Source organism: Bufo gargarizans, chromosome 2 (assembly GCF_014858855.1).
Source record: "Bufo gargarizans isolate SCDJY-AF-19 chromosome 2, ASM1485885v1, whole genome shotgun sequence".
Lineage (NCBI taxonomy): Eukaryota > Metazoa > Chordata > Amphibia > Anura > Bufonidae > Bufo > Bufo gargarizans.
The window spans coordinates 113558077-113813907 of record NC_058081.1 but is presented as its reverse complement, the minus strand read 5'-3'; the positions used below and the strand labels follow the sequence as shown (position 1 = coordinate 113813907).

Below are 255831 nucleotides of genomic sequence, written 5' to 3'. Positions count from 1 at the left end.
TTAAATACCGGTTAAGGACCTTCGATGACGTCACTCCGGTCATCACATGGTACGTCACATGATCTTTTACCATGGTGATTCACCATGGTAAAAGATCATGTGATGACCGGAGTGACGTCATCGAAGGTCCTTAAGCTCTATTTAATGGAGCAGCTCATCCCAGGTCCTGTTCATCAGCAGCGGAGACACAAGGAGATGCCGGCTTCGCGAACAAGTGGACTAAGGTGAGTTTAATTATTTTTTATTTTATTTTAACCCCTCTAGCGCTGGTTTACTATGCATTCTGTATTCAGAATGCTATTATTTTCCCTTATAACCATGTTATAAGGGAAAATAATAATGATCGGGTCTCCATCCCGATGGTCTCCTAGCAACCATGCGTGCAAATCGCATGGCATCCGTACTTGCTTGCGGATGCCATCCGATTTTCACACACCCCATTCACTTCTATGGGGCCTGCGTCACGTCAAAATCGGACATTATAGAGCATGCTGCGATTTGCACTGAACGTACAAGTGATGCGTTAAAAACAACGCTCATGTGCACAGCCCCATAGAAATGAATGGGTCAGGATTCAGTGCGGGTGCCATACGTTCGCCGCACGGATCGCACCCGCACGGAAAAGTCGCCCGTGTGAAAGGGGCCTAAAGCCTACTATACTGAAACCTATCCCCCAGTGGGATCTTTCAGTAGTGCTCAGGGGGCTAGCATCTCCCCCCTTCGAGCCCTTGGAGGAGGTAAATTTTAAATTTCTGACTTTAAAGATGGTCTTTCTTCTGGCTATAGCTTCAGCCAAAAGAGTTTCTGAATTGCAGACTTTTTCTGCAAATCACCCGTACATTATTTTTCTACAGGATAGAGTACTCCTGAAGTTTTACCTTACTTCAGGCCTAAGGTGCCTACTTTCCAGAACATCAATCAGGTAATATCTTTACCAGTTTTGTTTACAGCCTCCTCCTCTGATACTCCAGCTAGAGACCCGCTGGATATTTCAAGATGCCTCCAGATCTATGTGGATAGATCTAGTGAGTTCAGGAAAGATGAGAATCTTCTTATCCTGTTTGCCGGTAAGTCTAAAGGCCGTAAAGCGTCTAAAGCCACCATTAGTCGCTGGATCAAGGAGGCCATTTTGGAAGCTTTCGTCTCCCAATCCTTAGATCCTCCCGAGTTTGTGAGGGCCCATTCTACTAGGGCGGTCTCCACCTCGGTTGCGGAGAGAAGACTCCTCCCCTTAGAGTTGATCTGTAAGGCGGCCTCCTGGAGCTCTGAGTCAACCTTCATCTCCCATTATAGGATAGATGCTAGGATGGCAGAGTTTTCGGCTTTTGGGCAGACTGTTCTTAGTTCTGCCAGGCATGAGGACCCTCCCTAGGGGATTCTTCTTGCTATCTCCCCATCTGTGCTGCTGTTGAGGACGTAAGGGAATCGTTAATTTCTAACGATAATTTGTTTTCCCTTAGTCCTAACAGCAGCACACAAATATCCCACCCTAAATACATTATGCTTGTTAAAAACACGGTGGGCTGGGGGGTGATCTCCTCCCTTTCAGGGAGCTGAAGATCGTTTATTGGTTCTTGGGCTCATTAAAATTCCGCCGGTCCTACCAGTCCACAGGGGCAGTTAACCCCATCTGTGCTGCTGTTAGGACTAAGGGAAAACAAATTATCGTTAGAAATTAACGATTGACATGCTGCGGATTTTAAAATCCGCACCGCAGGTCAAAATCCGTGCGGAAAAAATCTGCATTGTGTGCATTCAGAATTTCAAATTCTCATAGAATACAATGTACATGACCTATGGTGCATATTAGGCTACTTTCACACTTGCGTTCGGGGCTCCGCTTGTGAGTTCTGTTTAAAGGCTCTCACAAGCGGCCCCGAACGGATCCGTCCAGCCCTAATGCATTCTGAGTGGACGCGGATCCGCTCAGAATGCATCAGTCTGGCAGCATTTGGGCTCTGCTCCGCTCAGCAGGCGGACACTTGAACGCTGCTTGCAGCGTTCGGGTGTCCGCCTGGCCGTGCGGAGGCAAACGGATCTGTTCTGACTTACAATGGAAGTCAATGGGGGCGGATCTGTTTGAAGGTGACACAGTATGGTGCAATTTTCAAACGGATCCGTCCCCCATTGACTTTCAATGTAAAGTCTGGACGGATCCGTCTGCGGCTACTTTCACACTTAGAATTTATTTTACAATATAATGCAGACGGATCCTTTCTGAACGGATCCATCATCTGCATTATATGAGCGGATCCGTCTCAGACGGATCCGCTCTGAACGCAAGTGTGAAAGTAGCCTTATCCGCATGGAAAATCCACACGCAATCCTGATCGTGTGCATTTAGCCTTAGGGTATGTTCATGCATCAGACAAAATCCCCAGCGTATCCCACAGTGGAAACTGCAGCCGCCCCAGTCACTGGGGGGGATTATTGAGACTCATATATATATATTTTTTTGTGGCCGTTTGTACGTTTTATGCCAGAGTTGCTGCTGGAAGAAGCTCCTAATTTATGATGGGGCATGCTCTTCATTATAAATAAGACACATCTTTGGTAGCCTGTGCACCTGCTGAAATCAATATTTGGTGTGACCACCCTTTTTACCTTCAAAACAGCATCAGTTCTTAGGTACAGTACAATTGCACACAGTTTTTGAAGGATCTCAGCAGGGTAATTGTTCCAAATATGTCTTGGGGAATTACCACATATGTGGATGTAGGCTTGCTCAGATCCTTCCATCTGTTCATGTAATCCTGGACAGACTTAATAACACCAGCCCCCCCACAGCTTTCAGGCGAGGGAGTGTCATGCAGCACAGCTCCCACCCTGACCTCCCAGCAATGCCGGGGTCACATAGCATTATATTGATTTATGATGCTATGTAACCCTAAGGCTGGGTTCACACCTGAGCATATTCGATTTTTACAGGCGTTTTTATCGGGCGGAAACAAGCAAACGCCCATTTAGGCGCGTTCCCGCTGAAGTCTATGGGCGGGAACGCGCGACAATACGCCCCAAAGAAGCTCCTGTACTTCTTGGGGCGTTATACAGCGCGTTCGTACGCGCTGTAAAACGCTCAGGTGAGAACCATGCCTATAGGGAAACATTGGTTTTTGCCTGTTGAGCGTTTTACAGCGCGTAGGAACGCGCTGTAAAACGCTCAGGTGTGAACCTAGCCTTAGATGTCGGATAACACTGACTGGGTTCACGTGTCACTGTATAGGATAACACTGACAGCATTATGTCAGTGTTATCCAATATATTCCAGAACTGACACTCGCTCGTCTGAAAGCAACCCGAATCAGTGGTCCTCACCTCCTGTCCTCAGGGCCCACCAGCCGATCATGTTTTCAGGATTTCCTTAGTATTGAGCAGCGTAGCTAAAGGTTCATGAACCCTGGTCAAGAGTTTAGCTTGGGCCCCCCTTCCCTTAGTGCATTGTGGCCAGGGGCAGGGAAGCACATTGCCTTCATGCTGCCTGAGGCAAAAATTGAAACTGCCCCCCCCCCCCCACCCCCAATGCCAAATTCTTGACCTAACCCCTTCCCTCCAGCCAGAGGCATAACTTGACCAGCATGCAGTTTCTATAATACCAGTGTCTTCTTATGTAGCACAAGTGTCTTTGGGCCCCCTCAGGCTCCTGGGCCCGGTAGCGACTGCTACCTCTGCATCCCCTATAGCTACACCCCTGGTGTCAATGCATCAGGACTTATCACAGGTGTTCATTCTGTGGGATATTCTAAAAATCCTGACCTGTAGGTGGGCCCTGAGGACTGCAGTTGGAGAACACTGCCCTAAATGCAGACTTCAGACCACTTCTAACTCCTCTGGATCCACACTCTCTTGGCGTCAGTGCTGCACTGCCTACTAACATCGCACAGCGTCCGGTCATTGTGCCCACCTACACACAATATGCCCCAAAGCTGTACAATGTCAGGACCCAGGGCAGCACTGGCACCTGGAGAAGAGGACCATAGAATAGCAAGTACTGCCAACTCGATCAGCTCCATAATCAAGTCTCCCTGAGCCTCCTATTGCTATTGAGCGCTTCCACAATGAAAGCACCCTTAAGTTACAGTTAGAAAGGTGTTTTTTTTGCCCCCGAAAAATTTAATTGCACCCTGGGGGGGGGGGGGGGGGGGGGGGCGTGACTAGCTGGCATGGCGGCAGGACGCAGTTCCTGAGAGCTCAGTGCAGGCGACTCATATCCTATATCCTCACCCATCCAAGCACCAACTCACCCTCGTCGGACCCCTCCTGGTGTGGCGACTCCTGGAAGGTCTGTACTGCACCTCCTGTGCCGCCGGTCCTCCGCTTTTAGCCCCTGGCAGGGTGAGGCCTAGTGGTGTGGAGTGGCCCTTCTCTGCAGTGGCGGTGCGGCCTCCTGCTTACTTCCGGCCTGGCCGCCTCATGATCAGCCAAGTCTCGCCCGGCCACTTGCGGGGTCCCAGCTTGGGAGCACTCTTGAGGAGACGGAGGAGGAGGTGGTAGGTGTCAGCCCCGCAATATAGTGCCCAATCCACCTGGACCTGCGGCCCTTGATTTATACAGGTGCGTTGCCGCCAATGCCTGGAGGCACATCCCTGTCTCTGCAACTCCAGGACAGCAACCCCCAGTGGAGTACCAATTTGTCTCAGATACACCTACACAATACCTCCTGACCCAAGTGGACATCCCTTTGCATTAAGGTACTGCTACTCTTTTTTTCACCCCTAATTGTCCTAACTAATTGTCCTAATTATTACTGCTATTTCTGGGACCTTGAGCTCCACTTGCAGGTCTTTTTCCCCAATATTGGATATTTTTTTTTACATTACACTAACCTGCAAACCACTATGGCTTCTTCTTTTTGTGGAAATAATAAATATGGAGCTTAAGGTGGTATTATACCCCTGACCGCCTGAGTCATATCTTTCCTGATTCTTCATATTTATGTCGGAGGGGATGTGGACAGAGAGGTACGCTATATCATATTCTGTGGTCTTGTCCTATGTTACAGGATACTTGGAATGCAATGTTTTTTCTTGCTTCGGATTTGCTGGGTTTCCAGCTCCTGCCATCCCCCTCATTGGCCCTTTTATGGATCGATTTGGTTAGGATACCTTGTGAGGGGAGGGTGGTCCTGGGACACCTTTTCCTTTCAACAAAATTGGCCATAGCCCAAAATTGGAAATCACGGAATGTCCCTAGTTTAACGGAGATCATCCGTAGGCTAAATTCCACTTACATACATGAGGGTGTGTTGGCGGGAGCTGGAGACGCATCGATGAAGTTTGAGAGGGAATGGGGTCTTTGGAGGTCTTCTCCACTCGCAGCACCATCCCTTCACCAATATGCTCAGTATGTAGAGTGATGGCCTGTAGAACAAGATGATACCTGTATAAATACTGTCTAATGACTGCACTGTATGTCTTTAGTCTATTTCGTTTGTCGTGTATTTATTGCTGTATTGATTTCGGCTAAGTTGGTGCTGCCAATGTGGCTATGTAAAGCGCTGACTGTGTAGCCGTTCTTTTATTCATAATCATGTATGTTTTTTATTATAAAAATTAATAAAAAGTATTGATTATAAATATGGAGCTTAACTCCTGCTGGCATGCTCTGCCCCATCCATGGCATGGTGATCTTTTGCGTCCTTCCCTTTTTTTTTTTTTTTTCTGCCGATTCCTTTTTCCTATGGCCTAAGTATATATCTATTCTAAGCACCTGAGCGAAACATGCCTGCAAAGTCACAAAAAAAGAAGCTGCAAGGACAATCTTCCTCCCGGAAAACCGTTCCGGAGCTCTTTCTAACTCCACAGCCATCGGACATGGAACGTCCTGACTCTCCAGTGGGCAGTACTAGCTTGCTGCTGCCATCTGAACCTGAGCCTGCAGCGGATCCTTCAGCCCCAGCATTTGACCCATCGCAACCCTACTTAAGCATTTAAACCCTTTTTATCACGGAACTGTTCAAGGCAGTGGTGGACTTCACCAAACAATTCCAGGAACTGGGTTCACGTGTCTCTGACTTAGAGGAGAAGGTAGACAAGGTAGTGGATACTATGAAAGTGGATATCTCGGGCCTGGACGATCATCAACATAGACTGGAGGCACTGGAATATAAATTGGAAGATCTGGAAAACCGGAACCGCACAGCCAACTAGGGATGAGCGAGACTTCGGGTAATAACTTAAATTTATTTATACTGCAAAAAAACATTTCCCGAACCCGAGCAATAACTTCAGCTCATTAACATATCTGCCATTTTGTGTTTGTAACGGGGGTCTAAGTATGTTGCCACCCAGTACAGGTCCTTGACCTTTATGCTTTTTATACGGGGGTCCCTCTTCAAACACTGAAGCATGAAAGCTCCCATTTGCACTAAATTGGAAGCCATGGAGCGCCCTGGCTCCTGCTCATCGCCCAGAAGAATATTGTCCTCGGTCTCCTCCCCCCAGCCATGAACAACACCAGGGATCCCCAAAACGTTTAATGCCTGCTCTTCTTGCTCCTCCTCCTCCTCTCCCTAGCCACAATCCTCCTTAGACTCCTACTGACTTGTCTCAGGTGGAGTAGCCCCCCTGGGAATTCATTCAGCATTGCGACTTCCTCTTCTTCCAGCTCCTGCTCCTAGATGGCTTGATCAATGACACAACGCAATGCACACGCCAGAAAGAAGGCGTAAGGTACGATTTCACTGATGGCACCCTGGCTGCGACTGACCAGTTTGGTGATCTCATCAAATTGTCACAGAAGTCTGCATGCGTCGCGCATTAGCAGCCACTGGCGCGGTGAAAAGAAACCAAGCTCCCCAAAACCTGTCCTGCCACAGAGTTCTTACAGGTCGCTGCACGACAAAATTCAGGAAGTGTGCCATGCACGGCACGTGTGTCATTTTGCCGCTCAGCAGATTGGCACCGTTGTCGCACACCACTTTACCAACTGTCAAATTGAGCGGGGTTAGCCACTGATCGGCCTGTGACCACAGAGATGAAAAGCAGTGCAGGACCGGTGTGGCTCTTGGCTTCCAGGCACAACAGCACAGCATGGCAACGTCTCACCTGGCACATCGAATAGGTTCTGGGGAGCTTGGGAAGTGCAGAGGAAGAGGCGGTAGCAGTGTAAAGGAGGAGTCAGCCGAGGAGGAGAAGAGGAGACCGGCCTCAATGCAATCTGTGGTGGTAACACCAAATCCACACAGGTGCCATGGGTTACATGCTTGACGGCCGTCGGAAGGTTCACCCAGTGGGCAGTAAAAGTTATGTCTCTTCCCTGCCCGTGTTTGCTAGACCACGTGTCTGTAGTCAGATGTATCTTGGCACCGACACTGTCTGCCAGAGATATATTAACTTGCCGCTGAACGTGGCCATATAGTTCGGGGCTGCCCTTCTGGGAGAAATATTTCCTTCAGGGGACCTTCCATTGCAGTGTGCCAATGGCCACAAATTTTCTAAAGGCCTCCGAGTCCACCAATTTATATGGCAGTAATTGGCGGGCTAGCAGTTCCGACAAGTCAGCGGTCAGCCGTTGGGCAAGATGATTATCCGGCGTCATCATTTTTTAACGCTAGAACATTTGGGCCACGGAAGCCTGCCTTGTGCCAGATGAACGCGATGATGACACGGTGGAAGGAGGAGTGGAGGACAAATGGGAGGAGAAGAGGCAGGACGTAGAGCACATGACAGTGTGTCAACCACATATCCCCCTAATAGTGTCATGCACAGACCACCATTAGTTCAAAACCCACCAAAAGCACACCTTTTGGTTAAAAAATATTTTTTTCTTATTTTTCCTCCTCAAAAACCTAGGTGCGTCTTATAGGGCGAAAAATACGGTAATCTTCTCCAACTTCCCACTTAGGCTCCGGCCTGGTGCACCTGTCCGACCCCTAGCCCCCCTGCGGAACGCCTGCCTCTTCCTCTGCCTGTCATTTTCTGTTTTGGGGTGTCATTTCACATATAACCATGCTGGGTGAGAGAAATATCTTGGCAAAAGACAACTTTTCCATTTTTTTTATACAAAGTTGGCATTTGACCAAGATATTTATCTCACCCAGCATGGGTATATGTAAAATGACACCCCAAAACACATTCCCCAGCTTCTCCTGAGTACGGCGATACCAGATGTGTGACACTTTTGCGCATCTAGGCTGCAAAAGTGCCCAAATTCCTTTTAGGAGGGCATTTTTAGACATTTGGATCCCAGACTTCTTCTCACGCTTTAGGGCCCCTAAAAAGCCAGGGCAGTATAAATACCCCACATGTGACCCCACTTTGGAAAGAAGACACCCCAAGGTATTCAATGAGGGGCATGGCGAGTTCATAGAAATGTATTTTTTTGGCATAAGTTAGCGGAAATTGATTATTTATTTTTTTTTCTCACAAAATCTCACTTTCCGCTAACTTAGGACAAAAATTGAAATCTTTCATGGACTCAATATGCCCCTCAGCGAATACCTTGGGGTGTCTTCTTTCCAAAATGGGGTCAGTTGTGGGGTGTTTGTACTGCCCTGGCATTTGAGGGTCTCCGCAATCATTACATGTATGGCCAGCATTAGGAGTTTCTGCTATTCTCCTTATATTGAGCATACAGGTAATGAGATTTTTTTTTCCGTTCAGCCTCTGGGCTGAAAGAAAAAAATGAACGGCACAGATTTCTTCATTCGCATCGATCAATGTGGATGAAAAAATCTCTGCCAAAAAAAAAAAAGGAGGGGAAAGGCGTCTGCCAGGACATAGGAGCTCCGCCCAACATCAATACCCACTTAGCTCGTATGCCCTGGCAAACCAGATTTCTCCATTCACATCAATCGATGTGGATGAATAAATCATTGCCGGGATTTTTTTATTTTTATATACAAAGTGTTTGCCAAAGCATAGGAACGCCGCCTCCTCCTCAGCTCGTATGCATCGGCAAACGTATCTGTTACTGCAGAGTAGAAATCTCGTCTTGCAGCGCCGCATACACTGACTTGCGTGTAATCTGACAGCAGCGCAATGCTTCTGTCAGAATGCACATCAGTGCTGCAGCTAGTAGATCGGTTGGTCCACCTGGAAGGTTAAAAAAAAAAGAAAAAACCAGGCCACAACGCAATAATTTTATTAACTTTGGAACAGAATACATAAACTTTAACTTTTTGAACTAAACATTAACCTGTTTGCTTACTGGTGTTTTTTTTTTTTTTTTTACCTTTATAGAACAAACCTCTCCTTCCCCATGGGTCAATGTGCAAAGCGCAAATCGCCCAAATATGTGGCGAAGTGCGTTATGCACTTTGTCCCATGTGAAAGGAGACGTTTGCAGCAGCTGTGTGAGTGAATGGGCCCTAATAGCCCTGTGTGCCTGTCCTGGTGAGATGATCCCTATGCTAATAGTGTACCTGTGAGTGGTACTTCCGGAAACACTCTCCAAAGCATAGGGCAGGGTGGTCAGGACAGTCAGGACAGAAATAGCGGGTGTCACGCCTTATTCCACTCCTGCTACAGACACGACATTTTTTTCGGGGTGGCGGTCGGTTTGAGGTACCAGGAACGACACTGGGGAAATGTCGCTCGTGTAGACGGCTAACTACACTGGTGGATGGGGCCACGGAACCTCCTGGGTACAGGAGGTTCGCGATGATCTCTTCCTGAAATTTGAGGAAGGATCCAGTTCTCCCAGCCTTACTGTAGAGAACAAAACTATTGTACAGAGCCAATTGAATTAAATGTACAGACACCTTCTTATACCAGCGTCTGGTTCTGCGGGACACTAAATACGGAGCCAACATCTGGTCATTGAAGTCCACCCCTCCCATGTGAAGGTTATAGTCGTGGACTGAGAGGGGCTTTTCAATGACACGGGTTGCTCGCTCAATTTGGATTTTCGTGTCTGCGTGAATGGAGGAGAGCATGTAAACGTCACGCTTGTCTCTCCATTTCACCGCGAGCAGTTCTTCGTTACACAGTGCGGCCCTCTGCCCCCTTGCAAGACGGGTGGTAACGAGCCGTTGGGAGAAGCCCGCGCGACTAGTTCGCGTGGTACCACAGGCGCCAATCCGTTCTAGAAACAAATGCCTAAAGAGGGCCACACTTGTGTAAAAATTGTCCACATAAAGATGGTACCCTTTGCCGAATAAGGGTGACACCAAGTCCCAAACTGTCTTCCCACTGCTCCCCAGGTAGTCAGGGCAACCGACCGGCTCCAGGGTCTGATCTTTTCCCTCATAGATCCGAAATTTGTGGGTATAGCCTGTGGCCCTTTCACAGAGCTTATACAATTTGACCCCATACCGGGCGCGCTTGCTTGGGATGTATTGTTTGAAGCCAAGGCGCCCGGTAAAATGTATCAGGGACTCGTCTACGCAGATGTTTTGCTCAGGGGTATACAAATCTGCAGATTTCAGGTTGAAATGGTCTATGAGGGGCCAAATTTTGTGGAGCCGGTCAAAAGCAGGGTGGCCTCTGGGACGGGAGGTGCTGTTATCACTAAAGTGCAGGAAACGCAGGATGGTCTCAAATCGTGTCCTGGAAATAGCAGCAGAGAACATGGGCATGTGATGAATTGGGTTCGTGGACCAATATGACCGCAATTCATGCTTTTTAGTTAGACCCATGTTGAGGAGGAGGCCCAGAAAAGTTTTAATTTCGGAAACTTGGACTAGTTTCCACCGGAAAGACTGGGCATAAGAGCTTCCCGGGTTGGCGGATATAAATTGTGTGGCATACCGATTTGTTTCGGCCAGGACTAAGTCCAAGAGCTCCGCAGTCAAGAACAGCTCAAAAAATCCCAGGGCCGAACCGATCTGAGCTGTCTCAACCCGAACTCCAGACTGGGCAGTGAAAGGGAAAACTACAGGTGCGGCTGAAGTTGGGGACTGCCAATCAGGGTTTGCCAGCACGTCAGGGATTCTAGGGGCTCTACGGGCACGTCTTTGCGGTGGCTGCGACGGGGTCACTACTGCTCGTGCCACCGTACCAGCTTCAACTGCCCTTCTGGTGCTCGCCACTTCACCAGGTTGTACGGCAGTGCTGGTACTAGGTCCAGGGAGGGCTGGGCTGCTGGTGTATGCCTCACCACGTAATCCGACAGCACCAGCCCCACTCTGCTGCTCTTGAAGCGGATCCTGCGCAACATGCGGTCTAGCGACACGAGGCCGGGTACGCCTGCTGCTATCAGGGACCTCAGCCTCCTCGTCCGAACTTTGGGTCAGAGAGCCACTGCTTTCTACAGGTTCGTATTCTGACCCGCTAGATTCGTCAGATGAGGGTTCCCATTCCTCATCCGACTGGGTCAGAAGCCTGTAGGCCTCTTCAGAAGAATACCCCCTGTTAGACATTTGGGCAACTAAATTTAGGGGTATTCCCTGAGACTACCCAAGAAAAAAAAAGCAAGCCTGTCTTACAAAGGGGAGGCTAGTGAAGTACCGGAAGCCGCTGCGGTTGATAAAAAATATCAAAACTGATTTTTTTATCGCCGCAGTGCGTGTAAAGTGAATGTGCAGTGATCAAAAATAAATAAATTTTTTGTCACTGCGGTGGGGCGGGCGTGGCCGAACGCACGTGTGGGCGACCGATCAGGCCTGATCGGGCAAACACTGCGTTTTGGGTGGAGGGAGAACTAAAGTGACACTAATACTATTATAGATCTGACCGTGATCAGTTTTGATCACTTTCAGATACTATAAAAGTACAAATGCTGATTAGCGATACGCTAATCAGCGAATAACGGACTGCGGTGCGGTGGGCTGGGCGCTAACTGATCGCTAAACTACCTAACCAAGGGGCCTAAACTATACCTAAAACCTAACGGTCAATACCAGTGGGAAAAAAAAAGTGACAGTTTGCACTGATCACTTTTTTCCTTTTCACTAGTGATTGACAGGGGCAAGAAGGGGTGATCAAAGGGTTAATTGGGTGCTGGGAGGTGATCTGGGGGCTAAGTGTGGTGTAGTGGGTACTCACAGTGATGTGTGCTCCTCTGCTGGAACCAACCGACCAAAAGAAGGAGCAGAGGAGCACAGCAGCCATATAAACCCATCATATTTACTAATATGATGGGTTATGTGGCTTCTGATTGGTTTTTTTGAAAATCATCAACCTGCCAGCCAATGATCGTGGCCGGCAGGTTGATGACTAACTTCTTCTTTGAATTTTGCCGGCCCGCGATGCGCATGCGCGGGCCGGCTTCCCCGGAAATCTTGCGTCTCGCGAGAGGACGCACCGGCGCGTCCACCCAGAGCTGCACGACCGCCGAGAAGACGCAATCCTGCGTACGGCGGTCGTGAGCAGGTTAATAGTCATATGTAAAATCATATCCCATAATGTCAGGGCATTTAATTTTCCACAAAAGAGACGTAAGGCTTTCCTTCAATATGACCCTCTTAAACCCTATATTATCTGTATTCAGGAATCTCACTTTACTCTGACCTCATGTCCCAGGTACTTCCATAACCGATACAGCCTGTTGACTCATACGCCATTCCCCACAAAAAGCAGGGGCGTTGCTTTTTTTAAATTAAGAACTCCTTGCACTTCCAGATTGAGTGCACAATTATAGACCCTAATGCGTGATATATTTTTGTAGTAGGCTCTTTATACAATACTCCTTTATGCTTAGTTAACTCTTATGCCCCCCAACAGTCAGCCTGTCTCTTTATTTTGCACCCTGGTAAAATTACTTGAACGGTACTACTCCTCATTAATTGTCTGGTGCGGTGATTTTAACATGACATTCAATGCCCGACTAGACAGGTCATCCCCTGTGGTGTATAAATTATCTGCTAAGTCAAAGAACTCAGTACGACAGGTTATGCGAGGGATGGACATCACTGACTGTTGGAGGGAGCATAATGGACCACAACGTGGCTACACTTACCAGATGTAGTAGAGTTAACACACATGCTTTATGAGACGTGTAATCTAAACTAAATGCGTTAAGCAAACACCTTCAATTGCTTTTCAATGGCTTTTGTTTCAAGATAACATCTTGAGTTAAGAAATTTGAGTTGAGTTTGTGTGTTAACCCTGCTACATCTGTACTTTTCACCTGCACACCAACATTACACCAGGATAGACTGGATTTTAGCCTCCACACGACTTCTTCCACATATTCTATATGCCAGACGTGTTCCCTGTGCCTGGTCAGACCATGACTTGGTCTTGGCAGACTTGAACTTAGATTCCCCCTCTAGGTGTCCCTTCACCTGGAGATTGAATGAATCACTTCTCACAGACCCCTCTATAACCGACTGTATATCTGCAGCACTTAGGGAATACTTCAGTATTAATGGATCCCCTGATACCACCCCTGTTAACTGGGCCGCACATAAAGCGGTCATCCGATGGGTCATCATAGCTGAGGCATCCAAATTGAAGGAGCATTCTAGGGTTCAGTTAGACCTGGAGTCTAAACTGCTCCACCCTGTATCTCATTAAAGCTATTAGAGACATGAAGCTTCAGCTTGATGCAACCCTTCTGCACCGCACTGAGAAGGCCCTGAGGTGGACTCAAGCAAAGTTTTACAAGTTAACTAATAAACCGGATAAAATGCTAGCATCGAAATTAAGAGCCCGGCAACGTCTTAACACTGTATATCAAATTAAAGATGCGAGGGGGCAGGTCACTTCCAATCCTGCTAAAATCTACTAACAATTCAACGCTTTTTATCAGAAGCTATACTTCCCGCCCACGGACCCTCCTACCACTGACATCACGTCTCTCCTTATGACGTTACCTATTCCGACCTTATCCCGTCTGAAGTGAAATATCTTAATCAAGTTTTTACGGATGAGGAAATAGACTCGGCAATAATGTCCCTTAAAAACGGTAAATCGCCACAGCCGGATGGATTTTCAGCATTGTATTTCAAAAAGTTCAAAGATATTTTGGCACCCCAATTTAAAAGCTTATGCAATCATATCCTACAAGGGGGGCAATTGCCCTCAGATATGCTCACTGCCTTAATTACAGTGATCCCTAAACCTGATAAGGATCCCTCAAGTCCTTCGAATTACCGTCCCATCTCCCTTCTCAACGTACTTTTATACTAGCTAAATGCCTCAATCGCTACCTCCCTGCTTTAATATATTCAGATCAAGTAGGGTATATCCCTGGTCGACAAGCACCAGATAATGTAAGGAAGGTGTGTAATGTTATCCAGTGGGCTAATACAAAATCTCAGCCTATGTCATTGTTGGCCTTGGACATTGAAAAGGCTTTTGACTGCCTTTTTTGGTCTTACCTTTACCAGGTTATGACCACTATGGGTATCTCAGGAGCCTTCTTATGCTCTATACAAACCCTTTATACAACTCCCACCGCATTCCTTAAATTGCTCACAAACCCTCACTATTCACATCAGTCGAGGCACACGCCAGGGTTGCCCCCTTTCTCCTGCGCTTTTCCCTTTTGGCTATTGAACCGCTGGCAATAATGATCTGTTCCAATCCAAATATAACGGGAATAAAGATTGGTCCCCGAGATTACAAAGTAAGTCTCAATGATGATTCCCAAAGGATATGTTTCTTACTATTACGCACTCCTTAACTGCACTACCTAATGTACTGAACTGTCTGAGTATACAAACCGGATTCCCAAAAAGTTGGGACACTATACAAATCGTGAATAAAAACTGAATGCAATGATGTGGAGGTGCCAACTTCTAATATTTTATTCAGAATAGAACATAAATCACGGAACAAAAGTTTAAACTGAGAAAATGTACCATTTTAAGGGAAAAATATGTTGAATCAGAATTTCATGGTATCAACAAATCCCAAAAAAGTTGGGACAAGGCCATTTTCACCACTGTGTGGCATCTCCCCTTCTTCTTACAACACTCAACAGACATCTGGGGACCGAGGAGACCATTTTCTCAAGTTTAGAAATAGGAATGCTCTCCCATTCTTGTCTAATACAGGCCTCTAACTGTTCAATCGTCTTGGGCCTTCTTTGTTGCACCTTCCTCTTTATGATGCGCCAAATGTTCTCTATAGGTAAAAGATATGGACTGCAGACTGGCCATTTCAGTACCCGGATCCTTCTCCTACGCAGCCATGATGTTGTGATTGATGCAGAATGTGGTCTGGCATTATCTTGTTGAAAAATGCAGGGTCTTCCCTGAAAGAGATGACGTCTGGATGGGAGCATATGTTGTTCTAGAACCTGAATATATTTTTCTGCATTGATGGTGCCTTTCCAGACATGCAAGCTGCCCATGCCACACACACTCATGCAACTCCATACCATCAGAGATGCAGGCTTCTGAACTGAGCGTTGATAACAACTTGGGTTGTCCTTGTCCTCTTTGGTCTGGATGACATGGCGTCCCAGATTTCCAAAAAGAACTTCGAATCGTGACTCGTCTGACCACAGAACAGTCTTCCATTTTGCCACACTCCATTTTAAATGATCCCTGGCCCAGTGAAAACACCTGAGCTTGTGGATCTTGCTTAGAAATGGCTTCTTCTTTGCACTGTACAGTTTCAGCTGGCAATGGCGGATGGCACGGTGGATTGTGTTCACTGACAATGGTTTCTGGAAGTATTCCTGAGCCCATTCTGTGATTTCCTTTACAGTAGCATTCCTGTTTGTGGTGCAGTGTCGTTTAAGGGCCTGGAGATCATGGGCATCCAGTATGGTTTTACGGCCTTGACCCTTACGCACAGAGATTGTTCCAGATTCTCTGAATCTTCGGATGATGTTATGCACAGTTGATGATGATAGATGCAAAGTCTTTGCAATTTTTTGCTGGGTGACACCTTTCTGATATTGCTCCACTATCTTTCTGCGCAACATTGTGGGAATTGGTGATCCTCTACCCATCTTGGCGTCTGAGAGACACTGCCACTCTGAGAAGCTCTTTTTATACCCAATCATGTTGCCAATTGACCTAATTAGTGTTAATTGGTCTTCCAGCTCTTCGTTATGCTCAAATTTACTTTTTCCAGCCTCTTATTGCTACTTGTCCCAACTTTTTGGGGATTTGTTGACACCGTGAAAATTTGAATCAACGTATTTTTCCTTGAAAATGATACATTTACTCGGATTAAACGTTTGATCTGTCATCTACGTTCTATTACAAATAAAATATTGACATTTGCCATCTCCACATCATTGCATTCAGTTTTTATTCACAATTTGTTTAGTGTCCCAACTTTTTGGGAATCCGGTTTGTATTTGGTCGTTTCTCTGGCCTTTGGATCAATGCTGTTAAATCTGAGATTCTACATTGTAACACCCCCGTTCTGTCCGAGACTTACCGTATTTTTCGCCGTATAAGACGCACCGGCATATAAGACGCACCCAATTTTAAAGGAGGAAAATCTAGAAAAAAAAGATTCTGAACCAAATACTGCAGTAAAATATTTTATATCAACTGTATAAAGTTAACAGCAGTTTAAGAACAATTTTATGTCAACCATGTAACATATTAAGAACTATCTTTACTCTCATTAACAGTCAGAAAAGTCAGTAAACAGTGAAAGTAACAAAAATAAGGCTGTAATGTTTTTATTCGAACCCCAAGAATTCCTCTTCTTCGCTGCTATCAGAAATGTGGAAGGACAGATCCACGCAGTCATTGTCATCACTTTCTTCCTCACTGATGTCAAATAAGACGTCGTCTTCTATTCCATCCAAGGCATTACTAATGCCACACTTCTTGAAGGATTTTACAACAATGTCCTCCTTCACGGAGTCCCATGACCTTTTAACCCATTCACACACTTGTGTGATAGTGGGCCTCTTCATCCGCCCAGTAGGCGTCAGATCATGGTTCCCAGCTGACATCCAGGTGTTCCACTCCTCTCGCATCAGAACTTTGAACGGTTTGTTAATGGAAACGTCCAGAGGTTGCAGCTGGCTGGTAAGACCACCAGGAATCACAGCTATTTGGGTCTTAACTTCCTTAAAGTTCTTTTTAATAGTTTCTGTAATGTGCGCTCTGAACTGGTCAAGCACCAACAAGGAAGATTTCTTCATAAGCCCGCCAGGACGTTTGGACCACACTTTGTCAATCCACAGCCTCATGCCATTTTCGTCCATCCACCCTTTATCATGAACGTGCACGACGACTCCCCGTGGAATTTCTTTTGGTAATGTTTTCCTTTTAAAGATCAACATCGGAGGCAGTTTGGTACCATCTGCACAGCAGGACAGCACAACTGTGTAGTGGGTTTTCTCATGCCCTGAGGTTTTTACGGTTATGGTTTTGGCTCCTTTGTTATCTACGGTTCTGTTAGATGGCACATCAAACGTTAGCGGGACTTCATCCATGTTGCCAATCTGGCTCATTTCAAAGTTATTCTTCTTCCTCGCATCAATAACAAACTTATGAAAAGACAGAATCTTTGATTCATATTCCTTTGGCATTTTTTGTGCAATCCTGGTTTTGGTGCGCATAGAAAGGCCAGATCTCTTCATAAATCTAAAGCACCACGATGGTGATCCGGTGAAATCCTGAATGCCTTTCTCCACAGCAATGCGTTTGGCCTCATAGATTATCATTTTTGTTGAGACAGAAAGTCCATTTTGCCGGTGACGGGTGATCCACTCCTTCACTTCTACCTCTAACTCTGGCCACTTTGCAGTTGGTCCACGTAAGGTGTGCTTGCTTTTATCCAACTTTTGGAGCTGATCCTCCTGTTTCCTCCACTCTCTTATCATTTTCTCAGTTGGAGGTGGCCCGAAGTGTCTCTCCGCTGCTCTGTTTCCATGCTCCTTAGCAAATTTGATTACTTCCAGCTTGAAAGCAACTTTATATGCCAGTCTCTTCTGCTTAGACATCTTGAAAAGGATAACGGTACCGTAATTTTCTACAAGAAATCCAGAAATTACCAATATGTTCTTCATTTCCCCTCCCCCCTTATATATCATCTGGTGCTTTCTTATCCAGCCATATTTCATCTGGTGGTCTCCTACCCCCCATATTTCATCTGGTGGTCTCCTACCCCCCATATTTCATCTGGTGGTCTTGTACCCCCTCATATTTCATCTGGTGCTCACTAAGGCTGCTTTCACACTAGCGTTCGTCGGTCCGCTCGTGAGCTCCGTTTGAAGGAGCTCACGAGCAGACCCGAACGCAGCCGTCCAGCCCTGATGCAGTCTAAATGGAGCGGATCCGCTCAGACTGCATCAGTCTGGCGGCGTTCAGCCTCCGCTCCGCTCGCCTCCGCACGGACAGGCGGACAGCTGAACGCTGCTTGCAGCGTTCGGGTGTCCACCTGGCCGTGCGGAGGCGTGCGGATCCTTTCAGACTTACAATGTAAGTCAATGGGAACGGATCCGCTTGAAGATGTCACCATATGGCTCAATCTTCAAGCGGATCCGTCCCCCATTGACTTTACTTCGAAAGTCTGAACGGATCCGCGCAGGCTACTTGCGCACTTTTGCGCACTTGCGAATTTTTTTAAAGTTATTAATGCAGACGGATCCGTACTGAACGGAGCATCCGTCTGCATTAATATGATCGGATCCGTTCAGAACGGATCCGATCAAGCGCAAGTGTGAAAGTAGCCTTACCCGCCATACTGCATCTGGTGGTCTCATACCCCCTCATATGCCATCTACAGTAGTTTAAGTGAATGCTGAGGGAGAGAATGTTGTGGGATAGTCTGCAGCCTTGGTTTACAGACTGTTACACTGACCATGCAGGAGTCATGGGAACAGTTATACACTGACAACATATGGGGAGACTTTATCATCATATGGGGGCACAGGAACAGCCCTACTGCAACTTTTGTAATCAGTAAAATCAGCCAATACTTGGCTTTAAATGTTCATTATGCTCTAAGCTCTGTGTGTGGGCGTGTATGCACATTTTACATTTCATTTACCCTGTAGTTGGTCCGCCTGAACACTTTCTCTCCATACACCATACACGCTGCCTGGCAACAGTATGATGGAGGGAGGGGGGTGTGTCTTCTCCCCGTGATTCGGGGGCAGAGCTTGTGGAGCCATTCTTCTGCCCATCAATCATGGGCATCCAATAGAGTACGGTAGTAGGCGAAGTGGGGGCGGAGCAGAAGCAGCAGTATGAGGTAGGGAGGGCGGTGTCTTCTCCCCGGGATTGGGGGGGCGGAGCTTTGGCGGATCAATCAATCACGGGCATCAAATCAAGGAGGAGCGGGGCGGAGCAGAGCACGGACAGCACACAGTAAATCTTGGCCGGAGGAGGCGGAACTTATGGAACAGACGGGGCAGACGTGCAGACATTTCAGGGCAGCGGAAGATATGCCCAGTGCCCGGGAGATATGCCCAGAAGCGGATTCTGCCCACACTGCCCAGCAAGGAGTGAGACTGCCCGGGGAGACATAAGGAGACACAGCCCGGTAAGCAGCTCAGCAGAGCGTTGACATGGTGCCCGGGCAGCACGTGGTTAGACTGTCGGGAGGGGGGGACAAGGCGCGCTTTAGCGCTTCAGCCTGGCCGTGCAGGGAGGGTCAGAGAAGTCTCCACAGCCCGCAGTACATGCCACAAATCCAGCCTGCAGCACACGAGGACTGCGAGCAAGCACCACACAAAGTTAGGGGCAGTTTTAATGCAGGTAAAAATGTGTATTCGCCGTATAAGACGCACCAACTTTTTCCCCCCAGTTTTGGGGAAGAAAAAGTGCGTCTTATACGGCGAAAAATACGGTAATCACATTCAACTTCGGTTTTAAAAATAGGGACCATTATATTCCTTATTTAGGGATTAATCTACCGAAAACTCTTGATACCACCTTCGGATGGAATTACGCCCATCTCATCCCTAAACTCTGCCAAGAACTGCTTGCCTGGAATTTTCCTACTCTCTCGTGAATAGGCAGAATACACACTATTAAAATAGTCACTTTACCTTGGATATTGTATTATTTTCCTTCCCTTCCTGTGCCAGTTATAGGTTCCGCCCTTAAATCATTACAGAATGAAATCTTTTGCTTTTTATGGGCATATAAGAGACCTTGAATAGCCAGGCACATTATGCACTTACATAAGAGGGCAGGTGGACTCTCAGTGCTCCATCTATATAAGTATTATCTAGAAGCCAGACTATCACAATTGGTATCATTCCATGCGCTCCCTAATTTTCCGCAGTGGGTCCTACTTAAATCTGATTTATTGATGCCAGTGTCCCCGCTAGCGTTAATTTGGTCACCTGATATCTCCTTAGGGAGAGTTGAGCTCTCAGCAAAAATCCCCTATTTTATGCTACAATTATGGAGAATGGTTCGATTTAAATATAAATTACAAATTATCTCACCAATGCTCCCTATATTAAGAAATCTCCTCTTTCCACCTGGATTATCGCCAACAGCGTTTGTTTGGTGGAAACATACTAAGCTACGCTCTTTTGGTGACTTCTTATTCAACTCTAAACTGATGTCCAGAGCACACTTTCTATCCACTTTCTCACCTCCAACTTCTTAACTCTTTAGAGTTACTCAAGTCTTACATTTTCAACCTCCCAGGTCTCAACAAATAGCATAATAGACTTCTCAATGTTTGAACGGCTCTGTAAATATAGAGCTTTAGAGAGGGGTACTCTCTCCCTTCTTTATTCTACCCTGAACTCACCACTTTCTGATACCAAGTTGGCCTTTATGCATGGCTGGGAGATAGATCTGGTGGAAGCCCTCACATTGGAGCAGTGGCATGGGTGTAGCATGACGATCAATAAGGGAAGTTGGCAGGTTACCTTAAAGGGGTTCTCCGGGAATTAAGAAAATGAAAATACTTAAATTATACTTAATTATAAATATATTCTCAAATACCTTTCATTATTTATAATGGCTTGTTTTGTCTGGAGAGCAATCAAAATGGCCGCTGTCCCATTAGTTCACACAAAACCTGTCCTAATCACGCAGGAGGATCAGTTACTTCGCAACACTGAGCTAAAGAGCTGCCTCATCCTCCTCCTCCTCTCTACTTGTCAGGGATTATGATCCTGAATACAGATGATAAGAACTTTAGCTGAATCTCTGGGAAATTTAGTTCATGAGAAGACATGAAGTTCAGAGAGGACAGATAGGACAGACTGTGGTAATGTGTTGCTGTGGTAATGGAGACTGTAAATGAGTGCGGCTGCTCATTAGCCACACCTCCTCCTCCTCTCATGTCTCCTCATCATCTCCACTACCACAGAGATTTACTTGTATTCAGGCTCATGATTCCTGACAAGCAGAGCAGAGAGGAGGAAGAGGCAGCACTATGGATCAATGTGGTGAAGTAACTTGTCCTCCTAGGACAGGTTTTGTGTGTACTGATAGGACGGGGGCCATTTTATTTCTCCTAATGATTGCTCCCTAGACAAAACAAGCCATTCTAAGTAATGAAAGGTATTTGTGAATATATTTATTATAAAATAATATTTGAGTTTTTTTTATTTATTTTTTTATTCCAGGAGAAGCCCTTTAATGGAGACTTCTTTAAAGATACTTCACAGAGTTTATATCATGCCCTCTAGATTACACGTCATTTATTCAATGGTGTCTCCTTTATGTTTTAGAGGTTGCCAAGAAACCGGTAACACTCTTCATGTTTAGTGTTGAGCGCGAATATTCAAAAAGCAAATTTTTATCACGAATATCGGCACTTTGAGAATTTGGGAATATTTTGAATATAGTGCTATATATTCGTAATGCCGAATATTCATTTATTTTCATTTTTTAACATAGTACACATCAGGTGATCATCCCTCCCGTCTTCTAGCTTGTAGGCCAATGAGAAGGCTTTGTCACAGCTTAGCAACATCCCTAGCAACCAATAATAAAGTTGCCTGCCCCCTACTACACAAGTTGCACGTATTGCAAAAAAATATGCACATCATTAATTGATGAAAATTCGCAAACGCAAAAATATTGGAGCACTCTATCTGCATATAATGCTATTGTAATGTTCTGCCGTGTCTCCAGTCTCAGGAAACTTATACCAGCTTGAAAAATGTAGCATAACTGACCCACGCCGGTATTTCGCGTGCATTACTTGAATACATTGCCGATTTTTGCAATCAAATATATAATCTTGAATTCGCGAATATATGACAAATATTCTTCAAAATATTCACCAAATTTTGAGAATTTGAATATTGCCCCTTCAGCTCATCACTATTCATGTTTGGTGGACTTGTCCCATAGTGAGACAGTTTTGGACCAACATCAAAAGAGGACTCTTTGAGCTGTTCGAGAAGGACCTCCCCTTGTCGGCACCTGTATATCTGCTAGGCCTTAAACCACCAACATTCAGCAACACTGCCTACAAGCTTCTACAATATATTATGACGTCTGCAGGAATTCATGTCACGTGCAAATATGGAACCCCTGGTTAAACTGTGCCAACTTCCCTAGCTTGCAGTATTTCCTATACCTCTAAATACTTGCTCTGGTACCTGGAAGACTTAACTGCTTGTCCCCACCCCCCTTACTCTTTCTATTTCTTCTGACTGGAAGAGTGGCGAGAGCTGAACCTTTCTTTACTCAGTACTGTTCTATTCTATTCAGGTTCCTACTGTCTTGCATATGTTATGTTTTATTACTTCATACTTCTTTAAACTATGTTTGATAATTATCCAATACTATTGGAGATCTCTGTTCACCCATTTTGTACTCTTATATACCGTGTACATCTTTCTCCATTCTTGCCATCAAACCAATAAATACGTTTTGAAACATAAAATAAAATTGCATCCTGGGAAGGCACCTACCTTTGCCTACCTGTCGCCGTGTACTGAGGCGCATAGTGCATAAAAGTTGCCTATGCTCTGCTGACACAATAGAAGTCATTTGCTATGATTCCTTAAAAAAAGTGGTTTGTGACTTTTTGAACACCATTGCTCGTCACTTTCTGAAAAGTGGGTGAGAAGGGGATGGGGCAGGGCTATCGGTATCATTTATGCCAGTTTACTGGTGTAAATGACTGAAATCTACTTCAGCTAGGAACTGGAGTAGATTGCCTTCCATGCGTGCGGACTGCCGGACGTCTGCACCTGATCATAAATTAAGTGTATCCTCCAGCACAATATCAGTGACTGCTGTAAACCGCTGGTCTTTGATAAATGACCCCTAATAACTGCAGAGTACGAAATCTTCTCTGGAATTAACAGCAGCAGAAAAACTGTGTACCAGGTTCTCACCTTCACTAGTGAAAAATACCGGCCAAGTTTACACGGGTAAGACGTACGTTGATGATATTTTGAGTTTTACAACAATTTGTTTTCTGTCCTTTCTACTATAAATGCCGCCAAAAATAATGGAAAGGCACGATGTGTGAACAGGTGTAACTGAATGAGCTGTTATTGAGAAGTAAATAGTCACAAAGCCAGGAAAAATACATCCCCTGAACCGTGCAGCCCAAGGCAGGGGCCCAGTTTGCCCTGGTTCGTTTAATAAAACTAGTTGAAAATGATTATTTCTGGTGACAGTGAGAGAAAATGTTGTTTCTGATCTATTCCATCTGTCAGAAATATATTCAATACCTCATTAGTGCTAGTCTTTATTGCTATTATAGCGGCGTGTAACAGGGATTGCTTTAGAAACAGTATGCATATTATATGATAAAGATCCAGTATGGACAGAATAGGGACAGTGTAAAATGGACGCCTTATCGATGCCTATGTGTTTGGTTTGACTAATTTAACACTGATCCGGAAATGCTGGTAAACTTCTGGGTCATGGCGTCCGTTAAAAACGTCCTAATTGATTACATGCCTTGTTTGATTGGGGTTGATCTGTTTTGACTTTTCCATCATTGTGTTCCGTCAAAGGAATGTTAACAAAGAACCTGAAATCTCCGTTCCGTCATTCGTTATGTCGGACAGGAAAAAACGTCCTGTAAATAGTACAATAATGGAAACATGACAGAACTGAGCATGATGAATGCTAATATGAAAGCAATGGCAATAATAGCAGAGACATTATTATTTTTTTCTGCCTTTCTGTAACAGAACAAGAAACCATTGGTGCTAATGTGGATTGCCAAAGGGCTTATGCACACCAACGTTTTTTTTGCGGCCCGTATGGGGAACCATTGACATCAATCGGGCTGTAAAAAAATGGAAATTACTCCAAGTGCATTCCATATCTGTTCCACAAAAAAATACATGTCCTATTTTTGTCCATTTTGCTGACAAGGACAGGCATTGTTACAATGTATCTGCAAAAGAAGCCAATGTAACACGAACGTCACATGGATGTCATCCGTTTTCATTGCGGGTCAGTGTTTTCCGTAAAATACATATGGTTGTGTGCATGAGCCCTAAGGATGAGGAAAGCACACGGTGTGCTGTCCGCAATTTTTGCAGCCCCATTGAAGTGAATGGGTCAGCATCAATCCTGCGGATCAGATGCAGACCAAAAATACATTTGTGTGCATAAGTCTTTATTCACACATCAGAATTCGATCAGTGATTTCCATCAGTGATTGTGAGCCAAGACCAGTATTAAAGCCTACACAGAGAGAAGGTGTAAGGAATAGATCTGCACCTGTTCTGTATTTAGAGCTGCACCTGGTTTGGGCTAAAAATCACTGATGGAAATAACTGACCGAACACTGAGGGCTCATACACACGAACGTGTATGCCCTGTGCCCGTATTGTGGCCCGCAATGCATGGGCACTGGCCGTGTGCACTCCATGCTGCAGATGCAAGCATCGGTTCTCTTATGCAGGTCTAGGCAAATGCAGCAGAGTTAACACACACACTTGGTAAATTATCACATCTAGTTAACGTGTTATGACTGTTACGGCCTCTTGCACACGACCGTATGCCCTCCGATCATATGAGTGCGGGACAATAACCCAGCGGGCGGCCCGACATGCACAGCATTATTGTAATCTATGATGCTGTGTACTCCCGTGTGCACGATCAATGCCGCTCTGGGACATATGACCCGTTCACGGACCGTATGTCTCGGAGGGCATACGGTTGTGTGCAAGAGGCCTTAACTCTGCTGCATCTGTAATGGAGGGATCAACTCAATAATGCCAATAGATTTAGAACAGGATGTCATCAAAAACTCTTGTAGTGTACTGTAGGTGCCCCAATGCTTTTGTCCATATTATATTATATATATGCATACACACACACACAATCAATCCTTAAATACAAAAAAGTTTGGTCGCTGTGTAAAATAAAAACAATGCAATGATTTACAAATCTAATTAACCCATGTTTTATTCATAATAGAACACATATCTGATGTTGAAAGTGAGACATTTTACAATTTCATGAAAAAAGGTAGTTTTAGAACTTGATGGCAGCAATGCATTTAAAAAAAAGTTCAGAAGGGGCAACAAAAGCTTGAAAAAGTAAGTGGTAGTAACAAAAAGCAGTTGGGGGAGCAATTTGCACATGACTGGGTATAAAAAGAGCATGTTAGAGAGACCGAAGGGGGCATTTTGTGGTGTAAAAAATTTACAAATGATGGCGCACTCCATATTTGCCCCATAAATTGCAACTTTTAGAGGTTCTTGCGACCTTTCAAAGGTGGCGAGAAATGGGACTAGGCTTAGCACAGCCCAACACATTTACCACAAACTGGAGTAAGTTATAGCTCAAGTCTGGCACAGAGGGTCTGAGATGCACCTAATTTATTAACAGACATCTGCCTATTAATAAATTCCGAACATCTTACTCCAGCGTCGGGAGATCAAGACTGGCCTTTAGGAACACCAATCTTGATAACGTTCAGAGTCTCTCATAAGCAAGGATGGCCAGAGGTTCACCAATCTCAATGTGTTGTAAGGGTACTTTACTTAAGTACTGATTGGTTCTGCCCCCTTTAATTCTAGTTAGACATACACAACCGCCATAGTGCTGATAAGGGCACATTCCTTAGTGGTTATATCAGAGACATGCATACTGCACACTGGAGGAAGGGCTGAAGTGTATAAACCTGGTTTGCACAGACACTTAATTGGCACTCCATTGAGGAACTTCATCCAGATAGGATGAATTCATTGGAACACTATTTGTTTCTTGTAAGACCCTGGGGTGTCGGCAGTGTGCTACGACATGGTGACCGGAGTCTCACCCCATATTGTTTGGGTAGGCCAGTGATTATTTACTTGCATCACTCTGTATGTAATTTGTCAGTTTTACCTTGTATTTAATCATACTTAGTAAATATATTTTTTATCACTAAGCCCGTTAAAAATTGTGGAACTAATTCAGCAAAATATTTCTAAATGTAAAATTGTGAATACTTTTAATATCTCACCATCTACAGTACATAATGACATCAAAATAATCTGAGAAATCTATGTGCTTAAAGGGGTTATCCCATAAGTAATGTAAAAAATTTAAATCAGACATCATATAGTATATGACAGTCTCTGTCTAATAAAGCTATAACCAGTGCTGTACCTCACATGGGTCCAGACATTCATTGCTTTGCTAGATTTACCGTATACCAAGCTGAAAGCTCAAGGGAAGGGTCTTTTCTGCTGCAGCTAATGGGGTGTGTCCATGCTCTCTCTATCACAGGTCAGGAGGCAATTGAAAGATGAGCATGTGCAGCCTTTTTAATGAGTCGTTCAAAGAAAAAAAAAGAGTCACTACAAAGATACATTTTAATGAATAACTCAGCGGCTATACTAAATTTTTAATTACATGCAATTACAAAAGTATTCAGATCCAGCGGCTGGTTTGAAAACTGTAGAATATTTTTCGTGGGACAACCCCTTTGAGGAACAGGGCCAATGGTTAATATCTGATCCTCATGATCTATTTGCCCTCATATTTCTGCAAGACAATGCTAAACATGCATCACAACAGCATGGCTTCGCAGAAGAAGAGTCCAGGTGCTGAACAGGCCTGCCTGCATCCAGACCTTTCACCAACAGAAAATATTTGGTGCATCATGAAACAAAAAATTCTGCAAAGAAGACCCAAGACCGTTGAGCAGATAGAATCCTACATCAGATAAGAATGGGACAACATTCCTCTAAAAAACTTTAGCAATTAGTCTGCTCACTTCCCAGACATTTAAAGACTGTTGTAACAAGAAGAGGGGATGCAACACAATGGTACACATGGCCCTGCCCCAACTTTTTTGAGATGCATCACTGCCCTCATTATTTTTTTTAATGAAATGGTAAAATGTCTTATTCAACATCTGATATGCGTTCTCTGATCTATTGTTGATAAAATATGGGTCTATGAGATTTGCAATTTGGGGTTGTAGTTTATATTATGTTTATATTCCCTAGCAAGCCTGTTTATGTATTAGATGGTTGGCTACTAGATTCACTGGATAGTACGTAATGTACATACTGTATTGGGTGAATGAAGCTTCCCCGTAATAGCAGTTGCTCACCAGGGGTTTCCAGAGCTGGAGACATGATGCTCAGCTGATTACTAAGATCAGCTTTTTTTTATGTTACAATACCTTCAGTGATGCATAGATCTCCATATTTACTCATCTATTGTAGATAAAGCTTTGTAATTCTCTTTGGTCTGTTAGCTTGGAGCATGTACCTAGGCAATGTTGGACTGAAGTCCTTTGGACCCACCAGAGGAAATGATTCTGAGGGCCCACCCTCCATGTATAAACAACCTTAAGCGCCCTGTTTTATTAAGGTTCCATTATTGTCAGAGCTTGGGCCCACCAGAGAATCCTCTGGTACGCCAGTCCACCATGTACCTAGGGTTTTGTACAAAATACTCCGATTTGTTGGTTCTTACATTTAACAATAGAGAAGGGTTTAGTGAGATTTCTGGGAATTCTAGGTTTCTTTGTAAGTATCCATGCTTCTCCTCAGTCTTGTTTCACTGAAAAAGCAGACTATTGTCTAGGTAAGTAGAAACAGACAGTACCTCCAGATATAAGGTTTCCTTCTTCTGTAGATCGAGAATCACTAGGGATTGTTTAAAAAAAAAAAAAAAAAAAAGAGGGGAGAGTGGATCCCTATAAACATTACTGTAAACTGAGCCTTAGTAACATGGACCAAGCGTCTTTGTTCCTTGACAGTATTCAAACAAATCCAAAATACGACAGCCGTGTTTACTAGTTTCCTAATCTCCATCGCAGAGTCATTGGTTTGGAATCTCTCTGACTTGGAAGGTTGCCAATGTGGCCAACACTAAAACATGATCATATCCATCCTGCAAGTAATTCAATCACCATTATACACAACTCAGTTTCATTTCACAGTGTTACCAGTGTTGTTCCATAGGACCGGTTTATTGTAACTCATTGTGATCGGTAATATTACACTGCAAATACACAACACAAAAGTTAGCGGTTTATTCACATCTCAAATATGCCATAAATGTCTAAAGGATGCAGCTCCCAACTCTGGGACTCACTCGTCTCTATAATAGGGGTCCCCTAACCCACCTGAATCCACATGGAAAATGAATGGCAAAGTGGCCGTGCATGTCTGAAAATCAGCAAAGCACATGACTCTAATAGAAGAGAATGACAATTGTCTCATATGCATGACCACCTCTCCATTCATTCTCTGGAGCTGCAACCTCTCCAAATGGGACAGAGTTCAAGGGACCCCCATTCTGGAAACAGGTACAAGCATCAGCATCTCACACACATTTTTGGTATATCTTTTGGTTGTGCCATAAATGTCTAAGGTGGGAACATCTCTTAAACTATGTTTAGTTCTGCTACATTGATATATTGGAAAAATGGAAGCAGATATGAGCCACTTCAACAATAGGCTTCAAAAACTAAATTAAAACCTGCAATTGTACTTTAAAATATTATTACTAGTAGTTGAGCCCTTAATTAACTACAAAATACCCTATACCATATACAAGGGTAGTCTCACCAAGATAAAAACAAAATATATATAGTACAACTGCTTCACATACAGAGAGAGAAGCAAGCCCTATACCTATGGTAATGGTCATAGTACCGAAAACAAGCCAGGGCCATGAAAAGAGTTGGAATCAAATTTAACAATAAAAAAAGCAATAATAGAAATACGAAACAATGTGGGACAACGGGGTAATACCAATTATATCCTAATCCAGGGATCAGCAACCTCCAGCACTCCTGCTGTTCTGAAACTACAACTCCCAGAATCCTACTTTCATTTCTATGAGAGTTACAAGAACAGCCAAGGTAAGTATGCATGCTGGGAGTTGTAGTTTTACAGCAGCTGGAGTGCTGAAGGTTGCTCATCTCTGCCCTAATCCATCCATAACATGTTACCAATGTGATGAAAAAGTTTTTTTTCTCCAGGTGTTTAATATTGATGACCTCAGGATAGGTCTTCAATACCTGACTTTGGGGGTTTGACTCGTGGCACCCCTGCCGATATTGGATGAATCAAGTGAATAGGGCTGAGCTGGAATAGCAAGATCAGACACTATCCAATGTACGGTATGGCGCTGTGTTTGGTAAATTGTGAGGAGGCTGCGGCACTCGCTGGAGTGCTGTAATCTCTTCTTTTTTGATGGATTATGTCAGGGGTTGGCAATCTCTGGCACTCCAGTTGTTGTGAAACTACAACTCCCAGCATGTACTTGTATGGGAGTTCTGAAAACAGCATAGAAAGTCTGCATGCTAGGTGTTGTAGTTTCACAATAGCTGGAGTGCCGAAGGTTGCTGACCACAGGATTAGGGTATAACTGGTAGTACCCATTTTATTGTTATTTACCAGCCCACATTCTTTTTCATATTTCTATTATTGCTTTTTATTGTTGTATGTGTGATTTGCATGGCCTGGGCTTAGTTTAATTTACCGTGTTCCATTACCTTTGGGTTTGATTCTCTTTCTCTCTGTATGTGATGTACTTGTACTATGATGGCATTGTATATTTTCAATAAAAAGTGACATGTAGTTTTATCTTGGCAAGACCACGCTTGTATTTGTTATAGGTTATTTAATAAGTGTCTAAGTAACGACTGCACAAACATAATTGCTGTTGTCCATATTTGCTATGTGGCCCTCATGGGGAGTAGATATCACCCATATGAATGTCTTGGTAATTTCACAGTTACAGTTCATTGTCATATGTAGGCTATGTTTGATAGTGTGAAGATCTAGTCTAGACTCCTACTAAATATTAGTTTTACCTTACAGGTTCTGGAGGACTGAGATAAGCTCATGGCTTCCAATTCTAATAGTCCCAACCTCATCGTTGTCACTGGTAAACCCAAATATGGGTAATGGGCAAATAGTAATGTATTAGTATATCAGTATTGTGCATTCCATCATAGCTTTATGTCGTCCCCCCCCCCCCCCCCCCTTTTTGTAAGGGAGCATCCGGTTATCTAAAGGTGTGTGGTTATCACCATTCACATTAATGCAGGTACATATCAATAAATTAGAATATCATCGAAAAGTTACATTATTTTAGTAATTCATTTCAAAAAGTGAAACTCATATGATGATTATGGGTTAAAGCTAATGAAAACACAAAAGTCTGTACCTCAGAAAATTAGAATACTATATAAGACCAATTGAAAATAATTTTTAATACAGAAACGGCCTACTGAAAAGTATGTACAGTATATGGTCAGGGCTCCTTTTGCATGAATTACTGCATCAGTGTGGCGTGGCATGGAGGTGATCAGACTGTGGCACTGTGCAGGTGTTATGGAAGTCCAGGTTGCTTTGATAGTGGGCTTCAGCTTGTCTACATTGTTAGGTCTGGTGTCTCATCTTCCTCTTGACAATACCCTATAGATTCTCTATGGGGTTTAGGTAAGGCGACTTTTCTGACCAACCAAGCACAGTGATACTGTGGTTATTAAACCAGGTACTAGTATGTTTGGCAGTGTGGGCAACCACAGTCCTGCTGGAAAATGAAATCAGTATCTCCATAAAGTTCCCAGAGGAAAGCATAAAGTGCTCTAAAAATTCCTGGTCGATGGCTGCACTGACTTTGGACTTCATATAACACATTGGACCAACACCAGAAGATGACATGGCTCCCCAAACCATCAGTGACTGTGGAAACTTCACACTGGACCTCAAGAAACTTGGATTGTGTGCTTCTCCACTCCTCTTCCAGACTCTGAAATCTTGATTTCCAAATGAAATTGACTTTTATCTGAAAATAGGACTTTGGACCACTGAGCAACAGTCCAGTTCTTTTTCTACTTAGCCCAAGTAAGACACTTCTGATGTTGTCTCTGGGTCATGAGTGGCTTGACACAAGAAATGCAAGTTATAGCCCATGTGTAGTACCCCAGAGTGGGCTCTATCATCTGTATACCCAGCTATTGTCTCTACTGGTTAACAATGCATACCATCTTTGTGCATTCCTTTCCAGGTACGGTGCCTTAACCCCTTCAACCCCGAGCCTGTTTTCACCTTCCTGCCCAGGCCATTTTTTGCAAATCTGACATGTGTCACTTTATGTGGTGATAACTTTAAAACACTTTTACTTATACAGGCCATTCTGAGATTGTTTTCTCATCACATATTGTACTTCATGACAGTGGTAAAAATAAGTTAAAAACATTTTTATTCATAAAAAAATACTAAATTTACCAAAAATGGGGAAAAATTTCCAAATTTCAATTTCTCTACTTTTATAACAGATAGTAATACCTTCACAAATAGTAATTACTTTACATTCCCCATATGTCTATTTCATGTTTGGATCATTTTGACTTACATTTTATTTTTTGGGGACATTAGAAGGCTTTGAAGTATGGAAGCAAATCTTCCAAAACCCACTTTTTAAGGACCAGTTCAGGTCTGAAGTCACTTTGTGAGGCTTACATAATAGAAACCACCCAAAAATGACCCCATTTTAGAAACTACACCCCTCAAGGTATACAAAACTGATTTTACAAACTTTCTTAACCCTTTCTTAAACTTTCTTAACCCTTTAGGTATTCCACAAGAATTAATGAAAAATGGAGATGAAATTTCAGAATTTGACTTTTTGGGCAGATTTTACATTTTAATAAATTTTTTCCAGTAGCAAAGCAAGGGTTAACAGCCAAATAAAACTCAATATTTATTACCCTGATTCTGCGGTTTACAGAAACACCCCAAATGTGATTGTAAACTGCTGTACGGGCACACGGCAGGGCGCAGAAGGAAAGGAACGCCATATGGTTTTTGGAAGGCAAATTTAGCTGAACTAGTTTTTAGATGCCATGTCCCATTTGAAGCCCCCCTGATGCACCCCTACAGCAGAACCTCAAAAAAGTGACCACATTTTGGAAACTACGGGATAAGGTGCCAGTTTTATTGGTACTATTTTGGGGTACATATGTTTTTTTATTGCTCAATATTACGTTTTTTTTGTGAGGCAAGGTAACAAAAAAATGTATGTTTTGGCACCGTTTAAATTTTTTATTTTTACAGCGTTTAACCGAGGGATTAGGTCATGTGACTTTTTTATAGAGCAGATCGTTAGGCACGTGGCAATACCTAATATGTATATTTTTTTTTATTTTTTTCACTTTAGCACAATAATAGCAGTTTTGAAGCAAACAATAATCATATTTTAGTGTCTCATAGTCTGAGAGCCATAGCTTTTTTATTTTTTGATCGATTCTCTCAAGTAGGGTCTCATTGGTACTATTTTTGGGGGCATACGCCTTTTTTATCACTTGCTGTTGCAATTTTTGTGATGTAATGTGACAAAAATGGCTTTTTTTTTTACACAAGTTTTTTTAATTTTATTTTTTACGGTGTTCACCTGAGTGGTTAGGTCATGTGATATTTTTATAGAGCTGTTTGCTACGGATGTGGCGATACCTAATATGTATACTTTTTTTCATTTTTTTTCACTTTAGCACAATAGCAGTTTGGAAGCAAAAAATAATCATATTTTAGTGTCTCATAGTCTGAGAAGCCATAGCTTTTTTAATTTTTTGACCGATTCTCTAGGGTAGGGTCTAATTTTTTGCGGGATGAGGCGACGGTCTGATTGGTACTATTTTGGGGGCATACGCTTTTTTGATCACTTGCTGTTGCAATTTTTGTGATGTAATGTGACAAAAATGGCTATTTTTTACACAGTTAAAAAAAAAAAATATTTACGGTGTTCACCTGAGTAGTTAGGTCATGTGATATTTTTATAGAGATGTTTGTTATGGACGTGGCGATACCTAATATTTATACTTTTTAAATTTTTTTCACTTTAGCACAATAATAGCAGTTTTGACACAAAAAAATATGATGTTTTAGTGTCTCCATGTTCTGAGAGCTATAGTTTTTACATTTTAGGGGTGATTGTCTTAGGTAGGGGCTCAATTTTTGCGGGATGAGGTGACGGTTTTATTGATACCATTTTGGGTGGCATACGCCTTTTTGATCGCTTGGTGTTGCACTTTTTGTGATGAAAGGTGACAAAAATAGCTTTTTTTTTTTTACACAGTTTTTATTTTTTTATGGTGTTTATCAGACAGGGTGTATCATGTGATATATTTATAGAGCCGGTCATTACGGACGCGACAATAACTAATATGTGTGGGTTTTGTTTTGTTTTTTCAGTTTTTTATTATAAAATAAGGGGAAAGGGGCTTTTTTTTTCTTTATTAATTTTATTACTTTATTAATTTTATTAAAAAATTTTTACTTTTTTTTTTACTTTACTTTATTTATGACATTCACTTTTGGGGGTCTGATCCCCTCTGCAATGCATTACAATACATTTGTATTGTAATACATTGCCTGTTAGTGTATGACACTAAGTCACACTAACAGGTTGCCTAGGAGACCCAGCCTGAGGGCTGGGTCTTCTCGGTCCCGTAGAAGGCAGTTCCCGATGCCGTGCAAGGCATCGGACTGCCTTGTGTTGCATCGGGTCCCCGCCACAGCAGCGCGGGGACTCGATGCGATCGTTCACCCGACACAAACCTCTTCTATGTCGCGGTCAGCGCGGACCGCGGCATAGAAGGGGTTAATCCGCCGGCAGCGGCTTTTACAGCGATGCTGGCAGATTCAGCAGGGGCCTGGCTATCACAGACTGCCGAGCCCCTGCAGTGATCGCGCGCGCACCACTCCAGTGCCCGCACAATCACTATGACGTACTATTGCGTCAAATTGCGGGAACTCAGTGGTTCCCATGACTTAACAGTACGTCAAAGGTCGGGAAGGGGTTAATAATGTCATTATGCAATATGTAATGTTCCTGGTTTTCCAGCAGGTGGCATGTGTTCTGGCAGATTCCTTCAGAAAGGACGGAACTAACCATTCCATTCTTATCCCCCCTTGGGGCAGAAGTGGGGTAGTCCCATTTCCCACCAAGGGAAAGGTTGCTGAAGAAGGAGGGAGTTGAAATTTAGAGTCCAAAGTCATGGTGCAGTGAGGGTAGCGTTCTCCCCCCTCCTGCTACAGGAGCCTCTGGGAGCAGCTTGCAAGTCACCAGCTCCTTGCATTATCCCGTACTAAGAGACTTCATTAATGAGTAGAGGGAAACCGGGCAAAAGGCATCCTCCTTTGCAACTATATTGAAGCCAAAGCCAGTTAGGAATGAGAGCAGAGTAATGAGAGCCTGCCACCATATTGCATCCTGCTGGAACCAAGTAAAGGACAATTGCCTTTCAAGCCAATGTCAGTATTGTAAGTTATTCAAGAAAACACGATTGAAACGTTCCCAAGTCTGGACTTCACTTTATTCTTCAACTCAATCTCTGCAATGGAGACTGACCCCCAGGAAGCAACAGCCTAAAGGTAGGAGCAACATGACACAAACATTAGGCCGCAGTATATGACTTGCATCCTACACTCCGGGACTATTCCGCCTGAGGGGGCAGCGCGCTGCACATGTCCTGGATACATCTGTGTGTGGTGGATCTTGAAGCACTGACTCAAGCTGCAGTGTACTCCTTGTTAATCTCCCCCAAACTCTTGAATTTTTTTGATAATCCTTTTAAGGCCTCCTGCACACAGCGTTTTTTTTTTCCCCGTTTACTGGCCGATTTTTGCGTTCCGTATACGGAACCATTCATTTCAATGGTTCTGCAAAAAAAACTGAATGTACTCCGTATGCATTCCGTTTCCGTATTTCCGTTTTTTCCATTTTAACATAGAACATGTCCTATTATTGCCCGCAAATCACGGTCCGTGGCTCCATTCAAGTCAATGGATCCTCAAAAAAAACGGAACACATATACGGAAATGCATCCGTATATCTTCCGTTTCCGTTCTTTCCTGAACCATCTATTGAAAATGTTATGGCCAGCCCAATTTTATCTATGTAATTACTGTATACTGTATATGCCATACGGAAAAACGGAAACATAAAACGGAACAACGGATCCATGAAAAACGGACCGCAAAACACTGAAAAAGCCATACGGCCGTGTGCAATAGGCCTAAGGCTACTTTCACACTAGCATTTTTACTGGATCCAGCAGGGTTTAGCAAAAACGCTTCCGTTACTGATAATACAACCACCTGCATCCGTTGTGAACGGATCCGGTTGTATTATCTTTAACATACCCAAGACGGATCTGTCATGAACTCCTTTGAAAGTCAATTGAGGACAGATCCGTTTTCCATTGTGTCAGAGAAAACGGATCCATCTTGCTCTGCGTCCCAGGACGGAACACAAACTACATGATGTTGCTGCAATCTGCGACTTTTCCACGCTCACACCAGGTGTAAAAAAGCGGGCGTGTTGAGAGCGGGGAAGGGGGCAGGCCAGCAGGTACGTCTCATTCATAATTTTCTACGTCTGTTTTAGGCACAGAAAATGCTCTAAATGTAAGAAAGCTAGGAATCTGTCTTACATTTAGAACTGGTGCTGGATACACCAAAGTTATGTAGAGGCCCACACCTAGTCATAATTTCAGCGGATCCACCACCAGCTATAGAAGTTATTAAGACCGGTGTCTAAAACGCAATAAATGACCCCCTTTGTCTTTCCTAGCCATGTCAGAATCTCAAAAGCAAGATAATTCTGGATAAATTCACACAGTGCATGAGGTGCAATTAAAGCCACCTCCCCAAAAAAAAAAAAAAAGCAAGGGGACATTTATTAACTGGTGTTTTTAACACTGCTCTCAAATCTCTCTGCACTGCTGGAGAGAGCGCCAAAGTTCTTTAGAGGCACAGACTTCTACATCAGCATGAAGAATGGCCTGCCCACTTCCCCATCACTTTGGAAATGTGTGGGTAAAAAAAATCGCTCATTTTAGTGCACAAATAGTGTGGGGCAAAATTTGCAACCTATTTATGCCACAAAAGTGGGCTAAATAGATTAGTAAATGTCCCCCTTAGTTACCTGGTGATGTAGTAATTAGCTTCATTTTTATTTTTTTACAGGTAAAACATTTAGGGTATGGCTACAAGGCGATTTTAGGCCCAAATTTCGCAGTGTAGCGGGGCAGACACTGAAATAGTGTCGTGACTGGAACCCCATTCATTTCTGTGGCTACCATGCTACACTATGATACTTGGGTGCGCCCATAATCATCATGTATCCGTAACCTAATTTCATATGTAACACCTGTTAAAAAAATATATATAATCATTTATGATATCACCTAATGACAAACTGCAACAAAACTGCACAGTTTTTACCCCACCTCAACAGTGAAGTGTGAATCTATTGTTATAACTGGCTGATTACAACTAGTGTGATGTAAGTAAAGCTCATGCATATGGCCGTTTGCTGCCTGGCCATTGTATATGAGCAGAAAGTGTACCCCACATGCTTCAGATATTGTATGGAGGTTTTATTTGAATTCCCTGACCCACAGCCTTGCCCATCTGCTCATCTTCAGGGAAACTGCAAAGCTAAAAGAGGTTGTCCACCTTCCCTAAAAGGGTTGGGCACGGTTGTGGTTTTTATTTTTTGGCAACCCTCCCCTTCTGAGTAGACCTGTGAAGGAAAGAATATTTACCTGCCTTCCAATACTGACTCCCAGCTCCTTCCCTCTCCAGCCTCCGCTGCACCGCCCACGTCCCTGGATGTAAACTTCCAATTTGATGCTGCTGCAGCCAACCACTGGCTGCAGTGGTGACCTGCTTCCTTTGCACATGACCATTTGACATGATGCAAGTGAAGCAGGTCACCGCTGCAGCAGCATCAAACCAGAAGTTAAAGAGCTTCTGTCACCCCCCTAAAGTCATTTTTCATTTTTGGGCGACTTAAAAACCTTATACTGCGATTTATCAATATATAGTGCTCATACCCTTATGGAGCAATCATTAGGAGAAATACAATGGCTGCCATCCTATCAGTACACACAAAACCTGTCCTAATCACACAGCAGGAAAAGTTACTTCAGCACAATGAGGCATAGTGCTGCTTCATCCTCCTGCTGGTCAGGAATCATGATCCTGAATACAGGTGAATCTCTGAGGTAATGGAGATGATGAGGAGACATGAGAGCAGGATGAGGTGTGGCTAATGAGCAGCAGCACTTGTTTACAGTCTCCATTACCATAGCAACACATTACCACAGCCTGTCCTGTCCGTCCTCTCTGTACTTCATGTCTCCTCATGAACTAAATTCCCCAGAGATTCAGCTAAAGTTCTTATCATCTGTATTCAGGATTATAATCCCTGACAAGTAGAGCAGAGAGGAGGGTGAGGCAGCTCTTTACCTCAGTGTTGTAAAGTAACTTTTTGTGTGAACTAATGGGACAGTGGCCATTTTGTTTCCCCCGATGATTGCTCCCCAGACACAATGAGCCATTATAACTAATGAAAGGTATTTGAGAATATATTTATAATTAAGTAATATTTAAGTACTTTCATTTTCTTAATTCCCAGAGAACCCCTTTTAGGAGGAATTAACTTGACTTCAATGCAGTAGTTGCTGGCCCCCTTGACTTGAAATGGCTAATTAGCATATGAGTGCAAGAAATAAAGATAACTTTTAGTGCATTCAGAAGTCAGAAAAAGACTATAAAAACACCACCAGGAACCACATCGCAGTACCGTAAAGGTATTCCGGTTGGTTTGGAGGACAGAAATAGGCCTACAGGCTACCTTTAAATGTGGCACAATTTATCAAGATGAGACACATAGCATACTAGACCCTCTTATGTTTTCCATGTAACGGTTATCATCCACCTATGCCAGTTAAAAAGGTGATAGTCCACAATAAATTTAATGTAATCAGGATTTAAAGGGGTTGTCCGCTTTCTGGTACAATTGTTGAAATGCCATACATTCCCCCCTCTGTCCATGAGTGCCACATGTAAACAAACTGCTCATCCATAGCTTCCAAGATAGCAGTGGTCATACAATTTATGTATGTAACCACCTCCCCGGGTGCATCCTCTATTGCCCTGGTAATGAAAGTGGAGAGACTGCTGCCTGTGCCATCGCACAGCATTTCATACAACCCCTTTGAGTCTTAAATCTTCTTGTGTTTCTCTCCTCCCTCCCCCCAAAAAATGAATAGAAGACAAACAAACATTGCAAACTTTGGTGTGGATTTTACCCACCATTTTTTTTTTTTTACAGGAAAGTGTAGTGCAGCAGGCTGTGCTTTTTTTTTCTCCTGTAAAATAAGTTAATTTAGTTTTTAATGTAATTGCATCTTCTATACAATTTGGTACCTATGGAACAGTGTAGCCATTCATGTCGTATCTGCATTAATCATAGATAAACATTGTATGACTATTATATGCTCTGGTTTTCTTCTGTGCCCAAATCAGACTTCTAAACAACCTGCTTTTCACTGTGTTCATTTCCTGTTATTCTTTGCTGGCAAAAAAATACTAGCTGTCTGTGCATGTTGGAATGATGTCTTCATCCAAAGCTATTGCCCTGGAGCAATGCGGAAGAAACAAAGGCTACATGGAGAAAGACCTCAGCGGCGCTCACCCACAAGGAGGCTGCTGTTTGCTGGAAGGACCGGAAAGAATAGAATCTGCCGTTAATATGAAAAGCGTCTGCAAAAACATATCATGGCCAGGGGTTCATGTTATTCAATCCAGAGATGCTGGGAGGTAAAAGAAGTTCAGATCAGTGGCTATTTCTGGAAAGAACAGCATAGCGCATGTAAAGCTGGATGTATTGCTTTTTTTTTTGTATTTAACCCCTTAGTGACCACCCATACGTCTTTTTACGGCAGTCACTAAGGGGCCTTAGGCTGGGCCGCCGTGTTTTTACATGCGTTTCTCACATGAGAGCAGGGGCCCTGCTCTAACAGCCCGGACTGGCAGAAGTGCCGATCCGGGCTGTTTAACCCTTTACATGCTGGGCACAATGGCGCCCGCTGCATGTAAAGTGGTGACAGAGGGAGCGGACTCCCTCCGTCTCCCATCAGCACCCCGAAAATGCGATTGAGGGGTGCTGATGTGTTGGGAACTAAGCTTACCTTGCTTCCGATCAGGGCCCCAAGCCTGTCTGTAGTCATCTCCAGCAGGCTGGGCCTCTCTGCCGCAGCCTGCTGGTCAAAGTTTGAATAGCATTGCAATAGAAATGTAATGCATTATAGAGATGAGGCATTACATTTTAAAAGCAATCAAAATACTGTACTTTATAGTCCCCTTGTGGGACTTTTAAGTAGTAAAAAAAAAAAAAAAAATACACATTTATTCAATAAAAAAATATGCTTTTTTTTCATAGAAAATATGCTTTTCAATGAAAAAAATTGCAAAAAGAAAATATCCTCCATATGTTTCGTATTGCCGTGTCCGTAACGACCCGGACTACATAAATATTACATAAATTATCCCCTATGGTGAACGCCGTAAAAAAACTAACAAAAAAAACCAAAACACATAACAAGCGATCAAAAAGCGGCATTTACTCCAAAATGATACCAATGAAAAATACAAGTTGTCCCTCAAAAATAAAATCAAGCCCTCACACAACTCCATAGGAGAAAAAAAAAGTTATGGGTCTTGTGACGTGGCAATGCAAAATCATTTTTTTGGTTAATAAAAGGGGTTTTATTAGAAAAAAAGTAGTAAAACTTAAAAAAAAATTATAAGTATTTAATATCACTGTAATCGTACTGACCCAGAGAGTAAAGATATTATGTTATTTGTATCGAGAAATTTACGTGGTAAAATTTATAATGTAAAAATGCAGTGGCAGTATTGCTATTTTCCCCATCTCCCTCCCAGAAAGAATTAAAAAGTTAATCAGAAAGTTATGTGTACCCCAAAATGGTGCCATTAAAAGCTACAACTTGTCCCGTAAAAAACAAGCCCTCATAAAGCTATATAGACGAAAAAATAAAAAAAAGTTATAGCTCTTGGAACGAGACCATGAAAAAAGGAAGAAAAACGCTTGGTCATAAAGAAGTGTAATCTCAACCTAACTATGAGATGTGAATACTTATTTAATAAGCAAGCCCGTATGTATGTGCACAGTACAGCACCTAACACTGGTTGTTGACAAATACTAATATGAAGTATCTGGCATAGTCTTACTCTATTACAGTTACAGTACGTGTGTTTCTATAGGTACCTCTGTGAGTATGTCTACTATATCTCCCTGTACTGTGGATCTGGGAATGCCATGTTCATTCATGTTCCACCACTATGCAGAATCATAACTGCAAGACTACTAGGACAAGCCTTGCAAATCATCATTCAAGAGGCGCTGAGACAGCAAAACTGTGACTGATGAGAAAAGCTAAATTATGTATTTTTAGTACAAATCCAGAGAATCAGACAAAATAAATTGTACAATTATTTAAAGCAATGCAGGATTTGTAGATTTTTTTCACTGAAATAAAATGTAATAGTTACTAAAATAATAATGTATAAGTCTTAACTTAATAGTATATAATAATTCTTACTTTGACATGTAGGAGGCCAAGTGGTCTGATAGCTTATAAAAACCACTGCAAATAATCAAGCCAAAACCATCTCCCATGAACATGGAGTCAAGTGCTAGGATCCATATTAGCAAATACACTAGCGTATGTAGATGTGAGTGGTCGCCAGAAGTGAGTGGTCAGCATTAAAGGGGTTGTCTCATCTCAGCCAAGGTGAGATGAGACGGTTCTGGCCACCTCCTGGCCGGTAAACAGCAGGGTGCTCTGGAGCTCTACTGTTTCAGTAAGGGCTCATGCACACAGCCGTTGCCATTTAGCGTCCGCAATACACTGGCACCAGCCGTGTGCATCCCGCATCACACAGACCCATTCTCTTGAATGGGTCTGAAATCCGGGAGATGCGGAACAGAGGCACGGATAGGAAGCCCACGGAAGCACTACGGAGTGCTTCCGTGGGTTTACTGTACGTGCCTCCACACCGCAAAAAAGTAGTGCACGCAGGTGATACTTCTTCACAGCACTGTAATATTCACCATTTCAGGTGAACCAAATTGCGCAATATGCAATATTGCTTACCTGAAATGGCAAAGTACCCGTTTCTGGAAAATTGGGCGACAACCAAATACTTGCCAACAGGGTACCTGCACACAGGTGTGGGTTTTCAAACTGAACTTAAAGTGCGGATTTCTCAGCATTTCCACACTAAATCTGAATGTGTTAGGTTACTTTCACACTAGCGGTTTCCATTCCGCTGTTGAGATCCATAAGAGGATCAAAATAACGGAAGAAAACGCTTCCATTCTGTCCCCATTCATTGTCAATGGGGACAAAACTGAACTGAACCAAAATGCATTCTATTCCGTTTGGTTGCATCCCCCATCCCGGACAGAAAATAATGCTGCAAGCAGTTTTTTTCTGTCCACGATGTGGTGCGATCAGTCAAGACTGATCCGTTTTCTTTGACACAGTAGGAAACGGATCTGTCCCCTATTGACTTACACGGTGTTCATGACGGACCCGTCTTGGCTATATAAGACATAATACAACCGGATCTGTTCATAATGGATGCATGCTGTTGTATTATTGTAACAGAAGCGTTTTTGTAGATCCATGACAGATCAGCCAAAAAACGCTAGTGTGAAAGTTGCCTTACTTGTGACTTGATCTCAAATTTTGCATTGAAAAGGGTGAAATCCACACTAAAACATCTGACATGGTGCGGAATTCAAAATCCACATGGCAAGTCAATTTTTACACTGAAAATATATATGCAAAGTACACATAATCCAGAATGTGTGCAGGTAGCCATAGTTCCCATATGTGTCACTCTGTATTAGACAGTGGCACATATAACTGCAGTACAGGAAATGCACTGTTGAGTCCATATTGGTGGTCGCCAAGCATTTCCAAAAACAGATGACTGAACAGAATTGACAGAGGACAACTCAATGGAGTTTTTATTTAAGAGAAATGTTCTTACATGCAGATCCATAAAAGAAAAATAAAGCAAATCAGACAAAGATGCATACAGATTTATTTTATTTAACTTAACTCTTGTAGTACTGGAACTACTAGAAAAAAAGCAGAGTAAGAGAAACTAAACTGCCTTAGGTTCAGCCATTCAAAATAGACAAAGTTTCTTTTTTTCCAATAATGTAAAGAATTCAGATTATATAGCAAGAACAGGAATAAATTCTTACAACAGAATATACAAAAACATGTTGAAAATTTCTTCTTATCTACTGATTCATTTAATATAAACACAGGAATATTTTATGAATAATTTACACACAGCATGTAATTTTAATGTAACAAATTGACCAGGTTATTTTTATATTTATTTTTTTTTCTTAACAAGAACATTTGGAAAAAAAATTTTTAATCCATTTATATTATTTTTTTTATTTATTAGCAATGCATCAATTCCATAGATTTTTTTTTTTTTTTTTTTCGATTTATGTACCAGAGGTAGTGATCATCTCTGGCCAGTACTTTTCTTTCTGAAGCTTTACTGGATTGCAAAGCAGAAAAATTGGATAACGTCTTTGACAACGTTGAGGAAAGCTGCTGAAAGGTTAGACCACGTTTGCCCTTTTGCACAGAACAAGCTGATGTATAAGATGGCATCAACGTCATACCCATATTCATAGCAGATCTTTCCTCTGCCATTTGTAATGTCATCTCAAGCAGTAAAAAATGTCCATTCAAACAGTCTTATAGATTCCTAAGAATTTAAATCATCAAACCCTCCAATTCTGCTGCCATCCAGTAAAGGCCGATATATCCGTTGCGTTAACTGTAGTATACAGCAAAAGTGAAATGACCAGTATAGCTCTTCTCAATTTATCCCAATAAAACAAGAGGGTTTTGTTAAAAAAACAACAACTCTATAGATCAGCAATAATAACAAAAGGGAGCAGAGGATACAGAACTGTTCATTTATCAAAATCCGTAAATAGAAAAAGGTTAAGTGTCCTTTTTGGCATTTTATAAAGCTCAGAAACCAGACAATTTAGTGTATTTATGTAGACATACATTATGTACACACTGGGACAGACAAACACGGAGCTATGAAAAGCAGGTAACAGGAGTGCACATTTAATAATCTTGTCACTGTGGTAATGCAGCGAGACATACAGGAGTGTCATCTGTAAACCAGAATTTTAAATATTCTACCCGTAATCTACTGGACCTGGCAGTCCCATTAAAAAATGCTAGTCAATAAATAGTAAATAATGCAAGATCACATCAGAAAGACAAATGATGAACTAAGGTGCATGGAATTGGAGTTTGGCACTAGTGTATGGGAGGTGGTTCTTAAATAGCATGAGTAGACCCCAAGGGTGGGAGGAGGACCAGTGCCAAATGTCTGGGGCTGTATATCGTAGGGCCCAGGCCATTTTGCACTTCCTTTTTGCCCAGACAGAGGTGAAAGGAGCTTTTAGACCAACTGGGGAATCTCAGCTGATACTATATGACGAACAAATAAAACATGGATGCCAACGACACTCATTTCTATAAACCTTTAGGGTGCAATTGACCTTAAATGTGCAGTTTCACTTGTACTTATGCTTCTATTTAAGCAAAAAATATGTTCATAGGGAAATCCAAGAAAATGGATTTCTCGTAACTTAACATGTAACAAACAAAGAAATCCACCTTATTCACCAGTCAAATGGATTTCTAATATTTCAGGTTAGTGATAGTTTAAAGAAGGCATCCTCAAAATGTGGCCCTCCAGCTGTTGTAAAACTACAACTCCCACAATGCCCTGCTGTAGGCTGATACCTGTAGGCTGTTTGGGCATGCTGGGAGTTGTAGTTTTGCAACAGCTGGAGGGCCGCAGTTTGAGGATGCCTGGTTTAAAGGGATTGTCTGGGATTAGAAAAAGGATTTGATCTCTCTGCAGAGAAAAAGTTCCACACTTGTCCATAGACTTTCGATTTATTCCAAATTCCACAGAACCCCTTTAAATCTAGCAGCCCTTGCTTGGCCACTAGTACTTGCTTGTATATGCTTGACAACTGTCTAAAACCACCACTCCTTATGCTTGAGGAGCATGAAAAAAAAAAATGGTTTTTCAGACAATTCATTTTGACTGGAAAATCTGAGCATTTTGACTAATTCCATATGACAAGCAGAGAAGATCAGACAATTTCTTAACGATATAGGCAAAAGAGGCTCATATATAGTTAGGCTGAATTAATAAGTTATTAATAGGTCATTTGCCAAGACCAAATGAAATGCACCATCTAATGCCTTTTACAAAATAATGAAACCAGTATATTAGTAGCTAGCGTAATCCTGCTCCATCCTCATTTCTGTGTGTCCAAGGACGTTCCTAATTGGGGGAGGGGAAATAAGTGCCATTTAATTAGAACGCCGGACAACGAAATGAAGCAGCAAGTTCATAAAATGTTACAAAAAACAAAACAAAAAATCAGTTCTGTATCTCCTGCTCCTCAGTTAACACACATACCTGTCAGATGAACATACAGGGTTTACCAGATTAGGGCAGACATAATGACAACACCGAATGGATGCTTTATTTTAAATATTTTGCAGAATGGCATATGGTTCAGATTTTGCTTCCTTAAGGTCTTTCCTTTATACTTCAGACCTGTGAAGAATGGGTAACTTCTAGTAGCACAACCACACTATGGCCAATTGTCTCTCTTTGAAGCATAATCATACCCTATTGCAAGACCTGTGCTGGTGAGTTCACTGGCCAGACATCGAGGAGAAGAGGTCCCTGAGGATCTTAGTACTGTGATCCTGCTGTGTGATACCTTCCATTATGCCTTGTACATCTTTTGCTACAATAATTTTCTTATGCAATCAGGCATTGATAGCATAAAGCCTCTAATACCACTGCTATAAATGGCACAGGTACCTGTGTTATGGGCAATATATATATTCCTGAGTGCTACTTGTCCTGTAAAGATCCCTCTGTTGCTGCTCTTTAGGGAATGGATCAGTCTCAGGGAAATTTAACCTATAAGATAGTTGCTTCCATTGCCAGCAGCCCTCACAGATCCTACTGATTCCAATGGGACCTGGCTATTAATTAATGGGATTATTAGGCCAGGACTTCACAACTGCATTCTAAAACACACTATGGTTTGTATTTCGGATGTAAACTAGCTGGACCATGGGTTTAACTGACCTGAACGTACAGCAGTACGTGGGTCTGTAAACTCAAGGTGGGTCAGGACACTGGTCTGAAATACACTTGTGCGGACCTGGCCTTAGTCTGTGGCAAGCTTTTTAGAGTCAACTACCTGATTGAAAGGGTTTTTCCAACCACAGTAAGTAATGGTGGTTATATTAGTGTTCAGCGAAGCAAGCTTCGGATGCTTCATCTGAAGTCGCTTCATTCAAAACTTCGGAATCCGTTACAGTATTAGAATGTATGGGCTCTGATGAAGCATCCGAAGCTTGCTTCGCTCAACACTATTATAGATCATTGAGTGATGTGATGGGAAACAAGGGCTTTACCTAGCCCTGTCATCAGAGGGGGTGCACCAGCAGCTGGACCCCCATTCATAATATAATGATGCCATAACCTGGAAAAACCCTTTCAAGTAAAGGTACACGTGTCTATGAAAAAGTGATACGTTACCTTGCTGTGCACTCAATGAGAGATAAATGGAAAGGGATATTGGTATGTTTCTGTATGTCACCAAAAATTAAGCCAGTCATGGTGACCATGTGCCAATATTTACTGATCAACGTTGTTGGGAAATGGGCAAAATTCTATTTATTTTCCTCACTGCCTAAAGAAAAACAACTATTACCAACAGTAGCTTGTTAGCATTATAAAGACCATGCTCCTTAAAGGGTACTTAACCTTACTGTAAGCACAAAGGTGAAGCAACACACTGTATTTTTGGCTGCCATTGGCTCTGCTCTTCCAGCGTGTAGAGTACAGATCCATATTCTGCATGCTAGAATAGCAGAGCTGACGGAAGCCGGAGAACGCTCTGAGAAGCACTGCTGCACCATCATGGTTTCAGTAAAGGTTTAGGTACCCTTATTAGGCATATACAAACTAGCAGCGGCAATTTTTGAGCTTGGAATTCTGATTATTTTAACAATTCTTAGTAGTTGGAGCAATCTAAACGTACAACAGCCTGAGGGATTTACAAGCTATAAATTGTCACAGGACCACCGGTAGCTTCTGGTTCCCAGGCATTACTTTTAAATTGCTCCTGTTGCCAAAAAGGGGCAATTCTGCAATTAACATTGTATTAGGGAATAAGTACCTCAATAGGTTGATCACCTTCGCTGACCCCCACCTCTAAGCAATTCCTGTTCTGCTATTGGGAAATCAAGATCTCCACTGGCCATAATGAAATTAGTACTGAATTTGACAAGTGTACACCAAATCCCCATCATTCTAGCAGGATACCTGTAATTTAAATATACAATTTGAATATGAAGCTTTGTATTTATGCCATTTTAACTTTTTTTCCTTACTGTACATCCAAAAATATATATATATATTTTTTTTAACATAACCCTCATAGTTTACTGAGATCTGAGGAAACAGTTTAGCAGTATGTGCGACAGAGAGAGAGGGGGGTGAGGCAATCGCCATGTAGAGGTCATCACCAGGTGCACATCATTCCGAAACAATCTATATCCAAAAATCCTGTAACATTAGTGAAACCAAGCCACATCAAACTTCAGTACAGTAATGGATTGTTATCCATCCCTTCATTAGAGAGAGAACTGGGCAAATGCCCTTTTCTGCTCATACAGTGACTGACCCCAGACATGTTTTAAACATTAACCAATGACATTCTAAGTATTGCTAAAAAACTTGGGATGCAAGCTTTTTTTTTTTTTTTCGCTTCTTTGTCCCTACCAGCTGATAATATTAGTAACTTGCATAGAAGATTCCCAGCTGTAAGGCCTTATTTAGAAAAAGCAGCATATATTTTCTACCAAAACGTCGTAAAGCTAGAGTGCCAAAGGTTATAACTTCCCGGTGTGGATTAACAGAACAGAAAAGAAAAGCACAATTCTTCGATATTCCAAGTGATGGGTGCTGTCCACAGTTAATATATTCTAAAATGTTCTGGGAAAATGTGGTTGCATAAGTGTAGTTCACTTGTGACTGCAAAACAGGAATCAGAAGAACAGCATTGGCCTTTGGTATCTATTTCTGTTTTTTTTTTTTTTTTTTTAATTTAAACCATGACTATCATACGTGTATGAGCCTGGACGAAACTTACAGAATACCTCGTCCTTCTGCGATAAGGTTGGTTTCTGGTGAACTGACAAGCAGCATATTGGTTAGGCACAGAACAAAGATGCTTCAAATATAGGATCACTTTGCCAATAGTATATAACAAGATGCTTGACTACTTGACTGCTATGGTCAATACATTTTCTTCAATGTACAAAACCAGGAAACAAATTTTATTACAAAAAGTAGACAACCTTTGAAGCTCCAGTATCTGAGCATTATGGCTGTATAGTCCAGCTACAGCTGGAGAGGTGAATTGTTACCACCACTTTGACTAAAGATATGCATCCCCCATAGATGGCCAGACTTCATATATGGTGGTTTCAATATGTAACATACAGCGTATCGCCAAGAAAGACGAATACCCTGCACACCCTAATGCACCCCAGTAAGTTAGAATGGCAGATCGCCTCTCCCTCCTCTCTGTAACAGCATTTTGTGGCTTGAGTAGTGTATGAGGTTACCGGTTCTATGGTTTATTGTCAACTGCTGAGAAATGTGAGATGTTGATATTTTTTTTTTTCATTTTATATATATATATGTATGTATAGGTTTATATATAGATATTTACACATATAAAAAAATAAAGAGTGAGGTAGATAAATGTTTGGGAAAATAATATTGAAAACTGTCCCCTGTCATTTACAAGAAAAAAAAAAAAATAACTCTCTCAATACATAAGAATGTGTTGGGGCATTTTTACAGTGACCAAAACCAATGAGAACAATAAATTAGAAAACGGAAAAAAAAAAAAAAAAAATCCTACATAGAATACCTTCTTAGGCTTAGGGGCCGCAGGGTAAGAACAATATACAAGATGAGATCAGATACAGAATGCTTCAACAGGAAAAGAACAAGCACTTCTACAAACATTCATCGTATACAGACAACAACCTGTCAGTAACCGAAGCGTTAAAAAGCGAAAAACTCCGACACCCCAAAGCAAATATCAGAAGGCTTACTCAACATGATGGGTGACCACTAAATCTGCTGCAATCCATAGAAAGTAATCATGTTATTCTTTCCTCCACCTATTGGCTAACGTTTTAGGGAGTGGAATTATAAGGGACTGCATTATATACTGCCAGTAGCCAAATCAGTATGAAGGCACATAGGAATTCCCATACTGCATATGCAATCTGAATTCACCACTAAGCTATAGAGGGTCTACTTTTAACACTTCCCATCTGCTCTACTGTAGTAGTATAATGCAGTTAGCAGCCAGTGAATTGACTGCAGCTATGTGGCTACCAAGAAGCTTTTTAAAAGCCTAAATTCCCCGCAGCTCCTCTGATGTAGGCAAGAAATTAGCGACTTTCTAATACTGACCTGCCCCACAGCACCCCCAAATGTTAACACGTCTAGATTTTATCATGGTGCATGCTCTGTATCTCTAGAGCAGGAGAAGCACACTAAATGCCACCATGCTCTTGAGACACTTATATAAATGATCAGTCCTGGACTGGGTTCCCCCTATATCTGCATAAGGCACGCCTGCATATGAGAGGACCCAAGACCTGCACTAAGTCACTCATATGTCATCACTTTTGGCTTGATGGGAGGACCACCACTGGAGCCCCTGAAATCTCAGGATTTAAAGTAGTATTTCCAACCTCAAATATAGACAGATGCAGGTCCCACCCCAGGGACATATCCCCTGACCCCGTCCAGCCTGGATGTTATGGCCAGAACTACAGAGACTGCAGTTTCCATGGGGCTGTTTCGGCAACTCCATGCAATTTTAAAATGATTCTCCAGGAATAGTGAGTTTTCCGCAAGTGCCTCTCTAAACAGAAGATTTATATCTGCTCCCCATTGCCTCTGGTCTCCGCAGTGTTAACATCTGGCGCACGGTCACATGCTCTGCTGTAGCCAACTACTGGCTTCAGCAGTGACATGCTGCTTGGGGCCACGTCACTGCTGAAGCCAGTCATTGGCTTCAGTGGAGCATATGACGCTGCAGTGGATGTAAACACTGTGGAGAACAGAGAGACGGGGGAGCAGGCAGGTATGAATCTTCTATTTAGAAAGGCAGGGTGCTGGCGAAAAACTCATTTCCAAAGAACCCCTTTAAGTGCACCAATATTAGTATTGTAGATCTCTTATATGGCCTGCTTTCAGATTACTTCCAATGGGTACAGCACATTTTTGGCATCCTGTGTCATATCACGTTTGAAAGATTTGGTCTAAATATGGACTAAGGTCAAGTCTTCAAGTGCAGCAAGGAGCAAGGCACACGAGTATGGTTGTCTCTGTAAAACACTGATGCTTCTTGAAGTGGACATTTCTCAATTTACCCTGCACTATATATAGATCAATATATGAACAGACTTGCAATGTTGGAAGGGTTATTAGTTGTATTGTATCCTGCCTCACCTGTGTTGCATAAGGCATGAGCCCATGGAGTAAAATAACATTACATAACTGCACTTGGTTTCTTGAACGGGAGCCCATCGTTTTGCTTCTAATTAATTTTAAATGAAATTTTTCCAAAAACTGCATGTACTGATTTTTCTGGGGGGGGGGGGGGGGGGAATAGATGATATTTTACGTTGAAACATAACTGGACAAGTCAATGTGCATTAATAAAAATTTGACAGTACATGCCACGGTGCAATGCAGCAGAAAAGATATCAATGCCCAGTCTTCTGCTTTTTGGTGCACTGGGACGATAATAGTTCTTCATGGTTGCAGACATGAAGAATAGCAAGTGACGTCTATAAAACATTCAGCCCAGTGCATATATATTGGACAATACATCACAGGTAAGACGGAGGCGGCTAAGGAAGCGCCATTGTTTCTAATGCATTGCCTTGGTTTTATGCTGTTCCTGTAGATACAATAAGGAACCACAGGGTGGGCCTGCTGCACTTGAAGACAGACACGCTGCATGGAATCAATTTCATGTCAAAAAAATTTGGTCTGTGTATCAGATACAGTTCATCCTTGGGTCTGAAGGGTTTTTCACTGAAAAGGAGCTCCCAAAATACAAGTGGAGACTTGAAGCATGGAGATGTATCTAATAATCCACACAAGTACACATACAGACGATAGATCTGGAAATATGTAAGCTGTCCCGTCTCAAGCTGCCAGTGAAATGTTCTGGCTCTGACAACTGACTACAGGGACAGAGAATTTAGTAAAGATTAAACTGTACGATTATATATTTTTTTCTTTTAACCTGAGTTTCTGTTTTGATGCATTGCATTATCACAGAATGGTCGCTGTGTGAGGCGATAAAAGTACATAGGACGAAGGATATACACTGTATCGTAAGACACTTTTCTCTACCCCACCACCCTTCCCTAACACCTGTAGGAAACCATCTAATAAAAAATAAAATAAAAAAAGTACACAAAAAAGGCATTAAACAAATGGATAATACTACAAGTTCATATGTGGGAGGTGCACAATGTGAGGTGGTGGGGGCATTATGTGTTGAAGTGGCACAGAATAATGCAATAGTCCAAAATCTCCCATCCCAGTAAATTGATGTCTCTAGCAAAGTGTGTGTTTGTGTGTGTGAGAAAAGAGAAGCGGCTTGATAGGAACATGAGGAGATGGAAGAGTAGACCTGAAGGTGCATTTTTTAAACTTTTTTTTTTCTATAATAGATTAAATACACAAAAGATAAAGAAAAAATAGCAGCCTTTTTCTGTACAGACATAGATGAATATCTGAACCATAAAAAATTTATAAAAGGGACACAAAATGTGTATGTTAATGACGCTATGACCTCACACTGAACTGTAAGGACCTTCTATAAAGTCGTCGCGAGAAAAAAACATTCCCACCCCTAATAATCGTATATATGTATGAGGTGCAAGAAAGTAAGTTTAGAGATGTGGAGATGGCCGGGGTTTGCAGGAAAGTCTCGTGTTCTACAATATTTCCAACACAAACAGAACCTCAAATTTCCAATTAAACCTAAAAACCGGGATACACAGCTGTCTATCAAATATCCCATTTCATCGCTAGATCCTCCATGATCGCTTCACACGTACAGTTTTCCACTTTACTGTAAACCCCCTGCCTGCATTTCATTGTGACATGTTGTGACATTTTGCCAGTTTTCTCCAGAATGCATTACTTTACATATATGTATATATTTACAGGATTATTCCACTTCCCACCTCATCACACGCAAAACAAAAAAAACTAATAAAATAAAAATTTTAGATAGCAAGTTCCCCATTAGACAAAAAAAAAAAAATGTATTAAAGTGTGCATGGGTTTGTGATATGAAAAGGGACTTTATACATCCACACTGCTATAACAAAAAATAAAAAACAAGAAATCTATTTGGCAAAGACTGTCAGAATTAAATAAATCTCTGGGTTGCATTATGCTTGAATTGTACTAGTCTTTCTTAGATTGGGCCAAAGGTAAAAAGTAGTCTGTTTGCTTCACTCTGGCCCAAAACTTGAAGGGAAAGAAGTGCTTTCATCTTTGTTGTGTGAGAGCAGTTACAGGCTTACCGTGACGCACAGTTAGAGGGGGCACTGGCCTGATGTACCATGTCCTCCAAGTACACCAGTGCCAACTCTGTTGACAACTGAAGCCCAACCATAAGAGAAAGTGGATTAGTGTTTGCACGGATATGGAGGAAGCCTCCTGCGCGTTAAGTCTAAGATGCACACAAGGGGCTATACTACCAATGTTCATCAGACCTCAAACCTAGATCAGCAGGCTGAAGACTGGGGGAGAGGTAGTGCCCTCTCGTTCTTGCGCCCCCCATTCATGTGTGCATATGGTTGCCGCTCATCAAAGCTTGCTCTTAAGACAACTACACCTGGGCCATTCTCGGCCTTGTGTCCCACGAGATGTTCAGATGTCTGCAAGGTACATGATGGATCCAATGGAATGCTCTCCATGTTCTCTGCCTCCAGGTCCAGCTCCTCTGTATCTGGAGGTTTGTTCTCCTCACTATAAAAAAACGACACCTCTCTGAACGCTGGATCAATCTCGTCTTTAATGCTGTTGATTATTTCCAGGAATGAGGGCCTCATTTTAGGGTTGTATTGCCAGCACATGCGCATCAACTCAAACCTAGAAGGGATTTTTAAAGACAAAATAAAAGAAAACAAAAAAGCCACAGATTAGAAATTAAAGAAACAATCGTCCTAATTTGTGTCACAAACTGGATAAATATGAATAGATCTTCTCTATGTGGCTCAGGAGTTCTGCCATGTCTCCCCTCTTGCTTCTCAATGATGTAAGATAACTGCCTGCCTCCCCCTCTCCACTCAGTCTGTACTAGGACACAAAAAAGTGCAGAAGCACCGCTCAGAGCGCTCCGCCCCATCAGTTCTCCCCATCGCTGCTCGGCTTTGTGGAGTATGAATCCATAGAAAGTACGAAGGATCTGCAATGTCACATGCTCAAAGCAGAAATGGTGAAAGCTGAAGGGGCAAAGTGCCCCGAGCAGCGCTTCTGTCCCATGGTGCTTTGTCCAAAAGGTTCAACTATTCACCTGCTAAAAAAGAGACGGAAATAGAAATTAACCCCATCCTGACATCTGCTTTAAATGTATGGCGAATGTGGGGTCTTTAAACATGTAGACCATGCAAGTGCCATAGCTGGTGTTTACTTGATCTTTTACACAGCAGACATCCGATGGCTGTGTTGGTTAGTACAGACAACTCCGCTCATGGACATTTTAACCCCTCAGATTTCATGGTACACTATGACCATGGCATCTGTGAGGTTATTTACTGGGAATGAGCTCCTTCTGGTGATTGGAGATCATGGAGTCAATTCAGTTGCTATGGCTGCTGGGAGACTTGTGAAAGCAACCAGGCCTGGTATAGTAAAGTTCCTAGTGTACCTGTACAGTCTCACTCTATCCAGTCAGTGCTATTGTCAGACTGTGCAGGTACACCCCCCAACTGGTTACCCTTACTGCAGACTGCTAGCAATACATTCATAACTTCTAGTAGAAATAATAGAGGAATGGCACAACATAGAGCCATAAGAATAGAGGCTCCAGAATTGTTTTTACATGAGGAATGCATGGAGCTATTAAAAACAGGCAGATCAGGAGTGGTGAAAGGTCCTCTTTAACTTCCTCTGTGGTGGCGCTGCAAGGAAATTGAATAATTGCTGTCAGATGCCCCAACAGATTACAGTTGAACACTGGGGGTCCAGAAGGGGGAGACTGTGACCAGCTTATTGTCAAATGATCTCTCTAACAAGTAGGAACTGTGCAAACTGGAGAACCACTTTAAGAAGCCACTATTCTATAGTTATGTCTGCTTAACTCCTACTGGCAATTGGGTGTAACGTTACATTCAAAGTGTGGGAGGGATATATAGAGCGAGCTTGCAAGCTGCAGAGTGGCAGCTGTGATATACATCTGACAACCGGCTGCAATGACCAATTCTGTGTCAGTTAACACCTCAGATGCTGCAATCAATAGCAATAGCAGCATCTGAGTAGTTAGAGGAAAAAGGCCCACTCTGTCCTCCGATTAGAGCCCCCATGGCAAAATTGCGGGGCCCTGATTGGTTGCTATGACAGCCTGGGGTCTTCTAAAGGCTCACAGGCCAGTCAGAGTAAGCTGCCTGTTAATCCATGCCTGTAGCAGGGGTTGAGAGGCAGCCAGTAAAAATCTCAGACTGTAATAGTATAATATTGCAGTCTATGGTACAAGTGATTAGAGGATCACATTTTAAAGTCGCCTGTAATTAAAAATTACAGTAAAATAAATTGTGTTTAAATACAATAACAAAAATATAAAAAAATCCATATCACCCCCTTTACCAATTGTACATATAAAAATATTTAAGAAAATAAATTAAAAAAAAAAAAAAAAAAAAAAAAAAACACCGAAAATGTTTGAATGCATGAAATCTAAAAACATTTTACTGTGCACCGAATGCTGTAACAAAAAACTAAAAAATAGAAATGCACGTTTCACCATCTTTTGGTCATCTTGCCCTTCAAAACAAATTTAATGAAAGTGGTCAAAAAGTCATATTTACTCCAAAATGGTATCAATAGGAAATATAGCTCTCCCTGCAAGCCCTCACACAGCTCTGAAGACAAAAACATAAAAAGTTATGGTATTTTGGAAGGCAGGGAGAAAAAAAAAAAAAAAAAAAAAAAGGGGGTTAATAAACTGAGAAAACAGATGAGTGCTTGATCTTCTCTTCAGATAGGCTGGAATCACACATGCGGTTGTTTGATGTAGCGATTTGAGCCAAAGCCAAGAACTGATCCACCCCAAAAAAAAAATAAAAAAAAATCTAGAGTAAAAGGAAAGACATTTACTCCTGCATTTGTGAATTTAGCCTAAACAAAAACTGTACATAATTTTGTATTCTTTGTATTCTTAGACATGCAGACGGTACATTACAAATAAAAGTTTCCTTGATGGACCAAGTAAATAAAAGTTATATTTCATAGTAAACAATGCAGCTACAGTCCGTTTATTTCTACCAAAGGTTCCTTTCCCTGTATAGTGTCATTAACACAGGATCTCTCCTGTACCCTTCCAGCCCCTTCACGTGGGGTCCGTGCGGGGAAATCAGGACCGAGCTGAGAAGCCAGACGTGTACACACATCTCTGTCACTTGACGCTCCCCGAGCCATTCCGGACTGACCATGCTTCCAGCTCTTGCCATAAATGGAATGCTTTTTAATCTCCCTCTTCCCCTCCTGTGTGGATTTAATACCTTGTTTACTGAATCTCAAGGAGGAGCTGCACACAGCAAAGGAATCATGTGCGCCCAAGCTCAGCAGAACCCCATTTGGAGGATGGATATCTTTTAACCTCTGATATGTTTACAAAAAAGCAAAACAGAAAAAGCTTGCACATAGGAGATGAACAGTAACTGCACACGTGGTAAATAAATATACCATCAACCATGACAACTATCCTCCTAGGAGCTATTATACTGTATGTGGTTCTACTGCAATGTTAACAGCAAGGGCACACAGACCACATTTGCATCCACACAGGAGCCTTGATGACCAGGGGGGCCACCTCCACCTCATAAGAAAAACAGCACTTCCTATGTAAATAACTATGCTCCTAGGGGGTAGTGCAGGGGTCAGTATTGGAGGGGTCACTGTCACTATTGGGGTACCTCAGGGGTCAGAATTGGAACCTATTCTCTTCAATATATTTATTAATGATCTTGTAGAAGGCTTGCACAGTAAAATATTAATTTTTGAAGATGACACTAAACTTTGTAAAGTAATTCACACGGAAGAGAACAGTATATTGCTACAGAGGGATCTGTATAGATTTGGGCAGAGAAGTGGCAGATGAGGTTTAACACTGACAAATGTAAGGTTATGCACATGGGAAGGAATAATGCAAGTCACCAGTACATATTAAATGTTAAAACACTGTGTAAAACTGAAATGGAAATGCACGTATCTTTTTCAGGTGCATCTCTTTATAAGATGCACCTGATTATAAGACCCCACCCCCACCCACCCACCCATCCACCCACACACTAGGTTTTAGAGGAAGAAAACAAGAAAAAAAAAAACCATTTTCATCGGTCCTCAGATCAGACCCCCAATCTTCATATCAGACTTCCTATAAGATCCCTCAGTCATCGGACCTCAGATTAGACCCCCCCCCCCCCCAATCTTCATTATGCCCCCAAAATCAGATCTCAGTTCAGACCCACCCTTAACCTTCATCAGATCCGCAATCCTTACTAGACCTCAGATCAAACCCCCCCACTCTGCATCATTTCTTCCCCCCCCATCAGACCCCCAATCTTTATTTAATGAACTAACCTCTCCTGCTCTGGACTGCATGCATTTCCTGCACTTTCTGCTCCCTGGTCATCTTCTGGGCCCCATGTTGCACGGTGACCTGACGACTCACAAAGTCACGTCATAATGCACGCCTATGTGCACTACGTCCTGATGCTATACACAGTCAGGAAACAGCCAGCGCTAGCCGTGGTACACTAACTGCGCATACTAGTGAGCACTTTCAACTGCTTTTGGGGTAATAAAGTGTGTCTTATAAAGTGAAAAATACGGCATGTATTTTTTAATGTAATATGCTGGGGATTTTTTTTGTAATTTTATTTTATTGGTAGGGAGTTTTTTTTTGTTTTGTTTTTTTGTAGTGGACTACAAGCGGTTACACTGCAATATATTCTTTTAAGGCATGGAATATGGTTAAAACTATTTGAGAAGACTCCCCAAAACGGAATAGAAAACTGGTCCTCTGCGGTGTTTTTTCAAATAAGATGGCCACCGTGCATGTTATGTGATGGATTTGAAAATCTGTCACAGCATATCTGGTGTGGTAAGTAAGGCTAGTTTCACACTGGAGTTTGGTGCGGATCCGTCATGGATCTGCACAGACTGATCCATTGAGATAACACAACCGTCTGCATCCGTTCAGAACGGATCCGTTTGTATTATCTTTAACGTAGCCAATGGCTAGCCAGATTGTGTCATAGAAAACGGATCCGTCCCCATTGACTTAGATTGTGTCAGAACGGATCAGTTTGGCTCAGGGGGCTTGAGAAAGGTTCTGTCAGAGAACCGAAACATCGCTGTGTGACGTGTGAATAATGGACACATTTGTTTCACGTTTTACAGAGGAGTGCCGTGGATCTCTTCTACTTATATCTGCAACCGTGATCAAGGGTTTAACACAGGCATCCACCGCAACACAGAAGAAGTGCTGCCCCATTTCCACGTTTTACAGAGGAGTGCCGTTGATTTCTTCTATATAAATATATATATATCTATATACACACACATAAAATTTAATGTACCTAAAAATAGTGCAAATAAAATAAAAAGCCCCTACAATCTGTTCTGACATTGGGCTAAGAATTTTTTTTTAAAGCTGAACAAACAAAACATTAAGTAGTAAAAGATGTAAAGACATAACTTAAATCTATGATTCATGAAAAAGAACTGTCCGGATGAAGAACTAAGTAATGTCCCCAACCACAGCATGAAGCTTAGCCATGCCTAGTGTGAATCCCCTGAAGGACTAGTTACTGTATAAAGGCTTCCCCTTCTCTGGCCCCTTTAGACCCGTCCCATGATACTCATCTTTCAATCGCTGGGAGCACAAAAACAAATAAACATGTTTTGCAGGCAGCTCACACAGCGTCTGACGGGGAGCGATCACGAGAGCTCATACCAAAAGAGAATGCTCTGCCAGTAGACGCCAGGATGAAAACTAAAACTTCTCACCTACCTACAGAAACAATAAGCCACAGACCAACGTATACTCCAATAAAAGGCATAGTGCAGTATTAGGCTCTCTCTATATAGTCATACACACTGTTTGGAAAAGGGGAGGTTGGAAGAGATAGCCGTGGCCATCTTAAAAGGGTTATCCGGGTTCAGAGCTGAGGCTAGCATCAGAGCATCTCATGCTCCGATGCGCTCCCTTGCCCTGCGCTAAATCGCACAGGGCACGGGCTCTTATCTTCAATAACACACTGCCTGGCGGAAACTTCCGCCCGGCAGTGTGTTCAGTGACGTCACCAACTCTGAGGGGCGGGCTTTAGCTCTCCCCTAGCCGTTTTACTGGCTAGGGCAGAGCTAAATCCCGCCCATCAGTGCCAGTGACGTCACCGGGGTTCCTGGCAGCCCCATGGAGAGCCCCGGTACGTCACCGGATCTCCAAAAAATGCCTTTGCCCTGCGCAATTTAGCACAGGGCAAAGGAAAGCATCGGAGCTCCGATGCTCATGTCAGGGGTGAGCTGCCGGGGTGAAAATGGAGGTATGTCCGGGTTCAGCTCTGAAACCAGACAACCCCATTAATAATGAAGAAGCCATAGTAGATTCTAAGGAAAACAAAGCACGCTTATCACATGCATTTAAAAACTGGACTGTGTGTTAAAGATGTTCAGAAATACGAGATGCCAATAGCTTTTTAAACTTTTGGAAGGAAAATAGAGAGAACATAGGTTATGTAAGCAGTGAAGCTGTATAATCTTGCAGCTCAATGTATGCACTGAAAATATGAAGCACTACTGAGTATTTCATATGTATATCTCGTGCACACTACTGTATCAAGACAGCAGCAGTAGTGCCTTATTGCACTACAACCGATGCACTACAACTGTGCTCCCTCCTGTTATCTACTGCAGAATAACTTGCAGGACACTATTGAAAGCCTGAGACGATCGTACTAGAAGTAATTTCTGTGTCCACCACAAAATATCTCATCTGACCACATGAAAAGCTTGCTGCCTACCAAAACGTTGCATAACTTTTTCTGTATACAATAAGGGCTCATGCACACAACCGTATGTATTTTGAGTTCTGCAAAAAAAAAGGATCCTCAAAAAATACGGATGACATCCGTGTGCATTCCGTATTTTGCAGACTGAAACAGCTGCCCCTTCATAGAACAGTACTATCCTTGTCCATAATAGGACACGTTCTATTTTTTTTGCAGAACGGAAACACGGACATACGGAAAAGGAACGCTCACTGAGTAACTTCAGTGTTTTTTTTTTGCCGGAACCATTAAGGTGAACGGTTTCTCATATGGTCCGCAAAAAAAATTAAAATGGAACGGACACGGAAAGAAAATACGTTTATGTGCATGAGCCCTAACTTGGTAACACACCTTTAATAGCTACACTTCTATTGAAACTATAGTGCAACAGACAGTTGTCAAAAGTAACATACTAAAACACATGTAGTTTATGCTGCCCGGCCTAATAAATCCTTTCTAACACCTAGAAATAAAGATAAAGAAGGGGTAACATACAGCATATCTGGGCAGTTATCTGGCTTCTCCAAGAGACCTCCTTCCATGACGAATCGGAGGACCTGCTCATTGGACATGCCGTGGTATGGCTGCTCAGCCAGTGTAGCTATCTCCCATAAGACTACACCAAATGACCTACAGAGATGAGAGGAATCAAGAAAGGTTACAAAAACAGAATTATCCTGACTTTTGATTTTCATAGTTTCTCTTCAACCCAAGCTACCAAGAATGGAGTCGATTCTACTAATTACCAGACATCAGAGTGAGTGGTGAAGACACCGTCTTTGAGAGATTCTGGTGACATCCAGCGCACTGGAAGGAGACCTTTTCCTCCCTTTCGATAATAATCTGTCTCGTATATGTCTCGAGTCATTCCAAAGTCTGGAGGACAAAAAAAAAATATAAGAAGAAAAGAATGGTTGAGAAAGGAATAAACACAATGTTCCCCTTACGTACGTCACATACATTAGAACAGACTGCCTTCTTCCAAGCCTGGCCAACCATCTAATGTGTATGGCTGTATCTGGACATGATGGCAGAAGTCAAAGCAAAGAAAGGTCTGGCATGCTTGATCCTTTTGTTCTAAGGGGAGAAACACTGCCACCAGAGGTGTCTGGTAGCAGCTTACTTCCCTCTACTCTTTCAGAATAGCTACGTGTTTGTCCAAGTGTATATGGGGTGGGGTGAGCAGAAAAAGCAGTCTGCCAAGACCTATCTGAACTGTATAACTGGCTTGGGGTACTTTCACACAAGCGTCATTCTTTTCCGGTATTGAGTTCCGTCCTAGGGGCTCAATACTGGAAAAGAACTGATCAGTTTTATCCTAATGCATTCTGAATAGAGAGCAATCTGTTCAGGATGCATCAGGATGTCTTCAGTTCAGTCTTTTTGCCTTTTCAGGACGGAGATAATACCACAGCATGCTGCGGTTTCATCTTTGTCTAAATTCCGTAACACTTGCCGGAATGCTGGCATTTTTTCCCAAGGACATGCATTAATGCCGGATCCGGCCCCGAGTGTTCCGGCAAAACAGATCCGTTTTTGCGGTCTGCGCATGCTCGAACGGCAAAAAAATTGAAAAAAATAAAATGCCGGATCAGTTATTCCAGATGACACCGTAGAGACGGATACGGCATTTCAATGCATTTGTCATACGGTTCAGACAAATGCCATCAGTTTGCATACGTTTTGAAGGATCCGGCAGGCAGTTCCGGAGACTGAACTGCCTGCTGGAATCCTCTGCTGAAAGGGTGTTCTAGCAAAATTGAAACAATGTTCCTTGGCCTGCAATTAGTAAAAAAAAAAAAAATTTTTATAAATAAATAAAAACACCTCACCTTTCCCCACCAAGGGGATTAGAGAGGTGAATATTTTTCCTCTGGATAGGTCATCAGTATCTGATCAATTGGCCTCAGACACCCAGGACCCCCGCCGATCAGCTGTTTGAGAAGACACCGGCGCCCCTGTGAGCACCACAGCCTTCTTTCTGCTTTTCCTAGGCCTGTGACGTCACGTTTATTGGTCACGTGGCCTAGGAGCAGCTCAGCCCCATTCAAGTAAATGAGGCCGAGTACAATACCAAGCAAAGCTGTTGAAAGTAGGAAAGGTCATAATAATGTGACTCAACCGTGTATATATCTATACACAGACACACAATAAGGCCACATACAATACAAGCAGACTAGTCCACTCTAGTACCACCTTATTTTTTTGTATCAGATTTACCTCCGATTTTGACTGTGAATTCTTCAGACACCATGCAGTTTCTGGCTGCTAGGTCTCTGTGAACAAATTTATTTGCATTGAGATATGCCATCCCATCTGCAATCTCTCCTGCCATCTGGATCATTTTCTTCAAGGAAGGGGGAGGCTGCCCAGGGTTACTCTGAAACAATATACAAAGGGGGGGGTCAGGTATAAAAGTGAACACATCTCTGCTTTCTGGAATGATACTGTCAACGTAACTACTGCTAAGGAAAGACTGACGTCTTAAACAGCTGCCCAAAAATGAACGCCGGGACCTGGTAAGCGGTCAATGATGAGCATATGAATACGGTAATAGAGAGAAGAGACCAGCATGCCTAAAACTATAACCCTTACCGCCCAACTTCTGGAGGTGAACCAACCCAGTATAATATACATGGCTCCCTCCTCTATGCCCTTAGCTATACAGACATACAGATCAATAACATTCAGAAATTGGCCCATATCAAATAAACTAAAATCATAAAGGGACAACATTTCCCAGGGTTTGTACAGTTCTTACAGTAATACTGCATGAAGCATTATAGAAATGGAGGAGAGCACATAAATCCACATGAATATTTTTCAAGGTAAAAGTCAGGGCACATAATGTTCTCTCCTGTCTGCCTGTAGCAAGTATCACTGTGGAAACACAGCATGCTGGACGCTAAGCTACAGAGATTTGCTTATTAAATTGATACTGCTCAGTCTTAAAGTACAACCATCACCGTATTGCATCCACAGATGTCTCTGCATATACATGCAAACACATACATGAACCAAGAGAGGCACAGACAAGAGACTCTGTACATTACCCTCACCCTGCTGCAAGCTTAGCAGATGGGTTCATGGAGGAATTGCGCAAACACGTAGTGTTCTTAGGTTATGTTTGCACATGTCGGATTTAATCTGAGGCTGGCAGTGCTATGGATCCACACAAGGATTAGCCCCACTGTCACTACATAAGGCGAATCCTTTCCGGTGTGGAATCAGCAGGAATAACTAAGGCTACTTTCACATCTGCATTTTTGCTGGATCTGTCATGGATCAGCAAAAATGCTTCCGTAATGACAATACAACCGTCTGCATCTGTTATGAACAAATCCGGTTGTATTATGTCTAAAATAGCCATGACGGATCCATCTCTACAACCACTGTAAGTCCATGGGGGACGGATCTGTTTTCTTTTGTGGGTCAGAAAAAACTGATCCGTCACCATTGACTTACATTGTGATCCGTTTTGCTCCGCATCCCAGGACGCACTCAGAAATGCTGCTTGCAGCACTTGTGTGTGTCATGGGACCGCAGTTCATTTTGTCCCCATTGACAATGAATGGGGACAAAAGGGAAGCCTTTTCCCCTGCTATTGAGATCCCATGATGGATCTCAATAGCCGAAAACGCAGGTGTGAAAGTAGCCTAACAAGCTACTCATTTCCATGTTGCTTTTTATCACTATGATTCCTTTGATTCTTGAAAAGGCATCACTATCCACATACCCTACTACCTGATATGGATGTAATGGAGTAAATTGCCATTAAATAAAGCAGCCACAGGGTGCAGCTGGTCACGGAGGCAGCCCATGATGACAGCTGGTGGCGTCACTCATCAATTGGCAGTAAAAATAAAATACCCCTTTAGGCTGCTTTCACATCAACGTTTCTTATTTCCCTTCCTCTGCTCCGTTATAGGAGCAGAAGAACAGAAATAATGGAAGTGCCAGATTCGGCACATAACTGACATGAATGGAACCTAACATCCCTTTGACTATAGCGGGATCAGTTTGGGAGAACATTAATTTAACGTATAAGAAAATACTGCATGCAGGACTTTTCTCCGCTACTTCTGACAATTTCTGTGACTTAAGCCCTGGACAAAGCTACCGATGCAGATCTGAAAGGAGCCTTAGGCCAAGCTCACCTCGCTGTTTAGCTTTCTGTTCTTATACCATCAGAAGAACAGAAGAAAACGGATTCGTTATTTTGAGCATCAGTTATGCGAACTCTGCATTGTAAATAACTGTAAATAACTGACCATAACTGATGCACAAAAGAGATCCGTTTTTATTTTCCTGTTCTTCTGACGGATCAGAAGAAAAGAAAGCTGAGCAGTGATGTGAACCTGGCCTTAGGTTCTGTTCACATCCCATTTTTTTACATTTGCAGCACGGCCTTCCAGCAAGCTGTTCCGCCATAGAATGCCGGGAAGCGGCCGGACAAAAACCATTACGTGCAGTAGTTTTTTATGGAAGAATCCTATAGCGGCAGATAGCCCCCGGACCCCATTAATGGGTCCAGCAGGCATTCCAGGTAACATCTGGCAGGCCGTTCTGCCATCCTGCAGAGTACAGCAAAAAAACATATATGTTAAAGGATTTTATTATTTATTATTTTAATATATATATTTTTTATTACAGTGGAACCCTATGGTGACCGATCCCTCTGTATGGCATCAGTCATATACATTATTTGTAGATGTTAAATGTGGGACAAAAATGTGATGTGAACACAACCTTAGTAACACTATGAATCAATAAGTGAAAATATAATAAAAAAATAAAAATGTACTGTATCCTGTGTGTGCACAAGCAACAGACCAAGGAGAGGCTGCTAAAATAATGACCCTGACATAAGTACAATTCAGGGCAGAGCTTTTACGCCTGACTTGTCAGAAGCTGGAAATCTGTTAATTACCCCTTCTGTACATAAATACCAGCACACTGGCAGTAAGCAGGGGGCAATAAAACAATATGCTGACATTTTACTGCAGCTTGTTCTATAAACGTATGGTATAGGAATGTAGAGCTCTGGTGACTGCAAATTACAGTTCTTGGAATTTGGAAGGTGCTCCCTCGGGCACAGGAATGCAGATAGGCAGCCTTAGTTTAGCTAATGCGGCTCCATAGCCTTCTCTCAATGGTACCTGGCACAAGGATGATTTATTGTCTGGGAATAGGTGACAAAGGAATGTGGAGAATGAGCAGTGGAATTAGCGGGAAATAATCACCCTCTAGGTCTGGCGGTAAAATGTATACCTTACTGTTACAAGGACCAACAACGATTAGAGAGGGACTGCCAAATCTACAAATGTCCTGGGCTGAATAGATAGTTTGTGGGGTCATAATCTAATTTCTACCATCACTCAAACACAAAGGCTAGTGCAAATGTCATACTCAGCAAGTTGAAGAAAATACGAACTCCATGCAGATGTTGTCCTTGGTCAAATTCAAACCTAGGACCCCAGCGCTGCAAGGTAACAAAGCTGTCCACTGAGCCACCATGCTGTCTATATATTTATATGGGGAATAATCATTTTGGCAGTTTATATTATAGCTCCCATAAAATTCTGACCATGAGCCCCCACCACATGAATGACCAAAGGAAAGAAACTGCAAAGTAAAAAATTATGGCAGATGAAGTGGGCGCATGTCTCCCGAAATGTGCTGCATTATTCCCAGTAAGAGTATAGTTTGTTACTGGAACAACTTTATTCCCTCCTATTGGCATCATCCCCTAACTGGAGATGATCCTGTGCACTGTACCCCGATTTGCTTCCAACATCTTTATGTGGAACCAAGGGGGAAAAAAACGTCCCTCTGGACACTCTTGTAGTTCAAAGACATTTGGTTCCTGGACTACAACCCCAATCCATTTACATGACTGTCTGCTTGGCATCAGTGCTGGACAGTTGAGGATAGGCGCTGGAGGCCATGTCAGGAAGATCAGGTGCTTTTGGTCTACTACATTGTGACTTGTGGACATGCAACATATATCACAACTAATGAAGAATTAATGTGGTCACATTGAAACCTGCAAGTTACCATGACAGCAACAGAAAGCCAAAGCTGCTGAATTTCAGCGTGACCATGTTCAATTGCTCATTAGAGGCGACTGTAAGCAGTACAATACTGTGATCTCTCCCAGTCAAGGACCACAAGTAGCCTTAGACAACAATGCTATGCTTTAGGAGCATCTGTTGTCATAAAAAAAAAAACTTATTAAGCTGGGCATACTCCCTGGTAGGGTTGGTCATGGTGACTAAAACAAGCCCTTTCTCTCTGCAATTGGTTTTAACAATGCAGGGAAATTCTTATTTTTAATTATATGCAAAATTATGAGCTCTGAGCACCGAGGGGTTGGCCCAGCAATTATACCATAGGTGCTTGTTCAGTAAAGATCATCGAGCGGGGACAACTGCAAGATATCTCCACTGCGCTGGTGCATGTGCGAGATTTCAGGGTCAGACATTGAGGATGACTGGCCTGGTCACTCACACTGGGAGGGGGAGTGGCAACTGGGAAAGGCAGAGGTGAAGCGGTGCTCCGAGGGGCTAGGTCAACCCCTAAGTGCTCTGAGCACCTCTTTAACTAAAAATAAGAATTATTTTGCATCAAATTGCAGAGAGTAAAGGCTTATTTTAAACATTTTAAACACCCTGATGACCAACCCTAATAGGCAGTATGCTTGGTTTAATAAGGCTGCTCATGGTGACAGATGCTCTTTAATAGTCAAGGGAACTAAAGAAAAGAATGTTGCTGGACAGTGAATTTATATTTCTAAACAACGCACATAAAAAGTAGCCGCTTCTCCCCGGCTTAAATTGCTCTTGATTTCATTTCCTTTCGCAAAGTACAGAAGAAGCCCTTGCTCCCACCTCTTCATCAGCAGCCGCTGCTCTATCCCCTTTCCTGTTTTCTTCTGCATCACTGAAATGTCTGTAAATAGCTGTGTTCCAGATGTAACATGACTATGACCCCTTGAACATGCTTTCTATCGGGAACAATTCGCATTCCATTTTTACCCTGAAGTATCCAGTTATGGAGCAAAGTAGAATACAGAGTTTTTCACATTTAGGCCTCTTGCATGTGCCCATAGAGCTGTAATAGGTTCATGTTCTTTGTATGTCTCTGATTGCACGTGGAGGCATACACAGTTTTTTTTCTATCACTACATTGCTTCTAGCAGAGATGTGTGGCTCACAGACAGAACTGATGCCAAATAAAATAAAAAAAAAAAGTTATCTGAACTGAGACCTGCCGAATACTTTGCCGTGACAGAATAGCTTTCTACTGACCTCTGCGTCTGGTCTTAAAGATCTCAAATAGCTTTTGAGGTCTCCACGAGTCATTAATTCCATGATGACAAGGGTTGGTTGGCCTTGAGAAACAACACCTAACAAACGTACCTAGGAAAGAATAAACACATATAACAAAGCATGACTACTTTAATTGGGTTCACTGTAGGACAGCTCTTCAGTAGAGGACACAATATGCAGAAGAGATGATGGTGTCCATTTACCACATGGTGACAGTTGAACTCCTTCATCACCGAAGCCTCGTTTAAGAACTCAATCCTTTCCCTCATGCTGGCGGCCTCATTCACAGTTTTTATCGCCACTCTGGTTTCTGCTTCATCTTTCACCACCCCCTTTGCAATCCCTTCATACACCATTCCAAATGATCCCTGTCCCAGCTCGCGGTTCATTGTTATCTTCTCCCGAGGCACCTCCCATTCGTCGGGCACATACACTGTGATAAATGAAAAGGCAACATTAGATCAAGCTTCAGCTAGCACAGGGACAGCGGACATGACACATTTTGTATCTTATAAGCAATTGGTACAAGTCTTTGTCCTCATAAATGATCTAAGAGTCTTCTCCATTTACAGAAGGTCCTATGCCACAGCATTACCAAACTAGAAATACACTAATCAGATGCAGTGGATCACTGAGCAGTTCTGCATTGAATGGTAAAGGTGGCCGTAAATTAATATTGTCCGAATCTGCAGATTTCAGCAGGAACAAATGACAATCTAAGGGTATATTCATACAACAGTGGAAAACAGCCATGATAATCGATTTTTTGGGGTTATTCATTTTTTTTTTATTTTTTTTCGGCCAGTGAACAGTGGCCATCATCAAAAAATAGGACATGTCCTATTTTTGACCATTTTTCTGGTCTGGCAGATCCAACTGAAGTTAGGGACAACGATACACTATGGAAAAAAAAATAATAATATTCACCTCACCACAGGCACGCACAGGAACACTTGCTCTGCACTGGAGGTAGCAGGACCTGATGCTCCCAACAAAGCTGTGAGCGTCTGCCCCTTCTGCCTCCAGTGTGGAGCGAGAGCCAAGTGTTCCTGCGCGTGCCTGTGGTGGGGTGGGGACAATACATACACTGGAGCACTACAGAGGGACATTATTTATTCTGGAGGATATTGCAATTATGTAAAGTTAACCCCTATCCACAGACCTCCCAAAGAGATGAATGGAGCGGCTACATGCACTCCCAACCAACTGCTTGTTCATTTTGGGGGAGGTAAAGGGACCCATTCTCATGATCGGTGTGGACCAAGAGGTCGGAAACCCCACTGATCTTATAGTTATCTCCTATCCTGTGGATAAGGGATAACTTCACATAACCAGAATACCCCTTTAAAAGGGACAAGAAACCCTGAAAAACGAGATTTTTGTATAACTTACCAGTAAAATCTCTTTCTCGCTCTTTCCTTGGGGGACACAGAAGACCTTGGGTATAGCTCATCTCCCTAGGAGGCGTGACACTAAGAAAAAACTGTTAAGCCCCTCCTCCACAGCTATACCCTCAGCCTGGAGAGAAAGGCTGCCAGTTGCGTGTCCAAGTAGTGAGAAAAGGCAAAGCCCAAGAAGTGGAACCAATAAGCCAACTACCCAACGGGTAAAACAAACTCGGAAACTCGCGTAGATAAAAACAAAGAATGGGTGGGTGCTGTGTCCCCCAAGGAAAGAGCGAGAAAGAGATTTTACTGGTAAGTTATACAAAAATCTCGTTTTCTCGCCCAGTTTCCTTGGGGGACACAGAAGACCTTGGGACGTTCAACAGCAGTCCAAGAGGGGAGGGACTACAGCACCAAGGCGAAGCACCCGAAGGCATCAAGAAACCGCCGCCTGCAGACCAGGCAGCCCAAGACAGCATCCGCTGAAGCCCGAGTATGCACCCTGTAGAACTCGGTAAGGTGTGCAAGGAAGACCAGTGACCGCCTTGCACAAATGCATGGCCGAAGCCCAATGCCTCCGGCCCAGGGGACACCGACCGCTCTGGTGAAATGGACAGTGACACCAAAGGCAGAACCCTGCCCTTGGTGCGCTAACCACAACAATAGCCACTCTGAGAAAGCGGAGGAAGCCACCCTGGAGGCCGCAACCCTTGCACGGACCTCCTAGAAACACAAGAGACCAAACGTCGACAAGAGCCGGAGATCTCCAAGCAAAAACGCAAGGCCCAAACAACGTCCAAACGGTGAAGTGTCCGTTCCCGGGGGCGGGAAGGGGAGGACGAATGCCTCGCGGAACTGAAAGACAAACACCACCTCCAGAAGGAAGGAAGAGACGGGATGGAGAACAGCCCTGTCCTATGGAAAGACAGAAGGCTCGGAACAAGAAGGACCGCCACTCAGGCACCCGTCAGAGACCCGACGGCTACGGAAACACAACCGCACAGGACAGAAGGAGTAGAGAGAACTACTGTAACGGCTCCAAAGGAAAGATAGGAGCGCCAAGAACCCAGTATGTAGATCCCAGGGCGGTACCGGAGGGCAGTACAAAGGGAACCCAAGAGCCGCTCCATGGAAGAAGGTCTTGACAGGCCCAGAGGGCCGTGGAACGCTGAAAGAGGAGGGACAGCGCCGACACTTGAAGCAACAGGGTCCCAGTCCCAGGTCCAGGCCGGACTGGAGAAAGACAGAACCATGGAGAAAGAAAGGCAGAGAGGGGAAAACGCCCAGCTTCCCACAGAACCCCAGGTAAAAACCCTAAGTCCTACAACAGAACCTGGACGAAACACGGCCAGGAGCGAACACTAACGAGCCCGCTAGAGTCGCCTGGGCAAGCGGGTGAAAACCCAACGAGATCATGCGCAGACCAGTAACACGGCCAGAACGGAAGCCGTTCTACAGTCCCAGTGTGGGAGATCCAAGGGCAATCCTGACCGAATGGTAGTCCTCCCAAGTTACCGAGAAGGTAAGTCCATGGCAGAACCATTGCAGAGAATGGAAAAAAAACTCAATCTGCACCCAGCTGGAGGACAGAACGCGGCAGACCCGGTAAATAGGCACACAGCTAGTACAGCCAGTGTGAACAAGGGAAACAGTACGAGGCCAAAAGGAACACCGGAACCATCCACATGAACAACCATGCTCTCCCCAGAGGGGAGGGCAGCGAAGGAAAGCCTCTGAAGCATGGCCGGGACAGAAGCCACATCGGAGTGAACTGTACCGAGCGGGAGCCAAACAGAGCCGGCGAGAAAAGGCAGTCGAGACAGAGGCCGGCATAACACCCTCCCACCGAAAGGAGGGGTGGGCAACAGGGAAGCCATAGGACAGCTCAAGAGCAGAACCCCGCTACACCGAGACGCCCGGTTCACCGCCCGCAGAAGGCGAATACCCTGAAGAACCCAAGATGGAGGTCCTCCGGACCTGGGTACGCGAGCACCCAAGAGAAGTTGGGTGACCTTCCCGAGAAGAGCGGCCCGAACCTGGTAACAGATCAGACTGAAGCGCAGAGGGCACCAACCGGAAGGACTCACACCACACCGCATCTGAAGAGGAGGAATGGTAGTAGGCGAGGGAACCGTAGTCCCGCCAGAGAAAACGCAGAATTCGAGGGACGCTGCAGACAGCACTCTCGACTATGTGACCACCAACGCAGGGAAACAATGCCGCGGGAGGACGAACGGGTACGCATCTAGGGACCACGAACACACCCCGGGCGGAAGGGACGAAAGGAATGAGTACCACCCAGCTCGGTGCAGTAGCGAACAAGTAGAGCTCGTCTACTTATATATAAGGTATATATATACCTTTGAACACAATGGGCATTCATTAGCTGTTTGTTGACCACCACCGTAGGCTCACACAGGTGGACAGAACGAGCTCTGTAGAGAGATAGCGCAAGGCTAGCTGCAAGCATCGTAACTCAAGAGAAAAAAAGGTATGTTGCAGGAGAAAGGGAGGCATACGTACGAGTAGCCCCGTAAGCAGTGAGAAGACCAACCCACCCATGGGAGGAGAAGGCATACCCGGCCCAAACAACGGACAGAGCGCACAAGAAAGTCCGCTCACTGCAAAAAAATAGTCACTCAGCGAAGGATCAGCCAGAGTCCAACCGTACCAACGGAAGTGCAAGTGCAACCTGAAAGGCAGTCATGCACAAGACCAGCACGGCATGCAATGGAACGCAAGCAGTCCGCCCAGAAAAGGGGGGAAATGTACCTGGCCAACACTGCAGTCGGCAAGAGTGCAGAAGCCCGCCCCAAAAGGGGGGGATACCAAGGCCAGTACCTACTTTGGAAAAGTAGGACATACCATATTCCGCCCAGAAGGGGGCCATGCCCATGGCCGCACATGTCCAGCAGAACGCAGGAAGGTACACTTAGGGAAAGGGGGCATGCACAGGGTTATTCTATCATTAAGTGATTGTGCAAAAATCCATCCAACACCGAATTTCGTGAGAGTGCACCACTCCGCCAATGAAGGGGGAGGTGTACCAGTTCAGCACCGCATAAACACGGACAGCCGTGGATCGCGTGAGCGTGCAAAATGCCACCCATGAAATAAGGGGTGGCCATGCACAAGACCAGCACAGATTCCATGGGAGTGCAAGCATTCCACCCAAGTTAGAGGGCATGCTCATGACCGGCAACACACCCAGCGAGTGCAGTATTCCGCCCAGAAATGGGGGTCATGCACATGGCCAGCATCGCATCCAGTGAGAGTGCGAGCACCCCGCCATGGATGGGGCCATGCACATGGCCAGCAACGCACTGGCGAGAGAACAAACACAGTCAGTGAGAGTGTACATATGTCGCCTGAGGAAAGGAGACATGTCCAAGGCCAGCAGCGAATCCAGTGAGAGTGCGGCACACCGCCCACGGATCCAGTGAGGTTCAGTGTTCCGCCTATGGAAGGGGAACGTGCACATGGCCGGCACCGTATCCGGGGAGAGTGCAGTATACCTCCTATGGAAGGGGTTCATGCACATGGCCAGCACCGTAACCGGTGAGAGTGCAGTATTCCGCCTATGAAGGGGTTCATGCACATGGCCGGCAGCGAATCCAGTGAGTGCAACGTCCCGCCTGTGGAAGGGGGTCGTGCACATGGCCAGCACCGCATCCGGTGAGAGTGCAGCAGTCCGCCTAGAAAAAAGGGGGGGTCATGCACAAGGCCAGGCCGCAGCCAAAGAGAGTGCAGTATTCCGCCTAGGAAGGAGGGCCATGCACCTGCAGCCACCAGAACTGGGTGACGAATACTGGCCAGAAAAATTTTATGCATGCACTTGGCCAGTGCCGTATCCCGGGAGAGGGCAAGAAAACGCCTGGGAGGGGGAACATGCCCTGGCCAGCGCCGCAGCCGGGGAGCGCGACATACCGCCTAAGAGAGGGGGGCATGCCTACAGACAGCATACCGAATGATGAGGCTGCCGCGTCCTGCGCAGCCCACAAGTCCAGTTATTTAAAACAAAATTATAATTATTTTTTTTTTTAATTATTATATTATTATTATTATTTATTAATATTACAGCCTCCCTGAGGCAGAAAGGGGGGCAACCATACAGGGGCACAGGCCGTACGGGCCCATCAGGAGCCGGCCAGTACCCAAAGGGTTAACAGGCATCTGGCCTGTGGGGGGGGGCGGCGCTGCGAACTCTTGGGGGCGGGGGAATCTCCAGGCGGGAAGAATTCGCGCTTGGAGAGTTCCCGCCCGCCCCCCCCACAGAGGCCTGAATTTGCGGCCTAGCAGACCGTGAAGCCGGGGCCTAAATTTTACCGGCGCCCGGATGACCGGGGCCGCAAGCATTTAAAGTACCCCCCGAGTGCCGGAATTGCGGTCGGCAGGCCGCGAAGCCTGACAAACTATGCAGCGCCCGGCCGGCCGGAATGCACCGACGGCCGGCCGGGGCCTGTTGGAGCACAGCTCTAGCCAATGCCGGCCGCGGGTGCCCACCCCGCGGCCGGAAGAATCAGGGACCCGAGAGGAGCGTGAGGTGCGGCCCAGCAGGCCGCGACGCCTGGGCCAAAATTTGTGGCGTCCGGCCGACCGGACCGAAGGTCGGCCGGGCCTAGTTGGAGCATAGCTCGCACATGTAACGCCGGCCGCGGGAGCCCACCCTGCGGCCAGGAAGAGTCGGGGCCCGGGAAGGAGCACCGGATGGTGCGGCCCAGCGGGCCGCGAACGTGGACTAAAGTTTTGCGGCTGCCCTGAGCACGCACCGGCAAGCGCCCCCTCTTTGCGCGGACCTCCATCCTGTAGCTTATGATCTATGGAGGGGAGAGAGGGAATGGGTGAGTGCTGTAGCAGATTGCCGCCTTGCGACACCCCAGGGACCAGCCTAGGTCCAGCCACCCAATAGCCACTCTGCTTGGATAGGCTAAAGTATGGGGGTCAGGCACGCAGGAGACCAGGGGTGGGGGGAGGGGGTCGTAGGGCTGGAGAAGCCACTCTCTCACCATAGCCGTCTTCACCCTCGGTCCGTTCCAGCAGGGTCGCCCCTTCAGCTACTGGCACCGTAGTGGCAGGACGCTGGAAGAGGGGCTTGGCGTGCGGGCGACCCTTGCGCTGGCGGGATACAGGGGAGCTGGGCTGCCCTGGTCCACCTTGCCTTCTGTGGGGGAGGCAGCAGTGCGGATGACCGGCACTGGCGCAGCTCGACCCCGGGAGAAACAGAGAGGTCTAGTGCGACTCTGTTGTCCCTGATTGTCTGGAACAAAAAGAAAAGAAAAAGAAAAAAGTAAAAATCAAAAATTGAAACAAGGAGAAAACAGCCCTGCAGAGCAGGGAGTGTCTTGCCTCCTTGGACACTAAGCAAAAAACTGGCAGCCTTTCTCTCCAGGCTGAGGGTATAGCTGTGGAGGAGGGGCTTAACAGTTTTTTCTTAGTGTCACGCCTCCTAGGGAGATGAGCTATACCCAAGGTCTTCTGTGTCCCCCAAGGAAACTGGGCGAGAAAAATAAATACCACAAATTAATTTAATCCATAGTGCACACAGCTATGTCTACAAGGTGCCCCCCAAACTGCTGTCATAAGTAGTTTAGGGGACATCTTGCAAGCAAAGCATTTTGTCCTTCCCACACTCTTCTCCATCTTTGGCTACAAAATGGCTAGGTGCATGTGTCTAGTGTCCAAAATGCCCTAAACAAGGAGTTCTGGGAGAGAGGTAGGGCTTAAAGGGAGTCTGTCGCCACAATATGAACATATACAGCACTTACATTGTCCTGTAGCACACCTATACATGAATGTAATGGTACCTTTGTTATTTTCTTTACACTTGCAGAAACAGGAAAAACAACATTTAATTAACACTCGCAAGGGCCCAGGGGCAGCGTTCACCGTGTAGGAGCCCAGGCTGCTCTGCCTCCTTTCACTGTTACTCCTCCCCAGCCTCTGCCCCGCCTCCTATTCCCTTGAGTCATCCCTTGGTCCGTTCGTGAATGGTATCCGTTGGCTGGCGCATGCGCACTAGTTGAAGCAATGCCGTTCCCGGCAAGGCGGGGGATCTCGGCCGGACCTAGGGATGACGCAAGGGAATAGGAGGGCGGGCAAAGGCAGAGGCTGGGGAGGCGTAACCATGAAAGGAGGCAGAGCAGCCTGGGCTCCTACACCGTGAACGCAGCCCCTGGGCACTTGCAAGTGCTCATTTGGATATGAATTATACGTTGTTTTTCCTGCTTCTGCAAGTATAAAGAAAATAACAAAGGTACCGTTACATTCATATATAGGTGTGCTACAGGAGAATGTAAGTGCTATATATGTTCATATTGTGGTGACAGACTCCCTTTAAGCCTTAGGCACGGCATTTTGTCTCATCTGGCTCCATACATAGGCTGCTCTGTGACTGACTCCCTATATGGATCTTCCCTGCTCAGCACTATGAGCAGACTGTGACTGTGTCATCTTCAATGCTTGGGGTTACCCCTGTATATTTAACTTTTATACTGTCCCGGTCACTGCCAGGTCTTGAACTTAGAAGCTTCTGTATCTGATGCAGATGCATCCAATACAAAGGCTACAGAGTTCACTGTTATTAATAAGAGGATTTTCTATGACTAAATATCTGAATAATATTTTTCTCTCTATATAACAGTGTTTGTTTTAAAGAGGATAAAAGCAGAAATATATATATATTTTTTTGCAATTGCAAAAAATGTAATGGCACAAAAAAATATATAAATAAATCACAAAAACTTTCCATTATAGAAGGAAAACAAAATAATGGAAGAGCCATTTACATCAAATGACAAATGAATGCAAACTGACACACCGCACTTACTAGCATTGTCTGGATTATACTTTTATTATATTTGAGTGGGGAGGAAGAGTTATCTTGTTAGATGTAATATTGTGCACTTTATATTACAACTTCACGTGGTGGTAACCCAGCTTTCCCAGGAGCCAAAGAGGGAAATCTGCCTAGTTATGGCAATATTTAGGAATGGGAGCAGGTTTTATCTTGGTAGATTCAGTATTCTACAGTCTATTACAGTTCCACATGGTGGAAGCCCGGCTTTCCATAACCCTGAAAGGCAAGGGCACTATTTACAAGCGAGGAGGAGGATTTAGTATTCTGCGTCTGTATTACATCTCCTCACAGTGGTTACCCAGCTTTCCCAATCTCTGGGGTAGTGATGGGGGCATACTGTTTATATAAAATACACACTATGCTGCCCTGACATATTGTATGACTATCACACTGTACCAAGGCAACAATCTGTTGTGACCAGTGCTGCGTTTTAAAGTATAACTGTCATTTTTTATTTTTTTGGGGGGAGTATTGGATTGTGGTGATTAATATCTCCTTGGTGGCCCTATTTCAACTTTTCACTGTGTATTCAATTACCCCTTAATTCCACAGTTTTGTTCCCTGTACTGCCTACTTTTACCTCTGCTTAAAATAGTGTTGCTAGGCATGGTCCGTCTATGTGTTTTAGGACGGAGGACGCAGAAGCACGCAGCCTGCAAGGTCAGATTACAGACAGCCAGGGACTGTAAGTAAATGATTAAAGCCAGGTCCTCCCCAGCAGCTGATAACAGTGCCTGGGCTGTGTGCACTTCTCCCTGTCCCTGCACTTGGCAGACGCTCCCTCACTCAGCAGAGCTGGAGAATGCAGAGTTGAAGCAGCGCAGAGCAGGGAAGTGAGATCTGCCGTCTGTCCAGTGTATAAATGAAAGCAACATGTGGTAAGAGGACCCCTTTGTGCTGCAGGAGATTAACCCTTTAGGGGGAGGGCTCTGGTTACTGACACTTTTGGGCTGCTATTGTTACTGGCTAGTGAGGACAGGCGGGATTAGCCTCAGGGTGAGGGCAGTGGTGGCCATCTTAACTGAATAGTGAGATTGCAGTTTTATGCAGACTGGTTGCTAAGGGCTGAATCTTATTAAATATGGGGTAACTCAGTCTAATAGTAATTGATTCTGGAATCTCATGTTATTAGTAACTACATATATGAAAATTGAAATTGGGGTCTAAGTGTGACAGTTATCCTTTAACCCAATTCCTTACAGAATCCAGATTCTGTAAGGAATTTAATCCAAGTCTAATCCAAATTAGACTTCCTAAAAATTCCAGTTTCGAAAGGCTGCACAATAGGGGTACAAATTTGCAACATTTAGCATTCTTACATGACTCACTCCAACTTTGAAAAGTGGGTGGGAAGGTGGATGTGGTTAGCTTTTAAGTTAATTAGTTTCACTCCAGATTTATCGCTGCAAAGTCACAAGCCGAACATCGTTGGGGCACGGAGTGAAAAAAAAAAACAAAAAAAAAATAACCTAGAGCTGAATTTCTAGACAACGTGTCCTAAACAAAGTGTTTAGGGCTAATATGTTCTAATATATAACAAAGTACAGCATTTGATAAATTTGACACAATGTACAACACTGAGGGGGAGATTTATCAAAACTGGAGTAATATAGAACTGGCTTAGTTGCCCATAGCAACCAATCAGATTCCTCCTTTCATTTTCCTCTGTAAACTGAAACATGAGATCTGATTGGTTTCTATGGGAAACTAAGCCAGTTTTCCTTTACCCCAGTTTTGATAAATCTCCTCCTAAGACACCATTAAAAATATTACCCTCATGATAAATTCCCCTGTGTGTATTTGACTGCACCCAATCATACTTAATGTGTTGATGCTATATCAGAAGCAAAAAAAGAAGGAGATCATTAGATGATGGTCCACTTTAAGAGTGAGCTAATGTGAAACGCTGTGTTTTCACCATACAAGACAGTCTGGAGTGTGACAATAAATGTGTTTTCTGGGAAAGGGCGGAAGGATAGAAAGTGCCAATTCTGACCCTACCAAACCAGGAAGATTTAAGGGGATATGACAGAAGGAGGAGAGTAAATTCCTCAACAGATTAAAGCTCCCTGAGGCTTAGAGAAACCAAAACCCAGGTGGAAAGTAATTATGGGATAAGCAGGAAAAAAAACAAAAACATTTTTTCGAATATATTTTGTGGATAATTACCATACATTAGAAGCTTTACTCCGCCAGCTCCTGGCACATCTGCTTATACAGACATAATTCTATAGAAAGAGTATCTAACAAGCCATTTACAGGTATATTCTGTAGTGCAATGTGAAGGTGTCTATACAGTTTCATCTGACTACATCACGATTGCTTTTCCTGCGGATCCGCAAAACACGGATAATACTGGCCGTGTGCGTTCCGCATTTTGCAGAGTGCACAAGGCCAGCCTTATGATAGAAATGCCTTCTCTTGTCCAAGATTGCAGACAAAAATAGGACATGCTCTATCTTTTTTGTGGGGCCAAGGAATGGAACTACGTATGCAGACAGCACGCAAGCCCGCATCTTTTGGGGCCCAACTGAAATGAATAGGTTCACACAGATTCACAATAGAAAACTGATCCATCCCCCATTGACCTTCAATGGAGTTCACAACGGATCCGTCTTGGGTATGTTACAGATAATACAACCAGATCCGTTCATAACTGATGCAGACAGTTGCATTATCAGAATGGATGCGTTTTTGCTGATCCATGCCGAATCGGGCAAAAACGCAAGTGTGAAAGTAGCCTAATGCACATGGGGTCTTCTAACTCACTCACGATGGCAGAAGTCAGGGGAGGGGATGGATCAGACACGTGGGCTTCCAACATGCCTGATCATTTTGTTCTGAAGGGACATAAGTTGGAGCCAAAAGGAGTCTGGCAGCAGCTTACTGCCCACTCCATACTGAGAACACTGGCTCGGGGAGGGTCAGTAGGACTAGCTGAACAAACGTTCGCTATCTAAAGTGGACGCCAAACACTAGGTTTGATGTCTTTTTCCTGTGCATGATAGAGTAGCCAGCACTGATCACGTTAAACATGAGGGAAGGAGGCAGTCAGTCAAACACTGAGAAGTGCTGCTAGGAACACCATAGGGGCAATGTTATAACTTACTCTCTTTGCCACTTTCTGCCTCACAGAGTTAATCAACGTAGATGTGAGAACCAAGTCAATGACCCCATTACAAATTGGTGAGAGGTTAGGAGTTTTAAAGAAATAAAAAGCAGCTGGGCCCTACATCTCCCTGGGTTGTATAGTGGGTGATCCACCACAGAAAGGAAACAGACCTTAGCCTACTGGGATGAATATCAATAAGATGTTCTAGCCATCAAGGTGGTTTTCATTAGATTAAAGACCATTTCTTGAAGAGGGTGTCATTTTAAAGTTGTTGAAAGTGTGATCTTCCATGCTCAGCGACACTATGAACTGTGGCCATCACATTTATACACAGCAGGTCTAGAGTATTTTAGGTGAAAGCCTAGGGTCATGACCTGCGACATTCTGTAGGAACTGCTCTCTGCTTACAACTGCTAAATATTTTGGGGCTGGTTAATCTCCAAGATGAGGAGAGGAGGGTGTTTCGCGCTAGAACTTGCTCAGTTAATAAAACAAAACCTTGGAATTTCCTCTCCGGCATTAGAGGAAAACAAAGGAGCAGAGGCACATGTATATCAATGGGCTGTACACCTTATACAAAGTCCAGTGGAACATGTAGCTGAGGCTAGTGCCTGTCGTCACTATTCTGTACATAGTTAATAGAGGCTCTGAAACAACTTACTCTCCGCTGCACTGAAGTATTCAGGGTTCACAGAGGCGTATAACACTCCATTGCCTAGTCGCTCATTGTACCTGCAAGGATAAAACAGGTTATGAAGCCATGCGTGACTAAAGGCCATGTCTGCCTTCACAAACAATTTTTTGAAATTATTTTAGTGCATATAAAGTGGAATATGAAGAAACTTTGTAATAGCTCTTATCCTGGAAAAGATAATGATGACCTATACTCAAGACAGCAGCACTCGCCGGTACTTGGTGAAAAAACTGTGATTTATTCACTCAAGCAGCTAGAATACAGCGACGTCTCGACCTTAGTTGGTCTTTATCAAGCAATTGCTTGATAAAGACCAACTAAGGTCGAAACGTCGCTGTATTCTAACTGCTTGAGTGAATAAATGACAGTTTTTTCACCAACTACCAGCGAATGCTGCGGATTATTGAAATTTCTGGAAGAGTTGGGACCCCCAGCCAGGATCCCCATCTGCGTGCACCATCCGGCTTGCAAGCCCCTTCACTGGTCTGTACCCAAGTGCGTGGGATGAGTAGTGCTGCCAATCTTTCAGTCTTTCTATACTCAAGACAGGTCATCATTATCACATTGGCAGGGGGGGATCTGATTCCAGGCAGCTCCACCGATCAGCTGTTTCAGGAAGCCACAGCGCTCACCGGAGCTCCAGTGCGTGCGGTGGCCTCCCGGTGGCTTATCAAGCATGGTGTGTACATAGTAGAGCGATTGTGCTTTGTAGTGCAGCTCAGCCCCATTGACTTGACATTGATGTGACTGATATACAGTGGCCTCACTGGCTTAGGAAGAGGCAGCCGTGATCACGAAGCCTCTTCTAACAGCTAATCGGCACAGGTGTCGGGCCCCATAGATCTGACATTGATAACCTATCCTGAGGATAGTGTAAAATAAAAATTGAAGAGCAGCACCCACAGACCTCACCGACCACAATTGAATGCACCAGTCCAACCACGACCGCAGATCCTCAGCAGTCCACAGATCAGCAATCACAACACGGTCACGGCAGCATCTCCGGTTCCATCTTTCTTGTACTTAAAAAAACGTTTCGAACACATTCTTTTTAAGTACACGAGATAAAGATGGAACCGGAGATGCTGCCGTGACCGTGTTGTGATTGCTATTCTGAGAATAGGTCATCAATATCTTTTCCTGGATAACCATTTTAATAAGAAAAATGTTTATGGGCGAAGTGCTTTTAAGGCTACTTTAACACTTGCGTTCAGAGCGGATCCATCTGGTGTCTGCACAGACGGATCCGCACCTATAATGAAGTTCATAACGGATCCATCTGCATTATAGTTTAGAAAAAAATTCTAAGTGTGAAAGTTGCTCGGACGGATCCGTCCAGACTTTACACTGAAAGTCAAGCAGCGTTCGGGTGTCCGCCTGCTGAGCGGAGGGGAGGACAAACAGTGCCAGACTGAAGCATTCTGAGCGGATCAGTCCACTCAGAATGCATTAGGGCAGTACGGATCCGTTCGGGGCCGCTTGTGAGAGCCTTCAAACTGAACTCACAAGTGGAGCCCCGAACGCTAGTGTGAAAGTAGCCCAAGTTGGAATTGGTTTAGTTTTCCCCTTTGATCTAGAAAATTGCACACAACACAATGCACAAGCGCATTGCCACAAATAAAATACAGGCAGGCCTGGACACATACATACTCTTCTGTGACACAAAGACGAAAGTATAACTATACACAAACACATGTAATAAAACAGAAACCCCTCCTTTCTCAACCAGTATAATCACAACATAAAAGGAAAAGAGAGGCACAAAGCAAGACAATTCACCAAACCTCATCACTGAAAGGACAGGAAACTATGGGATTACTTTGCAGGTTAGGCAGCAGAAGTGGGCATACATCAGGCAATGTGGACCTTTTGTATATGATGGGGCAGCTAGTCGGCGGACAAGGTGCAAACAGTGGACCGTTTTCAATTATTCTTAAAGCTGGATTTTCAATCGCTTGCTTACTGTTAATACCAAACAGTTTGGTTTATCCACAAAACCGCACAATGATTGATAATAAGCAAGCGACTGACAATCTAATGAATATCAGAAAACTGCACCTTGCATGGCTCATATGCGAGGTCTAGAGATTACCAAATTGATTCATCTCATCAGCCCAGGTTCTACCCTGTCAAATGGCTGTCACTGCAGCTGAAGATGCTCCCCCTGCTACTTCATTGACTGGAGCGGACATCTCAGGCAGCCCTGACAACTTGTGCTGAGTAGCAGCGCAATTGCAGAGGCTTTGCTTCATGAGCAACGACTGCTCATACGCCGCTACCTGGAAGTATAGTGGTGCATGCACAGTCCATTAGTGGAAGCATAGCATCTGAGCTGGTCAGGGCTGGCTGACAATGTCCGTCCCTGTCCATCAAGAAGGGGAAATTGTCTTGAGCTGCAGGGACATGCCCTCGCAGGTGTAGAACTCTGGATGACGAGACCGTTTTCCAAATTGAAGGGAATCATATAATACATGTAGATTTATATTTTTCTGCCTCGGATGCTAAATTGACTCGTATGTGCATATAAAACAACAAGTGAAATCATATCCTCTCCGGGGTGCATCACTAGAACAGATTCCTTAGATCTTAGAACTCACAACTCTTACCTCTTCCTTGTAACATAGCAGGCGATCAAAGAGACGATCACAAGCAAAATCACTGTGGTGACGGGTAGAATCACAGCCAGGTGCAGGAGATTGTCACTTTCAACAACTGCAGAAGAATGAGAAAATTATGTGACTAAGCCACGTTCCCATCATGTTATGAAGCAGGATGATAAGCTCCCAGACGCTTAGCGTAGCCATAGGGCTCCATACACCAAAAAACTATGCCTTTCACCTCAGCCTGGCTGATATACGTCCTTACACCTCTTCTATTTAACATTATAGAAAAGCACGTCTGACTACAATTTCTAAGCAGAATTTAAAATAAAAAGGTATACTGCGCTATATAGGGATGGTTCGCCTTGGAGTCTATGACTGACATATGCCACTGTATGTCGTAACAGAGGCTGTTAGAGCCTTCCATCAGAGGCATACATTCAACGATATGCCTTAGGACAGAGAATAGATGTTACTTAAAATCAGCTGAAATGTCCATATAATGACTGGACAAGGCCACGGTCACACAGTGCAGTCGTCTCATGCATGTTCTAAAGGGAATAAAAAACAGGTAGTGAAATATATGCTTTTTTTCCCAATCGGATTTCACTTTTTATTTTCTGCACGACTGTACAGATGGGTGGGGATCTTGCCTGAGGTGCTGTTAACAGCATTCAGAGACATGCTTGACAGCAGCCACGGAGACCATAGGAACCTGTAGACTCTAGATATTCATTGACCTGTATGGGAGGGTGCTGTGGGCATGCTCTGGGACTAGGGATGAGGGACTCTACTTCGGATGAAACATCCAAAGTCGATTCGCATAATACTTCGTTTTGAATATTGTACAGAGCGAGCGCTCTGTACAGTATTAGACTGTATTGGCTCCCATGGGCTGAGTTATTACCTCGCAAGACTTCGCGTAATAACTTCATAAATTGATTTCTACTGTAAAAGACCATTTCCCGAACTCTGGTTCGGTCCCAAGTGGTATTACTAACATAGGAGCCAATACATTCTAATATTTTACGGAGTATTCAAACAAAGTGTTATGTGAATCGACTCCGGATGTTTCATCCGAAGTCGATTTGCTCATCCCTATCTGGGGCCTGTACAAAGTTCACTGCGCAGGAAGTGGGAGGAGCTGTGACCGTCACCTATTGTGAAAGGTGGATCCTGCGTTATCCTGCCATCTGTCTGACACATTTCATTGTAATCTTCCCTGTGACGTTAAAGAGATCTCAACAAAAAGTGATCTCAACAGAAAAGCAGATATCAGGTTATTAAAGGCTCACTTAACATTTTAAACATACAAAGAGACAAGGAAAATCACCTACTTTTTTTTATTTTTATGTTTAATATAAAAACTCAACTTAAATAATATACCATTTTCTGACGACACATTCCTTTTAAGCCAAAAACCACTGTGTCCAATTAAGCAAGAGAAAAACTTTTTCTTCATTCTTTTCTATTTAGAATTCATTTCCATATCTAGTGCGGCATGCTGTGTGTTCCCAGTACTATTGACGTGTTCCTGTTGCTGTGGACATGGTTCCTGTTGCTGTGGATTTTAAAGGGATTGTCTCACCAAGCGAGTGTGAGCCATCCTCGGGCCTTCCAGTGTGCCCTTTCATGCTGGATGTGGGCGTTTGAATAACAAGTTTAATCATCCAATAAGAAGCAGGCCCTGAATCATGTAACCCAACCCCCCCATGTACGTGCGCGCTCCCGACAAGGCACCCTTTCAGCCAGTACTATATAGCATCCTTGGCTGACTGGAACAGATGGTGACACCCCTTTACACATTTTACTGTGCCCCGGCTGCTCCCCTCTCCTCAGTGCTGGCAGAAGAGATGCAGTAAATCCACTGTGCCGCGGCCACTCTGCTATTTCTGTCTGCCCCCATTCATTCCTATGGGAGCGTCGAAAATAGCAGAGCACGCCACTCGGCTATTTCAGTTGGCGCCATACAAGTGGTTGGAGGTCGGCCGCGCATGCGCCCTCTTTCACTGCTGGCTCCAGAGCTAGTGAGCATGGTAGCTATGCGTGCTGACTCTCGACAGATTCCAAACACAAAGAACGTAGCACAGTGCCTGCACGGCCACGCTGTTAGCGATCCAGCAGTGTCCGGTTCCCCTTGGAATCAAGCAAGGGACGCATTACAGAAAATAGAAGGTATTTACAAAAATGATCATAGCAATGTTATTGCTATATTTAACACTAATGGTTTTTGCGAGAAAATCCGTTTAAGGGAAGAGAGAATTGCTTGTTGCGTTAGTGCTTGTGGAACAGATATGGTTTTTGGCAGATGAAGACGTAAAAGTAGTGACAACCAATACACAGACCGTCTGTATGAAATATGGTGACCTGCTCTATTGTATATGATGTGTAGTGTAGGAATAAAATATTCAGGCGTTTAATAACCCCTGCAAGCTGCCTTTACATGCAGCAAATATCAGGGCTGTATGGGGCTGAATAATCATTAGGATCGTTAGTCCCCATACAGATTCATTTATATATTTTTTTGTCAGCAGCACATCACAGTTTATACACTGGGCTGTCGACAAACAAGGATTTCATGCGCCACATAAAAGAAGCGATCACCTGTTGAACGAGCGTTTGCACACTTGTCATGTGATCAGTTGTATATTTACACAGAGCAATTATAAGAAAAAAAAAAGTGTTCATATGAACAGACATCCATCCCAATCCTCAAGAAAAAACATGCACAGCAGATCTGTTCACTGCAAACATGCTCTTACCTCTCTCCTTCACATAGAAAGACACCATCTCCGTCCAGGAACCATTTCCAGAGAGCGATATGGCTCGCACTTGCACAGTATAGTTGCCTGGGTTTAGTCTGGTAAGTTTGGCACCTCCCATCTTATAGTAGTCTTGTCTGGAGACACATTCACTGCTGAGAAGCTGCAGAAGAGACACAAGAGTGTGATTATTCCAGGCCCCTTTACAAGGGCAGATTATAGGGTATGAACACTTGTTCCTGATAATTGCCCTGTGTAAGGCCCCCTTCAGACGAGAGTGTCACGCTCCAGACTCGCAGCGCAGCAACGGTTATGAACTTACAGCACTGCCGGGGTAGCATAGCATTATACTGATTCATAATGCTATGTAACTTTTACAGTTCTGGAATGTATTGAATAACACTGACAACATTATGTCAGTGTTAGCCAATACATTTCAGACCTCTAAGGGTTACATGGCATCATAAATTAATATAATGCTACGTGACCCCGGCAGTGCTGGGAGGTCAGGACGGGTGCTGCCCTGCGAGTCCGGATCGTGACACTTGCTCATCTGAAAGGAGCCTTAAGGTGTCATTGATTACCCAATGAATGTGCACTCATCGGGTGAAAACATCATCGATGTGGTACCAAAAAATGTCACAGAAAGGGGCCATAAAGAGGTTGTCATGTTAAAACTCAGGCAGTAGCTGCAAATGTGATAAAATAATAAAAGGAGGAAGTGATAGCACTTTTCTTTCCTGATGCTTCTTGCACTGTGCTCCGGTTCTCCAAGCGACTGTGTGCACACCACGTAATTGCTGCAGTCAATCACTGGCCTCAACAATGGCGTCCCATATACTGCTGAGGCCAATTATTGGTAGCATGGTGACTTGTGTGCATGAAACGTCACTGACACAGCCAAAAAGATGACATCAGAGGTGCAGGACCAAAGCACAACATGGAAGCTGCAGGGGAGAAAGTTGCCAAGTATGGCTACTTTTGTTATTTTATCACATTTACAGCTGCTGCCTGAGTTTTTATTTAACTCTGACAACCCCTTTACGGGTCCCTTAACATGGGCAGATTTCCACCTGATAATGAGTGCTGATCAATGATACAGCATGTCGCATGCAAATATCGTTTACATGTGGAAGTCATCAGAAATAAGGGGAAAATGGTAATACGATTGTTTGCCTACAGTTTTCCTTTGTCACCAGCACATGCTGGCAAACTCAATTTTTTGGTGCTGCATGAAAGGTGCAATCACCTGGGAAATGGAAGATCAGTGACATGTTTACATGGGGCAATGATCAGGATCAGAATCATTTCCAATCGTTGGCCCACGTAAAATGCCCCTTAAAGACTTCAAAGACTAAATCATTTTCATATATTTCCTTAATTCAGGACTACAGACAGATTAAAAAAACACAACGGTAATTTGACCCACCAGACCAAGTATCACATAAATCAGCTTACACGACATTAAAGAAAAACTGTGATATAAAAGATGCACAGCAGATTTATCCAAAATTGGTTAGTCATGCTAGTCACAGGATAAGACCCCATTGCAGTCTCATTCAATCACTGATTACATGCTACATGGCTACAGGACGAAGCAGTAGAGGGCCCTGGAGAAAATGACTTCACCTCAGGCTGGGAGGTCTCCGATGACCTTCCTTGGTCTAGCACTTTAATTATATGCATCTTACCTCCCCCTGCTGCTTGTAATCAATCTCATACATCAGGATGAGTCCATTGGGATGAGGGGGCTCAGGCCACTTCAGGACAATGGCATTATCATCGGATTCCTCAACGATGACGGGTCCAGGTATGTTATCCGCACCAACTAAAAAAACAAAAAGCAAAATAAGTGAGTGTCCTTGGCAAATAGTTACCTTGACTTTCATGAATACTTTCACATTTGTCATTTTCTGCATTATTGTGGGGGAAAATAGAGACTATAACAAATGATGTGATATTTTATAAAATAACTCCAATCTTGTTCAACCCAAGTTTGGATCAGCAGGATCACTAGTCAGGGCAATACTGAAGTCTTGCTTTAGCAACTGAATCATTTGTGTCATTACCAGGGATTACATGGATAGGGACCCACATGGCAGCAGTCAAAAACCATGGCCACACATGCCAAACTGTGCCCAATGCATGTGCGCATGGTTTGCTGCCGCCACTGTGTCTCTCTCCTTCGTGTAATTATAAAACGACCAGTTATTTATCAGTATGATCAGAATTTAGCTGTAATGAAGGTTTATGAGCAGTCAGGAATTCAGAGATCATGGCTACATCAGGGCAGTAACCTCCTGGCTTAGTGTGAAACTGAAAGGAAGATACTCTGCAGATTAGGCTTAATCTTAACCCTGTAGGGCAAACATTTTTTAAAGATTTTTTTGTAAAGACCTACTGAAATTTTTTTAATCAAAATATAAATAAAAATAAAATTCCCCTGAAAGGGTCCATGGCCTTTAAGGCAAAAGGAATCTGTCACCAGCAACCTCCCTATCCAACTGTTTGCATAGTCACATTGCAGTGAATCACCTGATTAAAAAGCACCTGTAACCTCTCCTAACATGTTAGCTTTAGTAAACACTTACATTCCCCATGCAATACCAATTCCAGGGGATCTATTCTTATGACTATGTTGTACCATTCCTGTATTATTCCTGCTGGAAGCTTACAAATAAATTGCCAGTAGTCTGCAGTAAAGGTACTGTTGGGTGTTACCAGAAGCGGACGTATCGCACTATGTCCAGTCAGTGCTGCTAGTGTCAGACTGTGCATGGACACCCCCTCCAAACTGGTAACACCCCTCTGTACCTTTACTGCAAGCAGCTGACAATTCAGTTATAAAACTTCTAGTAGAAATAAGAGAGGAATAGCAGAACAGTTATAAGAACAGATTCTCCAGAATTGTTACTACATGGGGATGCAAGTAGTTACTACAACAGACATGTCAGGAGAAGTGATATGCTCTCATTAAAGCACTGCTCATCTTTTGTCGATAATCTGAGGCTCCATTCCAGAGTCATACTTTTATCTAATTTGCAGATTAGGCATTTGGTGTAACAAGGGCGTCACCATTGCTCTCATTGCACCCAAGCTCCACTTCTTTCTGTGGTCAGGCCCTCCCTGGCTGCTTTCATTGACAGGGCCATCGAGGAAGGGGCTGGCCACAGAAAAAAGTGGAGCTTGGGTGCAATGAGAGCAATCCCTCACTGCACCAAACGGCTAATTTGCATATTAGAAAAAAGTCTCATAACTATACTCAGATCAAAAACTGTGAAACAAAGCTATGTGTCTATGAATAATGAGATTGCTGGTGACAGATTCCTTTATGTGCAAATTACAAATGGTGGTGGGGGTTCTTAAGCTTTATTGGTGCAAATATAAAATACAAAACAAAATAAAGAACATTAAAGAAAAAATTATATATATATTTTAGTGTGAATAGCATTCTACCTTCACTGGCTGAATAATAATATTTCCAAAGAACTAACCTGCGGGCATGGTTCTGGCAAACACAAAGTTGGAAGCGCTGCAACCAAGTCTTTCTGCCTCGTGGTTACAGCTGTGGATATCGATCCGGTACAGAGTAAATGGCATCAGATTTGAGATAACAGTTCTCTGGTATTTATGGTCCACCTTTGTCTCAAAAAACAGATACTCCATCTCGTTCGGTTCAGAGTCTGACGTGTTCAAGAGGTCTTGTGTAGTGCCATTTCTGGTGAAGTCAGGCAGTGTTGCATTGCCAACAGCGAACACGTCACGTCGTCTGCGATCAGGCCTGGCAAGGGGAACAAAGGATAAAAGAAGGGTAAGGAAGGAAGAGGGTCTGCTTCAAAAGAGATCATCCATGGCCAATAACTGTACTCCAGCTCATAGCAGCTACTCGAGAAAAACATGCTCCAGAAAACGCAGAAAGGGCGAACCTTTTCAAATACGTAATGCACTTGTTTTACAGTTTTTATATCAGAACAATAAATCCATTACTGGTCTGAATCATTCAGTACGCTAGGTGAGGCCTTGTCTACTTCTAGTCTCCGAGATTTGGGAGTGATGATTCGATTATGCAAGCAATGCAACAAAAGAAAGAAAACCTTACCGCAGACCATTCGCACTACTCTGAATAGGTAGGACTGTTTTACATTGACTTGCTGTCCCCTGCACCGACATGAAGAGCAGTGAGACTTTCCCTACATTTGTATGGAGAAAGACCAGCAGTAAGGAAACAGTGTGAGGGGGAGATTTACTAAGAAAAGCATTATACACGCCAATCTTTAATTGTCCTGCACAGGCGTCAGATGTGCCACAATTAAAAAAATAAACAAAAAAGGGGAGGGGGGGGGGGGGGGGGGGGGATGGTAAACTTGCATCAAAATTTGCTGCACAGAAAAAGCCCAGTCAGATATATGGAGCAGATTTTCAGTAAAAAATGTACAGGTGTGAACAGTCACTAACAGCATGACGGTCTCCAGTCTTAACACACTAAGCCAGGGCAAGTGAGTTGGATGATGAGTTTGATACTTCCAGACATATCAGGGACATGAGCACTGTGTGTGTACATCAGGTATACGGAGGAGAAGAGCCCCCAGTCAGATGTGCTCCAGCCCGCTCCTCCACCGCTTAGAAAAGAGGGCAAATGAGGATCACTTGTCTACTTACATTCACTTCCTCTGCTCTGCGATAACAATTTTGCTTTCTAAATCCGCAGGCAAGCCAAGGCAGGATGAATTCATGACATGCACCACACACATTCATCATGCTGCTGTGTCTTCTGCACTCCTCAAATAGACAGGACGACCAAGGACCCCTCCCAGAAATGGGGCAGGAAATGTGATCAGGTACTCGCAGAGACTGTGTCGAGTGATGAATTAACTTCTGTCTACACTTTAGAAAGGTCCACTCACTGCTTTCAAACACCACGCATCCAGCTGCCACTAACATGCCGGATTTTAAGGGTCAATCTGAACATAACAAGGGATCATGTTCAAAGCATTCAGCCATTGTGACTGGATATTCGAAGGAATTTACTCCACCTTAAGAATGGTTAGAGAAAAGCTTGTGTGTACTCGGACCACATACTTTGAAGATGCAAATGCTTAGTGAAAATCAATTATTGGTTCGGCATTGGAAATCGCACTGGGCCGGTCACTCAAGGTGTAACTTTCCAATGTAGTTTCTGTATCAATTCCTTACTGTACTCAAGATCTCTGCTTGCAATCAGTCAATAGGAGCCTTGACTGGTTACTTTCAGGGGATAGAAATCTGTCCTGGTCATGTGACAATCACACAGATTCCAGCGCAGTAAAGACGATAGCAGCCATTCCTCTCGTAACACCAAGAACAAATGGACGCTCTGCCCAGCAGTGTGCATGTGTGTGGCGATGGCCTTTGTTAGGAACATCCGTCAGTAGGAAGAGTTTGAACACCTTAGGGATCAGACAGGAGGATCTGGATGCATATTGCCTGCATGATACTCGTTGCCAACAAAAAAAAAAAAGGCACTCATAGGGTAAATAAGTACAGATATGTTCCTGAGGGGGGTATGTTAGTCGTGCCCACCTATTTGTTGTGCAAGACGGGCACAACTCCAGTAAGTGCTTGGGGTAAATTGGCAGGCGGTCGGTGCAGCCGATGCAATCTTAAACTCCAGGGTGGGTGCCAGCACACCGCTGGAGTGAGGGAGTGCAGCTGAAGAACAAGGCATGGACTGATTTGGTTCCATTGGCAAAAATTAACAACCTGAAGAATGTGGCTGAAAATATTTTTATTGGCGTCTATGCTGCATGTGGCTCACGCCCACCCTGCTCTGCACCAGCAGCTAGTGGCGTTCCTCTCACCTGGAGCATCGTACACAGCACACTTGATAAAAGGGGTCCAATGTACCCCAAAACACATTGTCCATGTGAATATTGCCAACAAAAATATTTTTGTCCACGTTCTCTCGGTCATGAATCTGCACCAGTGAGCTATCATCTAAAGGTGGAACCCAATCAGTCCACGCCTTGTTCTTCAAAGACACTGAAAGGGGTTATCCACATTTTTTAAAAGTTTTAATGGTCTCCCCTTCATGCGATTCAGTGATAATGTTGAAAACATTCCTACCGGAACAGTGCTGTGCTCCCAAGTGTAATTAGGTTGTTGGCACTTCCTGGATCACATGCCATACATTTGGTACGTGATCCTAACCTGGTTACAACCTGAAGTATGTTGGTTATGCCGACGCAGTCTCAGGCGCTCTGAACAGTCAGTGCACAAGGCTGACTGAGTGCCCTGGGGCAACCCGCCTTCATCAGGTTGTAACTGGGCTAGGATCACGCGCCGAAGGTACGGCATGTGGTCCAGGAAGTGCCCGCAACCTAATACACCGGGGGATGCAGCACTGGCCCAGTAGGACTCTTTTCAACATTATCACCAAATCCCATGAAGGGGGGTACCATTTAAAAAAATATATAAAAATAATAATAAATTGCAGTTAACCCCTTTAATATAGCCATATTTATACAGAGTACTATTGGGACCACAGCTGGGTGTACAATAGACTGGACGGGTTATAATTTGTGGTTTTCTTGACCCAGATTTTCTGATTCAATATAATTTATGTTACGCATTGAAAACAAATAATAGTGACAAACAGGTTAATACGAAAGGGGATGCGTTTTACCTTATAGCACAGGACGTTACATTGTTTTTTTTAACCATCCCCCCCTTTGGACAAACTTTTCTCCTCTCTGGGCTGCCTGAACTTGTCAGGTAGGATTAGACACAATCCTGCTTCACATTCCTCCTACAGCAGAATCTCGCTTCTCCATCCTCTTGCGAAAGCCGATTTTAGGCCATCGTGGCTTGTGTGTGTAGTTTTTTTTAGGCCCATAGAGCTCAGTGTGTACTGTTAAAATCTTCTACAATATACCTAGTTGGAAGGGCCACTCTATTACTACTCAATGGGAGGCTTCTGTTAAAAACACACCATCACAATATTCACACAAAAAAAAAAAAAAATATAGGTTTCTTTTTTTATATTTTGGATTTGCAAATTATCTGTTATATGTGGTCAAAACTCCCTTTTGGGTAAGTGGTTCTAAAGAATAGCTGTCACCTCCCCCGACATAGCTGCTTTACATCTAACTGTATTACCCGTAATTTAACAGCTCTGCAGCATCTTTTCTGAAAACTCTGCACATTGTTGTCCCTCTGTTATCCCTTCTACAAATGTATAAGCAAACTGATAACTGGGGGTTACACACTTGGATACTCTCCAATCAGTGCTTACAGTTCCAGACGGTGTAGAGACACACCATCGACAAGGGGGATGGTAGCACCCACCAGATGGTCCAGAATTGTTACTTCATGGGGCAGACATGCCAGGAGAGGAGATAGGTGTGCTTTAACTGGTAGCGCAGTAGGTAAAAAAAAAAAAAAACTCACATTGAGACAGCATTTATGCCTTAGTTGATAAGGGATCGACACCCCAATCAATCGGCTGTTTTAGACAGCCACTGGCGCTGGAGACTATACAGTGTTTGGAAGGCATCACTTAAACGGGAGCTGAAGTTCTCCGGCACAGCCACTTGGTGGTGCAGGGTTTTGGACCGCCATCAATCTGATATTGATGACCTATCCTGAGGATAGGCCACCTATATCTAAGCAGCGGATAGGCCACCTATATCTAAGTAGCGGAAAATCCCCTTTAACTACAACAACTTTCTGAGCTGGACAAAACATGCAAGGATTTCTTCGTCTCTGTATTCAAATATCAGAAATGTCTGTTCACAGACAGAAAGCAGAGATCTTGAAGATGGTGAAGATTAGCACAAGGAAATTAGAATATATAGAAGGTGCTCTGTTAAAAGAGGTTTCCCTGAGAACCCAGTAAAAATAAAATATAAATGGTGTTGTATAACAGGCAACTCAACCATACAGAACTGAACCGATGTAAGACGTAATAAACAAGATCTAATAAAGGAATGTATATGACAATTACCAATTAATTGTATTACAATCACCTATTGATTATATCAAATAGTGTATAAATTCATCCATAAAATTGCAATAAAAAATTGTAGAATTTATTAAGATATTATATGCTAATATAAATATATACAAAAAGTATTAAAAAAAAATCTGAAAAAATATATATAAAAGTATATACAAAATAATGTGATTTAATCAATGGATAGTCCTGTTGTAATTTTAATTTAGTTAGTTATGACCATTTAGGAAATGGATATATCCATAATTGCATTGATCAGAAAAGGAAGAAAGGAAAAATGTTCAGGTGATTTGTGAAAAATTGAAAAAGTATAATAAAAGTATAAAAATATGAAAAAGTAAAAAAATAAGTCCAGTGATTGTGAAAAAAATATAATAGTTGAGGTTAAAAGAATAAACATATTCGTGATATATGGGTGTAGTTATAGTGAAAATTGATAGGGTCTCCGCAATGATAGTAGTGGTAGTAGATGGTGCCTCTAAATTTCCTTTACATTTAGAAGTTTGTATCCAATGTAGTTATAGTATTAATATTTTGTATCAAATATAGCCTGGCTGGTAATCAATCAGGGTGAGATTCCTACAATCCCCGACTAAAGTTACCCGACGCTCCCCGCAGCCTGTAATCCAGGAATAAAGAGCACGTAGGACGCCAACCACAGGAACAAGCGCTTACACGCTGCTGCATGGACACAGCCGGGAGGAAAGCTACATCAAAGCCGGCAGTACGGTAAACCAGCTACATCCTAACCAACATAAATATCTTTTTACCTTCCATTTGATACAAAATATTAATACTATAACTACATTGGATACAAACTTCTAAATGTAAAGGAAATTTAGAGGCACAATCCACTACTATCATTGACCCTATCAATTTTCACTATAACTACACCCATATATTCCGAATAGGTTTATATTCTTTTAACCTCAACTATTATATTTTTTCACATTCACTGGACTTATTTTTTACTTTTTTATATTTTTATTATACTTTTTTAATTTTTACACAAATCACCGGAACATTTTTCCTTCTCTGATCAATTGCATTATGGATATATCCATTTCCTACATGGACATAACTAAATTAAAATTACAACAGAACTACCCATTGATTAATCCACATTATTTTGTATATACTTTTATATACAATTTTTCCGATTTTTTATACTTTTTGTAAATATTTATATTAGAATATAATAAAACGAATATGAATAAATTCTACAATTTTAAATTTCAATTTTATGAATGAATTTATACACCATTTGATATAATCAATAGGCGATTGTAACACAATTAATTAGTTATTGTGATATACATTCATTTATTAGATCTTGTTTATTATGTCTTACATTGGTGCAGTTCTGGATGGTTAAGTTGTCTGTTATACAACACCATTTATATTGTGCACAAGAAAATGCTGTTTCATTATAAATATTGGGATACTTCACTAGAATACATTCTGTGGATGAGTGTTTTTGTTGCATTTACAGATCACATAGAAGCAAACAAAAAATTATAATTTTAAAATTCCCTGACAAATGTATTTGAGCACAGTGAACATTAAAGGGGCTGACCCCTAACAGGGCTTATGGACATCAACAGGGGGGGTTTTCCAATGAGTCAGAACAAACGCTCTCTAACCAGTAGCGCCCGACTCTGACAGACGCCGCCCTTCCACATACACATGTAGAGATCCACATCTTTAATGGTAAATGATGTTTAAATTACTTTTTCAATGACTTTTGTGATGTGATATCATGGGTGCCCATCTATTCTAATCGCCGTGTCTATGCATTTCACCTGTAGTAGCCAATGCAGGGTACATGAGCAGCTGCTGGCAACTTCCCCTGGAAAAGTCAGCAGTTTTGTGAAGGTTTAGAGAAATTGCGTCCTCACGTTGAAGGGATTGTCTGCGATGAGACAGCCCCTTTAATATTTTATAGTCGAGATGTATGAAGGTGAAATTTCATCTGACAGCCTAAGGGAATTACCGTGGCACAAAGATGGAGTTGTGCAGGAAGTTCTCAAACACCTTCCTGTACTCTGCTTCATCCTTTTCAGCTTTCTTCTCCGCCTCAGTTTTAGGACAAGCGCAGCAAGTTCCCTTTTCTGGTCCATCTCCCGATTCTTGCTTCGTTAGCTCATTTTCTTCCTCCATGTCAATGGTGCCATTAGCATATTTTCGATTAGGGACTTTATCTGAAATGGAGAAACAAGTCAAAACCAATAAAATAGTGAAGGCACTACTTGGATCCTCACTGCAGTGCCCTTCCAAATCACATAACATTGTAGAAAAACAAGGCAATAACCCAAAACAATTGGCAAAAAAACATTTAAATGACTTTTTCTAAGGATTTCAATGGCTTTTGTGATGTGATATCATAAAACAAGTCATACTCTAGGACATTTAAGTACACATTGCGTCTTATGGACATGTTCAGACGTCGCATATAACCAGCAGATTCTCAGTCAGAGAAGTAAAGCAAAATGAGATTTTACAAGACCTCACACGCTGCGTACAAAATCTGCAGATACAGTCCTGCCCATATTTATTCATACCCCTGGCAAATTTTGACTTTTATTCAACCAGCAAGTAATTTTTTGACCGGAAAATGACATAGGTGTCTCCCAAAAGATAATAAGACAATGTACAAGAGGCATTATTGTGGGAAAAAACATTTCTCAGCTTTTTATTTACATTTGAGTAAAAAGTGTCCAGTCCAAAATTATTCATACCCTTCACAAACTGTCACAGTCTGTGGGAAAATCAAAAGTCCTATACTATTCCAGTCCAAGCTGTTCTAAAGCATCCTAATAAGGCTCCATTCACATTTTGCGTCAAAAAATTACTTGCTGGTTGAATAAAAGTAATTATATGGGCAGCACTGTATCATCTCCAGTGTGGGATTTAAATCTGCAGCATAAATTGACATTTCTGCTGCGGATTTCACTCATTGCAATGCAGAGGAATAAATCGGTGACAAACACACAGCAGTTATGTGAACTGAATCCACACCAATTGCTGATGCGAAATTCTAGCAATATGCTACGGATTGTGGAAATACCCTAAAAATGACAAGGAGAAATTCAGAACAAATAAACCTGCCCTTTGGAGAGCAGGGATCCACCGACCCCAATTCTCTATTGAAGTGTATAAGATCAGAGCTTTGAATAGACATACCATAAACCGGAATACTTCTTTAACTCAAGGCATATTCAGCTTATAAGGGGTTATCCAAGAGTAATTGAGATCTCCCAGAGTGGCCGACCCGTGGTGGTGATCATACTTGCCAGGTCCCTGTCACTCCAGAACTGCTAGGAAATTAGCTTCTGACCAAAGGGGGTGAGGGGTTGAATGACTGCTGCAGCCAATCACAGGACACGGCGGTGACCTGGTCCACTTGCTAAACGACAACTGGTAACATGATGCATGTCACGTGTGCCGCCCCGCCCCAAGTTTTGGATAAAAAAAAAAAAAAAACATCAAGCCTGGAAATATTCTTCATCCACGTTAAAGACTTTAACCTGGAGTCACATGGCAACCCTCATAAGGCAAAACTATATAATAAAGGATATTTTAATGTGTATCTATAATTTCACATTCAATGCTCATAACGTAAGCTGTAAACTTTTATAGGATCTGTACTAAAAGTGTATATGTATAGATACAATCAGTAATATGACCCAAAACCAGCACCACGGGACCACAGACATGTATGAGGAGAAGCACCTTTAGAGCAGTAGTTGTCTTGGTACAGGTAACTGTCCTGAGGCTGCTGCTGCCAGCGCACAATGTAATAGGAGAGGTTGCCATTTGGCAAAGAGGGAGGCTTCCACCTCACAATCAGCTGAAAGGATGAATTCGAGGCAGAGATGACATCCAGAGGAATGGAGGGCACTAAAAGAAAAATAGGCGCATTAGTGGATACAGACAACAGCACGGTGGACCAAAACAGCAGCTAGCTGGTGCACGCTTCTCAAAGGCTTGATCAAAGTCTCAAAGTCTACATAGACAACTAAAAAAAAAAAAAAACTACAAATTGTGCTGAATTTCATTTACCCCGAAAAAATAAAGACTCGTGAATTGTACAAATATAAAAAAAATAAAAATACTGCGCAAAACTTAGTACCTGAAGCATCTGTACGTATGTAAACAATTTTGCTCTTGGCTCCATGAATCTGATGGTCCTCCACCATGGTCAAAGTAAGGGCTTTTACAAAGATTGCATAGGAAGTCCAGGGCTTCAGGCCCTGCAGAAGAATGCCTGGGTTCTGATCATTTTTCTCTGGCAGGTCCACATCCACCATGTTCCAACTGTTGGACCCACATGCGTCCTGACCGTCATATTCAGTCACATTAGGAACAGGGCTGTCATTAGAAAAGGAGAACGCCAAATACCATGAGTAATTTCCTTTTTACCTTCCTGTCTAAGGGCTCATTCACACAACTCAATGATCACCATGCCCGTGCAAAAATGCATGGGAACCGGCTGTGTGAACCCCATATTGCGGTGCGGGCCCACTGACTTGCATGGGTCCGCGATCTGCAAAATACGGCAAAAGACAGGACATGTTCATCTTTTGCTGTGCGGAGGCACCGATCCGCTTCGTGGTGCTTCTGTGGGCTTCTGAGCCATGCCTCTGTCCTGCAAAAGATAAGATATATCCTATCTTTTTGTGGATCGCGGACCCGTTCAAGTCAATAGAGTGCACCACGGAGTGCACATGTCCAGTGCCCGTATATTGCGGACGGGCACAGAGCCATTACGGTTGTGTGAATGGTACCTAACCTGTATGTTCATGATGGTCATGTTACCACAGATCCTTTTTTTTTGTCATCCGCAAATTGTGGATCCGCAAAACACGGAAGCCGCCCGTGTGAAGGAAAGGAACAGGCGGCCCATTGTAAAAAATGCCTATTCTTGTCTGCAAAACGGACAAGAATAGGACATGTTATATTTTTTGGGCGGGGCCACGGAACGGAGCAACAGATGCGGACAGCACAGGGAGTGCTGTTCGCATCTTTTGCAGCCACAATGAAGTGAATGGGCCCGCACCAGAGCCGCAAAAACTGCGGCTCGGATGCGGAGCAGAACAACGGTCGTGAGGCCTAACCCTGTGTCTATAAATACTGCTTGCTCTAGCTGCTGCACAATATCAGTATTTCTATCATTTTTCACTGCTTATACATCAAATGTACGGTTTATTCTAGCAGAATGATCCAGCTGCAGACCATTGCCTGCAGTTTGTATGAGGAAAATGTTAAACTTTAGCTACCAGTTTGACAACTGAAGGTTCCAGAACTTACGCTTCTTTATAGTAGACAGTGAAGCTGATGAGGTCTCTATAATCCTTGGGCTTGTAACGCTCCCACGTCAAGAGTATTCTGTTCTTACTTGTGCTGTTGGAGATGAATTTCAGAGTGACGGTCGCACCTGGCGAAAAAAGAAAAAAAGATGCACGTGGAATTAATATATACAGTCATGTATTTAGAATAACATGACTAAACCATTATCTATGTAGAACTATGCCTAAGATTGCTGCACAGGCAGAGCACCTTACATATGGGTATGGCTGTGCCTGGTACTGGGGCTCAGACCTATTTACTTGAGGATAGGCCGTCAGGGATGAAGGCCTGGAGATCACTGTAAAATCAGCAGATGATTCCCTGTATGTACACACAGAAACACATGAATCATCATAACCATGCTGTTGTCCATAGCTTTGCATATAAACCTCAAACTAAAGTCATATGTTACATCAAATCTCATAATTGAAAGGCAATTCTGAGGAAGTTGAAATCTATTCACTGAAGGACAGCAGAGATGCCCTCACGGATCACCAATGTAGAGTTCCGGGTACAACGTCATAATCATCATAACCAAACATGACCCCATAAGGAAATATGATTAAAATTAAAGTGTACCTATCATTTCAATGTTTTTTTCTTAATTCAGTAGCTTACGGTAGTTTTAAATCCTCTATACATGTCCTCACTTTTGCAGTTGCTACGGTCGTCTTACTCACAAACATTGAGGACGTCTTCTGTTGTCAGGTATAATCCGTAGACTGACTCACTGCATATGTCTACGGATTGCTTCCTGTTGGTTAAGCAATGTGCGCTCCCGCACTGTCCGAAGAGCGCTCTCATTAGCCAGCTTCCCCCTTGCTGGTGATGAGTTGCAGCAGAGAGATATGGGAAGTGAGGGCAACGTCAGAAGAGCGCTGCGTATGGGCAACGGCTACACTACAGTACCGCCCCCCTTAGAGCAGAAACGTAGATATTGTGAAGACAGAGTAACGGAAACTCTGAATTGAGACATGTCCAAAAAAAGGGGTTTGAAATGCATGGGATCTAAATGAATAGGAAGAAAAGAATGAACATCGTAGAAAGTAGTGTATAGAGGCATGTTTGCTAAATGATAGGTACACTTTAAAGGGGGGGTTGTCTACCTTTTTCTTACTGATGATCTATCCTTTGGATGGATCATCAGCATCTGATGGGCCAGGGTCCAACACCCAGGAGCCCACTGATCAGCTGTTTGAGAAGGCAGCAGCACTCGCAGTAGTGCCACAGCCTTCTTGCCGTTTCCTGCAGGCCAGTGACGTCATGACTATGTCACGTAGTCTGGGCGCAGCTCAGCCCCATTCACTTCAAAGGGGCTGAGCTGCACCTAGGCCATGTGACCAATGAACGTGAGGTCATTACGACCTATGCAAAGCTACTGTGAGCGCTGGAGCCTTCTCAAACAGCTGATCGGTGGGGGTCCTGGTGCAAGTGTCTCGGAAAACTCCTTTATTTATTAAGCGTTTACTGTAGGGACGTAGTTAAAATAATAATAAAATTATAACTCACCATCCCAGCCACTTCAAATCCAGTGCAACCACTCATCCCATTCTGCAGCAGTGAGCCTACATACATTTTTCTGTATACTGCTGCAGCCCGAGTCGTGTATGGCATGTATTGAAGAGTGGGTCACTGTCACAATTTGTTTACCTCCATTCATACAGATATACAATTATTGTGTACACTCCTCCTCCACCAAGGTTTTTGTATTGAACTGGTGGTAAACGTTAATTACCCAGGTACAGCCCTGGTTTTACCTGCTGGTCTAGTATACTTTATGCATGACACATGGTACTTACAGGGAGCCATATCTCCATTATTTCTGCGATTTATATCCAGTTGGTTCTGCCTTCCTATGGTTCCAGTTGCATTTTCCATTTCGTAGATCTCTTTTAAACATAGCCTGGGGTTAAATGCAAAGTACATCTTGCCTTGTTTGATGGTGAGGTTGTGCTTGGACCAGTCCCACAGTTGCTGAAGATTGTTGTTGTCCAGAACATAAAATGAGTAAAACCTATGTAACAAAGGGTGAGAAACTTTGTAAGAACAAAGAAAACCATGTATGCTGAACAGCTGCAGAGATATTTGTGGTTTGATTCACATGAAAATGACCATGATGGAGCATCAGGGGGTGGGGCTGAATTCTTGAAGCACTGCTTTTGTAACACCCCCTGGGCTCTGCATACTCCCTTCTCCCCTTGATTGACAGGGCTAAACATCAGCATGCTGAGAGCATAGCTGTCCTTGCATGTTTTCTATGCTTAGAAAGGTAATATAAATATAACTGGTTTATTCACAGGCACAATATATGATTGTAAAGAAACCAGTAATATTCATTAGCTTTCTAAGTATAGAAAACCACTCCTCTCAATATCAAAAGTCTGTCAGCTTGGACGTAATTAGTTAGCTTTGCTTGTAGATGCGCCCCAGGTTCAAATCCCAGAACAGACTTATTATTTTTCTACCTCATTTAACCTATGATAAAAGGCTATAGCATTATTGTAGTGAGAATAGACGTTTTCTATACTTAGAAAGATAATATATATTATTGATATCTTTATAATCATATATTGTGTCTGTGCATAAACCAGCAATATGTGCTAGTGCACTAAGGACAGGCCCAAGCACCACTGTGCACCATTGCACCTCTACCTCCCTCTAACATTCTCCTCTATGTCCTTCTTGACAAACAGGGGTAGGTGAGATGAATATGCAGGAACATCGCCCTGTTAAAAAAGAGGGAGGGACTGGCAGACAAAGCAGGAGGAGCAAGGGCTTGGGCTCACCTTCCGTGGATTTAATGCTCATTTGCTTATGGACTAACAGTACTTTTTCTCCAGAATGAAGCGACCTAAGTGAAAGGTATAAATACATTCAGCTGAGGCAGCCCTACAAGGCATTGGGCCTGGTGTAATGGATTGTGAGCATCAGTTACACGCATTTGGCATCCATTTGGGCTATTTCCATTTGAGATCCGTTATTTTAGACAGAAAAAAAAGCCCTGCATCCCATTCGTTATTTTTGTGTTCTTCTAATGGATCAGGAAAAATAAATGGTGACGTGAACTTGCCCTAAGACTTTCCGCACAATTCCTGAAAAATGAGTTGCATATGATATTGAAAGATTCAATGTAACAATTTCACTTGAATGGGAGCGAAGCTGCTGTACGTGGCACGGCCTGCAGTGCAAATGCGTTAAATCCCTTTTTTATTAATAGTTTCCCCAAATGATACTGATCAGTGTATCTCGCTGCTGCAACGCTGTAAAGGAACCCAAAAGCAAGTGCTCAATTCTAATGAAGTGCCCCCAAAGGAAAACCATTAACCAAAGCTCTGACTGAGAACAATGTATTGGCCATGCTCTGAAATGCTAAACTTCACCCTAAGCATCTGTGGAGTTCCCACATGTTGTACCCCTATGATCATATAAAACTGATGGGAATGGCTCTTTAAAGGTGTTGTCCCATCTGAGACAATGGGGGCATTTCGCTAGAATATGCCCCCATTGTCTAATAGGAGCGGAGGGTGCACTGTGCATGCACAGCCGCCCTCTATTCATTTCTAAAGGGCCGCAGAAAAAAGCCAAGCCCTGTCTCGGCTATTTCTGTCGGGCCTATAGAAGTGAATGGGAGTGATGGCTGGTCATTTGCAGTGCTCTCGCATTCACTTATAGAGCTCTTGGTGGTGGCCAGACCGAAGGCCTCCAGCCACCATTTTGGGCCACCTCGTTATCAATATAGGTGTGGGTCTCTTTAGGGAATGGTAGTCCTTTAATAACAGGGAAGATGAAAAACTACCAAATGTGCTAATGTACACATTCTATACACAAAACCTGTAACCTGAAAACATTCTGCGTATCTCTGTAATCTGTCCTGGTTCCCCTTTCTCTCTTCAGCTGAAATGGTCAGAGTCAGGAGAGCTGGGAAGACCGAGTTTGTCTTGGCTGAAGGAAGTGTGAGAACGCTTTCATGAAAGCTCCAAGTTCCGATTAGTTATACTTTTTAACCTGTGTGAACGTGCTGTATACTCTAAAAACACAGCTGGTGCACCAGACCTACAACTACTCCCCCAACACACATATCTGATGACTGAGGAGCAATGTCATCATCACCGGGAAGCCGGCTGACATCATCAATAGTACTGTGCCCGGGGAAGAGGGGATTCGAGTTTCACTAATTAAATGTTATTTGTCGCAGAATGCTAAGTTATCATATACTTTCTGTATCAAATTCCTTATTTCAAAACCTCTGCTTGCTGAGACCCCCCCCCCCCCCCCCAACACATGCATGCTGGGCTCAGCTGAATATGGGGGAGTAAGCTACTGTCAGAGTCATTGTTATAGAGATGATTGGAGCATCAGCACACGTGATAACGCTGCTCTATATAAATAGGGGAGCACAACCCCCTGGATCAGACACTTACGCTCTTATCCGCATCATTTTAATAGGACAAGCCTTTTAAAGTGGCACAATATTTTCAGTAAACTTTGGATTTGCCATAGGGACATATCAAAAGTTTCGATCGGGGGGGTGTCTGAGCACTGAAACCCCCCACAATCTCTAGAACAAGGGGGGGGGGGGGAGCACTTGCTTAGTGCTCTCTCTGCCCTTGCTCCACAAGTTGGGCCCATAGACTTTCTATTGAGTCTGTCTCGCTTCTTGATCTGCAGCGAGATGAGACAACTCACAGCGATCACTTCTTTGCCCTTGTTCTAGAGATCGGTCAAGGTCTCGGCCCTCAGACCCTCACGATCTAGACTTTTGATATGTCCCTATGTAATATCAAAAGTATACTGAAAGTACAGGGCCACTTTAAGTCTGGAATTTTAACAAAAAAAAAAAAACCCACATAGAACCTGTAACAAATCGGATCCAAATGTAAGCAGCAATTACACAAGGTATTTTAGGAACAGCTGAATTTAAAAATTCCTCATAAGTTAAAAGCAGTCTTAAAAAAAATAAAAAAATAAATGAAGAAGATGCCGGGAATTCACAGCACTTGAAATATCACCCAGGCAGGTCACAGACTGCAGGAGACACAGATTTCCTAGAGCCTAAAAAAATATGCCATACCCCTCGCACAGGAGCCCCTGCGTCTCATGCCCGACTCTTTGTGGGAGAGAACAGGTTTCTTCTGTGTGTCAGAGTGAAAGGATAAAGTAGAAAACCAGTAGAATACGTCCAAACACTGGCATTCCAGGGCTCCAAAAACGAAGCAGAGATTCACCTATTCCTGGCACGCGGGGCCCAGGAAGGTTTCGCTGTGTTAACCTCTTTCAGACTGTTTGGAAGAAGTGCACTAAACGCTGCAAATTAAAGGGGCACTCACCCATCCGTCTGGTTCTCTCCATTGATGTAGCGCAGGCTTTTCAGGAAAGATAGCGACACCAATGCATGGGAGTGGCGGATTTTCACATATCCGGTCACAGTCTCGATCAGGCCGAGGAAATTCTCCAGCTCTGCAGCAATATTTTCTAAATCAAACATACAGACAAACTTTAAGAAACCATGCGCATATCTTCACATAAATGTTAAAGGAAACCTGTCACCATGATTTTGCGCATAGAGCTGGGCACATGGGCTGCTAGATGGCCACTAGCACATCTGCAGTACCCAGGTCCCATAGCTCTCTGCGCTTTTATTGTGTTAAAAAACTGTTTTGATTGATATGCAAATTACCTGATATGAGTCAAGCGGAAAGGAGCCCAGCACCGCCCCGCGTCCTCCGAATCTCCTCCTTGCTGGCTGACGTCACAGAGCTGGAGCGCCGAAATCTCGCGATGCACGAGCTAGCGCATGCGCAGTGTCGGCATCATGTTCATTCCCTGTACTGGCATCAGCACAGGGAACAAACTATGCATGCGCTAGCTCGCGCATCGCAAGATTTCGGCGCTCCAGCTCTGTGACGTCAGCCAGCAAGGAGGAGATTCGGAGGACGCGGGGCAGTGCTGGGCTCCTTTCCGCTTGACTCATCTCCGGCTACAGGACTCATATCAGGTAATTTGCATATCGATCAAAACTGCTTTTTAACACAATAAAAGCGCAGAGAGCTATGGGACCTGGGTACTGCAGATGTGCTAGCGGCCATCTAGCAGCCCATGTCCCCAGCTCTATGCGCAAAATCATGGTGACAGGTTCCCTTTAAAAATTAATCAAACCTGAAACTAAAAAGCGACCTACATCTTAGGCCTCGTTCACACCTTGGTGAATCATGGACGTGCACTTTCCATGTTCTCCACTGGATTCAGACAATAACTGAACCAAACAGACCGCACTGACTATAATGGGGTCCGTTCAGCGGTTCATTCTTTTAGCAGAATCGAAGTCCTGCATACATTTTGTGTCCGCTCTTTTTGGCGGAATCTGCAATGTTGGAACTGAGCAGAGCCTCTGGGGCAGCGGTGAACATGACCTTACCTGTTGAGTTTTGAAAGGACATTCCCTGTTCCACTATTGGCCAACTAGGTAGACTTGCTGTTCACAAGCCTGGGAACGCAGGGTGACAACACGTATGGTAGATGTACACAGATGTACTACAAATTGCAGCGCAATAAATTCATCGCTATTCCTTCGATACACATACATGCTGGGCTCGGCTGAGCGTGAATGTGCTCTCCATGCAGGAGAGAGGACCAGGCTGCTTTCACCAGCTTATGTCCTGTGAAAATAAGGAGCTATTCACACGACCGCAAATCACAGATCCACAAAATACGGATGTGGTCGGTGCACTTTTTGAGGGCCCTGTTGTAAAAATAGCTATTCTTTGTCCACAAAAATGTTGTGGGATTCTGGCACAGACATACGGATAGCACATGTGCTATCGACATATTTTGTGGCCCTATAGAAATGAATGATCAGCATAAAAAAGTAGACTTGGACTGAAAATGTAGTCGTGTGAATGGCCCCTAAGGGAACAGGCTTGTTGAAATCCAACAAGCCTTCTCCTTCTATGCCCCCAACATCTGCCTTCGGAGGCAAATCAGGAAAGCACCATTCACATCAGATGGGTGGCTGAACCCACAGATTTCAGCAGGACCATCCAACCCTCTAATGTGTATCCCTACCTTAAAGGGAATCTCTCACCAGCTTATGCTGACCCGTCTGACGGCTGGATGAACTGGTGACAGAAACCCTGAGCAAAACATTGTGTCATTTATTTGTCATTTTGACAAAATCAGTATCAGCAGCTCCAACGTAAGGGAACCATTTTAAGAACTCTCTGGGTCCTGGGAACGAGCAGCGATACAAACATACAGCAGGAATACTCTCTCCTAAGAGTTCATTTGTTCATCTGGGCACAGGTTTTAGCTCCGTAAAATCAGAATATCCGGCTAACATGCTGTAAAATGAGTGTGGGATTCATCGTGTGCCAGACCAGTGTCAGAGAACTGACAGGTACGCACTGGAGTGGGATGCTCTTAGGCTCCCATTCATAACTTCATGTATCCGCCTGGGTTTCCAAAAATACTCCACAGGGGTGCCAGTAACAAGTCCGGAGCTTTCAGCAACCTCTCTCTTGGCACAACCAGCACTACTGGTTACAGTCTCGTATTGCACGAGTTATCAGAGCTTCCACGTGAATGCTACATCTGCTCCTACTACATCTTTATCCTCACGCCGACCTAGCTGCGGGAACTGAACGACGAGATCCACGCGGCCAAGTAACAGTCTGTTTCCCAGCCTGTTTCCCAGCCAAAAGGTAACTGGTTAAATGAGGTGCGATAAAGGTGCAGGAACAAGGCCGCCTTTGTTTTATAGGCTATTAGCAATGTCCAACAAATAGAAAACATCTGCTGGCAATGCCTGTCTGTACTGCTGGAAGGGAGTGGAAGCAAGGCCTATACCAGGGATCTGCAACCTTCGCCACTCCAGATGCTGTGAAACTACAACTCCCAGCATGCACGCTTACTTGGCTGTTCTTGTAACTACCATAGAAGTAAAAAGGTGGACTCTGGGAGTTGTAGTTTCAGAAGAGTTGGTGTGCTGGAGGTTGCGGATCCTCGCCCTATACAAAGTATGAAGCTGACCCAAAGAGCTTACAATCAAAGGAGGCCAATGAGCGACATTAGGATGTAGCATACATAGTCTGTTGAATGGAAGCAGGGTGAGGAACTGGAAGATGTCCTAAGATTATTCACAGCAGAGGGAGAGGGGGTTGCTATATCTGCATGGCGTAGCAGGAGGAGATTATCTTGCTGACATTGAGCTGGCTCACGGGCCTCGGGAGCAGCTGTGCCGGGGAGGGCACCAGGACACGATCCAAAGTCATCACTGGACACGAGTGGTTTCCGCAGGTGTCAGATCCTACTGCTTTGTTATTCTGTGTGGTGCGGCCAGGACGTTCCTGCTGCCATCTGGGACGGGACCCTGTAACCACATATATACAGACACCAAACAACTACACTGCTCTCCATGGGGTGACAGGACGCAGGGCCCAGAGAACACCCCCATCCTCACCAAAGACAAAAAGGAGACAACTCAACTACTAGCAATTGTGAACACACTCAAAGCAACAGTAAACTAGTATCTAGGAGGACAGACAACACCGTTTTCTAATAGGTACCGCATTTTTCGCCCCATAAGACGCACTTTTTCCTCCCCAAAAATGGGAGGAAAATGCCCCTGCGTCTTATGAGGCGAATGCTGACCAGTTTAACATCGCTGGCTGCGATGTACGAACGAGAGGGGGAGGAGCTGGTGGCCGGCAATAGCGGCGGGGCGGTGCAGTCACTGTACTATAGCCCCGCCCCGCCGCTCCAGTGCTGCGCAAATATAAAATGTATTATTCAATTAAAAGTTATTAAACATGCCCCCCTCACTCCTAATAGTACCGTATATCCTAATTGCTTCTGTATAATGCAGGCAGGCCGGGCGGGCGGCAGCGCAACTCCCTGAGGTCTGTGGATGGGACATATATAACAGTGCCAGCCACAGATACCCCCCCTGTAACAGTGTCCGTCATCCACAGATCCCCCCCCCCCCATAAGTGTCCGTCATCCACAGACCCCCCCCATAAGTGTCCGTCATCCACAGACCCCCCCATAAGTGTCCGTCATCCACAGACCCCCCCCATAAGTGTCCGTCATCCACAGACCCCCCCCCATAGCATCCAAGATCCCCCCCCCCCCATAAGTGTCCGTCATCCACAGACCCCCCCCCATAAGTGTCCGTCATCCACAGACCCCCCCATAAGTGTCCGTCATCCACAGACCCCCCCCATAAGTGTCCGTCATCCACAGACCCCCCCCATAAGTGTCCGTCATCCACAGACCCCCCCCCATAAGTGTCAGTCATCCACAGACCCCCCCCCATAAGTGTCCGTCATCCACAGACCCCCCCCCATAAGTGTCCGTCATCCACAGACCCCCCCCCATAAGTGTCCGTCATCCACAGACCCCCCCCCATAAGTGTCCGTCATCCACAGACCCCCCCCCATAAGTGTCCGTCATCCACAGATCCCCCCCCCATAACAGTGTCAGTCATCCACAGACCCCCCCATAAGTGTCCGTCATCCACAGACCCCCCCATAAGTGTCCGTCATCCACAGACCCCCCCCCCATAAGTGTCCGTCATCCACAGACCCCCCCCCCATAAGTGTCCGTCATCCACAGACCCCCCCCCCCATAAGTGTCCGTCATCCACAGATCCCCCCATAAGTGTCCGTCATCCACAGATCCCCCCATAAGTGTCCGTCATCCACAGATCCTTCCCCCCCATAACAGTGTCAGTCATCCACAGACCCCCCCCCCATAAGTGTCCGTCATCCACAGACCCCCCCCATAACAGTGTCAGTCATCCACAGATCCCCCCCCATAAGTGTCAGTCATCCACAGACCCCCCCCATAAGTGTCCGTCATCCACAGATCCCCCCATAAGTGTCCGTCATCCACAGATCCCCCCATAAGTGTCCGTCATCCACAGATCCCCCCATAAGTGTCCGTCATCCACAGATCCCCCCATAAGTGTCCGTCATCCACAGATCCCCCCATAAGTGTCCGTCATCCACAGATCCCCCCCATAACACTGTTAGTCATACACAGATCCCCCCCATAACAGTGTCCGTCATACAGAGATCCCCCCATAACAGTGTCCGTCATAAACAGATCCCCCTATAACAGTGTCCGTCATCCACAGACCACCATTAGTTCCAAACCCACCAAAAGCACACCTTTTGGTTAAAAATATATTTTTTCTTATTTTCCTCGCCAAAAACCTAGGTGCGTTTTATGGGCCAGTGCGTCTTATAGGGCGAAAAATACGGTCACTTTTTTAACTTCTTACTTATTATTATTACTTTTTAGAAATGCTAATTTCACTAAAATCAAGAGTCAAAGCGCCAAATGGCGCCACGAACGTTGGGATACTCACGGCCCTTGCGGATGTTGAGCAGCAGGTTTCCTTTCAGCACGGTGCACCCTTCCAACATCTGCGCTGATGTGACAGAGTCAATGGTTTTCTCCCCAGAGTCACAGATTTTTGGACAGAGCCCATCACAGGGACTGCAGAACACACTGGTGGAGGAAAGAAGAAAACCGATAAATCCACTAATCTCTGGAAACCATCATGTAAAGGTTCCACAAGTCAGAGCGTTTTCTTTTTTACACAGCATATGGTATAACTTTATCCTATGGGGCAATACATTGACGTCAATACCCAGACATGTATAGGTCACATATACCGTATAGGTTTTACTACTTTGCAGAATAAAAGCATTTTTATAGGGATTTTTTTTCTCTTTACTGTACGATCACCTTTTTTTTTTTTTTTTTTTGCAGGACGAATTATATTTGTCTGGTACCATCTTGGGGCGCACATAAATAAGCGATTGGTAATTATTACGTTTTTAGGAGCAACTACAATTAGAAGAAAAAGCAGCAAGAACACCCTTGCTTTTTGAGGGGAGGGTTAGAGAGTTCAGTATTTAAAAAAATATATTATTTCAACCTTTCACTACGTGGGATTTTTAATGGGACATTAATTTTTTTTATTTATTTTTTTGTTCTACTTTAATCTTTATGGGACCCGACTATGATCTCTTAAATAATTGACTGCAATACTTGGGAATTGTAGTGTATTACTGCCCTACTGCCTGTCAGGGCCTAACGGCAAGTACCCACTTTAATAGACCCCTGGCTGCAAAGACAACCCATCGGCACTCTGTGATTGCTTTGCGGGGGTCCAGATTGTGTAAAAGATGGTGCCCCTTCCTCTGTTCCACTACTTAGATGCCTTCACAGCCAACTTTAAACAAGTCCATTGCAGGAGGGTGTCAGCTGTACGCTACATTTGTGACCTGATACAGATGGTGCCAACACAGCTCTTAAAGGGCATCTGTCAGCAGATGTGCACCTATGACACTGGCTGACCTGTTACATGTGCGCTTGGCAGCTGAAGGCATCTGTGTTTGTTCATATGTGCCCGCATTGCTGAGAAAAATGCTGCAAATGAGCCAGTCGGGGAACTGCATGGACACTTGTGAGCGGGTGTTGTAATGTTTGTTATCTAGTAGATTTTTATGTTTCTAAACAAGCAGTTACCCAAACAAACAGATTTCTGCAGTTTTTTTCTATTTACCGGGCTTTGAGCCGTTTGATGATCCAATGGCTTTATGTAAATAAACTTTTTTCATAGGTCAGTGACAAGTTCTGTAGCTTTTTAATAGACCTTGGGTGGGATTTATTAACAACTGTGAGGCAGTTTTTTGGCATTTAAAAGTCACAAATTGTACAAAAACATGAAAAGTAGCAAATTGCACAAAGTATTCACTTTTTAAGAGGATCCAGCTGGAAGGAGAAGTCTAGGCTCTCCCTCCGGTCTCAGTGAGACTGTGTCCAGTCAGAAGCTATGGTACAGCGTGGTCACATGAGAAGTCCCAGTTCTGGAGAGATGGTCCTGCTTCGGGAAGCTGTGAGATTGAGATATTCACAGCAGGGAGAAACCTGCCCCACCAAAGAGAAGAAGTGGCTAACCATACCTCTGTGGCTAGTCACTTCAGACATGTGTGGCACCAGAAATCTCAGGGGACATTACTCCAGAATGGGGGCACATGTTCATAACAGAAGGTATGCCGGGGGCGTGGCTAGCCACAGACCTGAATGGCTGCACACTAAGGCACCTTTCAGACGAGCAAGTTTTCCACGCGGGTGCAATGCGCATAGCACCCGCACTGAATCCTGACCCATTGATTTCAATGGGTCTATGTACATCAGTTCTGCATTGCGTGAAAAACGCAGCATGTTCTATATTCTGTGTTTCTCACGCAGCCCTGGCCCCATAGAAGTGAATGGGGCTGCGTGAAAAACGCATTGCATCCGCAAGCAAGTGCAGATGCAGTGCATTTTTCACTGATGGTTGCTAGGAGATCTTGTTTGTAAACCTTCAGTTTTTTATCACACGGATCAAAAACGCATTGTACTCGTGCAGAAGAAAAAAACTTAACAACTGAACAAAATCGCAGACAAAACTGCCTGAACTTGCTTGCAAAATGGTGCAAGTTTCACTGAATGCATCCTGAACGTATCCGGAGCCAATCCGTCACACTTGTGTGAAAGAGGCCTAAGAGAGCTCCAGTTGCACCTCAGCTTCTAGACAGCTTATCCCCTTCATTCCACCTCAATTTGCGGATTATTAAACTGGGAACACGCCACATGATGACCAGGGGGAAGAGGGCGCACACTGCGCAAAGTAAACAAGACTTACTTCGACAAAGATCGAGAGCACAAGGCGCAGCGACAGAAGAAGGCGCAAACTCGCCTACTACGCCGCCAGTGCCTCCGTCTCCTACAAAACCAACTGAGCCTGAACAGGAGCGCAGGAAAGAAAAACAACAAGCCCCATATACCAGGTCTCCGTCCTCCACAGATAGTGGATCTAGATATTCTCTGCTAACCTGTAGGTTAGAGACCGGAGTGACAGACAAAGAAGCGCCATCTTCTCCTACAGACAGTCCCGCCAAACAGCGGTTCAGAGTGGACGTACAGAGCTCCAACAAGAAGGTAAACCCAGCACACGGGGCCCAGTCTTCTCCACCTCCAGATGCCATTACAAATACCTTTGCCTCAATTCCGACCTCAGATAAACCAGCGTCTAGCTCCCTCATTAAAAACCTGTTGCTAGCGTTCAGCAAGTCCATACATCAGGACATCACAAAGCTATATACTCCTCTCCAAGCCAAGCTCCAGGATATATCTGGTAAAGCCAACCACATAGAGCATAAAATGGGAGAATTAGCAAATTCCCACAATTAGCTTATTGACTCCCACTGTGATTTAACTGAAGAGGTCGAGCTACTGAGAGCCAAAGTTACTGACCTGTAGGATCGGTCACGGAGAAACAACAAAGTTTAGGGGCATTGTAGAGGACGTCCCCTCTTCAGGACTGTTCTCATTCATACAATCTCTCCTAACGCAGCTTCTACCAAATTGTGACCCCAAGAAATAGTGATTGACCTAGAGATGTGCTAGCACATGTTCATTTTCTTCACATCAAAGAACAAGCAATGGCGGCTGCTAGGTCCCAGAGAGAACTGCCGACTCCATACCAACAAGATAAGCTGTACGCGGATCTCTGAGCCCCTACTCTCCGCCTGAGAAAACAGCTACTACCTATCACTTCTGCATTGAGAAATAACACCATTGCATATCGCTGGTGGATTCCCTGTGAAATCACTGATAAAACACAATGGAAAATTCCACAGCATTACTTCTGTCACAGAAGGAATACGCCTGCTTCAAGAATGGGGCATTTCCACCCCCAACATCCAACGTCCACCCTCCCAGGGTCAAGAAAAGCAGAAGCACATGGATACAGAGTGGCAAGTGGTGTCCAGATCAAGCTCAAAGATTGAATGAAGGGTTCTAAATACCTTCAACTTTGAGGTGTCAAGTTGCTGCTACCTGACAGACTTCCTACGTTAGGTTGTTACCCCCACAAAAAGTGCAACCAGCTGTTGCGGTTGAATGTTAGATTCCTAATCTGTTCCTCCCTTAAGATAAGAGGGATTTACTGCATTTTTATGTCGGTTTTTCAACTTTGTGTTTTCTTTACCTTTTCATCTTTTTTCAGGTACATCCGCCGCCCAAATATATCCTACCATGAGATGAAATGTCTTTTTGGTATCTGTGCGCAGGGCTGTCGTCCCCATGGATCTTCCAGTAGAGGTACCTGCCTCACTCATCAGCATACTACCGTATTCCTACACCATGCCGCTTAAAAACTCACATCCCTGAAGGTCAAGGGACTGAACAGCCCACTTTAAGCGGTCACTGATGTGGAAGGAGGCTCTAGCTCAAAAAGCTGACATTTTCTGCGCATTGGAGACTCATCTTTTGACCTCTGTTGATCACAGAATGTACCACCACAAATTTCCATGTCTTTCAGGCCCACTTTGCAAAAAACAAAAGGGGCGTATTGCTAGCCATCAGAGATACAGTAGCTTTCAATCAGCAGGAGGTCATAACTAATTCAGGAGGCAGGTACATCATACTTGCAGGTGCCATCAATAACGTCCAACATACTATAATGCTCCACACAGGCGCCAACTGTCCTTTTTCAACAAACTAATAAACAAGATTGATAAACATAAAAAGGGGACACTTGGTGATCTGTGGGGATTTCAATGGGGTACACGGCTATCATTGGGACACTAGCTCCCCTTCTACTTGGAGGTCTCATTCACTAGCAAAAACATTTTGTAAATATGACATGTATGACATTTGGAGAATCCTTCACAAATCCAAAAAGGATTACACAGTCTTGTCATCTAGACATAAAATATATTCGCGTTTAGAACTTTTCCTGGTCTCTAGATCCCTTTTGCCAAGCTTGGTTTCTGCATCCGTAGACACCATCACATGGTTAGACCATGCCACTATCACTTTAACCCGATCAGAAAAATTCAAGTCTAGTGCAACCCCTCAATGGAGAAATAATGACCATCTCATGTCCCACGAAGTATACTGAGCAGAGCTTACTAGAGCACTACAGGAATACTTCACTTTAAATGCATGAATAACCCAGCAACACTGTGGAATGCTCACATTAGAGGCATTGTTATCAAGATAGGAAGCCGCTTCAAAAGAGAAAAAAGGATTCACAGAGATCATGTCTGAGATAAGACTCATTGAGTCTCTCAATAAAAAAGATTTCCCCTACATTAACTGACAAGCTTCGATTGTTACGAACCCAACTAAATGAATGCCTACTACTCGCCTATGAAAAACACATGCGTTCCTTAAGGGTTCATTGCTACTCACAAGATAATAAAGCCAGTAAACTTCTTTCTCACAGATTGAAAACTAGAATGTACAAAACTAAAATTCCTTTTCTGTTAAAAGACCACTCAGATACAAAAATATACGACCCCTAAGGCATAGGCAATACATTTTGAGAATACTCCTCCATCCTCCTCCATATATAATCTAGCTACATCTCTTGACCCATCACTATCCCAACGAGATAGTTTTTAGAATCTCTATGCCTGCCCGCCTTTCTGAGAATCATTTAAATCTCCTAGAAGACGCCTTCTCTACTGAAGAAATTCAGACCACCATAAAGTCACTTCCACCCCGTAAGGCCCCAGGCCCTGATGGCCTGTCCACCCAGTACTATAAAACTTAAATGAGGAAGTAACTCTCTCATGAATGCAACACATTAGAAGATGCTGGTATACACTGTTCTCTCCCTAAAGAAATGTTATCTGCCACGAAAGGGATCCTTCCAAAACCAGGAAAAGATCCCGTTTCTCACCAAGACTTCCACCCTATATCTCTGTTAAATACTGACACTAAACTTTATGCTAAACTTCTGTCTAACAGACAAACCTCTATCATTCCACACTTGACACACGACGGATGCTAAACATTTTAGATTTCATAGATAAGAAACAAATCCCTACAGCCTTGGTTGCTTTGGATGCAGAAAAGGCCTTTGATCGAGTCAACTGGTCCTTTGCTTTTTCAGCGTTAACTAAGATGGGCTTCAGCACGAATACCATCTCTGCGATCAAGGCGTTCTATTCTAGGCCTACTGCCCGGGTTTTTGTCAATGGCACCATGTCTGAGGAGTTCGACATTACGAACGGAACACTATCCCCAGTAATTTTCATACTTACCCTAGAACCGGAGATTAGACAATGCCAGAATATTCTAGGCGTAGACATAGGTGTTAGAGATCATTGCATATCTTTATATGCTGATGACCTCATTTTATCCTTAACCGAGCCCTCCCAATCTTTATCATCAGCATTAAAAATCATTGAAGATTTCGGCAAACTTTCCTATTATAAACTCAACTCCCAAATTCTCCCCCTACATATCTCGGAAATAGGCCAACAAAATATAATGCTTAAATTCCCTTTAGAGTGGCAAGAACACAAGATCAAATCATATGTAACCACAAAGATACGTTCTCTCTATATTACCAACTATGTCCCGCTGTTGGTGTCTTTGGATGCAGAAATGGATCATTTAACCAAGTGCGAATTTCATGGGTTGGACGGGATGCATCATATAAGATGCTTATTGTTATATGTGTTTAGAACTCTCCCGATTGCTTTACCTCGCTCCTTTTCCAGAAATCTCATTCAGCTCTAACGAGTTTTGTTTGGCAAAAGAAGAAGCCTCGCATAGCATTCAATATTTTAACAAGGGAGAGGAAGTCTGGTGGTCTGGGCCTCCCTAATGTCAAACATTATTATCTCGCGGTCTCACAACTACAACGCTGGTGGACAGGTTCCACCACATATCCTTGGGTGTCCATGGAATCTACTTCGTCTCCCTCTCATAATTTAAAAGCTTTACTTATATCTGCCCTAACCCCCTCCTTTAGAGTACCCAGAGATATTCCATATAGCATATCAGTCTCATTAGAGAACTGGAAAGATCATCATACATTAGGTTCCTTTGAAACAGGGTCAATATCGCAGTGGATTCCTCTGGAATCTTTGGAGCTGTGTCTAGATCTGAAAATATGGAGAAATAAGGGGATGACTATGACCTCTGATTTATTTAGAGAAGGCCAATAACAATCTTTTGACCAAATCCATCAGGTGTATGATATTCCCTACTGCGAATTCTATAAATATCTTCGCATTAGGCACTTATCTTCTGATGACCCGTTCAGAATAAAGGCGGACACTTAAATGTTTAGGTCCTGGGCTCAACCGACCATTGCCAAACGTTGCATTAAACCCTACTATACCTCTTTAGGGAAAAAAAGGATGGATTTATAAAATCCACTCCATTCAAATCCTGGGGATCTGAACTTGGCCAATATTGTGATAATGCCCAATGGTCACAGACCACCTCTTTCGCTACTAAAGGTTTTAAATGCGTACTTCACCATGAATCCTATATGAAAACAATCTTGCGGTGGTATTGCACTCCGGAACTTATTAGCAAAATATTCCCCGGATCTTCACCCCTCTGCTGAAGGGGCTGAGGCCATAAAGGCACACTTAGGCTACTTTCACACTGGCGTTTTGGTTTCCGTTTGTGAGATCCGTTCAGGGCTCTCACACATGGTCCAAAATGGATCAGTTTTGCCCAAATGCATTCTGAATGGAAAAGGATCCACTCAGAATGCATCAGTTTGCGGATCCGTCCCGGCGCACAATGCAAGTCAATGGGGACGGATCCGTTTTCACTGACAATAGAAAACGGATCCGTCCTCCATTGACTTTCAATGGTGTTCAAGACTGATCCATCTTGGCTATGTTAAAGATAATACAAACGGATCCGTTGTGACCGGATGCAGAGGGTTGTATTATCTGAACGGATCCGTCTGTGCAGATCCATGACAGATCCACACCAAACGCGAGTGTGAAAGTAGCCTAACGAGAAGATCCTCTACTTCAATTGAACACCCTTCCTAAAATTTAACAAGACGTGGCAGAGATGGGAAGAATACAGAGCAGACAATGTATCTGACACCCATGATAGACAAGATTCTCCTACCTGTTGCTGCCTATACCTGCACGGCCTGGCAGACGTACACCTGATCTTATGTCATTTATTCTCCTGGTTACAGTGATGTGAAGATGCTCGCTGATCTTTTTGCAACCGTGAAAGATACATGATTTAGGCTACTTTCACACCTGCATTAGGTGCGGATCCGTCTGGTATCTGCACAGACCGATCCGCATCTATAATGCAAACGCTTGCTTTTTTTTTTTTATGATAATGCAAATGGATTCGTTTTGACTTACACTGAAAGTCAATGGGAGGCGGATCCGTTTTCAATTGCACCATATTGAGTCAGTGAAAACAGATCCGTCCCCGTTGACTCACATTATAAGTCAGGACGGTTCTGTTTGGCTCTGCATCGCCAGGCGGACATCAAAACGCTGCAAGCAGCGCTTTGGTGTCCGCCTCCAGAGCAGAATGGAGGTTGAACGGAGCCAAACTGATGCATTCTGAGCGGATCCTTATCCATTCAGAATGCATTGGGGCTAAACTGATCCGTTTTGGGCCGCTTGTCAGAGCCCTGAAACGGATCTCACAAGCGGACGCAGAAACGCCAGTGTGAAAGTAGCCTTAGATATATGTCACGGCACGATGTTCTGTACCTGCTTATTTGTAAACTTGTACATTATTGGATTATAATCATATGCTAACCAAGTGAACATTGCGAACTTGTAAGATTTTAATGTAACAGGTCATCTCTGATTGAAAATCCTTGTATTACTGTGAAAACGAATGATTCAATAAGAGAAGGTATGCCATACTCTGGGAAGCATGGCCAACAAAATTATACAAATGGCTCCCTTTTTTTTTGGGTTGGTGATAGGTCCTCTTTAAAGGGCATCTGTCAGCAGGATCAACCCTAATAAACCAGCCATATAGCCTGGTAGGGCTGACCCTGCTGATTAAAACCACACCTTTCCTCCATTCCCCAATCCACTGATGCATTTAAGAGAAATTTGTGTTTTATATGCAAATTAGGGCTCAAGTGCACCAAGGTCAGGCCCTAGCCCCTTGGTGCTCCTTAGCATTGCTTCCCTGGACACTTCCCCCTCTACTTTGTTAACAGGGCCAGGCATCCAGGTGGAGGGGTTAGTGTCTTGGGAAGCAAATTAAGGAGCACAAAGTTGCTAGGCCCTGTCCCCAGTGTACTTAAAGGGGTTTTCTGAGATTTTTATACTGATGACCTATCCTCTGGGTCTGACACCCGGGACCCCCGCGGATAAGCCATTTCCAAAGGCACCGCGGCCTTCTCTCAACTTTCCGTAGACCGAGTGATGACACGCTCATCGTTAACATGGCCTAGAAGCAGCTCAGCCCCATAAAGAGAATGGGTCTGAGCTGCGAAATCAAGCACAGACGCTATACAATGTACGGCCCTGTACTTGGCAAGCTGTGAAAATGGCACTCACAGGTGCATCGGTGCCTTCTCAAAACAGCTGATCGGCGGGGGTCTTGGGTGTCAGACCCCCACCGTTCAGATACTGATGACCTATCCTGGGTATAGGAACATTAGTATAAAAATTTGCATATTTGTAAAAAGACATTTCTCATTGGTGCTGCAACGATCAGGTGAAGAAAGGTATGGTATTAATCAGCACGGTCAACCCTACCAGGCTAGCTTGATAAGCTTGATCCTGCTGACAGATGGCTTTTAATACATTTGGCACCAATCAATGGAACAACCGTATTATGGCGTAACGTAACTATAAATGTCGGCCTCTGTGCGGTCAATGAATGGACAGAAAACTGTTTTCTGCAATGGTAACCAATCTAGACAATCATGTATGACCTAAATACCAAAGCAGCGCCAATGTCTCTCCTGTCCTGAGTGCTCAGTAAAACTTCAGTGTAGGTAAAATGTATCTGCAGGGACGCCAAATGTATTCAGCTCACAAAGATGGCACCAGTTTCAGTCCAAAGGTGAGCATGTCCTCTGAAATCCATGGTAATCGGCAAATGACCCTTTGCCTTAAAGAATGTAGTAAAACACTGCAAAATTAGGTGTTAATCACTTAAAAAATGCAACTAGATTTAAATAAAAAATTATTAAAAGACACAAATTTCTGTTACCTACCTGCCATTGTTAATATACCCAGATGGGCATTCGTCTATGCATTCACCGTTATGGATGATAAAGGGGTTCGTTCCAGAATATAAGGTGTGCACATTAACACAGTCTTCTAAGGAGATACAGCGCCATCCCTCAAAGCTGTAGGTATTCTCAGGGCAGCTTGGGACACATTTGCCCTCGTAGTAGAAATGCTGGCAGGCCACGCAAGCGCTGTCGTTGTTTGGAGTGGTGCAGCTTCCTAGGCATTCGGGGTGGCAGCACTCATTCTGGTCCGAGCACGCTAGCTTCCCGCACTCGCTGGGGCACACTGCAAAACAAGAGCCAAAGAACAGATCAGAGAAGAGTCACACACGTTTTTCCCCAAAAAGTTGTAATTTTTTTTTAAATTTTTATTTTATACATTTTATATTATATTTATATTACATTTTATATTATGTGACTAAAGCAATGACCATTACGGACATCAACTTTCGTTAGACCATCTGGATCGTATATCAATATACTCTACATTAAAAACAGAAATGTGTACAATATACACAGGGGTTCTGCAGTTTGTTTAAACTGATGACCTATCCTCTGGATAGATCATCAGCATCTAATCGGCGGGGGTTCGACACCCAGAACCCCTGCCGATCAGCTGTTTGAGAAGGCAGCGGCACCCTAGCAGTGTTGCGGCCTTCTCACCGTTTACCGCAGGCCCAGTGATGTCACAACTAGTATCAACTGATCTGGGCAGGGCTAAGCTTCATTCAAATGAACAGAGCTTAGCCCCAGGCCAGTGATACTAGTCGTGACGTCACTAGGCCAGCAGTAAACAGTGAGAAGGCCCCGTCGCTCCTGGAGCGCCGCTGCCTTCTCAAAACAGCTGATCGGCGGGGGTCCCGGGGGTTGGACCCCCGCCGATCAGATGCTGATGATCTATCCAGAGGATAGATCATCAGTTTAAACAAACTTCAGAACCCCTTTAAGCCTAACCCATGTCTAGCCTATCGCTGACTTCATTATGAACTCCATCATACTACCTTAAATTCTCCAAGTCTCCTTCACTACAGTGCAGTGTAGGGCTGCAACGATTAATCGATGTAATCGATTATATTCGATAACTGGATTCGTTGTCGACGAATCCAGTTATCGAATAATCGCCGATTCGTTGCTATTCGGGCGGGCGGGCGGGCGCTGCATCTTTATTTTACCTTTTTACAATGACGCTCCCGCTCCTGTAACAGCCAGGCAGAGCGGACGGCGGCGTAACGTCACTCAATCACGTGACGCGCCTGCTCCGCCTCCTTCATTCATGAAGTGGGCGGAGCAGGCGCGTCACGTGATTGAGTGACGTTACGCCGCCGTCCGCTCTGCCTGGCTGTTACAGGAGCGGGAGCGTCATTGTAAAAAGGTAAAATAAAGATGCAAGCGCCGGGGCTGTTAGGGGGAAGGGGGGTCTGTGTATAGCACTGCTATGGGGAGGGGGGAGGATCTGTCTATAGCACTGCTATGGGGAGGAGGGGGGGTCTGTGTATGGCACTGCTATGGGAAGGGGGGTCTGTGCACTGTTATGAGGAAAGGGATCTGTGCACTGTTATGCCCATAACAGTGCACATATCCCCCTCTCCATAACTACGCCGTCCACAGATCCCCCATAATAGTGTCGTCCACAGATCCCCCATAATAGTGTCGTCCACAGATCCCCCATAAACGCCGTCCACAGATCCCCCATAATAGTGTCGTCCACAGATCCCCCATAAACGCCGTCCACAGATCCCCCCCATAAGTGCCGTCCACAGATCCCCCCCATAAGTGTCGTCCACAGATCCCCCCCATAAGTGTCGTCCACAGATCCCCCCCATAAGTGTCGTCCACAGATCCCCCATAAGTGTCGTCCACAGATCCCCCATAAGTGTCGTCCACAGATCCCCCATAAGTGTCGTCCACAGATCCCCCATAAGTGTCGTCCACAGATCCCCCATAAGTGTCGTCCACAGATCCCCCATAAGTGTCGTCCACAGATCCCCCATAAGTGTCGTCCACAGATCCCCCATAAGTGTCGTCCACAATTTGTTTTAATATGGCCTTTGAACATAATTTTTCAAGTAAGATCATATAAACCTGTTTTGTAATTTTGTCGTTTTTCCCGATTAATCGATTAATCGTAGAAATTAATCGGCAACTAATCGATTATTCAAATAATCGTTAGCTGCAGCCCTAGTGCAGTGAATGATGCAAAATATTTAAGGTGGTATGACTGGGATTCATAACAGACGCCACTAACTATAGGAGACGTTCCCAAGACAGAAGTCCTATCTGGATCTTATTTGGTGAAGAAAATGGGTTCAAGCCCTAAAAAATAGGCTGTACTAAAAGGAGGCGCTCATATTTGCATATCAAGATGCATTTTGCATCTCCAATGTAAAGCTGGTCATACACATTAAATGTGTATAGGCTGACCAACCAATGTACATGGGGGTCTTCCAACTCTCCATTGGGGGAGATAAAAATTGGGCAGATGGTTCTCAACATGGCTGATTTATTTTAATTTTTTTTTGTCTCAGGGGGTAATAAACTGATACCAGAGTCTTCAGTCAGTGGCTTACCCCCTCTTCCCGGTCAGAACACATGCATGCTTGGCCATGGCTTGTGTATGGGGATACGGTAGAGAACAAGCATAATGTGTATGACCAGCATAGGTCACAAGTTGTTTTTGACTCTTCAAACTTGTTTGCTTGTGACTTTCAATCTGACTATACTGCAAGTTTATTTCAATGGACTCATCTGCCGTAGAAGCAAATGATCAGGCATGATGAAACCCAGCATGCCCAACCACAATTGCCTCAGTGCATCTGTTGTAGAAAGACAATTGGGGTACCCATACACAAGACTGTCAATCAATCTCACCAATAACCAGAGTTATCTCCGCTTTGGGCATGGTTCACACCATGGCATTTGCTGGGCCGTTTTCAGTAGATCTGACCATCAAATGCAGAGGACCTCCGTTTATTTTCTTTATACAGAGGAGGGATGATAAAGTTGGCAGCTTAAACGCCCTGTATGAGGAAAGGCCACTGTCACACGTCTTTACCATGGCCCCTCCAGTACACTTGCATATAGTCACTAAGCAGCGGGAATGGAAAATCTACAGATTAACACAGATCTCCACATGGTTTGCGTGACCACCGAAGCACATACTTCCTGTAGGCAAAAGTAATCATACCTAATGAAGGACATATGAGACCACGGAACTGTGAGGCGCTGCTGGGCCCCCATTGTATATGTATATCGGCCAGGTGTACAGTGACCAACAGCGTACTCGGGTCTGCTGAATCCCATTCAGAAGAGCCAAGAGGCACCGGTCTTACAGCAGCAATATGGAGGTTTAGGCTGCCTGCACACCATGCCGATTATGTGATATTACTAATTTCCTGATCACTTTGCTTTTTTTCTTCCGTGCGGAAATTAACCTGCTGTGCGGATTTAGAAATCTGCAGCATGTAAATTGTTTGTGCGGACCTATTATACAGATTTAACCCTTTTCAATGAAAAAAAAAAAAATCAAATCTGCACCAAAAAACGCAAATAAAACATGAGGTTTGAGAAGGCAGTGGCACTCCAGCAGCGCCGCGGCCTTCTCACTGTTTACCGCTGGCCCAGTGACGTCACGACTAGTATCAACTGGCCTGGGCGCGGCTAAGCTCCATTCAAGTGAACAGAGCTTAGCCGCGCCCAGGCCAGTTGATACTAGTCGTGACGTCACTGGGCCTGCGGTAAACAGCGAGAAGGCCGCTGCGCTACTGCCAGTGCCACTGCCTTCTCAAACAGCTAATCGGCGGTGGTCCCGGGTGTCGGACCCCCGCCGATCAGATGCTGATGATCTATCCAGAGGACAGATCATCAGTTAAAACAAACTGTAGAACCCTTTTAAAACACAAGTTCGCTCAACACTAAACAGAACATGTCCTATTCTTGTCCGTTTTGCAGACTGCAAAACAGGCTACAGTCATTTGCTTGAGCCCTTGGACTGCAGGGACACACCCCGGGACGGGAGGCATGGGAACACTCAGCTGTCTTTATTCATAAATATTCAGGAGGAATAACTGAGGAACAGCACAATGCAGTTATACAAGAAGATGCTCCAGAACTATTAGTTTGTGGGGAAGTATTTCCTCAACAGACACGTCAGCAGAGGTGACAGGTCCTCTAAGTGAAGAGCAAGCAGCTTTTCAGAGACAAATCTATTTATTCCTCCAGGCTCAAGAGGCTGACTTGGGCATAATGGACATAAAACAAAAAGTCCTTAACCCAGGCACCATGTGCCTCCCACTGGCGTCTCGTACAGAGCAGCTTCTGTTCCACCACGTGTCTGACACGGACACATCAATGGACATACAATGCTATGTGCTAAGATTTGTACTCTAGTGTATTGTATATCCGCAATGACGTATCCACATTCAGGACAAGGTCTTGTAACATGAGGGTCATCCAAACACGACTGACCTCTCCACCACTGTCCAGTGCCGGAATCAAAAGACAATTCAGCCATCTTTCTAAAAGGCTCATTACAGTGGTCAATTATCCTTACAGTCTGCTAGTCTCTGAATGATCGGAACCCTAGATTGTCCAGTATGAAGGAAAGGACAAATGGTCAACCTGTTGGCATTGATCTCTATCCGTCATGCCACTGGAAAAATCCTCGTTACTGGTGGTTCGATCACTAATTTCAGGATTCTGGATTTCAGCGATGTTTTCCTACACATAAGACAATGTCATTATTGCTGCCCCCATGCTCCTTACTGGCTGTGAGGATTGTACTGATGGAAATGACCATCAGATTTTCCAAATCGCTTATTGGTGTTTTTTTTTTACTTTGTGGTTTAAAAGGGGGTGTCAGAGTCCTTTTTTATTGTTCCAAATTGCTGGGAACTTATCTTCCTGAGGTCCACCCGATCCAGCACTGCCGCCTTGAAGTACTCTTTTGGCTAATGCGGTGATGGCCTGTGTACCACTGCTGCCAATTCCGGGAGATGCGGGACAGAGGCACACGGAAGCACTACGGAGTGCTTCCGTGGGTTTACTGGACATGTCTCCGCACAGCAGAAAAGTAGTGCACGCACTACTTTTTTGCGGTGCGGACCGTAGAATGCGGACCCCATTCAAGTTCGCGATCTGCAGGCGGCTGCCCCGCGGTCGGTGTCCGTGCATTGCGGACAGCAATTTACTGTACGCAGCATGGGCTTGGCAAGCACGCGTTTGTGTGCATGAGCCCTAACACTCACCTTTCTCTGTGACCTGGCCTCCAGAAACATCAGTGGAGGCCCAGCTCACAGAGATCAGTGGGCGCCATGGAAAGCGGGATCGGTAAGGTGCCATGCCTCTTTCACACTGTGGCTGCAGTGGATGATTTTCCAAGGGAAACCTGGGCACATTTGTATGACGGATGCTACAGTGTAGGCTCTATAGGCAGCCATGTTAAAACGAAAAAAAACAAGAAAAACTGATACCGTGCAGTATAGAGTTTTTTTATTTTCATTGGATCTCTCCATGGAATAGCGCATGCTGCAGTGCTATTCTATGCCGGAGAAGAACAGATACCCGCCCAAAAGAAAACTTTTCTCACCACCGTCGTATGCCCCAAGTAGCAAATGGTCATGCAGAGTCTTCAAGAAAGGATCACTCTTTGCAGCAGATCTTCATTCTGGTCAATGAAGGGCAGTGCAGAGTGGAAGTCTGACCTCATTGACACCCAGCTACCCCAAGAGGGTACATGGAAAGTGGTTTTCAGCTTTACGGAATAGCAGTCATCCAAATAATGGATACCTACTATTACAACAGAGGGGCATACGAGGCTGCCATACCCAACTGGCATTCCTCATCTCCTGGAAGATCCTCGTATTACCAGGCATGACCCCACACTGCCAGCTGACTCCAGCGATGTTCTCATATAACTGGTGGATGGCCATGAGTCTCATCATCCGTGGCCTCTTGTACATATTGCCACGAAAAGATCATTATTCTAGGGAGTGTCAACCAGAATATAAAGCATCCAAGCACACTGGGATCAAACAATGCATTCATCCATGCGTCCGTGGTGTGAAGACGTAACGCCGCCCCTGTTTGTATATACCTTATAAGTGTAAAAGTCCCACTGGCCGTCTATGACTAACGAGTGAGGAATTGAGGGCACTGAATATTCTATATTTATAACTCATCTTGACTGTGCTTATGGCCTATTTCCACTCCTGCTTACTGTACACAGAGCTATTTGAGGCATTGTGCGCTGCCTGAACAGCGTGGATGGATTTCCTAACAAGGCAGGTCTGTGTCCCACAGGAACAAACATCAAGCTGTCTGGTGTGGAGAGAGAGGGCCAAAATCAGAAGGGAGAGGCCCCCTGCCCTGCGGTTTTGGCAGTTATTCTGAAAACTGGTGTTGGTTACAAGTTTTGGGCAATTACATGCCTAGCTGGCGCAAGACGTGTGTCAGTGCTCCTGACAGTGGGCAAGCTCCTGGTTGCACAGGGAGGGCACACCCCGCAGAATTTCACATCTAAAAGGTTCCCACAGAACTAAAACAACTCTGCGTTCCCAGGATATGGAATCATTGCAAACCCGGAAAAACCAATATGATTTACAAGTGACCTAAAATACAATGTCAGCATACATCATAGACACGACCGAGGGCTGATACACACAACCGTATCCGTTTTACGGTCCACAAATTGCAGATTTGCAAAACACAGATCCCAGCCATGTGCTTGCCACCATTTCTGTTCAAAGTCCTCTAGAAATGTCCTATACTTTTCCACAAAACAGACAATAGGACACGTTTCTATCTTTTGTGGCCCCATTAAAGTGAAAGGGTCTGCATCCCGCAGACCGAACATACGGTTGTGGGCATTGTGGCTTCTACAGTTTCTCCAGATTTCATATGGAAGCGATAGTGGAGTTGGAGGGAGCCACGCTGCTCCCCTTTACTAGGCAGGGGGCCTTACCGTCACGTATCATTTAGAAGGCCAATTGTCTTTAGCGGTCTGTTAGGGTTAATCATCATGGCCACAACCTGTGTGCAATAATGCGCCCATGAAGATGAACCTCACTGTGCAGGATGGAGCAACACATGGAGAGGACAAGTCCACTTTAATGGTAACTGCTCGAAATGCATCAAGATCTGGTCAACATTTCCTAAAAGGTTCTACCTGGCAAGTTAACAAAGGCAATCGGAGCCGTACAGAAATAATCGGGATGGGTGTGCCGCCTGTTAAAACAATGACTCAAGATGTTTTTAAGGCTTCATTTCATACTCTTAGGGTCATCTGAGGAAGCAGACAGGGAAACTGAGGGAGACATCAACACAAGAACGACCGAATGACGGGGAAATCAAGACTGAACAGTGATGTATTCTGCAGCCGTCCCTAGAAATGGCAGGAATTTGAGCCAAACTCTCAGTAGGTAGTGAGTTGGTCACAAGTGATCCAGGAGAATGCACAAACCATATAAGCTGCTGGGGCAAAACCGGCAAATTATGCTAGAAAGCGCTAGAAGGCTGCATTTTCTGGAGTATAGACAAACATAAAAAATAAGGAGGTGGTAATGGTCAAGTATGGTAGGCACAAGCAGATTGTGGAGGGCAGAGGAGCTAAGCTGGACCCTGCAAATCTATCTGCGCAGCAGTTATTGTAACACGTAGTCAGGGCGTTTTGATGGGAAGCTGAAGTGACTGACTTCTCATAGATTCAGCAAAGCATCCTAAAGCAATTCTTCCAGACGGGGCCGGAGTCCACTGTCTCCCCGGTTATCTGCCATAAACAATCTACACCAACTCATCTGCCAAGCCTGGAGAAACATCTCCGTGGTGGGGAGGGGGGGGGGCAGACTTCTACATTTTATAAGTTATTACGGAAACCTACCCGTGAGGTCCCCTACACACGTCTACTGAGACCACTAGAAAACACTTCATGTTGGAGAACGCCTACAGTATCGTGAGAGTTAACCTGCCGATAACACACATACAGGGGGGCTGCAGGAAATCTCACATTCAATGCATGTGCCTTGCAAGACGATTGTAGAACAGGCTATAGGTCGCAATTACAAAATGAACCCCACGTTAAATTTTCTCACTGCCAGCCATGCATAAAAAGACAGGTCGTAAAAATAGGGAATTTTTGTCCAAGGTTCATAATAAATATAGCTGCATCCCTGATGGAGTGAGGTGCTGCAGTTACTGTAACTCTCCTTTCACAGTAAAGGCTGCACATGCATTCATACGAATATACAGACATATCATATTGGTCATTTTGGGCTGTACCCGTGGCACTGTGCCACATCTCTGATCTAAATGGGTCTCACTGACATAGTATGCGATCCATGAAGTTACTGAGGTGTCTATTGTTTTGACGCTGAAGAATTGTGCTAAGCGCAGGGACTCTTCGGATGTAAATGTGAACATAGCCTTAACATGTTGCGGTGCCTTTACACGTACCAGCTGTGTGGCAATCCTTCATAAAGAGATTGTGTCATGGTATCCCTGATTCACAAGATAGGGGACAAGCGTCTAATCGACGAGGGTCTGACTGTTTGGACAGGAGAACGGAGTGTCTGTATGAATGCGGCAGGCTCCCGCTCTATGGGACGGTGGGAGATACAGCGAGTATGCGCTCCAGCAACCTGCTGCTCCATTCATACAGACATGCCGTTCTCCCAATCGCTGGGGGTTCTCCCCTATCCTGTTGATATCTTGGCACAAATGAAGAGAATGTGGCATGTTGTAATACTAAGGCCCCTTTCACACGAGAGAGTGTTCCGCACTGTGTGTAGTGAACGCATAGCACCTGCACTGAATCCTGACCCATTCATTTCAATGGGTCTGTGTACAATGTACATGAGAGTTTTTTCCCACGCATTAGTTCTGCGTTGCGTTAAAAACGCAGCGTGTTCTATATTCCTTGTTTTTCACGAAGCCCTGGCCCCATAGAAGTGAATGGGGCTTCAGTGAAAAACGCATTGTATCTGAAAGCAAGTGCGATGCGCTTTTCACTGATGGTTGCTAAGAGATGTTGTTTGTAAACCTTCAGTTTTTTTATCACATGCGTGAAAAACGCATTGCATTCACGCAGAAAAAACTGAATGTAATTGCAGACCAAATTGACTGAACTTGCTTGCAAAATGGTGCGAGTTTCACTGAACGCATCCTGAGCCAATCCGTCACGGTCGTGTGAAAGAGGCCTAAATCTGCAGCATGTACTAGAGTATTGAGCCACTGTCCATAAAGATACCATAGAAAAGGACAGTGAGTATGAAGTATGTGTCAACCATTACTCCGCAAATATCAATGAGAAGAACATTCATCCTGTGTTTGCTACCCATTTGTTTCGTACTTAAAGGGGTTGTCCTGGAAATTGATATTGATGGCCTATCCTCAGGACAGGTAATCAATATCAGATTGGCGGGAGTCTGACTCCAGTTCGATGCAACTGTGGTTTTCTGTGCGCGCCGCTTAGGCCTAGGCACAGCTCAGTCCCATTCAAGTGACTAGGTCTGAGCTGCAATACCAAGCACAGCCACTATCCAACATGTGGCGCTGCCCTTGGTAAGCTGTGAAGAGACTACTGTGCTCACTGGGGATCAGATGAGTGCTGCGGCCTCCTTATACAGCCGGGTGGGCGTGCCAGGAGTCAAACCTCCACGGATGTGATTCTGATGACTTAAAAGCCTCATGCACACGAACGTGTATCGGCCATTCCGTACATTGGGGGCCACATTCTGTGGTCCCTAATGTATGGGCACCATCCGTGCGGTTGCCACAGACTAATCCACCCACACCACAAAAAATATAGAACAGGTTTTATTTTTTTGCGGTGCGGAGACTTGGTGAGAAACCCCACGGTAGCGCTCTGTAGTGCTTCCGTGGGGTTCAGTGCCTCCATTCCGCACTACACCTTCTGGATTGGGGTCCAATTTGCAGTGGCAAAATCCGCCCCGCATGTCAATTTCTGTACAGATGTCATTACAGAATCTTTCTGCAGTGTGTGCATGGGATGGCTTTAAATTGCCGCTGCAGAAAACCGGCAGCATTCACACCACACGTATGTAAAAGGAGTTTTAGAACAGCGGATACAACTGGTTTTCGTGACAGTGTAGTTTCTGTGCTAGACCACTGCAGGTACATGTAAATCCAAGGGGTTAAATATCGTAGGGCACATGCTTAGCGTATGCAGCAAGGCGCGAGCATACATCCGCTTCCCAAGCCTCACATCTGGATGGAAGGCGGTGTACTGGAAGCGGGTTCTCATGGAAACGTTTCAAGGACTTCACAAGGTGAGAACAAAAATTCCCTTACACATCTTGTTCTCGCGAACAAAACAGCCAGATAATTCAGGGCCGCAGCAAAACAAGAGGGAGAGGGGGGCGGACGGGGACGAAAGGACAAAGCATGCAGAAAAACAACAGCGGGGATGAGAAAGGAACAATCGACATGAATGGAGTATTGTTAGTGTGTGCAGACGTGGGCATCAATGGATGAGGCTGGGAACAGCAGCTCCTGGGCACAGTGCGACACCACGTGATACGTGTTTATGAGTCTGGAGCAAAATCACATGACTGGCCGTGGATTTCTCCAGACACCAAACGTCACAGACCCCGTCTGCCACAGAAACACGCACTGCATGCATGGCACAGGAGAGCCCCGCCATTCCTCCACATCCTCTGCCTCCCATCTCACATCCCCTCAGAAGCGAATGAGGAACGTATTCATCTCTCCAGTGTGTGCAACGCTTCCTAATGTCAGACGATCCTGCATGGCAGCAAAGCGGGCAGCACTATGCCCAAAACCGGCAGGATTCAGGCTGAAGTCACACATTTATTTTCTTTTTTATTTATTTAGGATTTTAATTTTTTTATTTATGGCAACGTTACTATAAAGTCTATAGAAAATTACTAAAGTGTCACAGCATGTCTACTTTTTGTCGTGAGGGTCAGTATTTTTTTTTTATTATTATTCATAATTCTCTGGGTTTGGAATTTTTCCCCATAGAACTTGAAAAACACCCAAAAAAAAAAGCAAGCTTAAAAGTGCGCAAAAAAAAAAAAAAAGTAATTTATGCAGTTTTATTGCACATAATGCGTGCAAGGGGACATGGCAATGGCAAGGGGGCGCGAACGGCGGTGAGAAATTTATCTTTATTTACGCCAGTTTTGTGGCACAAACAAAGCCAGAAATCTACGCCAGCTCAGTTCTGCCACAGATTTCTGTTCAGGTGCACAGACTGTTGGAGGGTGCTCCTAATTTATGACACTGGTCCGCAAAAAGCAGATACACAAAATGCAGACAGCTCCTGTTTGCATTCCATATTTTTCTCATTCCCATCAACAGAAAGGGCTTTTCTCATCTGCAAAATATCAACACGAACGGGGCCATTCGCCTGTCATGGGCTGTGTCCACTGGTGAAGACCCCCATATTGAAATGCCAGGGGGGGGATTCTTCACCAGCGGAGACGGCCCTTGGCAGGTGAAGAACTATGGCTGATAAGGGCTCATGCACACAGCCATTTCCATTTTTGCAGTCTGCAAATTCCGAATGCCCTGTCCTCTGTAGAAATGTCCTATCCTTGTCCGCAAAACAGAGCAGTGTAGTGGAAAGGACATACAGATGCGGGCAGTGGTGGGACCCGCACCTATAAGACAATGGGGGACATCCTAGCGATATGCCCCCATTGTCTGTGATGAGACAACCCTTTTAAAGTAACCAGAATACTCTAAGACGTCACCCAGCATTACAAAATGACTAAGGCTACATGCACACGACTGTATGTGTTTTGTGGTCCGCAAAAAAAAAATTAAAAAAAAAAACACACACAAAAAAAATATGATGACATCCGTATATATTTTTTTTTTTTTGCCAGATCCATTGTAACAATGCCTATAACGGATATGTTCTATTTTTTTTTTTTTTTTTTTTTTTTTTGCTTGGCTACGGAACTAACATACTGATGCGGACAGCACATGGTGTGCTGTCCGCATTTTTTGCGGACCCATTAAAACGAATGGGTCTGCATCCTATCCGCATAACTAAATATAATTTATTTATTTTTTATTTAGAAAATGAAACGGACACAGAAACAAACAACGTTCGTCTGCATGTAGCCTAATAATAAACAGATAATCGGCCAGCGAGGTTAGAAAAATGCAACAAAATAAAAAGCACTTTAAAAGGGGCTGTGCAGCCAATTATTTATTGCTATCCTCAGGATAAGGAGCTATCCTCAGGATAGGTCATCAATAAGTCATCATGGGGGTCTGCCGCTCCCTGCCAATGAGAGGGGTGCAGAGTGTCAGATCTCCACCGTTGAGATACTGATTACCTATCCATCAGTAATAACACTACTGCCTGCACAACCCCTTTAAGGTTTCTTTCTATCAAATGGGTCTCCCACCAGGAAATGAGGGCGGATGAGCACACAGACAGTAGAAGGCTCTCACTTCTGCACCAAGCCCCCAAATCCCTTCTATCTGGCACACAGGTAAAAAGTGATTTTTATTATTACTGACAAAAACGCTAGGGACACATTCATCTTCATCACTCAGATCATGAGTGACAGGTGAGTGGCAGGACGCGTCCACAGACGGCGGCTGCTCCTCCACAGCTACCTATGTGGCTGGAAGAAGATCTGCATTCAAAGCTGCAAACAGCAATTCTGCTTAAAATGTAGACGGCGTAAACTCAGACTGTCTGAAACGCTGTAGGTGATCAGAATGGACGACCTAAGATACGCTGTCGTCTTTGCAATTTTAACCTGATAATGACCAGTACACTAACAGGGCTGGGTGCTGGGCTTTAGTCTGAAGGCTGTATATGTATGGCGTGGGATTAAGGCTGAAATAAACGCATGCGCGGTCCAGCGTGCACTGTATGGCTGCACCAGAAGGAAAACCGCTCGTCTGACAGCTGAAGTGCTCCTCCCTGACAACACAGTATCATCTGTCCAAGACTCTAGTCACATAAGACATTTAAAAAATATATATATATTTTCACAGGCATAAAAAAATGCCAACGAGCTGAAAGACTGCACCAAGCATACTCCTACCGTGCCGTAGGATACAGCGAAGACGCCAAAGATGTAACGATATTAAGAAAAATGGAAATGCTGAGCAGCAGATGAGCAGTGCACGCTCCGGATCCACTCTGCACTCCAGCCCACATCTTCCAGGCAGCTCCGTCACTAATAATTGATGCTCCTTCTCCTGTATCACAAGCAATATAAGATCTCTGTACCGCTGAGCACCAACCCAAGTCTAGATAGCCACATCATGATGTATACGTGCTTACAGGGAGCCAGGGTCTTTTATCTGCGGGTAGCACAAGCCGCAGGGGGCCAAGGCTGCTCCTGATCTGGATAAAACCTTTTCATTTGTACGGTCCCCACAACCACGTCATGCCCCTTACAGCCACAGAGGACCCCTCACATCCCACAGGGTCAGAAATGAGGCTGAAAAAAATGCTGCATCTTTATCGGGCCCCCCCCCCCCCCCCTTTTTATTGGAGCAGTAAGAAACCGCCAGACACCGCACAATGTTGCTTTATTCTGCTGGCGTTAAGAGTTTCCTTGCGTCTTATTTCAAATTGTAGCGTCTCCGGGTGTGGCACCCAGAAAAACTGAGCAAGCCAGCATCCTAAAAGGGGATGTTCGGAGGGCCCCAAAACCGAGCTGACATAAATAAATAAAAAAGCCATATTAACCTGCTCAAACCTCCGCCTTTCCATGCTCTTGGGGGGGTCCTTTAGTTCTGGCTCTGCAGTGATGACCACTGCAGCCCACCACCATGGTCTGAGGGTAGCCTGGTACGTTACTGCAGTGGTGGCAGAAATGAACAGCAAAAACTGCAACTAGGGAGTGTGGCAGATTTCATCTTCACCATTAGACTCCATGGAGGAGATTTATCAAAAGTATTGTAAAGGAAAACTGGCTTAGTCGCCCATAGCAACCAATCAGATGCCACCTTCCATTTTCAAAAGGAGGTCTGAAAAATGAAAGGAGGAATCTGGTTGGATGCTATGGGTGACTAAGCCAGTTTTCCTTTACACCACTTCTCCCGCCACGAGTTACCTACACAACCACAATGGACGCACTGAAGCAAATCCAGCTGACAGGGGAGACGGACGTCTGAATCCAACCCCATTTTCCCCAGGTGGTCTGAATCCAGAGATATGACCCATTTTGTATTATGCAAATTAGCCCTCTGGTGCAACACGGGTGTTGCACTTGCACTGGAGCTCCAGGTAGTTTCAGTTTTGGACCACCTACCAAAACGGGACTCAGCTGACAATATACATGTCCCATGTTAGCTGGATTTATCTATTTCAAGGTATATGGTGACAGGTGTTGTAGGCATTGACACCGCTGCAGCCAGTCGCTGCTTTGCCACTGCGTCAAACGATGCAAAGGGGTCAGGTCATCGCTGCGGTGGATGTGGACAGCGGGGACCCAGCCTGGCCAGGTAAGTAGACAGATACGGCACCAAGGGGGGGGGCCAAAGACCACGCCAACCGGATTTTAGCCGCAGTTTCACATAGAAACCATGAGACTATCAGCTACCATTGCACATATAGACAAATAAACACTGCTAAACTGTACTAAACTAAATACACCCGTGGGAAAAAATGGGTCGTAGCTAATGCAGCAGCGTGTGAACATGGTCTGACGTGGGTAAAACAGCACTATCTGACAGGACTGTCTATGGTCTCATGGAACAGGATGAGAACACTGCACAGCATAACAGTCGCGCTGGGGAACACCCCTTCTTCCGTATATGGAACAGGCATACAGAGATTACTATAATGCGACCACTGATTCACCAGGGCGAGTCCATGCACGTTAAAGGGTGGACGAGTTTCTGTAAGCTGTAGTAAAGGCATCACCACACCTGCGCCGATGCCTCACCGTGGAGGACACAAACAGATACGTGCGTATTGTGATTCGTTACTACCGTAGCCGCACGCTACTTCGCTACGGGCTATAGGCACCAGCAGCCAATAAGAAGGCGCGGCCACGCAAAAAAGGCGGGATCTCGACTGTGACCAATGAGCGCGGAGGGGGCGGGGCCGAATGATTGATCCGTTATTCAGAGCAGAAAGGAGTAAACAACCTTTTTATTATCGTGGAGGGGGCGGGGCGGAGGGATTAACCCGCTCACTGCTGGCCGAGCGCGCCTAAGCAAACCGCATCACAGGTCGCCCTATGTACGTGCCCGTCTACGGCGACTCTGGTGCGATGTAAATACTGAGAAAATGAGGCGGACTGTCGGTACAACGCAGTGCACACCGCCCCTCATGCTGCCTACTGACAACATGGGTCCACGAAACCTTTCCATTTTTAGGGTGTATCCCGCTGCTATAAAGCCATGCCCGCATCCTGCAGTGAAGGTGGCACACGTACAGCAGTATAGGGCGTGTTCACACCGTGCCCTCCCCAACTGTCTGCCTCCAATGCATGGCAAGTGGGTTCTTGTAGCCCCCTGTTCACATGTGTATGTGAGAATGAGTTGTCAGGGAGGTGCCTGCTGCTGCCGCCACCGACGGGCCTCTGCAGGCTGGACCCTAGGGGGATGTTCACACAGTGCAGATACGCTGAGGACGTGTCCACTGCTGGTCCTGTACAAAGGAGTATTCTGGTTGTTGGAAGTTATCCCCTAGCTACAGTGGTAGGACCCCCACCTATCACCAGAACGGGGGCCACGTAAATGACCGGAGCGGCCGGATAGACGTGTTCAGCCGCTCTGGTCATTTCTATGGGAGTTCAGGAGATAGTGGCGTAGAGCGCCCGCCAATCTCCGGAATTCCCATGTGGCGAGGCTGCACGCATGCCCAAAATAACCGCTTGGTTTACTTCAGGGGGTACAGGTCCAATGTGATACTGATCCCCTATCCTGTGGAGAAGGGGATAACATCTAACAACCGGAATACCCCTTTAATGCACATAAACCACAATGGCAAATCCTTCAGGTATCCACCGTTTGTGAACATGCCCTTAGGCTACTTTCACACTCGCGTTTGGTGCGGATCCATCTTGGATCTGCACAGACGGATCCGTTCAGATAATACAACCGTCTGCATCCGTTCAGAACGGATCCGTCTTGAAAACCAATGTAAGTCAATGGGGACGGATCAGTTTTTAATTGTGCCAGATTGTGTCATAGAAAACGGATTTGTCCTCATTGACTTTCATTGCGTGTCAGGACGGATCCGTTTCGTCAAGCAGACAGCAGCGTTTTGGTGTCCGCCTCCAAAGTGGAATGGAGGCAAACTGATGCATTCTGAGCGAATTCTTTTCCATTTAGAATGCATAAGGGAAAAACCGATCCGTTTTGGAGCGCTTGTGAGCCATGAACGGATGTCAGAAATGGAAAGCCAAAACACCAGTGTGAAAGTAGCCCAAGGGTCCATTCACACATCCGTATGTGTTTTGCGGACCGCACATCGCCGGAACTCTCAGAGAAAATTGCGTTCTATTTTTTTGCGGAACGGAAGTGCGGATGCAGACAGCACATTCCGGCCCCACTGAAAATTAATGGGTCCGCACCTGTTCTACAAAATTGCGGAACAGATGTGGACCCATTTTGCGGACATGTGAAGAGCAATCAGCAGCGTCTGGAGCAGAACAGCGAAGTGAAAAAGATTATACAACAGTCGTGGCCAAGTTCTGAGACTGACAAATTGGTGTTTTCACAGTTTGCAGTTTCAGGGGGAGATTTGTCAAAAGTGGTGTAAAGTAGAACTGGTTTAGTTGCCCATAGCAACCAATCAGATTCCACCTTTCATTTTGCACAGCTCCTTTGGAAAATGAAAGGTGGAATCTGATTGGTTGCTATGGCATCAAGTTTATGCAAAGGTGGTCATTCACTAACATTTTCACCATGTAAAAAGCTGGACTTTGTAAATGATCCTGATATTTCCAGGGTTCACCCTTCGTTGTCAGGACCTCTGTGGTTCGCCCAGGCATGCTGGATATCAGCTTCAGGGCAAAACCCTGACTGATGGCATTCTTGCCTAAATCAGAGCTTGGAGTTTATCACAGTTTTTTTGTCCACCTGCTTTTCGAGGATTGATTGCAGGTTCTCAATATTTCCTGGCCATGGACCAAAATTTCAGTGTTTTGTTCATGGAGCCACTTAGTTATCACTTTTTCCTTGTGACCGGGTCACCACCATGCTGGAGAACGCATCGTCCATCACCAGGGTGCTCCTGGACCACAGGGAGAAGTTGCTCTTGGAGGAGGGTTTGATTCCATTCTGTATTCCCGGCAGTGTCCTTAGGTAATACTATGAGGGATCCCACTCCCTTGGATGAGAAGCGACCACCACACATGAATGGTCTGGGGATGCCTTACTGCTGGTATGGCACCGGACAATAGTTTTTCCAGATGTCCCAAAAACAGTCTAAAGGGGGGTTCATCAGAGAAAATCACTTTACCGCAGTCCTCTGCAGTCCATTCCCTGTACTCCCTGCAGAATGTATGTCCGCTCTTGATGTTTTTGTTTGGTGGGAAGATGCTCCATATCTGCCCGTCTTGACACCAGGCCATCCTCCAAAAGCCTTGGCCTCACTGGGCATTTAGATGCCCTTACACCAGCTCTGCACTGCTGATGGCCAGACCCCACAGCTGGATCCTGTTTAGGAGACAGTCCTGGAACTTGCAGTACTTTTTGCAGCCTTCTTCATAGCAATGGAACTACTCTACTTGAAGTTCTTGATCTGATATATGTGGATTTTGGCGAGATCTTAGGCTGGCCATACACATTAGACTTTTGTCGGCCGAACTCTCCAAGAAAGTGAATATTTTTGACCGATCCTTTTGTTTTCCTGGGAGCTAAGCTGCCACTAGAAGTGTCTGGCAGCATCTTCTTCTGCTTTACCCATAGAATCCACATTTGGCCGAGCTGAACGTGAGGGGAAGCCGGGAGGGAATTGAGAGACAGCTGTCGCCCGACCTTTAGGAAATGTGTGTGGCAGCTTTACCAGCTGCAATGCCCCTGCCAGTGAAGCCCATCTGATGCAAAGCAATGATGACTGCAAGTGCCGCCTTTGACGTAACCATGGTTAACAGAAAAAGACTATCATTTTAAAAATGGCCCCCTTGCGTTGCATGGGGTCTGTCAGGCTGCGAAAACGGACAACATAGGACATCCTATTTTTTGACGGTAAGTATTCAAAGTACGTTCAAAAACAGCCAGTCACTGTTCTGAAAATGGCGGTGTGACGGACTTTACAGACACGGCCATTGCACTCCCCTTTTTCAATGTCATGTGACTAATGCCCAACGAGCGGATTTTGATGCAGTCTGTTCCTACAAAATGTGCGTCCCATAAGGACCTGTTCAGATTTATTTCGGGTAGGATACAACAGAATATTCATACATATGGATCACTTGTGATCAATGCTCTGCCTTGTATATGGTCTACCCTGTATATAGCTCTCCTCATTACTCCTGAGCAGTGGAGCCTTGGCCTAAAATCCTCCCTCTGTTTCTGCCTCAGAGAAAATATTTTGGCAGATTCCATCCAGGGTCACATGACCACAGAAGCGGAAGCCTTTCACACCAGTGCCAACACCATAGAATTTGTCCCTTTGTGTTCCTTTCCAGTGCGCACATGTCACCGGCTGACAGCAGCTGATCTACTGCACCCTCCCGTCACCATACGGGCGAACAAACAGGCCACGGCCTGGTATACAAGACCCTGGATCCATGTGCCAGGAAAGGCCACGTGGCGAGTCCATCATAAAATATGCCTCTTGGAGCATGACACCAATGAAGTACAGGGAAGTCATATAGCAAACCATTCCCCTCCCCCAGCAGAAGGTGCCACAAGTTTATTAATTCCCCCGACGTCCATATGTGGCAGATTATGGGCAAATCAGCCAACGTGTCACATAAAATTCTGCCGTGGAAACGCGCATCTGTGGCAAAAAGACCCTGCAACGGAAGCTAGAGGAGGGTTCAGCTAATTTAAAGGGGGTACTCTGACAAGGTATCTCCTATCTAAAGAGGTCTCATGCAAATGAACGTAAGGGATCCATGCCCTCTTGAATGGGTCCGCAATCCGCAAGATACGGAGCGGAAGCACTATGGAGTGCTCCCGTGGGATTTCGGTTCATGTCTGCACCGCAAAAAGAAAAAAAGAACATGTTCTATTTTTTTATGGTGCGGACTGAATATTGCGGATCGAGGACCCGTTCACTTGACACAGCTGGTGCCCGTGCATTACAGGGCGCTATTTGCAGTCCGCAGCACAGGCAGCACAGCACACATTCGTATAGATGATCCCATAACGACAGAATTCTAATACTATACATTGATAACATCTACGTAAGGAGTAACTTACAAAAAAGGGAGAAAATTTAAAGAATTGCTTTACGGCAGCCACATGGGCTACGAACACAATAATCAGGGAGGGACCCCACTGGGGGAGTCTTCTCGGCATGCTCTGACCCGTGTAGAGGTCACTGTACAGGGAAATAATAGATAAGATTTCACCTATTGTGAATGGTAGATCTTGTCTTGAGGTGATATTATTACAGGCAGGATTAGAGTAACAGATAAGCAGATAACTGCAGTAAAGTGATCTGTATAGACCAAGAAGTGGCGCTAATTATTAGGCTCAGTGGCCAGTGCAAAAACTGCAGGAATGTATGGTTTTTGTTTAAATATAGATATGGACAATGAAAATTAAAAATATCACCAAAAATATTAACCTAAAAAGGATTTAAACAATAGGTCTTTTTCTGACGACACATTCCCTTTAAAAGGAACCACTTAATGATTTCTCCATCACTGCAGCAATGAAATGGTTAACCCAGCAGCCCACTTAAACTAATTAAACAGGGTTACTACGCTCCTGCCACCTTCCCGGTGTGTAATCTCGCTCCCTGGCCAAGTCCAGTGTTTATTCAGGATTAATAAATGCCGCTATTTGCTGTGGCAGGAGGCGCCCAATCTATCGCCACTCGGTGTAACAGCCATTGATTCCCTATTAATGTTTAATCACAGCTAAACAGACCTGTCTGCACGGAGCACGACACTGCAGCGCAGCCTGTGGGAATGCGTCCGCTCTTATCTCGCTGTCCTGCTCCGGGTTATCGGACCACCAGGGACATGACCGGGACTGCCGGCCGCTCGTTCCATACACCCCAGGGCACAGGAACTATAGGGCTTTCTGCAAGGCCTGTGAGCCATACAGACCCGTAAGCCTCTCACACGGGTGATACGGAACGTGTCAGGGTCTGTTCAGTCTAGTTTTCCCATCAGGATTGCATCCCATTTTTAGGAGCATGCAAAAAAAAAAAACGGAAGAATAAGGCCTCATGCACAATATCCTGTGCCCGCCCGTTTACGGACACAGACCCATTCACTTGAATGGGGTCCGCACAGCAAAATAAATGGGGCATGCACTCTTTTTGAGGTGCAGAGGCACGGACAGAAAACCTTCTCATCGGTGTCAACGTTCTGCACAGTATTTTCTGGGTTGCAAACCCATTCAAATGCGGGGGCCGCAATATGGGCACGGACCTGCTACGGTCGAGTGCATGAGGCCTAACTGCATCTCCTAGTAACCATCAGTGAAAAACATCCGGTCGTGTGCATGTAGCCTTAGACCTCTTTCACACAAGTGTATTAAAATCAGACAGACAGATTCCTGACGGTATACCATCAGTATTGCTTCAGGATTTCATCCGGATTTACATGCGTAATCCTTACTCTCAGACTGTAATCAGCGCATTTGGAAACAAATACTGACGGCCATAAACGGACTGCAAATACGCCTGTGTGGAAGAGGCCTTAAGGCTCATGCACACGTCCCTGGAACACAGACTGTGTGATACCGGGCTGGATGTCTTCTAAAAGCAGGAGCGCACGGCGTCATGATGCCGTGCGCTCCTGCACTGAGAAGAAATCCAGCCCGGTATCACACAACCAGTGTTTCACGGACGTGTGCATGAGGCTTTAGGCTGGGTTCGCATACATCAAAAATGCACACGTTTTATCTCGTTAAAAAAAAAACCACAACATGGCGGCATGCACTCGGCTGGGAGTGCAAGAACGGGGACAGTCATGTACAGGAGTCCTAAATCAATGCAGCAATCGCTTATGCACTTCTTACAGGTAAAACGTGTTGATTAGACGCGGAATGTTGCATGTAAAACACGCAATCGCTGTAAAAATGCATGCCGTGTTTGAGGGGCATTCTTAAAAAGCGAGATATGTAATGATTTAAGTCCTCCACAACATATCCCCAGTGATTACTACAGGAGAGCCAATACAACACTATATTATCCAGGTCACCGTGTCATGAGCGATCGGCACTTGGATGGACTGTGCCTGAGGGTCCGTGAGTCACCTGCGCCGCGCACACTGCGGAATTCACCGGCTAAAGGTCGCTACAGTCAGTAGATAAAAATCTCTAACACAATCCTGCAGTCATTAAGGTTCTAAAGCCTCTGCATTAGGGCACGGCCACACGTGCAGGTTGTCCTCAGGATAGACCGTGAATATCTGATTGGCAGGGGTCTGTCCCGTCCACTGTGTATTGGGCAGAGTTGATGGCTGCGCGGAATGTGGGATGTCCTGAAGATAGGCCATCGGTAGTAAAATCCAGGACAACCCCTTCAAGGACAGATACTACTTTATTCTTTTATGAATTCAGAAGACACCGCACCCATAGCGCAGAGTTCTCCAGACACCTCAGATAGCTGAGAGCTAACCACGGCCACTGAATATACTGATGATTACAGGTTCAGGCTCCGCTCACAGCAGAGTCATAGTTACCGTCTCGGTGGAGGCATGACAGATCCACTATTAAACAGACTGAAATGAATCCTGAAGAGTGGCAGGAAAACTGCTGCAGGGTATTCCACTTTCCATCATACCAGCGAATCCCAGACGGAACAGTAAAAAGCACTAATGTGAACAGAGCCTTAAGGCTGTATTACACTTGCTAACAAGCGATTACCTTATTAATGAGCAAATGCTTAAAAATCAGAGTTTGCTGGAGGCAGATTGTTCTGGCCGGCAAGCCACTAGACCGTGTGGGGACGAGCGATGGCACAGCGATCACTCCTCCCCATGCTGCAGAGAAGAGCACAGCTCTCGTCCGCTAGTCAGCAGGCGATTGGAAGGAACGTTTCCCTCCCCACAATCACTTGCTGATCTACCTAAGGGCTTATGCACGCGACCGTATGTATGTTGCAATCCGCATGACGTCCGTGTGCATTCCGTATTTTGCGGAATGGAACAGCTGGCCCCTAATAGAACAGTACTATCCTTGCCGGTAATGTGGACAATAGGACATGTTCTATTTTTTTTTTTTTTTTTTTTTTGCGGAACTGACATACGGAAATGGAATGCACACGGAGTAACTTTAGTTTTTTTTGCGGACCCACTGAAATGAATGGTTCCACATACGGTCCGCAAAAAATTAATAAATGGAACTGGCACGGAAAGAAAATACGTTTGTGTGCATAAGCCCTAGCCGAGTTATTTGGAGTGCTGTATGAAGCTGGTGGAGACATGTTGAATGGAGCAAGTTCCTCCTCGCGGTCAGGAGGAACGGTGGGGCCCCCACAGATCGGATATTTATGACCTATCCTGTAAACAGGTGATAAATGCCTTTTCCGGGAAAATTACTTTAATAACTATTCACTTTCTAAGAAACTTTCAACAACCTGGGTGGGGGGGGGGGGGGGGGTAGCTGGAGAGTTTTTTTTTTTTTTTTTTTTTGTTTAGGGCTGGGAACATTCCACCCGATGAAGCTTCGCATTAAAAATTATTACGACTGCTCTAAATCTAGAAAGACGACAGACGGGGGGGTTAGAAGTGTAGATGTAGGTTGTGTGACAGGCAGGAAGGGATGTTCACCTCACTCCTTGTTTGTTCCGGGGAATTCTCACTAATCCACATAATGACAGGTTAGGAAGAATTTCCGTCATATAGCTACTTACCTGATCCCACACCTGGAATCCAACAAAACAGTTATTGTTACCCCTAAACCTGAGAACACCAGGGGCATGGAGTCACGCTGCAGGGTAACAATGGGACTAAAGTGGTCTGCTTATCTGCCATATAAAGCTATATATATATATCCGAAAAGCAAATGATCCCCTTTGCATTGCAATGGTCGGCAGCGTGGCAAAAGGGGCTTGCAAATTGTCACTGGAACGATACATGCGAGTATAGGAAGATTTCCCATAAATCTTAATATGGGAAAGTGGCATCATCCTTGCCTTCCAGCAGCCTATACCAGTAACTCGCCTCTTCCTGTTCGGGTGCCTGCACGCGGGGGAAAAACGCAGCATGATACAGTCCCGACAAAGTGAATAAGATTAGCGAAATCTCATGTACACTTTGCTTGTGCGGATTTTGAAATCTGCAGCATGACAATTGTGGTTGTGATTCTTTTGTGCGGATTTCAGCCTTTTCAATGGAAGGGTAAGATCTGTAGAAAATCCGCATCGAATCCCCACCAAAAAGCGATAAATAGTGTGTTTTTTGTGCGGACTTTCTGCACATAAATCTCTACCGTGTTCAGCCAGTCAGGGTTCCTGATGCAGTTTTGGAAGCCAAAACCAGGAGTCATCTCTGCCCTCTATACTTTCCTCTCCTTTTATGATCCACTCCTGATTTTGGCTTCTCAAACTGCGTCAGGAAACCTGATTGTTTGCCGTACCCTTAGGCCGCCTGCACACGCTGTGGAATACGCGCGTTTTTGTCTGCGCAGATCCCTATGCAGAGAAACCACAGCGTATTACAGTACCAGCAAAGTGGATGAGATTACACAAGTCTTATGTACACTTAGCGTTTTCTTTTCCTGCGCAGAAATTAACCTGCATTACGGTTTTTTTAAATTTAATAGCATGTCAATTATGTTTGCGGTTTTAGCTGCAGATTTCTCCCTTTTTCAATGCAAGGGTGAGATCTGCGCAAAACCACATCAAATCCGCGCCAAAATACGTAAATCAGACATTGCGGATTTTGGTGCAGATATGCTGCAGAAATGCACATAAATCTGAACGGCAATTCGTGCTGATCTTATGTGCGTTCAATCACGTGTAGGTAGCCTAACTGTTCAGAATCCTACTCCGTCCCCAAAATATGTCACTGTAGAGAAAGAGGAGGGGGAAGATGAATTACAGTTTCCTCACGGTTTCTGTAAAATACAGCATGCAAGAGATTGGGGAGGGGGTTCACCAAAGTGTTTTGTACAGCATTATACGGTGTGGGGGCATTAAAAAACATCACCAAAGAAAGGGGGTGCCATGCTGTTGGTGAAGACAACTGGACTAAAGAACGGGGGGGGGGGGGGGCACACTGGTGCTGGTCTGCTAATAACACTACAGTAGTAAGTGGTTTATAAAAACATATCTGCAGCAAATTTGTGATGATAATATTTGCATGTAAATAATAGGCCCAGTAGAATTCTTAAGAGTTGTCCACTTTGTCAGTAGGTCACCTGGTGTCCTGATCCTGAGGCCTGCTGTAGTCGACCTTTAGCTTTGTCATTTTTGAAGAATCAGCCCACACACATGATACCACCAGCAGATGACACGTACCAGTCTCCACACTCTAGACTTGAATGGGTCAAGCACGAACCACAAGGAACCACTCTCCACCACTGGAGTGAGGATAAATAAGAAAGCGAATACTTCTTTTTGTACTCTGGTTTGGAGATTATATTAGGATAACACATTGCCCTGCAGACATTGAGGGAACTCATTTTCAGTAATTCCACTAATAACATTAAAATAAAGCAATATATAAAATATAATATATACCGTATTTTTCGCCCTATAAGACGCACCGGCCCATAAGACGCACCTAGGTTTTAAGGGAGGAAAATAAGAAAAAAAATATTTTTAACCAAAAAGGTGTGCTGTGTGTTTGGTGGGTTTGGAACTAATGGTGGTCTGTGGATGGCACTATTACTGGGGATCTGCGGATGACGGACACTGTTATAGGGGGGATCTGTGGATGACGGACACTGTTATGTGGGATCTGTGGATGACGGACACTGTTATGGGGGGATCTGTGGATGACGGACACTGTTATGGGGGGATCTGTGGATGACGGACACTGTTATGGGGGGATCTGTGGATGACGGACACTGTTATGGGGGGATCTGTGGATGACGGACACTGTTATAGGGGGGATCTGTGGATGACGGACACTGTTATGGGGGGATCTGTGGATGACGGACACTGTTATGGGGGGATCTGTGGATGACGGACACTGTTATAGGGGGGATCTGTGGATGACGGACACTGTTATAGGGGGGATCTGTGGATGACGGACACTGTTATGGGGGGATCTGTGGATGACGGACACTGTTATGGGGGGATCTGTGGATGACGGACACTGTTATAGGGGGGATCTGTGGATGACGGACACTGTTATAGGGGGGATCTGTGGATGACGGACACTGTTATGGGGGGATCTGTGGATGACGGACACTGTTATGGGGGGATCTGTGGATGATGGACACTGTTATGGGGGGATCTGTGGATGACGGACACTGTTATAGGGGGGATCTGTGGATGACGGACACTGTTATGGGGGGATCTGTGGATGACGGACACTGTTATGGGGGGATCTGTGGATGACGGACACTGTTATGGGGGGATCTGTGGATGACGGACACTGTTATGGGGGGATCTGTGGATGACGGACACTGTTATGGGGGGATCTGTGGATGACGGACACTGTTATAGGGGGGATCTGTGGATGACGGACACTGTTATAGGGGGGATCTGTGGATGACGGACACTGTTATAGGGGGGATCTGTGGATGACGGACACTGTTATGGGGGGATCTGTGGATGACGGACACTGTTATGGGGGGATCTGTGGATGACTGACACTGTTATGGGGGGGATCTGTGGCTTGCACTGTTACGGGGGATCTGTGGCTGACACTGGTACAGGGGGATCTGTGGATGGCACTGTTACAGGGGGATCTGTGGATGGCACTGTTATATACCGTATGTGCCATCCACAGACCCCCCAGCCCATAACAGTGCCATTCACAGATCACCCCCCCCCCTGTAACAGTGCCATCCACAGATCGCGATCCGAATCCCCATCCCCCCCGCCCGCCGCCGCCGCCGCCGCCATACAAATATAAGATCTCACATTGAATTAATAGATATTAAACATGCCCCCCAACTCCTATTACTACCTCACATGCTACGGTAATCTCTTCTGTAAAATTCAGGCCGGGCGGCCGGCGCGTCTCACTGACTTCACTTGCCTGCGCCGCCTACTTCATTCATAAAGTAGGCGGCGCAGGCACGTGACACGAGTTACGCTGCCGCCCGCCCGGCCTGAATTCTACAGAAGGAATAGGATGTAAGGTAGTAATAGCAGTTGGGGGGCATGTTTAATATCTATTACTTGAATTTAAGATCTTATACCGGAGCGGCGGGGCTATACTACACTGACTGCACCGCCCCGCCGCTATTGCCGGCCCCCAGCTCCTCCTCCCAGTCCCTCCCCGAGTCCCCGCTCTGCCCATACATCGCAGCTTGCGATGTAAAACTGGCTGCATTCGCCCCATAAGACGCAGGGGCATTTCTCCCCCATTTTGGGGGAAGAAAAAGTGCGTCTTATGGGGCGAAAAATACGGTATATATATATATATATATATATATATATAAAAGAAATATAGCAATTGAACCACACCTAAAAACAGGGCCTTCATGTACAACTTTAGACACTCAGCTACGCATTCTCTTAGGCGGCTTCAACCCATTAGATTGAGGTGACCTGTTTTTGACCATCTGGCTAGATAAGAGTGTCTTCATGGGACTATGCTAGTATTTGTACAGACAATGGTTCCTTAGATATACACGGTACTGTGCAATAAGCTTCGTCTAGACAGATTCTCCCAAAGCAGTGTCCTCCTCCCGTCTTCCTTTTGCTTGGCATTTACTGCCTTTTCTGGAAGAGTAAAGTCCTTGATTAAAGACCTGGGTAACCACCACACAAAGACAACATTGTGCCATTTTACATTGGAGAGAGAAGAAAAGGTTCAAGTTCTAATGTTATTTCAAAGAAATGTACAACAAGATGTCTCGCCCGACCTGCGCCATCACGTGACTCCGTCTAGGAGAATATAAGCATTCCCTCCCAGCTACATGACGTGGAAACAGCTCGTGAGTCCTCTTCCCAGCAGTGACATCCCTGAGGTGATCCACGACCATTAGTGAACATTTCCCTTTAAATATAGGGAAACTACCAGGCAAGTTAGTTTTGAAGTGAACCTGTGAGGTGATTTCTGCTGTCAGGGGCAGGATAGGAGCTCTGTGGTCTATGGGTTTATTTGATGTAGAGCAACATTTCTATGTAGAAAGCAGAGTAAATCCTGAGAGGACTCCTAGGAGAGAGACAGAGTCTGGACGGCGTCACTAAGGCTAGTTTCACACTAGCGTTCGTCGGTCCGCTCGTGAGCTCCGTTTGAAGGAGCTCACGAGCGGACCCGAACGCCTCCGTCCAGCCCTGATGCAGTCTGAATGGAGCGGATCCGCTCAGACTGCATCAGTCTGGCGGCGTTCAGCCTCCGCTCCGCTCGCCTCCGCACGGACAGGCGGACAGCTGAACGCTGCTTGCAGCGTTCAGCTGTCCGCCTGGCCGTGCGGAGGCGAGCGGATCCGTTCAGACTTACAATGTAAGTCAATGGGAACGGATCCGCTTGAAGAGGTCACCATATGGCTCAATCTTCAAGCGGATCCGTCCCCCATTGACTTTACATTGAAAGTCTGAACGGATCCGCTCGGGCATCTTGCGCACTTAGAAAATTTTCTAAGTTATTAATGCAGACGGATCCGTACTGAACAGAGCCTCCGTCTGCATTAATATGATCGGATCCGTTGAGAACGGATCCGATCAAGCGCTAGTGTGAAAGTAGCCTTAAAAGGGATGTGCACAAAGTATGACTGATTTATAAAAGGTTTCTAAGTGATTGGGAACAGTGGATACAACCTGGCCATGTTCAGTAGAACGTGCCCATGTCCTATTGTGGAGAGGCCAGTAGTACAGCACGACCGATAATGTTGCAGCAGACGCATTAGCGCAGGATCGGTGGGGAAACTATAGGCAGATTTTTCTAAATTATTACAATCTAGAAAAACCCTTAAAGGGGTTTTCCACTTTTCCCATATTCAGAATCGCTGCATTCTCTTCAAGCAGCTGATCCTCAGGTGTGACAAGGAGGCGGACCTCCACCGATCAGATACTGATGACTAGGGATGAGTGAATCGGCTTCGGATGAAACATCCAAAGTCGATTCGCATAAAACTTTGTTCTAATACTGTACTGAGCAGGAGCTTCATACAGTATTAGAATGTATTGGCTCCGATGAGCCAAAGTTATTGCTTCACGAGACTTCACGCAATAACTTCATAAATTTATTTGTACTGAAAAAAAAAAAAAAAAAAAAAAAAAACATGGGACGGATCCATTTTCTATTGTGTCAGAGAAAACAGATCCGTCCCCATGCTGCAGTTTGCTCTCCGATATGAGAACGTAACAACGCATTTTGGAGCATTCCGTTCTGTTCAGTTCTGTCTCCATTGACAATAAATGGGGACAAAACGTTAGCGTTTTTTCCGGTACTGAGACCCTATGACAGAATTCAATACCGGAAAAAATTAACGCTAGTGTGAAAGCAGCCTTAGACACGTATTGTGCCATCCCTCTTCTTACTAGTTGGTGAATGAATTGCCAGTATCCTGGAATAAAGGTCCATCTGGGCATCACCAGTTGGGGGGGGGGGGGGTTCCCTGCACAGTCGGACACTATCCAATCAGTACCATACTGTGCAGGATCACACCCCCAACTGATAACACCGAGTTAGACCTTTATTGCAGAGTGCTGGCAATTCAGTCATAAGCTTCTAGTAGGAATAACAGAGGGATGGCACAACAGACTGTCATAAGAACAAATGCTTAAGAATTATTACATGGGGAATGCAAGTAGTTACTGAAACACATGTCAGGGGAGGCGACAAGTCCTCTTTAAATGAAACTATACGCAGGAACGGAGATAAAAAAAGTAAGGGTCCATTCACACGATTGGATGTGGACTGAATATACAATCCGCATTTTCTGCAGATCGGATGCGGGCCCATTCATTTTAATGGGGTCACAAACAATGCGGGCAGCAAGCCGGGTGTCCGTTCTGCAGTACTTGCAAAAAAACAAAACAGAACATGTCCTATTCTTGTCCGATTTGCAGACAAGGATATGGCTGTTCTATAGAGGCATCGCCATACCTTTGGGAGATTTGGCTATGTCTGCATTTTGGGGACCATCACATGTGGATTTATCATGACCTCACCGTGGGGATTCACTTGTGAGTGTTGAGTCTGTCCCATGTACGTACCACCTCTGCCAATCTCCGGTTTATGTAACGTACCATTGTTATTTATTTTAGCATCTATTTAAAAATATCTGTTTTGGGCCCGTAAGGGCTTAACAGGGCCAGCCAGGTTAGGGACAGGGACGCCCCACCTTCAGGAGTCATCCGCGGGCTGAGGATCTAGCAGGGCCACACTAGGGTATATTTTTCCCTCTTGTGGAGTGCCCTTCCCTTCCGATCCTAATAACTACTGGTGGCCTACAATTCATTTGGTAAAAACATTGGTCTGATTGTGGCTCACTTACCCTGCAAAGTTTTGTATTGTTAGCCTTGGGTTGTCAGGTTTAAAAAAAAACAAAAAAACATTTTAATAAAAAAAGTTTAAAGGGGTCATTTAAAATAAAAATAAAAAATCTGTTTCTGTTCTATAGAGGGCAGGATGCTCTCATCCACAAAATCCTGAGCGCACATGGCCGGTATCTGTAACGGATACAGTTGTGTGAATGAGGCCTCAGGGGTCTCATCTATAAGAATGACACTAAGGGATGAGCCCTCTAAAGGCACAGAAGCCACACTTAAAATGTACTTTAGAAGCAGGAGGGAAATTAGAAAAAAGAACGAGGGAGTGAGAACATGAGAACAAAAAAATAAATAAAAAAAGAAGTGTATGAGTGAGAGAGCGCAGGGATTAAAACAGAGCGAGGGAAAGCCACACGGAGAGACATGCTGCGAGCAGTGCGGCCGGAGCCTAGGTGACATTACAGGGGTTACGTGGGTGTCAGGGATGGAGTTTTCACCATGCCTGGGATTTGGGAAATCTGGTCTGTGATTGGTGGGTAAAAGGTCCGATGTCTCCCACCCACCCTGCTGTTATTATTTGGCTATACGCAGTACTCTGTTAAGCATCCGATATCAAATGGTACTGATTGGTCCGTGGTGACTTCACTGGTGTGTAGGTTTCAGCTTCCCCCTCACAGGGACCTCCAGGACTCACACAGCCTCCAAGCCAAACCAATCCACAGGGCAGAGGCATCAAAAACACACCACCCACTGCAAACAGCTCATGCACAGCAGGACCCTGCAGCAAATACACATCCCCAAACTATACAGGTGACCCGCCGCTGCCGGCCAGGTTTAATAGGGCGTATCACCCGACAAAAGGTCAAATCACAAAATAATCCAGCAGAACCCTAGCCTAACAGGATTCCTTCAGCAAGATCTGCAATGTGCAAAAAGTAAAACAATGGCTGACATTTTACCCGAGTCAAGGAAAGTAATCAATCACTATCCAGATCTGCTGCCTGTGCTGCCCCAGAAAGTGCCATGTGGCTGGCCATAGGCATGGGACCATGTTCAGCACCCTAGCAATCGCTTAGGCTACTTTCACACTAGCGTTCGATCGGATCCGTTCTGAACGGATCCGATCATAATAATGCAGACGGAGGCTCCGTTCAGAATGGATCCGTCTGCATTATATTAGCATATAAAAGCTAAGTGTGAAAATAGCCTCGTACGGATCCGTCCAGACTTTCAATGTAAAGTCAATGGGGGACGGATCCGCTTGAAGATTGAGCCATATTGTGGCATCTTCAAACGGATCCGTCCCCATTGACTTACATTGTAAGTCTGGACGGATCCGCACGCCTCCGCACGGCCAGGCGGACACCCGAACGCTGCAAGCAGCGTTCAGCTGTCCGCCTGTCCGTGCGGAGGCGAGCGGAGCGGAGGCTGAACGCCGCCAGACTGATGCAGTCTGAGCGGATCCGCATCCATTCAGACTGCATCAGGGCTGGACGGAAGCGTTCGGGTCCGCTCGTGAGCCCCTTCAAACGGAGCTCACGAGCGGACCGACGAACGCTAGTGTGAAAGCAGCCTTATGGGCTCATGCACACCAATGTATTTTTCTTCAGTTTCAGTTCTGTTTCTTTTCTCACAGGTCCGGATACGGAACATTCATTTCAATGGGGCTTGAAAGAAGAAGAAAAAAAAAAAAGAGAAAAAACACGGAAATAACTCCATGTGCATTTCGTGTCCGTATGTCCATTCCGCAAAAAAATAGAACATGTCCTATTCTTGTCCGTTTTGCAGACAAGGAGAGCCATTATTACAATGGATCCACACACAAAAAAAAAACCACACATATGCAACACGGACGTCATCCATACATACGGTCGTGTGCATGAGCCATAAAGGGGTAACCTCATTATCACAACTTATCCCCAGAATAGTGTCTGATTGGCGCACATGTGCACTGCCTCTCCATTCAAATGGGCAGCACAGGCCCCTGTTTCTGTGATCAGTGGAGGCCCCAGCACTCAGCCCCCCGCTGGTCAGACACTTATCCCCTATTCTGTGGATAGAGGATAACTTGTCGGAATGGGACAACTCCTTGAAGGGTTCATGCACACAAACATATGTTCCTTCCGTGTCGATTCATTTTTTTTTGCGGAACGTATGTTGAATCATTCATTTCAATGGGTTAGCGAAAAAAAAAATAAGTTACTCCGTGTGCATTCCGTTTCCGTATGTCCCATCCACAAAAAAAAAATTGAACAAGTCCTATTATTGTCCACATCACGGGCAAGGATAAGATGTTCCATTAGGGACCAGCTGTTCCTTTGCGCAAAATACGGAGTGCACACGGACGTCATCTGTATTTCTTGTGGATCTGTGTTTTGCGGCTGCAAAATGCATATGGTCGTGTGCATGAACGCCAAGGGGAATGTTCTGTCTGAAAATTACCTATTAAGTTTTTGTGTTCGTAAATTAATATTTTTGTTATTTTTTTTATTTAAGCATTTTTGGTGATTTTCTTCATCTTCATAAAAAAAAAAAAAAAAAAATCCTGGAATGTTTCAGACTGGCCATGACCGACAAGAATCCGGGACAAAATAGTGCAGCATGTTACGTTACTTTGTCCAGTGACGGACTCCCAAACAGAAACCCAATGAACCACATTATAGTTAGGCCTCATGTACACGACAGTTTGTGTGTTTTGCGGTCCGCAAACCGCAAAACATGGATGGCGTCCGTGTGCGTTCTGCAACTTTGCGGAACGGCACGGACAGCCTTTAATATTACTGCCTATTCTTGTCCGCAAAGAGCGGACAAGAATAGGACATGTTATATATTTTTTGCTGAACACGGAAAGGAGCAACAGATGCGGACAGCACACGGAGTGCTGTCCCCATCTTTTGCGGCCCCATTGAAGTGAATGGGTCCGCATCCAAGGGCTCGGATGCGGACCAAAACAACGGCCGTGTGCATGAGGCCTTACTGGGGTCCATCCCGCAAAGTTAGTCCTTGTTCTAAAATCTTGGTGGGAACCCAGCCTTATCTCTATACAGGGCAGAGGACATGTGTAGAAGACTCTGCCACAGACCAGGAACATCTCCAGTCCACTGTGCCTATGCTCCATGTGGCTGCGTTAAAGCATCTCTCCAAATGCTGTTAACAGCAACTCAAGATGGCCGCAATAATAATCATGAACAGGAAATAGTATTAAAATCCATAAAATTAGAAACTAAAAACAGAATAGAGAAATAGGTCACCAATTTCATCTGGTGGTACCATAGAAACATAGAATGTGTCGGCAGATAAGAACCATTTGGCCCATCTAGTCTGCCCAATATACTGAATACTATTAAAGATTCAGTATAAATACCATTACCATTAAATAGCATCTTTCAGCGGAATTGTACCTATGAAAAGTTTGAATATATGCAAATTAGACTCTAGGAGCAAAGGGGGTGTTACCGTTACACCTAGAGGCTCAACTCTCTCTGCAACTGCCGCACCCTCTGCACTTTGATTTAAAGGGGCAGACAGTGAAAACGTAGTCACGCCTGGCCCTGACAATCAAAAAGCAGAAGGTGCAGCAGTTGGAGAGAGAGATGAGCCTCTAAGTGTAACGGTGACGCCCCTGTTGCTCCTAGAGGCTCATTTGCATATAGTACAACTCCATTTTTCTCAGCAATGTGGGCACATATGAACATGAGACCAACACAGATGCCTTCAGCTGCCAAGCATGCATGCAATAGGTCTGCTAGTTTCATAGGTACAAATCTGCTGACAGATGCCCTTTACAGATGGAAATCAGAACACAGTGCATAGGATTCTCCTTTCCCCTCAATGCACAAGCCCTAGATATATTCCACTAGTTCTGCCACCGCTTCCTTGCCCCTGTTTATGCCAATACAAGATTCCAGTTCTCAGAGCCAAATCATGGCACACAATGACAAATGCCTGCCGCATTGTGCCGGCTGAAAATATTTACAAAGCCCTTCTTCCTGTCTGTGAATACCAAGGAGGAGGAAACAATGCCTCTGTTTTCTCCATGATCGGAAATTGCCATGAAACGAGCAGGGCGCAACAAGTCAGGATGGTTCCGCCGGTCTGCGTTCTCAAGGACACAGATCCAGAAACAAATCTAACCCCCTTTAAAATAAAAGATTCTCAGCTTCTGTCAGCCGGAAAAAACATCAGTGCGTCATCATACAGGCAGCAGAAGATATGTTGGATCTTCTGCAGACCAGCAGTGGTGGGGAGGCTCTTCACAGCAAGGATGACCACAGGGAGGACCAGATTAACAATTCATTGAGATTTCCTAAACCTTCACAATCCCTCTCATTCATGCGATTCTATAAAACACCCAAAGAACGAAAATCATACCAGGATAGCCCCAAAAAAAGACCACGCTACTTACACCAGATGCCTCCACCCCATCTTATCTGGGTGTGTCTTGGCAGAGAAGCTTGTGGTCTCAATGTTCACCTCAGCACCCAGTTGTACCCTTTCGTTATCTGTGATTAGAAAACACTACTGGGGTATATTATAACTAGGGGTGGGCGATATAGACAATATGCAATATAAACCATATAAATTTGGCCAACAATAGAGATTTCGTTTATATCGCCAGATCGCGGTAGAACGTGGCATGTGCCGCTCTCGGCACACACAAGGTTTCCTGAGCCAGCACAGTGGAGAAGGAGTAAGGGGCGCTGACCACCAATGAGAAAAGAGTATGAGGAGGAGGGGCAGGACTGTGGTCACTCCACCACCAATGAGAACAGAGAGGAGGAGGAGGGAATGTGGCCACTGCGCCACCAATGAGAACAGAGAGGAGGAGGGGCAGGACTGTGGTCACTCCACCACCAATGAGAACAGAGAGGAGGAGGGACTGTGGCAACTAATGAGAACAGAGAAGAGGAGCTGTGGCCACTGCGCCACCAATAAATATAGTTAATATGCCTGAATACAAACGTAGCCTGCATGAGCAGGCCATATCTCATACCCGGCCTCTATGACTGCACGCTGTAATCCACCGCAATTAACCCCTCAGGTCCTGAGGGGTTCATTGCGGCGGATCACAGTGCGCAGTAATAGAGGCTGGGTATGGGATATGGCTGGCACACGCAGGCTACGTTTGTATTCAGGCATATTAACTATACTCATTGGTGGCGCAGTGGCCACAGCCCCTCCTCATCCTCCTCTCTGTTCTCATTGGTGGCAGTGGCCCCAGGGTGGCAGCTACTGATTGGAGCCCCAGCGGTGTAATCCGATCAGTTTTGCCCTAGCATTCTGAATGGAAAAGGATCCGCTCAGAATGCATCAGTTTTCCTCCGATCAGTCTCCATTCCGCTTTGCAGCGTTTTGGGATCCATTTTCTATGACACAATCTGGCACAAAAGAAAACAGATCCGTCCTCCACCAACTTTCAAAGGTGTCTAAGATGGATCAGTCTTGACTATGTTAAGGATAATACAAACGGTTGTATTATCTGAACGGATCTGTCTGTGCAGATCCATGACTGATCCGCACCAAATGCGAGTGTGAAAGTAGCCTTAGTTAAATTAGCACCCACTGCAGCCCTTTCGGCCGTGCAGTAGTCGAATGCAGCACGGCTCCATCACAACCGTGACACCAGCGTGCCGTGTGGTTATGAGAGGGTGGTGTCTCAAGTCTTTTTTTTTTTTTTTTTATATATACAAAAAAGCTTTTTCTGTCGCGTGCTGCAACCAGATGTAGGGAATTATGAAACTACAAACCGTATGGGTTTTTTAGCCACTTTTTTTTCCTCTAGTCTAAAAAAATATGTATGTGAAAAATGTATAGCAAAAACATCCCCACCAAAACAAAGAAAAGCATACATTTCATGGTGTTCCTGTTTAATGTATAAATATTATGTATATATTTGTGAAGAAATCCTTAGCCATGCTAAACTGCTGACTGTAAGAGTAATTCACAGTGAAGCTCCACCTTCAGTGCACCTGCAGGAGCAAAATCTGGCAGAACATAAGTTCATATTCACACTACTCCAGATGATAAAAGCTCCACAAAAGGTATGTTTGCCCTGCTCTCCCCAGCCCCCCCCCCCACATACATACACTTATACATATCCTTGCCATTGGTTCCACGGCTAATATTCAAGACCAGCTATTTAGGATAAGGGTTACATAAACCCCTGAAAAAGAAGCACACAAAGAATTGAACAGTGCCTGCACACATGGCAAAAAACAATGGTCCACATCGAAATGTACAAAGAAATCTGCATTCTAATCCACAGATGCCCATTTTCCAGCAGATAGTTCCGCCACATGCCAAGGAACCCTGAATATTTGTATGGATGGACCAAGAGTGCTATTTAAAAGAAACCAATGGGGAGGGGAGGATTGGTATGTAACCTCCTCAATCATAGGGCACCTGAATGGCACCTCTGCGACAGACACGGCCATTAGCAAAAACAGACAAAAAGTCCAGTGTCAAAGGTCAATTCGTGTTAATAGCGACTGAGAACAAGTGGTTCCTGCCTGCCAGCGCCTTGTGCGTCAGGGACAAGCACTTTCTTCATCAAGGACATCATTACCGGGGCCAGACTTCCTTCACAAGGAGATACTTCCACTAAATATAGAAGGATCACCCCGCAGGTATGTATGTCGGCCATCATGTGCACACACAACGGCTGTGTGACCAGTGGATGTGTTTTAATGGTCGTCACACATCCATTTTAGGAATGATGGTAGTCTACGGCTTGATCACAATGCCATTTTCTTGACGGCCCGTTAACAACAGTGATCAAAAACAATAGGACATGTCCAATTTTGTCCTTTTTTATGGCCCAACATCCTCCACTACTGAGGGAGACCGGGCAGTTAGCGACAGTATTACACGGCAAAATGGTCGCTAACCAGTGTTCATACGAATGCTCGTTAGTGATCACCACCATGTAATACACCCTTTATGCTGCAGTTTTTCGCCACAAGAACCCGCCTGGAAAAACAGAGCGCGTGCAAATAGCCTAAGGACAAGTTTACGTGGGCTTGAAAAGAGAGATTTTGCCATGAATCGACAAAAAAAATTGCTGAAGAAAAAAAAAAGCATTTAATACCTGCTGGCTTTGATGGATCTCACCCTCTCCATTGTAAACGGTGAAGTCCACAGTGGGGACCTGTAGTATAACTTGACAAGCTGCAGATTTTTTATACTGCGTGTGGATGACATTTCTTAACATCTCATCCACTTTGCTGTGCAAGGAGATGCAGCAAGGCCATGTCCAGCAGATTGGGCTATGCTGAAGGTTCCTTCACAGACTGTGTCCTGGAGGCCGCAGTGCAGGGACCAGAGCAGTAATCCAGCGCTGCAGCCCGCCCCTTCATTCTAAGGCCTCTTGCACACAAACGTATTTTCATGCCGTTTAATTTTTTTTGCGGACCGCAAAATATATACTGTCGTGTGCAAGAGGCCTAAGGATCATAAAACGATGGCATTTTCTATTGATATGGGTGTGCCACTTCAATGGGGCATGGGTCACTATGAATCCCATCACCAGGATGACTTCAGTCACGCAGTGTGGTTGGCTGTAGGAAGTGCACAAAGTCCACTTGTCTGGCCTGGCCTATGTGCCCCCTGTATAGTAAAGCAAGGCTATCCGACTGAATGACATTGATGGGTCGCCTCATTCAATAAGTCCCCATTCACACGACCAGATTTTTGCTCGTATGAACACTCATTAGCGATCATCTGGCAGTGTCATACTGGCGCCCACTGCATGATGAACGAGCAAACATTCGTTCATCGGGCAATCCAGATGTTGCAGCATGCTGAAAGATCAGGATTTGCCAGCAGTAGATGGCTCTGTAACAACGATCTGCCGCCGGCAAACCACTGTACAGCATGGGGACGATCGATGGCACAGCGGTCGCTCCTCCCCACGTTACTGAGGAGATGGCGGCATGTAATAGCAGAGGTCTCCTCAGCAAGCGATTGCCAGGTCTCCCTGTTTCACAATGTAACTACCTGGTGGCAAGTCTGTTCTTCTAGAAGATGACCTCCGAGATCCAGCTGGTGGGGTGGTCCCTGCAGAAGATACATCCTCTATTCCTGTTCTCCCTGCAGGTCCTTCCTGGACCCTCCATTTACAGAGCTAGTGAGAGATGACTACATTTTACAAGTAGTAGTTGTTTCCAGCCAAATTCATTAGTGATCACTAATTTGAAACAGTGTATCCCATGTAACCCAAAATCCCTGTACATGTCCGCGGCGGGCTGGCCATGACAGCCATCCATACTTGTCATCTGCCCCATCGTTTTAGCACATCGATGGTGAAATGTACACTCATTTACGCTCCACCCGCATCAAGCGGCGTCTCTGTGGTCACACCCTTTGTCCTGTCGCTCACAGCTTCCCTTTAATAGGGCTCACGCATGTCTTGCAGACTGAATTTTTTATTTTTTTTTACTCTTAGAACAATTTATTTTCTAAGAACTCAGACTCGTAGTCTGGCTGAAAGATGTTTACTAGAATCAGAATTTAGCTATTAGGAATAGGCAAAATGAACCCATGGAACTTCCCAGACGTAGAAGCATGAAATCTGCTACACAGCATCAGCCAACAGTAATACTAACAAGACACCAGAGTACACAAACCACATAAGGACAGAATTTGCAGAAAAAAGTACATTTGGCTTGCTTCGGCCTCTTAAAGTTTTTTTTTTTCAGACTGACTATCCTCAGGCAAGGCCATCAATATCTGATCAGCGTGGATTAGATACCCGCCACCTGCCAATCAGCTGTTCCTGTGTAGCTCAAGCGCCAGAAATCGGAGCAGAACTATACAACTATCCAGTCCTCCCAGTGGTGCAGGTTTACGAACTGCAGTGGTCACATGCCACACACCTGCACATCCCGGCAGCCAATCACTACCATCAGTGGTACAGCGCTGAGGACAGTGACTGGCTGCAGTGGTCACGTGCCACCATGTTACCACTGCACTTTGTAAACAAGGAGCGGCAGAAAGACCGGACCACCACAGCAGAGAGCGGCGCAGGTGAAAGGGCGAGAACAACATAATTTGTTACTGTAGGCCAGGGATGCTCAACCTGCGGCCCTCCAGCTGTTGCAAAACTACATTTCCCAGCATGCCCTAATAGCTGTAGGCAGTCCAGGAATGCTGGGAGTTGTAATTTGGCCACACTGGAGGGATGCAGGTGGAGCATCCCTGCTGTAGGCTATTAGAGGGTTTGTACAAGATTTTTAAGTGATCTCCACCTACTGAATCCACTCCTGACTTCGGTTCAAAAACTGCATAACAAACTCTGAAGAAGGATCCACATTTGGGAAGGCGAGGAGCATTGACTGGTGTAATAGCATGCACTACCTTAGTTTAAAGGGGACCTGTCACGTCTCCTGACATGTCTGTTTTGGTAACTACCTGCATTCCCCATGTAATAATTACAGAGTACCTTTTCTTTTATTACGCTTGCAAATTGTGGATTCGCCAAATACGGAGGCAGTCCATGTGCATCCTGCAATTTTTGCCGACAATTTTGAGCCACTGTATAAAAAATAAATAAATGGACAAGCAAAGTACAGGTTCTATCATTTGCGGCACAGCTGCATGGATGTTTTTTTTTTTTTTGCGGACCTGTAGAAATGTATGGTCCATACGGGTGTTACCAGTTGGAGTGTGTGTCCAACCTGTGCTGCACAACCCCAACTGGTAACACAAATCTGGACCTTCAGTGCAAACAGCTAGCAATTCATTGACAGCTTCTAGCAGGAATAATAAAGGAATGGCACAGTCATAAGACTAGATGTTCTATATAAGTAGATTTATATATAGTGTGCGCTGGAATCTCTCCTGGCATGGACACGCAAGGGAATATTTGTTTTGGTAATTGTATATGTATGGCAGAGTGTTTGCACAGCTCCATTCAAGTACACTGTGCGATACAAGTAATGTACAGATGGAAACTCCACCCTGACACAACCAAGCTCCTCATATCCCAGCAGCATGTGCTACTGAAGGAGGGCAGCTCAGGATAAATGCTGCTTATTCTGTCACTCCTAATGCACATGGCCGTGCCTGTATTTCAGTCTGCAAAATACGGACACCTTCCATCAACAGAAAGGACTATTCCCAACCTCCCAACCGCACTGCAGACATGAATACATGTTCTATAATTTGTGGAACGGCCATAAGGATCCGCAAAAAATACAGATGTGTACATGGCCGCATACAAATGAAAGATAGCGCACAGGTGAAAATACTGTTGTGTACGTGTAATGTGCATATTCCTATAAAAACTGCAACACACCCTGGCAGTAGGCCCGTCTCTGCAGCCAGAACTTGTATACGCACAGAAGATGCAACAAAGGGCCCATAACTAGGGATGAGCGAATCAACTTCGGATGAAACATCCGAAGTCGATTCGCATAAAACTTCATACAGTATTGCAATGTATTGGCTCAGATCAGACAAAGTTATTACTTTGCGAAGTCTCACGAGACTTTGCGTAATAACTTTATAAATTGATTTCTACTGTAAATAACCATTTCCCGAACTCTGGTTCGGTTCCAGGGTACTTCGGGTCATCGGAGCCAATACAGTATAATACTGTACTGAAACAAAGTTTTATGCGAATCAACTTCGGATGTTTCAGCCGAAGTCGATTCACTCATCCCTATCCTTGACAAAAGCCAATGATCGGGGCAATTATCAGGTAGGCGTTTTTGTCTGGGAATGTTCATTCCCAATAATTGCCCTGTGTAAAGATGCAGCCGATCAACAGGTGACCTAGCAAATGCTGGTTCATGAAGTGAAAGAATTGCTCGGACAACTAGATCACCATTTCCGGGCAGAAGAAGGTCCGGTGTATGAATCTGTAAAGCTACTTTCACATCTGCGTTTAACTTTTCCGGTATGAATATCTGGCAATGGATCTCAATAGCGGGGGAAAAAAATTCTTATGTTTTGTCCCCATTCATGGTCAATGGGGAGAAAACTGAACAGAACGGAATACTCCAAAATGCATTCCGTTCTGTTTGGTTGCGTTCCCAGACCGGAGCATGTAAATGTAATCAGGCACTTATCGGGAACAAACAGTTTGCTCCTGATAATTGCTTGTGTAAAGGGGCTTTTAAAGGACAATGAATCGCAAAACCAGATACTGGTACATAGCCTCATAGATTGTAAGCTCTTGCGAGCAGGGCCCTCGTTCCTCTGGTTGTAATTTTTGACTTGTCTGTTACTATGTTATTTATGACTATTTATACATGAATCCCTGAACTGTAAAGCGCTGTGGAATACGTTGGCGCTATATAAATATACCGTCTGTTATAGTAATGAGGAGACCACAAAACAGGGATTTCTACACAACAGTAATTGTCACCCTATTATGAGCTTTCCAGGATAGAAACAAAATGAAAACATCCGGAGAGGCTCAAACTTTCCATCCTCCGCTCCATTGCACTTTTTCATTACTTTAAAGTTCGATTTCCATATTTCTTCTGAATGTTTCAATCACCCAGGTGACCTCCACACATGCATACCCTATGTATGAAGAACATCTTCACAGATGTCAGGCGGACCATTTCCTGGGGACCCAGTTTCCTAATGTTGCACTCATTTTTCCATTCTTCGGATCCTGTAGTTAAAGCATCCGTTATGCACCATTATAGCCATTTCCGTTTAGGATGCAGGACTTTTTTTCTGTCTACAATAATGGATCCCCGACCGAAATGGCTGAAACAGACGTCAAATGTGCATACCTGAGAATAACGGGTGCGTTAAATACAGGGTTCGTTTTTTTTCCCCCTCTTTCTCTTGATCTGTTCTTCTTATGGATCACAAGAATGGAAAAATAAACGGCGATGTGAACCCAACCAAAGCCTAGCACTGGAATTCATGAAACACGGCAGGTAAGCGGGGCTGTGACCATAGTCCACCGCCGTCGTCTCCCTTCAGTTAACGGAGCTATTCTTGGAGTCATGTGTTTAGCTCTTCACTCTTAAAATAGCCGGCACAGCGCTGAAATGGATGAGGAAGACGCAGTCATGAAGAAAGTGACAAATATCACAATGCCCAGCCTCTGCAACGCCACCCCGGCGTCTCCTCTGAACATGAATCAGTGGCACCTAGGGCTCGTGCTAATGCTATTGCTAGCAGGAACGGCTCACAATGCCAACATCTGGTTGCAAATGTTTCCCCCTCAGAGAATGCCTCGCAGTCTTCACAAGAACGTCCCCACGCACAGCACGAAAGAAAAAACCCTGTGGGCACAAATCCGCACTTCCTGCAGCCCACCAGCGACACGCACCCACTAAGTGATTAGTCAGAAGCCAGCCGTGAAGAAAACAACAATGCAGGTTCACTCAGTCAGTGTATTATGCACAGACTGATCCTTTCAGATAACGCTACTTTCACACTAGCGGCACGGACCTCCGGCAGGCTGTTCCGGCGGGTGAACAGCCTGTCAGATCCATCCTGCCGCTAGTGACCATGTGCCTCCGGACTGTCGCTCCGTTCCCATTGACTATAATGGGGTCGGGGGCGGAATTCTAGTGGAAGCGCACGGCGAGAGGCGGCCAGACTAAAAGTACTGCATGTCATAGTTTTAGTCCGGCTGCCTGTCGCCATGCGCTGCTATTGGAACTCCGCCCCCATTATAGTCAATTGGGATGGAGCGGCAGTCTGGGGGCACACGTGAACTAGCGGCAGGACGGATCAGACAGGCTGTTTACCCGCCAGAGGTCAGTGCCACTAGTGTGAAAGTAGCCCAATACAACCGCTTGAATCCGTTCAGAACGGATCCGTTTGTATTATCTGTAACATAGCCAAAGCGGATCCGTCTTGAACACCACTGAAAGTCAATATAGGACGGATCAGTTTTCTATTGTGCCAGATTGCGTCAGTGAAAACAGATCTGTCCCCATTGACTTACATTGTGTGTCAGAACGGATCCGTTTGGCTCAGTTTCGTCAGACGGACACCAAAATGTTGCAAGCAGCGTTTTGGTGTCCGCCACCAAAGCGGAATGGAGACTGATCGGAGGCAAACTGATCCTTTTCCATTCAGAATGCATTAGGGGAAAACTTATCCATTTTGGACCGCTTGTGAGAGCCCTGAACGGAACTCAGAAACGGAAAGCCAAAACGCGAGTGTGAAAGTAGCCTAACTGGGCATACACCTTGCTTGTGCAGATTGCAGAAAAAAGCTTCACATCCAAAGCTGCATTCAAGATTCTACTGGGTGCCATTTGCAATGCATCTATATAAGTCGGCCATGCACATTGGGGAAGATTTAAAACTGGTGAAAAATGAAAACTGGCTTAGTTGCCCACAGCAACCAGATTTTTTTACCTTTCATTTTCCAAAGGAAAAAATAAAAATATGCAATCCGATTGGTTGCTATAGGCAACTAAGCCAGTTTTCATTTTACACCAGTTTTTTTAAAATCCCCTCCATTATATTAAAGGGGTTGTCCCACAAAAAATATTCTCCAGTTTTTAAACCAGCACCTGATTTCTTTTGTAATTGCATATGATTTAAAGTTTAGCATAGCAACTGAATTATTCAATCAAATGCATCTGTACAGCGCCACCTGCTGTTTGTTCCGTTTCTTATTTCTTTGATCGGCTCACGTGCTCAGTTTCATCCTACAACTGCCTCCTGAGCTGTGATAGGGAGAGCATGGACACACCCCCCTTAGCTGCAGCAGAAAAGACACTCCCCTGAGCTGTGATAGGGAGAGCTGAGACACGCCCCCTTAGCTGCAGCAGAAAAGACACTCCCCTGAGCTGTCAACTTGATATAAATCTAGCAGAGCAATGAATGGGGAGATATCTGGGACCATGTGAGGTACAGGGTTGGGATAATCCCTTTAACAACAGGTGGACTCATCAATTTTGGCGGGAGAGGCTAAGAAATGTGTATAGGTAGCCATACTTATGCCATACCTTACCCTATTTTCAGGTCATCGCATCTTTTGGCTGGCACACAAAATGATTGCCCTGTGTACAGAATGAGGGTGAGCAGGCACAGAGCATGCATGTGTATGGTGGGGAAGGGGTTTGGGAGAGACAGCTGTGTAAGGCTACTTTCACACTGGCGTTTTGGCTTTCTGTTTCTGAGATCCGTTCAGGGCTCTCACAAGCGGTCCAAAACGGATCAGTTTTGCCCAAATGCATTCTGAATGGAAAGGGATCCGCTCAGGATGCATCAGTTTGCCTCCGATCAGTCTCCTTTCCGCTTTGGAGGGGGACACCAAAAAGCTGCTTGTAGCGTTTGGGTGTCTGTCTGACGCAACTGAGCCAAACAGATCAGTCCTGACACAATAGAAAACTGATCTGTCCTCCATTGACTTTCAATGGTCTTCAAGACGGATCCGTCTTGGCTATGTTACAGATAATACAAACGGATCCGTTCTGAACGGATGCAGACTTTTGCATTATCTGAACGGATCCGTCCATGACAGATCCGCACAAAACGCAAGTGTGAAAGTAGCCTAAAATGTACTAGTACCATGCTTTACGATGCCCTTTAATACACTTCTCTTCCAAGACTACATTACCAAAGCATACAGCGGGCTCCATTCCTACAGGGCAGACCACGGCACCCATGTGGAAAAATGGCTCATACGTCCACTGCGGAGCTCCAAAGCCGTTGTGTGACAAGTGACAATAGACTATTACAGGACATGCATGTGAAATGTGAATTATTGAGAGTGCACTTATTTTTATGCTTCTTATGGAAACTATGGTAACAAGATGTTAGACGGAAAAATAACAGAGGTGTGCACGTATCCTGAGACGGGTTTTCTGGGGACACGCGAACGCTGTGTACAGGAAGAGGGGGTGGGGAGGCATCAGCAGAACATTTACAATGATTCCCGCCATGCTGTGATTGTATGAGGCTGGAAGTAAACCATACAGTGTTACACATCGTGCCAGTTTGGGAAAAGCGACTTTCCTCAACGCAGGGTTGAAGAAGGAAAAAAAAAAAAAAAAGCAAGAACAGCTGCCAACAGCCAACAAGTGAATTATATCCTTCCGACAATTAAACCCATCCCCCAGCCACCCACACACAGGATCTCCCTTGTTATATTCCAATATCGTGTTCCTCTAGCCACAAAACAGCAAAAGGAAATATCCCAAGATCTAAGGTGCCCTGGAAGACCCCCGGGACACGAGGGACATTACAAAGGATTAGAAATTAACAGAATTACCCTATTGCTCCTACGTATACCACTGCAAAGCCGGCCATACACGAGGACCGGCTGACCATCTAATGGATGCGGACCTGCAGACGGAAGATTTTGGGGGAGATGCCCGTTCATTTCGTCCTCAGTGACATCCCCCACCAAAGAAGTCTGATAGCTGCTTTCTCCCATTCACAACACATGCATGCTCTGCTGAGGACGCACACATTTGCAGGATCCACAGAGATGGTCGACGGCCATACGCTCATCTCAGGTGTCTAACTGGCTTTAGGATGCTCATAGTAGCAGCCTTTCTTCAAAAGCCATGGAGAGATGCCAGTCCCTGAAAGTCCCCTTGCACCACACGCTGGGTCCCCTGAGGCTCCATGGTGGGCTTCAAGGACCACCTCCACATGATTTTTGTATTTTGGACATATACGGAATCAAACAAAGCCATTGGATGCCTGAAATCAGAGTCATACGGGTGCACAGTAGGTCCCCCTGGAGGCCTTCTGGTGCCCAATTACAACATAATGCAGGCTAGATTACACCTCTTTGAGATGCCGGAAATCTGGCTTCATAAATCCATTAAATGGCTCAATAAAGCCATATAAATGGAGACAACTGGTGCACTCCAAGGTCTCCTGTGATGTGGGCAGATATGTAACCCTGCGGTAACCTGACATTTCACAGCACTTTCCTTCACTACTTTTAGCCTTTAGACTGCATTTCTCGATATTTTCTGAAAGACAACTGTATGGCTCTGCTATAGTGGTATAAGGCACACGAGGCATAGCCCACCCTCTGCCCCCTCTCTAGGCTGGCTCTCTACAGTATATACAAGCATTTACACCCCACCCCCCCCCCCCCCATGTACTCCTCCGCCCACACTCTCCCCTCCTAAATTCCAACAAACAGAGGTAAAGCTCCCCCCCTTACTCGGTGCCTCTCTGGGAGCTCCGGAGGGCCCTGTAGCAGCATGTTAAGAAAACAACCTGGGCCTCAAGAAAGGGGAAGAGCCGACTTCACCTCCCTGCAACCTCTACCAAAAAATACCCCAAAACACATCTCCTCGTGCTGCCTCCAGGGGGTGGATTTATTTACTGCTGGGCTCAGAAAGACCCAAGAGTGGCCACAGCAAGAGTACAGACGGTGGACGAGCAGGTGAAGACACCCCAGATACATAGTAACCTCCTTCTAGCCAGCCGAATCACAAAGAAGCCACACATCTATGGATCTATAGCCATACACTATGTATAAGTACACATCTATGGATCTATTAGCCATACACTATGTATAAGTACACATCTATGGATCTATAGCCATACACTATGTATAAGTACACATCTATGGATCTATTAGCCATACACTATGTATAAGTACACATCTATGGATCTATTAGCCATACACTATGTATAAGTACACATCTATGGATCTATTAGCCATACACTATGTATAAGTACACATCTATGGATCTATAGCCATACACTATGTATAAGTACACATCTATGGATCTATTAGCCATACACTATGTATAAGTACACATCTATGGATCTATTAGCCATACACTATGTATAAGTACACATCTATGGATCTATTAGCCATACACTATGTATAAGTACACATCTATGGATCTATAGCCATACACTATGTATAAGTACACATCTATGGATCTATAGCCATACACTATGTATAAGTACACATCTATGGATCTATTAGCCATACACTATGTATAAGTACACATCTATGGATCTATAGCCATACACTATGTATAAGTACACATCTATGGATCTATTAGCCATACACTATGTATAAGTACACGTCTATGGATCTATTAGCCATACACTATGTATAAGTACACATCTATGGATCTATTAGCCATACACTATGTATAAGTACACATCTATGGATCTATAGCCATACACTATGTATAAGTACACATCTATGGATCTATAGCCATACACTATGTATAAGTACACATCTATGGATCTATTAGCCATACACTATGTATAAGTACACATCTATGGATCTATAGCCATACACTATGTATAAGTACACATCTATGGATCTATTAGCCATACACTATGTATAAGTACACGTCTATGGATCTATTAGCCATACACTATGTATAAGTACACATCTATGGATCTATTAGCCATACACTATGTATAAGTACACATCTATGGATCTATTAGCCATACACTATGTATAAGTACACGTCTATGGATCTATTAGCCATACACTATGTATAAGTACACATCTATGGATCTATTAGCCATACACTATGTATAAGTACACATCTATGGATCTATAGCCATACACTATGTATAAGTACACATCTATGGATCTATTAGCCATACACTATGTATAAGTACACATCTATGGATCTATAGCCATACACTATGTATAAGTGCACATCTATGGATCTATTAGCCATACACTATGTATAAGTACACATCTATGGATCTATAGCCATACACTATGTATAAGTACACATCTATGGATCTATTAGCCATACACTATGTATAAGTACACATCTATGGATCTATTAGCCATACACTATGTATAAGTACACATCTATGGATCTATTAGCCATACACTATGTATAAGTACACATCTATGGATCTATTAGCCATACACTATGTATAAGTACACGTCTATGGATCTATTAGCCATACACTATGTATAAGTGCACATCTATGGATCTATAGCCATACACTATGTATAAGTACACATCTATGGATCTATTAGCCATACACTATGTATAAGTACACATCTATGGATCTATAGCCATACACTATGTATAAGTACACATCTATGGATCTATAGCCATCTTTGCAGAGACAGATTCCAACTTTGGGTGCTTCGCTCCAAGATGTGCCCCCAATAAATGAACCCCCTTCCAACTGATAACAATGCTAAGAGCTGGAGACATATATACCGAGGGCTGAGCACACAGCCTGCTGCTCTGCACCCACTGGATATACCAGATAAGTACAAGAGACGTCAGACTCGTTCTACCTGTATCGCCTTATAAAAAGCACAAGGCTGCTGCATTGACACACGGAACGGAAATGCTTTAAATAAAGAAGGTCTGCAGCAACTGAGACCTGTGTGGGAAGCATGGTGGCTCAGGAGACAATACTGTCGCTTTACAGCATTGTGGCCCAGGTTTAAAATCTGACCTTGGACAACATATGCATGGAGGCTGTATATACTTCCTCCAACGCTCCAAAAAAACATACATAATTTGTCATTTAGATGGTAAGCCCCCATGGGGGGGGTTAACAATCTGTACAGAGCTGTGCAATGTGTTGGAGCAGTATAAGTGAATTAAAAGAACAATAAAATACAATGCTACTGAAAAATCTTATTAATGTCCCATTCACACAACCGTATTTTTGCTCCACATCCAATCCGCAGGTCAGATACGGTCCCATTCATATCAACGGGGCCGAAAAAACTGCCGACAGCATCCGTATGTCTGCATCTATATGTCCTATTCTTCCACATTTTGGGGACAATCGGTAGTGTCCACAAAAAAAAAAAAATTATAATGGATGCAACACGAACATCATCTATATTTTTTGCGGATCCGCATTCGGGGACCGCAAAATACATGCGGTCATGTCAATGCAACTTTAGGATATATTAATGAATTTTTTTGTGTGTGTGTGTGTTTTGTGCATTTTTTTGCTGGCATTTTATTTTTATTTTTTTTAATTAAAAACCCACTAGCTGCAGTCTTTGGGAAATATTAAACAGCACATAGATTATATATTTTTTTTTATTTTACACTATTGTGGTGCATGTAGGTTTTTTTTTTTTTTTTTAATTGCGTTTTCTTTTACCACACTGCTATAAAGATGTGACATTACAGAGGGGTATGTATATCCTTTCCTATTTAAAAAAAATAAATTACAAAAACCACCAAGAAAAGTGCCAGGTGGTGAATTAGACCAGCGATAGGAACTGACTGCATTATAAATCACTATGATGCAGTCCGCTTGGGTCAGGGGAGCCGCGGCCGGTCCTGGAGATGTGGACGACCCACAGGACACACAAGCCGCATTTCCCGGACCTAGCACGGCCGTGTGCATCAACCCTAAGGCACTCCAGCGGTTGCGAAACTACAACTCCCAGTATGCTTCATTCACTTTAAAGGGAGTTCTAGTTTCCCCACAATAGGGAAGGTGGCTGATCCCTGTAAGGGATGAAATTATAACCCAACTGTAATATTGTTGGACTGTAAAAATACACAATACAGCGTACAGCCACAGAAGACCTGTAAGGAGTTAATACTACAAGATGCCGTGTCCGGACCAGGGAGCACTGTCCTGACAGCACCTAATAATACTGGAGGGGAGGATTTAGAAGATTCTTTGGAAGGGTTAAACGGAGCTTGACCCGGTGCGATTCCCATAACCCTGAGTGTAACACTTTGTGGTATTAGAGAAAGACCTGGCACCACATGGCAGGTTGTACAGCGCTCATCTCCTCCGAACAGGTGTTCTGTCTATAGCATTTGTTGTTTCTGGACCGCGATCATCACTTGTACCTTTCTATGCCAATAAAAACACTGACCTGCGAGCGCGAGCCAAGAGAGGCGATCACGTATTTAAAGGGACAGGGCCATGATGTCCTGTTTCCAGTAACGCACCAGCCGGCGTTACACCTTTTACCTGTAGGCCATCAACGGCTCATACCCTCCTCGCCTACTTTAGTATAAGCCTCACACGTAGGAACAGAACAAGAAGGGTTAAGGAAGCACCACTAGGCGGTGGGTATTCCCTGGGATGGCCTGGGACTTGTTTTATTTGACAATATCATTGCCGTTTCTTATCATTTCTATATTCACAAGGGCATGCGGCCCTATTCACACTAGTCCTGTTCATTGACCCCCTGCTTACAGATCTGTCAGGCCCCTCTTACAAATGGATCCCAAAAATCAACAATAGGGTCGCCAGGATTCTGGTGGGGGAGGTTTTACTGCAAAATTAGCGGGTTATACTACATATTCTTTACCATGAGGGGTCTCTGAACGGAATATTTTTTTTTTTTTACAGATCCTAAAGCTGACAGATTCATGTCAGCCAAACCTACGGATTTTGGTAGGACTGTCTGTCCATCTAGCATGTATGGGGGGGGGGCTCCTGACTGTCCCCTGACGGAAAATGTCAGGGCAGAGAGGGATCAGGGCCCTGGACTTAAACCTACCTGAACCTTTTATTCTCAGGAGATGAGCCCCCACCAAATGGCGTACATGAACACAAGGAGAGGTAAATGTAGGCCTCACTGTTTGTGCTCATTCAGATGGCCGCAAGTGTTTTGCGGTCCGTAAATTGCAGATCCACAAAACACGGATACTGGCCGCGTGCGTTCCGCATTTTGCTATATCGAAATGTCTATTCTTGTCCACGACTGCAGACAATAGGACATGCTCTATATTACAGATGTGGACAGCACACTGTGCTATCGAAATGAAAGGGTCCGTTCCATAAAATTGCGGAACCAAAGCGAACCCATATATATGGCCATCTGAATGAGCCCTTTGGCACACACTAAGTGGTGTTCTGAGACTTATTGCTAAATGACATCTCAAGGATCATTAACTTTATCATTTACTCCCCATTACACTTTCCTATTGTTGTCGCAATTCTCATCCCAGTCACGTGACCCAGCCAGTCCGTCTCCAATCTGCCTTTCCATCACGTGCTGTCGATACGCATGTCATCACTATTGAGATTAAGTACATGGCCACCCTGTAGAACTGCTTCACAACGGCACATGCGCAGAGCCCGCACATGCGCCGTTATACCCAGCATCAGCAACTCCACATACTTAATACACAGCATGTACGTCACTGTGGACAGCGCCTACGCAGCATGAGTCACTGCATCCTGTGGCACCTAGAAGGATGTATTTCTAACTCCTGGATAACCCCTTTAATCTCAGTAATCAACATCTTCTTCCAAGATAAGCTTTTTGGCCTTTTGTATTAACTGAAAAATACTATGTTCCATCACTTTCAATGTTTTGCACTAGTTTTGTAACATTTATATACAGACGTGGACAAAATTGTTGGTACCCTTTGGTCAATGAAAGAAAAAGTCACAATGGTCACAGAAATAACTTTAATCTGACAAAAGTAATAATAAATTAAAATTCTATAAATGTTAACCAATGAAAGTCAGACATTGTTTTTCAACCATGCTTCAACAGAATTATGTAAAAAAAATAAACTCATGAAACAGGCATGGACAAAAATGATGGTACCCCTAGAAAACACAGAACATAATGTGACCAAAGGGACATGTTAATTCAAGGTGTGTCCACTAATTAGCATCACAGGTGTCTACAACCTTGTAATCAGCCATTGGGCCTATATATATGGCTCCAGGTAATCACTGTGTTGTTTGGTGATATGGTGTGTACCACACTCGACATGGACCAGAGGAAGCAAAGGAAAGAGCTGTCTCAAGAGATCAGAAAGAAAATTATAGACAAGCATGTTAAAGGTAAAGGCTATAAGACCATCTCCAAGCAACTAGATGTTCCTGTGAGTACAGTTGCACATATTATTCATAAGTTTAAGATCCATGGGACTGTAGCCAACCTCCCTGGACGTGGCCGCAGGAGGAAAATTGATGACAAATCTAAGAGACGGATAATCCGAATGGTAACAAAAGAGCCTAGAAAGACTTCTAAAGAGATTCAAGGTGAACTTCATGCTCAAGGAACATCAGTGTCAGATCGCACCATCCGTCGTTGTTTGAGCCAAAGTGGACTACATGGGAGACGACCAAGGAGGACACCATTGTTGAAAACGAATCATAAAAAAGCAAGACTGGAATATGCCAAACTACATGTTGACAAGCCACAAAGCTTCTGGGAGAATGTCCTGTGGACAGATGAGACAAAAATCGAAGTTTTTGCCAAGGCACATCAGCTGTATGTTCACAGACGAAAAAATGAAGCATATCAAGAAAAGAACACTGTCCCTACTGTGAAACATGGAGGAGGCTCTGTTATGTTCTGGGGCTGCTTTGCTGCGTCTGGCACAGGGTGTCTTGAATCTGTGCAGGGTACAATGAAATCTCAAGACTATCAAGGAATTCTAGAGAGAAATGTACTAGCCAGTGTCAGAAAGCTTGGTCTCAGTCGCAGGTCATGGGTCTTGCAACAGGACAATGACCCAAAACACACCGCTAAAAACACCCAAGAATGGCTAAGAGGAAAAAATTGGACTATTCTAAAGTGGCCTTCTATGAGCCCTGACCTCAATCCTATTGAGCATCTTTGGAAGGAGCTGAAACATGCAGTCTGGAAAAGGCACCCTTCAAACCGGACACAACTGGAGCAGTTTGCTCATGAGGAGTGGGCCAAAATACCTGCTGAGAGGTGCAGATGTCTCATTGACAGTTACAGGAAGCGTTTGATTGCAGTGATTGCCTCAAAAGGTTGCGCAACAAAATATTAAGTTAGGGGTACCATCATTTTTGTCCATGCCTGTTTCATGAGTTTATTTTTTTACATAATTCTGTTGAAGCATGGTTGAAAAACAATGTCTGACTTTCATTGGTTAACATTTATAGAATTTTAATTTATTATTACTTTTGTCAGATTAAAGTTATTTCTGTGACCATTGTGACTTTTTCTTTCATTGACCAAAGGGTACCAACAATTTTGTCCACGTCTGTATATATTTTTTTATATACATACACACAGCAACATATACATAGATAAATGCCTCTACGGCCTCATGCACACAACAGTATTCTGCATCCATGTCCAATCTGCATTTTATCCATTAATTACTATGGGTCCGGATGTGTATGTCAGTTCCGCAGATTATAGAACATGCCGTACATTCTTGCCTGTATCGCAAAAATTGTAATTTCTAACAACAAAAAGTGAGAAAAATGCAGATTGCACATGGAAAGTATCTATATCTAATAGGTCTATGGTCTGCAGACTGCCATATGGATGCAGTCGTGTGCATGAGGCCTAAACATCACAGAAATTCTCTTTGCTGTCAGATTAGAGCAGTACTTGAAAATCATATGGTACATGACACTCTCTAACAAAGCTAGAACCAGCCCTGTACCTCACATGGATCCAGTGATCGCCAAATTCATTGATCTGCTAGATTTATATCAAACTGTCAGCTCAAGGGGAGTGTCTTTTCTGCTGCTGCTCAGGGGGGCGTGTCTAAGCTCTCCCTATCACAGCTCAGGGGGCATGTCTCAGGTCTCCCCATCACAGCTCAGGAGGCAGCTGAAGGATGGAACTGAGCATGTGCGGCCATCTCAGTGAGCAGGTCAAAGAAATAAGAAAAAAATAAAATAAAATATTATATATATATATATATATATATATATATATATATATATATATATATATATATATATATATATATATATATATATATATATATATAGGCGATGAAAAATCAGAGCAGCACTCCTGATAATAAATGTGTGGGTGCCAGCGGTGAACACACCTTACCAAGGTGTAAATTTAGAATAAATGAAAGACACCGCAGCACTCCATTTGGTGAAAAAAGTGGGACCCTTTATTCACCTGTGCGACGTTTCGGTCCGCTCACTGGGACCATTCTCAAGCATTGCTTGAGAATGGTCCCAGTGAGCGGACCGAAACGTCGCACAGGTGAATAAAGGGTCCCACTTTTTTCACCAAATGGAGTGCTGCGGTGTCTTTCATTTATTCTATATATATATATATATATATATATATATATATATATATTACAGCAGGTGGCGCTATACAGGTAAATTTTATTGAATAACTCAGTGGCTATGCTAAATGTTTGATTACATGCAATTACAAAAGTATTCAGATCCAGGTGCCGGTTTGAAAACCATAGAATATGTTTGTGGGACAACCCCTCTAAATACTTCCTCTAGACGTCATCGAACTGCTCTAGCATAAATGAAATGACACTAAACAGAGTAATGAGCACTGTATAGAAAATAAACCAAATAAACCCTACTATAAAGACGACGACGGCTTCTACAAATAGAGCGCTGACGTGCCACTATGCTTGGCTGAAACATCACAGGCTTGTCATCTAAATTGTGTCGGCTTATGTGCAAGATTATAATTTACAATACGGATTTACAGACAAATACACCTACACAAACGAACGTACCCATCACTATAATAATGCAGCACAAGGTTATCCGAGCTTATGTTTTACCAATTCAATCTCAGTTTATGCTTCGTTGTACGTGCGATTTTCACAAGAAGCAGAAAGTCATGTATAATGGACAATAAGTCAACCTTTGGTGAATCTATAGGAATATATAAGCTTCCAGAGTCCTGAAAGCTGTGATAATCAGTTTTCGGCCTGATCCATACCATGGCTGTGGAGTCGGTAGATAAATGGTCCGACTCCTCGGTTTTTGGTACTTCTAACTCCCCGACTCCTCTGTATTTAATATGCAAATGTATTTTATACATTCCTTGAAGGAAAGAAAGGCAACATGCATGTCATTACCACAGAACTACTGGCTAGGAAGCTGCTGCCTTCTCCTTTGTGTGCTGATCTTCTGCTGAAGATAGGCCAGTGGGAGGATCCAGGATGGGGCATTTATTTTAAAACATGATTTCCCTAGTAGAATCCCATAGTCATGTTTAAAGTTTAAGCTAATAATCTGAATTTACAAGTTTTTATAGACTTAGCTGAATGACAGCAGTTTTTTAAATGGTTTACAGCTTCAGTCTTGAACTATCGACTATCCATTCCCTTCACTTATACAAGTGTCTCTAGTCCTGCAAAAAACATATTTACTTAAAGAGGCACTAGAAAAAAAAACATCTAAACTAACCATACAGACATGGAGAGCGGCGCCCAGGGATCTCCCTGCACTTACTGTTATACCTGGGCGCCGCTCCGTTCTCCCGGTATAGCCTCCGGTATCTTCATAGTTAGGCTCCACCCAGGGGAACCTGCCGGCGTCTCATTCTCCCATGCTGTAGCGCTGGCCAATCGCAGCGCTCAGCTCATGGCCTGAGAGAAAAAAAAAAAAGCCTCTCAGGCCATGAGCTGAGCGCTGCGATTGGCCAGCGCTACAGCATGGGAGAAGGAGATGCCGGCAGGTTCCACTGGGTGGAGCCTAACTATGAAGATACCGGAGGCTATACCGGGAGAACAGAGCGGCGCCCAGGTATAACAGTAAATTAGTGAGAGGCTAGGTTAACCATGGGCGTTGCGTTCCCCGTAACAGCGGAACACAACACAATGGAAAGTATAAGTATTGCCGCTCCTTAACTGTGCGTTGCGTGCCATATAGTGAAGCATATGAAAAGCATGCTTCTTCATGGTCACTTAACGTGTTCGTTTTGCGGTAACGTGACGCACTGGTCTTTATTCTTACAGTAGAGAAGTACCGTATTTTTCGCAAAAGTGGGGGGGAAATAATAGTGCGTCTTATGGGGCGAATGCTGCGACCGTCCGGTGAATAGGCTGAGAGGGAGGAGGGGGTGGGGGCTGGGGGGAGGCATCTGTTTCTGTAATGGCAGCGGGGCCCAGTGCAGTCACTGTATTCTAATACACCGGGCCCCGCTCACTGTAGTATACGGTAATCATATCTAACTTGTGGGTATTGTTAAAGTATTCCAATCATCTTAAATCTAGCGCTGTACTACTTACTACTAACTTCTTGGCAGTCAGGAGGCCGGGTGGGCGCTCGTAGCGTAGCTCACTATGTCAAGCGCCTGCTCCGCCCACTTTATGAACGAAGCAGGCACCGTGCCCCGCTGCCATTACAGAAACAGATGCCGGCCCCCATTCACTACACAGGGACACTGTTATGGGAGGGGATCTGTGGATGACACATAAGAGAGATATATATATATATATATATATATACAGATGCCCCCATAACAGTGTCATCCACAGACCACCATTAGTTCAAAACCCACCAAAAGCTCCCCTACATGGATCATAGACACAATGGACAGGAGGGGTCCCCATTGACTTCTATGGGAGAGTTTCGAGGCATGCCCTGTGACCTGTGCAGAGGTCAGGAGGGAGTAGATAAGCTGTGATATCATCTAATGTGAATGGTGGATCCTATGTTATCTACATGCAGTGATCTTCTCCAGAGTATGGTGGTGGAGTGACTGCTAATGCCATCACTCATCCCCATACTGAATTATTGTTTGCCGTCACGATCTGCTGCCAGCAAACTGTAAATTTTGTGACGGCACAAATGCATTCTGCGGTACATCTACACCACTAGATAACTGATAACCAGCGTTTTTATGAATGCTCATTAGTGATTATCTGCAGGATTCTGGGAATAAATATGTAACTGAATCCACATCTGGTAATTATACCCAGCATTGGGTCAAAGGTGTTGATTCCATTATCCTAATTGGAGTCAGTAGGTGATAAAGACTTCCCAGAAAAAGGTGTCAAGACAGCATTGTATGTGGCAGACAATAGATGTCTAACCACCCCACCTCTATTCAAGTTTGGCTTCTCCATTTTTACGTAGATGGCCTCCTTCACGCCTCGTTTGTACCAATCGGCTTCCTTATCCAAAACACGTACTTGACTGTCTTCAAAGGTGTGACCTGTTCCTTTTTGGCTCTTCTATGCCGAGCCATACGCTGATGTAGTTGTTGTTTTGTTTCGCCGATATACAGTTTCTCAGAACTGTATATCGGCGAAACAAAACAACAACTACTGCTGTCTTGACACCTTTTTCTGGGAAGTCTTTATCACCTACTGACTCCAATTAGGATAATGGGATGAACACCTTTGACCCAATGCTGGGTATAATTACCAGATGTTGATTCAGTTACATATTTATTACCAGAATTTTTGTACAGTCACTCAGAATTGAGAAAGCTCGTTGGAAGAACGAGTCAAACGTTTTCAAGAAATCTACAGTACGTCCAGTTGCCTTGATTTATTCTTTACAGATATACCATGACCTGGATAAATGAGAACCTTCACAGACACCATTATCTTATGACTTTACATGGCCTGGAAATTCCTGACCAGTAACTTTTTATTTGTTAGACTGAGGACATAAAATAAGAAGTGATTTTTTTTATTGCAGCATCTGAAGTCATCCGCGCAGCAGGAACAATCAATCGCAGATGAAAAAGAAACCTTTCAGACAAACAGCGTTCCACTCACTATAATGACTGCAATTAAGAAACCACTAACTATAGCCAAGGAGAAAACAACGACTTTGTTTGGGGTGCAGGATACATTCCTGAGAGAGAAAAAAAAAAAAAAAAAAAGCGCAAAGCAAATCAAAAGCCCCGCGCCACCAGTAACATTCTCCAGCACACGTCCATGTCCCAGTGTCTACTCTACAAGAACGTGGGCTCCCAGGAACAGATTACAACCTCAGCACTTGGCTCTCTGGCATCCAGACATCAGGGGTGTGGAAATCGTATCGCCCCGGGACATGCAGTTCCGGGCGCCGGGCAGGTAGTTTGTTCAGTAGCTTAGCCCTGCTGCGGGCAAGTAGCAGGGCTGAGATGGCTTTGTTTACCGGAGCAGTGGATCGGCGACGAGCTGGGCGTGGAGAGGCGTTCCCATGGTGATGGGGACGCTTGAAGTTAAAATATACCATCGGATTGGAGAAAACTCCGATCCGACGGTATATTCTAAAAATGAGGTGTTCCCATGGTGATGGGGACGCACCTCTGACAGGGTGCTGCCATCCACAGCACCTGAGGGGTTAATTGTGCGGGCGGCAGCTCCCTGTCAGAGGTCGGGTGCCGGGAATGTTTCTACAATGTTTGCATTGGTGGGCAGTGCGCCCTCCCCTGTATTAAAATCATTCGTAGGCAGTGCGCCCTCCCCATAAGCAATGCGCCGCACAGACCTGTGAGTTACAAGAAGGAGCGCCGGGCGGCCACAGCGTATGCAAGTATAATGCTGCCAAGTAACTGACCATGGCAACAGGACTTCAGTAGCATCCTGGCTGCCATGGTAACCGATCGGAGCCCCAGCATTACACTTCTGGGACTCTGAGCGGAACTGTCGCTTGGGGGGGGGGGGGGGGCACCCTGCCCACCAATGCAAACATTGTAGAAACATTCCCGGCACCCGACCTCTGACAGGGAGCTGTGATCACATTAAGGCCTCGCTGACACCAGGCAGTGCGTTCCAGCCTGATTCTGTCCAGAATGCACTGCACCGCGTTGCGGCCGGCTAACCATATTGTGGGGCAGGAGGGGGCGTAGTGGTCTGTTAAAGTGATTGGCACCATAACCATGCCCAACGGCTGCAATCCGATCGGCTGCACATTATGCCTGCGGTCCAGTCCAAACAAAATGCTGCAAGCAGCATTTTGACCGGACCTCAGGCATAATTGTGCCTTGTGATCCTGTGTATCCGATCGCCAGTGGTAGTGGCTACGGTGCCATTTACTTTAATGGATCGTCACGCCCCCTCCTGCCCCACAACATAGTGAGCTGGCTGCAATGTAGTGCATTCTGGACAGAATCATCTGGTGTGAACGAGGACTAAACTTAGAGTCATTTCACACCACAAAGACTGGAACGCAAGCCAGCCACCTCCCTGCATAATATATGGATTACATATGAATCAGATAGAAAAAAAACTGCTCCGTCAGATGCCATATAATGGACCTATCCCACCACTATAAGTGTTGCTGTATTCCAATTGCTGCATTCTGCCAGGCCCTACAGGAAGATTTCTGCAATGGTTTGACGTAAGGAGTGTAATTGGTGCCCGTCCCTGTCTCCCAACATACGCACGTGTACAACCCCGCCTAAAGTTCATTCATAACCTTCTTGTTTGCTAGGTGACACGTTCCTTTCCTGTGGAGTAGAAATCATTGTGCAACATCCACAGATGTATCCGTTTACCATACAAACATGGATGGCACAGATCGCCAGCTATGTCACTTGCCCAGACGTTCGTCACTAGTGACCCACTTACACCATTGTGAACGTAATTACTACGTACGTGGCCAACGTCATTGCCAAACCAAGGTAAATTTGAGCAGCCATCAAGCACTCTTCCAAAAAGCCTTGCACAAACAAACTATTTCATACCTACAAGCATGTGCTCCCATACCGTGAAAGGTGCATTAACCTTTACAGTAACACAAACGGTACTGGCAGTTCCAGAGATGTAAATGTCAGCTCGTCCATGGCCAGAAAGGGGTTTTTAATATTATCCCGGCCTAGAGTATTCGATATGCCTAGGAAAATGGCAGTTTGTGTTACAGCCAGGGCTGTGGAGTTGGAGTCGTAGAGTCGGAGTTAAAGCTAGTTGTGGGTGGAGTTGGAAGAAATGTACCATCTGGTTTAGAAAAAATATATATCAATATTGTATAATTATTTATTAACTTTCATATACATTTAGAAATAGTAATCAAATATATTTCATTTAGCACAGTGATGAGCAGGGCGTTCTAGTGGTGATAGATAATCAGTTCTCACCTCTCCTGTCCCTTACACTATAAAAAAACTGAAGTCAGCACTTCCCAATGTGCCAATGCACGCTGCCATGGCTAGAAACACAAAGGAAAAAAAAAAAAAAGACAGCAACAGCACTCTGCAAAGTACAATAATGCCATAATTATAGAAAAAAATCTGGTGCTAATGCTACACTTATTTTGCAAATTTGAGATTCTTGGCAAATACATTTTGTACTAAATTATTTCGGCCCGTCTGCCAAACATCAAGGCGATCTCTATAAGGCTTCATTCACATCACCGTTCTGGCTTTCCGTTCTCCTTCTCAGTCTAGGAGCAGGAGAACGGAAAGGACGGAAAAGGCACATAACTGACGCCAAACTGAGTCAAACGGAGCCCTTAGGACCCTATAGATTATAATGGGGTCCGTTATGTTTCCGCTCAGAAGATGATTTTTAAGCGGAGACAAAACTCCTGCATGCAGGACTATAAACCAGGCATCCTCAAACTGTGGCCCTCCAGCTGTTGTAAAACTACAACTCCCACAATGCCCTGCTGTAGGCTGTTACCTGTAGGCTGTTCGGGCATGCTGGGAGTTGTAGTTTTGCAACAGCTGGAGGGCCGCAGTTTGAGGCTGCCTCCTATAAACAGTGATAAGCAGGGTGTTCTAGTGGTGACAGATAATCAGTTCTCACCTCTTCTGTGTTCTCCCCTGCCTTATACTATGCATAGTGATAAGCAGAGTGTTCTCTTTGCGATAGATAATCAGTTCTCATCTCTCCTGTTTTTCAGCACTAAAGGGGGATTGTCCGGCAATAAGTTACTTTTCACAGGTGCCTGCAGCCTGCCTCCGCTACTGAAAGACTCATACTTACCTACTCGCTGCAGCTCTGGTCCCATATGCTGGCTCCCAAGTGTCCATCTTCCGGTCCACTGCTTGTTTAATTTGTCCCCAGCACGGGCATGATCATCTGCTCCACTGCAGCCAATAACTGGCTTCAGTGGTGGTGTCTCTTGTGGACGTCACCACTAAATCCAGTCATTGGCTGCGGTTCCACTTTTTACATGTTTCTTTTATTCCCATTTAGACTTGCACATGATTCTCTGCATTTCCAGGACATACATATTAAGCTTCTCTAATGTGCTGAGGACAAATTCACAGATTTATTACAATTAATAAATATATACCAGAGTTTTCCAGCTATTGAATGCATAGTGCATTGCATATTTACTTACTAAAATTAAGGAAATGTCAGGAAATTTATCTTAATAAATACAGAGTTTACTTTTACGATGGTGAAAACAAAAAAAAAATGTTATCATCTATTCTTATGACTATGTTGTGCTTTCCTCTATTATTCCTGCTAGAGGTTTATGAATGACTTATTAGCAGATCGCAACGAAGGTCCAACAGGGTGTCACCCCAACTTGTAACACCGATCAGCACCTTTATTGCAGTCTGCTATCAATTCATTCAACATCTAGAAGGAATAACAGAGGAATGTTATAAGAGTTATATGAAGAACGTTCCAGAATTGTTAGTACATGGAGAATGCAAGTAGTTATTAAAAAGGGACAGGTCAGGAGAGGTCCTCTTTAATAAAAGTGATATATAAATCAGATATTGACAAATCAGGTAGCCAATGCACTTAGAAATCTGCCACTGATTAATTACCTTTTGGGTTATTTTCCATTAAGAAGATGCAAGAAAAAAAACATAGAACTACTGCTTAAATCATTACATTGTGGATGGGATGGCAAGAAGTCTTGTAACCAGATGGGAGTCACTGACTTGCTTAAGAATTCAGGGGTTTTCCAATCAAACAGGGACTTGGCTGGGCTGCATGTACGGCTGCAAGGTCTCCATGGAATTAACCACAAGACAGACATCAATAATTTTCCTTCAACACATGAAAAATTTTCCTTAAAGGGGTTCTCTTCGTTTTATTGAAAATCTTGCTGTGTTCTGACAGGTGGAGTGAAGACAGTCTACTCAGTACACAGCTCTCAGTCACGCCACTGCACTCAGATGTCCAGACCAGATATCTTCCCAAGTCTTCCTGTTCAGCTGCATATACTCAGGACCTGAGCAGAAAAATGGGCACGACGGAGGGATAAGTACTGAGCAGACCATCTTCCTTCTACAGGTCAGCACACAGCAAAAAAAAAAATATATATATATATATTATTATATATATATATTATATATATATATATATATATATATATATATATATATATTTTTTTTTTTTTCTTTTTTTTAGAGCGCCTGGAGAACCCCATTAAAGGGGTTGATCCAGACTGACAACTTATCACCTGTCAACAGAATAGTGTCTGGTTGGTGCCAGTCTGGGTGCAGAGAGCCCCTAAATCACTACCATGGTGGTCTAGTGTCACCCATTTGAATGGAGCAGCAGTCAGGTATGATGTGCACTGCTTCTCCATCGAAAGTCTATGGGATTGGCAAAGACAGCAGAGGACACTGCTCAGCTGTCAGTCAGTCCCATAGATTTTGAATGGAGCAGCTGTGCACATGCTTGACTGCCAGGTCCATGTTCTCGTGGTCAGTGGAGGCCCCAGTGGTCAGACCCCCTATGGAGGAGACATATATCTAGTCTATGGATAGTTGTCAATCTGAGACACCCCCCTTGTTTAGAGAGAAGCTTACAAAGTGGTTACCTGTCACAAGTGGTCTTCACACTGACCAGAAACATTTAAAATAAGGGGGGGGACACGAATGGAAACTAAAAATCTGACATAATAAACTCATGATGAAAACAATGGCACATGGCAACATGGATTCAGCTCTGAAAGGCGCATGACCGCTCTTCAGATAAATCTGAGATGCAATCATTCATTCATCCAGGTTTTTCATGGACACTCCAGGACATCCTGAATGCTCTCTGGGTTTACACAACTACAGCTCCAGAATTTGTGAGCAGATACAGACTATAAAGACAGAGGACGTCCTGCTAACATCGTTTCCATTAAAACTTAAAACAGGACATCTGGAAAAAAGACGCTTGTGTTGGAGGAAATAGTGACCTGTGACCCATTACACGTGCTTCTTGTCCAGGACACAGTGCTCTTGAAAGGGTTAAAGGCTAAAGCACACGCACGGATAGGCTACTGGAGTAACATTTATTTAACCTGTTTGTGAAGGTCTCCGAGCATCACTGAGGGCTTCCCACCTGCTACATAGTGCGAAATTCTCTGTCATTGTCCACATCCAGGTCTGAACACGACACCTTATGGGTATATTTACATGTGGCGCCGTGAATGTACCCCACCTAGAAGCAGATCTGTATACAACAACATGGACTCAAGGAAGTCCGTCACCAAGAAATTCTCGTAGGGCTAGCTCAGATGAATGTAATGATACCTCGCACTGCGAGATATATTGCCTTATTTAGGAGAAAAAGTACTTTTAATCAATATGCAAATGAACAGTTAAGTGCACGTAAGGCGGACACAAGCCACTCCGTGCACCTAAGCTCCTCCTGCTTCCTCTGCCAGCCCCTTACTCTTCTTGATTGGCAGAGGAATCAGGAGGAGCTTAGGTGCACGGAGTGGCTTGTGCCCGCCCTTGATGCACTTAGTGATCTGTTGCTTCATTCTGGAGAAAAAATACTTTTAATCCATATGCAAATGAGCATTAAGTGAAAGGTATCATGACAGTCGGCTGAGGCAGTGTGTCTAGTTTTAAGGGGTTCTCCAGTCATTTTAGGTAATCCATCTTATGTCGTATCCTCTGGAAGGGGGATATTTTAGTTAGTAGTACTTACTGGTCCCTCACTTACACAGCCTGCGGACGCTTCCACCCAGGTCCTGACCAGATGTGTGCCCTTCTCTTCCTATTCAGCTGCATTTACTAACAGGAACAAGAACAGAAGGTTTGGTGGGGACTTTGGTGGGACCCTGATCTGGGACATCCGGTCAGGACCTAGGTGGAAGAGCTCACAGCGTATAAGACTGTAGAAAAGATGGCAGCATCGGCTGTGCAAGAGACCGGAAAGTACCAACTAAATGATCTTGAGTAGAGCAGAGAACCTCTTTAACTGAATTTCCAGGAGACGCTCCCTAAACGATCAGCTGCTAGTGCTCTTTGCCTCCATACAACCTGAAGACATGTAAGCAGCAGAGCTTCCGCCCCAGATTTTGCTGACAATAAACAGCGGCATTCACTTTTCCAATTCCTCCCCGTGTGAACATGCCCTTACGCTGCTTATACAACAAACACGGGCCACGTATTTCCTTCCATATGTTTTTGCCAAAATAACAATTGGATCTCAGAGGTAGGGAAGAACAGAAAACCCAAAGGACAGGTTTTCCTTCTTCCCTCTTTTGGAATCCAGCCGCATTTTTGGCAAGTAACGAATCCAAAGTTCAAAGCCTCTCCTGTAAACAAGTCCTTACACGGCACCATGGGAAAACACGCTCCGCTCGAAACCAATCTATTCTTTCCAGAAGAAGAAAAGGAGGAGGGAGATTCTAGTTTCGCTTTCTTGTATTTGAGTGGTATTTGTGGTGTTTTTTTTTTTCTTTACAATTTCAAAAATCAAGGCAAAATTGTGACAGAAAACAGCAAAGAAATTTATTTTTATTATAATTTTTTTTTACGAGGTTTTGAGCAGACTGTAAAACCCTGCGCCAAATTGTCCGATCATGATAAATCCCTATGATAATTAGCCGCTATTGAGCCATGTTCACATCTGTGCTGAAGCCTGGCATGCAGCGCTATTTTGGCCAGTTAAAGGACAGGCCCCGTTTCCACGGCATGGCACCGGCATCATATTTCTCTACTCACCCCTGGTCTGGCAGGTACTTTGCTTTCCACTGCGGATATGGGGCCCCTTCACTGCAGCTTGTACAGTGTAGTGCCAACTCTTAGACCAGCCACTGGTCAGAAGCGCGGTCATGTGACCTTCATGGTACTGGTTTGGCTCGCTAGGAGCCTCCTCAGATGTGGTACCCAAAAAAGTTTTGGCCTAGTGCAAAAACAGGGTAGAGTCGAGTACAGTCGAGCTGGTTCCAAGCAATGATAAAGGGGCTTATGATGGACCCTATTATAGCCTGGTCAGGTGACGCTATGAAGGAATGGAAATGAATACCACAGGTGTGAACAGAGCCTAAAGTCAAGTGTACAAATCACTGCAGAACATACATTGTATCTGGAGGGTTCATACGATGTTACAAAAATCAATTTGGAAACTCTCCCCCTCGGCTCCTGCAGCAGTCTTCCCAGACGTCTCTATGACAACCAGGCGGATGTGGACGACGAGCTAAAGCTGAACTATCAGGTAGGTTTTATGTTACATATACACTACGGCTTCACTGATAATAATCCAACCACTACTACAGAGACCAGCAAGCCCTTACCTCTGCTCGTCAGCTAACCAAGTGGAAGGGCCTACTGGACTAATACACTCCCGCTACTCAATCTACAGAGGTCTCAGGTGCACAGTGTTCCTTAAGGGGGTCTTCCTATTAGCAATATTTATCTTGTAACCACAGATGTAACTTAATCCGAAGAGCAGAGAAGCCCTCGGTGTGAATGGAGTAGTGGTGCACATGCGGCTATAGGACAGCCATCTCCACATGCATCCACGTTATTGCTCCATTCACTCAGGGGAACTCTTGGGGTCATTTATCAAACTGGTGTAAAGTAGAAATGGCTTAGTTGCCCATAGCAACCAATCAGATTCCACCTTTCTTTTGTGACAGGCCCTTTGAAAGGTGGAATCTGATTAGTTGCTAAGGGCAACTAAGCCACTTCTACTTTACACCAGTTGTGATAAATAGCCCAACTGGTTTTGCGATCAGTAGGGGTAACAATGGTCCCATTTCTTACTTAGCCTGTGGGTCAGAGATATAAGTTGTGAAAGAGGTTGTCAGACGATAAATATAAAAAAAAATCTGGGTGTGCTCTGGCTCCTCCCAACAAATATCGGCGGAGCCAGATGCAGTGTGCAGCAGCCTCTCTCCTCCTGAGAGACAAGAGGCTGCTACACATTAGTTCCTATGTGGCCCCTGCCTGTGTGTATTTCTCATACACTGCAATGCTAATGCATGGAGGGTATGAGAGAAGCAACCTGATGACTAGGGAACTATATAATATAAAAAAATATAAAAAAAAATTATATATATATATATTTTCCAAATTCTAAATTTTAAAATTCAAATCACCCATTTAAAAGATATAGGTCAGTTTTAGATGCATTTTTCATGCACGGGAGGGGGGGGGCGACGACGACAATCCACATCTCTTAGCAACCACCAGTTAAAACGCTTTGCATCCGGGTTGCTTCCAGATGCAATGCGTTTTTGACAGAAGCCCCATTCACTGCTATGGGACCAGGGCTGAGTGTAAAACGCTGAATATAGAACATGCTGCGATTTTCACATAACGCATCATCTCTGCGTGAAAAACAACATTCGTGTGCACAGACCTATAGAAATGAATGGGTCAGGATTCAGGGCGGGTGCAAGGAGTTCAATTCACGCATCGCACCCGCGCAGAAAACTCGCTCGTGTGAAAGGGGCCTTACACAAACAAATCTTGTCTGGTGTTTTTTTTTGGGGGGGGGGGGGGGGGCTGTATAAATGACAGAACCACCACAGGATTTTTTATATATTTTTTTGCAACCTGCATTTTCAGATTTTTTTTCTGCCTGTAACCTCTGACATGTTTGTTTTATTAACTACTTATATTCCACCATGTAATATCAATTCTGGAACATTGATTCTTATGACTGTATGAGCCATTCCTTCATTATTCCTGCTAGAAATTATTAATGAAGGACTACAGGGGCGATACCAGTAGGGGGTGTGTCCCTGCACTATCCAATCAGTGCTGCCACAGTCAGAGTGTGCAGGGACACACACCTCAACTGGTAACACCCAGTCAGACCTTCACTGCAAACTGCTAGTAACTCAGCCAGAACTTATAGTAGGTATAATGAAGGCAAAAAGTCATAAGAGTAGATGCTGCTGAATTGTTGTTGCAAGGGGTTTGCAAGTAGTTGCTAAAACCGACAAGTCAGGAGATGCGACAGGTCCGGTCCTCCTTAACCTAGTTCATCAATAACTGAACATAAAACAGCATGACTTCAATGGTACTGAAGTTATCTAGCCAGAGTTATGATCGAAATAATAAAAATAGAAGCCAAATGACATGCAAAAAAAAAAAAAAAAAAAAAAAAAAAAAAGCCTGAGCAGCAGGGGGCTGAGGTGTCAGGACAGGTAGAGAATGGCATAACTGCTGTCAATCCTCATTAATCCCTTACCTTTCATGTGTCTTGCCAATCTATTGCGATTTACATGTGCAAAACCTGTTCTACACCAGGGCCACGCTCCCAGTGGGCCTGTCACATCGGATACCAAGTCAACCTTCCCATCTGCCTTTTTCATTATTGTTCTTGGGCAGAAAAAAAATAAATTAATGAAATCGGAGAAGTTACGTCTTGTCGAATAACACAAGTTCCCAGAGATAGTTTTTGCATAAATGAAACTCTGACATTTTGATTCTTATAAATTATGAAGCGCACCGACAGTAACAGGAGCAGAAAACCGGAACCCCTCACACGGTAACATGTATTATCAATGACTGTGGGCCGAAGCTCTGCTGGACCACAAATAGCAATGGCCCCTTAGTTTCAGGCATTCAGACGGTCCTGTGTTTTTGGCTTGTCCAACCAAGACATTTGAGTTGTTGATTCACAAGCTTTTCCACAAAAAGACCATTAAAATCAATTCAGGCATCCACCAAATCAAGTTCACAAGAACTGTAAATACATAAGCTATTGGTCCAAATGTTGTGTTGCCTTTAGAGTCATTCCGTTATAATAGAAGTCTAAGGCCTGGATAACGGATCCGTCTGGTTTATGTTATGCAGAAGAGGATTCCAGCATAACGGAAACCGGATGGATTCGTTATCCAGGCCTTAGACTTCTATTATGACAGACTGAATAACTGAATGCCTCTAAATGCATTCGGTTATGCATTCAGTCACGGAATTGCGTTATAATCCGTGGTAACGGAATCCATAATGCAATTCAGATTATACCACAACCCGGACTCAAATTTCAAAAACTGAAATTCACTCCTCCCTAGTGATATCCCTATAAAGTGCCGTCACAGAACTTGGGAAATAACTGTGACATACCTGGGATAGTAAACGGAGACGCTGCCGCCTCGTAATACATGAACAGTGCTCACCACTGTACGCAGAGCAACATACTATTCCCAGGTTTCATAATCACACAGTGCCTGGCTACATTGATCGACAGGGCCAGACAGTGGCAAAGCAGAAGGAGTGCATAGGCACAGAAAGGAGTGGAGCAATGGTGATGCCCACATTGGACCAAAGGCCTAATGTGCAGATTAGGAAAAAGTATCATAACTTGGGAACAGAGCCTCGAATCAGCAAAAGAAAACCAGTGTTTTAATCAGGTGAACCACAGCTATGCGTCTATACACACACAGCAGGATAGTGATTTTTTATTTATTTTTTTACAAGAAAACCTGGTATGAATAACTTTGATGACTGGTATGATCCGGGCATTTATCAGGAAGTCAGATCACTTTTCAAACAAATGAGTCATTTTGCCCAATCCCACATGGCAATTACTGCGTCGATCAGACAACAGTGGTAAACGCTGCATGTGACTGGTTTTACACTGGCCCCTAATCTAATGACTGTATCTGGAGGTTGGTGTGAGCTGTGCATTTATAGGGCCCACTTCCCTCAATTTTGCTTTTTTTTTTTTTTAAATGTACAAAAAACACAAAAACACCTTAGCAATCGCTCTACATGCAGTCTGTTCCATATGCGGTCCGTATGGCCTTCTTTTAGTAGTATTTGTGAGCTTTTAACAGCAAAAAAAAAAAAAAATGTTCTTTTAAATTAATAAATGTATCTTCGACTTTCAGGGTAGGTTCACATCTGCAGCGGGTAACCCCCGTAGTATGTTCCAGCAGAGGAACTGACCAGCAGGGTTACTATATCCAGCACAGACAGGCACCAGAGGATCCCCCCCATTCACTATAAATGAGATCCAGTAGATTTCCAGCATAAATGCCAACATTCTGCCAGAAAATTAAAAACTAAGCTTTTTTCCAGCAGAATGACGCCATTTAGGCCGGGAACCCGCAGGATCTCATTATAGTGAATGGAGATCTGGGAGTGCCAAGTTATCCTGGATACAGCAACTCCAGTGGTCTGCTCCTCTGCCCGAACAGACTACAGAGTTAAAACAAAAAACACGTATGTCCTGCATTTCATATTTCCAATAGACTTTCAGCTAACATCTGGAGCAGGAGTTTTATCACAAAGAACGCACCCAAAATTGGACAGTATGTATGAACCTACTTATATGCAGACCTCCATCCACGGTTTGCCTGCTACTGTTGTACAGACCATGAGTATCATATGTGGACGCTGCATATACAGGTCAGTCATTATACCCCCCAATAACATTCTCTGTCTGATCACTGTGAAATGCCGGCCTTGCGTGTCCATGCTCCATACGGCAGATCACAGGACACACTGCTGGGTCACACCTCGCTGCTTTGAAGTCATTGTTCCTCACAAGCCTTTGTTATTAGCTACCCACAAAATGCTGGTCTGTACCTGACCGCAGACTATCCCATGGCGAAGCTGACGACGCTCACATGTAAACAGGCTTCGTTGACTCTGCATATTCCAGTGCCTAATATGTTAGAAGAGGGTAAGAAAGTTGGCAGCACTTCTGGCGTACAGAATCTGAAAGTGTCTGCACAAGCAGCATTTTACAAAAAAAATAATATGTATAATTCTGCTCAATTATCCAAAACCTAGCCTTACATCTGTCTCCATATACCCATATCTACTGCATTTATCTATCGTATCCACCCATCTATCTAATCACTGTTTATAAAATTAACTTAATACTAAAATCACACTTGTTATATTAATGAATAAAAGATTCAAGTTGAACATTTTTTATAATGTGAATTGAGTAATTCTTTGAGAGAGGAAAAAAAAAAAAATGGTGCCTCAAATGGTCAATGGAAACCAAAGTCATCCACCAGCTGGATTCCATATCATCATGTAAACTAAATAATAAAAATTCTGAATTTGCGCAAATTCAATCACAGCAACTCATTATGTGACTTGGAGATGTGCATAGCCCCATATGCCTGTATGCTAACATTAAGCCATGCTCCTGATGACACAGCGGACTATGTCCTGGAGATGGCCTCCCAGACCTGGATCAAGGCATCAGTAGGCTTCTGGACAGTCTATGGTACTCGGATGCACGGATACAGAATGTCCAAAAGGTTCTTCATTAAATTCAGGTCTGGGGAGCATGAAAGCCAGTCAGTGACATCACTGTCTTCATCATCCAGTAACTACCTACACACTCTGGCCACGAGACTGGGCACTGTCCTGCACCAAGAGGAACCCAAGGCCTACTGCGTCAGCATAAGGTCTGACAATGGGTCAGAGGATTTCATCTCAGTACCTTACTGCAGAGAGGCTATCATTGGTTAACACATGGAGGTTTGTACGACAATCCAAGGATAGGCTTCCCCACACCATCAGCCAAGCCAGATGATATTGTAGGCAGAATAAGGCTCAACGTGGCATTACCAGACGTTATCACATCTCTCACATGTACTAACCTGTGAAGAGAACAGGGTGCCAATGGTGTTCTGCAGCTAAAGCCAAATCGGGCTGGGCTCTGAGCACAGGCCCCACAACAGGATGTCTAGTCCTCATGCCACTTTCATGGACTCCTCCTGTTCATCCTCACACAAACCAGCAGAAACCGCTCCAGATGCTAGGTTGATGCCTGCCGCCTGCAGGGCAGACCAGCAAAGTGAGGCATACCTGCATGCTTCCCTCTCCTGTGCTCTATGGCCTCCTTGTATGTAAACTTCCTGTTTGACACTGCTGCAGTCAATGAGGCTGCAGCAGTGAACTACTCACCTTGCATCACGTGACCATTTGTCATGATGCAGGGGTGGAAGTTTGTATCCAGGGAGCCCAGCGGAGCAGCAGAGGTCAGGAGTGAAGGAACACTGAGCCAGCACCTGGCATTTGCCAAACCCCCCCCCCCCCCCCAAATCAAAAGGTGCATAATCCTGATATACCCAAACTACCTAGGTAAATCTCTGTGAAGGAGTAAGTTGGTCACAATTTAACTACACTGACACACTACTAAGACTAAAGAGCTGTTGACTCATTAAAAATAATGAGTAGCCTAACTTTCATATTTGCACCAAACAGGAAAACTCCTGGTCACTGAGGTATGAGAACAGTACATGTTAGGGGTCACCAGTTTCTACACCAAATACTTCACAAACTCTTTAGCTAAGCCCTCACTGGCGGCCATATGATACTGTGGCAAAAAAAGTTACTTTCCAGTGATGGAAAATCACCCTGGTTTCAGAAGTTTGCCGTCTCCGTGATAAAGAATCCTGAGGAGCATTCTCATTAAACTTGGACGACGGCATTTCTTGCTAGGATATGCCCTCATTGTCTCATAGGTGCGGGGCCCACCGTTTTGCGGACAAGGACAGGCGATGATACAATGGATCCGCAAACAGGGTTAGTCATGCGATCAAAAGTTCAGCCCCCCTTACTGTACTGAAACAGATGCAGTGCGCTGGCCACCATAATGAGAAATACCAGGTAGTACTTCCTTCTCCTACACTCAGAGCAGATAAGCATTTTATGAATGAATTAGAGGAGAAGAAATTGCAGTCCTCAGCCTTCCAGGAGCATTGCATCTCCCCAGACTGTATGCCTCATTCATGATGCCTCACTGATGATATTAACCTCGCTGGCTGAGATGCATTAAGAAAGGTCTGGATTCCCAGAACAAATGTAATTAGCCAACGTCCATTCACTCCAGCAGCGCTGGGAAGAGACAGGATATAATTTGATGTAATCAGGAGGCCATCTACACGGGGCAGAGCAGATACCGCACACTCATCCACTGCGTGGTCTTTTAAGGGCAATGCACAGTAATGAAGACATCTCAGACTAGAAGATCTGAAGGCTTCTTGCCCAGTATCCTATGTTCCCATAAATGTTTAAATTAAGGTGTGAGGGGCTTCCGTTAAAGTTACCCCTACCGGTGAGAATGCCAAACCATCATCCAGGACCGCAGGGGATTGCCACCTAAGAAATTTCCTAATATTTTCTGACAGCTTCGCCAAGGATGAATCTAATCTTTGGAGAGCACTTCTAGTCACAACATATTAACATCAAGGCTAGAGTACATGTTCCTGAGGTAAATAGTGAGGAAATCTGGAAGACAGAATTCTACTCCCACCATGGAACACGGCTTTCACCGTCTCCGCCTGTAGAAAACGCAGCCAAGGAGAATGGTTTCACATCTCATCATTAACATGTCTAGCTTTATGCTCCAGGGCAAAATCTTATAGACTTTCGAGGCCAGATAATCCTGTCCCGGAACTTGTCTTAAGATCTTCCATGGTACCAATAGATGAAAAAACAAGCAAATGTTTAGGTGCACTAGCTACCTGGGTATTTGATGAGCCCAACTGGATCAACTCAGTTCTCATCTACTATACGGTTTGTATGGACGCCATGTGCATCTGTACAAGGCTTGTGCATGTGCCAATGCAATTTGCGTGAACCCACAAACCAAAGAGATACTATACCTGTATAAGTAATGCACAAATATGCCCACAAACACTCGTTTTTAGGATGACTGCATTATTTATCTATGAATATGCCAGCTATTCCACAGCACATCTGCCCATGTACATGGGGGATATGCTGCAGACAATGTAAAAAGTATGTGGGAGGGGAACTTGGCGGGAAAAACACTCGATTTTCATCCCGTTTTTTTTTCCTGGATTTTATAACTGATCCTCCAGATAGGTCATCAGTATCTGATCGGTGGGGGTCCAACATCCGGGGCCTCCGTTGATCAGCTGTTTGAGAAGGGACTGGCACTCACAGCAGTGCCGCTGCCTTTTCTCTGCCCACCAAGCACAGCGCCGTACACTGTATAGAGGCTGTGCCTAGTATCACAGCTTGGTCCCATCCCCTTGGCCATGTGACCTATGAATATGACATCACATGACCTAGGAAAAGCTGGAGAAGGCGTCGACGGTACTGCAATCGCCAGTGCCTTCTCAAACAGCTGATCGGCGGGGATTCTGGGCGTCGGACTTCCACTGATCCAGAGGATAGGTAATCAGTTACATAATCCCAGAAACCCCCCACTAAAACCAGAGCAGATTGGCTGGTTTCATCATCATCATTATTATAGCCTGTAAGTGGACCCAAAACTGTCCAATTCAATGGGCAAAAATCTTCTATGATCATCATTTTATGGTAACCAGAATAGACACAAGAAGAGCCAATGCAAGCATCAAATGCTAAATCATGTAGCATTAAAAAAAAGGATGCAAATGGTTAATAGTTCTAAGTTACTTGTAGCAGACAGAATGACCTAGAAATGAGTCAGAATTTAGGGAAAATGAGGCCGGTACACTGTGGTTAGTACCTCAAAACAGACCAAAATCCTCTGGGTGACTCACAAAAGTGAAAGGAATGAATCTACAGGCACCGTACAAAGGAAACTCTTTGTTTGTACCTGGAACTTGCTCACATCGACCTTCCCGAGACCACGAGGACAGTGCAAATCCAAACGCGCCGGCTGCACGCAGGAACGAGAGGAACATACGCAAGGCAACACGCCGGAAACAAACTGTACACATCACTGCTGGACATTTTGCATAGTTACTATATTATCTTAGGCTTTGGTAGGAATGACATTTTTCTGTTCTGCCACAGGAGCAGAAAAACTAAAGTCGAGCTCTGATATCACATGACTGACGATAATGGGACCCAACGGACCCCTTAAATTTATAATGGGGTCCGACGGATTCAGTCATGGCGCCTGTCATTTTAGTAATGGCAGATACTCTGACAGTAAGGAAAAAGGTGCTAGATGCTAATCTACCAAGCCATAACTTCTCAATTTTTTTTTGAAATAATTGTTCTGAAGAAGGTTCAACTTGATGGACCCGTATCAGATGAGTTCTTCAGGCCATTAGGTGCAGCTTTGAGGACAAAACCATTGAGGTTGCCACAGCTCCACCACCTTTAGGTCTCGTTCACATTTCCGTTTCAGTGTCAGTGTCACGTCCGTGAAAAAAAAGCGTACGCGTTTCCTCCGTGAAGGATCCGTGGTTGGTCCGAGTGTCCGTTTTTATCATCCACTTGTCATCTGTAATTCACCGACGATGCTCAGATGAAAATGTATTTCCAAAAAATCTCCTATTAGTCTTCAGTGAAAAATGGACGCAACACAGATACAACACGGATGTGTGTCAGTGATTTTCATGGACCCGTAGACTTCAATGGGCGTGCTTGATCTGCTTCATAGATCAAATATGTGCATGTCAGTAAAAAAATACTGAAATGTGAACAGACATTCAAATCAATGGGTATGTGTGCTGTCCACAGAAAACGCGTACAGCACACATCAGTGAAAGACGGGAATGTGTATGAGGCCTTAGGATGCGCAATAGCTTAGACCTACTAGACCTGTGCCTTACTGGTGAAGGGCCTCCAAACTGTTGGCGAGTTCTGACAGAAGGCATCATATACAGCTCAGGACCTCTCCGTCTGCGGCCATCTCTGGTTTGACAAATGAAAGAAACTGACTTTTTTTTTTTTTCATAACTTTGGTAAGGACCATTTGTGAGGCCAAAGAATCAACACGTTCCTCATGGCGAGGCCCCAGTAGAAAATGACAGAGCAGTTGTGTCATTGTTGTCAAGGTCTACCTTTTATTTCCTCTTCTAAAGCAGGACTGGGTTTCCAAAAGTGAAAGAACAGGCCAATAAATCACTTCTTGGAGGACATAGTCACATGGCCACATTGTGAGAAGACATTTTCTTTTGCCAGAAACTAGAAGAAATCCCATTCGACCAAAGGTGTTAAAGTTTGAACCTAAAGTAACGATTCAACTCATTGGTTGTATTTTTTGGGATATATTTGCAGGTGAACAGTCATTTGTATTGAACAATGTCATGTGAAGTGTTTTTTTTTTTTTTAAAGAAAGCCTCACAAAAAGCCATCTGTACTGATCCAAACCCCTCGTTCAACTTTAGATACGGGTGGGTTTATAACGGTAGGGAAAATTCTTTAGAATTTGTGAGATTTACCTAAAATAGAACCAAAGATCCTTGAAGACACAACGATGCTGCAATCAGGCACACAACCACCCTGCTCATGCCAAAATGTGATACCACCACTATTTTTAGACTGTAAACAGTTTGTTGGCATTGCCTGAAGTGAACGGTCTGTTATACGTCCATACATATGTCAGTACAGTCCTCACTTTGTAGAGGCAAAAAAATGAAAATAATAATACAAAAGATGCAGGAGTGACATGGATTCAGCGGAGAGCTCCACACCTTAGTTTTGGTCCACGGCCTGGCCAGGAGATGGGATTCCTCTCCACGGTTTAGAGTCGGCAGCATTGCACAGACTACGCTCTGATGTTTCTGTACAAATGGGAAGTTTTTCACTGCTGGCGCGCAAGTTATTTTCATCTTTGCTGTGCTATGGGAGCCAAGCAGATGCTGCAGATTTTGGCCGGCTGTGGAATTCCATCTGATGCAACACTGCAAACCTCTCCAAAGCAAGAGCCGCGTGCGACATTCCTGTCCAGAGCATCCCGTACTACTGCCGCCCGTACAAACAGGGGGGACCAGCATCGAGTCGGCTTGGCCTTGATTCATAAATATCCGCCGTAGAAGACATAAGAGAAGAGAGCTGCAGAGCCATTATTGATGCTGCATACCTAGAGTCACACAACCCCCCCCCAGATTTAATCAACGATATCGATTAGGGTTCCTCCTCCGGCATCATGTCCTCTTTTGCTCGCTCAGTCAGTCTTCTCCATTTCCAGAAACTGAAGTTCCTTTCTGTCTGGTAATCTCCCTTAAGGACAGGAGCATTTTCTCCAAATCTATAAGTAAACAGGAAGCTCGGCTAATGCGGACACCATGCAGATGGAATCACTGACTATTGGGGGGTGGATTAATTTTCAACATCACAAACATATTACAGAGAGGTCACGCTGGGCAAACACAGCCCAGAGGTCTTGCTGGAGAAAGGGGACCCTAAAAGCACCATTTAACCATTCACCAACTGGAATCAACAACCGTACAAGGAGGGTGGGGAAACGGAGTGGAGTGGAGGCTCGGTGGCGGCGTATCACACCCTGCCTGAAGTCTGGAGCTGTTTGGGCAAAGAATCTCACTGCTTTGTTCACACACACATTCCTTTGGGATGACAAGCACTGCCCACTGGGTTTTCTAAGGGTTGGGGCCTGTTGGTTTTTAGCACTCTACCCACTGCCCCCCTCTACACTAAAGTGACTCAGCTGACAAATATTCCCGGCCAATTACATATCGCTTAACCATTTCCTTGCCAGAGAATCCAAATACAACATACACACAAAAAAAAAAATAAAGGGAATACTGAATGACCCAAATTCTTGTCACACGTCACACAGTCCAGCCACTATTCCTACATATATATCGCATACATCAACGTGAGCTTACCCTAGCGTATAATAACTTCCATAGCACATTCCCGCTGCCCGTGCCTCACCTATAGTACTGGCAACTTAGGCCCCTTGCAGATGAGCGCGAGTGGATTAGGTCCGGGTGAGTTCAGTGAAAAAATGTGCGATTTCGCAAGCAAGTTCAGTCAGTTTTGTCTGCGATCGTGTTCAGTTCTTATCACGCGGGTGCAATGTGTTTTTCACGCGTGTGATGAAAAAAACTGACGTTCGCATCACGCATTTCACCCGTGCGGTATACTGAGCCCTTACCATGGGAAGAAGCTACAGAGCCGAGAACCTGCCCATCCCTGCATTCACTTTTGTAATTAAAGGGAGTCTGTCATCAGCATTTCACGTTTTAAACCCTTCCTATAGCTTTCTAGCATGCTTACAGTTAATAAAAACGTTACCTTTAGCATCAATCCTGTACTTATAAAACATCTTTGTAACATATGCAAATGAGGGCTCGCAAGTGCCCAGGGGCGGCGTTACCCTCGTAGGTGCCCTGCTAGCTCAGCCTTTTCTTTGTTTCCCCCCGCCCGCCCATCCTTTCCTCTGACCGCCTATCTACTAACTTGTTGTTTCGCCGAGATCCCACGCCTACGCACTCAGTCTGTCGGCCGGCGCATGCGCACCGCAATGCCGCATTAATTACTGTAATGGCGTACAAGGAATGGGCATCGCAGTGCACATGCACTGGCCGACGGACTGAGTGCGCAGGCGTGGGATCTCGGCGAAACAAGTTAGTAGATAGGCGGTCAGAGGGAAAGGATGGGCGGGCAGAGGGAAGGAAAGGGCAGGGGAATCGAAGAAAAGGCTGAGCTAGCAGGGCACCTACAAGTGTAACGCCGCCCCTGGGCACTTGCGAGCCCTCATTTGCATATGTTACAAAGATGTTTTTTGACGGTTTTATAAGTCCAGGATTGATGCTAAAGGTAAAGTTTTTATTAACTGTAAGCATGCTAGAAAGATATGGGAAGGGTTAAAAATGTGAAATGCTGATGACAGACTCCCTTTAACAGAGTGGTGGGGGCATGCCAGGGGCCAGGACTTTAGCCCCAACATTTATGCCTAGAAACAGGCGTAAAAATGATGGCACAAATCTACTGAGGGTAGGCCTAATTTCTGAAGACACTAACCAAAAGACCCTGGGAAATATGTGGTATTTGTGTTGCTTTTTACTATTAGCGTATGGCTACTAACTACTACTTTTTACAACAACTGTCATATTAACAGTATAATTCATGGGCACACCTTTAAAAACGCGAATAAATACAGGATCCGTTTTTTCCAGATGACACCGGAGAGACTGAGCCTGTATTTCAATGCATTTGTCAGAAGGATCCGCATCCGGAAACAAATGCTATCCGTTTGCATACGGATTTCCGGATCCGGCAGGCAGTTCCGTTGTCGGAATCCTCTAACGCAAGTGTGAAAGTACTCAGTAATCTCAGAATATAACACTACGGCCTCATGCACAAGTCATATTATGTCTCCACAGATCCTAAGGGTACATGCACATGATGCATATTACATGCAGTTATTCAGAGTGGATTTTGCTGTAAAAAATCTGCAGCATAATACAGTACCAGCAAAGTTAAAGAGATTTTATTAACTTAGGCTACTTTTGGCTTTCCGTTTGCGAGATCCGTTCAGAGCTCTCACAAGCGGTCCAAAACGGATCAGTTTGCATCCTAATGCATTCTGAATGGAAAAGGATCTGCTCAGAATGCATCAGTTTGCCTCCGTTCAGTCTCCATTACGCTTTGCCTCGCAGCGTTTTGGTGTCCGTCTGATGAAACTGAGCCAAACGGATCCGTCCTGGCACACAATGTAAGTCAATGCGGACGGATCAGTTTTCACTGACACAATAGAAAACAGATCTGTCTTGGCTATGTTACAGACGGATCTGTTCTGAACGGATGCAGACGATTGTATTATCTGAACGGATCCGTCATGCGAGTGTGAAAGTAGCCTTATAGATGTACACGGTGCGTATTTTGCATGGGCAGAAACTGACCTGCAGTTTGGCCACAGAACGTGACTTGTATTGTATTGTTTTTCCATAGACTTCAATGTAATGAAAATCTGCACATGGACAATTTGCTGAGGGTTTTGATGCGTTTCTGCAGCCACTCCAAAACCACAATACGGCTGAGTTCACACTTTGGTTATTTGATCAGTTATTTCCTACACAGACCAGGTATAATGGAAAGATTTCCTCCTGTTCTGTGTTTTCGGCCTGAACCTGGTTTTAGCTCACAGTAACTGAAGTGTGAACTCGGCCTAAGGCCTCATGCATTTGACAGTGTGCCCTCTGTCTGTGGACGTGGACCCATTTATTTGATTGGAGTCCGCAAACCGCATCTGACTGGCAAAAAAAGTAGCGCATGCACTACTTTTTTTTCGGTGCGGAGGCACAGACAGAAAACCCACGTAAGCACTTCTGATCCGTGTCACACCGCACCATATCAATTCAAGTGAAGGGGTCAGCATTTTCGATACATTGCGCATGCGGCCGTTGCCCGTATATTGCCGACATGCTGTTTGCAGGCCACAATACAGACACAGACGGACCTGCTACGGTCGTGTGCACGAGGCCTTATAGAGCTGATTTATGTGCATCATGTTTTACATGCGGATTTTCCACATACAAATCTGCACTGTGTGCATATACCCTAAGAGTTGTACGGACCAGTAATATAACACCAATAGCGCTCTATGTCCCCATAGTGCACCTCTAAACGCTTCCAATATCTGAGGAGTTTTTAAAGGGAAAAATATCCTGGTTAGGCCTCAAGCACAGAACCGTTGTGTGTTTTGCGGTCCAAAAATCCGCAAAACACGGATGGCAACTGTTTGCGTTCCGCCATTTGCGGAACGGCACGGACAGCCATTGATATAACTGCCTATTCTTATAGGACAGGTTATATTTTTTTAGCGGACCACGGAACTGAGCAACGGATGCTGACAGCACACGGAGTGCTGTCCACACCTTTTGCGCCCCCATTGATGTGAATGGGTCCGCATCCAAGTCGCAAAAACTGTGGCTCGGATGCGGACCAAAACAACGGTCGTGTGCATGAGGCCTAACTCCGTATTGTCTCACAGAAGCAGCATAGGGCAGCTCATGGAGTGCCTATGACACACTGATTTAATGACCGAAGCCCCCCACCCCCTGAATCCAGCAGTATTTGAAAGAACAGTGTGCAGTCTCCACCTCTGCTCGGCCGAGGTTTACAGGCCCTGAGGCCGATTCCTGAGCCTTTCAGGATATGGAGATGAATAGCGCACCTCCTAACTTCCTGCAGCGCACATCAAAGCAGAACCTCTAAAAACGTACAAAGGTGTTGGAGAAAGCAGGGCAGGCACAGGCCCCTCCACAATGCCCCGCACCCAGTTACCTTCTCTCCAGAAATACAGCGGCTTTCTATTTTGTTACAGTACACCGACTGACTAGTCCGCACTTACTGCTCCTTGGGCTCCATTTGCACCTCGTCACACTGGCCACTGCAAACTGAAGAGGGGATGAGCAATTGTTCGACCCAATTCAGTTTGCATACTCTTTACATGGGGTGATGTGAAGCTAAAGGGCTTTTAAAGGGGCCATAAAAGTTTGCCGAGATCTTTCACGCGGGTATAAAAATGCCCATATACACAGGATTGTGCTGCCGACAATGAACGGCCAAACAACCAAGCACGAGTGTTCAGGCGGGCGAAAGTTATACCGGTGATCGCTGCCGTGCTTACACCTTCTACAAGAACAGACCGGACCGCGTAAAAGGCTGCCGTGCACATTGATTCTTTTGTGCTCCCAGGAGATAAGCCACCTCCAGAAGTGTCGGACAGCAGCTTCCTCCGCTCTCCCCATAGAATACACGGATGTGAATGTGTATGGGGTAGCCAGGAGGGAGGCAAAAGGTTGGGTGTGGAGTAAAAGGAAAAAAAAAGTGAATCGCATGTTGTCACACACATGGCTATGAGCAGTTATTGTCTGCCATACTGTAGAACAGGAACATTCTACGGGTAATTGCGTCCAGTCTGCAGAAAACGCCACCGCCCATGTGCATGCCATAATGTACAGCTTGCTCTAGGATTCTCCCATCTCCTCTGTCTCTACAGATGGATTGTGCGTTACTCTAATAATGCTACGCCCACATTAGCGTTAGCGGGGTGCCGGATCTGTACTAATGCTAGCCCACGTGTGCGGCCAGAAGTCCCCTCCCACCCCATTCACTATAATGGGAAGGGGCCGGTCACAACACTGAAAACATGCAGAAAGGCGGCCAGACAAAAAGCGGAGCACGTTCAAAACGCAGAGGTGAGACTCTTTAGACGCTCTGTGTACGGCCAAATGATTGCCTTTTATGTCACAAAAACACAAGTCAGATTGATACTTACGTGACATTTTACGTCTGGTTGTATCTATTCTGACTGCCTTAGGTACAAATCTAAAGCACAGGGAAGGGGCGTGCAGCGCCCACACATACATTCAAATACCATACGGAGAATAATGGCCACTTCCGCGCCCCGTCTACCCCGATGGTCTACGACCTGCAGCACCCCAGCTCTTGCACAACTACCACTTCCAGCAGCCGCAACTGTGTAAAGAGCGGAGTGACTCATCATAGGTGGCTATAGGACCGCACAGCCGATCGGAAACGTACGCCACTTTTTGACACATTCTGGCATCAACGAAAGGATTTAAAAAAATAAAATAAAAAAATAAAATAAAAAAATAAAATAAAAATAAATATATATATATATATATATATATATATATATATATATATATATTAATGTATATACTTTATATTTTCTAAAGAATAGCAATGACCTCCAGGTGTATGACAACCAATAGTGTCAATGTCGACTGCTTGTTGGACCACAAGTAAATACTGGCATTTTCCATTAAAACTATTTTTAGGCATTTTTTTTAGAACTTTCCATTGTGCTATTCCTCTGTTATTCTTCTTGGAAATATATGAATATTTTGACATCTGGCTGTTACCTTTCCCGCTGTGAATGGTGCATATCACTACACATTTTGACATTAACCTTATGTTGGTGGTAGTGTAGGGACGCAACCCCTTGACGAGGATAAGGGTTCATTCACACGTCCGCAAAATGGGTCCGCATCCATTCCGCAATTTTGCGCAGAATGGGTGCAGACCCATTCATTTTCAATGGGGCCGGAATGTGCAGTCCGCCACCGCATTTGCGGATCCGCACTTCCGCATCTGTGCTTCCGTTTCCGCAAAAAAATAGAACATGTCCTATTCTTGTCTGCAATTGCAGACAAGATTAGGCATTTCCTATTATAGTGCCGGCGATGTGCGGTCCACAAATTGCGGAATGCACATTGCCGATGTCCGTGTTTTGCGGATCCGCAAAACACTTACGGACGTGTGAATGGACCCCAACTGTAACATCCAGTTGTTATTGTTAATCTAAATATGCATTTCCAGGAGGAACAAGAGAGGAACATCACAACACAGAAGAGCTGATGAGTCCCCTGGCTATTGCAGAAAATACAAAAAGATTATATGTAACTGCAAAAGCATCCATCACGCCCATTATAGTCTACAGGTCCGTGAAAACCACGGAAGCAGCAGAGAAGCCATCCGCCTTTTCATGGATCGTTAGGAAGAGATGCTTTGAAAATTATTTTTCAGCTGTTCAGTGTACGTGAAACACGAATGACACGCGGACAGCAAAAAACGGACAGATGGGCCCTACTCTGATGCGTCACGGAGACATCACTGACCACCTTTTCACGGATGTAAGCACGGACGTGTGAATGAGCCTCAACATCGAACGTGTGTAAAGAGGCAGCATCAGACCAATAATTAAAAAATCCCGAACATCCTTGGCTATGGTTTTATTTTAGGATACATAACAATATGCATTCCACCAAAATGATGGTTTATTTTCAGAAAATAAGACCAGTAAGGTCCGGGATGAGGAGATGGAGAGGGGATGTAGCCCCCCTTCAGAGAGACTAATTAGATCTTTCCCCGCAGCCACAATAAAAAATAAAAATAAATAAAAATTAGATTGTAAGAAGCGTTTGGCAGAGGAACACACTGTTTTAAGGGTAGAGATAGAGGAGGGAGAAAATTCATTCATTGCTAATATACAGCATAACTTAATCAACAGCAAATGCTGGCAGCGGAGGGAGAAAATTGACTAATTAGGCACCGGCTGCAGGTCCTGGAATATCTTCCCGTGTCGGGGAGGCGCCTGACCCCAGCCGTTCTATGTGCTCGTTCAACACACATTTTATTAGCAGATGTTGATTTTTTTAATATTTTTTGGGATGCCAGCAGATATGGAAGTTAGACACGGCGCACTAACACGCTTCACCCCTCCAATACCTCATGGAGGCTCTCCATTCATTGCTACAGTCGATAAGCACACAGGAAGATAACCTGGGACTGGAACTAAGGCAGGTTTTTCTTCATGCAGTTTTTTGACCCAGAAGCGGATAAAAAAATAAAAAAAGATAAAAGACATGGGAAATGTGAAGAACATACTTTGCCTTCCTGCAGGATCCACTTCTGGCTATGGCTCAAAAACTGCATCAACACGGCATGTGTTTCCAGCCTTACAGAAACACTCCCGGATTTTTTCCCCTCCTCCGTTTGTAATTCCTGAATTTTCAGCCTCCTGTTTCCATTACACTATGTGACTGGCGATCCCACAGCGTCCTATGTGCAGACCGCAGAACTTGAGCGGACTACTAGTTACCCCATCACAAATACAAACGGGGGTGGGGATGATTTCGAGAGAGGTTCTTCACGCCTTAATAAAGTTATTGTACGCAATGGCAAAATCTGTAATTTATCAGCTGTTTTCTTCCTCCCGTCTCTTTTCTAAGCTAACAGTCTCTGAATTCTGTGATAAATCTGTCATGTTAAAACCAAGATCAGATTACATAAAAGTTAAAACCATAGAAGTCTATGGAGAGGGGGAGGGGGAGGGGGAGTAGGGAGCGTCAGAAGGGGACAGACACAATACAGACATGATTTAGATGCTAATAGACGCTATTATAGCTCATCCCAAAGGCTTTATTCAGATGTATACCACTCATTACTGCTCTATAACGTCCTGTATGGTGCTTCTGACCGATTGTAAGTGAATGGGTTAGGGAGCAGAATCTCCTGTCGCTACGTTTAGTCTATAGGGAGACATCAGTACCGCTCGTCTCCAGCCATCAGCTGAGGGATAACTGAGCCGACGGCATGGGTGGAGACATGGGAGTGTGCCCATAGAAAAAGCCAGGCAGAGTGCCCCCCCATGTTAGCGTAGAAGCGTCATACTAAGGGCCCATTCAGACGGCCATAGTGCTTTGCAGATCCAGCCATGTGCGTTCCGCAATTTGCAGACCACACATGGCTGCAACCTTAATAGAAAATGCCTATTCTTGTACGCGAATGCGGACAAGGATAGGACATGTTCTAGCTTTTCCGCGGAGCCACAGAACGGAACCACGGATACGGACATGCTGTCCGCGTTTTTTGAGGCCCCATTGAAATGAATGGGTCCGCACCTGTTGCACAAAATTGCAGAACGGGTGCGGACTCATTCATATGGCCGTATGAACGAGTCCTAATAATGCTCTTAATAATACATACGTTTGGATACATTTGGTTATAAGAAAACTCATCTTTCTACTAAAACATTGTGAAAAACTATTGTGGGCGACATTACATGAAAACGCCATTAAATAATGGGGCTGCGTTTAGAGATGAGCAAATTGATTTGTTCCATTAGCCAGGCAACTTCACCTGTGGCTGTCCCCACCCGTCATATGACTGACTGCGCCGCTGCCGAAACGTTGTCTTCCAGAGAAACTACTGAGCATCTTCCGCTACACTTCGGGGTAGTGGCGCATGTGCAGTAACTACTCCCAAAGGCGAATTTCGGCTTTGGCAGTAGCGCAGCCAGGAGATAAATAGGGTTGGGTGGGATGTCAATCATATGGCAGGTGGGCGCAGCCCCCCCCCCCCCACAGATGAAGAGGCCTGGCTAATGAGATCAATCTTCTCAAGTCCAGACACATTATAAAAGACACTCAGTGAACTGAAGTTTGACTGTCATTTTTTTGGGACCAGTTTATTTCAACGGGGCCACAAATAATGCAAACAGACCACCACGTGCTGTCCATATCCATATGTCTGTTTGGCGGCCCCGCTAAAAAAAAAAATTGAACATGTCCTAATCTTGTCCTTTCTGCAGACAAGAATAGGCATTGTTACATTAGGTCCACACACAAAAAATAAAATTAAAAAAATATGATGCAACGTCATCTGTATTTTTTGCAGATCCGCATTTTGCGGACCACAAAATACATACGGTCGCATCAATGCACCCTTTTATTGTTCATACTTTAACGGGTTTGCTCTGTGCATAAACGGAGTCTCTTGCTTGATGCTTTTAGGACAGGTCAATGAATTCTAATTTTGAAAATTTTCAGACATCCAAGTAGATAAGTGCCAAAGTGTAAACCACAAAAATTTACTCCTACAACAACGCTTCACAGAAACGAAGAAACCTTCCAAGCGAATACTTTCAAGAAAACAAGTCATTAAAAATTGGACGTTTGCCCCTTGGCATTCAAAAATGGTGACAAATGAGACATGACTTCTGCTTCTTACCTTTCTGGCAGTGATCTGCTGACCAGCAGCGGTACATATAGTCATTGTTGATGGTTGTTTTTGTACAAAGTGGCCTATCCTCCATGACCCCGGGGCACATGTCACCACACTCCTTTGGTGGCTTATTACCGATAATATAGTTGTTGTAGACAGCCTCCAGAACCAGCGACCAATCCACAGTAGAAAGGTAACACAAGTCAGAGTTCTTCTCAATCCGAATAGCACCACGAGTAATGTTCCTCAGGCTATACAGCCCAATCTCCTTCAGGTCAGTCATCTCAAAAATGACCAAGGCATAGTTATAAAAAAGATTGCGACCACGGATGACAGTCAGATTGGGAAAGAGGTCACTCAGGCTTTCAAGGCCAGAAACACGGAAAAGCAAAAGATAGTCCGTAATAACAGTGAGCTTGGGGAACCGCATGTTTCGGAAATCCTCAGCCTTGGCATTGGAGATGAGCAGAATCTGGAGGTAGCCTTCAATTACGACACAGTCTTCTAATTGCTTAAGCTGCTGTACGTCATTACGAATGTCCATGCTGGTACTGCAAACTGTGGAGGGAAACATATGTGACATGAGGTTAGAAATTGTACTACAGGACTTGTATACAGCTACAGTATTACTTTTACTATCGTACACCTCTCTGAGCCTTCTTTAAAGAAAATAAGTGGCCAGACAACCCCAAAAAAGGTTAGGCCCTTTCATGGGTTTGGGCAGCAGTAAAAAGACTACAGGTCATTCACAAGTAACCATTGAAGCCGTGCAAGAACGTTGCTAAAATCTACCAGCAGTTTTGGATTTTTGCAATTCACTTGTTGTGGTCGCAGTAAACTTGCAAACAAGCTGCGACCCCATTCATTTCAATGGCAGCTCCGCTAAACTGTGACCTTTGGTTGCGAGACACCTGACGCATCCAAAATTACCGCGTAGACGTACCCTTAGGGTGGCGTCTCTTAACGGGCTAGAAGATTGCTGAAAGCCAACAAGAAATCATGATATGTACTAGGAATAGTGTGTTTTTTGGTGTTTTACATCACGTTTGGTGTTTAGTTTGGTTTTATAGTTTTTTTTTGTTTTTTTTTGGGGGGGGGGGGGGGGGTCTGTGGTTCAAAGGATGTCAAACCATCCACCCACTACTGTCTATTAGTTTATTTTATTTTCCCCAAAATGGAGCGTGCAATGTAGGTATGCCATTTTTTTCAGGCATTTCCCATAGACTCCATAGGAAAAAGAAAATACATGTCAACCAGAAAAACATTATTAAAAAGGTTGTAAAAAAAAAGTGGCTTCAGCCACTAGGCTCTTAAGCAGTGACATCATATAAATGAATGGGATTGCAGCACGAGTCACACAAAAAAAAAATCCACTACTGCTGGGTCTTTTGCGTCTTTTTTGGTGGCCCACATGCGGAACTATTCATTTCAATGTGTTAGCAGGAAAAAAATAGAACATGTCCTATTATCCGCATAACGGACAAGAATAGTACTACTCTATTAGGTGCCAGCTGTTCCGTACTGCAAAATACAGAATGCACACAGATGTCATCCATATTTTATACGGATCAGTGTTTTGCAGACCACAAAATACATACAATCGTGTGCAAGGGGCCTAATGCCTCATGCAGATGTCCGTGGAACACGGTCCGTGAGATACCGGACTGGCATTGCAGGAGAGCACGGCGTCTGGTTGCTATGCCGTGTTCCACAGACATCTGCATGAGGCTTTACTCTGCGATCCTGGCCGCAACAGCTGTCCCACAACCGGTGTCACTGTGTAGCCATTGGTTGGGTTAAATGTAACCATTAAATGTTGTAGCTGGCCACACACAGTCATTGTCTGGAGAAAGGTGGGATTTGAAGATTTTTCATCCATGAACAATGGATGTTTGAAGGAACATTCTCAGAAGGACCATTGGTCCTTTGCCATCACAGAACATGCATGACATGAATGACTGTACTGGCCAATAAGGACTAAAATGTGCAAGGCCAAGATGTCAAAACGATCATTCGATCAAACCATGGGCCGATTACTGAGTGTCCACAGTTCTGTCTTGGTACCGTTGCCACATTGGAGACCGAGGAATGCTTTTTTTTATTTTATTCGAAATCTTGATTTTTTTCCCCATTTAAAAAGAAATCCCACATCAACCATGCTTGTGCTCCAAACCATTTCTAGCCATCCAATAATCACGATTTAGGCTACTTTCACACTTGCGTTTTTGCTGGATCCGGCAGGGTTCAGCAAAAACGCTTCCGTTACTGATAATACAACCACCTGCATCCGTTATGAACGGATCCGGTTGTATTATCTTTAACATACTCAAGATGGATCCGTCATGAACTCCATTGAAAGTCAATGAGGACGGATTTGTTTTCTATTGCAGCAGAGAAAACTGAACTGTCCCCCTTGACATACATTGGGGGTCATGATGGATCAGTCTTGCTCCGCATCCCAGGACATAAAGCAAAATACAACACGTTGCCGTTTGCTCTATGGTCTGGGAATGCAAAGCATTTTGGAGCACTCTGTTCTGTTCAGTTACATTTTGTCCCCATTGACAATGAATGGGCACAAAACGGAAGCGTTTTTTTCCAGTATTGAGTCCTTATGACGGATTTCAATACCGGAAAACTTAAACGCTAGTGTGAAAGTAGCCTAAAATCTGATAATATGAAACACAATTTTACTTTTACAAGAAAAATAAAAATTTATGCAAAACAGTCAACACTGAACCCCAACGTCTGACAATTCAGTTCTGGTCAACCGAACAGTATAGATATTGATCCTTGCATGTGGCCACAGCAACTACTTCTTATCAGTGTCTCGGCTCGTTCCATCAGCTTTGTCTGCATCCTTATACAAAGCTGATTATATATGAACACTGCTAGACTCATGGGAGCCAGGGTGCCTAATACCAGCACGTATTACAATCCAATTATACCTATATAATCAACTTCGTTCTAAATACTATACCTACTGCCTGACAGGAGTATTAAAAGGGGTACGAACATATTGAAGGTGTTTACTACCACAGAAAAATACGACGTGGCAAGGCAGTCTGAGGGTACGTTCACACAAAGTTTCTTTGGAGGATTTGAAGCAGATTTTCCTCCAGGTTTTTTAGCCAAAGCCCGAAGTAGATCCGGAATGATGCGGATCTAAAAGGAAGGACTTGCGCTTCTCCTTCCTCCATTATAACATGCCTCAAAACCTCCTCCAAAGAACTCCATGTGAATCTACCCAAAGGGGTTCTTCACACAAATTTGTTTTGTTCCTGGCAGTTTTTTTTTGGGCTAAGAACCACCACAAAATACACATTTTTTTATGCGTTTTTGCACATGTAATGTCCTTTACCATCTGTTGGGGTTATTTTTGTCCCTTTTTTGTTTTAGACACTATTATTAAAAAATGCCAACACTGCACATGTTTAAGTGGTAATATATATATTTTTTTTAAAATGGAAAACGCGTTCCTAAAGCATGCTGCGATTTAAAAAAACAATGCCACTTAAAAACCATTACTAAAAAATAAACGTTTCAGCTTAGGCTACTTTCACACTAGCGTTCGGGTGTCCGCTTGTGAGCTCCGTTTGAAGGGGCTCACAAGCGGTCCCAAACGCATGCGTCCAGCACTAATGCATTCTGAGTGGACGCAGATCCGCTCAGAATGCATCAGTCTGGCAGCGTTTGGGCTCCGCTCCGCAGGCGGACACCTGAATGCTGCTTGCAGCGTTTGGGTGTCCGCCTGGCCGTGCGGAGGCGTGCGGATCCGTACAGACTTACAATGCAAATCAATGGGGACGGATCGTTTGAAGATGACACAATATGGCTCAATCTTCAAAACGGATCCGTCACCCATTGACTTTCAATGTAAAAGTCTGGACGGATCCGTCTGAGGCTACTTTCACACTTAGAATTTTTTTTACAATATAATGCAGACGGATCCGTTCTGAACGGATCCACCGTCTGCATTATATGAGCGGATCCGTCTCAGACGGATCCGCTCTGAACACAAGTGTGAAAGTAGCCTTACTTTTGTCTGAAAAGCTCAGCAAGAAATGTAGCTAAATGCCACAAAACATCCAAAAAACAACAAGACCATTGTTACACGTTATCCAACTTTTTTACAAATTTAGGGATGCTGGATGACAAAATCTGTGTTGGTTGTAACTGTGGCCAGATTAGGTTTCCCCAGCCTTTTCAGAAACACAACTAACGAAAGGTTAATAATAATAATAATAAAAAATATACATTTTGAACAATAATTAGTACAAATTAGGGGAGGTACAAAACAAACTGTAGTACAGAATGTCTTTAAAACCAAAGCCTGTCCTCAGGGACTACAAAGAGGATAAAAGAGGGTTATTTTGCTCCCCTTGGCAGGGAAGGTGTTAATACGGTGCACTAGTACAACACACAACGGGGCAGCCTACTGACTTCCTACAAAAACACCATTTTTGCCTGCACGCTTTACAAAAGCAGTTTTATCCAGATCGCTCACACTCACGGCAGACCGTGTGGATTACACAACTCCTGGCTTTTTTTGTGCCCCTAGGTAATTTTTTTCCATCTCTCTTTATAAATGCAGCTGCTTTAAATTCTCTAATTTGGTTTCTGGTGATTTTTATCGGGCAGGACAATAACATTCTGTTTTCAGGTACAATAGATTCACCTCTAATCTGACTCGCACATCAGAGACTTGAGCAGCCAAAGAGTCTTTTATAAAAGCTGCAAATTCTTGAAATATCAGGGATTTGGAAGAGAGAAGCAAATTATGGTGAAAGCGTAGGGGGGAGCAAGAATGATGCTGAAGTAGGAGATAAGATCCTCCAGCCCACCCAGTCTTTACTTGAAACACCCTAGCGGCTTATCAGTGCTGGAGAGATCCCAGGGGCCAGGCAGCCAGCCTGCAAATCAGCTACTGGTGCTTGGATTTTGGGACTGTTTGTTTCTTTTTATCATTGTATATGCTTTTCTTATCATTTGGCCACTAGATAAGCTCCTAGAGATGACCAACTTTTTCCATCGGAGTACAAATACCATGTAAATGAAGATGCTCATCTAAATTTTTGATGGCAAAGGCAGTATGGAAAGGTTGACATCATTTTCTTAGGGTCCTATTAGACCAGCGGGTCCCATTAGACCAGATTGAGCCATATTTTCTTATTAAAGGGGTTCTCCGGGAATTAAGAAAATGAAAATACTTAAGTTATTAATATCTTCCCAAATACCTTTCATTACTTATAATGGCTCATTTCCTCTAGTGAGCAATCATTAGGAGAAATAAAATGGCCGCGTCCTATTAGTCACTCAAAACATCCTAATCACACAGGAGGACAAGTTACTTCACAACAGAGGTAAAGAGCTGCCTCATCCTCCTCTCTGCTCCGCTTGTCAGGGATTATGATCCTGAATACAGATGATCAAATGAATCTCTATAGGAATGGAGTTTATGAAGAGACATGAAGTACAGAGAGGACTGGTAATGGAGACTTGTATGCAGTCTCCATTACCACAGTCTGTCCTGTCCTGTCCTGTCCGTCCTCTCTGTACTTCATGTCTCCTCATGATCTCTATTCCCACAGAGATTCAGCTGAATATCTTATCAGCTGTATTCCAGTTCATAATCCCTGACAAGTAGAAGAGGAGGCAGCTTTTTAGCTCAGTGTTCTGAAGTAGCTTGTGTGATTAGGACAGGTTTTGTGTGTACTAATAGGACGGTGGCCATTTTATTGCTCCCTAGAGAAAACTAGCCATTATAACTAACTAAAAGGTATTTGGGAATATATTTATAATAAAAGAAATATTTAAGTATTTTCATTTTCTTAATTCCCAGAGAATCACTTTAACGAGCAGCAATCGTCAATTTAGAGAGTCACCTGCATGCAAAAGATGTTATGGCTCATGCGCACAACCGTGTGCTGGCCGGGCCCGTTCTCCGGCCCCCAAATTGCAGTCCACAATGCACGGCCACTGACCGGGGGGCAGCCGCATGTGGATCGCGGACTCATTCACTTGAATGGAGCCCACGATCCGCATGAGACGGTGCATACACTCCGTTCCGCATCTCCCGGATTGCGGACCCATTCAAGTGCCGTATTTTTTGTCAGGCATGGGAATGTAACCAAACAAACGGAACATAACGCATTCTGGTTGCATTCCGTTCAGTTGTCCTCCGGTTTTGAGATCCTATGACGGAAAGGAAAACAGTTATGTGAAAGTAGCCTTACTTACCTTTTGACTGCCCCCACTGCTCTAGCGCCTGCCACTCTAGTGTTCCCCACCGTCTCAGTCTTTGCTTATGGGGATGCAGAGGGCAGTGCTTGGCTGCAGCAGTGTCGTCAATGCAATGTTATCACTGCATCCCAGAAGTGGAGAACACCAAAGCAGAAAGCAATGGATTCAAATGACACCGCTGCCTGCCTTTTTCCCAATTTTTTTTATAACCTCAGACAACCCCTGAGAAAGGTCACAGTGCTATGCAGTATGGTATAATGCACCTGCCATACTGTGCAAAAAAGCACTAGAAGCAGGGTCATGCCCAAGTTTCACAATATCACTAGTGTGTGAAAAGCTTATACAAAAATGGGTGTTTCGACATTCAAAAATGGTACTGGACTCTTTGAAGTCTCTTAATTTAATATTTTCTGTAGTGGAAGATATTGGGGAAAATGTGTATGAATATATCCTACCAGATGGCTGCTGCTCATGTCAAAACTTCAGAAAACTACAACTCCCAGCATTCACACTTGCCCAGCTGTTCTCAGAATTCCCACAGACATGACTGGAGCATGATGGGACATACTCCACATGAGCAAATAGCTTAATTCAATGCACTAACATTGAGATCTGTAAATTATGGAAGATGAGGGCACCCATGTTCTTGCCTACTGTAGGGGATCACCCCGACATCAGAAGTGTCACATATCTGACGGTTTCCACTCTCTGCACGTGGCTGGAATACAAACTGGCGCACATAAGACACATCCATTATAAATACAAAGAGTAATGGCTGATCATCAGCACTGACAGATATAGAAGGGGATATGGAGGAGCTCAGATTTCTACCACGTCTAGGAGTTCAGACAAAAGCAGGATAAAACGAGGCTTACATCCCGTTTCTCGTGCTCTGGCATCCACCGCTCTAAAGGAGCAACCGGAGTGGGTGGCATATTATGACAGATAAACCTTTCCTCAGCTGTGATAATAATATTTAAGAGGTTTTCTGCTAGTAGCTGTCGGTATGTACGGAGGAAGACAGGAAATTTCAAGCATTCGTACACAGAAAACACCTGTCTACTTTCCTTCTATGATCCCCAACTGCAAGATGATACTAATGGCTGAATTTTGGTGCGGACACCCTGCCAAAGTGATGTCAGCGGCTGCGCAGTGTCTGCCTCAATGGGAAGCAGTGCTGCAGTTTGCGGGTCAGTGGTTAAAAGCCGTGACTGTGCCAACAAAAGGACATGTCTCCTATTGATACCGTGCGCAGACAGACACCGGTCGGAGCCACGGCAGGTGACCGCTTGCGGTTTAGCTCCATTCAATAATACTAAGCTATGAGTGTGTCCAAGGCATCCAAAGCAAACACGACAGGAACCATGGTGGTCAATATGTGCAGTGTGAAAGGGGTCCTTAAGATGTTTAAAAGGCCCGATTATTGTGGGTGAACGTTCCTACGAATGCCCGTTCCTGATACTCTGCCAGCCTAAAGGTGCCACCAATCATCCAATAAACAAGCAAGACACTTGTTCATCAGGCGATTGCTCCTCCCCATACTGTGGGGGAGATTGCTACGTGTAAATGCAGAGCTTCACCTCCACTGACAAGCAGGCAATGGTCGGGAAGGATCGCTTCCTTACTGTGCGCTCGATCGCTGCATGTAAGGGTGCACACAGATGGCTATGTTTTTGACGGACAGTGGCCAGTTCTCAAGAGACCACTAAACACTGCCAATCTCAGCAGCATCAACACATTGCAGTCATTCTGCACGGATCTACACATTTTGTTAAAGAGGACCTGGCGGAACAATTCATTTCAATGGGGCTTGAAAAAAACAAAAATTACTCCGTGTCCATATGTCCGTTCCGCAAAAAAATAGAACATGTCCTATTCTTGTCCGTTCTGCGGACAAGGAGAGCCATTGTTACAATGGATCTGCAAAATACATACAGCCATGTGCATGAGACCTTAGTGTTTGCAGGCATCACCTCTATCAGAACACACAGAACCGGTCCTTACACATTATCAGCACTATGGTCACACTGGATGAGTACAATTTACTCAGGGCACTGCAAGGGTTAAACAATTCCTTACTGCAATCATTAGGATTCTCATAGGAAATCATAGAAAATGAAGTGCCATCCGCACATTCCAGGAGACATTTTCCCATGACTGACGAGCACGCTGATCACTTTATTACGTGCCATGCTTGGAACCACATTTAAAGTAGAGCCGCAGATGGAAGCCACTAAAACGTGCTGGCACATGGCCTGTAGTCTCCATATGACACGTATATGTAGACAGCCAATCACACCAATCTAGAGAGAGTAATCCGGCACCTCCAGTAAGCGAGACCCCCCCCCACTTCAGCCCAGAGGTGGAGGCTGACCTCAGGCTGAAGTCACAGGAAGTTCTGCCCATTCTTTCCCTCAGCTTCTTCAATGGAGGCTTTTATGTGGAGCAGCCAATCGGAGTGCGGCCATAGAGTGCAGTCTATGAATGAGGGTGGGGGGTGGATCATGAAGGGGGGTCAGTACAGTCCTTTCTTCCAGACCCTTTCAGGAATGCCAAGAATTCCAGGATTTTGCATTATTTTCAGAGTGGGGGGGAGGAAGAGGATGGCTGAGGAAATAACCCTTTGGCTCCATGGCTTTCTGTTGAAAAGCACTTTGTCATTGTCAAATCCGACAGCGCAGAACAATAAATGTTAGCAAACTGGAAGAAAAGCGTCACCGTTTAAGCAACTGCTCTAATAGAGAATGGAGGAGATGATACAGTCTTCACTTGTGAATGAAATGAAAATACCGCCATATAGGCATCTAGATTACCGTATTTATTTCCTACCTAATGGGAAAAGCACAGAGACACAGTATTATTTTATGGCGGTTACTGGTATACCATCTATATAACCTGCATTCGTTAGCAACCCTAAAATTTCTAAAGAAAATAGAAATTTGAGATGGGTTTCCCAATCGGCATTGGGGCGCTGTTCTCTACAGAGTAAAGGGTTAATCAAATTTCCACGTTGTATCTAGAATAGAAGTGACTATATGGCCTGTTGTTACAGTGTGCCTTTGGGAAACCGGAGAGATTGTGCCGCGCTGGTGTACACGAGCATCAATGGACCGTAAAAGGTGGAGCTATATAAACGACAGCAACTGGTAAGGTCTGGGTCAGCCCCCTTTTCTAAAATTCACATCCTCACCTACACTTTGTTTGAACTTGATAAACTTATGTCTTTTTTCTCAACTACATTAACCTATGTAATTTTTTTTTTAAAGCGTATTTTCTTAAGCGGAGGCAGATTCGCAGAGGTCAGGGAACCTGTTTATGGACTGGTTGTACTGGCACCCTGTGTCCACCCCCCCGGGCTGGTTAAGCTTTCCTACATCTGTAGAGAATTTTGATGTCCTTTCCTATACTGTGTGCCTATTGCTTAGGCATTTGTGCTGACCCCTAAGTAGTGGTTCCTATCTAAGAGAAATGGTCTCACGTGTGGGAAATCAGACATTTACTAACGGATCGGCGGCAGAAGTCCGACACTCCGATCTCTGCTGTGGATGCGGTTTCATGTGCCGTGGACACGCAGAAGGATAAGCTCCATTAAACAGACCTGTCCACTAGTTTTCTAACAGAGCCCACGAGAATAAGCATCTACTTTTTGCATTTATTTTGTGGACATCTTTACTCATGAAACCCTGACTGTTCTTTAAAAGGCCTGTGTTTACATTTGCGTCGGAGGATCCATTCAGGGCCCTCATTGAAGATAGTCAAAAATGTCAGGCTCCCTAACAGAAAGCCGTTGGACCCCATTTTAGTCAGTACTGTCCGCCCGGCACGGTTTGTCTCTGAAGCACCAACTCCATTATGTTTCTTGTTCTACTCCTCTAACAGACAAAACAGTGAAAACAGCAGCGCTGATGTGAACGCTTTGCTTCAGGTGCCTAAAAAATAAAAGGTCTTGTACACATTCTGCAGGGAAGAGGAGGGTTATTCCTCTGATTTGTTCTATTTTAGGCAAGGGATTGACCAGAAGCTAGTTAAGAGATAGAGCATGATCTTAATTAATTTCTCAGTTTTTATTCTAATGAGACATTTTTCGGATGTGAGATGTATGTGAATAGTTAACTGCCTGGCACCGCAAACTATGCTAGTGCTATATAAGCAAGTCAACATTACAATGGGAAGCACGTTGGCTCCATGGTTAACGCTGGGGTCCTAGGTTCGAATCCGACCAAGGACAACATCTGCATGGAGTTTGTACGTTCTCTCCATTATGCGTGGCTTTCTTCCGGGTGTTCAAGCTTCCTCCCACACTCCAAAGACATACTGACAGGGAACTTAGATTGTGAGCCCCATTGGGGATAATGTGATGCTAATGTCCATAAAGCGCTGCGGAATATGTCAGCGCTATATAAGTGAGTGTAATAAATAAAAAAGTTACAGAAACAAAAAGATGCACAAGCAGCAGAAAGTTCTCAGGTTATAATAGGGGATAAAAAAGGCAATACATCGATAAAATAGGAAAATGGAAATGTGAGCTAAACACAAATTTTGTGTTACTCATAGAACATTAGAACTGAAGAAATAAAAGACACCAGTGGAACACGCAATTGGTCCTCCTTGCAAAACCATGCAGGATTTCCATAAAGACTACAGAAATGTCCTTCACCCCTGCAGTGAGGAACCTCATGGCTTTCCTCTACAGAAACTTTTCCTAAGCAAAACAATTGCAAGGCAGAAATCTTTAGAAAAGGTCGTTTTAGGGCAGACCTTCCTCTTACTAGGAGACTCCCAGCATTCCAGTAGTAGAAGAAAAAATAAAAATAAATTTAAACCTAAATGATGTCAATAAAGCAGAACCCAGCCGCCCATGCGGCCAAAAGACACCTATGCCAGGGCGGAGAGCCAAAAGATCTGACTCGAGTGCTTTGTTTATAGAAAAGCGTGCCACATCCTTGGGTAGAGGGTCTGATGGGATAAACAGTGGGTAATACACATGCTCTGTAGATGTGAAAATATGGGCAGGGACAAGTCTCTATCTGCAGGATCTTCAAAGCAGACACCTCCTATTATGAGAAAAAGCTGCCAGAAAATTTCTGAGATGACATGCATGCCATGAAAAGGGTTCCTTGCTAACCAAACACCCGTGCAATCCCAGATAAACTGGTGATCTAGTTCAGCGCAGCTCCGAACACAGCCCAGAAACAACACCATGCGGCAGATAAGGTCTGCGCTCCACCAGGGAGCGTGTGGAGCACTGCAGAGCACAGCTGGCTTCAGGCACAGACTCCAGTCTGGGAGGAATCTGCTAATGTGAAGAAGAAGTTATAGCAGAAATAGTTCTCAAATCGAGGCAATTTCCTCTGCGAAACTGCAAGGGCACGAGCAGGACAGCAACCTCCTCCTGGCATCCAGACTAAGGACCTTTTCAATTCAGCCAAATAAAAATAGGATAGACGCTGAGATTTTTAGCCTCTGTGTTTAAGTGGCTTCATTGAGAAACAAGCAGTGCCACCAACGCGGATACAACCAAAACGATTAACCCCTAACTGGTCTGCTGCCGACACTGCAGAGAGGCATTGTTACATGGTCCTCGAGTCACAAAGGAGGAAAATCCAAGAGCAGTTACTGTACGACACAGAGCCAGCCCACCGAGTGATGGCCTATGCCAAGAATGCAAACAACAAGCAGGAGGCCAACCTGAGCCCCTCGATAAGCGCTGGAGCTGGGTGAAGAGACTGACTCAGAACAAACAGAAGGAGATGAGCGTGGATCATCCATAAAATGGTTCACCGGGGGTCGACAAATCGCTGTAGACTTTGGAAGCCCGCCAAATGACTCCAGGAACCAGCGAGACATTTATAATAGCTGGGCAACAGGAACGTTCATTCAGCTATACAGAGAAGAACCCTGAGGATGGGTTCACACGTGACTGATTGCTGCACTCAAATCTGCAGCCATTGTACAGTACCAGCAAATAAATGCGTTATTAGAAATTCTCAGTCACACGTGGCAGAATGTGAACTGTGGCGCAGATTTTCAATTTGCAGCATGCCAATTTACACAGCAGGTTCCACCCTTTCCAATGCAAAGAATGAAAATTCATTCAATATGCATTTTAGCAAAAAAAAAAAAACACAATTTTTTCAGCTTTTTTTTCTGGTGCAGATTACAAGCGGAAACACTCCAGGTTTTCTTCATGTGAACCCAGCCTAAAGGTTTAGCACCAGTAGTACACTACTAGATACCCTACAGGGGTCCTGCAGCAACAGGTTTCACTTCCTTACATTATACAAATATGACATAGTTGATTGCATTCTAGATAGATATGAGATCGGTTAGATGGATATCAGACAGACAGATACAGATTAGTCTACTTTCACACTGGCGTTTTGGCTTTCCGTTTCTGAGATCCGTTACAAGGCTCTCACACGCGGTCCAAAACGGATCGGTTTTGCCCTAATGCATTCTGAATGGAAAAGGATCCGCTCAGAATGCATTAGTTTGGCTCCGTTCCATCTCCATTCCGCTCTGGGGGCGGACACCAAAACGCTGCTTGCAGTGTTTTGGTGTCCTTCTGACGAAACTAAGCCAAACAGCTCCAATCTGACACACAATGTAAGTCAATGGGGACGGATCCGTTTTCTATGACACAATCTGGCACAATAGAAAATGGATCTGTCCTCCATTGACTTTCAGTGGTGTTCAAGACGGATCCGTCTTGGCTATGTTAAAGATAATACAAACGGATCCGTTCTGAACGGATGCAAACGGTTGTATTATCTGAACGGATCCGTCTGTGCAGATCCATGACAGATCCGCACCAAACGTGAGTGTGAAAGTAGAGATAGATAGATAAATAAATGCCTCATAGAGCTGGTCTGAAACGCTGGGAAATAAACGGGTCTAACACCCTTCACTGATATTGGATTGCTGACTTATTTGTTTTTTTAGATAGATAGATAGGCAGAGATTATATTAGTTAATTTAATGGCTATAAAAAAAAAAAAAGCTTACAAAAATAAGGATAATAAATGACAATTTGACAGATTCGCATTTTGTACAATGGCTGGCAGACATTTTCAGATTGAACCCACTGTATCTTCCCTATAGTGATAAGACATATACATTATATAGAAGTGGGCTGACGGTTGAAGAACAGCTGACTGAATGATCACCTGCTGAGGGCGGCCACACACCTTTTTGTCCATATCGGCCATTACAGTCATTCATACTGGGCATGCTCGTTGAATCACAAGCTAACAATCTTTCTGGGAAAGTTCTTTCAATGATCCTTCACTGAACAAAAGGTCTATCATATGGAAAATCTCAAGTATGGCAGGCTTCTTTCCAGACACCTTCCTTCCAGAACATTTAGGTGACTGATAAGTCGTATAAAACAATCTTCTGACGTTAAATTCTGCACGACAAATGATTGTTTTGGCTGACATGATGCAGTTTAATGTTTAGTTGTTTCACTCCTCCAAACAACTTGCCCACAAAAGCTAGGGTAAGAAGCTGTGGCTATTATCTTTCATATAGAAGTTATTATTTATGGAGGTTCCGATTTCCCACCATTGCAGAACACTACAGATACGATGCCCATACACATCCGATAAACATTTTTTTGTGCTGATGGTAAGACACCAGAAGTGTCTATAAGCGAACACCACACTTAGCTGGGGGTCCATATACATAGGGGGACAGCCACTGCCTGAACACCCGCTTGCCACCAGCAAACTAACTTATGTGTAACCAGATTTAGATTATCTAAAAGCCTTTAGAGACTTGGGAATAAAATTATGGCTAAAACGTTACCTTTAGGGTACGACCACGCGGTCAGGTTTCTGCATGCAGTTTTGGAAGCCAAAATCAGGAGGGATCATAAAAGGAGAGAAGTTATGCAGGACAGATACGACTACCCGACCACGTGGCCGTACCCTCATCAGACTTTAATTAGGTAAAAAAAAGAATCATTTCCAAAAGACAAAAATCAGACAGGTTTATGCTGCAAGTTTTCTTGGTCACTGGTAGATCTGGTGGTACCACCTATGGTTGTAAAGGTTTTGTTTGTACTGATTGTCAATGGCCGACTAGTCTTCTGTAACCAAACAAAACTGCAGTGTTTACCCCAAAACAGATATGCCCCTTGATTTGCGAGGATGGGGTGCTTACATTGAACTTGGGGAGCACTCCCTAGGGGTTGAGCCACAGTCATACAACTGCTCATTTATCTCTGAAGACTATAAAGAGCACGTGACTATGTTCACTAACGTGACCATTATTTGCAGAAAAGTTGGCAACTGACTGAAAAATTGTGCATATTAAATACACCAAAATATTCAGATAGAACCCTGGCATAGGGACATTTATCCTAAATCCTTACCATGCTTTAATCAACCAACAAGGGAATATTATAACAATAGTTCCCTCTACACCCAGCAAGCAGGACTTTAGGGGCAAACGCCCTCAGCTCCAGAGTTTTATGGTAATCTGGACCAGATACAGGACTTTGAATGCATTTTATTTTTTTATAGGAAAAAACAGATAGCAAAAGCAAGTCCAACTAGTATTCTGCCAGTTCAACCCCCTCCGAATCAGAGAGCCCATAAACGGAGGAATTACACATCACAAAAAATGGCAATTATTAAAGGGTTGATAGTTTCACATTAACATATAAAATATTCAATCATGAACGACAGGCGTCTTACAACCGCGCAATTTGACACACTATCTTATAAAAGGAAAACTAGTTTCACACAGCTGGGCAACATACCTACCTACCTACCTACCATATAAAACACTAGAAAAGAGGATAAATGTTACTTCCAGAAACAGTGCATTATATTGTGATAAGTCCAATCATCTGAAGGGGTCAAAAGTGCAATGTTTCAGTCCACTTTTGAGACTTTTTTTTTTCAAGCAATATTTTTTATATACCAATGAAACTCGAAAAATTCTAATATCGTGCAAAAGTCTATTTATTTCAGTAATGCAAACTAAAAGGAATTGCATTAATGCAGCTTAAAATTAGAATTTTGTGAAAAGGTTCAATATTCTAGGCTCAAAGTGTCACCCTCTAGTCAGCTAATTAATCCATACCCCCTGAGCAAAGGAGACCTCAAAACTGTGACTTTGGGGGTTTCATAAGCTGTAAGCCATAATCATCCAAGTTATAAGAAATAAAGGCTTGAATTATCTCGCTTTGCATGTAATGAGTCTATCTCATATGTTAGTTTCACCTTTTAGGTTGCTTTACTGAAATAAATGAACTTTGCACGATATTCAAATTTTTCAAGTTTCGTGTGTGTGTGTGTGTGTGTGTGTGTGTGTGTATATATATATATATATATATATTTTTTTATTTTTTTTTTTACAGACAGCCCTTTATTTTTCTTCTCTCATTGCCAACCTTAACTCTTTGCTTTATACGCGTCTCGTAAGGTTAATCACAAAGTATTAGACTAAATCATGTATTTCTCTCCCCAATATCAAATGGGGCAGAAGAATTACTTATAATATAGAAGAATTATCAGTCAAACAGTAAAATAGCGAAATCTCTCTATAAAATCTAAAACTTTTCACTGTCCTCAGTGGCAGCGATTTATTTAGACCACTTACATACATGACAAGTCAGAAGCCCGGTTGTTAGGACAGTACGATATCCTTCTTTACAGTCTAGTAAAGCTGGACTTCACAATCAGTCGCTGCTATACGGTTCCTGACCTCTAAGTACGTACACAGATATTCCCTTATTATCTAGAAAGTGGGCAACTGAAAAGTAACTAGAAAAGGGGGAAAAAGGCAGATAGTAATACGATAATCACAAAAAACTAATTTTTTGCACGTTTTCTTACATGGTCATGGGTTTATTCGTTTATTTTTGTTGCAAACTTCTAAAATTGAATATTTTTAGTCTCCAGATTTCATAAAACTGCAAATATATCAAATGAAAGCGACAGTTTTTCTCTTTGCCGACGTATAACCTTTCCCTATAAATCAGTAACTAGAAAGTTAGATAATCTTCGTATTATTTCAGACCAAATACAGAAAATACCTCACGTTACAACAACCTGCGCCAATCAACTCCGGAAACATAGGACGTTTTCTCGCTTGCAACATGATGCGGTTTTCTAAACTATACATGTTCGAATTTAGCACATGGTAGAAATGGGACCAAAGCTCATACTTCAAGTGCATGTGGGACAGCATCAAATACATAGGAATGAATAAAGATGCTCTTAAAAAATATATATATATATATATATATATATATATATATATATATATATATATATATACACACACTGTATATCAGGCAACCCGTCTACAACTTTCTCCTCTGCAATAAGGAAGGGGGCAAAGAAATTAGCAGAACGAAAAGAGGACACCGCAACTGATTGGTTAGGATATATTCGAGGCAAAGCTGTTTACCAGCACATGGCTGTTCTCAATCCCTATATTAGGGCGGAAAAGCATCTAAAAAATGTTTCTAAAAGCCAAAAGACCGAGAAAGTAATAAAAAGAGAGACAGTACAAAGATGTCATTGTGGAGAAAGAACAAGAAAAACAAATACTATTTTATCAGTGACTGTCCCTCGCAGCATCTCCGTGACGAGGCTTAGTAACAGATGGTATAGAATGGTTAGAAGATCACAAACTGCATCAAACCAAGTCACATATGTCACCAAAAAAAACCCACAGTAAATGGCCAAGCAATGTAACAATGGATACCATCGCATGAAGAAAAATAAATAAGAGTGCAAGATACAACTTTCTTTATTATAGATGACTTAAAAATAATATACGAAAACATATGGTAATTTCTTGTTTTACTAGTTTAGGGCAAAAAACACTAAAGAAAAAAAAAAACTGTAAGGCTTGTTTCCATCTTTATGTTTTTACCAAGTTTCACAGAAGTCTTTTAGCAACTTTTTTGCCGCTTCTTTTTCCCGTGGAAAGATGTTACTGTATTAAAGTCTATGGTGTGTTATGAAATGCACTATCCACACCCAAGGCTTTTTTTTTTTTTTTTTTTGCAATGAGTTTTTAGTGCGTTTTTTTCCTTACAAAATGCAGCATGCTCTAGGTGAGCAGTTTTTCTGGCATTTTTTTTCCCGTTAGGCACATCTGCAAGAGTTGAGAATCGCCTATTTAAAAACTATGACTAATAAAAAGCAACAACAAAAAAAAAACACCCCTTAACTACTACAAAAAAGCCTAAAAACATGTATTGTTCTGCATCCAGTATGATTTTTACTTCAAGACCCGGGCAAGTTGTAAAATGTGCCTGTATTTATAGTGTATAGATTAGTATATATTATACACGGTCATGTTGTACCTCCACCTGTTGAGTTTGTGTATTCTACAGATAAAAGATTAAAACCATCCCCAGCACAGAGCTGAGAAAAACAATCCTGCGTCTTCCTACTCCTCGCCCCTTGGAGAACTAGGTAGAGCTTGTAAACAAGGAGGTAGTAAGTGCGTAGCACAGGGTAAGCCAGGACCACCAGTCGCACGCCACTCCCCCCCGATGATGAAAGCATCAGGTCTCAAACACAAAGGACCTTTATAAATCAAACCAAGGAGGCACCAGAGCAAAATCCTTCCAGCGGCCACATGGATCAGTAATGGACAGAATGCAAGACCCCCCCCAGATCACCCAAAAATAATGCAATTTTCACTGTTAGGATTTCATTTCTATGTCACAGGTCGTTGGAAGACCCCCATTATTTCAGAGACAAGCGACGGCTATGGGACCCCACACAATACCCCCGTCTGTAAGAAACCAATGAAGAGATGCTTCATATCCTGCACCACTAAAAATAACAGCCAGCTATAAAAAAATAAAAAAACACATTAACTCCTCGTCTGCCATGCACTCAGGTAGCCTTTCTTCGTGTCTGAGAGTAAACACGGGAAAGCAACCACATCAGCCTAATCCCCAGACACAAGGCTGAAACCAGAACGCTTGCGCTGTGTCACAGCTAATCCAGGACTACTGTATATAGTCTGGGCCTCCCCGACAAATAATAGCACAGCCATTGTATACAGAACAGACTTCTGGTCCATGTTGACAGAGCACTTGACGAGTGTAGTAATACAGTGACTATGAATGGACTGCAGCACCATGTAAGAATCATAAAAGATCCTTGGCTGAAGCTTATGCTCCACGTATGAGGGCTATATACAGCGCCATATGTACTGGGGCTCACACAGTGCTTTGAGGCACTATTGGAAAGATGCAATCGTTCTTTAGCGTGAAGACGTGATACATGTTTGTGGGGGGGTAGCAAAAATTGCAACAATTCCATTACTGAACCATGCCAAATTTCAGTACAATCATGTCCATAATGACCAGCGGCCACACCACATATTTAGTAAGGCCAGAAATCTTCATGACCTTATTAGATCATCAGACACCTACCAAACCTTCAGCCTCCCACATGGATCTCACACATACGTTACTCAACGGATCCCAACGACTTATAATAATCCACCATTTTGTGACCGCAAAGTCGGCGCCACGGTCTAAGCTATTCTTGCCACAACCCAAGGAAGCCAAAGCGCAACACAAACAATATAGAACGGGACCAAAGATGGGCTACCATAACTGTGGAAGGTCTCACAGATTAAACTTATCAGGAACTTAATGTGTCCAACCTCGAGGAGAGAAGGGGGGCATGATCGAAAGGACTTAGGAGGGAAGGAAAAAGGAACCTGCAATTACAGTAGTTGAGGGAGATGAGAAGCAAGGTGAGAAGACATTATTTACTGCTTGAGTAGTAGATGTCTGGATCAACCTGCCAGCAGATATGGTTGGGAACTCATCAGTAAACAAAGGCAGAGCTGCCTGGTATAATCTTCTGTCTATCCTAAGAAAATAACAGGAGGGCAGATGAGATGGACCAGGAGTCACCACAGCCTTCAAGGTTTTGTCTATAGGCATCAGAACCAATCTAAAGCAGCTCTGTGGTAGAAGAACCTTACGTAATGATAAGAGGTCCTATACTGAACTAAACCGCATAAACACAACCGCCCCCGATTCCCGCTACCAGGGGACCCGGCGTTACTGCTCCTCATCGAGCAGAGACCACATGGTCATACCTGGTCCATCCGCAAACAGCATTCTATCAACTACTGATCTGACAGGGTACGCCCGTCGGGAGGTAAATTGTGGTGGGTACCCTAAAAACATCACTCGTGTCCCCCGCTGAACCTATAAACCCCACCGTGTGATAGGACAGCGACTCTCCTCCACACGTATGTACGTGAACGCACCCAAGATGCGGGCGATAAAGTCGTGAACATGGAGACCTCTTTCTAGAAACGGCTGATAACTGGGAGCAAGAGAATGACCCTTACTGCGCAGTAAGTGACTACGGAGCCTGGAAAGAGAAGGGTGCCGCTATCAGACAGCCATGACGCCCACGCTAGAGATACACAGAAAACATCTGCCGCAGCCATAACCCCACACCAAAGTCATGTATTTCCCCTAATTTCTGGCAAGACTGTCTAATTAACGGACGAGCCCTAATCTCTAGGAGGGGCATTTACACAGCACGTATGTGGCGGCACGGTCACCACAACCAGAATCCGTGTAGACCCCACCGTGCCATCAGCCCCCTCCTCCAGGTGACACAAGGACAATAGAGCCAAAATAACCAGACTGCTCCGTCATTACAATCATCTCACGTATGACGGCACAGCGGGCACGGATGGGCAGGTGACCGATCGTGTCGATGAGCCCATGGCTTGTAACCCATCGAGCGCCGCTACGCCTCCATGCCCTGCTGGCACCAGACACACACAGGACGTAATGGACTCCAATGGTCGGCCACCTGTTGCTGTGACACTACAACGCCCAGCATGTGCAGCCAGGGGGTGCATGCTGGGCGTAGTAGTTTCCCCAGCAGCCCAGACCTGCTCCTCCACGTGTGTGAGGAGGACACCATCAGCAGGGCAGACCAGACAGTCTCCCACGGGGGGAGGAGAGGGGCAGACACCCGAACCAGACACTCACCTTTCCCACCCAGGGGCCCCAGGCACTGGCCCGGGCACAGGCACAGCAGCAGCAGTAGGAGCAGGGGGACCCCCGATATCCAGGCCGGAGCCCCCCAGCCCGATCCGGCCTTCATCTCCACAGAAGTGTAGTATCCGTCACTCCGATCACATCCACAGCAGCCCCAAAGTGCCCGGGATAAAGATGGCGGCGGAGCCCACACACACACTGACCCGACAGACGGCTAACGGGTGTACAGTTCGTGCCCCGTGACCTTGCCCGGTCCCCCCGGGAGAATGTGGGGGGGTTGTTCTTTGGTTCAGCCCCGGGATGACACCGAGCAGCGTGACCCGAGATGAGGGAGGAGGTTGTGACCCCAGATACCTCCCCTGTGATAGAAGGGGCGCAGTCACGTGACGCAGACGCCCGCGGGTGTCCCCGGGGTGTAGTAGTAGTAGTAATAATAGTAATCGCCTGTCGTAGTGTGGATTAAACGCGAGGGCTCCGGGTCAGCAGCACCGCCGCCGCTCAGACGTGAGGGACAGGCAGCAGGCACCCGCAATGTACGGCAGCAGCAGCAGCTCCGAGTCCTCAGCCTCCATGTCACCCGCCTCACTCCGGGAGCTAAGCCCGCAGGAGGCCGCTGCGGGACCAATGAATGGAAGTCTTGCCCCCCGCCGCCGGCCCCTTACTCCCGGGCCGATGAAGGTCAGAGTAGACGAGCTAGGCGATGAGCGGGACAGTCAGTCAGCGAGCGGGCTCGGGGTGCTGCGGGTGTCCGGCTGCGGCGCTCGCATTGTGTGATCCCTCTCTCTGCCTCTGTGTGACGTTAATGCTGTAAACAAGAGCCTGAGACGCCGCACACTCACATACACACACAGGCGCGGGCGGCGGCAAAACCCGGACTGGAGGCAGGCGGCAGCCACAGAGCCGCTCCACTACACGGCTAGACCTACTGCTGCTCTGCTACCACAGAAACGACTGCGGCTCTGCTACCACACAGAGTACTACACACACTACCACAGAAACTACTGCGGCTCTGCTACCACACAGAGTACTACACACACTACCACAGAAACTACTGCGGCTCTGCTACCACACAGAGTACTACACACACTACCACAGAAACTACTGCGGCTCTGCTACCACACAGAGTACTACACACACTACCACAGAAACTACTGCGGCTCTGCTACCACACAGAGTACTACACACACTACCACAGAAACTACTGCGGCTCTGCTACCACACAGAGTACTACACACACTACCACAGAAACTACTGCGGCTCTGCTACCACACAGAGTACTACACACACTACCACAGAAACTACTGCGGCTTTGCTACCACACAGAGTACTACACATACTACCACAGAAACTACTGCGGCTTTGCTACCACACAGAGTACTACACATACTACCACAGAAACTACTGCGGCTTTGCTACCACACAGAGTACTACACATACTACCACAGAAACTACTGCGGCTCTGCTACCACACAGAGTACTACACAAACTACCACAGAAACTACTGCGGCTCTGCTACCACACAGAGTACTACACAGACTGCCACAGATACTGCTAGACGTAGTGCTGCTGTGGCTCTGCTACCACACAGACTACCACAGAATCTATTTTTTTTCTATTTATACAGTTCACAACTTGCTCTTATGCGACAGAAACTACTGCGGCTTTGCTACCACACAGAGTACTACACATATTACCACAGAAACTACTGCGGCTCTGCTACCACACAGAGTACTACACATACTACCACAGAAACTACTGCGGCTCTGCTACCACACAGAGTACTACACATACTACCACAGAAACTACTGCCGCTCTGCTACCACACGTAGTACTAGACATACTACCAAAGAAACTACTGCCGCTCTGCCACCACACATTACTAAACATACTACTGCCACTCTGCAACCACACTTAGTACTAGACATACAGGTGAAACAAAAAAATTAGAATATCGTGCAAAAGTCCATTTATTTCAGTGCAAATTAAAAGGAATTGCATTAATGCAGCTTAAAATTAGAATTTTGTGAAAAGGTTCAATATTCTAGGCTCAAAGTGTCACACTCTAGTCAGCTAATTAATCCATACCCCCTGAGCAAAGGGTACCTCAAAATTGTGACTTTGGGGTTTCATAAGGTCTAAGCCATAATAATCCAAATTATAACAAATAAAGGCCTGAAATATTTCGCTTTGCATGTAATGAGTCTATCTCATAAGTTAGTTTCACCTTTTAAGTTGTATTACTGAAATAAATGAACTTTGCACAATATTCTAATTTTTCGAGTTTTACCTGTACTACCACACATACTACTGCGGCTCTGGTACCGCACACAGTACTAGACATACTACCACAGATACTACTGCGGCTCTGCTAACACATGTAGTACTAGACATACTACTGCAGCTCTGCTACCACGTGTAGTACTAGACATACTACTGCAGCTCTGCTACTACACAGAGTACTACTGCAGCTTTGCTACCACACATAGTACAAAACATACTACCACACATACTACTTCTAGATGTAGTGGCCCTGCTACCACACATAGTACTAGACATACTACCACACATAGTATTAGACATACTACTGCATCTCTGCTACCACACAGAGTACTAGACATACTACTTCTACACTGCTAGACGTAGTACTACTGCGGCTCTGCTATCACACATAGTACTAGACATGCTACTACTGCTGCTATACTACCACACATAGTACTAGACATACTACTGCTGCTATACTACCACACATAGTACTAGACATACTATTGCTGCTATACTTCCACCCAGACTACTAGACATACTACTGGTGCTATACTCCCACACATAGTACTAGGCATACTACTGCGGCTCTGCTACCACACATAGTACTAGACATACTACTGCTGCTCTGCTATACTACCACACATAGTACTAGACTTACTACTGCTCCTCTGCTATACTACTGCTCTGCTACTACACATAGTACTAGACATAATACTGCTGCTGTACTACCACGCATACTACTACTGCTATATTACTACCATTACTGCTGCTCTATACATACTACTATACATTTTACTGCTGTACTCTACTGCTATACATATTACTATCACTGCAGCTATTCTACTATACATACCACTACTGCTGTTCTACTATACTACCATACATACTACTAGACATACTACTACCACTGCTGCTGTACTATACACACTACTACTGCTGCTTTACTATATTACCATACATACTACTAGACATACACTACTACTGCTGCTCTACTATACTACCATACATACTACAGCTACACATGCTACTATCACTATTGCTGCTCTATTATACCGCCACACATACTACTACTATACATACTTCTACAACTATACAGCTATGCATACTGCTATACTTAATAGTACTAGACATACTACCATATATACAACCCTAACTATACTACCATACATACTACCACTTTACATACCACCACTACTACTGCTGCTGTGCTATACTACTGTACATACTACTATGTATACTTCTACCGCTGCTGCGGCTCTACTACAGTGTATTGCCACAAATACTACTATACATACTACTACTACCACTGGTGCTGCTGCTTTACCATACTACCTTAAATACTACTATACAGACTACTACTACTGCGGCAGCTCTACTATACTAACACACATGCTATTACTATACATACTACCACTGTTGCTGCTGCTCTACTATACTACCATACACATTACTGCTATACATGCTACTACAGCGGCTGCTCTACTACACTACAATACCTGCTACTACTAGACATACTACTATTCTACATACTGCTGCTGTTATACTGTACTACACTACCACAAATACAGCTACTGTTCTATTATACTATCATACATACTACTTTAATACATACTAACATTGCTGTTCTACTATACTACTATTAATAATACCACTACTGCCAGTCTGTATTATGTATGTATACCCCTTATCATATGTACAGCGCTATGGAATGAATGGCGCTTTAATAATAAATAATACTGATGCTCCACTATGCTACAATACATATTATTATACATACTACTACCACTACTACAGCTGCTCTACTATACTACCACACATTCTACTACTATACATACTACTACTGTTGCTGCTGTACTATACTACAATACACATTACTGCTATACATGCCACTACTACTGATGCTGCTTTACTACATTACCACACATACTACTACTGCTGCTGTTTTACTGTACTATCATATACATGTATATTACTATTATACATACCACTGCTGCTCTACTATGCTACCATACATACTACTACTAGACATACTAGTGTTATACATGCTACTATTGCAGCTGCTCTACTATACTTACATACATACTACTACTATACATACCACTATTATATATACTACTTCTGCCGTTGTTCTACTATACTACCATACATATACCACTACTGCATTGTTCTACTATACTACTAGAGATGCTACTACCTGATGCTGCTCAACTATACAACCATACATACTACTATTAGACATACTACTATTGTACAAACAACTAATGCAGCTGTTCTACTATGCTACTACTAGACATACTACTACCTGATGCTGTTCTATCATACTACCATACAAACTACTACTAGACATACTATTACTGCAGCTGCTCTCCTATACTACCATACATACAACTACTGCAGCTGTTCTACTATATTACCATAAATAACATACTACTATTGTACAAACCACTACTGCCGCTGCTAGCGATACTATTATTGCAGCAGCTCTTCTATACTACCATACATCCTACTATTACTACTACTGCTGCTGTTCTACTATACTACCATACATACTAATACTACTGAAGCTGCTCCACATACTACCATATATACTATTATACATACCACTATTACTGCTATATTATACTACCATACATACTACTACTGCCTCTACTCTAGTTACTATACTACCACACATACTAGGAGTATACATACTGCTACTGCAGCTGCTGTACTATACTGTCATGCATACATATTACTACTATTATGGTATACTACTGCTGCTGCTTTACTCTGCTGCCATACTTACTACTACTAAATGCTGCTGCTCTGCTATACTACCGTACATACTTCTACTACTATAAGTACTACTATTATACAAACTACTACTGCAGCTGCTGCTGTGCTATACTACCATAAACATTACTACTGCTCTGCTTACTACTTTACATACTACTACTGTATATATTACTCATCTACTATACTAGTAATACTACTGCTGTTCTACTACCTTTACATTCATCTTTGTAATATTATTCATGATGGTCCTAGTGTCACTACCTGGCCTTACTAAGTGTGGTCCTAATGAACAGCAATAACAATCGTAATAATAAATTGGCCCTGATCTATCATATCTTAACTCCAGAATTCTTGCTTCAAAAAGTTTCAAAAATAGATCTTCTGTGACTTGTGCCTGCGCAAAATTTAAGCTATTGCACATTTTTTTGCAACTTTTTTTTTTTTGCACTTGCGCAGAATTCTGCAACCTTTGCATTTTTACACCACTCATTCCAGTTTTGTCATGAGTGTAAAAGTGGGTGTGGTTAGCTATGTTAATGAGCTTCACTCCAGATTTATCATTGAGACTTCGCAATCTCACTCCAGGAGGAGGATGGAGTAGGAAAACTGGATTAGCTTCTCTGGACAGAAGTCTTAGGTCTGAGGATAAGACACAATTATCAAGTAACATGAGACATCTGATAAATGGGGCACAAAGTACTCCAATTCTGACTTCAAATTTCCCCCTAATGATAAATTCCTCCCATAGTTCTTATCCCTAATAGCCTTTAAAGTAACCGTTCTACCCATCATCTCAATCCAGAATGAATCTAAAAATAAAAATAGTTCTAATCATATTTCACAGCTGTAATACTAATCTCTAAGTGTTCTAGAAGGATTAGTAATCTTGATCTGTAATTGACCATGTTATTTTAGATGTAATCCAGTGTATTCCTGCTATACAATAGCCTAGTAATAGTAATAGACCTTATCCTTAATAACTCAGCTACTAATTAGTAGACTTAATCCATTAAATATATACTAATAGTAATATACCTGAGCCATATTCTATTAAACATCTTTTTCTAGTAATCCTAATTTGCAACGGTCTTTTAAATAGTTGTATGAATAGCCTTTGTCTATAGTACTCCTTCCAACGGTACTCTACTGTCTTACAGATGTAGTAACAATAGTCCCAATCCATGCGATAGCTAGTAATCTAAATAATCCTGATTCCTAAAAATCCTAATAGAAAATAACATTACCTCCTAAATTGAATAGCTCATTTACTAATAAAAATTAATCAAGATTCAAAATAATTGTGATAACAGGCTTAAATCTAATTCCATCTATTCACTGTAGCTCATATAAAAATAATGATCCTTCTCAACAGTCCTTCTTATGGTCCTCATAAAAAAATAAATCCTAATCTACGTAGTCCTTTTAATAATTGTCAGCCTAGTCTGGAACAGTTTTAATTATTTAAGGTGGATTTAAACCGGACGGTTCGGCAGCCAATGTTCCTTCCTGACGGTCGGCTTCTCGCTTATTGAAGGAGACCGCGGCATTTACATGCAGCAATCTCCTTCACTGTATGGGGGGGGGATCGCTATTATAGAAGCCATGATCGGTGGTGCCTGCATAAACGACAGGATCGGGTGATCGACGGCACATTTACACGGGCAGATTGTCACAAACGACCGTTCCTAGAAATGGTCGTTCCCGATAATGTGGACAATTATTGGCTTGTGTCAATGTAGCTTTAGTCCCAATCCTTAATGGTTATAGTAATAGTGAGAATACATAATACACTGTGCTAGTCCTAATTCATGATGGGGTTATAATATTTGTTCTCCTTATTATCCTACTGTATAATTTATGATGGGGTTATAATATTTGCTCTTCTTATAATCCTAATCTAGAACTGGACTAATTATTTTCCTAATTCATGTATCATCTGATAATTAGTCCTGATCATAACAAAACCTAAGAGGAGCAATGTGAGTTAAATCGTTTGTTCCACGTGCAGTATGTATATAGTAGTCTGGCATTTTGTGGGAATATTCATCCAACAGTATGAAATATATTAAGTATTGTATGTAATTTAAAGGCAACCTGACAACCCCAGGCTATGTCCAATCCTAGCATGCAGTGGGAACATTATCATTATTTCTGGATTCTTACAGAGCATTCCAGTCATTTCTAACGCACGCCATCCAAAGATCTAGATTGCAGCTATATCTGGCATGGCCATTACTCTGGTCATTGCTAGGAATAGTAAGCACTAAGCATTACACATTCCTGCCTCTTTAGTAAACATTGGTAATCCCCGTCCTACTCCTAATATCTTTCTAATTCCAACCACATACAGTATTGGTTTAGTAATTATTATTTCAGGACTAAGCATTGCATTCTCTCCCTCCTTTTTACTATATGTACCTTGGCTATCCTAGACATTCTTCAGTATGCTTCCAGTCTGATCATGGATACTGGCTATTCACAATCTGATCTTTCTGTACGCAGTCTTACCATTATAAATTTTTCCCATACTTTATATTATCGGGCATAGCCATTCTTTATAGGAATTCTTACCGTTTTCAGTTTGATCTGCACACGTATAGTACGACGACATCCATTCTTAGCATGGTAATATCAGTCGAACTGCATTTTGAACTATACAATTTCACACTTGACACAGCATTTCATATCGCTGTATTTTAGCCGATTAAATCCAATGAGAAGATAGAATTAGCGATCCCCAATTACAGATAAGGAAAACGCTGAAAATATAGAACAATGGGGGTGAAATGCTTTCATTTTAATGCGGACAATAATAGGACATGTTCAATTTTTTTGCGGAACGGAAATATGGACATACGGAAACTAAATGCACATGGAGTAAATTCCACAAAAAATAAATAAAAACGGAACGGACACGGAAAGAAAATACATTCGCATACAAGAGGCCTTAGGCATATAAATGTGACAGAGGGGGGTCTCTTACACAGGACCCCCCTGTATTCACTGAAGTGGAGAGCTGCTGGATTCAGGCCATCTTTATATTTCCTTTTTCTCATTTTACTAATGTAGGGTAATGGATCGTGTGTTTTTAACTTCCCTATAAAAAAGCTGCCATTTTCTGGGGGTCTCAGAAATTAAGCTGAATGAGATTGGCTGATCGGTACAGCTACTCCCATATTAACCTTTTCTTGTCCTTCACTGTACATTTACAGCCTTAACAAGTGAAAGTTCACATACAGCACTGCCTGCAGCAGTTTGTTAACTGTAACATATTGCTGACTCCCTGTTGCAATGGCCATTATCAGAGCTAACTCTGATCCTGGCTGTTTAATCCCTTACATGCCTCTGCCAATATCAACTACAGCCACTAATTGATTTTACAAAAAGGGGAGGCTCTCTCTGTAAGTCCACCTGTTCCCCTTAGGCCTCCTGCACACGACCGTTGTGTGCACCCGTGGCCGTTGTCCCGTTTAACGTGTTTTTCTGCAGTCCCATTGACTTTCAATGGGTCCGTGGAAAAATCGGAAACTGCACCGTTTGGCAGCCGCATCCGTGATCCGTGTTTCCTGGCCGTGAAAAAAATATGACTGTCCTATTTTTTTCACGGCCAACGGTTCACGGACCCGTTCAAGTCAATGGGTCAGTGAAAAATCACAGATGCACACAAGATTGTCATCCGCGTCCGTGATCCGTGTCCGTTTTTTCCTATCATTTCAATGTCAAACTTGACTTAGATTTTTTTTTCATTTTTCATGTCCGTGGATCCTCCAAAAATCACGGAAGACCCACGGAAGAAAAAACGGGCACGGGTCACGGTACAACGGAACCACGTTTTGCGGGACGTTAAAAAATACTGTCATGTGCAGGAGGCCTTAATGTGATTGTGGGGTGGCAATGGGCTGTCAGGGTCTGCCATAGATGTGAGCCTATTATGCTCTGCATAAGGCAGGGTCTAATAGGCTGCCTATCAGTATTTCACTGACCAAACACATTGCTAAGTCCCCTAACGGGACAATAAAAATATTGTAAAAGAGTTTATTTTTAAGAAAAATCCTAAATAAAAAAGAACAACACATTTTCTCTTCGAAAATGTTATATTTAAAAAAAAATGCTGCAAATAATTGGTATTGAGGCATCTGTAACTACCCAAACTATAACATTATTATTATCTGCATAGTGAATGCCAAAAAGAAAAATAGAAAAAAAAATCTAATCTGCTGTTTTGTTGATCCTGCCTCCCAAAAATCTAATAAAAAATGATCAATAAGCCAAAGTGGTACCAATGAAAAGCTACCATAAAGCTACATCAATGGAAAAATAAAAATGTTATGGTTCTTGGAATGCAGCAACACAAATTATTTCTCATATTTTGTTATAATTATCTTATTGTGCAAAAGTAGCAAAACATACAACTATGTTGATTCTGTAACAACCCACAAAAATAAAGTTATGTCATTTACTGAACAGGAGTAACAACAAAATCCCCCAAAAACAATGTAAGAACTTCTGCTCCCCCCCCCCCCCCCAAAAAAAAATAGGTAAGTAAAAGTTGGACAATAAATTATATGTATGTATTCCAAAATAGTGCCATTAAAAATATAGCACATTCTAGGTGAAAAACACACCCTCATATGGCTACATTAGTAGAAAAAAATAATATATTGTGTCTTTTGAAATGCAGAGATGAAAAAAATGGCAGCATCCCCCATAGCTGTGTCCTTAAAGGGGTTATGCTATGAATGTCATTTACCAACTTTCCACCGGATAGGTGATGCATGCATGATCGCTGGTGGTCTTGCTACTGAGACCCCCAGTCATCCTAAGAATGGGGGTTTCCGTGTCTCCCCTATGAATGGAGCAGAAGTATGCAAGTCGGTCCATTTACTTCTTCAAAGCTCTCAGAGTACTGTCTGTGTCATAGAATTGAATGGAGTGGTTGGCTGACATATACACTACTCAGCGGGCACTTGGGGACCCCGTTCTAGGAATCACTTTAGAATTAAGGACCACAGGATTTTCATTCAGACAGCCATCACAGGTTTTTTTTCATTCCTCTGTCGACATAGCTATATGAGGGCTCATTTTAACAGGATAAATTGTACCAGTTTAGGGTACATATAACTGATTTACCTTAATTTTCACGGTGGAGAATGGGGGAAAAAAAGCAATTTTTCATTCACCATGCAACATTAATAATTTGTATATATATATATATATATATATATATATTTTATTTTTTATTTTTTTCAATTTCATTTTTTTAATAGCTAGCATGACAAAGAGCAGAAATTGTACATCTTGTCTACATAGGTACTGTACCTGTCACTATATGTAACCATGGAAACCAGATTGAAAACATCCATCATTTTCATTACTAGCTGCATTCAGAGACCTGGAAAAAGCTGCAGATAGAGGTAGAGTTTCTATCCCTATGTGACTTTTATTAATAGAGCTGGAGAGGGGTGTGAAATTGACTACATTGTATTCACTTCCTACATCCCTTTACTTTCACCTGTAGTCAAGCTTAGGGGAATTGCTATTTATCCCGCCTCGTAATATAATATTTGGCTATTTAATTACACTTCATATAATCGTAGAGAAAAAAAAACCACGATACACATGTTAATGAGATTATAATCCTATGATTATCAGTAGAGATGAGCAAATTTCCGCTTATAAAATTTGTTCACGCTTCGTTTGGTGGTAAAAGGTGAATTGCGTTATGGATTCCGTTCCCACGGACCATAACGCAATTCTATGATGGAATACCTTTAGAGTCATTCCGTTATTCATTCCATCATAATAGAAGTCTATGGGGTGCATAACGGATCCGTCCCATTTCCATTATGCAGGAGAGGACTTCCCTGCATAACGGAAAAGGGACGGATCCGTTTTGCAGCCCATAGACTTCTATTATGATGGAATGAATAACGGAATGACTCTAAAGGTATTCCATCATAGAATTGCGTTATGGTCCGTGGTAACGGAATCCATAACGCAATTCACCTTTAACCAACAAACAAAGTGTGAATGAATTTCAAAATATGAAATTCGCTCATCTCTAATTACCACGTGTGGATGTTTTGACTCTTCACAGCGTATATAGGTAGTTTGATATCTGTTTGTCCTAACTTTTGGCAAGATGGCAAGCCTTTGTTTTTCTGCCTGTTGTGTAATAATATTCCCCTGATCTTTAAAGGAACATATCCTCAAAATAATTGACTCCTTACTAGTATGCATTTGTATGTACACAGACAGATATATATATATATACTGTGTCTTGTCAACCATTGTGTTTATACTGCCACTCCTCATGCTCGTTCCTCAAGTGGCACATCGCACTATGATGTGTGCTCAGAACCAGCTTGTCGGCAAGCTCTCTGTTGCCTGCCTTTGCAACAACCTATGTGTTCGGGGAATCAGTGCTTCTCCTGACTGCTGCCATTGTGTGAATGACGCTGCACATTTTCTTCTTTTGCGTGCAAGTGTGTTCCTTTTAAAAAGACCTTATTTTCATGGGGATAGCATAAAGATTAAGTTAAAAAAATCAATTTTTTTTTTATCCCACAATCTCTACTATATTTACACATTTCTATCATTTACAGACTCTAATTTTGTCCTGTCAATGGGAATCTGTCAGCTCTTTTTTTGTGCCCTGGTGGCACATCCTTTTAGGTCACTTACTTAAAGGGATTGTCCAGGATTAGAAAAACATGGCTGCTTTCTTGCAAACGTGTGGCACAACTGTCCATGGATTGTGTCTGGTCTAGCAGCTCAGCTCTATTCTGATTCCTCATTCATGAGCTCCTGACTCTCCCCGCGCCTTCAGCTAATTGCTATAGGAAAAAAAACGTGTCAATCAGCGACTGGGGGAATCGCTGAGAGTCAGGAGCTCATGAATATGAGGACTCACTACCACCCGCTGTGTATGGAACAGCACCAATGCTGTTCAATACTGATTTTAGCAAATGGTTGGATGAATGCAAGTAAGTGACCCAGTGTTTTGTTTTTAGAGGTTCTATCACCAGTTTATGCTGCCCTTAATGCCCCTTTACATGAGCTGATTGTCGATACGATAATTGATCCATGTAAAGGTGCGAACACTCATTCATTGGGTGATGCGCCACCCAAAATCATCAGTTCTGGGCAGCAGATTGTGCTGTGTAAATGGTGATCTGCTGCCTAGCAGCAATAAATCTATGGGAACAAGTGATTTCTGGAGCGATTCTTAATTCCCCTAGAGAGGAGATTTTAGCATGTAAGCACTCCTGATAATTGCCTACTCAGTTGACCTGTGTGAAGGGACCTTAAGGGTTTCTCCGGGGTTCAGGGCTGCTATAGTACCTGCCTCTAAAACAGCCTAGGGCAGATCTATAGACTACCCGTTTGTCCTGGTGATGTCACCGGGCTCACTGCTAGACGGAAGTCTCTGCCTAGTTTAGTGATGTGAAGCCTGGTTCGTCACCAGCTTACAACAAACAGCACAAGGTAAGGGGGAGCATCGGAGCAAGGAAATGCTCCGATGCTCCTCTCTTACATAGTAAATGAGTAAAGAAGAGGTTATATCCGGGTTCAGTTGTGAAACCCTTTAAGTGATAGCCCCAGGTCCTATGAACACTTCTTGTAAAATCCACAGTAACATATTTGAAGGGGTTATCCCATGATTAACGTAAAAAATGAAAGTCATACATCATCTTCATTGCTCCAATTGTTCTGCTAGAGTTATTTCAAGATGGCAGCTTAATAGCGTCTCCTTTCTCAGGGGGCGTTTCCTGTCTGCTGCGGCTAGCAGCAGTTAAAGAATGGGACTGAACATGTGCTTCTATATCAGTGCCGTTTTTTGCAGTCCGCAAACCGCGGATCCGCAAAAAACGGAAGGCGCCCGTGTTGCCTTCCACAATTTGCGGAACGGGCGCCGGCAATATAAATGCCTATTCTTGTCCGCAAAGCGCGGACTAGAATAGGACATGTTATATTTGAAATGAATGGGTCCGCATCTGAGCGGCCAAAACAGCGGCTCGGATGCGGACCCAAACAATGGTCGTGTGCATGAGGCCTAACTCAGTAGCTATAATACATTTTTAATTACAAAAGTATTCAGATCCAGGTGCTGTAGAATACTACTTGTGGGACATCTCCTTTAAGAACATTTAAGACTTTGCTAAAATATAATAACTGGCAAAACCTGACATTAGATTTCTGTTAGATATATTCCCTGTTCACAAACAATCTTGATACAAAGCGCCGCCCGTGTTGTTTTATGGTCTTTATTGTGAACAAAATCCACATTGAAGTAAAACCCAGAGAAAAAGATCAAAGAAGAGGAGAAGGAAAGAAGTAAAGCCAAGCAAACAAGGTAAGCGGATGTCACCTCGAGCTATCAACTGAATTCTCATTTAAGGTTCAGTACATGGTATGTTGGGAAACTAGTCATTGTTTTTTAACCGTAAGTATATTTATCTTGCATACTTGTGGAGGTGATGTCACCAGCCAACCTCAGGAGCGGTTTTAATGAATAAAGTTTGGGTGAGACAAGTGACCTTTCTCTTTTGGCACAGAACAGTAGATCAGTGTTTCACTGACCTCCTATCCTCAGGTCATGTTTTGAGGATTTCCCATAGAGAGGAGACGGAAATCCTGAAATCATGACCTGCTCATAGTTCTTGAGGAATGGAGTTGAGATGGGCAGGATTTATCCATTGCAGCTAAAACATCTCCCACCCCTGGTGGCCAAAAGCCACACCATTTTGAAGATTATACCTCTGATTTATCTGCATAATCATGCAACCATTGGCCAATGTGGGTGGTCAAGGTTTTAGCCATATGAGGCAGCTGCAGTGTGATGAATTGGCTCCGGATGGGTTCAGTGAAACTCGCACCATTTTGCAAGCAAGTTCAGTCAGTTTTGTCTGCGATTGCGTTCGGTTGTTCAGTTTTTTTTTGCACAGGTGCAATGCGTTTTTATGCGTTTTTCACGCACGTGATAAAACACTGAAGGTTTGCAAACAACATCTCTTAGCAGCCATCAGTGACAAACGCACTGCTTCCGCACTTGTTTGCAGATACAATGCGTTTTTTACTGAAGACCCATTGACTTCTATGGGGCCAGGGCTACATGAAAAACGAGGAATATAGAACATGCTGCGTTTTTCACGCGACGCAGAACTGATGCGTGAAAAAAATCACATGACGCACTGAACAACTGAATGCAATCGCAGACAAAACTGACTGAACTTGCTTGAAAAATGGTGCGAGTTTCACTGAACGCATCCGGAGCCAATCCATCACGCTCGTGTGAAAGAGGCCTAAGAGTCTCCTGCATTAGTGTTTTGGTGCATTTGGTTTCTTTCAGTTCAGTTTTTTCCCCTTGACAATAAATGGGGACAAATTCTAAGCATTTTCATCAGCTTCATCCTATGACGGACTTCAATAGCGGAATTAAAATTGCTAGTATGAAAGTGAGGAAAGTGAGGAAAAAAATGGCAGTGCGTCTTATAAAGTGAATACTAGTGAGCACTTTCATTATGAAAGTGATGACTAGTATTCAGGAGGCACGGGGAGTGGTGACTGTAGCGCTGCTAGCACTTGCTGTACTCTTCACTCCTTGGTCTTCCTCCAGGTGCCACACTGCACTGTAATGACTGTATAGACGTAGGCAGTCAAGTCACAGTGCACCGCAGGCCCAGAGAAGACTGCGAGCGTGACTGCAGGAGACCGCCAGACCAGAGTGGCGGCAGAGCGGGAGAGGTAATTTTTTGTATTTATTTTATCTCTGATGGGGTTCTAAGCTGAGGTCTGATATGGAGGTCTATCTGTGGTCTGACATAGGGGTCCTATCTGACATGGGGGTCTGAGCTGAGGTCTGACCTGATATGGCAGTCTGATCTAAGGTTTGATATGGGGATCAGATCTGAGGTCTGATATGGGGGGTCTGATCTGAAGTCTGATGAAGATTGAGGGTCTAATTGGGGGGCCTGATGAAAATTGGGTGTCTGTTCTGATGAAAATATTTTTTTCTTATTTTCCTCCTCTAAAACCTAGGTGCATCTTCTCTTCAGCTGTGTCTTATAAAGGTAAAAATACAGTAGTTTTATGGGAAAAGAGCTCAGTAGGCAATCTTATAAGTGACTGGCTGACTTCCCTGTATATCTGTATAATGCCTCATTTACATGTCAATGTTTTGGTCAGTGAGTTCCATCAGTGATTGTGAAGAACAGGTGCAGATTTTTCCCTTATACCTTATGTCTGTGGAGGCTCCAGTCCTGGTTTTGGCTACAAATCACTGACATCACTGACCAAAACACTGACGTGTGAATGAGGCTTTAATGTGCATATAAGGCCTCATGCACATGACCGTTGTGTGTTTTGCGGTCCGCAAGTCGCGGATCCGCAAAACACGGATGGCGTCCGTGCGCGTTTCGCAATTTGCGGAATGGCACGGACAGCCTTCAATATAAATGCCTATTCTTGTCCGCAAAGGCCACGGAACAGAGCAACGGATGCGTACAGCACACGGAGTGCTGTCCACATCTTTTGCGGCCCCATTGAAGTGAATGGGTCCGCATCCCAGCCGCGAAAACGGCGTCTCGGATGCAGACCCAAACAACGGCCGTGTGCATGAGGCCTAAGACAGTTGGCAATCACTGATAAGACCAACCACTTGGGCTACTTGAGCTTAGAAAGAGCAAAGATTTTTTTTCCCACAAAATGATAGATTAATCTGCTCAGCTACTCTTGCTCTATAACCTGCCGTCCGCAGATTGAACTTCATTTTCACGGTGACAGATTCCATGATGACAGCACAAACTTTTTTGGGTTGGTGGAGGTTTTTTAAAAATGCAGCATGCTTTGGGTCTGGTGTTTTTTCTTTTTTTCTAAAATGCTAGTAAAAGTGTGTCATTTTTTAATAGTGTTATTGCACAGCATTGTTTTGTTTTACCAAAAGTTAATTTTTTTTGCTTCTCTGAAGAAGTGACATTAGAGCGTGGTTCTTAAAACACAACCCATGCAAAAAATGCTATAAAAAACAGCAGGTTGCATTCTCCTGTAGCCATGGTGTCTAATGGTTTGCCTGACATGACCTTCTGTTGTTTTCATTAATGCCTTATCGCTGACTGTTTTATCTGTAGATGAGTAATAAGTAGACTGATGTGAATTGTGACAATGTTTGTACAGCACTGCAGAATTTGTTGGCACTATATAAACAACGGGGCATTAAAAAAGTAATAGTTACTTAGGTTTCACACACATTTTTGTGCACATTTCTCCACCTGCATTTTTTGTTAGAAAAACACCAGCTCCAGCGATTAATTGAAAAACGATGGGAATTATGAAATGCAGGCACACATGGTTTCTTGCTAGTGGCTTTTTTTCATTTTGGGGGTGTTTTTGTGTCTATGGTGCTTTTTTTATTTGTAAACGCAGCAAGTTCAAGCAATAGCCTTTTTTCGGTTGGTTTTTCTCTAAAAGGAAAAATAATCAGAAATTTTTTTATTTAAAAACTCCTGTTAAAAAACGTAATTTCAGATTTGTGTGTTAAAGGGGCCTTAGGATGGTTTTGCTGTTTTGGTAAAGTTTTTTATTTCTATTTTAGCTAAAGCATGCTCAAAAAATGGGTGGGGCTTAGTGGAAAGTAGGTGGAACCTCATGGGGAAGGGGGCTAAGATCCGCCATTTTGCATCTTAGTAGAAGTAAAAGTCCTTTCTTTATATTTACCATTCCTTTTAAATTCAGATCTTACTTTGGCTCAGAAGACTGCATCAAAAACTGCAACATGTTACAAAAAAACAGCTGAGGCCATGGCTTTTATTTTATTTTTATTTTTTATTTCAACTTTCCAGGTGATAACCATTTTTTTCCTGATGGAAATCAGTTGTGGTGTTTAGTAGGTTATACTACAGCAGTGAATATGTATCTAAGTATGGCATTTTCATTATAAGCACACTGCTATATGGACTACTATATAGACAAAATATGTATAGTGATCTCTTTTACCACTTTTTGGCTGCCCAGAAGTGACATCAGGGTTTCCCATAGAGAATGCAGAGACATTTTTATGTTTTTTATTTTTTTTACTGTCCCTGCCTTACCCATTGCTCTATACAGCACTCCATGAGCACTGTGTATAGAGATCAGCAATGCCGCTTCCTGCTCCAGTCCCAGAGGTCATGTGATCACCAGGGACCAGGTATCTGCACAAGCTGCTGGGTCTTAGCAGACTCAGATCAGCTCTACAATGTGTTTGTACAGCCTTGTACAACCTTGGGGAGCTGGATTCCCCCTGTAACTGTGGTTATTATCTCTGCCCCAGTTACAGAAGAAATCAGCAAAAAAATATACAAACATACTTAAATGCCTTCAAAGGTCTTTCATTATTACCTTATTGAGGGTGGAAGAGAGTTACAAGGTGTAAAATAAAAAATATTAAAAACGACATAATGAACAAAAAAACTTGATTACACACCACAGCTTTATTGCAAAAGTTCACCATACTTTATTGAGGCAGTTGGTTGGTTCACTCAGACATATTTAAACATAAGCACAGTCTTTACAATTTTCTCGAGGTTGTGTGCAGGGAAGGGTATGCCTTATACTTGTCCCCTCTAAGTCTCTCTCTCCAATCAGACTATACAATCTCTTCAGCCTGGCCTGAGGGGTGCATCTTTAGCTCTATATATCTCCAGTAACCTCAGGAGGGTGCAGTCTTCTGTCAGATGGGCAGTTTGTCCTTTAAATATTGTACCCAAAATCAGTGGTGTACATAGAGAAGTAAGGGCTTCATAGCAAGGATCAAATCAGGCCCCCCACACAAGAAAGAAGGGTTTCTGCCTAAACCCTTTTCAATGACCCCAGGGCCATTTTTCCACTGCCTCACTTGCTAAAAGTTGTTTCTTTACAGGGTATAGTCCTGACCAAGTTTTCACCTCCAGTAGAAGAGGAGATAATCCCTAAGACTGGGCCCCATAGCAGTCGCATGGTCTGCTGCTATGGTAGTTACACCCCTGCGCAAAATGCCGGAAATTCTATAGCCAAAGAGCAGGTGTTACTTCTCTGACAAATGCTCAACACTCCTCCTTGTATGGCCACTACACTTTCTCTTGCCTCCAGCAGTACTTTTTCCCCAGGGGCTGGCACATATACTGTAGCTCTACTGGCACCTCTCAGTTTACATCTACAGCTCACTCTGCTCCTTCCTACTGACCATCTTGCAGGCTTCACCAAACTCAACTGAGGAAGTGGGTGGAGCAGCCACCACCAAACTACTGTTCTAAGGACCTGACATCCTCTCTCTCTCCATAGACACAGCATTCAGGATAGGCAATCATATGACACAGTATTTTCACGCATATATAACCCCCTAGGCAGTGAGCTACTGGCACATTGCAGTAGTACTAGTAAAATTCCCATGGGCCTGCAGTGCACAGTGCAGTTAGCCCCCCCCCCCCCCCCCATCTTATTTTTACCACTCTCAGTAGGGCTAGTTGGGGGCATGGAGTCTAAATAGAGATGGTAATGTAATTGGTAATTTGGGTCTTAGTATACTGTGGGGTGTGATAAAAAACAAATATGGGTTTGGCTTGCCCCGGGTGCTGGCAAAACACGTTATGCTACTGCACAAGACTGTACTCTACTAAAAAAGTAGAAAATGTGCCTGGTCAGGAATGGGAGTAAATGGCCCAGTCATGAACTGCTTTAAACATCCCACATCCATATAAGTAACAGACTTACATTTCACATAACTGATACTCACCTTACCATTCTCCCGCTTCCATTCACCAGCTGAGGCCAGTGATTGGCTAAGTGGTCATTGTCTGCATGTCAAACGGGGCGAGAAAGCAGAGACCACCACCGGTGGATGCGGCAAGAACTGTAACAGTATCACATTATTTTACACTGTTGAGAGCCTGCTATAAAATGCTTTAATGCACAAGATCTATAGTCTAAGCTTAGACAAATGCCCACGCAGTACACTGATATACTACATGATAGTGATTTGTGCTATCAGTGTTACTGTTATATGTAGAAATCCACAGCACGTGTCACTTTATGTGAAAAATCTGATTTTTCACATAAATTGACGAGTGCTGTGGATTTCCACATATTGCTTCTTGACAGGACCCCCAGCCAGGATTTCCCTCCGTGGGCACCACTTATTTATCATCTTTTTTTATTGGTATACTATCCCCAAATTGGGGTCTGGAGTGCTGCTTATCCTATTTTTCTTATTCAAGTGTTACTGTTATGTCATACTGCACTGATATAAATACATGTACAGCACACACTTCACATCTACAGGAAATAGGAAACCAGGGGAGCTATTCACTTACAGGTCAAGAGGGCAAACACTGACAGATGCCTGCCAGCTTTCTCTCAATATCTACCTATCTATCTATCTATCTATCTATCTATCTATCTATCTCTACAAATCTATATAATTAAACAGACACATGTGACATATTATGATGTGAAGATTTGACTAGGGCACTATTGGTATAAATATAAATCTTAAACATTTTTCTCAATATCTGTTTATCCTATATATCTAGCCAGAGAATAATATAGCAGCACCAAAAAAAACACCACACAATTGGAAAGAGGTGCAAGTCCCAGGGAGCTTGACTCAAGGACCCAAAATTTAGAAAATGCAAAATTAGGCAGCCCTCTCCCAAAAAAATAAGAAAGGAACTTTTATTCACCTATATGTGGTTGTGACAATTCAGCTCAGCATTAGAGCATTTCTCAAGCTTTTTTTCAATATCTATCTGTCAGTCTATCTATCTATACTAATCCATAAATCTGTCTAGTTAAATAGACAGATGCAATATACAGTCCTGGCCAAAAGTTTTGAGAATTACACAAATATTAGTTTTCACAAAGTTTGCTGCTAAACTGCTTTTATATCTTTGTTTCAGTTCTTTCTGTGATGTAGTGAAATATAATTACACGCACTTCATACGTTTCAAAAGCTTTTATCGACAATTACATGACATTTATGCAAAGAGTCAGTATTTGCAGTGTTGGCCCTTCTTTTTCAGGACCTCTGCAATTCGACTGGGCATGCTCTCAATCAACTTCTGGGCCAATTCCTGACTGATAGCAACCCATTCTTTCATAATCACTTCTTGGAGTTTGTCAGAATTAGTGGGTTTTTGTTTGTCCATCCGCCTTTTGAGGATTGACCACAAGTTCTCAATGGGATTAAGATCTGGGGAGTTTCCAGGCCATGGACCCAAAATGTCAATGTTTTGGTCCCCGAGCCACTTAGTTATCACTTTTGATTATGGCACGGTGCTCCATCGTGCTGGAAAATGCATTGTTCTTCACCAAACTGTTGTTGGATTGTTGGAAGAAGTTGCTGTTGGAGTGTGTTTTGGTACCATTCTTTATTCATGGCTGTGTTTTTGGGCAAAATTGTGAGTGAGCCCACACCCTTGGATGAGAAGCAACCCCACACATGAATGGTCTCAGGATGCTTTACTGTTGGCATGACACAGGACTGATGGTAGCGCTCAGGGCCGGCCTTTGGGGTGTGCGGGCTGTGCGGCCGCACAGGGCGCCATAGCAACAGGGGCGCTGGGCGGCCGACAGCTCGCAATGTAATATGCGGCAGGCGAGGCTGCACTTGTGTTCTCCCTCGGGGTGCCCCCTCCATCTCGCCCTCCCCTGTCTGACCTGATTCGTTCCTCCTCCCCTGTGTCTGACCTGCCTGCTGCCCCCGCAGCTGCCAATAAGAAGAGAGAGGGGCGGAGGAGGGTAGGGGCTGTGGCCACTGCGCCACCAATGAAGATAACTGACCTGTAATACAAATACAGGAGGCGGGTGCCGGAATCAAATAGCCGGCACCCGACCTCTGTGACAGGGAGCTGCGATCAGCTGCAGTTGAGTTAACCCTTCAGGTGCGGTACCTGAGGGGTTAACTACCGCTGATCGCAGCTCCCTGTCACAGAGGTCGGGTGCCGGCTATTTGATTCCGGCACCCGCCTCCTGTATTTGTATAAGAAACGTTGGTGGCACAGTGCGCCCCCCCCCTCAACACCCCAGTATAAGAAACATTGGTGGCACAGTGGGAAGTGCCAATGAGGGTTAAAAAATAATAAAAAAAATTAACTCACCTCCTCCAGTTGATCGCGTAGCTGCCGGTCTCCTGTTTCTTCAGGACCTGTGGTGACGTCACTGAGCTCATCACATGGCCCATTACCATGGTGATGGATCATGTGATGCATCATGTGATGAGCACAGTGATGTCACCACAGGTCCTTTGACAGGTTCTGAAGAAAGGACAGGAGACGATCAATTGGAGGAGGTGAGTTAATTATTTTTTTATTTTTTAACCCTCATTGGCACTGCCCACTGCGCCACCAATGTTTATTATATGGGGGGTGCACTGCGCCACCAATGTTTATTATACTGGGGTGTTGGGGGGGCACACTGAACCACCAATGTTTATTATATTGGGGGGCGCACTGCGCTCATGTTTGTTATATTGGGGGGGCGCACTGCGCTCATGTTTGTTATATTGGGGGGCGCATTGCGCTCATGTTTGCTATATTGGGGGGGCGCACTGCGCCAATGTTTATTATATTGGGGGGGTGCACTGCGCCACGAATGTTTATTATACTGGGGTGTTGGGGGGGCGCACTGCGCCACCAATGTTTATCATACTGGGGTGTTGGGAGGGGCGCACTGCGCCACCAATGTTTATTATATTGGGGGGGGCGCACTGCGCACAACGACGGGTTAGGGAAATTTCACAGCAGAGTGCGCATGCGCTGGGAGCCTCGCCGGCGGTTAGGGTAGGGAAAAATTATGGGCCAGTGCACAGGTGCGGTGATCGGATGGATGTTCTCAGCTGGACACCGGCCGACACTGCGCATGCGCTGGGAGCCTCACCAGCGGTTAGGGTAGGGAAAAAGCACTGGCCCGTACGTAATTTTTCCCTTCCCTAACCGCTGGTGAGGCTCCCGGTGCATGCGCAGTGTCGGCCGGTGTCCAGCTGAGAACATCCATCCGATCACTGCGCCTGCGCACTGGCCCATAGTTTTTCCCTACCCTAACCGCCGGCGAGGCTCCTGGCGCATGCGCACTCTGCTGTGAAATTTCCCTAACCTGTCGTTGTGCGCCTGCGTGGCGCTGCACACCTCCTCAGGTCATGTCCGGTGCGACCGGAAGTGACGAGGGTAGGGAGATCTCACGAAGTAGGGAAGTATAACATTACACCGGCCTTTGGGGTGTGCGGGCTGGTAACTACTTGGTTGGATAGTCAGCCAGCCTATGCCATGATGCCAGCAACAAGCAGTGTTTTTTTTTGGGGGGGGGGGGGGCGCCACAAGGTTAGCTCGCACAGGGCGCCTGAACACCTAAGGCCGGCCCTGGTAGCGCTCACCTTTTCTTCTCTGGACAAGCCTTTTTCCTGAAGCCCCAAACAATCGGAAAGAGGCTTCATCTGAGAATATGACTTTGCCCCAGTCCTCAGCAGTCCATTCACCATATTTTCTGCAGAAGATCAATCTGTCCCTGATGTTTTTTTTGGAGAAAAGTGGCTTCTTTGCTGCCCTACTTGACACCAGGCCATCTTCCAAAAGTCTTCGCTTCACTGTGCGTGCAGATGCGCTCATACCTGCCTGCTGCCATTCCTGAGCAAGCTCTGCACTGGTGGCACTCCGATCCCGCAGCTGAATCCTCTTTAGGAGACGATCCTGGTGCTTGTTGGACTTTCTTGGACGCCCTGAAGCCTTCTTAACAAGAATTGAACCTCTTTCCTTGAAGTTCTTGATGATCCTATAAATTGTTGATTGAGGTGCATTCTTAGTAGCCACAGTATCCTTGCCTGTGAAGCCATTTTTATGCAACGCAATAATGGCTGCACGCGTTTCTTTGCAGGTCACCATGGTTAACAATGGAAGAACAATGATTTCAAGCATCACCCTCCTTTTAACAGGTCACGTCTGCCATTTTTACCCAATCAGCCTGACATAATGATCTCCAGCCTTGTGCTCGTCAACATTCTCACCTGAGTTAACAAGACGATTACCGAAATTATCTCAGCAGGTCCTTTAATGACAGCAATTAAATGCAGTGGAAAGGTTTTTTTGGGGATTAAGTTAATTTTCATGGCAAAGAAGGACTATGCAATTCATCTGATCACTCTTCATAACATTCTGGAGTATATGCAAATTGATATTATAAAAACTTAAGCAGCAACTTTTCCAATTTCCAATATTTATGTAATTCTCAAAACTTTTGGCCACGACTATACACAAGAAGATTTGCCTAGGACACTATTGGTATAAATCAGTGGTGCCCAACCATTTTTCGTCTGAGAACCGCACTAGACTTGGTATAAATTTTGCGGGCCGGAACCAGGTAACTTTGCCAGAAAGAAATGCAAACGCTGTGAGGGGGCACATGTGAGCATTACTACTGTGAAGAGGGCACATACCTGGCATAACTACTGTGAGGGGCACATAGGGGCACATATCTGGGCATAACTACTGTGAGGAGGGCACATATCAGGGTATAACTACTGTGAGGAGGGCACATATCAGGGCATAACTACTGTGAGGGGGCACGAGTGAGCATTACTATTGTGAAGAGGGCACATATCTGGGCATAACTACTGTGAGGGGGCACATATCTGGGCATAACTACTCCGAGTGGGGCATGTGTGAGCATTACGTCTGTGAAGAGGGCATATATCTTGGCATTATTACTGTGAGGGGGCATGTGATGTATACATGTGTGTAATGTATGTAGTGCAGTATGTGATGATCACACACAGCACTACATACATTTCACACATGTATACATCACATACTGCGCTGTCACCTTCTTCTGCAGGTCTACCTTGATGTCTGGTCTTTAGGCTTCAGTCAGATCCTCCACCGCCATGCTTGCGCCTTGTGCCCGACTCCAATTTATTCACTGCTCTTGCCTCTGTGAAATTCAAGAGAAGCGCCGTAATCTCGCACAGGCGCACTGGCAGATGCCAGGAAGATGGTGCATGCGCACTTCGATGCCTCTGCCAGTGCGCCTGTGCGAGATTACGGCCCTTTTCTTCAATTTCACAGAGGCAAGTGCAGTGAATAAATTAGCTAGGAGGCGGCGCTGGGCGGGGAGATTGCACGCACAGGCAGCATTGCTTTGCTGCCTGTGCCGTTCGCAGCGCTCCTTGCGCTGATAAAGTCCTGTCACTGCGCGGGCCACTTGACACGGCATCACGGGCCGCATTTGGCCCGCGGGCCTTAGGTTGGGCATCACTGGTATAAATCTTAACAGTTTCAGTCGGTCACTTTTTGGTTTACTGTCTTCTGTGGTACAGTTAGAATTGCTCAATGAAAGATAGCAGTAATTCTGTTTAACCTGTTTGCTACCAGCACAGTACAAGTACAGCGCTGGCTGCTCTGGCTTAAATACCAGCGCCGTAGTACTACAGCGCGCTGGTGGTCGGGCGGGTGCCAGAGCTGCGCCCGCTCGATAAGCTGCAGGGGTCCGGCAGTGACTCATAGCCGGACCCTTGCTGTATGTGCCCACATCGGTGAAAACACTGATACATTAACCCTAGATGTGTCGCGGTCAGCGTTGACCGCGGCACGTGCGATGTCCGTGCAGGGAGGGAGCACCCATTGGGTCCCTGTGCTGCTGGGATGGGGACCCAATGGCTTAGACTGCAGCCCGATGCCTTGTTTAGGCATCGTGGCTGCCTTCCCCGTATGCCTGCAATAACTTCAGCTCATCGGAGCCAATACATTCTAATACTGTACGGAGCTCCTGCTCCGTACAGTATTAGACCAAAGTTTTATGCAAATCGACTTTGGATGTTTCATCCGAAGTCGATTCGCTCATCCCTAACCTCAAGGGTTAACAAACGTCGTAACATCAGTTTTGAATAATTTGAGGGGTGTAGTTTCTAAAATGGGGTCATTAATGGGTGGTTTCCATTATGTAAGCCCCTCAAAATCACGTTATAACTCAGAATGACTTGGATAAGTAAAAGCATTCCAAAGTTATTACCACATAAAGTGACGCATGTCAGATTTGCAAAAATCCGCCTGGGATTTAAGATGAAAAGTGTCTCGGTAGTAAAAGGGTTAATACCTACTAATGTTTCTGTTTGCATTGTTATCAGACATTTATTTGTTTGATGTCCTTAGTTATCAAATGTGTGTTTTTTCACATGTGGGTTCTTTCACTCCATCCAGGCAGATGGTGCATCCTCAACAGCTCACGCTCTCAGGGTTTCCCAGGGCTCTGTGATGTAATGGTTGTATAAGGAATTGCCAGAGGTATTCTCTTTATGGACTATACTTATATCATGAGGATTGAAGTTGAAAACAATGATGTTGACTGCTGGATGCAGCATGTATTTTTGTAAGCCAAATTCAGGATTAAATCCAAAAGAAGAGACAAGTCTTGATACAGTTGCAAGAAAAAGTATGTGAACCCTTTGGAATGATATGGATTTCTGCACAAATTGGTCATAAAATGTGATCCGATCTTCATCTAAGTCACAACAATAGAGAATCACAGTCTGCTTAAACTAATAACACATAAATAATTAAATGTTACCATGTTTTTATTGAACACACCATGTAAACATTCACAGTGCAGGTGGAAAAAGTATGTGAACCCTTGGATTTAAAAACTGGTTAAACCTCCTTTGGCAGCAATAACTTCAACCAAACGTTTCCTGTAGTTGCAGATCAGACGTGCACAACGGTCAGGAGTAATTCTTGACCATTCCTCTTTACAGAACTGTTTTAGTTCAGCAATATTCTTGGGATGTCTGGTGTGAATCGCTTTCTTGAGGTCATGCCACAGCATCTCAATTGGGTTGAGGTGAGGACTCTGACTGGGCCACTCCAGAAGGTGTATTTTCTTCAGTTTAAGCCATTCTGTTGTCGATTTACTTCTATGCTTTGGGTCGTTGTCCTGTTGCAACACCCATCTTGTGTTGAGCTTCAGCTGGTGGACAGATGGCTTTAAAGAGGACCTTTCACCAGAATAAAACTTCTAAACTAACTATACAGGCATGTAGAGCGGCGCCCAGGGACCCCCTCTCAGGCTATGAGCTGAGCGCTGTGATTGGCCAGCGCTGCAGCATGGGAGAAGGAGGCGCCGGCAGGTTCCCCTGGGTGGAGCCTAACTATGAAGATACCGGAGGCAATAACGGGAGAACAGAGTGGCGTCCAGATATAACAGTAAGGGCAGGGGGGTCCCTGGGTGCCGCTCTACATGCCTGTATAGTTAGTTTAGAAGTTTTATTCTGGTGAAAGGTCCTCTTTAAGTTCTCCCGCAAAATGTCTTGATAAACTTGGGAATTCATTTTTCCTTCAATGATAGCAATCCGTCCAGGCCCTAATGCAGCAAAGCAGCCCCAAACCATGATGCCCCCACCACCATACTTCACAGTTGGGATGAGGTTTTGATGTTGATGTGCTTGTGCCTTTTTTTCTCCACACATAGTATTGCGTGTTTCTTCCAAACAACTCAACTTTGGTTTCCACAGAATATTTTGCCAGTACTGCTGTGGAACATACAGGTGCTCTTGTGCAAACTGTAAACGTGTAGCAATGTTTTTTTTTGGACAGCAGTGGCTTCCTCTGTGGTATCCTCCCATGAAATCCATTCTTGTTTAGTGTTTTACGTATCGTAGATTCGCTAACAGGGATGTTAGCATATGCCAGAGACTTTTGTAAGTCTTTAGCTGACACTCTAGGATTCTTCTTCACCTCATTGAGCAGTCTGCGCTGTGCTCTTGCAGTCATCTTTACAGGACGGCCACTCCTAGGGAGAGTAGCAGCAGTGCTGAACTTTCTCCATTTATAGACAATTTGACTTACCGTGGACCGATGAACAGCAAGGCTTTTGAAGATACTTTTATAACCCTTTCCAGCTTTATGCAAGTCAACAATTCTTAATGGTAGGTCTTCTGAGACTTCTGGCAATGCTTCTTGTGAAAAGCAAACCCAGAACTGGTGTGTGTTTTTTATAGGGCAGGGCAGCTGTAACCAACACCTCCAATCTCATCTCATTGATTGGACTCCAGTTGGCTGACACCTCACTCCAATTAGCTCTTAGAGATGTCATTAGTCTAGGGGTTCACATACTTTTTTCCACCTGCACTGTGAATGTTTACATGGTGTGTTCAATAAAAACATGATAACATTTAATTATTTGTGTGTTGTTAGTTTAAGCAGACTGTGATTGTCTATTGTTGTGACTTAGATGAAGATCAGATCACATTTTATGACCAATTTGTGCAGGAATCCATATAATTCCAAAGGGTTCACATACTTTTTCTTGCAACTGTATACTGTCTCAAATCTAAGGCTGACTATACACATAAGACCTGATGCACGTCTGTATGTGTCTTGCGGTCCACAAATCGTAGATCCCCATAACACAGATACTTGGCGTCATTTATTTTTCCCTTTTATAGTAATGCCCTATTTTAGTCCACAAAACAGACAAGTATACAACGTGTTTTTTTTTGTTTTTTTTTGTGGGACTGAGGCACAGACACACGGTGTGCTGTCCACATTTTTTGCAGCCCCATTGAAATAAATGTGTCAGCATCCAATCCGCAAAGAATACGGATCGGATGCAGAACAAAAATACAGTTGTGTGCATGAAGCCTAAGTTAGGTGTCAGCCATCATTCCTGACTCCTCCATGGACATGCTTGCTCAGTTTAGAATACATGTGTCTTGAATAGGGATGAGCGAACTCGAACTGTATAGTTCGGGTTCGTACCGAATTTTGGGGTGTCCGTGACACGGACCCGAACCCGGACATTTTCGTAAAAGTCCGGGTTCGGGTTCGGTGTTCGTCGCTTTCTTCGCGCTTTTGTGACGCTTTCTTGGCGCTTTTTGAAAGGCTGCAAAGCAGCCAATCAACAAGCGTCATACTACTTGCCCCAAGAGGCCATCACAGCCATGCCTACTATTGGCATGGCTGTGATTGGCCAGAGCACCATGTGACCCAGCCTCTATTTAAGCTGGAGTCACATAGCGCCGCCCGTCACTCTGCTCTGATTAGCGTAGGGAGAGGTTGCGGCTGCGACAGTAGGGCGAGATTAGGCAGATTAACTCCTCCAAAGGACTTGATTAACTGATCGATCTGCAGCTGTGGATCATTGAGCTGCTGATCCTCAATTGCTCACTGTTTTTAGGCTGCACAGACCGTTTGTCAGTCTCATTTTTCTGGGGTGATCGGCGGCCATTTTGTGTCTTGTGGTGCGCCAGCACAAGCTGCGACCAAGTGCATTTAACCCTCAATGGTGTGGTTGTTTTTTGGCTAAAGCCTACATCAGGGTGAAGCTGTCACACCAAGTGCATTTAACCAGCAATAGTCTGTTCATTTTTTGGCCATATACAAAATCAGGGGCAAGCTGCGCCTGTCACCAAGTGCATTTAACCCTCAATGGTGTGGTTGTTTTTTGGCTAAAGCCTACATCAGGGTGAAGCTGTCACACCAAGTGCATTTAACCAGCAATAGTCTGTTCATTTTTTGGCCATATACAAAATCAGGGGCAAGCTGCGCCTGTCACCAAGTGCATTTAACCCTCAATGGTGTGGTTGTTTTTTGGCTAAAGCCTACATCAGGGTGAAGCTGTCACACCAAGTGCATTTAACCAGCAATAGTCTGTTCATTTTTTGGCCATATACAAAATCAGGGGCAAGCTGCGCCTGTCACCAAGTGCATTTAACCCTCAATGGTGTGGTTGTTTTTTGGCTAAAGCCTACATCAGGGTGAAGCTGTCACACCAAGTGCATTTAACCAGCAATAGTCTGTTCATTTTTTGGCCATATCCCAGTCTAATTCTGTCACTAAATCCATACCGGTCACCCAGCGCCTAAATACTAGGCCTCAAATTTATATCCAGCTAAATCTGTCCCTAGTGCTGTAGCTGGGCGAGTTATTTAGTGTCCGTTCAAGCACATTTCTTGTTCTGGGTTGAAATACAATTCCCAATTTAGCAATTTCATAATTTAGTGGTTCCTGCTATATCAGAGCTATTTGAAATCTATCCCAAAAAGGGTATATAATATTGAAGGTGCACATTGGGTCATTCAGAATAACTTCACACACACCCGCTACTGTGTATTTCCAAGTCTAATTCTGTCACTAAACCCATACCTGTCACCCAGCGCCTAAATACTAGGCCTCAAATTTAAATCCCTCTAAATCTCTCGTTACCCACCGCTGTACTGTTGTTGCTGGGCAAGATATTTAGTGTCCGTCAAAGCACATTTTTTGTTCTGGGTTGAAGTACAATTCCCAATTTAGCAATTTCATAATTTAGTGGTTTCTGCTATATCAGAGCTATTTGAAATCTATCCCTAAAAGGGTATATAATATTCAAGGTGCACATAGGGTCATTCAGAATAACTTCACACACACGCTTCTGTGCATTTCCAAGTCTAATTCTGTCACTAAATCCATACCGGTGACCCAGCGCCTAAATACTAGGCCTCAAATTTAAATCCCTCTAAATCTCTCGTTACCCACCACTGTACTGTTGTTGCTGGGCAAGATATTTAGTGTCCGTCAAAGCACATTTTTTGTTCTGGGTTGAAGTACAATTCCCAATTTAGCAATTTCATAATTTAGTGGTTTCTGCTATATCAGAGCTATTTGAAATCTATCCCTAAAAGGGTATATAATATTGAAGGTGCACATAGGGTCATTCAGAATAACTTCACACACACGCTTCTGTGCATTTCCAAGTCTAATTCTGTCACTAAATCCATACCGGTGACCCAGCGCCTAAATACTAGGCCTCAAATTTAAATCCCTCTAAATCTCTCGTTACCCACCGCTGTACTGTTGTTGCTGGGCAAGATATTTAGTGTCCGTCAAAGCACATTTTTTGTTCTGGGTTGAAGTACAATTCCCAATTTAGCAATTTCATAATTTAGTGGTTTCTGCTATATCAGAGCTATTTGAAATCTATCCCTAAAAGGGTATATAATATTGAAGGTGCACATAGGGTCATTCAGAATAACTTCACACACACGCTTCTGTGCATTTCCAAGTCTAATTCTGTCACTAAATCCATACCGGTGACCCAGCGCCTAAATACTAGGCCTCAAATTTAAATCCCTCTAAATCTCTCGTTACCCACCGCTGTACTGTTGTTGCTGGGCAAGATATTTAGTGTCCGTCAAAGCACATTTTTTGTTCTGGGTTGAAGTACAATTCCCAATTTAGCAATTTCATAATTTAGTGGTTCCTGCTATATCAGAGCTATTTGAAATCTATCCCAAAAAGGGTATATAATATTGAAGGTGCACATTGGGTCATTCAGAATAACTTCACACACACCCGCTACTGTGTATTTCCAAGTCTAATTCTGTCACTAAACCCATACCTGTCACCCAGCGCCTAAATACTAGGCCTCAAATTTAAATCCCTCTAAATCTCTCGTTACCCACCGCTGTACTGTTGTTGCTGGGCAAGATATTTAGTGTCCGTCAAAGCACATTTTTTGTTCTGGGTTGAAGTACAATTCCCAATTTAGCAATTTCATAATTTAGTGGTTTCTGCTATATCAGAGCTATTTGAAATCTATCCCTAAAAGGGTATATAATATTGAAGGTGCACATAGGGTCATTCAGAATAACTTCACACACACGCTTCTGTGCATTTCCAAGTCTAATTCTGTCACTAAATCCATACCGGTGACCCAGCGCCTAAATACTAGGCCTCAAATTTAAATCCCTCTAAATCTCTCGTTACCCACCGCTGTACTGTTGTTGCTGGGCAAGATATTTAGTGTCCGTCAAAGCACATTTTTTGTTCTGGGTTGAAGTACAATTCCCAATTTAGCAATTTCATAATTTAGTGGTTTCTGCTATATCAGAGCTATTTGAAATCTATCCCTAAAAGGGTATATAATATTGAAGGTGCACATAGGGTCATTCAGAATAACTTCACACACACGCTTCTGTGCATTTCCAAGTCTAATTCTGTCACTAAATCCATACCGGTCACCCAGCGCCTAAATACTAGGCCTCAAATTTATATCCCGCTGAATTTGAATACAATACATTGGGCCAAATAATATATTTGTTGTTGTGGTGAACCATAACAATGAGAAAAACATCTAGTAAGGGACGCGGACGTGGACATGGTCGTGGTGGTGTTAGTGGACCCTCTGGTGCTGGGAGAGGACGTGGCCGTTCTGCCACATCCACACGTCCTAGTGTACCAACTACCTCAGGTCCCAGTAGCCGCCAGAATTTACAGCGATATATGGTGGGGCCCAATGCCGTTCTAAGGATGGTAAGGCCTGAGCAGGTACAGGCATTAGTCAATTGGGTGGCCGACAGTGGATCCAGCACATTCACATTATCTCCCACCCAGTCTTCTGCAGAAAGCGCACAGATGGCGCCTGAAAACCAACCCCATCAGTCTGTCACATCACCCCCATGCATACCAGGGAAACTGTCTCAGCCTCAAGTTATGCAGCAGTCTCTTATGCTGTTTGAAGACTCCGCTGGCAGGGTTTCCCAAGGGCATCCACCTAGCCCTTCCCCAGCGGTGAAAGACATAGAATGCACTGACGCACAACCACTTATGTTTCCTGATGATGAGGACATGGGAATACCACCTCAGCATGTCTCTGATGATGACGAAACACAGGTGCCAACTGCTGCGTCTTTCTGCAGTGTGCAGACTGAACAGGAGGTCAGGGATCAAGACTGGGTGGAAGACGATGCAGGGGACGATGAGGTCCTAGACCCCACATGGAATGAAGGTCGTGCCACTGACTTTCACAGTTCGGAGGAAGAGGCAGTGGTGAGACCGAGCCAACAGCGTAGCAAAAGAGGGAGCAGTGGGCAAAAGCAGAACACCCGCCGCCAAGAGACTCCGCCTGCTACTGACCGCCGCCATCTGGGACCGAGCACCCCAAAGGCAGCTTCAAGGAGTTCCCTGGCATGGCACTTCTTCAAACAATGTGCTGACGACAAGACCCGAGTGGTTTGCACGCTGTGCCATCAGAGCCTGAAGCGAGGCATTAACGTTCTGAACCTGAGCACAACCTGCATGACCAGGCACCTGCATGCAAAGCATGAACTGCAGTGGAGTAAACACCTTAAAACCAAGGAAGTCACTCAGGCTCCCCCTGCTACCTCTTCTGCTGCTGCCGCCTCGGCCTATTCTGCTGCTGCCGCCTCGGCCTCTTCCTCCGCCTCTGGAGGAACGTTGGCACCTGCCGCCCAGCAAACAGGGGATGTACCACCAACACCACCACCACCACCTCCGTCACCAAGCGTCTCAACCATGTCACACGCCAGCGTTCAGCTCTCCATCTCACAAACATTTGATAGAAAGCGTAAATTCCCACCTAGCCACCCTCGATCCCTGGCCCTGAATGCCAGCATTTCTAAACTACTGGCCTATGAAATGCTGTCATTTAGGCTGGTGGACACAGACAGCTTCAAACAGCTCATGTCGCTTGCTGTCCCACAGTATGTTGTTCCCAGCCGGCACTACTTCTCCAAGAGAGCCGTGCCTTCCCTGCACAACCAAGTATCCGATAAAATCAAGTGTGCACTGCGCAACGCCATCTGTAGCAAGGTCCACCTAACCACAGATACGTGGACCAGTAAGCACGGCCAGGGACGCTATATCTCCCTAACTGCACACTGGGTAAATGTAGTGGCAGCTGGGCCCCAGGCGGAGAGCTGTTTGGCGCACGTCCTGCCGCCGCCAAGGATCGCAGGGCAACATTCTTTGCCTCCTGTTGCCACCTCCTCCTTCTCGGCTTCCTCCTCCTCTTCTTCCACCTGCTCATCCAGTCAGCCACACACCTTCACCACCAACTTCAGCACAGCCCGGGGTAAACGTCAGCAGGCCATTCTGAAACTCATATGTTTGGGGGACAGGCCCCACACCGCACAGGAGTTGTGGCGGGGTATTGAACAACAGACCGACGAGTGGTTGCTGCCGGTGAGCCTCAAGCCCGGCCTGGTGGTGTGTGATAATGGGCGAAATCTCGTTGCAGCTCTGGGACTAGCCAATTTGACGCACATCCCTTGCTTGGCGCATGTGCTGAATTTGGTGGTGCAGAAGTTCATTCACAACTACCCCGACATGTCAGAGCTGCTGCATAAAGTGCGGGCCGTCTGTTCGCGCTTCCGGCGTTCACATCCTGCCGCTGCTCGCCTGTCTGCGCTACAGCGTAACTTCGGCCTTCCCGCTCACCGCCTCATATGCGACGTGCCCACCAGGTGGAACTCCACCTTGCACATGCTGGACAGACTGTGCGAGCAGCAGCAGGCCATAGTGGAGTTTCAGCTGCAGCACGCACGGGTCAGTCGCACTACAGAACAGCACCACTTCACCACCAATGACTGGGCCTCCATGCGAGACCTGTGTGCCCTGTTGCGCTGTTTCGAGTACTCCACCAACATGGCCAGTGGCGATGACACCGTTATCAGCGTTACAATACCACTTCTATGTCTCCTTGAGAAAACACTTAGGGCGATGATGGAACAGGAGGTGGCCCAGGAGGAGGAGGAGGAGGATGAGGAAGAGGGGTCATTTTTAGCACTTTCAGGCCAGTCTCTTCGAAGTGACTCAGAGGGAGGTTTTTTGCAACAGCAGAGGCCAGGTACAAATGTGGCCAGCCAGGGCCCACTACTGGAGGACGAGGAGGACGAGGATGAGGAGGAGGTGGAGGAGGATGAGGATGAAGCATGGTCACAGCGGGGTGGCACCCAACGCAGCTCGGGTCCATCACTGGTGCGTGGCTGGGGGGAAAGGCAGGACGATGACGATACGCCTCCCACAGAGGACAGCTTGTCCTTACCCCTGGGCAGCCTGGCACACATGAGCGACTACATGCTGCAGTGCCTGCGCAACGACAGCAGAGTTGCCCACATTTTAACCTGTGCGGACTACTGGGTTGCCACCCTGCTGGATCCACGCTACAAAGACAATGTGCCCACCTTACTTCCTGCACTGGAGCGTGATAGGAAGATGCGCGAGTACAAGCGCACGTTGGTAGACGCGCTACTGAGAGCATTCCCAAATGTCACAGGGGAACAAGTGGAAGCCCAAGGCCAAGGCAGAGGAGGAGCAAGAGGTCGCCAAGGCAGCTGTGTCACGGCCAGCTCCTCTGAGGGCAGGGTTAGCATGGCAGAGATGTGGAAAACTTTTGTCAACACGCCACAGCTAACTGCACCACCACCTGATACGCAACGTGTTAGCAGGAGGCAACATTTCACTAACATGGTGGAACAGTACGTGTGCACACCCCTCCACGTACTGACTGATGGTTCGGCCCCATTCAACTTCTGGGTCTCTAAATT

The 255831-nt window shown here is 44.3% G+C and overlaps 2 protein-coding genes across 2 annotated transcripts; one reads left to right on the top strand and one right to left on the bottom strand.

Moving 5' to 3' along the window:
• The first annotated feature begins 38467 nt into the window (after nucleotides 1-38467).
• Nucleotides 38468-40444, top strand: PGPEP1L (pyroglutamyl-peptidase I like). The gene is made up of 2 exons (XM_044283192.1): nucleotides 38468-38781; nucleotides 40249-40444. Exons 1-2 carry the CDS (start codon nucleotides 38573-38575, stop codon nucleotides 40409-40411), a joined length of 372 nt encoding a protein of 123 aa, XP_044139127.1. The 5' UTR covers nucleotides 38468-38572; the 3' UTR covers nucleotides 40412-40444.
• A 1637-nt stretch (nucleotides 40445-42081) lies between these two features.
• IGF1R (insulin like growth factor 1 receptor) lies at nucleotides 42082-222250 on the bottom strand. Its single transcript, XM_044279434.1, has 21 exons — nucleotides 221466-222250; nucleotides 201218-201769; nucleotides 116662-116965; nucleotides 106993-107135; nucleotides 101954-102098; nucleotides 98426-98640; nucleotides 96588-96714; nucleotides 95410-95648; nucleotides 95010-95177; nucleotides 93271-93478; nucleotides 86782-87068; nucleotides 84979-85115; nucleotides 83288-83450; nucleotides 80532-80637; nucleotides 77893-77963; nucleotides 66082-66311; nucleotides 65858-65968; nucleotides 60768-60927; nucleotides 59294-59423; nucleotides 59043-59177; nucleotides 42082-52368 (listed from the first exon to the last, which is right to left on the bottom strand). The coding sequence occupies exons 1-21, from the start codon at nucleotides 221578-221580 to the stop codon at nucleotides 52002-52004; spliced, it is 4113 nt and encodes a 1370-aa protein (XP_044135369.1). The 5' UTR covers nucleotides 221581-222250; the 3' UTR covers nucleotides 42082-52001.
• Between the last annotated feature and the right edge of the window lie 33581 nt (nucleotides 222251-255831).

Coding starts and splice junctions, on each gene's coding strand:
- PGPEP1L (XM_044283192.1), top strand. CDS start 38,573: ATGATGTCTTCATCCAAAGCTATTGCCCTGGAGCAATGCGGAAGAAAC. Junction 38,782..40,248: donor CAATCCAGAGATGCTGGGAG/GTAAAAGAAGTT, acceptor GTGTTTCTATAG/GTACCTCTGTGAGTATGTCT.
- IGF1R (XM_044279434.1), bottom strand. CDS start 221,580: ATGAAGGCCGGATCGGGCTGGGGGGCTCCGGCCTGGATATCGGGGGTC. Junction 201,770..221,465: donor GGGGCCCCTGGGTGGGAAAG/GTGAGTGTCTGG, acceptor TTCCCTCCACAG/TTTGCAGTACCAGCATGGAC. Junction 66,312..77,892: donor ATACTTCAGTGCAGCGGAGA/GTAAGTTGTTTC, acceptor CATTTATCACAG/TGTATGTGCCCGACGAATGG.